The sequence below is a fragment of the Salvia miltiorrhiza genome, unplaced genomic scaffold (assembly GCF_028751815.1).
Source record: "Salvia miltiorrhiza cultivar Shanhuang (shh) unplaced genomic scaffold, IMPLAD_Smil_shh original_scaffold_180_2, whole genome shotgun sequence".
NCBI lineage: Eukaryota > Viridiplantae > Streptophyta > Magnoliopsida > Lamiales > Lamiaceae > Salvia > Salvia miltiorrhiza.
The window spans coordinates 1,675-290,032 of record NW_026651494.1 but is presented as its reverse complement, the minus strand read 5'-3'; the positions used below and the strand labels follow the sequence as shown (position 1 = coordinate 290,032).

At 34.8% G+C, this 288,358-nt stretch overlaps 25 protein-coding genes, 4 long non-coding RNA genes and 2 other non-coding genes across 51 annotated transcripts; 10 read left to right on the top strand and 21 right to left on the bottom strand.

Moving 5' to 3' along the window:
* Positions 1-2,809: 2,809 nt before the first annotated feature.
* LOC131003245 (putative protein FAR1-RELATED SEQUENCE 10) lies at positions 2,810-4,139 on the bottom strand. The gene is made up of 2 exons (XM_057929735.1): positions 3,819-4,139; positions 2,810-3,270 (listed from the first exon to the last, which is right to left on the bottom strand). Exons 1-2 carry the CDS (start codon positions 3,913-3,915, stop codon positions 2,957-2,959), a joined length of 411 nt encoding a protein of 136 aa, XP_057785718.1. The 5' UTR covers positions 3,916-4,139; the 3' UTR covers positions 2,810-2,956.
* A 1,374-nt stretch (positions 4,140-5,513) lies between these two features.
* Positions 5,514-6,396, bottom strand: LOC131003244 (uncharacterized). The gene is made up of 3 exons (XM_057929733.1): positions 6,243-6,396; positions 6,047-6,154; positions 5,514-5,968 (listed from the first exon to the last, which is right to left on the bottom strand). Exons 1-3 carry the CDS (start codon positions 6,324-6,326, stop codon positions 5,585-5,587), a joined length of 576 nt encoding a protein of 191 aa, XP_057785716.1. The 5' UTR covers positions 6,327-6,396; the 3' UTR covers positions 5,514-5,584.
* A 34-nt stretch (positions 6,397-6,430) lies between these two features.
* On the bottom strand, positions 6,431-10,429 carry LOC131003243 (uncharacterized). Its single transcript, XM_057929732.1, has 6 exons — positions 8,198-10,429; positions 8,014-8,113; positions 7,216-7,928; positions 6,853-7,096; positions 6,654-6,783; positions 6,431-6,566 (listed from the first exon to the last, which is right to left on the bottom strand). The coding sequence occupies exons 1-3, from the start codon at positions 10,360-10,362 to the stop codon at positions 7,218-7,220; spliced, it is 2,976 nt and encodes a 991-aa protein (XP_057785715.1). The 5' UTR covers positions 10,363-10,429; the 3' UTR covers positions 6,431-6,566; positions 6,654-6,783; positions 6,853-7,096; positions 7,216-7,217.
* Positions 10,430-21,398: 10,969 nt separating this feature from the next.
* On the top strand, positions 21,399-23,839 carry LOC131003242 (uncharacterized). The gene is made up of 3 exons (XR_009094590.1): positions 21,399-21,622; positions 21,694-23,393; positions 23,492-23,839. It is a non-coding gene; the product is annotated as an uncharacterized LOC131003242 (long non-coding RNA).
* A 56,029-nt stretch (positions 23,840-79,868) lies between these two features.
* On the bottom strand, positions 79,869-82,179 carry LOC131003241 (uncharacterized). Its single transcript, XR_009094589.1, has 2 exons — positions 81,948-82,179; positions 79,869-81,731 (listed from the first exon to the last, which is right to left on the bottom strand). It is a non-coding gene; the product is annotated as an uncharacterized LOC131003241 (long non-coding RNA).
* Positions 82,180-85,345: 3,166 nt separating this feature from the next.
* LOC131003239 (E3 ubiquitin-protein ligase UPL7) lies at positions 85,346-94,675 on the top strand. 8 transcript variants are annotated; one of them, XM_057929730.1, is made up of 15 exons: positions 85,346-85,527; positions 85,645-85,767; positions 85,881-86,121; positions 86,710-87,284; positions 87,548-88,531; positions 88,633-88,955; positions 89,623-89,901; positions 89,979-90,231; positions 91,149-91,319; positions 91,394-91,486; positions 91,928-92,035; positions 92,751-92,867; positions 93,440-93,529; positions 93,690-93,797; positions 94,276-94,675. In XM_057929730.1, exons 1-14 carry the CDS (start codon positions 85,504-85,506, stop codon positions 93,771-93,773), a joined length of 3,465 nt encoding a protein of 1,154 aa, XP_057785713.1. In that variant the 5' UTR covers positions 85,346-85,503; the 3' UTR covers positions 93,774-93,797; positions 94,276-94,675. The 8 variants fall into 8 exon arrangements, 6 of the variants coding, with proteins under 6 accessions (XP_057785713.1, XP_057785714.1, XP_057785711.1 ...); XM_057929731.1 differs by having other exon boundaries at positions 94,258-94,675; XM_057929728.1 differs by having other exon boundaries at positions 94,212-94,675.
* Positions 94,676-95,855: 1,180 nt separating this feature from the next.
* On the bottom strand, positions 95,856-100,429 carry LOC131003237 (pentatricopeptide repeat-containing protein At4g13650). 8 transcript variants are annotated; one of them, XM_057929725.1, is made up of 7 exons: positions 100,081-100,429; positions 99,235-99,836; positions 99,105-99,157; positions 98,822-98,989; positions 96,779-98,080; positions 96,515-96,664; positions 95,856-96,261 (listed from the first exon to the last, which is right to left on the bottom strand). In XM_057929725.1, the coding sequence occupies exons 1-5, from the start codon at positions 100,162-100,164 to the stop codon at positions 96,879-96,881; spliced, it is 2,109 nt and encodes a 702-aa protein (XP_057785708.1). In that variant the 5' UTR covers positions 100,165-100,429; the 3' UTR covers positions 95,856-96,261; positions 96,515-96,664; positions 96,779-96,878. The 8 variants fall into 8 exon arrangements, with proteins under 8 accessions (XP_057785708.1, XP_057785706.1, XP_057785707.1 ...); XM_057929723.1 differs by having other exon boundaries at positions 96,779-98,719; positions 100,081-100,427; XM_057929724.1 differs by having other exon boundaries at positions 96,515-96,610; positions 96,779-98,719; positions 100,081-100,427.
* Positions 100,430-101,262: 833 nt separating this feature from the next.
* LOC131003236 (threonine dehydratase 1 biosynthetic, chloroplastic-like) lies at positions 101,263-107,833 on the bottom strand. Its single transcript, XM_057929716.1, has 8 exons — positions 107,150-107,833; positions 106,619-106,798; positions 106,052-106,528; positions 104,749-104,997; positions 104,591-104,664; positions 104,349-104,466; positions 101,922-102,056; positions 101,263-101,835 (listed from the first exon to the last, which is right to left on the bottom strand). The coding sequence occupies exons 1-8, from the start codon at positions 107,597-107,599 to the stop codon at positions 101,695-101,697; spliced, it is 1,824 nt and encodes a 607-aa protein (XP_057785699.1). The 5' UTR covers positions 107,600-107,833; the 3' UTR covers positions 101,263-101,694.
* Positions 107,834-108,660: 827 nt separating this feature from the next.
* On the bottom strand, positions 108,661-113,389 carry LOC131003235 (polyadenylate-binding protein 7). Its single transcript, XM_057929715.1, has 10 exons — positions 112,930-113,389; positions 111,888-112,006; positions 111,582-111,775; positions 111,244-111,503; positions 111,039-111,145; positions 110,763-110,952; positions 109,921-110,213; positions 109,624-109,764; positions 109,202-109,333; positions 108,661-109,109 (listed from the first exon to the last, which is right to left on the bottom strand). Exons 1-10 carry the CDS (start codon positions 113,123-113,125, stop codon positions 108,912-108,914), a joined length of 1,830 nt encoding a protein of 609 aa, XP_057785698.1. The 5' UTR covers positions 113,126-113,389; the 3' UTR covers positions 108,661-108,911.
* A 2,087-nt stretch (positions 113,390-115,476) lies between these two features.
* LOC131003234 (aspartic proteinase 36-like) lies at positions 115,477-120,391 on the bottom strand. Its single transcript, XM_057929714.1, has 10 exons — positions 119,689-120,391; positions 119,182-119,311; positions 118,824-119,074; positions 118,474-118,701; positions 117,510-117,672; positions 117,168-117,241; positions 116,971-117,067; positions 116,706-116,772; positions 116,109-116,180; positions 115,477-116,007 (listed from the first exon to the last, which is right to left on the bottom strand). Exons 1-10 carry the CDS (start codon positions 119,937-119,939, stop codon positions 115,838-115,840), a joined length of 1,503 nt encoding a protein of 500 aa, XP_057785697.1. The 5' UTR covers positions 119,940-120,391; the 3' UTR covers positions 115,477-115,837.
* Positions 120,392-124,805: 4,414 nt separating this feature from the next.
* On the top strand, positions 124,806-126,789 carry LOC131003233 (uncharacterized). Its single transcript, XM_057929713.1, has 3 exons — positions 124,806-125,178; positions 126,105-126,435; positions 126,560-126,789. The coding sequence occupies exons 1-3, from the start codon at positions 124,949-124,951 to the stop codon at positions 126,662-126,664; spliced, it is 666 nt and encodes a 221-aa protein (XP_057785696.1). The 5' UTR covers positions 124,806-124,948; the 3' UTR covers positions 126,665-126,789.
* A 26-nt stretch (positions 126,790-126,815) lies between these two features.
* On the bottom strand, positions 126,816-128,859 carry LOC131003228 (vacuolar protein-sorting-associated protein 37 homolog 1-like). Its single transcript, XM_057929705.1, has 7 exons — positions 128,828-128,859; positions 128,459-128,680; positions 128,017-128,104; positions 127,753-127,792; positions 127,612-127,658; positions 127,382-127,502; positions 126,816-127,124 (listed from the first exon to the last, which is right to left on the bottom strand). Exons 1-7 carry the CDS (start codon positions 128,857-128,859, stop codon positions 126,955-126,957), a joined length of 720 nt encoding a protein of 239 aa, XP_057785688.1. The 3' UTR covers positions 126,816-126,954.
* A 3,773-nt stretch (positions 128,860-132,632) lies between these two features.
* Positions 132,633-134,350, top strand: LOC131003232 (protein RGF1 INDUCIBLE TRANSCRIPTION FACTOR 1-like). Its single transcript, XM_057929712.1, has 3 exons — positions 132,633-133,086; positions 133,149-133,364; positions 133,934-134,350. Exons 1-3 carry the CDS (start codon positions 132,904-132,906, stop codon positions 134,141-134,143), a joined length of 609 nt encoding a protein of 202 aa, XP_057785695.1. The 5' UTR covers positions 132,633-132,903; the 3' UTR covers positions 134,144-134,350.
* Positions 134,351-145,843: 11,493 nt separating this feature from the next.
* On the bottom strand, positions 145,844-145,921 carry LOC131003258 (small nucleolar RNA U83). The gene has a single exon (XR_009094592.1). It is a non-coding gene; the product is annotated as a small nucleolar RNA U83 (small nucleolar RNA).
* A 165-nt stretch (positions 145,922-146,086) lies between these two features.
* On the bottom strand, positions 146,087-146,171 carry LOC131003257 (small nucleolar RNA Z43). Its single transcript, XR_009094591.1, has one exon. It is a non-coding gene; the product is annotated as a small nucleolar RNA Z43 (small nucleolar RNA).
* A 2,207-nt stretch (positions 146,172-148,378) lies between these two features.
* On the top strand, positions 148,379-151,722 carry LOC131003231 (probable pectinesterase 15). 2 transcript variants are annotated; one of them, XM_057929710.1, is made up of 5 exons: positions 148,379-148,986; positions 149,064-149,250; positions 149,331-149,537; positions 150,410-150,663; positions 151,459-151,722. In XM_057929710.1, exons 1-5 carry the CDS (start codon positions 148,544-148,546, stop codon positions 151,652-151,654), a joined length of 1,287 nt encoding a protein of 428 aa, XP_057785693.1. In that variant the 5' UTR covers positions 148,379-148,543; the 3' UTR covers positions 151,655-151,722. The 2 variants fall into 2 exon arrangements, with proteins under 2 accessions (XP_057785693.1, XP_057785694.1); XM_057929711.1 differs by having other exon boundaries at positions 148,382-148,986; positions 149,079-149,250.
* An 11,104-nt stretch (positions 151,723-162,826) lies between these two features.
* On the bottom strand, positions 162,827-164,427 carry LOC131003230 (UDP-glycosyltransferase 73C6-like). Of its 2 annotated transcripts, XM_057929708.1 has the most exons (2): positions 163,167-164,427; positions 162,827-163,133 (listed from the first exon to the last, which is right to left on the bottom strand). In XM_057929708.1, the coding sequence occupies exons 1-2, from the start codon at positions 164,325-164,327 to the stop codon at positions 162,915-162,917; spliced, it is 1,380 nt and encodes a 459-aa protein (XP_057785691.1). In that variant the 5' UTR covers positions 164,328-164,427; the 3' UTR covers positions 162,827-162,914. The 2 variants fall into 2 exon arrangements, with proteins under 2 accessions (XP_057785691.1, XP_057785690.1); XM_057929707.1 differs by having other exon boundaries at positions 162,827-164,427.
* A 3,012-nt stretch (positions 164,428-167,439) lies between these two features.
* On the bottom strand, positions 167,440-169,481 carry LOC131003229 (UDP-glycosyltransferase 73C3-like). Its single transcript, XM_057929706.1, has one exon. The coding sequence runs from the start codon at positions 169,287-169,289 to the stop codon at positions 167,562-167,564; it is 1,728 nt and encodes a 575-aa protein (XP_057785689.1). The 5' UTR covers positions 169,290-169,481; the 3' UTR covers positions 167,440-167,561.
* A 743-nt stretch (positions 169,482-170,224) lies between these two features.
* Positions 170,225-172,233, bottom strand: LOC131003213 (UDP-glycosyltransferase 73E1-like). The gene has a single exon (XM_057929687.1). The coding sequence runs from the start codon at positions 171,852-171,854 to the stop codon at positions 170,412-170,414; it is 1,443 nt and encodes a 480-aa protein (XP_057785670.1). The 5' UTR covers positions 171,855-172,233; the 3' UTR covers positions 170,225-170,411.
* A 4,610-nt stretch (positions 172,234-176,843) lies between these two features.
* Positions 176,844-178,858, bottom strand: LOC131003212 (UDP-glycosyltransferase 73E1-like). Its single transcript, XM_057929685.1, has one exon. It carries the CDS (start codon positions 178,384-178,386, stop codon positions 176,932-176,934), a length of 1,455 nt encoding a protein of 484 aa, XP_057785668.1. The 5' UTR covers positions 178,387-178,858; the 3' UTR covers positions 176,844-176,931.
* A 4,926-nt stretch (positions 178,859-183,784) lies between these two features.
* Positions 183,785-215,593, bottom strand: LOC131003214 (protein SHOOT GRAVITROPISM 6). 2 transcript variants are annotated; one of them, XM_057929688.1, is made up of 51 exons: positions 215,426-215,593; positions 215,228-215,318; positions 215,042-215,096; positions 214,807-214,938; positions 213,173-213,244; positions 212,627-212,717; positions 212,436-212,531; positions 211,012-211,090; positions 210,851-210,914; positions 207,791-207,894; positions 207,471-207,579; positions 206,842-206,931; positions 206,099-206,176; positions 205,859-205,926; positions 205,677-205,776; positions 205,419-205,595; positions 204,820-204,909; positions 204,644-204,709; positions 204,398-204,496; positions 204,244-204,318; positions 202,632-202,691; positions 198,750-198,839; positions 198,085-198,206; positions 197,268-197,397; positions 197,068-197,147; positions 195,694-195,829; positions 194,889-194,970; positions 194,128-194,273; positions 193,439-193,519; positions 193,260-193,360; positions 192,441-192,679; positions 192,240-192,349; positions 191,979-192,107; positions 191,754-191,828; positions 191,514-191,647; positions 191,348-191,420; positions 191,044-191,175; positions 189,847-190,028; positions 189,649-189,771; positions 189,483-189,543; positions 189,310-189,405; positions 188,424-188,524; positions 187,172-187,277; positions 186,278-186,391; positions 186,118-186,192; positions 185,908-186,006; positions 185,127-185,198; positions 184,928-185,013; positions 184,744-184,837; positions 184,487-184,594; positions 183,785-184,412 (listed from the first exon to the last, which is right to left on the bottom strand). In XM_057929688.1, the coding sequence occupies exons 1-51, from the start codon at positions 215,463-215,465 to the stop codon at positions 184,233-184,235; spliced, it is 5,193 nt and encodes a 1,730-aa protein (XP_057785671.1). In that variant the 5' UTR covers positions 215,466-215,593; the 3' UTR covers positions 183,785-184,232. The 2 variants fall into 2 exon arrangements, with proteins under 2 accessions (XP_057785671.1, XP_057785672.1); XM_057929689.1 differs by lacking the exons at positions 207,471-207,579; positions 207,791-207,894; positions 210,851-210,914; ... (6 more) ...; positions 215,228-215,318; positions 215,426-215,593 and having other exon boundaries at positions 205,859-205,918; positions 206,842-206,936.
* A 2,658-nt stretch (positions 215,594-218,251) lies between these two features.
* Positions 218,252-219,797, bottom strand: LOC131003225 (uncharacterized). The gene is made up of 2 exons (XM_057929701.1): positions 219,375-219,797; positions 218,252-218,680 (listed from the first exon to the last, which is right to left on the bottom strand). Exons 1-2 carry the CDS (start codon positions 219,520-219,522, stop codon positions 218,397-218,399), a joined length of 432 nt encoding a protein of 143 aa, XP_057785684.1. The 5' UTR covers positions 219,523-219,797; the 3' UTR covers positions 218,252-218,396.
* Positions 219,798-220,029: 232 nt separating this feature from the next.
* Positions 220,030-222,167, top strand: LOC131003224 (uncharacterized). The gene is made up of 4 exons (XR_009094586.1): positions 220,030-220,416; positions 220,681-220,895; positions 221,275-221,341; positions 221,415-222,167. It is a non-coding gene; the product is annotated as an uncharacterized LOC131003224 (long non-coding RNA).
* Positions 222,168-222,509: 342 nt separating this feature from the next.
* Positions 222,510-225,152, bottom strand: LOC131003223 (uncharacterized). Its single transcript, XR_009094585.1, has 3 exons — positions 224,432-225,152; positions 223,832-223,929; positions 222,510-223,016 (listed from the first exon to the last, which is right to left on the bottom strand). It is a non-coding gene; the product is annotated as an uncharacterized LOC131003223 (long non-coding RNA).
* An 8,573-nt stretch (positions 225,153-233,725) lies between these two features.
* LOC131003219 (protein fluG) lies at positions 233,726-241,788 on the top strand. The gene is made up of 18 exons (XM_057929695.1): positions 233,726-234,222; positions 235,042-235,293; positions 235,563-235,631; positions 235,721-235,835; positions 235,907-236,012; positions 236,213-236,369; positions 236,467-236,562; positions 236,696-236,744; positions 237,478-237,746; positions 238,042-238,214; positions 238,953-239,073; positions 239,149-239,201; positions 239,289-239,418; positions 239,757-239,902; positions 240,386-240,574; positions 240,716-240,948; positions 241,123-241,265; positions 241,583-241,788. Exons 1-18 carry the CDS (start codon positions 234,058-234,060, stop codon positions 241,643-241,645), a joined length of 2,529 nt encoding a protein of 842 aa, XP_057785678.1. The 5' UTR covers positions 233,726-234,057; the 3' UTR covers positions 241,646-241,788.
* A 2,774-nt stretch (positions 241,789-244,562) lies between these two features.
* Positions 244,563-247,138, top strand: LOC131003215 (endoglucanase 9-like). Of its 2 annotated transcripts, none has more exons than XM_057929690.1 (5): positions 244,563-244,938; positions 245,357-245,860; positions 246,086-246,238; positions 246,297-246,426; positions 246,518-247,138. In XM_057929690.1, the coding sequence occupies exons 1-5, from the start codon at positions 244,744-244,746 to the stop codon at positions 247,006-247,008; spliced, it is 1,473 nt and encodes a 490-aa protein (XP_057785673.1). In that variant the 5' UTR covers positions 244,563-244,743; the 3' UTR covers positions 247,009-247,138. The 2 variants fall into 2 exon arrangements, with proteins under 2 accessions (XP_057785673.1, XP_057785674.1); XM_057929691.1 differs by having other exon boundaries at positions 244,569-244,938; positions 246,315-246,426.
* Positions 247,139-249,998: 2,860 nt separating this feature from the next.
* On the top strand, positions 249,999-253,322 carry LOC131003221 (E3 ubiquitin-protein ligase RZFP34-like). 2 transcript variants are annotated; one of them, XM_057929699.1, is made up of 13 exons: positions 249,999-250,484; positions 250,890-250,932; positions 251,061-251,148; positions 251,258-251,317; positions 251,721-251,753; positions 251,847-251,924; positions 252,011-252,054; positions 252,251-252,291; positions 252,366-252,448; positions 252,530-252,621; positions 252,709-252,778; positions 252,860-252,901; positions 252,979-253,322. In XM_057929699.1, exons 2-13 carry the CDS (start codon positions 250,907-250,909, stop codon positions 253,135-253,137), a joined length of 816 nt encoding a protein of 271 aa, XP_057785682.1. In that variant the 5' UTR covers positions 249,999-250,484; positions 250,890-250,906; the 3' UTR covers positions 253,138-253,322. The 2 variants fall into 2 exon arrangements, with proteins under 2 accessions (XP_057785682.1, XP_057785680.1); XM_057929697.1 differs by having other exon boundaries at positions 250,000-250,484; positions 250,806-250,932.
* Positions 253,323-253,390: 68 nt separating this feature from the next.
* LOC131003222 (carbonic anhydrase Nec1-like) lies at positions 253,391-255,397 on the bottom strand. Its single transcript, XM_057929700.1, has 7 exons — positions 255,249-255,397; positions 254,952-255,166; positions 254,728-254,834; positions 254,144-254,258; positions 253,883-254,050; positions 253,738-253,791; positions 253,391-253,570 (listed from the first exon to the last, which is right to left on the bottom strand). Exons 1-7 carry the CDS (start codon positions 255,322-255,324, stop codon positions 253,487-253,489), a joined length of 819 nt encoding a protein of 272 aa, XP_057785683.1. The 5' UTR covers positions 255,325-255,397; the 3' UTR covers positions 253,391-253,486.
* A 4,041-nt stretch (positions 255,398-259,438) lies between these two features.
* Positions 259,439-262,305, bottom strand: LOC131003227 (serine/threonine protein phosphatase 2A 57 kDa regulatory subunit B' beta isoform-like). The gene is made up of 2 exons (XM_057929702.1): positions 260,772-262,305; positions 259,439-260,045 (listed from the first exon to the last, which is right to left on the bottom strand). The coding sequence occupies exons 1-2, from the start codon at positions 261,948-261,950 to the stop codon at positions 259,737-259,739; spliced, it is 1,488 nt and encodes a 495-aa protein (XP_057785685.1). The 5' UTR covers positions 261,951-262,305; the 3' UTR covers positions 259,439-259,736.
* A 1,769-nt stretch (positions 262,306-264,074) lies between these two features.
* LOC131003216 (uncharacterized) lies at positions 264,075-267,405 on the top strand. 2 transcript variants are annotated; one of them, XM_057929693.1, is made up of 13 exons: positions 264,076-264,571; positions 264,645-264,782; positions 264,858-264,939; positions 265,057-265,133; positions 265,288-265,403; positions 265,495-265,606; positions 265,690-265,806; positions 265,886-265,977; positions 266,074-266,140; positions 266,208-266,289; positions 266,377-266,468; positions 266,552-266,695; positions 266,784-267,405. In XM_057929693.1, exons 1-13 carry the CDS (start codon positions 264,332-264,334, stop codon positions 266,928-266,930), a joined length of 1,506 nt encoding a protein of 501 aa, XP_057785676.1. In that variant the 5' UTR covers positions 264,076-264,331; the 3' UTR covers positions 266,931-267,405. The 2 variants fall into 2 exon arrangements, with proteins under 2 accessions (XP_057785675.1, XP_057785676.1); XM_057929692.1 differs by having other exon boundaries at positions 264,075-264,571; positions 266,208-266,468.
* LOC131003217 (ACT domain-containing protein ACR10-like) lies at positions 266,995-270,393 on the bottom strand. The gene is made up of 6 exons (XM_057929694.1): positions 269,748-270,393; positions 268,738-268,956; positions 268,453-268,558; positions 267,866-268,202; positions 267,504-267,791; positions 266,995-267,404 (listed from the first exon to the last, which is right to left on the bottom strand). Exons 1-6 carry the CDS (start codon positions 269,899-269,901, stop codon positions 267,267-267,269), a joined length of 1,242 nt encoding a protein of 413 aa, XP_057785677.1. The 5' UTR covers positions 269,902-270,393; the 3' UTR covers positions 266,995-267,266.
* Between the last annotated feature and the right edge of the window lie 17,965 nt (positions 270,394-288,358).

The following is a 288,358-nucleotide window of genomic DNA, read 5'->3' as shown; positions in this document are numbered from 1 at the left end:
TTGTTTGTTAGATAAACGTCTTGTTCATTAGTATTATATGTCTTATTCATTGTCCTCATGTTACACGAAAAATAGGGGGTCTCACTGGAGCGTGCCCCTATATATATATATATATATATATATATATATATATAAAGTCAATTATGACGATATTAACAAAATAGATATTAATATATATATATATATATATATATATTAAAGCAAAATAAATTATATTCTACGTGGCGTCGTATAATCACTTCATTCCATTTTTTTTCAATTCTCATTCATTCTTACTAGTGTATTACCCGTCGAAATTCGACGGGTATATATTTTCTTGTAATTTATAGTATATTTTATGTTGTTCTTATGATAATTATATAAAATAATTTTTTATGTAAATTATTTATATAATTAATTAAATTAAATTAGTAATACATTTTAAATTATATTAATGTCAACAACTTTTAGCAATTAAATTATTAATTTTGTTGAGATAATAAAAATACCCATTAGTTTTCATATGAAATTTTATAAAAAGTTGACACGTAAGAAAAAAAAGAGTAGAAATACATATAAATTTGACATAGGTATCATATAATTCCGAACTTCTAAAAGCATAACTAATTATGAAAATAATCTCGCCTGATATTTAAAAGACCATAACTGATTTATCGAACATCGTATCATTTGGAGTTTTAAGACCAACCAAGTTGTGGGCATCAGCTCGTCGCAAACTTGACAGATCACCTCTAACTTTTGAGCATCATCTTGTCTGAAACTTGAAAGAGAATCATCTTGTCTAAAACTTGAAAGAGCATCATCTCGTCTGGAGTTTTGAGTATCATCTCATCTAGAGTTTGAGAGAGCATCATCAAATATGAAATTATATTCAACCATGACTCCAATTGTCAACTATCTAACAAACATAACTCTAACAATTTAGATATTTTATTTATATATGTAATTTTATTAGTTCAAACTCTAGAGAGAAAGGAAAGAGAAGAGTTCTTAAAGCAGTAAAAGAGAGAGCGTGTGCTTTATTTAATCATCGTAGGTATTTATAGGCATTACAGTCGGGGTAAAGTAATAAATTCGTCTGGTCATCTATTCCGCATGCTCACCATTAAACTAATTAAGGCTATTATTATATTATAACTTGTCAGGTCGTTGTCCCCTAATTACAGAGCTGGATTATGTCCTCATCATCCCGCTCTGTCTAGTAGCTCTGGATTTCCTTCCTTGGGGCAGACTTCTACTATTTGACTCCGCTCTGCTAAGTAGCTCTGCCTTCAAACTTAATTTAAAATTAATTTTATTGAAAATTAAGAATATAAATATTATATATATATATATATATAGGGTAGTGCTATTCAATGGACTTCCCTTAAACTATAATATAAGACTAATTTATCACCGTAGATTTTTCCAGATCGGCGGCTGGATTGAAATCTATTTGGGTTGTATAATGCATCTAATAAACTAAATTGTGCAGACGTGCTTGTGATGTAAGGGTATAATTGCCCATATAAAATTGACTTTCCAAATCTTATATTTTCGTTTCCAATTCTCAATCAAATCTTAAATAGGTAATTTAAGATTTGCAATGATTACAACTCGGTATATTCAATAGAGTGACAGAATTATAGTAGTAACTGATTCCCACCTAAATTTCCACTGAATCATTTCGTGGATATAATTAAATATTTGAATTTTGTTTCATTTCGTGACTTTCGTGAATTTTAAATAGCATACACGAATAAAAAAAGTTTGCTTTATGAATGAAGAGATATGTTGGTATGAATATTAGGGTTGTACTATTTATATATTATGAGATATGCAAAGTTATGAAATCATGTTTGGTGAAAACTATTTAAACTTTTATAATTTATGTACTCAGTATGTATGACTTGCATGAATATGTGAGTGCGGTTGTATGAATTTTTTTTCTTCCAAATGATTGGTCAATGAATATATTTAAAAGCATACATATTTTTATTAAATAATGGTGTATTTAGTTTGTGGTATAAATGATTTAAAGTGTTGAGTGTTTTTCTAAACTATGCATAAGAATTATATCATGTCTGATGTAGATGTATCTACATTGGCTTTGTAAAATAAATTTATTTTTGAAATGGATCATTTTGAATATACATTCATGCATTTCACGTGTATAAAAAAATTCATTAAAAAACCAAAAAAAATATGTTGTCTACCAAATAAACCAAAAAAACTAAGTAAAAAAAATTCATATAGGTGTAAGTAAAATATTCACGCATAACTGAATACAGAAAATGCATAAGAAATAAACTGAGATCACATAACAAACTATTCATATAGGTGGATGTAAAACATTAATATACCTCTATTTAAAACCTTAGTATAGAAACTATATAAAGTTCTTGAATTGCGATAATATGGGAAAGACATACAATAAACATTTGCAATAATATGAACGAGATCATAAAGAGCTTAATGTAATTGGAAATATATTCAAGTACGTACTCAATAAATAATTAAACACAATTATGCAAAACAAAATAATCATAAAATTTGTTACAGTTATATTTAAAAAATTCTTACAAGAGTGAACACAGAAAATGCATACAAAATAAACTAAGATCATAAGAAAATATTCATACGCTATACGTAAAATATTCATGAAAAACCATACAGAGTACGAATAAATTCTTGAACTGTTATCATGAAATTAAAAGTAGGCTTAGAAAATCCAATCTCTGTACGAATAAATTCATAACGTATAATTTATATTAGGGTATGAATTTTTCATATTATTAATGAATCAAAACCCAATCTCTGTACGAATAAATTCATGAACTGATATCATGAGCTTAAAAGCAGGAAATATTCATATCGTATAAGTAAAATATTCATATAAAACAGTGAAAAAATTCGTGAATTGAGTAAGTATGCAAGGATCATGAAGATCTAAGTGTAGCTGCAAATGTATTCAAGTTCATACTCCAACTAAAACAAATGTGTTCCTTGTAGATGGCTTCCAACATCTCTTTTTTTTCTTCGGCTGTGCGTCAGACATCTCATCATGTGTGCCGAGATTAATCCCTTCTCTGGCACACACGAGGTGGCGATATATAATTTGACCATATTTCCCCTTCTTAGAGGACCCTCTACGAACATCGAATCCAGACGAATATTCGTATTTCTTATAAAACTGAAATGCATTTTCTTCAGACTTGAAGACTTGACTAACAAACGGCTTCACATATTCATCACAAACTGGTATATATAAGTGGTCACCATTTTGAACGCCTTCATTGTTCAAAAAATAACAACATTAGCAAACAAAACAGATAAAAAATTGATGAATGAAACATAAATCATGGTATGAATATTTAGATAATTAGATGTGAACACTGAACATCCTAAACAATTCATTAATAATATGAAAATATGTATTACTGCATGAATAAATAAGTGTAAATACATGAACCTAATTTGTTATACGAATCATCCATGCAACAAAATATTAGTAAATGACTCAAACTACAATTTATATTAGAGTATGAATTTTTCATATTGTTAATGAAACAAAACTCAATCTTTGTACGAATAAATTGATGAACTGATATCATGAACTTAAAAGCATGCAATATTAATAAGAAATTAAACAAGAAAATACTCTACCGAATCGTATTAGTAATTACTACTTGTGAATGAAATAACCATTTATTTTAGGTTTCGATTCTTCAGAGAAGTATAATAGTATATATAACTATACAACTGCAGTTCTTCATTATCGGTATAGCATCTATGAAATAATAATTAAAAAAAAACATCTATGAATATTTCGCTTATACCTGGATTGTCGATAAGAACTGATATCGCGAAGTGTGTGAAAACCCTCGATTTTCTGTTTCCGTTGGCAGACATCTCGGTTTTAGAATCTGATAGCATATGTGCGAAAATTATGGATTAATGAATATATGGAGAAAATATGGATGAATTATGATATGGAAACATGGTCCCCTATATTGTGGAAAGATATTAATTAAGGAAATTGTAATTACATCTTTAACCTTCTAATAAATCTCGATTTATGCCATTCAGATTTTTCAAATCAAAATCTAACCGTCCATATAAATTTAATCAAGCGTTGAGATTGAGTCTTATTTTATAGGATAAGATAGAGTCTTATTTTAGCGCAACCCTATATATATATATATTATGTGGAGGGCTACAGTGAAAACACATCTTAAAATATAAATATAAACGTTTTTTAATGTACGAATTTTATCCAACATGGTTACGAATTCATCCAACATGGTTACGAATTGTGAAAAATAAATTTTTGCTACCTTTGGGATTCGAACCCAGGACCACGAATTCATCCAACAGGGTTACGAATCAACCGTAGATCTTGATGATCTAAGGGCTGAAAATCATTTATATTTTATACACTTAAGAGTGTTTTTATTATAGCCCTCCCCTATTATATACACTACAAAAAAAGCGCTGATTACCGACGGCTAAATGCCGTCGGTAAAAAAAGACGGCCGCCGGTAAATAGTGTTACCGGCGGCGATAACGGCGGCAATCTCCCGCCGCTAAATGGTTCGTCGGCAACGACAATAACGGCGGCGAACATCCGCCGTCGGCAGTTAACGGCGGCGATGCCGCCGGAATTGTCGTCGTTAAACGGCGGAGAATAGCCGGAGAAATAGCGGCGGCAGACACCGCCGCTAGTTACCGAGGGCTATTTTGCCGTCGGTAGAGAGCCACCGGAGTCCGGCTGACCCTGCCGGAAAACTACCGACGGCGAGTACCGCCGCTAACTAGCGGCGGCGAATCGCCGTCGGTAAAAAACTGCCGCCGGCCGGTGGGTCACGCCGGAGGATGGCCGGGTATTTACCGAGGGGAAATTGTCGTCGGTAACTACCGACGGCGTTTTGCCCACGGTAATGTTTTTTATTTTATTTTTTTATTTGATTTATTTATTTATTTATTTATTTATTTTATTGTATATTGTATATCCACAATTTATTTCCGTATTTATACGGTATTGCATACTTTAAACGAACTTCCCAGTCGGCGACCCGACTTCCCAGTGGGTCACCCATCTTGCTTGTGCTATGTGTCAAGCACGCTTAACTTTGAAATTCTTTTCGAGTGATCACCAGTACAGAACACTCGTATTATTGATATATCTACATCTATTAATTCATTTAAATGCTATATACTCACTCATATAATTATAATCTTTGAATATGTGGAGATAATACCTTAAATATGTTGTTAATTAGTGAGCGAGTTCGTTTCGGTCCTTATTTTTATCGTCGGTAAAATATTTAATTAATATTTAATAATTAATTAATTAATTAATTAATTAATTAATTAATTTTTTTTTTTTTTTTACATTAATACACCAAAAGTGTTTTAATTTGGTTATTATAATGTGATTTGAATTTATTTGTTTATGTTAAATGCAATCATCATCATCATTGCCATAAATATATAAAACATTTATAGTTTTAATAATTAAAGCACTTGAAATATATAGTTCAATAAAACATAAATTTGAAAAGAAAGTGCAAATGTAATTTTGTTTGAAAACATAAACATAAGTCTAAGCATCATCATCATCATCATCATCGGCATCAGGGTGTGGAGGTGGCGGGGCATTATACATCCTCATAAACGCCTCCAATTGAGCCACGCGGTCCTGCATCTGTTGGCGTTCTGCTTGCTCTGCCGCCATGCGCTCCTCTATCTGTTGGCGTTGTGCTTGCTCTGCCGCCAATCGCTCCTCCAGCGTGGAGATCCGTGTCTCATAAAGCTGCTGAGACACCGCAGAAGTGCCCGTGCTGCGGATAGACCCCCTACTAGCCTGACTCTGCCCGGCACTCCCGACGCCGTAGATCCGTGACCTATCAATTTGCACCACCTCCAAATACACCTCGTCTAGCCGCTCCTGTCGTCCTGTGGCAGCGGCCAGTCGATGAACCTCGGCCTAATACATACATAACAATGCATAATTGTTAGAAAATAAATACATTCACTAAATATTTGAATAAACTTAAACACTTACGTCAATTCTAGCATCTCTCTCCGACGTATAACTTCCGTCGGCGTACGTGTGGAGGCGGAGGAAGGTGGCATAGTTCGGTGCATCCTGGGGAGTACCAGGATCCAAGCTCTGTATATGCATTTATATAAGATAAATAAGTTATATTAGTCAATATATTAATTTAATTTATATACTTAATTATTTGTTAATTACATACCATATACTGCTGCAGGATACGAGTCGACTGGGACCCGCCCACGTGCCTACTGATCCCTGTACCCTCCCCATCGGGCTCGGACATCCGGTTGGCACGAGCTCGAGTTGAAACAGCCTCAACCTCGGGCTGATGCCAGTAATCCCGGAGTCCAGTCCAGAAATCGGGAGTCATCCAGACGGGCCTAGACATCTCTCTCCCTTGGCTGATACACTGCTTGAGAGTTGACTTGTAGTCGCTCATCATGTCGGAGTACCTTTTGCGGGCTTTTGTCTCCCACATGATCCTCACGTCATGCTCATCCTCGGGCTTCCACGTAAACTCTTTCTGTTGAAAGAAAGAGAATTAATTTAATATCAAACATTTTAACAATTTAATATGATATATTTATATGTATTATAAATTTAATTGTACCTGTAATTCATCAAAAAATTTATCCTTCATCGCCGGGGGCGTCAACTTCCATGTGTACCCGCCTGTGTTTTCAAACATCTTAAATGTGCACGTGCAAGCTTTGGACAGGCCAGTGGGCTCCAACAAAACACTGTGTACAAGTAATTTTGTCACTTAATCATGGTGTACGAGAAACAGTAATTTTAACTAATGTACTTACCCAGTCTCAGGATGCCTCTGAAATACCGTCCTCCCATCAGGTGCCTTAACCTCTCTCTCTCTGATAGCGGCAGCTGTAGGGCCCCTAGGCCTTCTAGCCCGTGAACTACTAGAAGCATTGGGAGTCTCGGGAGTCCCAGAAATATGCGTCCCAGACCCATCAGATGTATCTGCTGTAGCTTCTGGCGCATTAACGCCAGATTGCCTCCCAAATCCCAACAAACCTCGAGAGGTAGACATGATGCCTGTTGCATACAATTAAATTAACAAACGCTTTCACGAAACGTAACATTAACAGTAACTAACAAACATAAACATAAACATAACAAATTTGCAATCAAATTCAACCAAAATGTGCATTTACATTTATTCATAAGCATCACTACTATCATCATCACTATCGTTAGATGTCAACGGGGAATCATCGTCTTCTGCTTCATCGTCATCTTCAATCTCAACGACTCCACCGAGGGGATGAAGGAGAAGTGGTTGTTCAATGCCTACACTTGTGTGAGTAGGCATAATAGTAACCACTTCTTCTTGAAATGGTTGATCTAATGTTGATGTAGATGCTGCAGTAGACACTTCAACCTTAGATCTTGCGTTGACTTTGCATGCTGACCACCAATTTTTCTTTGATTGGTTCGTACTGGGATAGGGACAGTAAAACACTTGAACTACTTGACTCGCCAAAACAAAGGGATCATACTTCCTATATCTTCGTGTGTGGTTCAGTGAAACTAACTTGAAGTCTGTATCAATAGAAGTTCCCTGAGCCGACAAGTCAAACCATTCACAGTTGAACAAGACTGTCTGCTTAATTGGATACCCCGGATACTCCAGCACGCAAACCTCTTGCAGACGCCCATAAAAGTCTAGCACATCTCTATCACTACCATAGACCGAACCTTTTATGCAAACGCCACTGTTCACAGTCGCACTCTCTCTATCATGATCAGTTGTGTGAAACCTGTAGCCATTCACGAAATAGCCGGAGTATGTTTCAATCTCCCTTAATGGTCCAGCTGCAAGCGACCTAATATAAGGGTTCAACTCGTCGTTACAAGGACGACAAACCTGTTTCACACAAATATCATTTAAGTTTGCTAGCCAATTTTAGAGTAAGTAAATGTATATTTAACATAAATTTATCGTCTCTTACGTAATGGTTAAACCACAGAATAAACTCGTTGTGAAACGCGACTTCAAACTCTGCATCAGTCATGTAAGGATTTGCATATCGTTTTTCCTCCTTGAAGATCCTTGGATACAAAGAATCAAATAAATATGTTAACACCTATATATGATGAACACTTCTTATACGTAAATTGAACGAGAATACTCACTTGCTATATGTCTCTGCAACCTCTGCACAATTGCTCAAAATATACATGTGTGCAGCATGCCATTCGCGCTCATCCATGTATCTCTTCGTCCCTCGGCCAAGTGAACGCCCAATAGGTTTGAATATGGCGAGACAAAGAGGATCATCATTTTCAGCAACGGGCATCTCAATATTGCGAGGCAAAGTTGTCCACTTTGTAGATATTTGATCTTCAAAGTAAAACGAAGAGAAGGTTGACATTTCTGCATGTAAGTATGCATTGGCGATGGACGCCTCAACCTTGGCTTTGTTCTTTATATGATTTTTTAATGTCCTCAAATATCTTTCAAAAGGATACATCCACCGATATTGCACTGGACCAGCCAATCGTGCCTCATCTGCCAAATGAACTGGTAGGTGCTCCATTGAATCAAATAAACTAGGCGGGAAGATACGCTCAAGTTTGCAAAGAGTAACAGCTATCTTCTCACTCAGTATTCTCATGTCATATATGGCCACGTTGCGGGATGTTAATTCTCTGAAGAAGAAACTTAACTCTGTAATTGCCTCCCAAACATTCTTAGGAAGAAGTTCTTTAAATGCAACAGGCAGAAGGATTTGCATGAACACGTGACAGTCGTGACTTTTCATGTTGTGCATCTTCAGGGCGTTCATGTCAACGCATCTACTAATATTTGACACGTACCCATCGGGAAACTTAAGACTCTTGATCCATTGGAGTAAGATCTTCTTCTCTTCCCTGTCAAGCGTATAACATGCTTTCGGATACCCTCGAGTTCCATCCACTTTCTTCAACTCTTTCCGCTTGCAGAAGGTGTTCAATTCTTCTCTAGATTTTTCTGTATCTTTTGTCTTCCCCTTCACATTCAGGACAGTATTAAACACGTTATCAAACACATTTTTCTCAATGTGCATAACATCCAGATTATGTCGAATCAAAAGATATCTCCAATAGGGTAGATCCCAAAATATGCTTTTCTTTTTCCACCCTACATCTTGATATTTGGCGAGTTGAGCGTTCCTGCCATCGAAGTCTTCGGTAACCTTCACGAAGCCTAACCCCTCGATTTGATTCAAGATTTGTATTCCTGATCTTTGTTCTGGTGGACCAACATTGCATGTCTTATTCATCAAGAATGAAGTTTTGTTTCTCCTAAACACATGGTTAGGAGGTAAGAACTTCCGATGATTATCAAACCACGATTGTTTTCCACTCATCGGCAAAGTGAATGCTTCTGTATTCTCCATGCAATGTGGACATGCCAATTTCCCAGCTGTACCCCACCCAGACAACATAGCGTACGCTGGAAAATCACTGATAGTCCATATCAGAGCTGCTCGCATCTGGAAATTTTGCTTCAACGATATGTCGTAAGTGTTCACACCAACCTCCCACAGAGATTTTAACTCGTGTATCAATGGCTGTAAGAATACGTCCAACTTCATCTTTGGGTTTGATGGGCCAGGCACGAGGACTGTGAGGAACATGAATTGTTCTTTCATGCACAACCACGGAGGCAGGTTATACGGCGTGACAATAACTGGCCAAGAAGAATATTGACGCCCTGATTGTGCAAATGGGGCAAAACCATCTGTAGAGAGGCCCAACCTCACATTTCTAATCTCATCGGCGAATCCAGGAAAGACTGAATTCAAATGTTTCCATGCCGGAGAGTCGGCCGGGTGGCGCATTATCCCATCGTCTGTGGAGGTCGCATGCCACCGCATATGTTCAGCAGTTGCAGGAGATGCAAACAATCTCTGCAATCGGGGCGTCAAGGGAAAATAGTGCATCTGTTTAGCGGGCACTTGTTTCTTTCTGCGACTCCCAGATGCACGCAAGCTGTCCTTATATCGTGATTGGTCACAGAACATACAACTATGTAGCTCACTAGTTTCCCCCCAATACAACATGCAGTTATTAACACAGCAATCGATCTTCTCTACTGGCAAACCCAAACCACGTAGATTTCTTTTCGTACTATAGAAGTCTTCTGGACAGTTGTTACCCTCTGGTAAAGCAGCTTTCATCATCGAAGACATCTGATTGTAAGTCCTCTCTGACATGTGGCTTTCAGTCTTTATGCTCATGAATTGAGTCATCCAACTTAATTGTGAGTACGTGTCACATCCTGCGTACAATGGAGTATCCGCTGCATCCAACATATTATAAATCTGTTGAGCGTCATTATTGGGCGGCTGCTCCAGATTTGGAGGATCTTGATAATTACTAGGTCCAGCATGGTCATGCACCATCCTTTCGTAGTTATTATATAATCCATCATCCTCATTCATTATAGCATGTTCTCTCGGCATAGACAGCGGTGCTTCCCCGTGACAAACCCAAACTTTGTAATTCAGGACAAATCCACGCCTACTAACATGTTCTCTGACCGTAGGTACATCTAAATACGCTTGATTCTTGCACTTCTTACACGGGCACCTAATGTTACCTTGTCCATCTGTGTACGCCGTTTGATTGAACGCCCACTTAAGGAAAAACTCAAGCCCCGTTTCAAATGCGGTACGATCATTGTATCTCGCGTACATCCACGTACGATTATCACTCATTCTTGCAAATTCTAATTGAAAAAAACAAATAAAACATAATAAATTACTTGAAATCTAACAAAATTTCGACAGCATAACCCCACTATCCTAACTACCAAGTGCTCGACTCTACCAGCAACTATAGTGACCATAGTGGTCCTAATTTACTAAGCCTATACTAGGTCTACCCGACCCCCCAATGTCGAAGCAATAATACAATACAAATAAAAGCAATAAAAATCATGGTAATTAAATTAAAAACAATCATTTGTAGGGAGAAGATCCTTAAGAAATAATCAATTTCTATCCCAAAGGGAGAAGATCCTTAAGAAATTGATTAAATCTATCCCACAATATATATATATATATATATATATATATATATATATATATATATATAATAATATAACATTTCATAAACACATAGCACATAACATTTAATTTAACAAAATTATCCAACATATATAAATTATTCTAACAAATTAACAACTTACAATATAATTTAAAATTAATCATGCTTCATAATTTAAAATTAAACTAACAACATCATATATTAAATGGATTAATATAATTTAAAATTAATCATGCTTCATATAATTTAGTTATAAACAAAATCTATTATAAATTAATTAACTATATATAACAAATAAATCTATTTAATTAATATATAATTAAATACATAAATAAATTCATAATTAAATAATTAAATAAATAAATTAGAGAGCGTACGGTGGTGGTTTCCGGTGGATGTCGTGAAGAAGGCGGTGAAACGAGGTCGTCGAACTACAATAAATAATATAAGTGAAATTATATAATTATATATATATATATAATTAAAATTAATTAAATATATATATATATATATAGATCTAGAGAGAGAGAGAGAGAGTTACCTGCTGGGTCGGCGGCGGTCAGCGGTCGGCGGCGGCGGCGGAAGAGCAGCAGGGGGGGGGTTTATTTTCTGTTCGCGTGGGGGGGGTTGCGGCGCAGAAACTGAAAAAAGTTGCAAACCCGCTGCCCTATATTTTAAAGATTACCGACGGCAAATGCCGTCGCTATCTAGCGGCGGTAAGTTTGCCGCCGTTAATTGTATTAATTTAATTATTTAATGCGTATTTTAACATTAACGGCGGCATCGCCGTCGTTATCTACCGGCGGCAAGTTTGTCGTCGGTAACTGGCCGGTATATTCGAGAGTACGGGTCGCCTGGAATGCCGCCGTCGTGCCGCCGTTAGCTACCGACGGCAAAATCGCCGCCGGTAGATTTCGCCGGTAAATACGCGTTTTTTTGTAGTGATATATATATACACACACAATATGATATATTGCAACATATACATATAACATGTACGCTATTGAGAAATATAAAATTAATAACAAATATACATCTAATCACTAACATTCAATTAAAATAATTTATCGTATATAGATTATAATTTTTTTCTTATCAGACATATAAATCTAATTTTTATCTAGAAAAAATAAATAATAAAATTTATTGATTTAGATTATATGTAATGTTAATATTATTATATATATACATTTATTATTAACTATATTTATTATGATTAATGAATCTTTATATAGAATGTAATAGTTAATTAATTAATAAATGATGAAGATTATATATGGTAAATTTTGAAATGGTGAGATTTTAGATATGCCACATAGGTTAAGGCTTAATCCTATTAGAGTAATAGATTTTTTCTAAATTTTTAATCAATTTTCATATCTAAAAAAGATTTATGTTTGTATTTCATTTTATTATATAATATTAGTTTAAGTTTATCACTTCATACTCACAAATTAATTTTTATATATATATATATATATATATATATATATAATACAATTATATTTTGATCCGTAAACATATAAAGTATCTAATTTTTTAATTACACTTTCTCAAAATAACAAATAAAAAAATTAATGATATTTTTATGCGAAGATAAATTGTATATTTCAATGCATGCTTGTGAGATAAATTATTAAATAATTTAATTTATGAGATAAATGAATTCCATTTAATAATATTTAATATTAAATTAATGCATGCATTAATCATTTTAATATTAAATATATATATAATAGCAAAATAAATCCCATTTACGTGACGTTGTATCGAATATTTTCCTTTTTATGTATTTAATCATTTTTTTTCCGGGCACTAATGAATTATTCGTATGTAAATAAAACTTGGTATTTATAAATTTTTAACACAAACAAGCTAAGATGTCATTGATGTTATGCTCAGCAGTACGTGGGAGGGTTTACCCTACGTGGCATCGTATAATCATTTTATTCGAGTTTACCTTAATTTTTATGCGTTTTTTATTTTTTCCAAATCTCTAATCAAAATCCCCACCTCTAATCAAACTATATAATAAGTTTCTTGATTCTCTATCTTTAATCAAACTCGGGTCGGGTACAATATAACCGTACCCAAAGTTTGGGTACCCATACCCAAAATTTAGCATTTATGTTACCCGTACCCAAACCTAAACGGTTATATGTGTCGGTTACCGAAGTCATTTCATGCTTAATCGAGTCCGGTTAATTAGAAGATCGGTTTGATTCTAACCGAATCAGACCGATTACCACTCCTACTAATAAAAATAATTGAAATTATATTATACTGTACTACAAAAAAAAGTTTCTGTTAGTGACATGAGACTTGACAGTTAATATTCATGTCATAAAATTAGTGACGTTTGAAAGTGTAACTATTAGTAGGGGTGGTAATCGGTCTGGTTCGGTTAGGATCAAACCGATTTTGAATAAAAATAATTAAAAATTATAACATAATAAGAGTGGTACACGGTGTACACACTGTATTTTAAGACATATGATCCATTTGGCCCTGGTATCGGTAAAAGTGTACAGTAAATGTAGCACTTTGATGATGGGAAGCACTCCAAAATAAGTGGGAAATGATAAATAACACTTAAAAACCGAAATCTAATACTCTAGTTAACTCGATAGATACAATTATCCGAGTGAAAATTACATGAAAAAATAAAAATAAAAAAGCTTCACAATACATTTCTAAATTCATGAAACTTACATAATTACATTACACTATGAGGGTAAGTAACTGAAAATCCCTTCCGTGAACAATAAATGATTGGCAACTGTTCTCTTCAAGAAAAGTGACTTTTATTATGAAAGATGAATTAGCTAGAAAGATAGATACTCATATTTCACGAGTTACTTGGAAATTGGAATTAGGTAATAATATTGTGAAGGTAAGACTTGTGGGCTAAATTGAATATTCCATTTTTGTTTTTCTTCTTAAACATGAGAATCCCTAATTATGATGTTCATGTCATGATATATATGGAATCATTCTCTCCACTTTTTATTGTGTGATGGATATTAGGCTTGTTAGCTAGTCAGGTGATTTTCTTTCTGCACCACTTTTTAAGTGTCCATTGTATACAGTTATAAAGAAATGTCACGTGACACTCAATTAATATAATTATATCATTATATATTTGTCTGCTGTTTGAACCTCTTTTTATTCACGCATAATATGTGGACAATGCATGTAAGATCATCACATCAACATGGTAATTATTACTTGCAAGTGGTTATATAAGTCGTCATTTCACTGCTTATTTATCTACAAAAAGTTCATCAAAATCTTATACGTCGGTTTTGTTATTTTAGTGGAGGAAATACTTTTTTAATTTCTAATTTTTTTTCATTTCGTTACTACTCTTAATTTTATTTTTTTCCGATTTATAATACAAATATCAAATAATTAAGAACCTGTTAAAAGCATAAAGGATTTTCTCTTCAATTCGTATAACGTAACACATATACGTACATAGTTAGGGTTGAACAAAATACTGAAAATCAAATTGAAAAATTGAATTCGATTGGATTCTTAATTTTGAATTTTTTTTATTTGTTTTTTCCAAAATCAGTTCGGTTCGAGTTGGTAATTTTAGATTTAAATTTGAATTATATTAACCTAACATTAATTTTACTTGAATAAAGTGATTTTAATTATAATTTTCTAAATTCCAACTCTAACATTTAATCTTTATATTTGCAGATGGATTAAATGTTAATACTCTTTCCATCTTGAAAAAATAATCATAATTTCTTATTTTGAGACATCCACAAAAATAATCGCATTCTATTTATAGATACTACCTCATAATATATTACTATCAATATATATTAGTGAGCCCTTGTACATTTAATTATCATTATTAACATTATCAGTGAGTTGGATAATTTCTCACTATACTCAACCACTTTTATTATAACTCGTGACACTCTTAAATTATTTTACAAGTCGGAGAGAGTATCGTTTAATTAAAATAAATTCCTAAATAAGAAAAGTTTCAATTTTTTATTTTTAGGATTTAGAATTTTTTTTTGGTTTGTTTTGATTTTATTCTAAAATTTTGAATATTTTGAACAACTTAATTCGATTCAATTCTTGAATAAATAAATAAATTAATAAAAAATTATTTTATTTGGTTTCAGGAAAAAAATACTTATAAATAATTATTAATTAGCATTTGCATCCGTACAATGCACGAAATGTGTTAATTTTATACTATATATATATATATATATATATATAAGAAATTATAATAATAAAATTGATATTATAAAGAAAATTAAGAAAATAAAATAAGTATATGTTTTTCGTGAGATGTGAGACTAATGAATAAGTCAGTATATAGTGATGAATAAAGTAGTTAATAGTGTTGAATAATGATATTAAAAAAATTAGTAAAATTTTCGCTTCCTCCAAGATTCGAACCCAGGTAAAAAAATTTCTCCTCCAAATAAATATCAGTCATAAGCCACATAAATCGACACCTATAAATCAATCTAAAATCTCATCGTATATAAGGGATCTCCTTAAAATCATTATATGTATATATATATAAATAGGGGTGGGCTAAAATAAAAACACATTTTAGAATATTAAATAGGAACTATTTTCAGCCCTTAGATCATATCAAGATCTACAGTTGATTCATCACCTTGTTGGATGAATTCATGGTCCTGAGTTCGAATCTCATAGGTAGCAAAAAATTATTTTTTTCACAATTCATACATTTACACAACGAATTCATACGTGCTCCACACATAATTCATAACGAGGCAAAACATATAGGTTAAACCCGAAAAAATACAGGATGTGTGATGCAAATAAGATTGAAATTCTAGAACTAAAATTTTTTTTTTTTTAGAATTATAAGAGGTATCTATTATATAATCAAATAAAAAACTGGTACGCAGGCGAGACCACTATTCATACAAAAATGAGAAAATTACTTGCATGTAGGTGAGATTGAAATCATGATCTTTCACACAGAAAAATCTTTGAATGCTTCAATTTTATCACTTGAACTAAACTCCGTTTGCAAGTTTTTGAACTAACATTGCTTCCACAATTTTCAATTTTATTTTCGAGTCAAGAGCAGTGATTAACAAGCTAAGTTTAATTACAATTCCATATATGATTGCATTTGTAGTCAAATCAAAGTGGCATGGAAGGTTTGTTTCTATTAATTGCCTGACATCGATCCTGCCTGGTTAAGCAATAAAATAACCTTTTACCTAATTGTGGCAAAAGAATTTGCCTTCTTAAATTACCTATTTTTGTTTGTTAATTATTATGGAGGAATAAGGTCTTCAAAGCTTTCATGTCAATAGTTACATACACAAGTAATTGTGGAAATGATGTCGTTTGAGACTTGGCAAATAATGGAGATAAGGAAACAAGAAAAAGAAAAGTGGGGAATCTGATCTTAAACCATAGTTATCTTTAAGTCGTTTTCTGGAAACGTGAGTGGGGTATATTCTTGGCGTCGGTCATTTATATATAAATTAATATTAGAAGATTTTTTTTATAGAAGTGTGAATAAAGAATAAATTAATTTAATATATAAATAGTTATATTCAGTTAATGTGGTGAAATTCTCGCTATCTCCATAATTCAAATTGAGGTGAGAATGACTATTCATGCATTAGATTGATTTATTCGTAAATTTTATTAAGTTGTTCGTTATTAATTCTCATCCTCACAAAATATATTCTCACTAAATCATCCTCATAGTTTTGCATATAGTCAAATAATGCTATGCATATTTGTGTGTAACATTATGCATATTTATATTTTCCTTTATGTATATTCGTGTTCAACTATATGCATAGTACTATGCGATACCGTCAGGTATCTCTCGCCGCTGGTCACTTAACGGATCATACTTTCTCAGATGAGTCACATACTGATACTTTCTCATGCATATTTCTATCCAACATCATACATATTGGTGTTCAATTATATGCATAATTTTGACGACGACCACGAGAAATAAATGAATTTTAGGTAAAAAGATAAAAAATAAAATTAAGAAAATTTAAATATATATATATATATATATATTAATTTTTGAAAATTTTATTCATATTTTACCCATGTGTGTATTTTTCCTTGGAAATCCTTGGAAGGCATCAGCCGCGTGTCACTCTCCAAGCGCGCCACATATACACATTATGTGGTCCTTATTTATGATCTCTATACTATTATAACTACATGATCCACTCTCTAGATCTCTCTCTCTCTATATATATATATATATATATATATATGTGTGTGTGTGTGTGCGTGTGCGCGCGCGTGTGTGTGAGAGTGGTTATGTTATAGTGAGATTAATGACTATTTTTGTGAGAAATGAGAATAACGAATAATTTAATATAAATATACAAATAAACTGCTTGCAATGCACCAATAGCGGTTAATACGGTGAAATTTTCGTGCCTTCTAAGATTCAAACTTAAGTTTGGACGACTATTTATGCATTATAAGCTGCTTATTCGTAAATTTATATCAATTTATTCGTTATTTTCTTTTTACAAGATAAATTTAAATAAATTAATATTAATCATAGGTTTTGAATATCTACCGTTTCGAATTCATTCTCACCGGATCATTTCTCTTTCTATATATATTCCTAATTATTGTTATGTCTTGAGTTTCCCGCTTCGCAGTACAGGTGTTTTATCTCAGTACTATATATATATACTTGAGATCCGTAATCTGTAACCCCAGTTGCATAATAAAATTAATTTGTTATCCCCTTTACCTATGGATGTAGCCAAATTGGTGAACCACGTAAATCTATGTCTTCTTTACGTTTTCTATTTAATTGTACTCCTTAATCCTATTCCGTCACAACACTAATTAATGCACAATACTTAATTTATTTTTATTAAGGACATATTGAAGTGTAGTTTGTCGTACTATCACCCTCCCGTTCGTACACCGGAATCAACAATCAAAAACTTTGTTAGAGTTATTTTAATAATTATTTATTAACTTTGAATAAATTATTGATTTATCTTCTTCATTAAATAATTTAATTAGAGAATTAATACTCATATTTGCGGATACAAAAAGGAAGAAATGAGAAAATTTAAATCCAACAAAACTTTGTCAAAGATATGGGTAGGGGATACTATAAGTTGGAGAAAAAGAATTAAAGTTTGCAAGACTTGATCTTTTATGAAAATAGAGATGTTGGTTAATTTACTTAACCAACAAGACTACTTTGACTCCAAGTAAAACCTAAAAGGCACGTTCATACCCCACGTTCTCAGCTACATTTTTCTTGTCCACCAAGAATATATTGCATCTATAATTAAATAGGGACAAAGCTTCATGCATTCGATACCATTCCAAATGCAAAGACATACAAGTACAGAAGCTCGAAGCTATTGTTCCAATATCTTACATGACATCTAGTTCAAAACGTGTGTCTAACATTCCTTAAGTGAGAGACTCGTTTGTTTGGGCTAGTCGATAGGTTTGTATGTTGAATATTCATACATTAGCTTCATTTGTAATCTAGGTTTTACTAGCATAGTTGATAGGATTAATTAAAAGAGATTTCTTATTCTATCAATACCACTCAATAAGAGAAATTTTATTGAGTGTGATTCATGTATCTTTACTATAGGATTTTTATACAATTAATTAATATTGGGTTGATTGTTCCATCATTCTATTTAATATTTTTATACATGTGAAAGCAACAAAACTTTCAAACTTCAATTTATGTTCCATATGATATGTAAGACTATATATCAATCGGGTCATTTTCCGGGGACTGAAAATTTGCAGTCTATAATTTCTAGATAGAAAATCGGGTCATTTTTGTCAATTTCATAAATCGTTGAGTAAAAAGACAAAAAAGTGAACGGTGAGTATAATTTCTAGATAGAATATCAAAATATACTCCACAACCATGCATTAGAAATTAAGAAAACCTTTTTGTCAAGTTAAGAAAAACAAAGTAATTAAGTTTGAAAATCAAAATAAAAAAAACAATTAATTGAAATAACCCGCTGGATTTTTGGGTAGTCTACAAGAAATTAAGTTTTTGGTCACATAATCGAACTAGTATTTTTTATTAGGGTAATTGGGCCTTTTTTTTTTTCTTTTTTTTTTTCTTTCTGTTTTTTTTTTTTATAATTCGGGCAAGAAATTTCGGCAACATCCCTCCTTTATATTCGATCTATTTGGAAATCATGTGAGTTTTAGGCTGAATCGATGAATTTCACTTTTAGTGGAGGAAATAATTTTATTGTAGTTAATGGAAATTTTTACTTAAATTTCTATATTTTTTTAAATATCCCATTATTTTCAAAACTTACATTTAAGCCCAACTATGTTAATGGCTTTCGGGATTTTCGTTACTTTGGTTTGTACGGAAAGCTTTTAGATTTGGATTTAATTTTTTCTCTTTTAATTTTTTAAAATAGAAATGAGTATAGTAATGGTCGAGATTGAAAGCGCCTCATGCATCATAGCTTCTACAAGTGATGAGCACACAATACATGATAAATGAAGAGCGGAAAATGCTCTTCTACAATTGAAAACACCAATCACTGCAGCGTTACATGCCCTAATAAACCACACGCCATGCATATATATTTCATTTCATTAAAACTTATTACAATTTAAGATTGAGATCAAGCATCTCCGTTTGTTGACGATCGACGACTCTATAACTTCCCGGCCACGGAGCATCCGTTGACGGCGTTACAGCCCCGTCTCCAAGGTGGGCGTGGGGCTGCACCCCAAGAGAAGCTTGGAAATATCTCACCAAACCCCTCTCCCTTCTGTGAGCATTCTGGTGCCCACCTAATGCTTGCGAGCTGTAGAATATGCGGCCGCAGAATTTGCAGCCGAAGAACTTCGTCGGGTAAGGCCGCGTAGCACTCGGGTTCAATCCCAACCGCTCCCCTCTATTCTGTTCCTGTGTTTCTTCAATATGGATCATTTTTTTTTTGATATTACTTTAGATGGAATGAGTTGAGATATGTAGTGATGATGATATTATATCGATCCTTGGTGGCCACTGAATATTCGATTAGATGCCATGATCGTGAAAGTTTTGGAGTGCAATAGTTGCATGTCGCAATTTGGTGTTGCAAACAAAAAAGTACTGGGGAAAATGATCTTGTGTGGAGATGTAGACTTAGCAATAATGGTAAAGGTGGGGCAATATTTGAAACAGTCTTATTTAGGTTTTTTCTAGCTAGAAACATGAAAATCTAAGCGGGGCATCCCCTTAGTTTGGTTATATTTAGATTCATGCGCATTTCATATAGTACGCCTCACACCTGATGCAAGCCCCACATGTCGGTTTAGTCCTTGCAATATTGGATTGTTCCAAACTCTTTCTAGATAAGTAAATAACTATAACTATTAATATTAAGGGTTCTTTCAAAATAAGTAAATAACTATAACTATTAATATTAAGGGTGCGTTCTTTTCTTTTTTTTTTTTGTAAATTTATCATGAAAAGAAAATGATAAATAAAATTTCACCCTTTAAATTCTTTATTTTTTTTTTCTCATTTCCTATTTGACCCTTACTCATTCCTCATTTTCACTACAAATGAGGGATAACATTATCACACTAAAAATGGAGGGATAATATTATCCCTCATTTGTAGTGAAAATGAGGAATGAGTAAGCATCAAGTAGGAAATGAGGAAAAAGAATTGAATGATTTAAATGGTGAAATTTTGGTTATCCTTTTTTTTTCACGATAAATTGTACCCTGATCCGCATCCTAATTCTCATTTTGATACAATTCCGAATTTTAATCCAAATCGTGTAAATGACATTATTTGATTATACAAATGACACTGTTTATAATTGATACTATTTAGTTAGACAAATGACACTGTCTATAATTGACACTATTCGGTTATATAAATTACATAGCGTATAACTGACACTATAATATAATATTGTAAATGACAGTATTCAGTTATACAAATGACATTGTAACATTTTAAAATATTATTGTGTCATTTGTATAATTGAATAATGTGAATTATAGCCAGTGTTATTTGTATAACCGAATAATATCATTTATACGGTTAGTATTATTTGTATAATCAAATAATGTCAATTATAAATAATGTCACTTACAATTTTATATTATCATTTATATGTAGCATTAGTATGAATAGTGTCTGTTAAGGGATTAAACATTAGAATTGAAAACTTTGTCAGGGAGATGATTATCCAAACTTTAGTATATTTAATTTAAAGCATTCCATTAAGTTAAATTGTACTTTAAAAAAGCTAAAAAACATTTTTAATAAAAAAAATGAAAATAATAGTAGTAGTAATAAATTTTAAAAATTCCTAAAACTATCATCGCGTCCGGCGTCTCCACCTAAAGATGAGAATTCCAGTCTCCACCTAACTCGCCGCTGCACCACCGCCAGCGTCGCACTTGATTTCAAGATTAGCGCCTCCACACAAACTAAATCTAGTCTCAGGTGCAGATCTGCATATGCAGCACGAGCTACAATGGTATTAGGTAACGATCAATCCCTTCCACTAGTATCTCCTCTCTGCAGTTTCATTCATTGCCTTTTCATTTTGGAACAGACATTAAATATTCCGCGATGCAGAGCTGACTATGCAAGTCTAATGTTTCCATTTAGCCCTACAGATGAGTGCGATTGATGTTGGTCCAAATCTTGTGTTCCTTCTTAAAGGAATTGCCTCTGCCTGTGCATTTGTGCAACTATATTTTGTGCTAATCTGGACCTTATGTTACTTCATTTCATTGTTGCCTTAATCGTCCTTGAATCTAATTGCTCTGCTGTTGATTTGCATCTTATTTGATGCTATAATTTCTTAAATACGATCCATCATCTACTTTAGCATTTTTATTTTGTTTTTTAAACGGAACAGGGTTACTAATGTTGTCATCAATCGAGCTATTGCACTCAAGCTTTCTATAATAGATAACTGGGCTTCTTGAAGAGACATGGAGGAATATTCTTAGTTACTTTTATTTTTCCTTTCTGAATTATGCTATCATTCTACAACTTTCTATAATAGATAAGAATAGCTAGTTTTTTGCTTCAGCGGAAGGCATTATTTTCGGTTTAAACTGCAGAACGTGGCCATTTGATGTTTAGGAAATGAAACTTTTTATTACCTGTCACATTCTTATTTTCCACTTTATCCAGAGAGCAGAGTGGATCGTGTCTTGGAATTTTCTAAACGACATATTACATATGTTAGTTTTCTGGATTCCAAGAATCTGCATCACCTTTTCTCACATAATTAAGTGAGTGAAGAAAATGAGTTCCTGCACATGCAGTTATAGATAGATTAAGATATATATGTTGTCTCAATCTTCTTCTTCCGTAAACCCCCTTCCTGTTGATGACTAGTTTATCTAATGTAAAGCATGTCAACTCATTTGTATATCCTCTATGGCCATTCAAAACCAATCAGAGATTGATGAACTTGTTGATGGGACAGTATTGATACTGATCAAGTAAAGGTCATGGGAGTAACGAACTTTCTCCATGTGTCATTTATTTCTTATGTTTTAGATACTTTTGATGCCTGATACTTAGATCAGAATTTGGTTTTTTTGTACCTGACAAATTAGAATGATCAGTTCTGCCATAGATGGATATTATCACAATATTTCTAAATGCTTACCCCCTCATATATAGTTACGTCTATAATGATAAATTTCTCTCAATTGTGTCTCCCTATGGTGTCCACAAGCTTCCTCAAAGAATGCGGGGAGATGATGTTGTACGTGTACACATAGATGTATATACATGTGCTCTTATTACGATTCCTGAAGCCGTCTATCTGTGCTCGAGTGATACATCTGCTATAGTTTGGAGTTGATTTCTATGCCCTCAAGCAGCTGTAACTTTCATTCGTTGTTGACTTCAATTATTAACTATAGTTCGTTTCTTGACTGTCACTGTAGTAAATTTTTCTTGGATGTTAGTATATGTTGCTGCCAATCATAATAAGCCTTGATGTTTGATTAAGCAGAGCTCTATTAGTATTCTGCAAAGAACAAGAAGCCAAAGGTTGCTGTTGCTTCAGTTTTCGGAAATGACAGTGACGAAGAGTGGAGAAATTTCTGACATTTCCAGCTGATATCGTGTTACTTTGAGAGCTCAGGAACATCCCTCTGAGTATACTTCAATGGGTAAATTGTAATCGAGCTGGAGGCTGAGCGATTGTAAAAAGAAGCCATTAGTTAACAAGGCGTGGAGTGCGGGTTCGTTTTGGTTGTTGAAATGGGGCTAAGACAGACTCTTCAGGTAATGGACATTTTCATAAGTTTGTGGTTTGTTCCTTGTATAATTCTCTTAATTCCCCTAAAAAAACTAATCCATTCTTCTCCATGTGATTTAAGCAGTTCAAGGAGGACTATAATACTAAAAAGAAAATTGTAGCAAAGCTGAAATCATGCATGGAAAGATCAATCTTTTTAGAGAGTGAAGATATATAATTAAACTTAAGTGAGCTTTTGCCTTCCCCTTGATGTCTCCAAAGATAATCTATCATTGCTTCCTAGACCATATTTCTAATTTTACCATGAAGTTTTGCACAGAATATATTGTGGAATGAAGAAATTTTCCTATCATTTATTTAGTTCAGACTTTAGATTAAATTATCTACAGGGTTGGTTGATTTACTTTAGGAGGTATGCTGATGTATCATATTTTTATTTGATTTGAGTATAATTAATGTGGTTGGTCCTTCAGGTTTTTGGTGGTTTCATCTGCTGCATATAATAATGGTCTGAGGCTGAGCTATAGGGATGTGCATCAATTGAAAATTTATGTATTTTCATGCAAAACTATAATAGAACGCACTCCTGAAATTAATGTTCACGAGTTTGGAGATTTTGTTGTAGACGACTCTATCAATTCAAACCCTAGAGATAACTAGACTCAAATATGACTAGGTTAAAAATGCTTTTAGGTTCTATATCTTATGCTTTTCAACCACTCATCCACAACTCTTAATTCTAATAATAAAAAATGGTTTGAGACTTTTTTTTTCTTTGATAAATTACACGAGTAAATAAAGAAATTTAAAGATCGCACCATAGCTCGAACCTAGAGGACTTCTGGCCTTTGACATTAACCACTTACCATTAGGTCAATAAATGCACACAAATGGTTTGAGACTTATTAATTCGGAACGCTTGTCATGCTAACTAATTCGCCTAAATTCTAGAAAAGGATTAGGGAGAAAAATTAAATATAATTAGTGAGTTCTAGTTTTTATTCTTTCTGTAACCCAAATAAGTTTTCCGTTAATCTATTGACTGCACATGATTGATTGAATTATCTAACTTAATCAGTGCTCGGTGTGCATGGTTCGATCGTAATGGATAATTCGATACACATCTTAAATTTGAAATTAAAAGATTATTTATTGGTGTGGAGAGAGAAAAGATGGGGAATTAAGGAGAGATGTAGAGAGAGGGATGACGTAGAAGAAGAAAAAATTACTAACTTTTTTTCTAAAAAGAAATTAATAATCAAAATAAGGGTTTTAATCTACGTTAGTTTCGATTTGGCATGTCAATTTTAATTGAAGAGAATTGTTTTGTCGTGGTAGATTTCAAACAAATAAATAATTCGTGTATTTATTTACAATTTTCAGAATTTGGGTGACACACTAATTAAATAAACTCAAATTAAGTCGTGTATTTAAGAGCAAGTAACCCAAAAATATGGTATCTTTTAGTCCAAGATCTAGAACCTGCGTGCATGTTAATTCCAGTGCTAATCTTTTCATTTTCTAGCATTACGCGAGGCGAGAAGAGAAGGGGAAAAAATAGGATATTCAAATACGATATTACATATATACTTCCAAACCAATTAAAGTTTGTATGTCTGAATTTGATGACTTGTACTCTACATATATTATATAGTATATACTTCCAAACCAAATAAAGTTTGTGTGTCTGAATTTGATGACTTGTGCTCTTGTCTGTTGGCAATGGAATTTCACAACTATCAGCCCACGTGATACCCCTCGTGAATTTTGTTTTTGTGTTTTTATATTCGCATTTATCTTCGTAAATTCTATACTAATCTATACAGCGCAACGCTATATCGTTCTTGCTTTAGAAGGAACGTTTACTCTATATGATTGATAAGATACTATATAATTGAGTATTTTTATTTTTAATATTAAAATTTCTTCAATCTCATTCTTTTCATGAAATAATTGAAATAATCAAGAGCACTGAGGTATTAGCATTACTATTTCTACTATACATTGGAATAAGTGGCCAGGACACCAAATCATTAATGCGACACATTTGTTTATTTAATCTAAATCTTGGTTTGCTCAATATATTTCGGGCAAATACTTTCTTCGAACATATTACCCGTGATGAAAATCTTCGAATGCCGAAATTTTACTATTGGTCGGCTAAGAAAACTAAAAAGTGAAATTAAAGAGATGGTAAAAATGTGATGAAAATGAATTAATTGAGACCTAACAAAATTGCATGGATTTCATTGGACATCTTTTTAAAAAGAAAAAGTAATGGTTGACGATCCAGTCATAGTCAAATCAAGGTGACATTATTGTTGTTTCTATTACCAGCTGCACCATTCCCTACTTAAAAGTATAACTTTTTCTATATTGGGACTTTCTGTTGCAAATTAATACCTGTTTGGGGCTTTAATTATGGGGTTAGATATCGTGATTTTTCGTGAAGATGGACCCAACTAGAAAGAGTGTCCAAATAAAAACAAACAAGTTTAAGATTCGGAAGAAATATTATCGTACGTATTTTTTGTGGTTTGGTTTCGATGCAAACAAAAGTCTTAATTACTTTAACACTGGTATCTCATCTTTTTTTTTTTTTTTTTATTGGGCAAAGTCATATTAGATGTTAGTAATTAGTTCCCCTTCCACTCCAAGAACCACCTTATCTCTCCCATCCACCAAAATCCACCTTATATCTCCAAATCTCCAAATTCGATTCACCAAAATCCACCTTATATCTCCAAATCTCCAAATTCGCTCCCAAGAGGGATCGACCCGGGTCACTTCACTTAAGTGAGGACCCGGTGGCCAGTGGGCTAAGCCCCCTGGTTACACTGGTATCTCATCTAATATTAAATGAATTCATTCATTCTTGAAATTGAGGTTTTGTTGAAGTGCGCTATACGTTCCTCACTTTCACTGTTTTTTTCTCGTGACTAAACATTTAATTTTATGAAATTAAATAATGTAGAATATAATAAATTATTTTATGTTTATCCCACGTAATAATGGTGTGTTTGATTGAATCTATGTGTTTGAATCAATTATGAATGTGCAAGTTTGTTGTATTCAAACCTTCTTGTTTGCTTTTAAGGCATCTGTAAATTAAATTCTTCGATGAGTATATATATTCTCCAGCATAAATCTGTCTGTTTCAAGCAATGACTAAAAAATAGAGCATTCTTCAAATCATATCATCACAGATTCAAACACCGGTATTACTAGAAGTTTTTCCTAGCTAGCCTGCAGAATTCTTAATTCCATAATCTCATTTTCGATTAAATATGAAAACAAAATCGATGTTTCAAGTGCCAATAAAAAATCCAATATCTTACCAGATAAACTTCTTCCCTATTAAGGCACCTATTACTATGGAGTATTTGGCCATTTTCACCAACCACCGAGCTGCCTTGCTATAAATAAGACTTTCAATTAAACTACAGCAAACTCAAACATTGTATTAGTTAAATGTTGATATAAACTACAACACAATTTTAATATTTGTAGCCTTAATTAATGCTATTCAGTGACCGTCATACAAATCAATCCTGCCCTTATAAGCAGGCCTTGGAGAAATCCCAGACATTAGTTACAAACATGACACAACCACAAAATTTCATGATCATCTCTTAATTTACTAGAGTTTCCCAAGTTATGTTGGATATTAATGAACATGGAATTAGGAATAGAGCTGGTCTCCTGTACATTCTGATGTACGATGCTCCGAATGTTAAACGGCTCAGTTTAAATACCAGCTGGTGGACCATGTGCTTTATAATTTTATTCTTCTCGGTCCATTCAAAAGTATCATTCGCATGCATTAAAAGTATTATTTGGATTCATTAAAAGTATAATTTGTAATGTATCATTTGCTTTTTATGAAAATAAATAATGTATATTACAAATGACACTTCTAATAATAGAAAACGATACGTTAAATGTATGCAAATCATACTTCGTAAATAATATTACATGCTCCTATTTAAAAAATATTACAAATGACACTTTCAATAAAAGAAAAATACTATACTTTTAATGCTTTCAAATGATACTTTCAATTAAACCGAGAAATAATACTTGCAAAATGATACTCCGTAAATGATATTTTTTATAAAATCAAAGGATATATACTTTTTATAAAAATAAATGCTTCCTTTGTCTCATTAGTAATGTCTCAATTACTATATTGAGATGTCCCATACCCTTTAGTAAACAATTAACTATTTTAAATATTATTAATTAGGGATGTCAATGCAGCCTGAAACCCATGGGCCGACCCGAATAACCCGACAAAATTAAAGGGTTAGGGTTGAAAAATTGCAACCCGAAAAAACCTCCAGCCCGATTAGCCCGCACCCGACTAACCCGGAACCCGATAGGGCTAGCCCGAAAACCCGATGGGCTGGCCCGGTGGGCTGACGGAATTGTGACTGATACATCCAGTTACAACTTCTGCTATGTTTAGATCTATGATATTTGCTTATATATATATATATATATATATATATATATATATATGTAGCCTCATTAAAAAAAGTGAAATTAATTACGGATTTTTTGTAGAAATTGATTATTAATATCTCATTAGTTAGAAATTAATTATTAGTATCTCATTTTAAAGTGATACCAATTTTTTTTTTTTCTGTCAATGAGACGTGCATGGAAAATCCACTAATTATTCAGTAATAATCCAGATTGATTCTAGTGCATTGATACATGTTAAATTTTACTATCTCATTTTAATATAATTTTGTTTATGTAATCTTGAATATCTTATATTTTTGCATTTCATGCTTTGCTATATAGTTTATATCTTTAATATCTATGTATATTTTATACATTATACATTAGATCATTAGGAATAATAAAATACAAATGATAATTTTATTTTTACGCCTTTAACCTGATTAGCCCGATGGGCTAGCCCGAAACCCGAAAGTTTAGGGTTAGGGTTGAAGATTTACAACCCGAAAAAATCTCCAACCCGATTAGCCCGCACCCGACTAACCCGGAACCCGATAGGGCTAGCCCGAAAACCCGGTGAGCTGGCCCGATTGACATCCCTATTATTAATGGTGGACCCAACCCATTTTTTACATCCACTTAAAATAATCTTTAAATATCTTCCATCAACTTACTTTATACACTAACTACACCTTAATCTTCATGCCCAAAAGTATTGGGACATTACTAATGGGACATAGGGAGTGGTATATTACAAATGACACTTTTAATCAAAGTAAATGATATTTTTAATGTATACAAATTATACTTTTAAATGGGCCGCGAAACGATATTTCATAAATGACCATTTTAATAGCAGAAAATTATATTTTTAATGTATGCAAATGATATTTTTTATAAAAATAAAATCAAATGATATTTTGTATAAAAATAAATTATATATTACAAATGACACTTTTAATGTATTTAAATGATACTTTTGAATGAGGCCGAGAAGGGTCTGAGCAAAAAAATAAAGACAAATAAAGACAAATAATAATAATAATAATAATAATAATAATAATAATAATAATAATAATAATAATAATAATAATAATAATAATAAGTAAAAATTTGATAAACCGGACCAGGTGAACCGGACCGGTCCAAACTAAATTGATGCTGAAATAGAAAATTTATTAAAAAAAGAAAAGAAAAAGGTTCAAGAGGAAAAACAAAACAAGCGAAAGCCCCTGTGAGAAACCGCAGGAAGCCGAAAAACGACCAAGATTAGGAAAACATATTTAAAGGGTCTTCCTCATCGAAAGCATCTTCGTCGTCCAGCATATCCCCCCATTTTTTTGGGGGGCACCACTGCCGACATCGCTCTGGCTGCGTCAGAAGAGGAAGAGGAATGAATCACAAAGTTTTGCAGACTCGCTCCTCCCAACTGAGCATTCTGCACTTTATTTAGGAACTCCACCGGCAATGGAGTGTCTAGAACGGCACCTTGCAAAACGGCACCAGCAACACGGCCAGCAATTTTTTGGAAATCTAAAGACATACCATTTTTTATTATACACCGAATACGGTGCTTGATAGAGGAATCAGAAACCTTCCCTTTCTTGGTAGCACCTTTCGGACGCCCCGGACCTCGAGATATTGGAGGTTCCTCAATCACCATATTCCCAGGCGTCTGATGTCCAAACTAAATTGATGAAAATGCTACTCGTGGATTTCAAACACACGACCTTGTGGTTACCAACTGAGCTTAGGGATGGCAATCGGGTACGACGGGCATGGATAGTGACTAGACATACCCATATCCGCGAACTAAATGGATAGTGAATTTTAACCACGAAATTATCCGTGAATATCAAATGCTATACAAACCTGCCACCCGCGGATACCAGCTACCCGTCGGGTATCTGTCAACCCGCTATCCGTCGGATACCTGCCACCCGCGAAACATAATTTAAATATAAACAAATTTAACACAAAAAAGAAATTCACCACAAATCACATAGTTCAAATCTACATCTAATTACATCAATGTTCAAATTCACAAACCATAGTTCAAATCCACATTCATATTTTAAGGGTATTTTACGGTTATTAGGTGGGTATATCACGGGTAAATGGATAGTGGATTGTAACCACGAAACTATCCGTAAATATCAAATGTCTCTCAAACCTGCACCTATTAGGATCGGGTAGTTACGGATATCCGTTACCTACGGGTAAATTGTCATCCCTAATTGAGCTGATATTTAAACTTAGTCGTTTAACATATATACACATTCATGCACATCTGAAATGCATCGTGCATTATAATATATAATATAAGGTGCATTCATGCACATGTGGATGCACTGTGCATATATAAGAATAAGTATTGTTATTATAATATAATGAAAACTAAACTTTATTACTAAAAATTGGAGCTTAAACTAAAGGAACAATGGGTTGTAAATTTGTACATTATGATCAAATTCTAATTTTTTTCATTCATTATAAAATTGGTGACAAAATATAAACACTTTAATACTTTTATAAATTTCTTCCGGATTTTAAAATTAAAATTAAAATGGCAAGCTTATTATTATGTCATCATTCTCTCTTATATATCTCGTCGTCTCTCTCATCTCAGCACCACCCTACCGCGCCACATCTCGTGGAGAAGAGCATTAAGTTTGTGTTGAATCAATTTTCATTTTTATACCTAATAATTTTATATTCAGGTTCTATATATCATTGATATTATTGCTTTAAATAATATGTGTCTATTAAATCAAATTTATAATACTTCTTCCATCCACGAAATATCTTTTTAAGAGAACGTCGGTTTTAAGAAAAATTAGTTGTATATTTGATGAATGTAAAAAAAGTGGTGATAGTTATTTTTTTTTTTTTTTGAGGAAAAAAATAAGTGGTGATAGTTAATGGAGTTGTTTTTCAAAAGTGGTGGGTCCATTAGTGACAATGTGTGTGTATATATGAAAATTATAAAAGTGATAATTAGTGAAGTTATTTTAAAAAATGAACTAGAAAGATATTTCGTGAAAGGACGGAAATGAAAAATATGTTTCAATAACGGAGGAAGTATATAACCAATTCACATTAACCCAAAAAAATTATGCATCCAACTAATGAAATACTAGTTCTTAGTAAACTAAGACCTAGAAATAAATGTATAAATCCTAAAAAAAAAAGGAAATAAATGTATATTATATGTATTCATATGAATAATAAATGACATAAGATAATTATTTTCAAATGAATTAATTGGCGCATTTTTTTTAGCACGAATTAGTCCATTCTTCTCATTTATCCCAAGTATTGGAGCACCAAAATTTGGGACAAATGGGGCGAATGGACTAATTCGTCCCAAGATTTGCACGTCAACACTTGGGGCGTTCGCCCCGTTCGTCCCAAGTGTTGGTACATCAGAACTTGGGGCAAATTGGGCCATTCGCACCGTCCGTCCAAGAGGTGTTGCGCAAAGTTTGGGACGAATGGTAAAAATGGTACAAATGGATCATTTCGCCCCATTCGTCCTAACATCTGGTCACCAATACTTAGGGCGAATGAAGCGAATGAACTAATTCGTACCATTCGTCCCAAGAGCTAGGCGCACAACACTTGGTATGAATTTGACACGCAGTGTTCTAGCACACCTTATACAAATTATCCTTTTTTGTACAAGGTGCATGATATATTTAAATTTGAATTACAACTGAATGAAATATTACGACTAGATCTGAAAAATAATTTTTTTATGAAGAAATACAAAAATCGATTGGTAATTAGGCACCAAATATGATCGAAAAAGTATATTCAGTAACGTAAATCACAGAAAGAGGTGAACTACAAAAATCGTCGAATTGAAAAAGTATATGGCGAAGATGGCCAAAATAGTAAATAAGGATAAGAGAACTTTTAGCAAAATAAACATCCGAGGATATGAACACCGCCACCGAAGAACACCTACGTTGCTGGAGAAAAAGAAGAATAGAGAAAGCTAGCTGAGATTGATAGACAGAAAGTTGGAGATTCAAAGGTAAAAGAAAGAGAAGGAAAATATAAGGAGAATGCTGAAATTAAATTTATGGAACAATTATTGATTTCCACTATTCCATTTGGACATTTCGCACATTAACTCAATATATTTTTAATCTTATAGATTTGATAAGCTTTTTATCATATGATATAAAGTTTTACTTACATGTATATATACATGCATTACATATAATTATATTTACACTTGTTTAGTATATGTTGATTAATATAAGTAAATTAACAAATAATAGTTAAATACTATAACTATCTAGTATACAATTAATCAAATTTATTTTAAAAAAATCACACGCCAAATTAAATTAATTTACAATGAAATTTTAGCAAGAGAAAAGAAAAAAAATGCCTTAATTAGATTTTGTTTTAGAAATTTTTATAGTTTATCTTTGGCTTAGTATCACTTTAAACTCGAACTAAATTTTTCACACAATCAATTATATCATGAACTATTGAAAATAAATAATTATATCATTGGCTAAGTATCACTTTAAGATGCATGCAGTATATATTTTAATTGTTTTAATATACTGATGTGGTAGTCCGGCAAGCCAAGTCAATTTTTCGAAGCTGAAAATTAAATAGATATTTGTTGTACAATTGATACAAAATAATTGGTTTAAAGTTATATATATATATATATATATATATATATATATATATATATGGGGTGGGCTAGAATAAAAACATATTTTTTTTGTATAAACTATAAACGAATTAAAATGTATGAATTTTATCTAGAACAAGTATAAATTGGCTGTGAACTGTATGAATTGCGAAAAATAAATTTTTCGCTACCTTTGAGATTCAAACTCTGGACCTGAATTCATCCAACAAGGTGATGAATCAACCGTAGATCTTAAAATTGATTTTAAATGCCAATCACATTATATTAACAAAATTCAAAATTCAGGTGTTTAGTGTATTTTACGATAAACAATTATGGCAACGAACCATTTAAATGGTGACTATGAATATTGTTTCGAAGGTAGAAAAGATGATAATTAATCAATCCGTCCTCCCCTTTTGCAAACCCTAATCAACCCAGCGCTGTACTGCCACCTCTCTCTCCCGCCATTGCGCAACTGTTGTTGGAACTCAGATTATTGTTGAATTATTCTACAAAAAATGTGGTATTTTAATTATGAGACGGTGTGATAGCTTCGACGAGTTATTCATTCATGCGTACATATACACCTTCTCCAAATACCAAACAATGAAATTACAAATCAATATGCAATCGGATACAAACCAAACCAAACCAAACCAAATTAATATGAGTGGCGTCTTACAGCAACAAAATTCTTTCAAAGTTTAAGATCCAAATCAAGCTCTTCTGCGGCGGCGGGTGGCGGTGGCCTGGAAGCCGCCATGCAGTGTGCAAACATAGTTTTCTCCCTTCTGTGAGCATTCTGGTGGCCTCCCAATGCCTGCGAGCTGTGGAACTCGCGATCGCAGAATTTGCAAGTGAACACCTTTCTGCCTAGCCTCAGATTCAGCCACTCGCCTTGCACATTCTTCTGCTGCTGCTGCTTCCCTTCCATCAATTAATTCCTCTCTTGCATTAGCTATTAATACCATTAATTAATGGGGATTGCTGCTTGTTTCGTACGATATTATATACGATCGAGTTTAGGGGATCCTCATCCTGTGCTGGTTTTTGTCGAGATCGATTCGTTTTGAAATGAGTGAAGTTTTGACGTTTATGTGTGGGTCAATTCAAAGTCACAAAAAATTGCTATCTTCTATTGCCTGCCACCATCATATAGCTTTATAATCATAATTGCCAAAGATTTACTTTACTGTCAAATTATTAGTATTATATGTATCGTTTCAACTTCTGTTGGAGAATATCCAAGAAACTAATTAGTAATGCTCTAAATTCAATTATTACATGGAATTAAAGAGATGTAATCAGACGCACCATTTTTTCTCTATTATTATTACTACGTTTATATATGTTAAATTGAGCCTTCGTTTTAAAGGGGAAACAAAATTAAGTGTTACTTGCGGTAGGTGTTTGAGAAAAGAAATTCAAAAAGATTATGAGAACGCAAAATATCATTTATATTAGCCTAGTGAAAAATGGTGCGGTAATAATAAGCTATATAGGACTATATGTATAAATTCTGATTTTTAGTAATTTAATATATATATACACACACAGACATCACATATATATATATATATATAGGGAGAGGTTCAAATAAGAACCACTAAATAAAATTAGAACAGAGAACCATTTTAAACCATTCGATCGTCAAGATCTACGGTGGATGCATAAAGGGAGCAAAAAATTTATTATTTTCGGATGCATTAAATTTAATAGCGAATGCATTAATTTATATAGTAGATGCATTGATTTTAATGGTTCTTATGTTCTCACGATAAGTGTGGTTCTCACTATAACCGCACCCTATATATATATATATATATATATATATATATATATATATAGGGGCGCGCTCCAGTGAGACCCCCTATTTTTCGTGTAACATGAGTACAATGAATAAGACATATAATACTAATGAACAAAACACATATCTAATGAACAAGATGTATATACTGATGAAAAATAAAATTTAAAAAATTCGTAATGAATAAGACATATATACTGATGAACAGAGCCGTATATACTGATGAACAACACAGTATATACTGATGAATAACAAAATTTAAAATATTCTGCTCCCTCCAGGATTCGAACCCTGCGAAAAAAAATCACCCTCCAGATACAATATCAGCCATAGGATTGACAAAATAAACGCACCAGATCGTGTCCTAGATCTCACTAAAATTAGGGGGTCTCATTGGAGCGGCCCCCTATATATATATATATATATATATCTATATTTTTCGTTAAGAATTTATTCTTTTTATATCCTTCCTTTATTGTTCGCGCATATGTGCGTGTGTGTGGTTATTGAATATTTCTGTTAAATACTTTTTGGTGTAGTTGATGTTTAATTACAAGATCTAGCATACAACAAACTAGCATATTGGGTTTCTATTTTATATATATATAGATTATATATATATATATATATATATATATATATATATATATAGGGGCGCGCTCCAGTGAGACCCCCTATTTTTCGTGTAACATGAGTACAATGAATAAGACATATAATACTAATAAACAAAACATATATCTAATGAACAAGATGTATATACTGATGAAAAATAAAATTTAAAAAATTCGTAATGAATAAGACATATATACTGATGAACAGGGCCGTATATATTGATGAACAATGCAGTATATACTGATAAATAACAAAATTTAAAATATTCTGCTCCCTCCAGCATTTGAACCCTGCGAAAAAAAATCACCCTCCAGATACAATATCAGTCATAGAATTGATAAAATAAACGCACCAGATCGTGCCCTAGATCACTAAAATTATGGGGTCTCATTGGAGCGGCCCCCTATATATATATGTTCGTTCAATCGCGGTTATAAAGTGACGATTGAACAAAAAAGGAGACAATATAAAGTTGAATTCTTTATCAAAATTAATTTTGTAAGTATGATTTAAAGTAGATAATATAATGAATAATAATTTTCATTATATATATAAATTAGGATCAATATTGCAGTTATTGTGTGACCTCGCTGCTATAAAGTTAGAAACACGTAAAAGTAATTTTAATTTATTACTCCCTCCGTCCCATATGGATAGGCTGATTGAGATTTTCACAAAGATTAAGAAAAATCATTGGAAATGAAAATATATAAGTAAATTTTCTAGTATGCCCATATTTATTATTTAATGATGTATTAAAGTGGGAGTAAATTAAAGAATTAAATAGGGACATAATAGTAAATGAGTAAAAAAACATTACTTTTTATGGAAACAAGTCTATATAAATGAGACATTCAAAAAAAGAAAACAAGCCTAAGCTTATGGGACGGAGGGAGTACCTTTTTATTCCATAGGGGATTATTAATACTTAGAGGAGCTAGCAAAGTGGTACATGTGACACACACACCTAAAAGTTTGTGAGGGATCATAATTGTATATGTTAATTAATTAGGTTATATGTGGTGCCATAACTTTGTCCAGGCTAATCTTTTTATTTAATTGGCTAGTAACGATAAATTAATTATGAAACTTTGTTAGGAGCACTATCTTTGTTGGAATATGAAAATATATAAATGTGAGAAATGTGTGTGTGTGTGTGATACTAGAGTGAGCAAAACAAATTTAACAACTTATGCTTTATTTTCACTTCACTACTAATTAGCTAACAATACATACATATTTAATTTATAGGTGAGTATGTCGGTTAATATCATAAATAACCGACTTACTTTTTGACTTTTTAAGCTAATTTTCTCTTCTAGATTTCTCCACAATTTTCCCAATTTCACTTTTCTTTTACGAGTACTTGGGAATTAGATTTGCACTGTCTCGATTTTTCTAGATAATTCCTATAATTTTATTTTTTTCAAATCAAGTTTAATTCTAACAATCTTTTATTACAGCATTTGATGCTTTTTAGTTTTTGATATATAAATCTTTTTGAAAGATTAATTTACTTTTTTGATATCTTGTACACATTGTTTCAATATTTTTTCAATAACATATGTCATGATGCATGAGGATCAGATTTCAAGAAAAAAAATCCACTTCACACTCTTAACCTAATGTAAAATTACATTATTATTATTATTAAATTGAAGTTTATTATAAAAGAAAAAGAAAAAATAGAATCCCTTGAGAGCACAAAACGCAGACTAAGGGCACGAAACTCGAAATGAGATCGTTAAAAGAAACCTAAAGACACTAGCAATCCCATAATTCAGGATAGTCGTCCATCTCATCCGACCAACGTCTATGGACTATATTATTCATTGCACGCATACTAGCACTATTGCTACAATCATCCACCTAATACAAAATTACATATACATGCATATGAATGCTATCTTTCGTGAGAATGAGAATTAATATAAATAGGTCAATAAAATCTATCAATAATTTTTTTATAATGCATAAATAATCATTTAAATTTGGGTTTAAATTTTGGAGGAAGCCAAAAAATTCACCAATTAACTGAATTACAGTTATTCGTACATTATAAGTTTATTTATAAATTTATATTAACTTATTTATTATTCTCATTTCTCACGAAAAATAGGTATGTATGGTAGCCCAGGGGTGGTGCATTTCGTACCAATTCGACGAGTTATATGGTTTGTTTTATATATTTTAGCTTCGTGATATAATTGGAAGAAAATGTAATTATTGCATACGAATTAATTAATTTATCAAAAACTAAAAAACGTGAAATTGCTTTAGAAAAAGTCAAAACACTGAGATAAATTAATCATACTCATCCTCATTTTTATACTCCATTTTGCGGCTTGTTCCATTTTCGGAGTAATAACAAAGCATGATTCTGCGGCTTGTTCCATTTTCGGAGCGACAATGGCACCATTTTCAGGTTCGAAAAGGGAAAGATTTGTGGGGAACCGAAATTATGTTAGGGTTTATTTGTCAATTATGCTTTATGTTAGGTTATTACTTAGAGTAGTGTTATTTGGACAAAATTTATCCGAATAAAAATAAGGTTAAAAATTTTAAAAAATTAATTTATTTATAAATTTTGATTCAAGTTTAAAAGAATTTAGTTAGTTTTATTGTTTTCTCCATATTGTAGTTTTTTTCGTATTTTTTTAACATTTTTTTTATTTTTCATTATTTTATTTGTAGTTTTTGTACTTTAAAAATAATAATAATTAAAAAGGTTATTAAAAAATTACAAAAAATTACAATATAAAGAAAACAATAAAACTAGCTGAATCCTATTTTATTTTGAACCAAAATTTATAAATAAATTTATTTTATAAAGTATTTAACTATATTTTGTCCGGACAAATTTTGTCCAAATAGCATTATTGTATTACTTAATGCTAATTAACAAAAGGAGACAAAAAAAATCTAATCAACCCAATAATGGATTATCATTACTATTTTGGAGCGTTTATTATTAGAAATTACTATTTACTATCTTAGATAGATAAAAACAATATAGTTTAATATATATTGTTTATTAAAATGGATTAAAACAATTTAGATATCATAAAGCCTTTAATTGTCTTTATACTTTGATATAATTTGCTTGATTCCTAGTGAAAATTGGATTGCAAAAAATCTTGTGGTAAAAATAGTAATACTCAATCATAGATATTCGCAATCTTAAAAGTACCCTTCGTCCCATTAAATTATTCCCTTGCTTCATTTTAGGATGTCCCAAAAAATAGTCCACTTTTTCTAATTAATTAATATTATATAAAAATATTATTTTACTAAACTAACTTTATTTAATGTTTCACTTCAATGTGAAATTAATGATGTGTGAAAATAATAAATAAGGGTATAAAAAATAAAAACATAAAAATTATAGTCTTTTTTGAAAAGAAAATTAAATGTATTTTCTTAATATGTGTGAAAAGTGAAAGGGGACTAAATTAATAGGACAAATGGAGTAATAACTTTCTCAACGATGAACGTAAACTTGAATTAATTCGCACGATTATTTTCTTCTTGCTACCCTAAAATTGGGCTAGCTGATTTTAATTTGAAATTAACTTCGCATAGAGTTAAGACTTCATGTCGGCAGAAATATTGTGTATTATTATGTTAAGAATCATTATCATTACCCACTTTTTAGTGCTTAACTTCTACTGGCATTCCTGAAATCCACCTTGGCTAACTTTAGTTGGATTAATAATTAAGAAGATTTATTCTGTAGAATTAGTGATAGCTAGCAATGTTTTATTTGGATGTTAGCGAAGGACACATCAAATATTTTCATCTACTCTAAAAGGGGAGTATATTTTATGTACGATCCTTTACCTAATATTCTCTATTCATTTTTTTTTTGGCCCATATGCAAACTCATTATAGTCATTAATCATTATCATTGTTCTCACTATGTTAAGTCTACGCGCAATTGATTGTGTAATATTATTTGATCAGGTGCTGATCAAATTTTTATTCTTAGCAACTGGTGCAACACTATATAGTACCAATATATAAGAATTCTAATTTTAGTGCTTGACAGTGAAAACCCTACCATAAATTTATATTTTGTTGAATAAAATTTCATGTTTTATATATATTCATCATTTTTCATAGCGAATTCATAATGTTTCATAACAAATTTATAGTGTTTAATCGGTATCCATTTTATATGATAAATGTGATATGTATAATAACTCAAATATATATATGTATATATATACACACACTAATATTACAATAATAAATTGTATCCACAAATTAAATTCCAATTTATGTAGTACAATGTAATAGAGTGTTTCTAGTAATTTCCCAACTTATCAGTTTATTATTATTTTATTATTGCATCAATATATATTATAAATTGATACGCTACCTTTCAATATATTTACATCTACGTCATAATGTGATATCACCTGAAATCAGATGCCGTTTAATTATAAGTATGTATTTTTGTATCAGACTTCAGCGTGTCATATGAGATTTGAGGCGTTTAAATAATATCACCTGTATACATAGTTATAAAAATATCAATTGAAAAAGTTGGGTTTCAATAAATTTATTAAATAAAGTCAAAACATCAATTCTGGAAAGCCGGGAAGATCTTAATTATTCATGCATCTACAAAGATTGAAAAGCTAGCATCAAATCCTTATAAAAACACACCGCTACTTAACTTTAATTCATTTGTTTCCTATTATAAAGAAATTTTGAGGTGTTTTAAAATGATCGAATAACGTGTCAAATCAAGAAATTATATATTCACTCCGTCCCATGAAGCAAAACCAAGTTTCATTTTTAATCCGTCCCACGAAGCAAGACCAATTTCTGAAAATGACAAAAAATTTACTCTTTATTCACATTTTTATTTTTTCACTGACCATATTTAATACACAAAATACCAATTTCTTAATTTTCGTGCCGAAAAGAACGAGGCCTTGCTTTATGAGACGGAGGAAGTAAGGTCTAAGGAAAGATTTTAAAATCTCGGAGGTGTCCAGAGGTGATCTAGAATCTCCTAGAGAGTCATCACTTTGCCTCGTTTACAAATCTTATTAAGAAATTAAACAATGACACAGCTGTAAGCATTAATGTGAGTATAATACTCCAATTCACAAAAAATAATTGTGTATCGACGTATATATTATAAAAGTTCTAATAATGAATTTGAAGCCTTACATTAATTCACAAGCTCCAAATTAGTTTTTGATTAGTAGGTTCTCCACACGTGCAAGCTTAATTCGACAAGAAATAATACAGTGGTAATATTTTTTAGAGTTGAATTATTAAAATGATCCTTGTCGTTTAGCATAATTAGTGAGCGACTAATTACCAAAATTGAATGATTACACGGAGCAAAGCACATGATACAGTGCTCTTACTATACACACACTCTTATCACCAAAAAGAAACCCTATACACACAAAAAGAGGGAACAAAATACTATTTGCCAAAGAATTAATCAAAAGGCTGCAGCGCCTGCTTTATTGATAGCCACAAAAATTGAGATTCATATTTGAACTAAACTAGAGCTTGATGAGATCCAAATCAAGCGTGTTGGGATCTTCTGCTTCTTGTTCTAGTTGATGTTGAACCAGTTCCGGCAACCACCAACTCCGGCGTCGGCGGCCGCCGTCATAATGTATTCTAGCTGTAATTTTCTTCTTAATTCTCTGCAGTTTGTGTGGAACATATATATACGCAGGCAGAAGTTGCATGGGAAAACCTAAATTTCAATGGTTTGGATGCATTGCTTTTGCGCGCAGCCTCAAATCCAACCTTCCTTCACTGCTACTTTCTTCACCTCGCATCTTGTTTTAGCTTGAAATTCGATACATATATATTTATGTGGAGTTAATAATCAAAATACCAATTTTGTTATTATGTGGAGGAGGAGTTCAAATAAAATCTTTTTTTTTTAAATAAAGAAGTAATTTAATTACATGATATGATTCCATGATTTTCCCCATTTTTTTGTATAAAATTGTAAGGTGAGGACTGTGATTAGCAAAATAAGTAACGGATTATTTCTGTTTTTAAAGGAATTAATTATGAATAATAATTGTTATTGTGTCTTATTTTTCATTTTCACAATAAATTTTTTGTTTATTTCCGGCCAGGTGTATTGCCAGATTCAACTTATCAACATCTATTCACCTCTTTTATTTTAGATCACATGTTTTTTTATTTTATTGTATGCTAATTCTTTATGAATGCACATTCGACTTTATTTCATACAAAAATGAATAAATGCAAATGACATTCATATGAAATGCACTTATTTTTATAATTGATGCACATTCGATAATGCCAAAACTCATCATTAATTATACGACTCCATGTATAAATATATGTTCAAAATTTTCTAATTGCACATTTCAAATTGTCTAAATGCACATTTTGGTAGAATAAAGTAACAAGCTTGATTTGTAAAGAATATTTTAGAATTAAAAGAAAAGAAGGAAAAAAGAAATTGGAAGAAATTTGTAAAAAGATCTAGAATGATTGAGAATACATAAAGAAGAAATAGCTAAAACTAGAGAATTCTAGAAAAGTATTAAAAAATAATAGTTGAGAGAATTCTAGAAGAAGTAGGAATCATCTACCTACCATTATAAATATGTAACCATGTTTTTGAATATGTAACCATGTTTCTACTTGCCATTATAACCATGTTTTGAAATTGAAAGTAAATGAGTTCAAAGATAAACTTGTTGAGAAAAGTTGTAAGTCTCCCTACACTAGACGTCCATACAGAAACATATAAAGTCATTCCTCATACAAAAATAATTCCTCCAAACAGCTCCAAATTAATTCCCACCACATGACTTTTCTTCCTAAATTTCCTAAGACATTTTACATTGTCTAAATGCATATTTGAAATTGCCAAAACACATATTTAAAAGAGACAAATATTAAATTAACCACTTAAATTATAGCTAGCCAGTCTTACCTAATATGCCCTTTCATATTTTTTTACTTTAACAATTACAAAAAAAAAGAAACTTTTGAAAATCTAAAATCTAAAAAAAATAAAAATATGATACAAATATTAAATAACATAACATTTCAAAAATATGTCAAAACCCTCCCAATCCCATAGCCGGACTCTCCTACTCCTATCAAATGCCGCCGCTGTTGGACAAGTTGTACCGAGTCGCCATCTGCATCGCCATTACTGTTTGTTCTGCCAGCATCTCGCTGCTTTTTGCAACTGAAAAACTTCTCTGCTATCTAGACGACGCCGTCGGTCGAACGCCACCTCTACGTCGCCGGGAGACCTCAAATCAATGTCTCAGAAAATTGTATTTCGATTGCAATGAAGGGTGAATGTGAATGTGAATATTGCATTTGCAAATATATGAATCTTTAGATTAACTGATGTTTACTGTTTATTGTTTACTGACTCTTAAATTCCTATAATCAATGGAATTTTTCGATTTCAAGTTCAACTAATGATATTGGATCGAGTTTAACTCATAATATAGGAGTTTAATTCATGATTGTTAATGCTTACATTATAGAGAGAATAGAATTAAAAAAAACAATCGTGAAGCAATACTGATACACCTAGAATTTTTATTTTAAAATTATTTTCGCAATATTTTACATACAGAATTCGAAAATGACAAAAATAGGTTAAAAACTAAAATAAAAGGGTAAATTTGTCCCTTTATTATAAAATTGACTACAATTAATACATTTTTATTTTCATGGCCATCATTAACCTTTATTAACTAAAGGGGTTATTTATAGCTATTAAATAACCAGGAAAATTGTATAATTGCACATTACAAATTGGCTAGATGCACCAACCATGCCTGCAACCACCTCCGTTATTTATGATATTCTCACCATCTCGCTCTAATAAGCTCACTCTTTTCGACAAGAAAATTAAAAAAAAAATCACCAATTAAGTATAATTTTTTATTTAAAATAAAAAAAGAGCCTATTAAAATGGGACGGAGGGAATAATTAATACTGTCAATTTTGGCTACAAAAGAAGGAAGGTTAGAAAATATATTTTACATTTTTACCCTTTAACTTCTAAAATTAAAACAGGCTGATAAAGTAAGGAAATCTCATGTCATGTGTTTGTTTAAATCTCGGTCGTCCTATCTTCCAGTCCAGTATCAATGGTTCTTATTTCTTACATAAGATATATTATATATATACAAATATCCCCTCTTACAATTTCTTTCATATATATCTTGCAGTATTAATGGTTCTTATTTTTTGCATAAGATATAAGTATATAAAAAGTAGCCCTCTTGCAATTTCTTATATATATATAGTACTAGTATATTACCCGACGAAATACGGCGAATAAATATTTTATGCTATAATTTATAATTATTTTATATTATTTTATGATAATGACATATCAATTATCTTTTATATTAATTATTTTTATAATTAATTTAATTTGATTAAATTTAATTAAATTCAACGATATATTTTGGACATAATCTCGTCTCGAGGTTAACAGACCACCTCTAACCTAACTTGAAGATCATAATTGAGGTTGTCATTATCTTGCTTAGTGTTTGAGAGACCATCATCAAATGTGAAATTATATTCAATCATAACTTCAATTGTCAGTTTATTAAAAAAAAAAAAAATCAACAGCTCTCTAACAAACATATATATAACTCTAACAATTTTGCACCACTATCTTGCTTTTCTTACTCGCCCTTGCAATACTTGTGTATCATTTAATCTCGGCCATGTGTATCATTTAACCCAAGCTTATTGTGATGCCCGGGAACGAAGTACGGAGTGATCGCCGGTGCAAAAGAGGCACGGACAAGGAACGGCTCCGATTAAGACTTCTAAGCGGAGGGGCGCAGGGATGAACCGGAACACACCCGAACGAGAGGGATTTCGAGAATATGTTGGAATGAGACGACATATTCGAGGAGAGCTTAAAGGATTTAATTGAGCTACTCATATCAACAAGATGCATCTTTGCTGTGTGTGTGATTTAGTTGTCTAGATTCGAGTTGTTTACTGTGAGTTTTAATTGATTTTACACAAGTTTGTTGGTATTTTGTGCAGGATTTGCATGGTTCGTGAATGAGGGTGGTGGATGTCAAGAGCTTATGAAAGACGAGATTTTTTTGTGAAGTTTTGGCTTGAATTTGAGGATACAAGAGAAGATGACTTGAATTATTTTGGATGTAATAACTTATAATCTATTTATTAGTCTTGATGGGCCACTTATTTTGTCGATTGATTAGCCCATGTTTTGGGTAATGGGCGGCTGTTTTGATTAGGGAAATAATTCCCTTAGTTGAGGACCGCTTCTAGCCGCCACATTAGGAGTAGATTAGTAGGGCATATATTAGTTTTGGAGACACACGTTATTTTTGCTTTACTTTAGACTTGGATTTTTAATTTTGCTTTTGGGGAATCTACTTTTGCTTGGAATTCGAAAACTTTGGCAGACGACGTACGCTTTTGGTTTTCAATTGTGGTGACTTAATTTGTTTTCAATTGTAATTTATTTTCTTATTTCATGTATGCTTTTATTTATTTGATGATTTATAGTTTAATTATGAGTAGCTAAATTTTTAATTCGGTAAAAATAATGAAATATTGATTTAATACCTGTGAGACTTAATTGTTCATAAAATTGGTTCCTATTGATTTCAATTTGTTTCTTGTGTTTAAAGTCAATTCTGATTTTATTTAAGCCTGATCAACTTATATTTAATTGGATTACAGTCAATTGGTTCCCCCAATCCGTAATTGTTGGAATAGGGCTGATTAGTGATAAATCTACCATATTCGTAGTGGGATAAATTGGTAGACGAATTATATATTACTTACTGAAATAGAAATTTTATTAAAAAGAAAAGAAAAAAAAGAGAGACAAGAGAAATAAGGAAACAAGCAAAAGCACCCGCAAGAAACCCCGGGTAACCAAAAAAGAAACCAAGACTAAGAGAACATATTAAGAGGGTCGTCCTCGTCTAAAACATAGTCATCTTCATCGTCCAACATATCGCCCCATTTTTTCTTATTTTTTGAATAGGCCACAACCGACATAGCATGGGCTGCATCAGTAGAGTTAGAGGAGTTGATCACAAAGTTTTGCAGAATCTGTCCTCCAGACTGAGCATACTTCACTTTATTCAGGAACTCCACAGGCGAAGAAGTGTCAAGAACAGGGCCCTGAATATCATCACGGCGTGCTGAGAAATCCGAAGACATGCCATTGATTATGATACGACGGAGCCTGTGCTTGATAGAAGAATCAGAAACTCTCCCCTTCTTGGTGATAGCCCCTTTCGGACGCCCTCGTCTACGAGAAATGGGTCCTGTCGTCCCAGTCAAAGTTAGCACAGCGTTGTTGTCAGTCTGAACAGCAAGCGGCTGAACAACCAGAGGTGCAGAAGTCCTCTCGTGTTCCTGCTCAACTATCTCAATTTGGCTCTTTTCGTCATCTGACCCAGGCTGTTCCATATCCTTTCTACCCTGACTGTCCTGAGAGATGCAAGAATCTGAAGCTCGGCCTCCATTAGAAGGCGGCTTGTCCATGTTATCTCTCTGCTCATCTTGCAACTCTAGAGAAACCAACACAGCAAAGGGATTGGATGAGGTAGGAGAGTCTGAAGAGTTCAGTTTCTGTCCAACCTCAGCTAAAGCTTGTCCAGCCCTTGCTGGAGATTCCTGATTTCCGGTGTAGGGACGAGGATGAACCCTGTGGTCATCTACCTTGGACTGACCACGTTCCCGGCCCTGATGTTCCGTAAAGCCCTCCTCGGTCGTGGTCGTTTTACTCCTTCTGCATTCGTTAGAAATATGTCCCACAACATTGCAAACGGAGCAGTAATAAGGCAAATTCTCATATCCAAACTTGACAGTAAAATCAATGTCGCCACACTTAATATCTAAAGCCTCAGGAATATCAGCCGAAACATCTAACTCAACAAGAATTCTAGCAAAGTGACCCACATGAGCCTGTGCAGACTGACCATCAATCAAGATAGGCGTACCCACTTCTCGTGCTACCCCGGAAAGAACCTCTGGGTGCCAATATTCATGTGGCAAGTTAAAGATTCTAATCCATACCTGAACAAGGGTAGAATGCGCTTTGTAGGGATCAAAATTCGGCACCCAAGCCTGGAGATGGAGTATACCTGAGCGGAGACGCCAAGTCATTTTAGCGAAAGCCGCTGCCCTATCCTCGTCGGTGGTGAAATTAAAAGTGAAGTAACCTTTTCCGAGAGGATGTATCGACCAACCACAAGACGGTTTCCAAAGTTGCTGAAGTTCCTCCCAAAGATCCCCTGCAAACCGAGGTGACTCACCTTTGCGGAGGATCAGCCGGCCGTGAACCGCATGGGCGAAACGCCGGACTTGTCGTTGGTGGAAAGAAGGCTCTAAAACAAGACAACGTTTGAGATCCACCAACTCTGGCCGGAGGATTGTAAAGTCATGAGCGGGGACGTCCCTAGGCTTGGAAACTTGTTCCGTCGGACTGCCATCCCTAGCTTTCAGTTTATCTGCAAAAGAGGCCTTCGGCTGAGGAGGAGGCGACACCTTCGGAGCAGACTGCGGACTGACCACTTTCGGATGGGCAGTCCCGATCGAGCGAAGCGGAATCAGTCCCTTAGGACCATCGGCCTGAGTAGAGACGCCAGCAGTATGGGCAGTCATCATCGCAGCGATTTCCGGGAACGAAACATCAGCAGTAACTCTAGCAGCCTCCGCCGAACTATCTGTGACAGTGATGCACGGAGGCATCGTGATCCCAGACTCGGGGAAGAGAAGCGCCGTCATTACTGTGGTAGAGTTCATTGTCGTCTGATCAGCAGTGGTTAAAAACTTTACGAGAGGCGGGTGCTGAGACGGAACATTGGCAGGGGACTTAGATCGAGACCTGTCAAAATTAGAAGATACCAGGGGAAGATTGAGGCCCCCCTTGTCACGATGGATATCCGGCGAACTCGAATCCATCACCGGCAGTAGTCACGGCGGCACAATCAGCGGCGAGGCGACACCAATCAGCGGCACGCGTGGATGAAGGCGACGAGCAGCAGATGCAAGCGGTGCGGCTGGAGTGGCCGAGATCTGCTTGACGAGGTTGAGGCAGCAGCGTGACACCCAGACGACGTCGGAGGCGAGCAGCGGTGGCTGCTGCGTGCTCTCCTCTCTGCTGCTGCTGCTGCTGCTCGGAGGAGGCGGAAGTCCGGTGTCGGGGCGGCGAGCAGCTCGCGGAGGAGCACGCGAGGAAACAGCACGGTGGAGCACTCGAGGAAACAGCTCACGGTGGAGCAGCACCTCGCGGTCAAAGGCAAGGGACAGCTCGCGGTGGAGCAGCACGCGAGGAAGATAGCTCGCGGTGGAGCAGCTCGCGGTCAAACATCCGGTGGAGACAACTCGCGGTCAAACATCCGGTGGAGCAGCACGCGAGGAAAAAGATTTCAAAAAGCAGCACGCGGAGGAGCAGCACGCGAGGACTTTTTTCACATCCTTCAAAAAATTTCCTTTTCTCATGTCCAAATTATATATTACTTACGTTCTTGGGTAATTTGTCTAAATCGGATTTCTTCATCTTAATGCTATTACAATATTAAATTTAGGTCTGGCGTCTCCAGCTATTTTATATTTTAATAAGGGAAATAGGCAGGTTTGGCGTCTCCAGCTGTCTATCAACACAGTAAGTAGGAATTGGGGTACGTCCGTTGCGTTCACAGTATCCTATAACTGGTTGGTTAATAGGGATTAATTTATCTTTGCGTCGAGAACGAAGTTATTAAATTAGTATGGATTTATTCGAGCCGAGTTACCTTTCTTTGATTGAATTCTAGTAATTGTTATTTGATTTATTTGCTTTCTTAGTAGATTAATATCTTCTCCCAATTTTAAGGCGTGGTGGCTACACCAATTAGATCTTTAGGAAATTGAATGCTTTACCCGTTCTCTGTGGTTCAACCCTGCTTATTGTTATACTATTTTAACTCTTAGCTATTTGGTGGTAAACGACGTCCACCAATCTTCTTTTCAGGTGCCCACATGGAAGAAACTCCAAGGTTAAGCGTGCATGACTTGGAGCAATTTTAGGATGGGTGACCCCCTAAAATGTTTCTCGAGGAGCGTGCGAGTGAGGACAAAACACGCTAGAAAAGACTTGTGTTGGTTTGTGGGGACACCTTTTAAGTGATCTGAAAAGTAACATGGCGTTGCCAGCGGTGAACCAAAACGACATCGTTTAGTTAGGGGGTAAAACGACGCCGTTTTAAGCCCCAACCATGCCTCCAGCCGAAAAACTGACGAGACATCGTCGGGACCGCCCGCTTGGCAGTGGCAGCTTCGGGTCTGCTGCTCGACGGAGTCAGGGACGGCCAGATTCAGCAAGAGAGATGAGAGCTCAACTCGATTTTGAAGGGGAAATAAGAAATTAGAGTTTTTTCAGTAAGTGACATATGGTGATGGTGGTGGGGGAGGGCGGCGGAAGTCTCTCTGCAATTGTAGAGATCGCAAAAAATCGAGCAGCGGCGGCGGCGATTCCAGATTCGCGAAGCCCCAACCATGCCACTGCTCGATCTGGGAGGCGGCGATCGTGGAAGGTCTGTGGGAGTGGTTGGGGGAAGGGAAAAGCGGCGGATCCGGTGATGGTGGTGGGGGAGGGCAGTGGAGAGAGAGGTGTGGTGGTGGAGGAAGGCAGCGGAAGGAGTGGCAGAAGGGGCCGGAGAAGGTGGAGGAGGGCGGTGGAGGAAGGCGCCGGATCTGAGGAGTTCAAGGGAAAGCACATTCGAGACTTTGGCGGCAGCGGCAGTGTTCCGCCAAACCTGGAAGTGGGGGAGGGAAAGGGATTAATTTTATTTTATTTATTTTGTTTATTATTTTTCATGTGTTAATTTTTCAGTACAAGTAAGCGCCAAATCAGCTCAATATTGCCTAAAAATTGCCATGTCAGCTCGGTACTCCCTGGAGCTCAAAAGCGTGAAAAAATTGTTCACCCCCTTAAATTCAGGGAATTTTTTATATAAAAAAAATAAAATAAATCATAACAAGTTTAGAAATTGACCCAAAGTTCATGGTTTTTAGTGTAATTAACCCTTTAAAAATTGGTAAAAATGTATTTATCTAAAGAATTTAGATAAGTAGTAGTATAAAAAAAATATGAGGATGCCATATAGGATTCCAAATTAAGCATAGAAATTGAATACTAATACTGTATTGATGAACGAATTAGCATTCTAATGTAGAGGTGGTCTTAGGTACACTCGGGTGTACCGTACAACCGATATAAATAATACTATTTTGGGTACGAATCAATCCGATTGTACGATACACCTAGGTGTACCCAAGATTTTTGTGTCTAACGTAATGAGAATCCATGAATCTCGGAAAGCAATTGAATAGTCTTGACTCTTGACATTCTTTTATGGTTGATAACTAAACTAAGGTAGCTTTCTAATTAAATGGTATCTAGTTTCTCATTTAATCATGTGTTCAATTAGTTATAAATTTGTCATAAAAAAAAGGAGGGATACAAATTCTTCTTTTATTTTATCTCATCTCCTACAAAATAGAATTTCACTCGTGCGCATTCCTTATTTTCACTACAAATGAGGGATTATATTATCCCTCCATTTCTGATGTGATAATATGATCCCTTGTTGGAGTAAAAATGAGGAACAAATAAGAGTCAAATTTTATTTTGTCGAAAATGAGAAAAAAAGAAGGAGAAATTTAAAGGGCCGGTGAAATTTTTTTATTCCTTCTTTTCTCATTATAAATTTATAACAAAAAAGAACACACTCTAAATATTCATTTTCCAAGAGAAACGATTATTTGTTCAAATTCGGACTTGGGTCTATTAACTGTAAAAGAAAAAAGTGAGTACATGCGAACACAATCAACACATAAGTTTTTTTAACTATAAAATATTTATTTATAAAAATATAAATGTATTGTGTGACCTACCAATACTTATCATTCTTATAAGAATGAGAGAGAATAACGGTGAGAAAGGGTCATTGCAAGTTTTATATTTTTATTTTTTTCCTAAAAAAAAGTTTATATATATTTATTTTCTTTTTATATGTGTTAAAGATAATTTTATTATATAACATATATATGAGTTTTTCAATACTTCTCTATATTCTAACCGAGATGAGGATGTGCAGTGAATTTTCTACGAATCACGAAATTTTCAAATGTAACAAACCAACAAAAAAAATGTTGGGGGAGCCGAGGCTCCCAAACAAAAAAAATGTTAGTACAACCCATCAAATAAGAATATGATAGCTACTTATATATATATATGTAAGATGGGTTTGGTACAAGTTTCGGGTCCATTACTTTTGTAATTAGACGAGAATCTTATAGAAATGACCTTATACTAGTCGATAACCCGTCGAAAATCGACGGGGATCTATTAAAATATAAATATTTATAATTATTCAATATATTTTTTATTTGATGAATTTTTTTCAATAAGATATAGTATTTAATGAATTTGTTTTAAAGTAAAAGATGTAATATTTATTTGAAATCAAAATAAATTAAATGTCTATATAAGCAGAATTTTGATTCAAAAAATATTAAAAGAGAAGTTGCAACAATGATTTGAAACGTGATTTGAAGTCATAAATTAGGCCTATCACATCGAAGATGTCAAATGTTAAATTCCAACAAAAGACTGAGAGACAAAAAAAATATACCCACTGTCTTCAACTCGTCTGTATAAGAAACTCTCTCATTTCCAGTACTCTAGAGGTATGCCCACCCGTCGAAATTCGACGGGAATCATTTTATGTCATCATTTATAATTATTTTATGTTATTTTTATTACTATAGCATATGAAATAGTTTATATATAAATTATTTCTTTAATTAATTTGATATGATCAAATTAAATTAGTAATACAATGTTTGAAATAATATTAATCTTAATCACTTTCGCCAATTAAATGTAGGTTGTGATAATAGAAATACATTTTTATATAAATATTCGTTTGATGAAGTTTATAAAAAGTTGATGTGGGATTGAAGATTTTAGAAGAAAAAAATATGTAAATTTAAAGTATGATATGATGTACGATTGATGTGTCGCATCTGCTGTTAATCGTATATCGATAATATTTACTCTCTCCGTCCCTCAAGCATTTTCCTTTTTTTTTTTTTTTTTCTATTTTGGTTCGTCCCCAAAATATCTTCCTAACATATTTTTGGAAACAATTTCACTAATTATTATTCTTACAATTTTATTTTTTGTGGGACTCGTTCTCCACTTTCACTAACTATCACTCTTATAATTTCACTTTTTGTGAGACTTATTCTCAACTTATCATATTCTTTGGAGTTTGAAATACCACATCTGAATTTTGAACATAATTGTATGAAGCTTGAAGATTATAACTTGCTTGTGAGTATCATTTTCTCTAAAATTTGTGAAACTATAATTAAGTTATGAGAATAATCTCGTCTAATTTTCCTCAATTCTCATTCATTCTTATTTTTTTAAAATTTTCAATCAAAAAATTTCTATATGTCATAAATAATATATATTTTTTCTTTTTGAGATATTTGATATCTAATAAATAATAGATACACACACACACATAGTTAATTATTAAAGTAAATACATCTATATATAAACGTGCTATATATATATATACATATTAATTTGTGAGTATGATGTGATAAACTTAAACTAATATTATAGAATAAAATAAAATAAAATACAAATATAAATCTTTTTTAGATACGAAAATTGATTAATAATTTAGAAAAAAAATAAGAATGAATGAAAATTGAAGAAAATTAAAATAGAGTGATTATACGGCGCCACGTAGGAATGGATTTATTTTGCTATATATATATATATATATATATATATATATATATATATATATATATATATAGATTGGGTATAGGCATGTATTTTATTTATTTATAACATTTAGTTGAAGAATATCTTTTCTAAAAACTGAATTGACATTTGAATTGATTGTTTTTTGTGGATTGATTTATTGGTATACTTTATTTAAGTTTTAGTCACACTTGGAACAATCTCAATTAACTGGGTATAAGAATTCCTATTATGGATACCATCATTTTATTAAGTTAAATTTTTCGGGTGAAAAAAAATGTGGATTGTGAGGCATGATGAGTTCTTGTTGGTCATTGAGTTTATATATATTAGAAAAGTTGGTATGAGGTTGGGAGGGATTTCAGGCGTTTGAAAACAGACAAATGGACCCTTGAAGTGCTAATAATGTGTTTTAATTTGGTTGAGTTCCGATAATCAAATGGATATGTAGGATTTATAATTAAATGGATATGTTGGATTTATCTAATAGTTTTATACAATTATTTATATAATAGTACAGACTTTATCTAATAGTTTTATACGATTATTTAATAGTATAAAATTTATCTATAGATTCATATATGATTATTTAATAGTTTTTAAATGTAAAAATTGATTAGAAATGTATAAATAAATAAGAATAAATGAGAATTGAGGAAAATTAGAATGAAGTGATTATACGATACCACGTAGGATATGATTTATTTTGCTATAATGTAAAAATTGATTAGAAATATATAAATAGATAAGAATGAATGAGAATTGAGGAAAATTAGAATGAAGTAATTATACGATTCCACATAGGATAAGATTTATTTTGCTATAATATATGTAGGATTTATAATTAAATGGATATGTTGGATATAAAGTGATTATACGATGCCACGTAGGATAGGATTTATTTTGCTATAATGTAAAAATTGATTAGAAGTATATAAATAGATAAGAATGAATGAGAATTGAGGAAAATTAGAATGAAGTGATTATACGATGCCACGTATGATAAGATTTATTTTGCTATAATATATGTATAGGATTTATAATTAAATGGATATGTTGGATTTATCTAATAGTTTTATACAATTATTTAATAGTACAGACTTTATCTAATAGTTTTATATGATTATTTAATAGTATAGAATTTATCTATAAATTTATATGATTATTTAATAGTTTTTAAATGTAAAAATTGATTAGAAATGTATAAATAAATAAGAATGAATGAGAATTGAGGAAAATTAGAATGAAGTGATTATACTATGCCACATATGATAGGATTTATTTTGCTATAATGTAAAAATTGATTAAAAATATATAAATAAATAAGAATGAATGAGAATTGAGGAAAATTATAATGGAGTGATTATACAACGCCACGTAACTTGATTAAAACCTATAAGCTACTTACTAATTATAAGCCTACACATACTTTCTATTTTTCGTATATGTTATCGAAAGAATTGGCTCAATCTAGATTTGAAAAAATAATTTAGAAATTGGTTCAATCTAGATTTGAGTATTATTTATTAGATATTTAGTCTATCTATAGAAATTTGTTGATTAAAATTCGAAGATATCAAGTTTATCTAATACTCTCCATTTTACAATCAAGAGAAATACTCTATCTATTATTTATTAGATATCAAATACCTCAAAAAGAAAAAATATATATTATTTATGACATATAGAAATTTTTTGATTGAAAATTTTAAAAAAATAAGAATGAATGAGAATTGAGGAAAATTAGAATATATATATACACACACACACACACATAGTTAATTATTAAAGTAAATACATCTATATATAAACGTGCTATATATATATATACATATTAATTTGTGAGTATGATGTGATAAACTTAAACTAATATTATAGAATAAAATAAAATAAAATACAAATATAAATCTTTTTTAGATACGAAAATTGATTAATAATTTAGAAAAAAAATAAGAATGAATGAAAATTGAAGAAAATTAAAATAGAGTGATTATACGGCGCCACGTAGGAATGGATTTATTTTGCTATATATATATATATATATATATATATATATATATATATATATATAGATTGGGTATAGGCATGTATTTTATTTATTTATAACATTTAGTTGAAGAATATCTTTTCTAAAAACTGAATTGACATTTGAATTGATTGTTTTTTGTGGATTGATTTATTGGTATACTTTATTTAAGTTTTAGTCACACTTGGAACAATCTCAATTAACTGGGTATAAGAATTCCTATTATGGATACCATCATTTTATTAAGTTAAATTTTTCGGGTGAAAAAAAATGTGGATTGTGAGGCATGATGAGTTCTTGTTGGTCATTGAGTTTATATATATTAGAAAAGTTGGTATGAGGTTGGGAGGGATTTCAGGCGTTTGAAAACAGACAAATGGACCCTTGAAGTGCTAATAATGTGTTTTAATTTGGTTGAGTTCCGATAATCAAATGGATATGTAGGATTTATAATTAAATGGATATGTTGGATTTATCTAATAGTTTTATACAATTATTTATATAATAGTACAGACTTTATCTAATAGTTTTATACGATTATTTAATAGTATAAAATTTATCTATAGATTCATATATGATTATTTAATAGTTTTTAAATGTAAAAATTGATTAGAAATGTATAAATAAATAAGAATAAATGAGAATTGAGGAAAATTAGAATGAAGTGATTATACGATACCACGTAGGATATGATTTATTTTGCTATAATGTAAAAATTGATTAGAAATATATAAATAGATAAGAATGAATGAGAATTGAGGAAAATTAGAATGAAGTAATTATACGATTCCACATAGGATAAGATTTATTTTGCTATAATATATGTAGGATTTATAATTAAATGGATATGTTGGATATAAAGTGATTATACGATGCCACGTAGGATAGGATTTATTTTGCTATAATGTAAAAATTGATTAGAAGTATATAAATAGATAAGAATGAATGAGAATTGAGGAAAATTAGAATGAAGTGATTATACGATGCCACGTAGGATAAGATTTATTTTGCTATAATATATGTATAGGATTTATAATTAAATGGATATGTTGGATTTATCTAATAGTTTTATACAATTATTTAATAGTACAGACTTTATCTAATAGTTTTATATGATTATTTAATAGTATAGAATTTATCTATAAATTTATATGATTATTTAATAGTTTTTAAATGTAAAAATTGATTAGAAATGTATAAATAAATAAGAATGAATGAGAATTGAGGAAAATTAGAATGAAGTGATTATACGATGCCACATATGATAGGATTTATTTTGCTATAATGTAAAAATTGATTAAAAATATATAAATAAATAAGAATGAATGAGAATTGAGGAAAATTATAATGGAGTGATTATACAACGCCACGTAACTTGATTAAAACCTATAAGCTACTTACTAATTATAAGCCTACACATACTTTCTATTTTTCGTATATGTTATGGAAAGAATTGGCTCAATCTAGATTTGAAAAAATAATTTAGAAATTGGTTCAATCTAGATTTGAGTATTATTTATTAGATATTTAGTCTATCTATAGAAATTTGTTGATTAAAATTCGAAGATATCAAGTTTATCTAATACTCTCCATTTTACAATCAAGAGAAATACTCTATCTATTATTTATTAGATATCAAATATCTCAAAAAGAAAAAATATATATTATTTATGACATATAGAAATTTTTTGATTGAAAATTTTAAAAAAATAAGAATGAATGAGAATTGAGGAAAATTAGAATAGAGTGATTATACGATGCCACGTAGGATAGAGTTTATTTTACTTTTATATATATATAGATATATTTTCTACCTTGATTTTACTTGGATCCAAATTCGAAATCTTTCATTGGATCTATATTAGGAAAAGCAATGGTAATTGACATTTGATTGACTAGTTTATTTGTAGCAATTTTTTTTGTGGCGAAGGTGATATTGTACTGCCTGCCATGACCATGATGCTTGTCAACTTAACTATCACTTTATATTGGACCATTATATATCCACCCTATCACTTAACTTTTGAGGATGGCTGTTTTTGTTTATAAAGATTGTTCATTATAAATAAATATTTGAGTGGATAACGATATATAAAGATTTTAATGTTGTGATTGCTTGTTGCATTTGATTGAAAGCATACTGGATTCTACATTTGAGATCAGATTCATATATAATCTATTTTAATATCATGGCTTGTACTCATAATTAATCTTGTCTTGCATGACAATACAAACAATAATGGTTTCTCTTTCTCATCTAAACTAGAGTCAACAGAGTCATGCATGCAGCCCCATATATATATATATATATATATATATATATATATATATATATAATTATTTTATATTATATTCTATTATTATAATATATATTAAGTTTTTTTTGACCTTTTTATCTGTCCCCTCAAAGAATCTGCATGTCTTAAAGCGATCGACCCCGAACAAATATTTATAACTAATTGTTATATATATATATTTTTTAATTTTTTTTAGGGTAACTAATTGTTATAATGAGAAATACTTTGTTGGAAATAAAACAGTATTGTTTACACATTATAGTTTAAATGCAATGGCCACATCATTGTTTTTTAAATTTTCTGCAACCGTAACTTTTCCAGAAATAAAACTCTATCCGATTCCGTTTATAGGTTCATTTTAGGGCACACATGCAACAGAGAAATTTTGCTACAGATAACAAGTGAACATTGTACTTGTATATATATATATATATATATATGCAAGTATGGGTGTTGGTAAAAATAAAATAAAATATATGCCAAATTAAATGGTTACGTCCTATATTTGGTCGATAGACATGACGGTGATAGGACTTTGTCGATGACATGTAATCACTAATGTGGATACAGTATATACTGTCAAAATGGGATTTGCCGACAATTCACTATTTTAATTTATTTTTACTTTTATTTTATAATTTCTCACTATTTTTCAAAACGTTACAATTAATATCATGTTTTAATTAGTAGTCGTTGACACATTCCATCTTTTAGGGGCAAAACGACGTCATTTCAGCAAAAAAAGCTACACAAGTATTCCCTTCGTCTATTAATCTTATCTTATTTTCTTTTTTGGATTGTCCCATTAATTTTGTCATGTTTCTATATTTGATAATGATTTTACACTATAAATAATATGGCCTCACACATTTACACATTTTTACTACACTAATTATACTCTCCTTTATAACCGTGTCCAAAAGAAATAAGACAAATCTAATGGAAGGAAGGGAGTATAAGCAATTTCTTTTTTTAAGTGTCTAATTAATACAAATATACGAGGTGTAATTACAACATTTTAAATTCGTAACGAATTTACAAAATAATGTCTAATCAGTGCCATTAAACCGATAAAAAAATATATATGAATCAAATATATCTTCCATAATCCACTATAAATGTGATATTTTTATCATTTTTACTTTTCCGTAATTATAAGTATAAATATGATAATAAAAAAAATGGACGAATAGAGTATGATACGTATAGGTTTTTAATAGGATTAAGCTAAATAGAAAATTGGACGAATGGAGTATATATATTGTTTATTAATGGTGTTGGGAACCTTGTGGAATATCTTAACCCTTGTTTTGATGATACCAAAATTCATAGCACTTAATTGTAATAGACTAGAATCGTCTTTGAACTCAAGTGTTAGAGTTCGTTTCTAGTTTAGCTTGCGGTGTCGAAGACTGAAGACTGAAGACTGAAGACTGCAGATACCAACTGAAGTATCAGTTGAAGACTGATTACTTAATGCGTGCAATGGACTGATACTAAAGTCAAGTATCAGTTGAACATTCCTCCTCGGACTGATCTTCCAATGTTCAGAGGAAGCCACGTACTCACAAAGTACAGCCGCATTAAATGCAGAGATCTCAGGATCTTATCTCTGCAGAGGTCATTCCTATCTGGTGGTTACTTTTCAGAGACGTCACATCTCATGTCCATCAAAGAGAGTCGTTTCCACCCAGACAAGGAACCTCGAAGATTGAAGCCTCAGCCCAAATTCGAATTGCTCTCCAACGGAAGAAATCTTGATGACGATCTACGCCAACGGATCTATTCAAGAGTTCTCCTACAAATAGCGCTAGAGGATCACTTCAACCTTCACCAATTCAACAACATAAGCTGAAGCTCTGCTGAAATTGCTACTCAGCCTAAAGCTTAATCTCCCCAAAGCTTGAATCGAAGAAGAGAATTCCAAAGCCAAAATCAGTCACTGTTGGTTACACACATTCTCTTAGACCTTAGGCAAATCTCTGTTTACCCAGAAGCCAAAGGTCAAACTTGCTTCAAAGAACTTGTTCTTTGTAGTGAAGTTGGCACTCGTTCAAACCTCATCCCCAAAAGAGTGTTTGAGTGATTCAGAGTTCAGGAAGGTACTCTGACTCTGAGTGAGAAGTCTTAGCACGAGTTGTGTTGAGCAGAGAAATCCGACGCGAGTGAAGCGTGGGTCCTGAAGAAGGGTTTTCTTCAGTGGTACGGTTGTGTGCACCCGGCAAGCACACGGTTTGGTTTGCAGTGCACCTGTTAAGCACTTGCGGAGTGGATTGTTGGTCTGATCAACCAACCGTGGATGTAGGAAAGGGTTTTTCCGAACCACGTAAAAGTCTCTGTGTTGTTTACAGCTTTCAGTTTTACATTCTTACTTGTGTTATTACAATTGATAAACTGAACTCTGATTAACTACAAAGAGAAACCTAATAACCAACAACGTGCTCCACCGAGGCTATTGCGAAACTAAGTTTAATTTCCGCTGCGTATGATATCAGTCTGACTGATCTATCTTTTGATAGCCAGAAAGAGTGTTATCATCTCTGTTTTAGCAAACTCGACTGAAGCCCTTAATTGCATCAGTTAAGTTCCAGCAACTTAACTGATAACTCCTTACTGAAGAGCTTTCAGTATCAGTCGTCAACCCTGTTTAGTCAAAACTGATTTCTGTTAAACATGCGTCTTTGTTTGCATGTAAAGTTTCGTTTTGATCTCTGACTGAGATCCCTCTGATTGAGGATTTGTGAAAAATAGCCCATAGGTGTATTCCCCCCCCCCTCATACACCTATTCGAGACCCTCTGGACCTAACAAATGGTGCGTTTACTTTGATTGTAAAATTTTCAATGGAAAAGAATGGATAAGAAAAGATGAGAAAATATTATTTTTTTTCTCTTTTTTTATCATATGTTTATTAAAGATGAAAAAGTGAGAAAACATTGAAAAATATTTTCACACCCCCGCCCTAGGATAATATTATTCAAATTGGAGAGAAAATGAGTTGTTGGAGAAAATATTCCACTTTATCTAAAGAAAATTTTCCATCATAATAAACATGTGAAAATGATAAAAAATGGATGAAAATATACATTTTCTCTCATTTTTTATTAAAGTAAACACACCCTAAAATGTATTGTAATTTTGGAATATCCCAAAACTATTGACAATTTCTACTCCATGTGTTTTATTAATAATGTTTCAACTTCCTTTTTCACTTTCTTAATATCTCAATTCAAACAAAAAAATAAATTAGGGCTCTAATTGTTCTACAATATAGCTTTCACTTTTTGATTAAATCATTGTAGATTTTCTCTCTCATGGTTAAATAAGTGGGTACCACTAATTTATGCCCTAAACAATCATTTCTAAATTTATAAGACATTACCAATAAAACGAAAGAACATTATTTAAACTATTTTTATTTAATTTATATACAAAAAATGTAAAATAAAAATATTTTATTAATAAAAATACTTAATGATGTATTGTGGAAAATAAACTTCCCATTCTAGGAGTCGCATTTATAATGGAAAAATGAATTAAAAGAAAAAACAAACAATATGTGTTTCAAAGCATTTGGAGTTATTGGGTACTAGGTCTACTTATTTGAGTCAGCTAGCTAGTTAGGCCTCTAAAAGAAAAACACTTGTGGGGTAAATTCAACAGCACAACTTTTGTTTTTTCCTCCCTCTTTAAGATGTTTCATTATTGGACTCTTAGCCTTCTTGTTTTTTTTCCTTTTTCCACTTCATTTCTCGTACGATGGTTATTACTTTTGGTCATTTTCTCTTTTTTCGATCTGATGGATGATATTTTATACTCCCTCCATCCGCTAAGTTTATGTAAAATTATTTGAGCACAAGATTTAATAAAATTTGTGATGATTTTGATGTAATGGAGAAAAGGTCCCACCACTTTATGAGATGTGTGGTTGAGATTGAATTTGTGATGATTTTTTCTAAATAAAGAGTGTTAGTAAGGATAAAATATTAAAGAGGATGGTGAGACCATTGCCTTAAAAGGAAAGTGTCATAATCTTGGCGGACGCCTGATATAGTAATTTTTACATAATCTTGGCAGACAGAGGCTAGGGAGTATTACTTTCATTCGAAATATTTTTCTAATTTTTCGTTCTTTCGTTCTAATTAAGTTGATCTAAACATAATATTTTAAGTATATTTAATAATAAAGTAAATAATTGATTAAATATTTTTTACTTATATTCATTTCATATATATATAAAAAATTGATCAACTTTGTAACGGCCCTGTTCCAGATTTGACGGTTCTCCCCACAGATCAACACGAGTCTTTTATAACGTGTTTTGTCCTCATTCGCACGCTCCCTGAAAAACTTCATAGGAGATCACCCACCCTGAAATTGCTCCAAGCCAAGCACGCTTAATCTTGAAATTTCTTCCACATGGGCACTAGAAAAAATATGCATCTTGTTGATATGAGTAGTACCAATCAAATTATTTAAGTTCTTCTCGAACATGCAGTCTCATACCTGCATATTCTTGAAATCACTCTCGTTCGGGTGTGTTCCGGCTCACCCCTGCGCCCTTTCGCTTGGAAGTCTTAATCGGAGCCACTCCTTGTCCGTGCCTCTTTGCACCGGCGATCACTCCGCACTTTGTCCTCGGGCATTACAGACTTAATTGGCACGGCTCAAAAAAAATATTGATCAAGTTAGTTGGAACAGATTTAAGTAATTTCATTCGTTCATAAAATATCTTTTTAATTCATTTTTAAAAATAATCTTTTTAATTATCATCCTTATAACTGACTAATTGATCCACCATTTTGGAAATAACCGCAATACCATCTTCTCCACTCATTAAATACATAATTTACTTCTTTTTTTTAAAAGTAATGCTAAATAGTCATATTGTGGCTACTCACAAACTAATTAAATAGAAAAAAAATTGATTTAATTAATTTATTTTTTAAAATAAAATAAAGAATTTAATTATTTCACTGTATTGTTCACATTGTAGCTATTTTTTGTAATTTTTAAAAATTATCAAAAAATAATAATAGCCGCAATGTAGACAATACAATAAAATAACTAAATATTTTTTATTTAAAAAATAAATTAAATTAATCAATTTATTTTCTATGTAACTAGTATGTGGGCAATCACAATGTGGCTGCATAGTTTTTAAAACTTGTATCTAGTGTCCACTCCCCTTAAAAGAAAGAAAAATATACTCGCATGACCATTTTGAAGAAGAAAACACAATATTTGACCACTAATTTAAAAAACACAAAATTAGGCAATTTTTTACGTCTTAAGACTATTTTGCCCTTGATTAGGGCGGACAAGATTCGGATTTGCGCGTGGGTTAGGCACACATGGCACTATTAGTGCCATTAATGTCATACACTCAATGTTGCACGAATGATACTTATGGTCATATTAGTGTCATTAGTGCCATACGAATGATACTTATGGCTATATTAGTGTCATTAGTGTGATATACCTGTGTGTTGATATTATTTAGATGAGTATAGTTATATGACCATTTTGAACACTTCCAGTAGGAATTAGATTATCAATTTAGGGTTAGATTCTTTATTTAGTGTGCTGCACGAATGGTACTTATGGCTATATTAGTGTCTTATACTCTCTTATGCAGTGTTGCACGAATGGTACTTATGGTTTTTGAATTTCTTTATTTACTTATGTAATTTATTAAGAGATAGAGAGAGATTTATATCCTTTCCCATTTATCCTTTCACTTTATGGAGAGATAATATTATCTTTTCATTTTTTGTGTGATAATATTTTCCTTTTTTGAAAAGAAGGAATATGGGAAATAGGGAAATTCTCTTTTGTAGAAAATGATGGGAAATCACTTCAAGGAGAGATAATATTATCCTTTCATGTTTGGTATGATAATATTTTCCTTTTTGAAATGAAAAGAAGGAATGAGAACTAGAGAAATTCTTTTTTGTAGAATATGAAGGGAAATCACTTCAAGGAGAGATAATATTATCCATTCATTTTTTGTGTGATAATATTTTCTTTTTTCCGAAATGAAAAGAAAGAATTGAAAATAGGAAATTATCTTTTGTAGAAAATGAGGGGAAAAAGAGAAGGGACTATAAAGGAGAAATTTTTATACCTTTAAATCATCTTTTTCTTTTCTCTCGTAAAAAGAATTTCGCCATTTCACATTCCTCATTTTTATTTTAAGGGGGAATAATATTATACTATCACACTAAAAATAGAGAGATAATATTATCACTTATTAGAGTGGATAGAAGGAATTAGAAATAGTGAAATTCTCTGCCGTAGAAAATGAGGGAAAAGAAAACAGACATTTAAATGATGAAATTTTTGTTATTTCTTATTCTTTTCATGATAAATTTATTAATTAAAGAAAACACATTCTAATAATATTATTTTAATTATAAGAATGAAATTATTAGAAAGTTTGGTTAAAAAGTGGGACCTATTTTAGCAATTTTACTAATCATCGATTTATGTTGAGGTTGACGTCTTAACACCGAATGTAGCTTGTGGTGGTAATACGAAATTTATAATAATATAATTACGATTTTATTAATAAAAAGAAAAAAGAAAATTTAGATGACCCTTGAGAGCACAAAAGAGCAAAGTAAAAGTCAGACCTCGTTAAAATCTGTGAAGAAAACCCACATAATTAAGAAAATCTTTAAGGGGGAAAGAGAGTACCCGTCAAAATGAATATCCGAAAATAAAAAAGAAACAAGAGGCAATCCCAACTCCAACCCCAACTCGAACTTGAGACTAACCATTATCCAAGCAGAATAGCCACAACAGAGATGGCATAGAAACGACCAGGCTGCACACGAAACTCCGGCCTGACCATTTAAGCGGGGGAAGGTTATCTAAACGCCGCAGAAGCCTTTGATAAATTCAATCAAATGCAATCATGTGATTCTCAATGATTAAAGAAATATTGCATTGCCAAAGATGTATTTGAAAAATTGCCACGGGTGTAAATATTTCATTTATCTAACTTTTGGTTGTATTTTTTTTTATAATTTATTATAAAAAATTATCTGGTATTTTTATTATTTTTCAAATTATACTGGCACATGTATTATCCATGCGGCTTATTTGTGTTCATGTTAAAGTATATATATCTTGTTTATGAAATATATTGTACTCGTTGAATTACTTCTCGTAAAAAATTAATTAGCGTAAATTTTCATTATAAATTAGTACTTTATTTTTTTGGTATTCATGTATCTTATAAGTGGTTGTTCATTTTATAGTTTTAGAATTTAAGATTGTAATGTTAGGAATTAAGATGATTTAAGATAATAATGAATATGTCAAGCTAATGAAATTCACTGGTTTGTTCATCAAATTTAGTCCATTGTGCAGCTAACAAATTAAGTCGTCTACAGTAAAGACTTTTGGTAAAAAAAAAATTAGAATTAAGCTTTATATATTAGTCTTGAACGTTGGATTTTACAAAATCAAACTACTCACTGCAGTTATTAATTTTCACTAAAAAGGGTTATTCTTGAACATTTTTCAATAAAACAAAGACTACCCATAATCCACAAATTTCATATGAAGGTGAATAATTAAATGTAAGAAACAAGCATAATCTTTTCGTACAAATGTACAATCGTATCAAATATTTATCACGCACGCACGCACATATTTCGAAGCGTAAATATTAAATAAAAAACTGTTAATAGTTTCTTCTATTTATACACATAAATAGTGCATGAAGATAATAAGTACAATGGAGCTATCAAATAAGCTTTAATGAATTCATCAACTTGTTAAACTGGCGGTTCTCAACCAAGTAAAATTAAATCAAGTTGAAATTTGTGGAATGAACCACAATATCTTCCTACATATATAAAATTAGTATATTTCACTCTATTATTCATAAATAATACCAAGAATTTTTCTAGAACCGCACAAATATTAAGACAAACAATCTTAACAATGTACTAGCTATTCATCATGACAATCCTGGAATTAATTGTCCATGAACCACCCTTAATAATAATTCAACAAATATCTATTAAAGGTGTGGGAAAACCAGGAAAGTTTAAGTAAAGAATTGTCGTTTAGCTCAGATCTACAACACATTCACTATAGTAGTAACGTTAATCAAATTCTTGAGATTATTCACGAATGATGGTCGATTATTCATCAACAATCAAACAACTGTTTTCGACAAAACCACGCAAATCACAATTTGTTCAAGAATCAGAATAAACTCACTTGAATACGTTTTACTGACTAGTTAAAAAGAATTTTTATCCTATGGTAAGTTATTACTGACTAGATTATATGGTAATTAATCACCAATACCCCAATTATTTAAAATGTCGAGCCAATGATACGTACGTACATTTTCTCTAACTTCTTTCTTTATTTCTCACTTTTTTTTTTTGAAAAAAAAAATCGTATAGCTGATCAGGAGACTCTATAAGTCTAGTTTGTTCCACTATATATAGTATCATCCCCCATTCCACCACAGGTCCACACCCATTAATTAACAACTTTAATTTTTGGTTGTGGCTATGAGTATCAGAGATTCAGAGTATGTGTCGATCTAATATCAATTCTTAGTGGAGGAAAGTATATATCGTCCCATTTCAAATCATTGCATTATTTTCACTCTTCCTAGAAAACCATTCATAATAAAAGTATATATCACACACGAACATCTTCATTCGATAGCCTCCTCATCTTCTGAGGCTCTGTAAAAGTGGTCCCTATTTATGAGTCTTTCCTTCAAAGTGGAGACTTTTAACACTACTGAAAAAAAGCACAAAAAATAATGGAAAAAATGGTCGTTAAAATACTCACCAAAAATACACAAGGGTTTGCCCTGACCACAAGTCTATATATATATCCTTCTCGGCATATTCTAATAGTATATATGACCAAGACTGCATGTTGAAGAAGAGTTTAAATAAATTGATATACACTAATTATATCAATAATATAAATATTCTATATTGGTAATTACTACTTGAAAAAAAAATTTAGGTTAATCATGATTGACTTAGAGTAGTTTTATGATAGGTGACTCATTTAAAAAAAGTTTATGAAGGCGTGTGTTGTTGAATACAAAATACATTAGAAATACGGGGTATGATGGATGATCCACTGAGAAGTTTATCAAGGCATATTTTATTGAGTACAAAATACATTAAAAAGACTCGTGGGGCAAAGTCAGGTAAGTACAATTGAAAATTTTCCTAACGGCCACACAAATCGGTCATTAATCATTTTAACGATCGAAAACGAACGAATTTTTAGTTGTTGATTCCTTAAAACAACTATTGTTATTTTCATTATAAAAAAATGGTCGTTATTTGAATAAAAACGATTGTTAACTGAATAAAATAAATTTTGCTAATAACCGATACATCGATCGTTAATTAGTCATAAAAAAATTAATAAAAACACTAACTACCGTTATTTTATGGTCGTTAAAATTACGAAATAACAACATTATCGATCGTAATCACAGGCGTTGAGCTTTAATAAATTAAAAAATATATATATAACCTAACGATCGTTAGTTTTCGATCGGTCATTACATTACAAATTAATAAATAAAAAATATAACAATCATAAAATTATTTATTGAAAAAAAACAACAAACTAACGACCATAATTCAAGCGCTAGGAATAAAAAGTCAATAATTAAAATAAAAAACAAAATGGTCATTAACTTGACGTAATACAATCGTTAGATTGTCATTCTGAACGAAACAATTTCGGAGGCGAAAAAGAAGAAAATGGGAAGAGCCTTTTTCAAGATTGATTTTGCCAAAGCATATGACTCCGTTGAGTGGAATTTCCTCGATGTTCTGCTCGAAAATCTAAATTTTGACCGCAAGTGGAGATGGTGGATGAAGGGGTATCTGTCTTCTGCATCGGCAAGTATTCTGGTGAATGGGTCGTCTACCAAAGACTTCAAATTGGAGAGGGGTTTGAGACAAGGAGATCCGATGTCTCCCTTCTTGTTTCTGATTGTTGCGGAAGGGCTTAATGCTCTGGTCGAGAGAGCTATTGCCCAAGAAGTAATGGTTCCCGCCACGATTGGGAAGGACAAGATTCAGCTTGCCATGTTACAATACGCAGATGACACGATCTTTATTGTGGAACCGGAAGAGAGGAACGTTGATGCAATCAGGAATATCTTAATGTTGTTCCAGTTCTTGTCAGGCCTTGCAGTAAATTTTGAAAAGAGTTCACTTATGGGAGTGGGGATGGATGAAGAAAAGATTGGGAGATGGGCGGAGGTGCTTGGTTGCAGAGTGGGTGCTCTTCCTTTTAGCTATCTCGGTGTTAAGGTGGGAGGACGGGCAAATGAAAGTGTGAGCTGGAGCCGTCTTGAGGAAAAGGTGGGAAATAAAATCAAAGGATGGAAGAGGATTCCTACATCCCTGGCTGGCCGACCCTGGTAAAATCAGTTTTGCAAGCTATTCCGCTGTATCAACTCTCCTTTGCTACTATTCCTAAAAGTGTTCTGTGTAACCTTAGTTCGATGTGTGGGAAGTTTTTGTGGGGGGATGGAGAGGGGGGTGGGGGAATTCCTTGGATTAAATGGAGTGTGTTGTGCTTAAAAAAATGTGAGGGAGGTCTTGGTTTGAAAAATCTTGAGTGGTTTAATAGAGCTTTAGTGTTCAAGTGGTTCTGGAGATATTTGGAGGACGGGGAGGCGCTGTGGGTTAAGATCATCAGATCGATTCATGGTGAGCTTGTTCGGGGGGAAGAGGGGGGCTGGTCGGTTGGAAGGGGGGGAGGGAGAACAGGCTGGTGGGTGAACATTGTGGAAAATGGTGGGGGAAGGGGAGGAGCGACAGAGAGATATCTTACGGATAATATTGCTAGAGTTATTGGGGACGGGTTGAACACTAGTTTTTGGGACGAGGTCTGGGTGGGAAGTGTACCACTGAAATTCAGGTTTCCTAGGCTTTTTCAACTGAGTGAAGACAAGAAAGGAAGGGTGGGGGAATTCGGAAAATGGGAGGGTGGTGTGTGGGCGTGGGAGTTGAGATGGCGCAGGGGGCTGAGAGGGAGGGAAGTGAGCTGTTTTAACCAACTTTTGGAGATTATTTCTGTTATTGTTCCTTGTCCAGGAGAGAAGGACGAATGGAGATGGAAAGCAACAAAAGATGGCAAGTTCACTACCTCTTCGGCGTATGAGACAATTGCCATGGAAAAGAGAGAGGAGGTGCCGTGCGCGGCGGCGGAAGCAGCGAAAGTTTGGGATGCACCTACAACTCATAAGGCAAGGGTGACGGCATGGCGTAGCCTGAGGAACCGACTCGCCACATGTGATAATCTTTTCAAAAGGAAGATCCAAATTGCATTTGAGGAAAGATGGTGCAACGCATGTGTGACGGCGGAAGAGACGGTGGAACACGTGCTACTTCACTGCCCAAAAACTGAACAAGTGTGGAACAATATTCAGCAATGGATCAACATCAAGACAGCGACACCAAGAGGTTTATCTCAACACTTTCTTTCTTTTATTCATGCAAGCAAAGATAAGAGATGGCGGAAATTCTTGAAAGGATTGTGGATTGGTACGGTTTGGATTCTGTGGAGATGTCGGAATGAGAGCAGGTTCCAAGGAAATGTGTGAGATGTTCAAAAAGTTACACAGGAGATTATAGGCAGGATGTGGAGTTGGAACTCTATTTTTCACATTGTGGACATTAACTTTCCTTTCTCTGTGTGGTGCTCGAATGGGCTTGTTCTGGACTCTTTGTAATTTGGTACCTCTGGTACCTGCTTTTCGTTTCTTATAATAAATTCTCTTTTATCGACCAAAAAAAAAATACAATCGTTAGAAGCTTGTTTTCTTGTAGCGTGTGTGATTTGCTTGTTTTGTGTGAGTAGACCGGTGCATTGAATCTGAGCATCAAATGAGCTCGTATTGCTGGATTCGAGATTCCGTGCTGTTGGAATAAATGGCTTTATTAGTCCATAATTACTTTGTAATTAATGGAATTAAATGGTATATTTGGAATCTACATTTTGAGTAGATTAATTTGGTATATTTACTTGTTCAAATCTATTAAGAATTGAATGAGTAATTAATGCCCAAAGATATCCATGGTTCGGACCACATGTTTGCCCAAACGGACGTGGCAGCGGTTGAGGACCGAAGAGACACGATGGTTCGGATCTGTTTGCCCAAACAGGGCACGTGGTGGCGGTTCAAGACCGAAGAGACACATCGGTTCGGACCTCCTGTTTGGCCAAACGGTCACGTCAGTTCAAGGAAACCCCTGGACTACTATAAATAGGGCCCTCCAGAATGAGATTAAACACACAAACGAATTCAGATAATCAATTTGTCATATTAGTTTAGTTTACATACTCAGTCCCGAGTATCAAGCCGTTCGACCGGATAGCGAACTCCTAGTGCTAAGGACTCGTCTATCATCCCGAAACCGTTGTATCTTGGGGGCAATTACTGTAGATCCGCGAGCACAGAGCGGAAGTAATTTTGCCTTACGGAGAGAGAATTTATTCTCGCCTCGGTTCTGCATCCTTTCATTTATCGTCATTCTATTTTCTACACTACCAAATAACAATCGTAAGGCAAAATTAGTGTGGAAAGATGGCGACAGGAAGCAACACCAACAACAACAATGTTCCACCCAACAACAATGCTCCACCAGTTCCGACCAACGTACCACATGCTCCAGCACCTGCTGCTGCCGAAAAGCCGGAAAAATTCGCAGGTTCTGAATTTAAACGTTGGCAGTCTAAGATGCTGTTTTATCTTACTACCTTGAATATGGCTCGTTTTGTGAATGAATCTCCTCCAACTGTGGGGGAAGATGATACTGATTCGCAATTGCGGATCGCATATGATGCATGGCATCATAGTGACTTTCTATGTCGTAACTATATACTGAATGGGCTAGACAACACTCTCTATAATGTCTACTCTAGCGCCAAGACGTCCAAGGAACTATGGGACTCCTTGGAGACGAAGTACAAGGCAGAAGATGCCGGCTTGAAGAAATTCATAGTCGGTCGTTTTCTAGACTTCAAAATGGTTGATAGCAAAACCGTTGTGGAGCAAGTGCAAGAATTTCAACTGATCTTGCACGACATTCTTGCCGAAGGTATGGAACTGTCTGAATCTTTTCAGGTGGCCGCGGTGATAGAGAAATTACCACCACATTGGAAGGACTTCAAGAACTATCTCAAGCACAAACGCAAGGAGATGGGACTTGAAGACTTGATCGTTCGCTTGAGAATCGAAGAGGACAATAGAATCTCCGAAAACAAGACGAACAAAACTTCCATGGAGGCAAAAGTAAATCTAGCCGAGTCTAGCAACAAGAAGAAACGCAAGTTCAAAGGCAAAAATCCAGACTCAAAAGGTCAGAAGAGGATCAAAGGAGATTGCTTCAACTGCGGCAAACCCGGCCACATGGCGAAAGATTGTCGCAAACCGAAGAAAGACAAGCACAATGGTCACCATCAAGCCCACGTGACGGAGACAAAGTCTGTGCCCCTCGACTTAGGCGAACTTGACTTGTGTGCCGTCGTAGACGAGGTCAATATGGTCGGCAGTCCAAAAAGATGGTGGATCGACACCGGTGCTACCCGGCATATCTGCGCCGACAAGACAATGTTCTCCTCGTATGAAGCTCTCACCGGCGATAGAAAACTATATATGGGCAATTCTACCGCATCCTCGATCATCGGAGTTGGAACCATTGTGCTCAAGATGACGTCGGAACTCAAGATAACCCTACAGAAGGTGTTGCATGTTCCCGACATTCGCAAGAACTTGATCTCAGGATCCGCTTTGTGCAACGCTGGATTTAGACTAGTATTTGAAGCAGGCAAAGTTGTAATGACCAAGAATGGTCACTATATAGGAAAAGGCTACCTAGATAATGGCCTTTTCAAGCTTAATGCTATCCCTGTACTTGTACGTGATAATGCAATAAAGGAAAAAGTTACTTACTTGGTTGAGTCTCCTAATTTATGGCATGATAGATTAGGACATGCAAATCTAAACACACTACGTCGTTTAGTAAATTTAGACTTATTGCCAAAGATGTCTTTCAATCAACACCAAAAATGTGAAATTTGTGTTGAAGCAAAAATGGCAAAATCTCCTTTTCATTCAGTGGAAAGATCAACGAAACCTCTTGAATTGATTCACACCGATCTATGTGATTTAAAACTTGTGCAAACAAGAGGTGGAAAGAATTACTTTATAACGTTTATAGATGATTGCACAAGATTTTGCTATGTGTATCTTTTGAGAAGCAAAGACGAAGCATTCGAAGCTTTCAAAACATACAAAAATGAAGTTGAGAATCAACTTAACACCAAGATCAAAATGATTCGAAGTGATCGAGGTGGCGAGTACGTTGCACCTTTTGAGGAATTTTGTCGTGAAAATGGCATTATTCATCAAACGACTGCACCTTATTCTCCACAATCAAATGGTGTTGCAGAACGAAAGAATAGAACATTGAAAGAAATGATGAATGCTATGTTGATAAGCTCAGGCCTATCACATAACATGTGGGGGGAAGCTATTCTTTCGGCTAATAAAATTTTGAATAAATTACCCCAAAAGAAACAAGAAAAAACCCCATATGAATTATGGAAAGGAAGGAAGCCGTCCTATAAATATACAAAAGTGTGGGGGTGCTTAGCAAAAGTTGAAGTACCTAAACCCAAACAAATAAAAATAGGACCAAAAACTGTTGATTGCATCTTCATTGGATATGCAAACAATAGTAGTGCGTACCGATTCTTGGTACACAAATCGGAAGTACCCGATATGAATGAGGGAATGATTATAGAATCAAGAAATGCCATATTTTTTGAAAAAATATTCCCCAAGAAAGAGAAGAATGATATAAGTTCGAAAAAGAGAACTTATGATGAAATTTCGCTTAAGGACAACGGACCAACACGTGAACTAACACCGCAACCAAGACGCGGAAAGCGAACAAAAACTGCGAAAACCTTTGGTCCAGACTTCGTAGTTTATACTTTAGAAGACGAACCAAAGACAATCAAGGAAGCATTGTCTGGTCCTGATGCCGATCTATGGCGTGAAGCTATCAATAGTGAAATCGAGTCAATCTTATCCAATCACACTTGGCTTATTGTTGATCTTCCTCCGGGAAACAAACCTTTGGGTTGCAAGTGGATTCTTAAGAAGAAATATAAAGCCGATGGATCTATTGATAAGTATAAAGCACGTTTGGTAGTTAAAGGCTACAAACAAAAGGAAGGGTATGATTACTTTGATACATACTCTCCAGTCACTAGAATTACATCCATTAGAATGCTACTTGCTATAGCAGCATTATATAATCTTGAGATTCACCAAATGGATGTAAAAACAGCATTTCTAAATGGAGATTTAGAAGATGAGATATATATGGAACAACCCGAAGGGTTCGTGATTCCTGGCCAAGAAAAGAAAGTTTGTAAACTTGTAAAGTCTTTGTATGGACTCAAACAAGCTCCCAAACAATGGCATGAGAAATTTGACCAAGCAATGATGGCAAACGGATTCAAAATCAATGAATGTGATAAATGTGTATACATTAAAGGAACATCCGACAATTTTGTCATTGTTTGTCTCTACGTTGATGATATGCTAATTATGGGCAGCAACAATAAAATAATCATAGAAACCAAGGAGATGTTAAAGAGAAACTTTGACATGAAAGATATGGGATTAGCTGACGTGATTCTAGGAATTAAAATCCTTAGAACACCCGAGGGAATAGTCTTATCACAATCTCACTATGTTGAGAATGTACTTAAGAAATTCAAAGCTTTTGATCTACCTCCGGCTAAAACGCCCGTTGACCTAAGTATACACTTAGCCAAGAATCGAGGAGAACCCGTATCACAATCAGAATATGCTAGAGTTATTGGAAGCCTAATGTACTTGTCAAATTGTACAAGGCCAGATATAGCATATTCGATCAGTAAATTAAGTCGGTTTACAAGTAATCCCGGGAAGGATCATTGGACCGCATTGACAAGAGTGTTGAGATACTTAAAGCACACAATCTCTCATAGTATACACTATTCGAGATATCCCGCAGTTTTGGAAGGATATTGTGATGCCAATTGGATATCCGACACTAAAGACTCTAAATCCACAAGTGGGTTCGTTTTTACCATTGGTGGAGGAGCAATATCATGGAAATCTTCTAAGCAAACATGTATAGCCCGATCTACTATGGAATCGGAATTTATTGCTTTAGACAAAGCCGGTGAAGAAGCCGAATGGTTAAGAAACTTCTTAGAAGATATTCCCTGTTGGGAAAAACCTTTGCCTCCGGTTATGATACATTGTGACAGCATGGCTGCTATAGGGAGGGCAAAGAATAGTTTGTATAACGGTAAATCTCGACACATTCGTCGAAGACATAATACCGTTAGACAATTGATCACTACAGGAATAATGTGCATTGACTATGTAAAGTCAAAAGACAATATTGCGGATCCGTTTACTAAAGGTATTAATCGTGATCAATTGTATAACGCAGTAAGGGGAATGGGATTAAAATCCACACGTTAAGAACTTTCATAGTGGTAACTCAACCATAATGACTGGAGATCCCAAGAACATGGTTCAATGAGACAACTAAATTATGGAAGTTCAAGTTGAGCACTTGAAACTTTCAAAATCCATTCTCATAGCTGCTCAAGTGCAAAGCCTGCAGCTTGTGGTAAAGGGTAAGCCATCAAAGGCTTTTAATGATTCCTATAGCCTTATTAGGTGGAGTATGGCAGGATACTCTTTATAGGAGATCACCTATACAAGTGAAGAAGTGGGGCCGCTTCAAATTATCAATAAACACTTGTGAATCCAAGAAATGGTCCAAGGCCGAAATGGACACAACGTGAGAACGAAAGATATTAGATCTATTATTGTGTGTATGTTGTTGACTAGATTTACACAAAAGTTGACCGGTTCAAGACATCATGTTCACCGAGCAACGAGTAAATCCGATGGCATTACACTAAGGAAGGTTCAAAGCTAACAACTACCTATCCTAATGCAATAATGGATCGTCGGGACTTAGTTTTTTTTTTTTTTGCATTTGCATTAATCATCATTCATGTGGGGGATTGTTGGAATAAATGGCTTTATTAGTCCATAATTACTTTGTAATTAATGGAATTAAATGGTATATTTGGAATCTACATTTTGAGTAGATTAATTTGGTATATTTACTTGTTCAAATCTATTAAGAATTGAATGAGTAATTAATGCCCAAAGATATCCATGGTTCGGACCACATGTTTGCCCAAACGGACGTGGCAGCGGTTGAGGACCGAAGAGACACGATGGTTCGGATCTGTTTGCCCAAACAGGGCACGTGGTGGCGGTTCAAGACCGAAGAGACACATCGGTTCGGACCTCCTGTTTGGCCAAACGGTCACGTCAGTTCAAGGAAACCCCTGGACTACTATAAATAGGGCCCTCCAGAATGAGATTAAACACACAAACGAATTCAGATAATCAATTTGTCATATTAGTTTAGTTTACATACTCAGTCCCGAGTATCAAGCCGTTCGACCGGATAGCGAACTCCTAGTGCTAAGGACTCGTCTATCATCCCGAAACCGTTGTATCTTGGGGGCAATTACTGTAGATCCGCGAGCACAGAGCGGAAGTAATTTTGCCTTACGGAGAGAGAATTTATTCTCGCCTCGGTTCTGCATCCTTTCATTTATCGTCATTCTATTTTCTACACTACCAAATAACACGTGCAACAAGAGACTGAATACTCTTTACAGTACATTCTTGGAATCTGGTGCACTAAGATTTATCTGAAGAAGAGCTCATCTCACTTTGTGAGAGGAAGGTTTATGATTGAAAGAGATCTTGCTCGTATTTCTTATTTTAGATGAATTTTTTATGTAGTATTGAATGTCATTGGACTTGAGTTAGTTGAAGTATTTATGGACTAATAACTCTTGTGAATGAATGAAAAAAGTTAGAATTGATTTCGGGGAGATTTCAGAACAAGATTAATTAAGATAGAAATGATGTTAATCTATCTAATTATAAAACTAGCATTTGCACTCCGTGTAACGTACGAAAACGTTTTTATATTTTTAGATTTATATAAAATTAAAACCAACTCAATTATCATAAATATAAATATAATACAAAATAATTTATACTAAATATGTTTGAGTTGAATATTGAAAAAATAAAAATAAATAAAGAAGAATCACAATAATAATAATAATAATAATAATAATAATAATAATAATAATAATAATAATAATAATAATAATAATAATAATAGGAAAAGGCAAAAAAATAAGTTAAAATAAAAAGAAAAAAGAATTGAAAAACTCATTAACTTAAAAAAGATGAGAGAGATGAGAGACTTTTTTTTTAAAATTTAAATCTTTAAGTAAATATAATTTGTACATTTTAAATCAAATATAATTACATAAAATATCAAATTAAAGCTATTATCGTGATCTTTAATTTGATATGCATATTAAATATTTTATAATTATTCGAATTTCACAATTTTGGAACGAAATAAAACCAAAAAAAAAATAAGAAGATAGAGAAAAAGGAAAAGAAAAAAATAAATTTTTAATTTGATTATAACTACAAAATTGCCACTTAATTTTAAAATCAATTTGCAATTGATTTCAAATCGAAATGTTGCCTTTTTAATGTAGCATAGATTTAGGTTTACATGTTTTATAATTTAACCATGATATATTTTTTTATGATATAGTTGTTATGTTAATTAATTATTGAATGTTTATTTTTAGAATTTTGTAATTAAAAAAAAATTCAAACATAATTTTTTTAATGTTCGATTTTTATCAAAAACTGAAGCAGTTTAACTGATTCGGTAAATGAATAATCCATATAATTTTCGGATCAATAACGATTTCTCAAAATCCGGCTAGTTTGGGTTTCGAATCGATTAACAGTGGGAGAGGGCCTCTCATATATTTCTATGTTTCTGCAACGATTCTATGCAAATGATAATGTGATATTCAGCGTAAGCAATAATGGTGAAAAGGAAAGCAGAAAAAGGAAAAGGAGGGGCGTGCATTTGGGCAATGTTGTGTATGGAAACATGAAATATCTATTAATTCAATGCTCACATGATGTAGGGCATAACACAAGATCTCTTCGTCGTCTAACGTAGTATCCGTCTTCCAGTTTTTTGTCTCAAGAATCTTTCTTTTTCATATTTTTATGACTATAAGACAAGATTCCACAGTCTAATTTGTTCTGTTGTTAGTGATCTATATGTATATCCAATTTAATGTTGCTTCCCAGCAATATTATTAATCGCGATGACATAGGTTTCCATTAATTTCCATGCTCGAAATTATTGAAGCTCTTATTTCAATTCATGGCTGCTTTGCAGCTCCAGTGCTCTTTGTCGGCCATCTCTTTTTTCTTTCTGCTTCAATCTTAAAAGTTAATTAATTATGAGTTTGGGAATCTGCAGGATAATTACCACTATATTTATCATTAATTCCTTGTTTGCATTTGAAAATGAAACCATCATATCTCTGCGTGCGGCTTTAAATTACTAAGAAAACGTAAGAAACTCAGAGAGTTGTAAGATGCTTAATATTTATTAGGGTTCATATATATGGTATTGGTGGGTGTATAACAAATCCTATAATTAACATAAAGTGGCAACTTTAATTTGTACAAATCTGGATCGTAAATCATAAGTATTTCAACTAGTTAAGCTATATATGACTGGATTTCTAATTGGGCGCAGCACATTATAATTAAATTAATATTGATTATTAATTAACCCTCCACTTTATATCATGTTTAGCATGGCTGAAAGTTTGAAACCACAGTTTTCAGTTCGATTTCCAGAAACGGTGAGTCTCCTTTCAAGCCGGTCTTGGCTTCGAACAGGGTCGTTATACTTTCTGCTTCACAAACCCAAGATCATATTATTTATCCATACTCTTTTCCTTTTTCCCTTTTTCTTATAATTTCAAGAGGTGGATAAAAGAATTTATCGATTTTGAATAAATTTGATAATCCTAATAACCATTTTTACGATACTATAATAAAATATTAGTATTAGAAAAATGTTAATGTGGACTGATTTTGTGACTAAGGATTTTGAACAACGATTTTGCGACCATATCTGATATCTCAACTTAAAATCAATGAATTTTTTGGTAACCGCGGACTATGGATTGCTGCTGATTATGGAATACTGGACTATGAATTTTTTTGAACTGCGATTTTTGCCGACTGTGGATTTAGATCTCCCTAAATCTATGAATTTTTTTCTCCATTTTCCATAAGAGATGTTTGCTGGTTTTGTGACTATAAATTTTAAACAACGATTTTGCTTAGTGTGATTTATGTTGAGGTTCGCCGATTTTGCTTAGTGTGATTTATGTTGAAGTTTGCCGATTTTTCCTAGCGTGTTTTATGTTGAGATTTTGAACAACGATATTTGCTGATTAGTATGATTTTGCTAAATTTAATTGTAAAGTAATACTCCATAAATATTATATATATATATATATAGAGGGAGAAGATCAAATGAGAATGAACAAATGTGGTGAGAACGGAGAATGATTGCATAAGCCAATAAATATGTTGCATAAGATGCTTGTAATGACTGCACAACGAAATTCATTTAATTAAATAAAATTTTCGCTCCTTCCAGGATTCAAACCCGGCTAAAAAATTTGTGCAGTATTATATTGCAGCTTATGCAATATTATATACTGGCTTATCAATCATTCTCATTTCTTACGAAAGATAGCATTATCAGTATAATCTCAAAGCCTATTATAATCTCCAATCAAATTATGAATTATGAATAATTAAGGGGAATTAGATTTTACTAATCATAGTTATATTTTATTAAGTCTCAGTATAAAATTAGTCAAAATTCTCATTGAAAGTATAAATATTTAATGGAATTTTTGTTAAAGGATAAATAATTTCTCTTTTTATTGAAAGTCAGATATTTATTGTGTTTAATCCGGACCACATTGATCCAAATAGCATCACTCTAGATTCTAGATAGCACACTAAATAAATGAAAATGTACATTTTAATTAATTTGTTTAAGAATTTAAGATGTCCTTACAAACTAACAAAATATAGATACTATTAGAAAAGATTGTTTTGGAGGAAAGCGCCATTTATGGTGGGGAAAACAAACTTTTTAGTGCACACTGTATGATAGAGATGTCACGAGTGGTGTGGATGTGTGCGGTGAGACAATAATGGCTGGAAAAATAATACATCCATCCAGATTCTTCTATGTTTTCTTCCTCTTAATTAAAGGTATGGAAAAGAACAAATAAATAAATAATAATTGGATCGTCCATCATATTTTCTGGTGTCTCACTTGTATATACATATAATTCTTTTCATTTTTGTTTTTATTTTTCTCTTCCATTTAGGTTTCTCCTATCTTACTCCTTCCGTCCCCCTGTATGTGAGACCTTTTTTTTGGACACGAAAATTGAGAAAAATGTATTTTATTTGTAGGTGGAAAAGTGAGAATGTGTTTAAAGGATAAAATCTTTACCAAAAAAGGGAAGAGTCTCACTTTCAGTGGGACGCCTTAAATAGAAAGAGTCTCAGATACAGTGAGACGGAGGGAGTACTTTAAGAGTTAAGGTGCAAAATATATATGCTTTAATTTGAGATAGTGAAAATTATACTAGTTGTCCATTAACTTAATTTTAATAAATTTTAACTAATTTTATATTAAAGAAAATAAATTTTCCTTTTGCATTAGAGTTATTTCTCTCTTCTCTAGTCAACTTTTACAACCAACTATTTCTCTTTCATTTGGTTCTCTAAATTTCACGCAGGTATTTCTTTCTATTTTCTCCTTTGGAGCCCAATTCCTTCCGGTCTAGGTGATTTCCTTGGGCGACGATGTTCATATAATTATCGAGGTTTTATTTTACTAAAAATTATCCCGTATTTATTTTTCTCATCTTCTCCATATACTTTTTTGAATATGTTTTTCATATACTTTTTCGACGACTTTAGTGCTTCACCTTCTTATTCGACTTAGGGTTCCGAAAATACTTTTTCGATCATATTTGGTGTGTTAACGAGTCGATTTTTGTGTTTCTTCATAAAAAACTTGATTTCCAGATCTAATTGTTATATTTCGTTCAACTGTATTTCGAATTTAAATATATAGTACACCTAGTATGAAATGTAATTATTTGTATCAAGCGTACAAGGACGTTGCGTGTTTGACTCATACCAAGTGTTGCACGACAACTATTGGGATGAATACGAATTAGTCCATTTGACACGAATGGTACAAAATTCATACCAGTCGTTCCAAGTGTTACTTGACGGGCTTGCGTAAAAAAAATAATAAAAAGAAGTTCGCCATAAACTTTGTAGCCACATTTCAAGTCTTAAACGATCTCTTTTAGGGGTGATGAATGAGTCAAGTACTCGTACCCGAATATAGGGCATTTATATATATTATCTGAACTCAAACGATATCTAATTACTAATTATACGAGACGGTTATACGGGCTAATTATTCGTGTAACCAAAATACTGCCCCTTTGTATATAATCAAACAATAAATAAAGGTATGCAAAACTTTTTTCAATTATTTGTGTTTGAATGTAAATACACATAAATGTGCATTGATCCAATTTCACCGAATAAATATACATATGCATAATGCATTCAATCTACATATGCATAATGCATTCAATCACAATTTTTAAATGCTCATAACAAATTAGGAAAAGTACAATTAACAATTGTAAATTGAGTTAGTCTATTATCCATATATATGTTAAATTTATTAATTTTAAGTAAATTAATTTAATTATAAATTTTAAAGTTAGTAGCTTCCTGATTAATTTAAACTTTTAAATTACTAAATCATATATTTATATTAATAAAATTTATTTAGTCAGCTAATCGGATGTATGCGGTAACCAAAAATCACAATGTTCGTACCAAATACCCGCACCGTCGAGCCAAATATAAGGTATTGATTATCCAATAACCGGCAAATTTCGATTCGGGTTGGATATAATCGATACCCGATAATATCCAAATAAGCAGGCTTAATCTCTTTTAACTCTAACCCCCCCCCCCCCCCTCCCCCCAAATTTCATATCATAAGCAAGCTTTTTATGGTCGCCTGAATGAACTCAATCGGAGGAGTTATGTAGAAAAAATTATAACAGAAAATTGCTAGAAATAATGGAGGTGACGACGCAGGGTGATAGTAGACGGAGGAATTAATCGGATATTGGCTAGGCAAGTGGTGTTTTCCTCGGGTTAAATGAAAGTGTTGGTCGTCGGTGGTGGAATTGGAGAAGAGGATGGCTTGATGCAGGTCATGACGGTGATGTCGTCGGATGTTAGAGGTCGGCGGCGGCGGCCGGCGAGAAGAAAGAGAAGACTGAGAGAGATGTGAAAGCAGAGAGAAAGAAATGAGAAATGCATTTCAAAATAAAATTTAAATTTAAAATGAGTGCAACGATATTCTCATCAGAAGATTTGTGAATTTTATCATTAAATATTCGAAATTGCAACTTAAACCGCCAAAAAGTCGTAACTCTGCCGCAATAACTCCCAACTCAATTACTCACTCCTCGGACATCCAAAACGAAGATACTGTACAACTTTGATACTCCATATATATACCTCAACACTTGGAAGTTGGAACATTTTTTGGAAGCAGAACTGAATGGTGATGAGATACTAGCTAGGGTTTGGACTTGTTCTGCTCCCAAATCCTCGACTGCTTTTTAAGGAGATGAAAGCTGAAACATTTTATATTTCTGACTGCAAATAGATCTCAACAGTATTGATTAAATCATCGATCTGTTGATGAACAGAAAATGTTCATCACTGATAAATGCTAATAACACACACACTTGATAAATGAAGTTGTAAATACTTGAATCACTGAAGCCACATCCATTATGTTCCAACATTGGAGTACTAATTATTTACAGTTTAAGATTGAGATCAAGCATCTCCAAAGTGGAAGTCGACGGAGTGTGGCGGTGATCGACGGCTCTATAAATTCCCGGCCACATAGAGGCGAGGACGGGCGTGGCTCTAGCGGGCGGTTTGTGGAGGTGGGCGTGGGGTTGGACCCCGAGAGATTTGGGTTGAAAATATCTGACGAAACCCCTCTCCCTTTTGTGAGCATTCTGGTGGCCGCCTAATGCTTGCGAGCTGTAGAATATGCGGTCGCAGAATCTGCAGCCGAAGATCTTGGTCGGGTAAGGCCGCGTTGCTGATTCCGCCGCCATCGGCTTCAAACTCAACCACTTCTGCTCCACCGTTTCTTCAACTTTCGACATTATATATATCGCTTTCCTTTTTTTAATATAAATAATAACGACATGGAATCCAGACTGATGCCTTATTATATATCCCTGGCGTCTTCCCTGTTAAGTGACCCCCACTCATCACCACCTTACTTTTCCACAACACCGTTTTCGTAAAATTACAAATACTCATTTTATTTTATCTTATATTCTCTGTCTCATCATCCTTGTCACATAAAGATTTTAATTATTTACTTACTAATTTTTAATTGATGTATTATTTACAAAATAATGAAATACTTCATTATAGTATTACAGGGTTAATTGATTGTAAAGCTAAACATTATAGTCATTTTTTTCCATTTACTATAAAATTGGTGCCAAAATACATAAATTTTCATGATTAAAATTTCCCATATTTAAACTCCAATCAAATTGAATTTGGTTTGACAGCGAAATTTTATTAAGTGGTATGAATTTTAACATTTGGATGGTGCCATAAATTCTAAATTTGAATTATATTTATAATAGTATAAATAATACTACTACTCTCTTCATCACCAAATTTCACGTCCCTTCAAAATGACATGAATTTTAATAAAATAATTGAGTGTGTTGTGAATGAAATAAAAATATAATCTTTAAACCTTATTTGGTATGGCTTATGAGACCAGATAGCAAAGCTATTTAAATTTTTGGTATCCTATATGGCTGCGTTTACCTTGATGGATAAATTTATCAATGGAAAATGAAGGATAACAAAAAATTATGCCTTAAAATATCTCTTTTCTTTTCCAACATTTGACACAAGAAATATTCACAATTTTTTCTTTCTTATTTTCACTTCAATGATGGATAATATTATCCCTCTATTTTTGAGTGGATAATATTATTCATACTTGAAGTGAAAATAAGGAAGAAAAAATGGGGAACATCTCTTTTGTGTTAAATGTTGGAAAATAAAAGAGACATTTCAAGGCATAAATTTTTATTATCCATCATTTTTCATGAATAAATTTATCCATCAAAGTAAACGCACCCTATAAGTAATCTGACAGCCCGTGTTTATATGGGCACCTAATAAATTTCATGTTCACCTTCAGTAAAACATACTATAACTGAAAGAAAGCCTCTGATACCTTATTTCCTATGATCAATATCCCTCCTCTAATTTACACAGACAATTATACCATTTCTTCAACACCCCTATGTGGCTGCAGCAATGGTGAGTTCATGAATTGCTCGTGGTGGTGTGGCGATTCGTGCCTAAATCTCAGAGAAATCCCTTTGTTTTTTCTGGATTTTAGCTCTCACGCCAACAATAGTGCTCTGATGTATCAAGTCCCAAAATTCAGTTATCAACAAAAATTATGGCATAGTCAAAGCATAACAATGGAAGGAAAATTCAAGATTTTGGGGATTCAATTAATAGTGTTGGAAAGCAGCAATATTTCTGTGTCAATAATTCGAAAAGGAAGTGAGGAAATTGTTCAACTACAATTCGTTATGGTATAGTCAAAGCTGTGAGAGTTTTATGAAATTCACCTGGAGAAGATAGTGAGTCGTATTCTCATATTAAAAGGAGAATTTCTTTCTGTAAACCAAACCATTGGTTGAGGTTTGGCCGTCTGGTTTTGGTGAAAGGCAGCGGTGTATTGGTTAAAATTTTGGTGAAAGGCGGTGCAAGAGCATCTCCACCGCGACCGCGCTGCTGTGGGGGTGGGGGTTTTGATGCAGGCGCTAAAATAAGAACTAGGCTCGTGGGAGATTATATCATATGGGCGTCTCTTTGTTTTTTTTTTTTTTTAAATGAAATTAAACTAACATTATAAAAAAGTTGAACTTTTTTTTTTTCAATTTGACCTACTAACTAAAAAAACTACACTCCAACAGATCTTTTAACAATTTTTTTTTCATTCCTATTCAAACATTTCATAATTATCTCCTTTTTTTTTCTTTTTTTTTTTCATATTCTTCTTCTATTTCACATTCTTCTTCCCATTTTTCACCTATCAAAAATGGATCGTGAATGCAACGGGTAATTCAAAAATCAAGCTCGTTTTAATTATTATAATTCCATTTAGTTATTATATATTATATTAATTAATGTAATATGACAATTTCAATTTTAATGAAATATTGGATTTTAAGATTGAGGAAGTAAAACGAAATGAAAAAAATTAGAGCTCATGACACTTTCAATGCAAACGAATGACACTTTAAATGCAGTAAATAATTAATACTTTCGAATGGACGATAAATAAGTACTTCACAAATGATATATTACATATGACACTTTTAATAACTACAAAATAATACTTTTAATCTATGAAAATGATACTTTGTAAATGATTTTTTTATAAATATAAATATTACAAATGACACTTTTAAAGCATGCAAATAATACTTTCGAATGAAACAATAAATGATAATTCACAAATAATACATTACAATGATACTTTTAATGTATGTAAATGATATTTTGCAAATAATATTTTTATAAAATCAAATGAATTTTGTTTATAAAAATAAATGGTAGTATATTATAGATGACACTTTTCATAAAATAAAATGATAATTTTAATCCGTACAAATGATATTTTCGATTGAGCCAAGAAATGAGAATTCACAAATGATATATTACAAATGAAACTTTTAATAACAAAAAATAATATTTTTAATGTATGCAAATTGTATTCCGTAAATTATATTTTTATGAAATTAAATGATATTTTGTCTAAAAATAAATTAGAGTCAACTTTTGAGATAACCATAATGAGCAATGAAACTCAATATTTGGCCTCCCATAAAAAAAACACAAAATTTGGCTATTTTTACGTTTTATGACTGTTTTGCCTTAACTAGAGCAGACCGGGTTCGGGTTTGCGTCCGGATTAGGGCGCGCGGGTTATGATGGTACAGTTGGTACAAATGAGTAAATTCGTGTTAATTGTGTGGCTAGACCGAGTAGAATAGAATCCGCGGGGTTAAGGGTATTTTAGATCGAAATTGTAAATAATGGCCATAATTTATGTTTTTCAGATGAGTGACCGAAAATTGAGTTTCATTTTTCAATAGGACTATATACATATTCTCAATAAATTATATACTCCATCTGTCCTATTAGGCTTGTCCCAGATCTTTTGGACGCGGTTATTAAAGAGAGTTAAATTAATGTAGTAAAAGTGTGTAAAGGTGTGATGCCATATTGTTTGTAGTGTAAAATTATTATCAAAAATAGAAACATGACACTATCAATAGGACAACTCAAAAGGAAAAATAGGACAAGATCAATGGAACGAGGGAATAATAAATGACACTTTTAATACATACAAATAATATTTTTAATACATATAAATAATATTTTTAAATTGGCCGAGAAGAAGTCTAGACAACGAACAAAGAAAAAATAGAGTATATATTAATCACAAAATTTGGGTACAACCGAGTGTACTGCACAATCGGGTTGACCCACACCCAGGCCTTGACCTGCATTCTGATCTGAACTCACATCCTGACCCAAATCGTGTAAATGACATTATTCGGTTATACAAATGATACTATTCGATTATATAAATGACACTGTAAGATTTTAAAATATTATAGTGTCAATTACATGAAGTGTCATTTATATTTTTGAATAGTGTCAATTATACACAACACAATGTGATTTATAATGCTATAGTGTCATTTGTGTAACGAAATATTATCAATTACAGACAATGTCATTTGTATAACCGAATAATGTCATTTACATAGTTTAGGTCAGAGTATGGGTTTGAATCAAAATACAGGTTAGGAGATCTGAATGCAAGTGTAATACAGTTGTACCCAAAACCACCTTGATATTAATTTGGCTGGATGACAGCACACATAACACACCTAAAATAGGGGTGGTTCTCACTGTGCATTAAAGCGCACGAGAAGTTTTAAAGCAAAATCTATATAATATATAAAAAGATGAGTTTTTTCCATCTTTTTTTCACTCTTTTCTTTTAACAATTTTTTCACTATTTTTTCTCTCTCTCTCTCTCTCTCTCTCTCTCTCTCTTTTTTATAATTTTTATTCTTTTCTAAACATATTTAAATTTGATTTATAAATAAATATTCAATATACATCTTAAATTTAATTTTGTGATAAGGTCTTTAATATGGTATAAAAATCATCAAAAATGAATTTAAAACTAATAAGTTATAAAAAATTAAAATATTTTATTTTCTCTCTCTTCTTTAAAATCTTACAACTTTTTATTTATGTTTGTGTATGAAAATATTTATTTATTTATTATGATGTGTAATACTCTTAATAATGTTTAATGTTAATTTTCATTATCAATTGATTTAAAATTATTTAATAACTATAATTACCGTTAAACTTTTTACAGAGTTGAAAATTTATGTTTTTAAATTTGGGATATTATTGAGTAATTGATGTAGATTTTTTTTTTAATTCTATTTAATATTTATATTTATTTATTTAAATAAATCGTTTAATTTGGACGTTCGCCGTGCGCACGGATGGACAAACTAGTTTGATTGATGATTGAATTTGAATCATTTATTGCCCTTATGTTATGTAATATTCACATAATAGATTTAAAATTTTGCAATTAGGCTGGATTTTGTGAAATTGATACTCCCTCCGTCTGTCAAGATTATGCAAAAATTACTATATCGGACGTCCGCTAAAATTATGTTACTTTACTTTTAAGGCAATGGTCCCACCATCCTCTTTAATATTTTATTCTTCCTAACATTCTTTATTTACAAAAAAATTCACCTCAAATTCAATCTCAACCACACATCTCATAAAGTAGTGAGACCCTTCTCCATTGCATCAAAATCATCATCAATTTTATTAAATCTTATGTCCAAGCAATTTAACATGATTTTGGCGGAGGGACTAATAAATAGGGCCAAATTCTAAGTTTTTTTGCTTTTTTGAAGCGGGTCAAATTCTAAGTTTATTAATCAAGAAGAAAGAAAGAACGAACGTTTGGATCAAATAAAATGCGCAACTATCACCAAAAACTCATAATTCAGTCGAGGATAACGATCAATAGTCTGCTCCTCTCCTCTCCGTTGTAATCGCGGGGGAGCCATGAATGAATCTCGCAAAAATCAGGTCCTATACTTCTCTCGCTTTTTCTCTACAGTTCTAATCAATTTGAGCTCTGATCGACTACTTCAATTACCACCAATTGTCTGATGATTTTCGAGTTTCACTTCAATTATGGATCAGGTGTCGCTGCGTGGAGCCAGCGCCAAGGAAATTACGAGGGACGCCCTTCTGGATAGGGTTAATCAGGAAAGGGAGATCCGGAATTATGCCCGGCGAGCCAAGACCGCAGCGTTGCTCATTCAGGTTAACGAACTATCTCCTTTTCTCTTTTTCCTTTATTTATTTATTTTTTTTTTGGATCCGGAACTTAGTTCAGTATATAATTAGTCGAGTTTGATAAAGTTCATTATGTTCAGAGAGCTTGGAGGCGGCATCACGCTACGGAATCAGCGGCTTTGCAGCTCCGAGAGGAGTGGGAAATGATGATGAATAGTCGTTCTGGGTCTCTTACTGGATCGCAGATGTCCATGGAGATTTTGAGACCGTTTCTCTTCTTTATAAACTATTTGTCTGTTCGACATGGGAAGATTGGAGCTAGAGATAGGGATTGTATGATGAGTTGCTTCAGAATAGTTTTGGAGCATATAACTTCGAAAGGTGTGCTATTGGCCTATTGCTTAAATATTGAATTTTTGTAATAAGATTGGTGATAATTGAGTGTTGTGATTTCTCAGTTTCTCACTGACCTCATTCATGTTTGAAGCAATAAGGAAAAGGTTCTATGAGGAGGAAATAATAGGAACGACTAACAAAATAAAGGGTTTTTGTGGCCATTTGCCATTGCTTTACATTTAGATTAAGAAAACAATTCTCGTTCGCTCATTGAATATTGCATTCTGATAGGTGAAAAGATCTGCTTCAGCATTTTCATTAAATACATTTATTTTTGAATTGGAGAATGATTTTTCTTTTATACTAATTTCCACAATTGAGGATCTTGTGCTAACATTAGAGTCTGCTTGTTGGTAGATTTCTGTTACAAGTGGGTTAGTTTAATCCCGCAATTCTTTGAGACATTTATCAACTGAAATAGAGCTCAAACCTACTGGATTTTGTGCTTTGAGGTGTACTATTACTAACAATGTCCTTTTGCAGATCATTCTTGAAACAATTTTTTATGGTATCATGCTTGTTGTCATGTAACTAAGTAGGAGCTGTTTTGATATATGGCTATTTGATTTGCAGATCTATGCAAAAGCTTTTGCGCAATGGCAATTGGAAGTATTGAAGAGAGAAGGTTGTGGTTCTATCAATCAAAGGAGCTGATTTCTGTTTGCGTGTTTGTTTTATCATTGTTTGACTACTCCCGTCCAAGGGCTCAAGATGCTGTCCTCACATCAACAGCAATGCGTTTATCAGTTATCTTAACTGATCCAAAAGGTTGGAATTGCATTCCTCTTGATGGCCAAAAAACTGCGTATACTGCGGTGAGAAATCTGGTAAAGTTTGTTGGGAGTAAAAGAAGTAGGTTGTATGGTTGCATTAGGAAATTTATTTTGACATTGGAAGCTCCTTTTTCTTCTAAAGAGCTGCAGACAGACGACAGATTTGTAATAGTTGCCAGTGTGATAACTTTATCTTTGCGGCCATTCCACCTTACGAACATCGACATAAATGAGAAAGGTGTGATGGAATCTGCTATTCAGCAGTACTGCATCTCACTGCTTACAATACCTTGGTTTCCTCAACGCATACCTGCAATACTTGTACCTGCTCTTAGACACAAGTCAGTGTTATCACCATGCCTCAGGACCTTACTGGTAAGAGTTAGCCTCAGCAAGCAACATTAAGAGCTACTCAAAATGTCCAAAGCATTTTTCTTTTTTTGGTCAAAGGATGTGTTTTTTTCTCTGAGTAACTGTGTTGTGATGACATGCTACTTCATCATAATTGATCAAATACTATGTAGTTTATTATATAAAGCAGGAGTGAGAAAATATGATATTTCTATTTTAAGTAACTTTTAGCTTTCCTAGATTAAGGCACAAGGGGGCTGATCAAACTATGGCAGGTGTGATGGCAGATCCTAAAAGAGAAGATTTTGAAGGAAATTTCTGAGATGGATCAGTTAGAAATAACATCCAGAAAGATGCCTCATGTTGGCTGGGCTCTTGCTAACACTGTATGCCTTGCAACAGAGAGTGATACGAGTGCAACAGATTCGGGGAAATTCACTGAAGGCTTAGACTATTCATCCTACCTCCATGTGGTTATTTTATTTGCAGATAACTTTCTGGTTTCACTTGAAAACTCGAGACAGCGAAAAATGAAAAAGGTAGAAACTGAAGTTGGTTATGATCCTTCTGCTGAATCATTTCTTGACGTGGATGAAAAAACTTGTGGGTTCCCACATTTATCATATTTGGACCTTTTTAGGCCTATTTGTCAGCAGTGGCATCTTAAGGAGCTCCTTGCATCTGAAAAAGGTGTCTCTATTTGTGAAAATGATAATCTCTCCTCGGGCAATCCAGAGTACTCATCAAAGCATGGGTTGCTCGAAATAGCTTATTATTATTCATGCATGCTTCGATTATTTTCCACTTTGGGTCCTCCGATCAAATCCTTGCCAGTCCTCAATATGCTGTCATTCACCCCTGGGTTTCTTCGAAGATTGTGGGGAGAGCTAGAAAAATCTCTCTTTCACGACAATATTCCCATTGCCAACACAAACTTAGTCTGTGCAACTACATTTACTGGAGATAGAAGTGGTGGCATTTCAGGAAGGAGGCAAAAGAGTCTTAGTAAAGAAACTAGCAATAAATGGGTTAATATGTTGCATAAGATCACTGGAAGATCACCAACAGAAAATGATCCCATTGATTTAGTCAATGGCCAAACCAGCATTAGCCAAATTGAGGAACATCCTTCTGAAGAATGGGATATCGAGTCACTAAGGCAGGGCCCTGAAGGTATTTCAAAAGATATATCTTGTCTGCTCCTACTCTTCTGTTCCAGTTATTCGCATCTGCTGTTGGTTCTTGATGACATCGAGTTTTACGACAAGCAGGTCACGTTAATATCATTTAATCAGTTGAATTAATTATCATTTGTCATTAAACTCCACTCACATAGCGGTGATTATTGTACTTGTGTAATCTAAATAATCAGGTCCCATTTACGTTAGAGCAACAACAGAAGATTACATCAATGTTGAATACACTTGCTTATAATTCCTTATCCCGGGGTATTAGCCCTCAATACAGAGGTCTTGTGGATTCTGCAGTTCGATGCCTACATTTGTTATATGAAAGGAATTCAAGGCGCCAGTTTTGCCATCATTCTTTGTGGCTTGCTCCAGGTAAAAGTAATAGGATGCCAATTGCCGTTGCTGCCAGAACTCATGAAGTTTTCACAGCTGCGGATGGATCTCCTTCCTCGAGCACAGATTCTGTCATTACTACCATGCCACATATATTTCCCTTTGAAGAAAGGTAGGTGCTACACCATAGATCATAATAACAAAAACTGTTGGTAGCTGTGCAATTTTTTCATCCTGTATCTGCAAAGGCTAGCGGTGCTATCTTGTTAGTTTTCCTGGATAATTTCATCTTATATGCTTGACTGTTACTCTGTTAGAGATATAAAAGCTATGTTTGGTTTCATTTTCAGTTTAAATTTCCAATTTCCAGTATTATAAGTGCAGTTTACAAAGTTTATTGGTTTTCTGTAAAGAAGTATTGGTTCTTGTGCTGTGAATATTTTTCTTTTTAGAGATATAGGTTTGAAAAATGAAAATATGTTTGATTGATTGTAACTTTTTACATTTATTGGTGGGAACAACTTTGAATTTATTGTTAGTATGAAGAGGAATACTTTTGTGGTTAGTATGAAGAGAGGAATATTTGTTTGGGGTTTCCGTTGTAATGATGATATATGATTGTGATAGATGATATAGGATTGAGAACATCAGTAGAAGAAATTGAAGTGAATAAACAAACGCGTGTTGAGTGTTTTTAGCATATTAGAAAATTGAAAAGAGGGGTTCGCAAAGAGAAACATATAAACCCCTGATTCACCGTTTTCCACTTTAAATACTTTTTCTATTTGTCTATTCGACACCAAAAAGTAATGTGAAATAGTCCTTTCCCAACTTGCCAGAGTTAAAATGTTCAGAGAATTTATCAGCATGGACAAAGTCTCCAGAAGATTGGCTGGTGAAGGCACTGGACCTGGGTCTCGATCAATTGAGATCGTAGCTCGTCGAGGTCATATTTTTGAAGATGGATTGCAACAACTGAATTCACTTGGTTCTAGGTTGAAGTCCTCCATCCATGTTTCTTTTGTCAGTGAATCTGGCCTTCCAGAAGCTGGCCTCGACTATGGTGGACTGTCGAAGGAGTTCTTAACTGACCTCTCAAAAGTAGCCTTTTCACCAGAGTAAGCTGTCTAGCCCTCAAAGTTTGGTTAGTTATCATCTTTCTATGTTTTCTGATGGGACTGACTGCAATATTCAGGTATGGGCTTTTCTCCCAGACCTCAACTGCTGACAGGCATCTAATTCCAAATACAACTGCAAGATTATTGGATAACATAATGCAGATGTTTGAATTTCTAGGAAGAATTGTTGGTAAAGCTCTGTATGAAGGCATCTTACTTGATTTCTACTTTTCTCATGTTTTTGTGCAAAAGTTATTGGGACGCTATAGCTTTCTGGATGAACTCTCCACTCTTGATCCTGAGCTGTACAGGAATCTCATGTACGTTAAGGTGAATGCTCTATCAAATCAATGAAATTTGAGAAAAGCATACAACTTGCGAGCTTTTATTGTGTCATGACTGTATTATTATTTTTTGTCTTCAAGCGCTTTTAGTTTATGGAGTATGTTGATGCAACAAACTATCCGGTTCGTTCTTGAACCTTTTTTTCTTAGAATCAACTTGAGCATGATCCCAAACCTTGTTGAGTGATGAGAGAATTAGTTGTTGGTATGGGCTCAAGTATTTTGGTCATACTATATTCATAAGATCAAGACTCAGGAGTTCCATACAACCATTCAACGGGCGTGGAACTAGAAAGAAGTTTAGTTTTTTTGCTGGCATTCAAGGTTGGTTTACCATTATACTTGAAGTCTGGGAAGGAATTGAAGGGGGAGTTTGTTAGTGGATTTACTTTAATGGACTCTCTTGGCATTATGGAAAGATGAATAAAATTGTGTTGGTCCATAGGAAAGTTGCTTCAGGGCAACTTGTGAGAACACCAAATTTTAGTGTCAGTGTTTATTGATGGATGAAGCCAGACAAAATAAATGGTTCTGTTATGCATGTTACTGAATATTTTAGCAATGGGAGCTTGGATGTCCTTGACATAATTTGGCTGAAACTAAACCAAGATTTAGGTCATCCCAGTTGCAAAACAGGTAACATCTTGCAGTAGTTACTTATGGGTGTGATGTGTTACACTTAATTTGTGTTGGTAGAATTCTTATACGATGTGCTTATGTGTTTTCCTGAGCAGTGTATTTCAAGCTTGAGTAGGCTTATATATACATTTTTAAAAATATGTATGTTCATGTTCAAATGAGGTTGCATATGTGTGTTTCAGATATTTGTATTTTTGTTATATAGATGAGGTTGGGTATGCATACTTTTAGTAGTCTGATGGCAGCTATGAATTGAGCATGCAGCATTATGATGGAGATGTCAGAGATCTCGTTTTGGATTTTACGGTTACTGAAGAATCTCTTGGAAAACGGCTTGTTATTGAACTAAAACCTGGGGGCAAGGATATATGTGTGACAAATGATAACAAATTGCAATATGTTCATGCAATGGCGGATTATAAGCTAAACAGACAGGTATTCTTAGTCATTTTTGTAGCTATGCTGGAGTTTATATCCTTGCAACAGCTTACATGCAGCAGTAACTGCAGATACTTCCATTTTCAAATGCATTTTATCGAGGGTTGACAGATTTGATATCCCCTTCTTGGTTGAAGTTATTTAATGCAAGTGAATTTAACCAGGTATTTTTTTATTTTTTATTTGTGATGTTTATCTATTCCTTGATCTCAGTTGCCCAAATTTGTTTGTGTCTACCTGTAAATTTGTTTACTAAATGTTAATGCTGGGAAAGCATGTAGGAGAACCCACTACTTTCAATATTCTAAAGGTTAGGTGTCATTATAATATTTGCATATGAAGATGATGGGTATGCATTAAAAGCTCTCCTCAAGTTTATCATCATTCTATATGATTAGACACTTTAAGATACTGTCCGTCACTTATATGATTATTCTGCATCCAGCCTGAATCAGGTACTAACTTAGCGATATTGTTCATCTTGTTTATGATAATTGCCCAATATTGTATTGAGTAATACATTACACTAATTTGTTAGTCTGATTATTACTTTTGATATTTGTATTAGAGAACATTCTCTTTATCTGGACTTTTGTCTATTGCAGTTGCTTTCGGGTGGGGATCGTGACATTGATGTTGATGATTTGAGGAAACATACACAGTATACTGGGGGCTACAGTGAAGGGAGTCGAACAGTTAAACTTTTTTGGGAGGTATGGGCTCGTGAAACGCTTGAACTATCTGTTGGCTAATTTGTTTGCGAATTTATGATTGGATAGAGGTTTCTGCCATTTGGAATGCCATTACACGAACCTTGTAGACAGTTACCTCTCGTTCTGCTGTGCATGTGAAAGACCTATCACTTTAGAGAACAGGATTGCAAATTTAGGTTACACGTCTCTTTGATGACTGATTTTCTTTGCTGCCAAGTAACTTATTGTACGTCCATCTGTCATTGAAGTCCACCAATAATTGTGCCTCTGTTGTGTTGCTTGTTACCATGGGATCTGCTTCACAAATTAATACTCCCTCCCATCTTTGGAATGAGTACCCGTATTTCCTTTTTGGTCCGTCCTTGAAATGAGTACCCGTTTCCTTTTTTGGTAAGTATACCCCACACAACCTACTCACGACAAAAGTGGCACCCTTATTCCACTCACACACACTCAATCAATTTCTTAAAACCTGTGCCATTCTCAAATTGGTACCCATTTCAGGGACAGAAGGAGTATATAAAGTTCTTGACCTCCCACTTGGAGCTCTAGTGGTATCACGACGATCTATGTCTTTTTAATTGTTTGATATGGGATGTACAAGTTGATCTTGTGCCAGTCCAATATTAATATGTTCCTGATGGTTCTGCTGTCTACTTTGCTCTAATTATCCAAACAAAAGCACTCATGTTTCGGTTGCTTTCTCTTTCCATAGGTATTTGCAGCATTTGAACCAAAAGAACGATGTATGCTACTTAAGTTTGTAACCAGCTGTTCTAGAGCACCATTGCTTGGGTTCAAACACCTTCATCCAGCTTTTACTATCCATAAGGTAATTTTCAAATTCCAACCTATTTATTTAGTGTTTTATGGTGTAGGAGCATCTGTTAGGAGATTTATCTTCATCAATCTATACAGTGCCCCTTAATTTCTTGTTTTTCTTTTCTGTATCTTTGAAAACTAGACAGTAACTGAACCTTGATCTTACTATGCGTGTTAGCTATTAGGATCGTATCTTGTTCTTGATCTTCACTTTTTTGACATTGAGGTAAATGAGACCTAGTATATTTTGGTCATCAAAGAAACTATTGTATTAAAACCTAGTACAGAAATGGAGCATGATTGGTGAGTTTCAATGTTAGGTACTTATCATTTTCCATCTGCTTAAGCCTAAGAGAAAGCAGAATAATGTCTTGTTTTTTTGGGGGATAGCAGAATAATGTCTTAAAGAAGACTAAGGGGAAAATAAACCCACACACATGTATAGTCCCAAGGAAAGAAAATGTACAGAGCATTCAGTTCCCAAAATCTAAAATACAGTAGAAGCTCCTCCCAAGTGTTGAAAACAAGACAACAATACTATTGTACGTTGTGTTAACTGACTCAGAACTTTTGATAAAGTAGGTGAACTGTGATGCTCCTCTTTGGGCTTCATTTGGAGGACCGGATGTAGATCGGCTTCCATCGGCTTCTACATGTTATAATACTTTGAAGGTATTGTTCAAGGCCCGTAACGTGTTAATTCTTGTTATGACCGGAATTTCTAATGATCTAGCCACGTTAGTCTCATCCAATAAAGTAGCAATGTTTCTTTTTTTATTTTATTTTAAATCATTAATGTATGTTGTGTTTGATTTTGGGCCACACATTACAGCTCCCGACGTACAAACGTTCGAGCACTTTGAGAGCAAAACTTTTGTACGCCATTAATTCTAATGCTGGATTTGAACTGTCTTAGTAGTTTTGCCATGATCATACGATGGTAAGGTAAGGTACCTTTTCTTTAGCATTTACTTTCCGATGTATTGTATTTCAATTTTTAGTGTTAGGTTGCATCATCCCTGAGATAAAGAACTTGTGTGATGATTATCAAACTTTAGAGTATAAATTTATAACAACATGTAGTCCATAAAGTTTGTGTTCTGGTAAAAAATTGCAATATCTTAATAACTTAGTCATGTTCACTATATTATCTCACTCGTGGACTGGATGTAACACGTCTCCCATGATGGTGGAAAAAGATACTATAGTATAAGAAATGTAGATGTTACATATTTGTTCCTTAACTTTACAGTTTTTGGAAATGCAAATGCATTTTATGTTTTTGCCTATGTAAACCTTTTTGCTATATTTATTGGTTCTTGTCTTCTTGACTTCTTGTCCATTATCGAGTCAGATCTATACAGTGATGCCTGTAAATGAAACTTTGATGAGGTTGTCAGATGCTTGTTGTCGTGCAGAAGTTTCTAGGTCATTTGAGGATCTTGCATAGTTTACAGAGACGCGCGATTATCACCTGTTGGTAGCTATTACGCTCGTCCCAGCCACATGTGCGGGGGAGCTTGGCCGCCAGATGTTGAGAGTCTCTTCAACTTGCTGATGAATGGAAACAGGCATTTTTGAACTCTATTCCTCGATGTTCTCCAAACTGTATAGTTTTTAAAATATGCATTATTCGCTGAATACACCGAGTGTGTTGTTGATGATCATACCCATCTGTTGTCTCGCAAACGGATCTCTGTTGTTTGCGGAAAAATCGAAATTATGGTTAAGAAATGCTGATTTTGTATTCTATTTAGAGTTGCATTAATAGAAAAATCAAGAGTCAATGTTGTGGAGGCTCAAAGTTTGTGAAATAAACTGTGTTTGTCGATTGAATTATAATTTTGAATTATTAAATCTTAAGTGACTCATAATATCTCAGCACTAATTGCGACCGTCAACAGAATGCAGACAGCCGAACAATTGTTTTCCCCTTTCAGGGCAATTTTGTGTAAATTTGGATGTATGATGCATCCGTTATAACTAAATTCAATTAGGAATTATCATCCTTAATGAGGTTTATTAATCCACAATTAGCATTTCAATTAAGGAGGAGTGTGCCTCACTCCCATATCACCTCACTCCCATATCACCACTAGGGCTGTAAATGAACAGAGCTACTCGCAAGTTCTTCGAGATTCGGCTCGAAAAAAGCTCGTTCGGAGCTCAATTCGATAGTAAACGAGCCGAGCTCGAGCCTGATTTCGAGCTCGAGATTTTTATCGAGCCGAGCTCGAGCCTGATAATACTCGGTTCGTTGAGCTCGCGAACATGTTCGGACTCGATTGTTTGCGAACATGTTTGCGAGCCTGTTCACGAACCTTCAGTCGAGCCTTGAATCGAGCTATTGTACGAGCCTTAAACGAATCGAACTCGAGCTCGAGTAACATTAATTAAGCAGCTTTTCCCAAATTTATAAAGAATTCGAGCTCGAATATCACACATACAAATATCTAACGAGCCGAGCTCGAACTCAAGCTCGAATTCGATATTATCGAGCATCACCCGAGCCGAGTTCGAACCGAGCTCGAGCTTGGTAAGTGGATTACGAGCCGAGCTCGATCAACAAGATAAAAGCTCGAATCGAGCTCGAACACCCGAATATTTAAACGAGCCGAGCTTGAACCTACTTGTATTCGGCTCGGCTCGACTTGTTTACAGCCCTTTATTCACCACGTCAGTGTAAAGGGCTGAGAAACATCAAGAGATTAAAAAAGAACACGTTAATGATCTTATCTTGCTCCTTATAATTGTGAAATTGCAAAAATATTGGAGGACTAACCGACACAATCCATTCGTCGCAAAAATGTAATCACATATTAGGCTCTTCCAGCTTTAGCACAACATCATCAGTTGTGGAAATTAGTGTAAAAGAACCATCATTCTCCAATTCAATAAATGTATTTATTGAAAATGCTCAAGATCTTTACACCTAGCAGAATGCAATATTCAACGAGTGAGTAAAATGTTTTCTTAATCTAAATGAAAGCAATGGCAAATGGCCACAAAACACCCCCTAATTGTTTCAAACATAGATGAGGTCAGTGAGAAACCACAACACTCAATCATCACCAATCTTATTACAAAAATTCAATATTTAAGCAATAGCACACCTTTCGAAGTTATATGCTCCAAAACTATTCTGAAGCAACTCATCACACAATCCCTATCTCTAGCTCCAATCTTCCCATGTCGAACAGACAAATAGTTTATAAAGAATAGCAACAGTCTCAAAATCTCCATGGACATCTGCACTCCAGTAAGAGACCCAAAACGACTATTCATCATCATTTCACACTTCTCTCGGAGCTGCAAAGCCACGGATTCCGTAGCGTGATGCCGCCTCCAGTCCAAGCTCTTTGAGCATAATGAACCTTCTCAAGCTCGACCAATCATATGCTGACCTAAGTTCCCAAACCAAAAGAATTCAAAAAAAAAAAAAAAAAGAACAAATGAGATAGTTAACCTGAACGAGCAATACTGGAAATTGGAAATTTGAACTGAAACATGACTTTTATTTCTCTAACAGACTAACAGTCAAGCGTATATGATGAAATTATCCAGGAAAACTAACAAGATAGCACCACTAGCCTTTGCAGATACAAGATTAAAAAATGTATAAATACCAACAGTTATGATATACGGTGTAGCACCTACCTTTCTTCAAGGGGAAATATATGTGGCATAGTTGTAATGACAGAACCCACGCTTGACGAGGGCGCTCCATCCGCAGCTGAGAAAACTTCATGAGTTCTGTAGCAAGGCTACTTAGCATTAAGTTCTGAAACTCCAAGGCATAGAGTATATCTGAAGCACCAACAACATATATATAAATTTGTCTAATCAGTCAATGCATGCAAAAGAGTATATTTTCTTGGGTTAAATACTCAAATAAAACACATTATAAAAATCAAAAGTTACCTTTCTAGGCTCCCTCTCAGTGTGTGAAGATAGCAGCTAGAAAAGTATCCACGGAAGAACGTTGCAGATCTTTTCATTCTTCTGTAATGTCTGTCCCAGTTTACCAATAATCATTACAAGAACAACTTCCATCTTGGAAATGATGGAAGCGGTAGGCATCCCGTACAATGATAGTCCGATCAACCACCTTGGAGATAAATTTAATCCAATTATGACAATCATTACAAACACGCAGATTCTTCATGACGTGCAAGGGGATGATACTGGGAAGACTTAGAAGTCCAAAAGCAACAGCCAACTTTTCACTGTGAAAGTGTGCAGCCGGGTCCTTCTGCCTAAGCTCCACCTCATTCCATAGGCTATTTTGATCTGGCACATAACCAATTGCGGCCACCTTCTCGGTTAGTTCATCCAAGTAGTTGTAAATCTCATCTGCAAGAGGATGGAGTCTATCACCAACAAAAAATGCATGGACTGAATTTTTCACTTCAATCCAACTACGACCAGCCTCTTTCTTCACGCCTCTGTTTCTCATGAGGAGCCTTGTATGATCCCGATGATCCCATTCACCGGTAACAGCATACATGTTCGACGTGAGAACATAAGTAGCAGAGTGGTTAGGTTCTAACTCCAAGAGATGCTTTGCTGCAACTTCACCAAAATCTCTATTTTTGTGAACTGTGCAAGCACTTAAGAAGGTCCTCCAGATCATAGCATCTGGTTCAATTGGCATAGATTGCATGAATGCTTCTGCACGGCCAAGTTGACCTGCCCTCCCCAGAATATCGACCACACAAGCATAGTGTTCTTGTTTGGGTACTAAACCATGTTGTTCACTCATGGATCTGAAGTAACTAAGCCCCTCCTCCACCAATCCTACATGGCTACAGGCAGTCAAAACCCCAACATACGTTATATGATTTGGCTTTAGCTCAAGCATGTTCATATGCTCAAAGAGCTCTATAGCTTTCCTACCATATCCATGTTGAGAATAACCAGTAATCATTGCATTCCATGAAATTTCATTTTTCTGAGGCATCTCCACGAACACCCTCTTGGCATCATCAAGGCATCCACACTTTGCATACAATGTAACTAACACATTGCACACTTCTGTCTCGCTATGATGCCCTGTTTGAATTGTTCTGCCGTGAATTTGCTTACCTAGTTTCACATGTGCCAAATTTGCAGCTGCACTAATAGCAGAGCCATAGGTGAACATATTAGCCTCCTCCTCTCCAGCTTGAGTCATATGAGTGAAGACCTTCAGTGCCTCCTCGTGTTTTCCACTCTGTGCAAATCCTGATATCAAACCATTCCACGAAACGTTATCTCGAGAATGCATTTTCTCAAATGTCAAGTGTGCCTCTTGTATACAACCACATCTAGCATAGAGACATACAAGTGCATTTTCAACTGATATATCTGAGGAATAGCCAGAGACAATAGACTGACTATGAATTTGACGTCCTTGTTTTAGAGCTTGAATTCCAGCACAAGCACTAATAGCACTTGCTAATCCTATATTATCTGTTTGAATCCCTCGTTCTTGCATTTCCTCAAAAAGTTTAATAGCTTCAGCAAACATGTCATGTTGAGCAAATCCAGAGATCATAGCTGTCCAAGAAACTACATCATCTTCATTAAGACGTCTGAAAATTTTCATGGCAGTTTCTAGTTCACCATTTTTGACATACATATCTATAAGCACACTACAGACATACACATTTGGCTGAAATCCAGTTTTTATAGCTTGGGTATGAACTTGCTGTCCTAGATCAAGTGCTCCAACAGAAGTGCATGTTCTTAGAATGCTAGGATATGTGTATTGGTTAGGTCTCAAGCCCTTAATTTGCATTTGTGAAAAAAGGTTGAAAGACTCGTGAAGATCGCCTAGCTGTCCATACGCCACTAGCATCACATTCCATAGCACCACATTATCTGTTTGCGTTGTAAGGAAGAGTTTATAAGCTGTTTTAACATCAGAACATTTTACATAAAGGTCTAGCAAAGAACCCTCTATGATGATATCCACACACATACCTGCCTTGATTGCATACGAATGCAATTGAATTCCCTTATGAAGATCCCCCATTAAAGCACAACTGCCCAGTAAACTTGCAACTGTAACACTATCTGGTTTTAAGGACTCAGTCTGCATTTTCTCAAACAATTCGATGGACTTACCAACTGATCCTTGCATAGAGAACCCTGAAATAAGAGTGTTGTATGAAACTTTGTCCCTTTGCTGCATTTCACTAAAAATCAGTTCAGCGGATGTTAAGTTTCCACATCTAGAATAAAGCGAGACAAGAGAGTTGCATACATAGACCTCTGACGAGAACCCCCACTTGCATATTAGAGCATGAAGTTGTTGACCTACTCCATACAAGCTTATCTTAGTGCAGGCACTTATAATACTTGAAAAAACATATGGAGTTGGAAATACTCCTAACCTTCGCATCTCACTATAAAGCTGGATACTGTCCAATTCATGACAATTACGAGACAAGCCTGATATCATGACAACCCAAGACACACTATCCCTCGCACGCATGCTTTTAAAAATATGAACTGCAGAATCTACATATTCATTCTTCAGGTATAAGTCAATCAAAGGATTGCAAACATGAGGGGTTGTACTGAAACCGCAACGGATGATCTTAGCGTGAAGCAGTTGAACAAAGTGAAAAGAAACTTTAACACCAATGCAAGCCTGCAGAATATTTGCCACGGAGCCATCATCTAGAGTAACTATCTTGTCAAGTTCTCGTGAAATATTCAATACCTCCCTGTATGAATCCCTCCCAACATAGAAGGGTTTTGTTTTATCGTAGAAGCTCAAATTTCTACATCGTGAAAGATCATTCAATACATCTGAAACATTTAACTCTTTTGCAGGTGTACTCAGATTGAAAAGCCCGCCAGAAACTTCATCGTTTTCACACAGCTCCGTTTTCAAGTTTTCCCCTTCAAACTTGGCATCTGGAGAGTCTCTGATCTCCAGGCATTGCTCTAGAACACCCACATGGTAAGTTCGATGATTTTTACGAATTTCCTGCAGCAAGCCAAGTGCACAAACTGTTAGGTTTCTTGTTTTCCAAACTAATTTCTTCAAACTTGCACACACTTTTCCATCAACTGGAAATTTGTGATTATCACAAAGATTTTTATCAATGTATAAACTTCTGCCGAGGAATTTGATTTCTAATGCACTTCAAATATATTTACACGCAACCTAATACATCTGCCCTAGTTTACTAGAACAGCTAACAAAAATGAAGCGACGAGTTAAAACGAACCTTGCAGAGGAAGTTCGCTGAAGCTACTAATCGAAATCGTTGCAAGGAAAAGTGTGGAAAGTAGCCACGTCGAGCGAGCAACATCCAATCACTCCCCTTCACTCACTCCTCCACGATTCAGGAGCAATCTCGGGCATTAGTGATTGAGAAAAATGAGAATCGTTATTATTTTGTTCCGAATTCCACACTCGCTCAGAGTCGGAGAAACTTGTTCGAATCCAAATTTGTGAGGAATAGAAAAACGAGATGAAGAGAGGCCGCGGGGATGAGCTAAATTCTTTTGGGCTAAATTAGACGTAACTACAACTTAACTCTATTGCACTTTAGATTTGATGAAATTGTAGTCGAGCTTTTAAAACAAGCAATTTAGTTTTGCACATTACTCCCTCCATCCATGGAAAATAGAGCACAATTACTATATTTGACATAAAAAAAAATGAGGTATTTTCCCTTTTAGAACATGAACCCACCTTTTTTCTTATATTTTATTCTTATAAATACTTCTTGCCTACAAAATAAAAATTAACTTTAATTTAATCTCAACCACTTATTCCAATTAATAATGAGACCCGCTTTTCACAAACCATTCATTTTATTAAACTCCATGCCCAAAGAATATACCCTATTTTTTATGAACGAAAGGAGTATTTATCATCTGAAAGTCCGAAACCCAATTTTAAATCTATTCCAAAACTGACAAATTATTGGATTTACAACTACTGCCACTTGAGCAAAAAACTCAATTGTAACTGGAGTAAATCATTGTTGGCTATACTATCATACCATACAATATGATATACTCCCTCCGTCTACCAAAGATATGCCACTTTATTTTCAGTACGAATTTTAAATGTGAGTGGAATGGTGTGAACTCTACTATTAAAAATGGATGTGGCACATTTTTTGTGGACAAACGAAAAAGAAAATTATGGTATATCTTTAGTGGACGGAAAGAGTAATAATTCATAAATAGTTATTTGTGCAGCACATAGAATACAAATAATATTATGAAGGTAAAAAATATAATTTTAAAAGAAACTAACACAGGCCCATTTCAAGCCCACCAGTAGGCCCAGACCAGTCAGATGCCAGGACATATTAATGCAAAAAAGCCCGGACCGGTCCAGCTCTAGCAGACTCACCCGGTCCGGGTGGGGCTGGCCCACCAAACACCTATATAACTTTTTCTCTAGAAACACAAAATATAAATTCGATAATATTCCAAGGTACCAGAATATTTACAACGGTATAACCAAATGAAGAAAGGTGCAAGAACTGCCATAATACAGTAGCATATGGTAATGAAGGTCATCAACGTATTAAACCCAAAAAATCAAACTAATTATTTCAACATCAAAGTTGACATCACCAAATCACTGTGAGCCAATGTACCCACAGCGGAATAAAGCTCTTCCAAGGAACTTAAACCAGAATGGTTCTCATCTTAGATATAACTTCTTTTACACGAAATAATTTAGCTTCGCGCACGTCGCTTCTGCATAGGCAAACCAATAATTCATACCTTTCTGAGTTTGACCCAAAAATGATGAAGGGCTCCCCGTCTAAAGATGCATGAGCTCCAACAGATGAATCTAGGTACCGTGTAATCTCTGTTTATCGCATTAAAAGCTGGAATGCTTCATTAGCAGTTTCCAGTTCATATTCGTACCCAAGACTGTTTGCACGATGGCGGAACTCCTCCATATCTGTTTCAGCAACTTGGATGCCAACTAGCACATTTGCACCAGTTTCTCCCTGGAGGTGCAACAAAATGGTAAATTGTCTGAATAAATATATATTTACTGGTAGCAGATATGCAAAGATGATGTAGGGAATACAACCTGCCCACGGTAATGGAACAAACTTATATTCCAACGTGGACTCAAAGTGTCCAAAAATTTCATCAATGCACCAGGCCTCTCAGGGAAAATGAAACGGCATAGCAGCTCATCTTTAACATTTGATCTTCCACCCATCTGAAATTTAATTATAAGAATTCAAGCACAGTTTGAATTTCATATTGTTGACTAACTATTTTCAGGCATTCATGTCAAACAATGATGTGACAAAATTTTAACCAAGAGACGCCTAAGACAGTTGGGCTGCTCTAGCTTCAAGAACTAATTATTCTTTTTATGGTAGATTGGGACAAGAATAGAGCCCACAAGCCACTTATATTTCATCATATAAAAGGCAGACATTTATAATTGAAAAAAAAAAAAGGAAAGAAACAACCATCTTCCTAAATATTCTGTAGCTGTCCTTGAATGTCAACCAGTTCAACAAATCACATATATAATTCTTTTTTTGAGACAAAATCACATGGTTCTTCTTCTTGCACATATGTTAACATATTAACCATGGTTGACAAACTATCCAGTTTCTAATAAACACATAGTGATCTCACTTGCCATTCTACTTGGATTTTGAGACTTCTCATATACAACTTTTTTTTAATAAACATCAGGTAAACAGAGAATCTATTACTGAGCAGCAATATGAGATGCCATAAGACATCAAGTGTCTCCATTTACTGGAGGTTCAGAATGCTCTTAATGAAGTACAATTGCAATAATCAATCAACAATCACTTCTCTTCCATGTGCTGATTCTTTACTACCAATTATATAGTTATGACATAAACAGGGCTTGTCATCTTCATATCTAGTTTACTTGTACATGGTATACGCTTGGGTCACAAGTGTAGGACACAGTTCAGTTCAATATGGAACAACAAGGAAGGGCAAGCTCTCCTGTACGGCTGTACCAGCTGCATTGGTGCATTTATCCATGTTTTCTTAATGCGCTGAAATAATTCTACAGAGACTAATTCTCTCATCCAAACTTCAGCTGAATAGCTAAAACACCCAGGAACTCCAAATTGAAGGGCTGGATGAAGTCAGGAGTTACAAACATTTGAGGAAATAACATTATCATCAACAGTTGCCATTACAACCTCATTCTCGCATGTTACTCTTATCTTACAGATAAAATTAGATAGGAAAAGGCATAATTTAACTAGTGAATAAGTAAAGATGGTACAACCACGTGTCTAAAGACGGCCTGAAATATGCACTAAACAAATTAGATCAAGAACTTATCAATTCATCTAGAGTTCTTTCACATAACTATCAACGCTTTGAACTCGAACTCAATTTTTTTAAAATTTAATGCTCACTTTTTCTTTAAGACGGGTATTTATATGCACACTGATGCGAGAATCTGTCATTGGTAGAACTTCAAGCAATTTATAAGATCATCAATTTGAGCTCAAAGTTATCCACAAGAGAACATGAAAGAAAATATCCCTGCAATGTAGGGTTTGTGTGATGGTAACGTTTTCCACTTTACTGTATTGGCAGTCCACCTTGTCTTTAATTACTCAATAATACTGCTGTGATGCTGCTCACTAACTGAAATGACTCAATGAGAAACATTGAAATCAACAACACCCAGTCGATAAATTCATTTTCTCAGCAATTTGAATTAATAGATGATATGCCCTATCAGATCGTACAATTCCAATTTTCAGAAAGTTGCTCGACTAGGATACCCATGACATTTTACCAAAAGTTTTGCACATCCTAGACACACAGTGCCAGGATGTTAACTACATACGTGGTACGAGAGTTCCAGGCAATTGTCAGAAGAAATCGTCACCTTTCTCCAAACAGGAAACATCTTCCACCAACCCATCCTCAAAAAGATGTGGTAGGCATCTATTTCTTTAAGCACATGTCAGTAACCAAATACGACTATAATTAAAACGAGTACAGTATTTATTTGTTGTATAATAAAAAGTTGCCAAATCTAATGGTTAGATTAGATATCATGTGTTGACCTACCACAAGTTTTTTGTCAAATGAGCAGACTGATTCTATGCTCATGAATTCGTCAACTTCTCATTAAGCTGACTAAAACAAGAATATCCATTTGAGTCAATTACAGAGCAAAGCTGTGCAGACAGGGCCAGACTTAATGGACAATGAATATAGAAAGGGAATTATCAAAGTCTGAAATTAACAGAAGACATTAAGAAAGTCTTGAAAGCTTTGAGCTTTATGAAGATAATGTTAATATATGGGTGCAATCTACTGACATCCCTCACCGTTTTTTACAAATATGCAATCATATTGTAACTCATAATTCATGAATAGAACAGAAGCGGGGTCTAGCTCATTGTAAATCACATATCAACTTATCAAGGTTCAGCAAGCTAGCTTTTGAGGATCATTTCCACAACAAAATAATAATCAAAGAAATACATACCAAATGTCTCAAATGATCCTTGACCAAGTCATTCTCTGTAAGATTTATGGTTTGCAGTTGAGCAGATTCCATTCTATGGACCATTGCTTGAAGTTCTAAGTCAGTATGAAGGCCAACACTGTTAAAAGAAAAGAATAGGTAAATTAAGTATCTTATGACTTCATGATTGTAAAACTGTAGGCAAATAAACAAAACTTATAGCTTGTCGAAATGAGCAGAAGAATATAAAACATATATCTTGCCTGTATAGTACTAAAGCTTGTCCTTTATCTGAATTATATCTGTATTTGAATTCAGTAATATTCATAGGTCCGACCTGCAAGCGATCAGTACAAATTATTTGAATTTGAATTGCATCCTTGAATAATGAGGAGAAAAGTTGAATAAAATAAAAACTCACTAGCTCGCAGAATTCTTTAAAGCTTCCTGGCTCCTCTGTCATGTAAGTTGCAAGTACAGCTTCCCGCCGTCTACCTACATCTGCAAGTTCAGTTACCAATCTTAATCTATCAAAGTTCATGTTAGCTCCACTGGTGATTGCTACTACATTTGCATCCTTCAGTCCATAGTACTTGCAGTAAGCTTCAGCTCCAGCTAAGGCAAGAGCACCTGCTGGTTCTAAAATGCTCCTTTTCTCCTCAAACATATCCTGCAGGAAATCCCATTTGTAAAAATAAGCATTATGTTCAGACTTTGAGGCCATAGCATTTCCAAGTACAGATAAACAACCAACCTAGTTGATTGATAAATGACCAATTGAGTTGGAGGCAGTAAGAGTAGCATGTACAATCAGTGTTTACATATAAACATATTTCAAGTTTATGAAGGTCATGAATCCCGTTTAAAAGATCAAAAGCTTTAGCCAATTCAATTGGTATAGGAGATGTGAAGTAATTTTATCTGAGGAATCTTGCAGGGTAATACAAATAAATTATGATGTCCCACCAGCAAAAGCTCTGCCGGAATGCTGCCTTCATGCAACATTCCTAGAAGCTCATCTTAGCAATGCATCAAGTGGTGACTTAAACAGGAGGAGACAGACATCCAAATATAACACTTTATTGTTATAAATAATCGGATATATAAATGAATACAATTATGATTCATCCACAACCTACAATGAATTCGAAAAGCACATTCTACACCATTCAAGAGTTGGGGTTGCCAGAACAGACAACTATCTCTCCCAACATACGATCGATTAAAGCTTTTTTTTTTTTCCTTTTTTTTCGCACGCGCGGGGTGTTTGGGGGAGCTATAAAGCTAAATTTATAATTTAACAGCAAGAGCAACTACGTGAAAATAGAAAATAAACCATGTTAACACTCGTGAACATAAACAGTGAAAATCTTCTTCTCACACTGATCTGAGAAATAAAAAAGGTACTCCAAGCAGCCAAAAACAATAAAAAGTAAGTTAAATAAGTAGAAAACCAGAAAATGGGACTGACACCATAAAACTAGGTGAAAACATATAAACATATCCCAATGCCCTACATTCCAAAATCTCATCCAGATAGCTTTATAATTGCTCTAGATACTTTGGCTTAAGGGACCACAAAAGACAAGATACCATGCTATATGTCTCAACTAAGATACTCAACGCATTATGTATTCTGAAAAATAATGTAGTCAACAGACAACAATAGCATATTTCAAGAAGCTTTGAATAGTAGGATAATAAAAACCCAATAAATGGCTAACCTTAATTGAGGCACAAATTGCATCACGGCCAACAAGAACTACACCATCGATCAGTTCCCTGCATAAGCGGAAAGTCTCTTCACCAACCACTTTTACTGCTACTCCGTCAGCAAAGCCTCCCACTTGGTCCAGCATTACTCGTCGGTCATGGTGAAGTGATAATGCCATCGCATTTGCATCAAATGGTTCCACGCCAATAATTTTCACCTCCGGACGGACCCTTTTCACATAGGCAGCAATGCCAGCTATGAGCCCTCCACCACCAACAGGCACAAAGATAGCTTCTATTGGGCCTGTCATCTGCTTCACAATCTCCATTCCAACTGTTCCCTGCCCTATGATTACATCAGAGTGATCAAAAGGAGGTATAAATGAGAGGCCCTCCTCTTCTGCTCTCTTTTTGGCATGAGACTGAGCTTCATCATACGAGTCACCTATGAGTACAACAGTAGCCCCAAGTCTTTCAACGGATCTCCACTACCAGTACAGAAAAATGGCTTCAGAAATGGTGATATTGCCTATTTCGGATACTGAGCAAAATGTGGACATAAATAAACAATGAATAACCTTAATCTCCGGAGTAGTTACAGGCATCACAATCACAGCTTTGCATCCCAATCTCTGTGCAGATAAAGCTACACCTTGAGCATGATTTCCTGCTGAGGAACAGATCACCCCTTTTTGAAGCTGCTCCTTTGGAAGTTTAGCCATCATATTATAAGCACCTCGAAGCTTGAACGAGAAAACCTGCATTTCAGATCATATGCAGGTGTAAACGTTTCACTTCCAAAACCCTTAGGCTTTCCCTTAGGAAAAGAAAAATTAATCATTGACGAAGTCTAGACTTCCTAAAAGACAAAAGTAAAAAATATAACTAAGCAATCAAGCTTGCACTTGACTGTCGTCAGTTGCAAATCTTGCGTCAAACTAATCATAATAGAAGAATGAATTAATATGAAATTTAAAATTTGACAACCCTTCCAAACCACTGAAATACCAAAATTTGATTAAATCCATATACAATCAAACACGATCAGACAGAAGCATGCAAAAAATTTACAAACATACAGGAATACTCAAACTGATAAAAATACATACAGGCTGTAGATCCTCTCTCTTAAGCCAGACATTCGCTCCCCACCTCTCTGACAGCTTCGCCGCCAGCTGCAACGGCGACTCATACGCCACGTCATACACCTTCGACGCCAGAATGTTCGTCAGATATTCCATAGCACTCAGCGTACCTTCCCTACCAGCACCATTACCCATATTCTCATTGGGCAGCAAACAACCGCTCTCGCACTGGAGAGAAGCCGGAGAAACTCTCAGCAGCGGCTCCGAAACCGGCGGCGGAGGCGGCGCAGCCGGAGGGGGAGCCCTTGGGGCAGACGGAAGAATCTCCGATCCCTGTTTTGACAGGGTGGCGCGTATTAGCGGCTTTCGGCGGGAGCAGGCGAGGCGGTTGGAGGATGTCCTGACGTCCGGGTTTGGGGAGAATTTGGAGTGGGGAATGAGCGATCGCGCGGTGGCGGAGCGCAGAACTTCCATTTTAGGGAGTGTAGGCTGTAGAGAGGCGAAAATTGTGTAAGCAGGCTGCAGGCGGTGTTGCGCCGCCGTGGCCCGTAGAGAGGAGAAATGCGAGAGGTTGGGATGGGGCTTAGTGGGTGAGTGGCGGCTGCCTTAATTTATAGAGGGGGACTTATTGCCTGTGAGATGGTGTAGGGGTTTAACAGTGGGGGTTTAAACTACATTAATTTATGGCCAATGAGATATGGTGGATGTCAATTGCTGTTCCAAGAGAGGGCTCAATGGGTTGTTTATTTCCTCACCAGCTGCTTGGGTTTTAGATTTGATTATTTGATTTGATTTGATTATGCTCCATCCATTTATCAAATGACTACCCATTTAAGATGACACGAATTTAAAATAATTAATTGAGTGTGAGTGAGTTTAATAAGAGTTCTAATGAATATTTAAATCAAAAAATAAATATGGGTATCCATTTAATGGATATATGAAGTGTATAGAAAATTATAGTTTTATTATTATTTTGGTTCATAAAAATTTTACTCCAAAGGAGACGATGCGAATTTTAATAAAAATAATTGAATATATTGTTTGTGAATGAAAAAAATATTTCACTTTAAAAATATAATTAATAATGATTAATTAATTTTATGTGATTGAAGAAAAGAGCTTATAATGTAATAGAATAATTAATATATTGTGAGATGGTAGCTATAAATGTCAAAATTTACTATGTCCACTCTTGTGGACGTACCAAAATGATAGAAGTGAACTATTTTTCAGAGAAAGATTCGCGTTCAATATTTAGAAAGGAAAAAACTCAAATCATTTAATAAGTCAATAAAATTAGGAGGGGCGACGAGACGACTATGAATTATGCATGGCGGCGCCAAACTAAACTCATTGCTAGTATCTTTCAAAGGTCTACGAAATGCAGCTCACAACTATGTAGCCTTGGCAGTCGTATTGATATCCGTTTTGAGCAGGCAGCCGGTGGCCGGTCAAACCATGAATAATGCAAAACTAAACATTACCTCAAAAATTCAAAATAGAACAAAACTAACATTCTAAAAAATCAAAACTAGTACAATAAACATATATATCATGTTTGAATAGAATAGATGGAAGTAAAGCTCGGTTAACTCTAATAAACATATCCTCAGTGTTTGAATAGAAGATGGACGTAAAGCATAGCCTGCAGATGTAGTATCTAGTTTTGATGTAGAGTGTAAACGGCAATAGCTGTGATGTCAAGGGAAATAACAGGTATAGTCACTACCAAACTCAGCGTCGAGAAGTTGGAAAAATATGAAAACAGAATGAAAATCATCCTTCAGTTGACAGCAACTCCAGCAGAGAGGTAATTTGAACGCAGAGCATCTGGATTGGACACTTTGGCCTTTGTTAGTTTGAGAACCTGAACAGCCTCTTCAACCTTGCGGGCTAGTGACTCTGGAGAATCCAACAAAACTAGTAGTTCACTGTTGTCCATCTCCAGAAGCATGCCTGTTATCTTTCCTGCTAGCTCCGGCTGCATTTGCAACATGTACAGATCAACACTTTGGTAAATGCTAAATTAGTCCTAATTGATGCGGAAAATTAGGAGAAATTTGATTTATTGACCTGGTGATGAGAAACCAGTGGGAAAAGGCGCACCCCGAGAATATGTTTCTGCTTCTCTGGAGGAGCTGCAGCGAGCAAGCTACTTAACATTTCGGACCCCTTACCACCAACTCCAGCAGACATCAAAATAGGCTGAACCAAAATAGACCGTTCAAACTTAGGGCATTGAGAATGTGACTTATGTGCATATATTGAACAACATATATCTTATTCTTAGATATGGTACTAAATGAATGAAAGCAGCTGAGATTTGCATGGAAAGAATATGATTTAGACGGCAGAAGGAAAGAACTTTGCAGTTTCAGTGAAGTTATCAAAAAGGGCATAATACTGAAATTAGTGTTTCACATGCTTGTTTCATCCAATTTATTAGCATGCAGTTACTAAATATGTGTAGGGAAATGTCAAGTGTGAAAACGTACCTGCTGATTGTTTGAATCTTTAGATGAAGCCACAGAGTGAATTGGCCGTTGCAAATGTGATGGGTATGTAAGACCAGCAGACTGTGGTAGAACATTCCCGTTCATCCTTCCTCTTTGTCTTTGCCTTGAATTGTTGGGAGCCTTTAAAATGTGAAGGAAAAAAAACGAAAGAAAGAAGAAAATGACAAGTTTATGTCAAAGATTAGTATAACCAGTATTGGACGAAGCTTGTATAGTTACATTTACAGAAAAACTACTTAGAAAATTAGTGCTTAAAGTGAAACCTAATAAACTGACCATGGTGACAGGAGATGGATGAAGAACAGGTCTAGAAGGATTTGGAATGCCATTAGCCCTCCATCCCGGCCTGATTCCTGGTTGCTGATACATCAGACTAGGCTGTGCAGGTATCTGTGGAACAACTCCAGGGGCTGGATAATAAAGATGAGAGTATCCGCCCTGAATAACAGGTGATGGTGGTCCTGATAATCCTGCCATACGCTGAGCATATATAACTTGCAACTGTACTTGTCTATCCTCTTTTCTCTGAGCAATTGCCACATATAATGGCTTCCTTCGCAGAATCAACCCTGTAATACATGCATAACTAAAAACTTCAGTCACAATATTAGCGTGCTATTGCAATAATAGAAAAGGGAATCTATACTGAAGCTTGAGACCTAAGAAGAAACAGATACTGTGGAATAAGAAAGCTGGTAATGGTGATAAAGTGGAATCATAATGCAGCAAGTACTCTTCATAGAGCAGAATTACCTTTCTGCAAACTTTGATGCATTGAAAGAAAATCAATAATAAAGACAATCGCTACATGCATTCAAATCCATTTCAGTGAATAGAATTGAATGTAAGACCATTAACAGGATAGAAATGCATAGAAGGGATGTTCATGCATGCCAATCAAACCATCCTCCATATGACAAGGAAAAGCAGCCTTCTCATTCTCTGACGGGACAATCATTATCTATTTTTGAATGCTTGTCTGACAAAATTTTGTCGGTATCCAGATCAGAAAACTACATCAACAAGAGATAACCAGTGCAAGTATGTTTGTGCCTCATGAACCCAATATAATTAAATTCAAATGCTCTGATGATAAATATTAGAAGTAGAAAGCCCACCGTGGAAAGTATACACAGCTTTATTTGCCTCTTCGGGTGTTGAGAAGCAAACAAATCCAAACCCTTTGCTTAATCCTTTATCATCTCTCATTATCTTTGCAGAGGTAATCGTGCCACACTGACTAAAATGCAGTCTTAGCTCATCATCAGAGATTTCATCATCAATATTCTTCACATACACATTTGCAGCCTGCAAACAGAAGATTAAAGGAAAATCATACTCATATAACAAATATATTACATAATCGTTTACATAAAAAATAACTCCTGTGGGACCTGGTATTTCAGGATCTGTTCCTTCCTTTTCTCCTCAAACTGGCGGCGTAACATTTCCTCACGTTCAGATTTCTTTTGTGCCCGAGCAACATATAAAACCTTTGAGCCTGTTGAATGAATAGATTGTATGACAAAGTTATAAATAACAAAGTTACATGGCATACTCTTAACTATAAAATTTGATATTACTTCTTCATAACCATACCAAGTTGTGATCCATTCAAAGCTTCTACTGCAGATTTGGCGTCTTCTGCTTTGTCAAAATTAACAAACCCAAACCCTCTCGATGCACCATTCTCATCTTTTGAGATGACTAAGCTCACAATTTTTCCATATTGAGAGAACTTTTCCTTAAGAACTTCCTCAGATATACCTGTATCTAGATTCTTCACATATAGGTTTGTATACTTCACCTCATGACAAGGAAGAGCTCGCTCACTTTTTTTGACAAATTTACCTACATACCTATGGGAAAAAAAAACCTTTTCTTAATTAAAAAATGTAATAATACAGAGAAAATAAAAACGAGAGAATATGGCATACATCTGTTTTCCTCCATCAGCTGAGCCATTGAGCTTCTCAATGGCCGCTTTTGCAGAGGCTTCAGACTCAAACTGGACAAAGCCATATCCTCTGCTTTTCCCGTCATCAGAAGTGACTACTTTACAAGATAATATATCACCAAACTTCTGAAACATTTCTTGAAGCTTAACGCTATCTACTGAATCGCTCAAATTCTACAATGAAAACACAGAAGTAAATATTCTGTTCAAATAACTGGATCATGAACCAGTGTTGAGGATATCTCAACAACCAGTAATATTAAATCAAATAGAAAACCAGAGCTACCTTGACAAAGACATTTCCAACTCCACTTTTTCGTGCATCCGGATCACGGTGCGACCACATAACCCTTATCACTTTTCCATTCAATGTGGAATGATTTTTCAATTCAATAGCACGAATGGCTACATAAAAGAGCGGGAGATAAAGAAGAGTATATCATAAGGAACAAGTAAGTAATACCAAATTAAGATAAAAAGAATCACGGTAACATCAATTAAGTGAACCAAGTAGATGGCACCACAAAATTCCTGTCTTCAAGAGCCACCAATATCAAAGTGTAGAAATATACAAAATATTAAGGATAAAGCAGACCGAGCATCACACTCCCACATTTATAACAGCACTTCATAGCAGTAAAAAGTAAGGCCTTTGATGCTCGTCCTACTAGATGATTTAATTTAACACACAGATAGAGATTAAAATATCAATGAGTTTTCGCTTCAATGATAAAAGAATCATATCCACTCAATTCCTATTGATCCAAAGGCTCGAGGACAAATTCACACCCACATGAAAATCAAAATATTGCGTACAACTTATATAATTATGTTGTAATAGAAATCCTTTCAGTCGGAGGACTTAAGCTGATCAGAAAGTAGCACAATTAGCTATCCCGAAATAATTTGATGATATGCACGCAAATATCAAAGAAGTGATACATCATTGTGCCTCCATGTACGGCTATTCATGATTGAAATTGACGTATCAATATCCCTTCATGTGCTGTTCTTTATGATTATCATTACCATATTGGATTAGTGACCCATTAGGCAACAAGATTGTCAAATACTGCATTCATCTTTGTACGTACAGCAATCAATTCGATCTAACCTCTCTAATCATGAAAATGTACCAATAATACTACCAGTCAAGCGAAACCACAAACAACAATCATTCAATACAAACAGCTTCAATCACGAATCAACGCAGTCACCACTCACCCCGATCCGCTTCCCCATACCACACACCACTCCAATTCACACACACACAGACAGAAAAAAAAAATATACACACAAATTCAAAAAGAAAATAAATAAATAAGTACCATCTTGAGGCGAAACGAAGTTGACGTAGCCATAACAGAGCGAGCGGCCGGTGGAGGAATCAAGGCAGACGCGGACGGAGGCCAGGGTCTTGAACTCGTTGAAAGCCTCGTACAACATACCTTCGGTCACGTCGGGATGCAAGTCTCCGACGTACAGAGACGCCGGCGTCGCCGTTACCGCCGCTTCCAACGCCATTGATCCTTCGATAACCGACAGCAGCGAGCGATCTCCTCCTGCGTTTCTCGATCAAAAAATTGGAGGCGTTACGCAGAGTATTCAGCGGTATTACTATTAGGTGAGGAGTTACGATGGAATGTGAGAGAATTTGGAAATCGTATAACGCAGGAGATTTTATTTTCCTTAAATGAAAAATAGGAAGGTAATTAAGGGGGGGTGAGGACGATGAGAGAGTAGGAGAGGAGTGAGTGTGTGTGTGTGTGTGTGTGTGTTGGTTTGTTTCTTGTGAGGGTAATTTGCATGGACGCGGGAGTTTTGTGCCGTTTCGCTAATGGGGTGCCGTAAACAGTGTGGGTACGTGTCCGAGCGTTGCTTCACTCGCGCTTTGTTTGTTTTTAACTGGATTCCTTCTCTTTAAATATAGGTGAATCATGACAATATTATTTTTGGCGATATAATTGTTAATTCAAACTCTAAACTCTAGATATTGTTGTAAATTTTAATTACTGTGCATTGGATACTCATTTTTTTTTAATTTTTAGTAAATTACATTACATCCTTTCATACTTAATTGGCATGGAGAATATGTAGACATTAAGTAATCAATAACAAAAAGTTCGAAAGATTGAATTGAATTTGCGAGAAAAGGCTAAATTTTAATATTAGCTAGCAATTATCTCATTTTTAAAAATACTGAAGAAATTTTAGGTGATATCGAAATATCAATCAAATACGGAGTAACTAAAATCAATTAGTGTATATATTGAACGTATTTTAGAACTAGAGTTTATCTATTGAACATTCATATCAATAACTATTATTGTTTTTACATTTATGCTTTATTTACCCCACACCATAATTCAGTGTAAACTAAAATTATATTCCCCTAATTGCATTAACCCCTTGTGTTTAGAATCCAACTGTCTTACTTATAATATGCCAAAAATAAATTAGTACTAGCAATTAATGGGGCAATAGCGCGCGTGAGACAAGCGAGTGGGGTAGTCAGGAGAGTAAGCAATAACAGAAAGGGTAGCGCAGGAAAGGGCGATAAAAAGGGTAGGGAAAAAGTGAAGGGTGGACCCAGCAAGAGAGAGAGAGCGCGCCACAACATTCGGCCCAAGCCCACTTCCTATGCCACTGCTGTACCTCATGTATCCGCAAATTTTGTGACTTTTGCCATCTACTTCGATTTTTATTTTTGTCAATTTAGATAACATTTTTTATTATTTATAAGTTTACACCCAAAAATATTTACATTTTTATTTGTTTTTCACATAAAACATAATTTTGCGCGTATGAAACAGGCTAGCTCTAATATTTTGTTATTGTAATTTGCATTTCATTATTTGAGTCGTATTTTACTATTATATTAATATGATGTGATGAAGAACTTGTTAATAAAATAGTAAAATATAATGCAAGAGAAAATTTTCGGTAAATATTGCACCTATTGGGTAGGTTGAGTTTAATGTTCATTAATAATTTATATTTGAAGAGATATTTTTTTTTTATAGACTTACTTAATAAAGTGGCACAATATTTTATACGAATATAGCAATCAAAAAATCAAAGAAGAAAGTAATAGGTAATCAGTAATCACATTAGACCACGTTGAAGAACCTGCTACTAAAAATGCAAGAGCAATTTTTCCGTAAATATTTCACCTATTGAGTAGCTTGAGTTTAATGTTCAATAATAATTTATATTTGAAGAGATATACTTTTTTATTTATAGACATACATGGTAAAGTGGCACAATATTTTATACGAATATAGCAATAAAAAAATCAAAGAAGAAAGTAATAGGTAATCACATTAGACCAACTATATTTTCCGCTCCTTACTCCACTAAAAGTTTTGGTACAATTTGGTAATTAAATTTTCGAATGTTATTTATTTGGATCTGATTTTTATTTTCCTTTTTCTCTAAAGTTTGAAAAGGGTGAGAAATATTATTTGATTGATGCAATTCATTTACGAAAAGATAATTAGTAGTTTTATGGGCAAATATATCTGTTAAAAATGAAAAGATACTAATACTCCATCTATTAACTTTGATTTCTGTTGGTAATGGTAATATCTCTTTCTCTATCGCTGAAAAGTATGCCAGCCTAGGTGAGTAGGCGAGTACAATTGGTCTGTTAAGTTAGTTTCATTTTATACCATTGATATTGAGGCATTGAATGAACCTTTTTAAAACAATTTTTCAAACACTTGTAATTAAACCAATAAAAGTTACTATAATCTACAATATTATTGTTTTTGCTCACTTTTAACAGCATTATTGCATGAATAATAAGTGTCAGAAAATTATTACAGAAGTTCTAACTTGTAAATAATATGTAAAATAAGCATTCAAACACCCAATTCAACACAAATAAACATTATCCAGTAAACAGTGGAACAAAACTTGATAGTATCTCTAATCCCATATTCCCATGTACCATTTTTGAGAATGTAGGAATAGAAAATATGCAGCTACAACAGAATCTAAATGCAAATATATTTATATTCGAACACATTTAAAATTAATAAAAATAAAATCTTAGAGATCTTCCTCACTGTCACCATGCTACCAAATCCTCTAGTTAACCTAATTTTCTGGTTTTTTTTTTTTTTTTCATTTTCTTATGACCTTGAAGATGACATGAAGAATGTTGCCAATTGCAACAAATATAAATTGACGAAATCAGAAATGGAAGAAAAAATAGGCATGAGTGGAAATAATCTACAGACAAAGAATCCCTAACAGCAACAAACGCAGTACCAGAGCACCATAATACCTATGCATTGCTCTGAAGATTTCACCAGTGGAAGAGCTTCTGCTCACACTCAGCTGTCCAGCATTAACATATTCGTCTTTGCCCGAAGTTATGGAGACATTAACGGACAAAGAGCCTGAACAAAACCAATTCAGAAGTTATGCGGCACAGTTGGATATCATGAAATGTCACAAGATAATGGTGTGCTTAATGCTAAAAAAAATGTAACCAACTTACAGTCATAGGCTGCCCATCCTATTCTTTGATGAATCAAATCGTAAACGAAAATTTTGTCTTTGAGTACAAGATCTGGAAATAAGAGAAAGTATAAGCAAGATGAGCTGAACTTTACTAATGTTTAGTTCATAGAATTCTGGTCTTGAGCAACTTAGATCTGGATAAGATTAAAAAGAGCATAAGACAAAAAAAATTGGAGCCAGTACAGTTCAAATCTAAGCAAGTATGGAAAACTTCTAGCTATGCTGTTTCCATAGAGTGATAAGTTTGCCACTTGAGCATCAAAGAACAACTCATATAATACAAAAAGGAATTCAAATATTCAATAAATTCTATGAAGATATTGTAAGGCAACATGGAGTATCAGTGCATTAGGCATAACTTCGATGGATTGGACTTTTATATGTACGGTGAAAAATATGAGGTTTGTTTTATTTTTAAGTGCGTGCCTGATGTGTAAAGAACAAAATCTTGAAATTAGGTTGCACAGTGAAGTTGCTGAGGCTTGGAGAGTAACAGGCTTCAAGGATACCAAATAGCAATTAAATATTTCAAGTAAGCAATTGTATTCTAAATAGCTTATAGACAGGCAACTACCTCCCAAAATTGTTGTGCCTTGATTTGGAACCTTAAGAAAGCCCACACACCACATTGTAGCACCATCCTGAGACATACAGATCAATTAAAAGTTTAGGATCAGTTAGCTACTAAGGAAAGCTACTATTTAGGATCACTCATGATGCCATGAGTAATGATGATGAGTGGAAAGTTATTTTAGTATTAACATCGAGATAATTAGTTTAATTTCTGTAGAATGTCGAGGGAATAGTCCAGTATAAAGAGATAAAAGTGGAAGACTCACGACAAATCCCATATGTACAAGGTAGTCAATTGGTCTTAAAACCATGGATGCGCCTCCAGCAAAATTGAGAGCAACTTCGGGGAAGACCTCTGCTAAACTGTTTACAGAAAGAAACCAGCACTCAGTCTTTCTTTGGTCAATAATCTACACTGAAATGGTCTGAACTGCATATTTAAATCATGCAGTATACAATGTACCTTGTAGAAAGCAGATAACATTGATTTCCTTTAGATGTTATTGGTCTCACGGATGGAGAAATAGCACCTGTTATCTGCAAACATAGTAAAAACTCAAGAAAGGAGTTGAAATAAACTGAGTTCACTCTCTATAATTTTTAGCTTCATAAGACCTGATTGAGAGGGACTGGAATTATACATTCTTGTGTTTCGAAAGTATAATTTAGTACCACCTTAATATCAGTAATGTGGTTTGTTGTAAGGTCAGAAACCTATACATTAACTGCTTTCACTGCAGGTTGTAGCATCAACGGATTCAGGATAGGAAAGAAAGGCAGGCACGAAGTGGATCGAGATACTTACAGCAGCAACAAGAGGATCATAAGCTCCTTCTACAAGGTAAGCCAACGTAGTTCCAGAATCGATTATGGTTCCTCGGTTGCCTGATGTACTAAACAATCCTTGATCAATAGGTAACAGTTGTCCATTAACAGCAATGCTCTGCAGATGTAAATTATAATGAGGCCTGAAAAGATAAAGATACATATCAAACATCAAATTGGGATATGTCTCTATATCTTTTATTTCTCAATGCAGTAAACAGAAAAAAGAAGCAGCAGGAACATTGTCTCACTATTTTCTATTTCGGTAATTTGTAAGAGCAAAAAGGGAGGTCCATTCATAAAAAAGCTTTTGGTTTAGAGGTTTTAAATGAAGCCCAATGGATCAGCATGATAAAGACTAATTAGAACAGATTTAGGACATCAGTAATTACACAAGACTTAATAACAAAATGACATTTATGTTCCAACTTTTTCTTGAGTTGAGTAAAAAATAAAGTGATGTTCCTTCAATTTAAGTGGGAGACATGAATAACAGAAGCTAACTAAAAGTGAAATGATGTTCCTTCAGTTTTATGTGTTCCGTGATGCAAAATTATGTAGACTATCTATTAAAACCAAAATGTCGCCTATTAGTGAAGGGAGGGAATGTACACAAGTGGGGAATTTAGATTTAGAGATACCATTTAAATTCTATATGTTATTTGTTGTACTGCCAAATGTCAGCTGAGGATAGCCTATATTCTTGAGGATTTTGTTTCAAATAATGGAGAATCAAAATCAGATGAGAGGAAAAAACCAAAGATTCAAAACCTTGACAATTATCTATCAGTTAAATCATACTACTATCATAATAAAGATGTGCATTGCATGCATGAAATTTCAATTTCAGGATTTGCTGTGTGCACCTTGAGGACCATAGGGTCAATTGTCAAGGAAAAACAAGCATTAAGAATATTAAACTGGCATATTGCAAATAGACGTACTGTGATGGAACAAGGGGTGTATAAACGATTCTTGGATCCAATATCTCACCAAGAACTAGTATACCTCCACCACTACCCTCCCCTTTCAAGCAATGGGAAAATACTTTAGGAGTGATCCTACGTGATGACAGTTGTGATATTACTGAAAGACTATTCTGGCCAAAGCCAAAAATTCCATCAACTGCTCTATCTGAATCAGTCAGGTCCCCAAACAGTGAGGTGCTGCACCTGTTTCCACAAAAAAATTGAGACAATGGTTCGGCACATTGACATTCTATAGAATTAAGCTAGAGAGAACAATGAGAGGAAACTAAATAATTTCATAAACTCAATACCATAGAACAGCTTACCCAAAAACAATAGGGGCAGAAGAATTGGCGATCAAAGAGGTACCCAAAACTGTATCAAAATAAAGCACATCAGACACATATAAACCAGTTGTGCCACTTCCATCACCATATTTGAATGAGTAAGCACATTGATTGCTCCCACTATCGCATTCAGCAGATGCACTTTGAACAATGGAAGCACATATACTATCCGAACAGGACATTGGTGAAAAAGTTGAGGATGAGGCACCATTGAAGAAATTGAGAGGAATCTGAAAGCACAATGCATAAAAAGTCAATTTAAAACTCAAATAACTTCAATGAAGTGGCACAATACTAATGAATGAGCAAGTAACAAGATCAAGAGCAGGAGTTATACTCCCAATCCACTATTCTGGGGGCAATCGTTACAGGAACTGCAAGTAACCCACAAGATGTCACTTCCAGTATCAATCTGCACATTGAACTCTTGCGGTGGAGATCCCAACCTAACTTTCGTATAATAAAGTCTACAAAATTAAGCAGTACGGTTAATCATGGAGAAATATTGTTAACAACTGTTACTATAATTTGTGTGATAACTAAATCATAAAAAAAGCAAACTCAATACAATGTGAAAACGTTAAGGTATCTGAATTACACGTTCACACCAGAATCAATTTCCAACAACAAAATCCAAAAGGCCAACATTTTAATTCTGAATAACCAGGTCCCAAAATTCCAAATCAAACCGTTAATTAGATGAAGGTGTAGAGCGTAGTAAATTCAAGTAGCCCGTTTCCAAAACAATAAATAAATGAATTTGCTTAACTCACTCTAAAAATTAAACAAAATCGTAACTGAAATTCTAATAACGAACTCATCACAATTTATGCGACGAAGTTACCCGACGGCGTAGGGATCGGAGGTACCACCGACCGCGAAATCGACGATGCCACCGGAGAAGCTCTGCAACATGCGCGCGTGCCTTGCACGGTCCCGAGCTTTAGTCACCTCCAGGTCCTCCTTTACTGGAAATGCTCTCTCCAACGGCAGAGCTCTCTGAAATCCTACGCCGTCAGTCGACGCTGAGGCAGCGGCGGCGGCGGCCGCCAATGCAACCACCGCCGCCATCGCCAGAAAACCCCGGCCAGCCATCGCTGGCACTACAAAACAACTCTGAATTGTCAATTCTACGTTTACACTGTTCAAACTGAACAGCTATGCTGCTCAAATAGTTCTGTTCGATATAAATGAATATGAATCAAGTGTGGAATCAGAATTTAGGTAGTTTTTCATTCAAATGTCAGTCTATTTATCGAGAAAACGAGATCAATGGTACAACTGTCCAAGTAGATGACGATGATATAGTCATATTATCATATATAGAAAATTACACACAGTTGGTGTACGCCGAGGTGTGTGTGAATGTGTGTGTGTGAGAGAGAGAGAGAGAGTATGATATGATTATGAACTTAGGGGAGCAAAGACGGGTAGTCCAAATGAGAATTTGCTTAATCTCAAAGGGTAAAATGGGTATATTATATCTAAATTAGGGGTGGAATTTTTTTTAAAAAAAAGAAATAGGGGTGGAACGACCAAATGAGAATAAAATAAGTGGACTGTTGTCTGCTCTTTTAATCATGTACTTGCTTGGTTTAAAAAAAAAAATCATGTACTTGAACAACTAAATAATCACGTATAATTAGAATGGAGATAAATCTAAATTTAGTTCCTTGCAATTTTAAGTCATTATCAAACTAGGCATTTTTTACTTTTCTCTTTAGATACTGTTCAGGTATCATTTACTTTATACTTCAAAGTTCAAATTGGGTTTGTTTCTAAAAAATAATACTCTCCTCTCCATCCCCATATTCATAAATATCTTTATTTTTTGATACGTCCTTTAAAACATTATCTCACATATAATTTTCTCAATTTACCCATACTCTTTCACTCGACCAACTTAGGGGGCTTTATATATAGTCCACTTGTTCATAAAACATTTCCACTTTAATATATACATGCTATATTCAAATTACTTTAATCGGAACTTATGAATAATAATCATTCTTCGTGTCTTCATGTTGTTCAATTGATAATTTTATGATTGAATATAAATGAGTTTAGTTATCACTATTCACTAACATCTTTTTAAGTCGAGATGTCTTGTATATACACATCCTTAATTAATGGGTGCGGGTTAGATAGATCCATTTGTTACTATGTAGTTACTTAGTTTAATTTCGAAGCAATCCAAATTGTATTTATTATACTCATATCATAACTATCACATGGTGTGTATGCGTATTAGGTAGTGGAGTTGCATCGAGGAAAGATAATGCATGATATTGATTCTGTGCAATAAATTAAGGTTTGTTAAAATAAATAGAAGTGGATAGGAACATGAATTCCCTTTTCAATTCTTGTACTTGCATCTGATGGTACCTTAATGGCAAAGGTATAAAGTAAGAGAATCCAATTTCTTTTCTTTTCCCAATTTTCCGTACAAGGTTATTGTTTTTTTTATTATTATTAATACTACAATGTAACATTATCGATTATTTTTAACTCACACAAATAGTTTGTGTAAAGACAATTTTATAGGGCAAGATCCGTAAAATGGTCCTATCTTAACCCATGAGATAGCTTAAATAACACATGTATAATTTTTCTTTTAATTGTGAATTGAATGTTGGAATATAGCTAATATATTTACATTTTACACTTGGAGAACAAATGATAGGTAAATCATATCAAATCTTATAAATCAAATACATACTGCACAATAGGCACTTCAAATAAAAAAATATTCACATTTATAATTTATTGGTTATCAAACCATTTAAAATGAAATATTAATCGCAATCGGATAATTTTTTATGATTAGAAATTGAATGGCCCTTGAATATGTTTGCATCATGAGGGAGAGAAAGAGGGAGGCCCATGAAATAAGGAGACTTTTTATGATATATCACCACGAATCATGATAGACCAACATAATACAGGGTTGATGTCGGATTTAAGTATATAGTTTTGTAAATTTTAAATTTATCAATTGTTGCAATTGAAAACATCAGTTTTTAATTATTTGCAATTTTAACACTAGTTTTTGCCGCTAAACGATTGTATATATGTAACGAATCTTTTTATAATGACATGCATTTTCTTTCGGATTGATTAATTATAATATTGAAACATTTTTTACACCTCTAATTCGAGCTAATGGATTACATGCAATAATAAAATCTTACTGTAATGACAATTCCCTGACAATAATTATTATTATTTTTTTTTATGAAATTACATTATAAATAATACAAACCACACACACACCACCTAGTGGTTATTGTGGCCGAGAGTACTCGAACCTATGACCTCTTGGACAACAGGCAACTACCCCAACCACTAGGCCATCCCAAGGGGACCCCTGACAATAATTATTGATGTATGAGGTAAGTGTCTAAGTGTATCTTCGATAGTTCGATGTGTCAGCATATACTAAGAAAAATAAAATGTGATCGAAAAGATATACAATATGTCTATATATCATGATTACAAAATTTGCCAAATTTATATTCTAAGGTGGCATGAAGTCTTAGGTTGCCTAAATCATAATATCACGAACTCGCTTACTTGGGATTAGAGTCCAATAATTGAACGAGTTAAAGATTTCATAATTAGTCACTTCGCATTATTCTTGTGGTGGAATAATCGTCATTTACCAGAAAAAAAAAAAAAAAAATCGAAGAAATCAGACGAAAAGATTATACTATATACTAACCTTGAAAGTTGACAATGATTTATGCAGCAAAGAAACACGATTGCAGTACTTGAATTAAAATGTTACGATGCAATTTACGTACGATGCATCACTAATGTTATACTTATACTTGAAAATAAATAGTAAATATTACATAATTAAATTTTTACGTTAATTGTGGTGTACTATATATATATGTGTGCATATTATATAGTATAAATGGAGCCACCATAAGCTTTTAATTGAGAACTTTATTCCCATGATCCAAACTTTTGTCAAAATTGGGGTCCAAGAAATAATCGGTGCATGTGATGAAGTTCAAATAATGGGTTGAAAAACTCAAAAAAGTGGTTTTGGTTAGCTTTTCCCACAATTCTGCACAAACATAGCCCTGTGGATTATAAAATTATATTAGCAATAATTTTTCAATTAACCTAATTGACTAATTCTTACTTTTGATAGCTGGCAAGCGTTCCTTTATAACAAAGCCGTTAATAGTTTGCGAACTACTGGCTCATAGTCATAGAGAAATGAACTAGTTATATTGGTGTCACATTTGAAAACAAAAATTGCATCATATATTTTATTAGCGGGCAAAAATTACATCATGTATTCTATTAGCGGCTAGTTTTGCGTTCGCACGATGGCACGAAAAATATTATTTAAAAATAATAATAAATAAAATAATTTTTATATTTAAAATTCAATTATTTAATAATAATATATGAATATCGAAAACTTTAAATTGTATAATATATGGGTTGGAACTATTATTACTCAGCATTTGAAATAAGAATTATTGTTTGAATGTGCTCTCCTCCTAAATAGCAAGTTTTTTTCTTCTTCTCTTCATTTCTTCCTCCATTTTTACACTACAATCCACACATTCTTCTTCTTCTTCATTAATTTACAACCTTTTCATCTCATTTTCCTCTTGAAAAAAATGGATCGTGACTTTATTAATTGGTTCAACAGCCAACCAAATTTAACGAGGATCACAACATTTTTTCCATGGACTTTTCACCGTTTTCTCAAGGATCCAATGCCTTCAACATGACGAATTTTGAGGGTATCAACTTGAACGACACTCAATTAGTTCAAGGTCATCGTAGCCGAGATTCCTTCCATTCCAAAGACAACGAAGGGATGCGCCGGCTACACCTCGACTGAAACCGAGCTTATTTTCTCACTTTGGGTTTGGGCCGAGGCGACCCATAACGTTATCAAGGGTGTCGATCAAAAGGCACTCGTCTATTGGGGATAAATCATCAAACGCTTCAATATATGGAGATCATTCTTTCAAATCGCGACAATAAACAAATCAAGTCGCACTTTCAATTTGTCGAAAATAACGTGAAGCTTGGACGGCCACCTACGAGAAATGCTAAGCTAATTGGGGGAGCGACATGAGCGATGACCAAATCAACCAACAAGCTCAAGATCTATATTAAACCAGGATTCAACGTATTCAAATATTACAGGATTCAGCGTATTCTTCGCGAATCGAACGATTCGCCTCCACCAGCAACGACGTCCATTCATCAAAGCACTCAAAGAATTTCGTCGAGCTCTGATCTGAGCATCACGACTAGGCCTATAGGACAAAACGCGACAAGGGAAAAGGCAGAAAAAGTATAATCCTAGGTGCAAGGGAAAAATGAGCAGTACTACAAGGCAATGGTTAGAAACTTAGAGTTGCAAACTTCATCGAAGATTTCAATAGGATGCAACTTGAATTGACGTCCAAACTATCGAAATGTACAAATCAAAAATAGGCTCGGAAGAAATGGTCATCCACAAGGTAATGGTTGCGGAAATTTGTAAACTTCGATGATGGAATTAATAAATTTTTTATTTATTGTAATTTTATTTTTAAAATTATTAATGTTTGAATTTAAATTTAATTTAAAAAATTAATTTTTGTTTTAATCTTTAAATATATTTAATTTGAAAAAAATGAAAATAAAAATTTATAAAGTCCGACCTTCTTTCATTGTTTGTTTTAGTACAACGATACATATATCTATAAATAAATAATAATTGGTTTAATTATGTATTTCAACCTTTTATCAATTTTATTAAATTTATCCAATTTTTAGGATATATTGACTCTATCCCAGCCATAACTCATGAGAAAATTTTGATTTCTTTTGATGAAATGAGATAACTTGAATAGTTTTAAAAATTAAAGCATAATTTATAATGTAATTGAAAATCGAAATAGATTTCATAATAAACCATTAATAATTCGAATTTCAGCCATCGAACTCAATTGAGTTGAGTGAGAGTGTGACACCATCATCACACACGACATTGATCTGTGTACATTAATTGACCACGTACACATAAAAATCGGGGCCCACTTTATAAGCCCAATTTCCCAAAGTCCCCTGGAGTGTGAGCCATGGCGCTTCGCTTCGCGGCAAGGAAAATTGTATCTTCATCCGCGCCGGCGTTGCTACCGAGATCGGCGGCCGCCGGCAGAAGACAGGCATCGTCTTCATCTTCATCTTCACCGTCTTCTTCTCCCAAAGCCAGTAAGAAAGTCACGGACGATCGTCTCGCTTCCGTGATTGACGCCGTCAATGACCGCAAACTCCCGCCGGAGCTCCGCGGACAGCGCAACAACGTCAGGTGAACATTCTATTCCTTTCAAATAATTCCGATTTCTCTGAAAGTATTCGTTAGATTGCTTGAATTCCATATTCTTAATATCCTTTGATTTTCTGAGCTCTCTTAATTTCTAGAGATTTACCTGTTGGATAATTTGGATCTGTTTCATTTTATTTATTTGTATGTATGTGTGTTTGGCCGCTACAGAATTGTTTATACAGTCACGATCACAAAAGCAATCGAGTTTGTTCTGCGCACATGCGCAGTAGATTCTTCGTTTTTTCTCGGTGTAGCATCTAGCAGACCTGGAACTGCATTGTTGTTTGAATTATCTGTCTTCCTTTGTAGAAATTGTTTGTTAATAGTTGGAAATTGCAGCTGGTTTGCATTTTACTTCAATTAATCTGTGACTGAAAATTCTAGCAATTTGAGTGACTGAGTACTCTAATGGAGAATTATGATTCACCTTGAATATGTATTCGTCTATGTTACTATAGACAGCATAATGCGAATCCAAGCAATAAGGAAATAGAACACGAGATGAAATACTATTTTGCACACAAAGTTCTGTCTTAAATCCTCCTTGTTTGGTTATTGTAAATTGTAATAACCTTATTCAGGTTACGATTCTAATTCTACACATATTTTTCTTTGAGTCATTTCGTTGTAAACTATCGTAGAAATGTAGAATCTTCATGGAGAAAGATTCTCCATAAAAACCAGTATATAGATTAGCTAGCATGACAAAAGTGAAAACTAATCTGCCATATCTTAGTAGGAATACAGAGTCTAATTTTAAACAACTAATACAATATAATAACGACCGTAGCAGATATCTGTTTCTTCATTCAGGTGAAGTAATCAGGTTCTACTGGAATTTCTACATAACGTTACACACCTTTTTTAAGCTCGTGAACTAGTAATTGAAGATGACCTATTTTTTCCAGATCAGAAACTGATATTGTAAATGTGGTGGAGCAACGGGTGTGGCATGCCATGGAAGAAGGTCAATTTGAAAACTTGCCCGGGAAGGGAAAACCTCTGGACCTCGATACTAACCCCCATGCTGACCCTGCTGAAGACACCTTATACAGGATTCTTAACAAAAATGGATGCGCTCCAGAATGGGTTGAACTTAACAAAGAGATAAGAAATAGCATTGCTGGCTGGCGCATAGCACTTCGCAAAGCTTGGATGTGTAATGACGGACTCAATGATTCCGAATGGCTCGAGACTTCAGAAGCATTGAAACTCCAGCTCCGTGATCTAAATAACAAGGTATGTTTCCTTATACATTGATGCTATACAAATAACCACCCATCTCTTTCTTAGATGTTAAGTGTGGATCAATTGTTTCAAATGCATTTTTCAATCTAACCAAATCTGTATATGCATCTTGTAGGTGTTCCGTTACAACCTTATTGTTCCATTTGGCCGCCAAATGTTCGGATTCAAGTGGGAGAGAGAAATAGAACGACTGAAGGAAGAAACTCAGATTGAGAATTGATTTGGTATTCCTTTTCTTTTTGTTAATCATCATTTCACCAATTGACAACTCTGTGCTTTATACCATGTAGTTTATGTGACATTCCTATAGTTTACATTCAGGCAATGTGAAATCAATTTTGGGTAGTTTTTACGATCTCCTAGTTTCATAATTTCTTATGAAAAGAGCTTTTATTTTCTGGGATGAAATAGTTGGATAGAAATACATGACTGAGTATTTGAAGAATTAGATGATCAAACACTTTCAAAATTAATTAATCCATCAATAGAAATGGAAGTGTATATTTGAGATCATGCTCTGCTGGGTACGGGTGTCTGCATAGCAAGATGCGTGAGTGCTCGTTTATGATAAGTAAGCCGCATCTTCTTGTATTTTTGTACGAAGGCTGTAATGTCAAGCTCTCGGTCAAGAAGCTGCCTGTGCAGGGCCTCAGATTCATCTTCTGTTTCATTCATTGCTTCTGTAGAGAACAGAAACAACTTATTATTTCGACTTACACACCTGAAATCAATATCCTAATAAATAGGAAAAGGCGTCGCATGTATATATGCACATCTGCTGTAGTTGTTGAAGCATGTGATGACTATCAAGAAATTGGACTGAGGAAAACTAAAATTGTTAGATGCTTATCCAAATTCTAAAATGTAAGCTAAAAATACTAAATCATATAGCTATATTGGAAGATTAAGAAAACTAGTAAAGTCATAACGGTGGTACCTTGGAGTCGATGGACGAGGGAAGAGGGAGAGTAAAACTTGAGCGCGTCTTCTTTCTTCCTTTCCAGTTCATGCAACTTTTCTTGAGCAGCAGCAAGTTCAGTTGTTCGAATGATTCTACACTGAAGCAACAAGGGAAGTAGATATACATCAGAAGGCAGAAGCTGCAACTTTGAGGGCTCGGAGTTCCCATGCAAAATTGTCACAAATGAATATAGAAACACAATTCACCTGATTTCTTAGCTCCACTATGAGTGGTTCTTTTTCCAAATTATCTCCTACAAGTTTATATCAGTGATTTTTTAATATCAGTTCGGTACTCGGTAGTGCACTCTACGTGGAGTTTGAGAGTGCAGCAAACAAAGAACTTACTGGCAAGCTGCAGCGTTTCGTTCCTAAGTTCGTCTCTCACCTGGTTGAGTAAAAATTAGGTGAGAATCTCCGTAATGCATCTCAACTAGCTAAGAAGACTGCTTTAACAGAATATGCAGAAGAAACATAGATATCAGGTGCTCAAGGACCCATGCAACCATTCATACATAGTGCAAGAAAGAGAGAAGTATAGTTTCTAAGTTCAAGGCAGAGGAAAGCAATAAGAATGTGCAGATAAAGTATGAACTATCACCAGAAACTTACCCTGTTGTGAGTTTTGACAGGTTCGAGTGAGAGTAAGAGGTTTTGATAAGAATTCTTGTCGGACAGAAGCTTTCTTAGCTCATCAACACTGAAAACATAAACACAAGAAAAAAGGAATGATAGAAAATACATTAGGAAAATCGTGTAGCATCTCGATCTTCATTTACATATATCCGTACAGCCCATATATATATGTTTCCACAAGAAAGTTGATTGCAAGAAGTTACTGAATTCTTGCGTCCAAATTTTATGCTTATCAAATTGAACATTTATAGTGACATATCAATCTGCCAACATTAATTCCTCATTCAAGTATTCCGAAAGAAACACTAATTAACTTTATCAAGAGATAAATGATAATTGAAAAATGACAGAAATAAGTCAAATAACAAATAATGGAGTGATGAACTAATAGTAGAAAGTAATAAAATAGGTTGCTTGCCTTTTGCCTTCTAATAGGGCAATGATGCCTGCTGCCTCTACAGGTGAAACATTTGATAAGGAGTTAGGTCGATCCGTGGGTCGTGTCATGTTTACGCTGCTGGAAGAACCACCAGGTGCCCCCGGGAGCGAAGAGCTGGGTGAACTAACAACAGAAGGCGAACACCATGAATCCGTGGAAATTTGGTGCAGCCGTGACTGAGCTTGCTGTTCTTGCGAGCTCCTAGAATATGCAGTGAAAGAAAAATGAAACAATCACCTACAAGTGTGGAAAAACATCCAACATATAGCACATATTCTCCATGATATTCAATTATTGCGAACAATCTTAAACATATGTTATTGTAGGAGAGATGTCAAGTGTGCGGACCAAGCGGAGGCGCTGCTCCCATTCGGCAACATCTATCTGTAGTAGATGCAGTTGTCCTACTGTGTGGAATGTTTTATGCTCCTGACTCTTCTTTCTCAAACATTATTCTATTATTTCTATTCTTCCCAAAGTTTCACTTAAATTCAATTCATCCAAAGGTTTGGAATATAGAGCAAACAAAGTTGAAACGCAGTTTGAAACAATCATAAGCATGGATGATTATGCACAGAAAGTTTAAGCCATTAATGCACTTCGTTCAGCAAATTACACACACACACAAACATACATAACATATCACCCTATATAGGGGAATGGTTACAATGAGATCTTAGATTGATTTATAGGAGTTGATTTAATGTATCATATGGCTAATATTTATGAGATCTTAAGTGTTGATTTAACGTATCCTATAAAAATTTTACTAATTTTTTAAATAGGGTTAAGTACCAAATACCCCCCAACGTTGGGGCCCCTATCGCGTATAGGACCCTATAGTCAGGGTAGGCGCTGTTTACTACCTCAACGTGGCTAAACCTAAGCAAATCCCCCCCTCAAATACCAAATACCCCTGCATTAAGTCACCGTTAGAGGGGTATTTGGTACTTAATACCTGACTATAGGGTCCTATACGCGATAGGGGCCCCAACGTTGGGGGGGATTTGCTTAGGTTTAGCCACGTTGAGGTAGTAAACAGCGCCCCCTGACTATAGGGTCCTATACGCGATAGGGGCCCCAACGTTGGGGGTATTTGGTACTTAACCCTTTTAAATATCATTATTCAACACTATATATTATATATTGTCTTATTTATCAGTATATAACTCAATATAAGAAGGAAACTTAATCAAATCAGAAAGCGTAGACATGATTATCTAACTATGTGCAGCGAAATTGGCAGAAGCAACATTCAATGATAAAATCAGATTCCGCACTGATTTTTCAGAAAGATGAAACCAACAGAACTAAAACTCCATACCAATTCAAAATGAAAATCACTTTCACCAAAAACAAATCGAGTAGTCATACCAGTTGACTCAATTTCCAGAACGACCGACCTCGAGATCCTTCGACTCTTTTTTCTTTTATAGAAAGAAAAAAAAAAGATGAACAGAAATTACTCAATTAATTAGGGTACGAGGCATCGGTATAGTGAAATCCAATTACAGGATACAGTAGAGAGATTGGAGAGAGTTTTACCAGAAATTTTTTTGAACGTGACTTTGAATTTGGCCTGATCGGCGGTCGTTCGATGAAGAAAATCAAATCGAAAGCTCGACACCCTAAACGAATTCAGAAGTTAGCTGGAATTAGTAGTCTCAAAATGACCGCGATTCTTGGCTATCGATTATCCAAATCCAAGACTAGATCTTCTGAAAATATTCAAATGTCTAAATGTTCGTATTCACCATTTATATGCTTCGTTCGTTAACTAAAAATGCAACTGCCTCGTAATTCATGAAATTCGTAAATTTTTTGAATTCGTGCGAGCTAGCGTTTAAAAATATTTCGTGAAATATATAAATAAATAATTATCCCCTTTTTTTCTTCTAAAAAACAGCTTAAGTAATTCTTTATTAAAGAAGTGTGTTATCTTAGATGGATCAATTTATTATAGAAAAAATAAGAAATAATAAAAAATTATTTATTTTAATTTCTTCTTTTTTCCTTACCCTCATTTTCACTTTAGTAATTCTACCCTCATTTTCGCTCCAAAAAAGATAATATTATCACATAAAAAATAGAGGGATAATATTATCACTCCTTTAAGTAAAAAAAAGAAGGATGAGTAATGGTAAAATTATATTTTATAGTATAGAATAAGGGAAAAGAAAGAGTTAATTTAAAGAGAGAATTTTTTGTTATCTTTAATTTTTTCATGATAAATTTACTACCAAAGAAAACACAGCCTAATATTTTGTTTATTGATAAATTTATCATGAGAAAATAGTGATAACAAAACATTCTTCCTTTAAATTTTTCTCTTTTTTTCCCTCATTTTCTACAAAAGATAATTTCATTATTTCACAATCATGGTTTTTACTTCAATGAAGGATAAATAGATGGACAATATTATCACTTTTTGGAATGAAAAGAAATAATCTAAAATGATGAAATTATCTTTTATAGGAAATATGTAAGGGAAAAGAAATGAGAGAAATTTTTATTATCCCTCATTTTTTTCATGATAAATTTATCAATGAACAAAAACACACCATAAATAGAAAATGTTTCGTACTAAAATTCAAATTAAAATTAAACAAAGAGAATCTCAAATATCAATTTGCAACCTTCGAATGAATGCTAACTTAATAAAATTACAAAATATACTGCATAAACTTGTTTTTTTGAGATAAAAATAACAAGTCACTATTGAAACTTAATCAAGCTTTGATAAGATTCATAAGTAGGGATGGCAGTGGATCTTGGATCCGACGGATCTGGATCTGGATCTTGAAATTTTAGATCCGGATCCGGTCCAGATCCGATCCGTGGATCCGTTTTATTTTATATATATTTTTTATATTTTATATTTAGTTTACTAATAATATTAACTAAATTAAAAATAATAAATAAATTATATTCAAAAGAATAAAAACTAAAAGTAATTAGATAAAAGTATTTTGTGTTATATTTTTCATAATGGAAATTAGATGTTGTTGATTTTGTGAATTTTTTTTAATTTAATATAAAAATAGTAGATCCATGGATCTGGATCCATGGACCTGCGGATCTGACGGATCTGGATCCAAAATTTTCAGATCCACGGATCTGGATCTGGTATATGAAAACGGATCTAGATCTGGTATTGGCCAGACCCGGTCCAGACCCGACCCGTTGCCATCCCTATTCATAAGCCTTTCGATTCTGCCATTGTTGAGATCAAGTTTTCAATCTCAAAATGTGTTCTCGAACTCGAATCGATTAACTTTGAATCGAGTTTGAGTACCAGATCAATTGTCCTATAAAGCGATCGAAGCGGCCGTCTCAAGTCTCGGACGAAATTAAGGTTCCCCGTTGCTCGGGATATATATTCCTTTTAAAAAGGTTATTTCAAAAAAACACAGCGTTATAAAAATTTGAGAAGTTTTTAACCAAAAAAATAAAATAAAATTGAGAAGTTTTAAAATCAAAGCTCTCCATTCTTCTTGCATCATCAATGACAAAGTTTTTCATTTTGTGGGGCCCAATTTCATTAGAAAAGAAGATACAGCGAACGATGACGTTCCGAGCCACTCTTGCCAACACTCTATCCCTATAGAGACGCCAAAAAGATACAAATTTTTTTATAGCGTACGCGCCAACCTTTCCACCTCTCTCTCACAATCCGACGGCTCATACAGATCTTGACCCACCCCTTCTCATCTCCGCCGTTGGTTGGTAAATATATTAGAAATCTAGTCCCTGGTCCCTATTCTAATCCAAAATTAATCCCATAATAAAAGTTGTACTTCTATTTCGACCCAACATATGAGTTTCGCTAATGCAGGGAGATAAATTTATCTTTCCCATTTTTACTATATCTGTGATATACAATATTTTCATATCGCCCACAATTAAATTTGGATAAATTCCCACCAATTTCAGACTCTTGAATAAATAGCCGTTTAAATCAAATAGTGGATGAGAATCACCTAATATTAACACAAGTCAAGGAGAGTATCTCCTGTAGGACCGTCTTATAATAATAATAAGAATATATTCTTATAATAATAATAAGAATATATTTCTTGCTTGGTTTGCCAATAAACTAATTAATTCTATAATTTTACGACTAGTAATTATGTCACACCATACATCCAATTGAATTGAGAGATTAATTTGTAGCTAGCTAGGTCCAAACCTCCTTTGCAATAGTATAATTTTCTCCGGGGCAATTTCTCCGAATATATATATATATATCACAAAATACATGCTATATTAATTAAAAGCGCATAACTAATATAAGAAATTAATATATATGTGGGTTGATGTAATAAAGAAAATGTTATTCACATGTGTTATAGATACATGATTTGGAGTGAGGTGAAATAGTTGTGGAATTGAGAGAGGTTGTATCTCTCTTTCTCTCTCTCTCTATGAGAGAAATGCGGGTGCCTCCATGGCTGGAAAGACTGCTAAAAACAGCATTCTTCAACATCTGCCGCACTCACGGCGACGGCAGCCGCAGCGAATGCAATATGTACTGCTTAGACTGCAATGCCGGCGCCTTCTGCTTCTACTGCCGATCATCTAAGCACAGAGATCATCAAGTTATTCAGGTATATTTATGTGATTTCTTCGCATTTCATCTCAATTATATATTGATTTTTGATTAATGTAGATAAGGAGATCATCGTATCACGATGTGGTGCGTGTGTCGGAGATTGAGAAGGTTGTGGACATAAGTGGGGTGCAGACTTATGTAATAAACAGCGCGAGGGTTTTGTTTCTTAACCAGAGGCCTCTGCCGAGGGGTGTCAAAGCCGTCTCACAAGTCTGCCAAATTTGTAGGAGAACCCTTTTGGACAGCTTCCGTTTCTGTTCTTTGGCTTGCAAGGTCTCTCTCTCTCTCTCTCACACACACACACACACACATGATCTTCATTCACATTCTTGAACCATTTACAATATTAACAATGTCCATCGCCATGATAATTGAGTTCTAACAAAACATATTTATATATAGAATTAGATTAAATGGTGACGTTTCTTAATGCTTTGATGAAAAGCGACCAATCGAGATGGAAACACTTAATTTGGGGGAAAACCCTCAAAATGTGCTCATCATGATCTTTTCTTTTCATCACATGTAACCGACTAAATATTCGTCATCGTTGTTATCCTTTTTTTTTTTTCGAAGCTATTTATTTGTCTCAAATGTATGTGGCATTTCATGTCAAGAGTTAGGAGTAAATTTATCCACTTTTTTTATATTCAGATTTTTACGATATATATAAAACGCTTATTCTGAGATGAGTAGAATCTTCGATACCATTGCCATCATGTGTTTAATTATATTGTTATTTATAATCTCTTTATGAAACATTCACATCATTTAATTTCTATTTGTATCATATTTTTCTTATTTAATTAACTAATCAAAAAATTTATGAGTTTGAAAAATAGCTTGTAGGAATAAAGAGGAACGGGGATGCAAGCCTTTGGTTAGGTGCAAATAATGAGGTAGATTTGCAAAAGGATGGAGGGATTTCAATGGAAGAGAAAGAATTGTGTGAAGGATCACAACAAGAAATCTACACAACCACACCTCCACCTCATCATCATCATTCAAGAAGAAGAAAAGGCATCCCTCAAAGAGCACCTTTTGGCTCTTGATAAATTAATTCTTTCTATTTATTTCATTTTCATTTTTTTCTACTCCTAGACTACTTTTTAAAGCCCATAACTCCGACATCATTTGTCCCCACGAAAAATAAATTAATTATAGCATCACATTTGAATTCTTTTTTTTTTTTTACTGTAACCGGTGTTTCATCTTGTATCTCATTATGTCTATCAATGAATAATCTAGGAGTGTATATATATATAGTATTGATATTAATGATTAATATATTATATTGAATCATGCTAAAGTACGAGGTAAAATATTCTGATGTTATGGTGTTGAGAGTTTGGGAGGATATAGAATTTCTTAATTCATTATACAATTTTTTTTTTTAAAGAATGAAGTTCTCTTGCTGGAAAGAGCAATAATTAGTGCTTAACATAAGGTGCAAATTAGATGTGATTAAGAATATAAAGCGAAGTCATTGTGGAGCGTTGTTATATATTTCATGGTCCACCAACCCACATGGGCCGTTTACATAAAGAAGAATATACCTTTAATTTGTTTAAAGATAACTTGACAAATAGTTGTTTCATTTGTTTGCAACTTTGCGTTTCTTTAGGTGATTTAATAATAATATAACGACGAATATTTGTGAAAAGGGATCTTTGTAGACCATGCCATATGATCTTCGGAGCATAAATATATGGAGTATAAGATTATTATTATTTATATATTGTATCTCATTTTATGAAGATTTAATAGATATATATATATTTTTTTTTAAATTTTGTTACAACCAAAGAAAGATAAAAACTCACTCACACTCTAGCTCCTAGGGTGACTCGAACCCCTGACCTATTGGTTGGAGGGGAAGCGTCTTACCAACAGACTGCGCTTCATCGTCGAAGATTTAATAGATATATAACATAATCATTCACCAATTAAATTTGCAATTATAATAACTTTTTAAACTTGTAATTATAATACGAATCTTTTAATTTGTTACAATTATATAATGCCTCCAATTTCTCCACCGAGTTGCAAGTCCACGAGATGAGAATTTGATCTTCCAATATACACAACTAATTTACAATACCAAAAACATTTTACATGTTGAAGGCCACTTACCAACAAAAACTATATATACAAGAACGACACGTTTTATCTAGCAAAATTAGAGACGAAATTTAAATAAGTAGTTAGTTAACAACAAATTGATATGATATAGTTTACGACCTATTGAGTTTACTAGGAAATTTGCGTAGGAATAATGATGGAAATTGGCGCTTAATGCTCCCGTCAACTTTACCGACGGACCTAACGATGAAAAATTATACGATTGATCAGTATCTCTGTCAAAAAAATTTATCGCATCCTCTCGTATATATTTCATGGATCTAATGAGGGAATTGGCCTACTCAATGTTAAAGATTCAATACGAATGTTGATCCGTCGTCATAGGGTTTATAGGATTTAGGGTTTAATCAGGTCCTATCTCATGTATCATTTTATTCCCCCAATCCATATGTTATATATATATTTAACGAAAATTGTACTCGAAGACAAAATTAAATAGAAATGGAACTCTAAATCCAACCGACATTATCGGTTGGAGCTGAACAAGTAGGTAAATTTCCTGTTTCTATACAAGTGAGGATTTTCCTAAAGATTTCGAGATTTTCTTACTAGGGAAAATCTTTGAAAGCAATATGTGATTTGGAAGTTGTTCTGATTGCTAACGTAAAACTTATACGCCAGAAAAGTTATATTTGGAAGCAACCAAAATTTCATTCAATCTTTCACCTTTTCTTTTAAATAATATTGCCAACGTTTCGATGACATTATCAATGTAAATTTCATTATAACCTTCCATCTGAAAAAAAAAAAAGAGTGGGAAAGAGAAGGAGTTTTAAGAAGCTCGATATCCATTTATGGATGTAATATGTATTTAATTATTCGTAGTTATGAAAGTTTAATTATAACGACTCAATATTGAACTCGATCGTTTCGATCGATCAGTTTTCTTTAATAACTAATAAATAAAGAATGTTAATCTTTGAACTTCGACTTTGATCTTTTTTGTAATGTTTTTTAATTAACCATCCAATAAAAATTGGACTTCTATAAATAACTATAGTATATTTTCTTTTTAATTATTTATATAGTAACTACTTAAAAGATTATATTTATGTGATTACTATTAACTGTTATAAATTTGTCTTATCACAAAATTTATAGATTACTGTTTAATATTTGTATACTACGTATCTTTTGCTTTCCAAAAAAATGTATATATTTTTTTCATTCTTACAAGTATATGCCAATAATTCTAGAACTTTGTAATTCTAAAAATCTAAATATCAATACAAATGTTAACACGATAATTAAATATCTATTAAAACATATATAATTTTATTTGATAGCTATTGTACGTGCATATAGTATTTTTTTTTATACTAACAATTTTAAAGTATCCAATGAATGTGAATACTTTTGATTTTTCACATGTATGAATATTAATACGATTATAAATATATGCCTCTGGAGAGAGAGAGAGAGAGTTAAGTCCAACCTTACTTATGTCGCTATAAGAATAGCTTCTATGACAGGGCGTCACTTTTTAGGGCGATTTGAGGACTCTAAAAAAGGCTAAAAAATATGTCATAACTTAAAGGGTTAATTGCATAAAAATACCTGACCTTTTTCCCAAAATTTGTATTTTTGACAAACTTTTTAATTGTAGCAAAAATTTTAGCTACGTTTTAATTTATTGCAATGTCCGTCCCGCGTATATTTCCGGCCAAATCCATTCATTTCCGGCCAATTTATTTTAGCTACGTTTCAATTTATTGCAATGGATTTGAGACGACAATGTTTCATTACCCGGCACGACATGCCACCTAAGCGTTACAGAGGTCCACCTCAGCATGGATTTGGACGGAAATATACGCGGGACGGACATTGTAATAAATTGAAACGTAGCTAAAATTTTTGCTACAATTAAAAAGTTTATCAAAAAATCAAATTTTGAGAAAAGATCAGATATTTTGATGTAATTAACCCTAACTTAAAATATGTCAACTAATAAGTACAGCAATTGATATATCTATATATATATAGAGAGAGAGAGAGAGAAGGTACAACAGACTACAGTTGAGGTCAAAAGTGTTACTAATTAAATCGGCTTCGATCGGTTGATTTTTCTATCTGCACCTACAAAGAAAGTGTTCCTAATACAGTTTTATTTATTATTTTTTTTTTCCCTCACAGAAGTTTTCTTAATACAGTTAAAATTAGTTGAGATGATAAACTAATCATCGCCCCCCACCCACAATAAGATCACCAAGTTTTCTTAATGACTGACACACATATAACGGTAGGGATGTCAATGCAGCCCGAAACCCGTGGGCCGACCCGAATAACCCGATAAAATTAGAGGGTTAGGGTTGAAAAATCGCAACCCGAAAAAATTTCCAGCCCGATTAGCCCGCACCCGACTAACCCGAAACCCGATAGGGCTAGCCCGAAAACCCGATGGGCTAGCCCGGTGGGCTGACGGAATTGTGATTGATATATCCAGTTACAACTTCTGCTATGTTTAGATCTATGGTATTTGCTTAAATATATATATGTAGCCTCAAAAAAAGTGAAATTAATTAGTTAGAATATATATATGTGTGTGTGTGTGCAATCTCATTAAAAAAAGTGAAATTAATTTGAATTTTTTGTAGAAATTGATTATTAGTATCTGATTAGTTAGAAATTAATTATTAGTATCTCATTTTAAAGTATTACTATTTTTTTTTGTTTGTCAATGAGACGTGCATGGCAAATCCACTAATTATTCATATATAATCCAGATTAATTCTAGTGCATTGATACATGTTAAATTTTACTATCTCATTTTAATATAATTTTGTTTATGTAATCTTGAATATCTTATATTTTTGCATTTCATGCTTTGCTATATAATTTATATCTTTAATATCTATGTATATTTTATACATTATACATTAGATCATTAGGAATAATAAAATACAAATGATAATTTTATTTTTACGCCTTTAACCTGATTAGCCCGATGGGCTAGCCCGAAACCCGAAAGTTTAGGATTAGGGTTGAAGATTTACAACCTGAAAAAATCTTCAACCCGATTAGCCCGCACCCGACTAACCCGGAACCCGATAGGACTAGCCCGAAAATTCGGTGGGCTGGCCCGATTGACATCTCTACATATAAGTGAGAGGGGGGCTGACTTTATTTTTTCAATTTTCTTCTTCTATAATTCATTTTCTATTATGCAACTAAAAAAACATACAATGTATTTCAAAAAAGAAAAAAACATACAATGGGCTTATAGACTGATAAAGTAAACAGACAGCCCATAACGTTCATGAACTTATTTAATGCTCTATATTGTGGATCCATTTTAGGCCCATGTAGAAAAGGTGCTACTCAAAAAGAAAAAAGAAAACACGGCAAATATATTTGATACTAATTAATTATTCTCAATCCTCATATATGCATCTTTAATTAGTGAATACATTTTCATTATACTCTTCAATTTATTCTTCATATATGAAATTTCCGGATTACAGAATTTATAGCTACGACAGTTTCGTGGTCCTTTTCAATTCGAAAAGATTATTTTATTGCTGAATTAAACACAACTTTTCACTAAATTTTTAATTGTAACATGTAATGTTGGGCTTTATTTCTACGAGCTAAAAATAAAGAAGGAAAAAAGAACTAAAGTTCAAAGTCTAGGCCAAACTTTGCCGGATATTGAATTTGAATGGAATTAAAAACCTTTCCAAAAATTTAGACATTAATTTCAAATTCAACACTTAAAAATCTGAGGTTAGAGATTAATGATTAAATACATTTGGCCAAACGAGACCTAGCTCAAGTGGCAAAATTGAGTCACTCAAATACTTTTATTTGTAAGAGGTTTTGGATTCAATCCCGCCTACATGCAGTGTAGTTTTCCCACTTTTGTGGAGATAGTGATTCCGCATGTGTGCAATTATTTTTTCACTTTTGTATGGTATAAAAGTTCCGTCTATGTGCTGGTGACTTATTTAATTATATAATAGAGATCTTTTATAATTTCAAAAAAACATTGATTAAATATATTTGGGTGCCCTGTGCATATGAAGCTTTCCAGTGATTATTGTCTACGTCGGTATACTATTGGCATGATGTTCTCATGTTGTATAATAAATTAAATTCAGGCAATTATTTCTAAAAGTATTAAAAGCATATTTAATTTCACGAGCAAGAAGCCAAGAGCCTAATGCATATTTTGAGCCCTGGGTTTGAATTGAACCCCATGTGGAGGATTTTTTTTTTATTTTTTAAACTAATATATTTTCACAATAAATTTATAAATTTGTAGTTTAACTCTTCCCTATATATAGCCACATAGGGGTGGGCTATATATATTATAGATTTACAATGAAATATAGGTAGTGGTTCAAATATGTTCAAGTGCCGATATACATTATGAATTTACAATGAAATATTATAAATTTACACTGTAAAAAAAAATCCGTCACATACGAAATTCAATTAACCTTGAATCATAAATTTATCAATCAAAGTGATAAATCTATCTTAAATCTTTACGATTGAAGGATTGAAAATATTTTTTTTGTTTTTCACGATAAACAAATATTGGACTCGTTTGAATCACTTTATATATACACGAGTTGATTATTTTTAGAATTGCATTTATTGTGATTCATCCATCAAAATGATACATTCTACATAAATTTTCAGGATCTAATAATTAAAAATAAATTTTATTTTTTATTTTAAATAAATGTTCTCATTTGAACATCCTCCTCTTATATATATAAACATACATATAGACTTCCGGACGATACCTCTGAATATTCTTTCGAATATGAATGATTCAAATTCTAAGCTAAAAGATATATAGATTAATTCTAGAAGAGGAATATTTGGCGTACATTAACCGGCCACTAATCAATAAAATCATAAACTAATTTCTTAAGTAATTTAGAAAACTAAATGGCTGCTGATATCATGCTCCATAAACATGAAATTTCAGACAGTTTAAAAGCAAATCATATAATACTAGTACATAAGCACTGATTAAACTAACGATGAATACTTTAATTAGTACTCCCTCCGTCCACGAAATGAGTACCCATTTGTGGACGGTACGTGTTTTAATAAATGTATGGAGTATAGTGTGAATAGTTTAAGGGTCCCACTTTTTGAGTGTATTAATTAAAGAGATGTGTGGGGTACACTTGCCAAAAAGGGAAATGGGTACTCATTTCGTGGACGGACAAAAAAGGAAATATGGGTACTCATTTCGTGGACGGAGGGAGTACTTTTTTGGAAATTAAAATAATATGCTGCATGCTGTACATGACATTACATATAGAATCCTACTATCCTGTGAAAATTGATTACGTACTATTCTAGCCAAATATCTTTTTCATTATTAGTGTTAATTCAACTTTGTAGTATAATTAACAATTAGGTAGGTCAAAGAATGCTACAAATAAATGAATAAGTACCAATAAACAGTGACGTATTATTATAATGTTTATCTTTAATTTTGTCATTAAATTAAAATAATATAAGCCTCTGGCTCTGACGTTAACTACACAAATACAAATTCAGAGAAATTTGACACCATTTTTCTATGAGCCTCACTTGGATGCGTGGGTCGGACCCAAGTTTGATCTTACTCGAAACTCAACTTGAATTTGACCAATTTATTTTTGGGTTAATAGCCAGAAAATACACGAACTTTCATCGGAATTGCATATTGCACACGACCTTCAAAAATAGCCAGAAAATACATCACCTTTTAATTTAGTCACAAATTGCACCCAAGAATGAAGAAATGGTGGTGTAATTTGCGACTAAATTAAAAGGTGATGTATTTTCTGGCTATTTTTTAAGGTCGTGTGCAATATGCAATTCCGATGAAAGTTCGTGTATTTTCTGGCTATTAACCCTTTATTTTTGTATGTACGAACTGCTATTTTTATTCATTAATGTTGTCATTTTTATTAAAAACAATAATGACTTTTGTAACTATTACTTTTAATTAGAATAATTGTCACTTTTATTTGAATATTACTACTACTTTTATGTAGAATAACTATCACTTTTATTATTCATAACAACTACTATATTACTTATAAGCATATGAATTGCTACTATTATGTAAAATTCTAAGTTACTTTATTGATCAACAATGTCACTTTTATTCATAACAATTGTCACTTTTATATAAGGAATCATTGATTTAAGTTTAAATCAAAATTCAGGTTAAATTTGGGTAGAACCGACCCGCGAGCGCATATTGTGACCACGTATTAAGTTTTGGCGTTCTTCCGTGTAGAATTTTGAAATAGAACATTTATTTGGGACAAAGGGAGTATGTATGCTCATGTGAAGCTAAAAGACAAAAGTTGTGGTGAAATGGATAATTTTGAGATCTATAATGTGGGCATTAGAGATATGCTATTGGCATATCCCTTGAAGATGCTACAAATGTCACCCTATATTTCATTTCTGTTTGTTTGTTCCCTTTTTGTTTGCCTTTAACCAAAAGTGACCACAAATTTCTACTTGAGTCACCTCATTCTTTATTGCCCTCATGACTACCAACATGTATTCTTTATATAACATCCAAACCATCTTTCTTCATCACTCCCTCTTCATCTTGCCACCATAATTCAAGAGCACCAGCTGCTGAGTATAAGCGTACTCCGCCGCCACATTTGGCGGCGGATGGAGAAGAACGCACGGCGGTGTTGCGGCGGCGGAATCGGTTGCTCCACCACTTGCATGGATGGATGATGGTCAATGGGCTTGATCTTAAATATGGTGTGCTTCTTGCTATATAGGGCAACTTCTATCCTTTGGCATTAAGGCTGTTTTCTAGCCTTACCCTTTGTTTGGTAGGCTTCATGTTTTTAGTTTGAAGTTTCAATAAATGTACTGTTTGAACTTTGCTTTACCCAAAATTAAATAAAGAACTTTTCTTCAGATTTGTGTTTGTATTTTGATTATGTATGAATATCTCTCATGGTTTAATAGTAAATTGGTTTGGTTAAATACTTCTTCGAAGTTGTGATTCAAAGTTTGAAACTAATTCTTTTCTCTTCTTTCGATCGGTCAGATTTTGGATCAGATATATATATGCACGTGTAACTATTAATGTTGGACAACAATATTAAGCATATCCCAAGTCCAAAAAAAAAAAAAAACAATATTAAGCATATTGTTGAAAGAAAACGTATAAAACATCGATCATTATGTAATTTATGTTGTTGTGTGGCTTTTTTTTGGAGGGTTAATAATAGTTATAACTTATTTTAAAATTAAAAGACAAAAAATAGTTGATATAAAAGAAAATTATAAAAGCTATCCATTTTTCGCATTGAAGGATAAAATTATCTTTATTTAATAAATTTGAATTTTCATCTTATTGTGTTATATTACATGAATCTTGAATTTTGCTCGACATGCCCTATCAATGCAAGTCTAGCTAATTAGCGGAAATACACTAATATTCGATCACTGTGAGACAAGCATGTTGAACATTAGTGGTAAATACACTAATGCTCGATATGTTCGACAACTACCAGTGAAACAATGCATTAGTCTGACATCAAATGATTGAGCATTCACAAATAATGTACTAATGCTCGACTTACTCAACCACTTAGAGTCGAGTATAATGCTCCATATAAAGATTAAAAAAATTCTAAACATTATTTATTTTGTAAAAATTAGTATTTTTATATTTTATCTTTTAAAATAGGTAGATATCGCATTCTAAAAAAAAATAGCTATAGCGGTAGACATCATTTCACTTTTTTTTAGGCACGTTGTCTTAGGTATATCATTACTTTTTTTTTTCAATTTTTTTTTAATATGAATGTGGTTAGGGGTGATGAACGGATCAGGTACGTGATAATCGTACTCAAAATTCGGGTACTCGTATCCAAAATTTAGCATTTATGTTACCCGTACTAAAACCCAAACGGTATTCGGTTATCGGTTAAATGGGACGGTTATATGAGTCGGTTAAATGGGTAACCGAAATACCATTAAAAAAATTTAGCTATGTTAAATTGTAGCTATTTGGTAGAACTTATTTAATCTATTCACCTTCACAATCCTCGTGTGATGATGCGATGAACAAGTTAATGATTTCATTGAGTTGAGTTAATATTTTAATAGAGTTTAATAGTTTATTATTGATTATTCTATTATACTTAGACTATTCATAAGTTTATTTAATTATTAGTTTTTAAATTGATACATTTCATTTCACGTAAAGCTGTAGTTATATTAGTATATTTATATTAATAAAATTATATTTTATAATTTTAAAATTAATTAAATCAGTTAAACGGGTATACCCGATAACCAAAAAATCTCAATACTCATACTCATAATCGTACCATTTAGCCAAATATTGAGTATCAGTTACCCGATGACCGACGGATTTCGATTCGATTCGGATATAACCAATACCCAATATCCAAATAAGCAACCCTAAGTGTGGTGTTGGTTCCTTAATATTGCTGATTAAATATATCGTGACCAGATTAAACTCTCGTGCGGCCACGGCCGGCCGCGACTAGGTATTAAATGATAATTATTGATCAACTTAATCTATAATTTGGTATAACATATTGAAAAGGTAACTTTTAATTTAAAATTAATTTAAATAATAGTTTATAAATTAGAGAAAAATTAAAGTTATAATTTATGCAAAACCCAATTAATACATTAACAAAATTAATTGTCAATATCATGTAATCTCCCTCGTCCATGAAAAAACTTTCTAAAAAGTAGTGACAAGAGTTTTAAGAAAAAAATATTCAATATATTGAGAATTGAGAAAAAGTTGTTGAACATTTTGGGAGTGGTGAGAAAGTGTTGTAATTATAGTCCAAAAATAGGTAAGAAAGTTTTTGTGGACGTCCCAAATAAAAAAACTAGAAAGTTCTTTCATAAACGAAGATAGTAGTATTATATATGTAAAAAAAAAAAAAAAATTGCTCATTAGTAGCTAGCCCAAATAACTGCCTTTATTTTTTTTAGGGACCACCACTAATATTTCTGATGAGGAGTAATATGTGCAGAGCAGAAGAATGACCTTTATCGGGGAAACGGACCTCGCCAGAGGAACGGATGTTGTCAGAGAAATGGTCTTCACCAGAGAAGTCGCCTCCGTCAGAGATGTCACTCCCGCCAGAGAAATGGTTCTCGTCAGAGGGATGGCCTTCGCCAGAGAGATCACCAAAAGAGCGGAGAAATTTCCCGCCTAGGGGAAAATTTACTACTATGCCCTCAACCACGCGAAGCGCATGTTTTAGCAACGAATTTACTATTTTGCCCTCAACATGTAATCTATAAATAGCCATGCACACGCATCATGTATACATAATTCAACAACAGTTCACCAATAAATTACGTAAATCTACGCTATCTCTACTTTCCAATACTACTGCAATTTTACTTTTGTGCTCTCAACAACTTAGCGATTCTCTCTCATTTCCGATCAAACACTAGGTATAATTCATAATTCAACAACAGTTCACCAATAAAATGACTATCCGTTCATTCATGTTTTACCAATTTCATTACATACTTTTATATAAATATATTTAAAAAGCCAAAATTATGAAATGGAAAATGGGTAAAGTTTGATAGAATTATTAGGTGGTTTGAAAAAAAAATAAAATATAGTAATACTTGCTATCAAAATTTGAAAGTTAATAATTTTAGATTCCTTATACAATTACGTTATCCATATAATTTTAGGTTTCTTAACCTTCATACAACTTTACATATAATTTAAAATTAAATTAAAATAAAATATGTTCTGTGCATAGCACCAAGAATAAAATCTAATAATTAATAATTAATTAATTTAAAAAATGTAGTAATTAATTATGGCTTTATCAAAATTTAATACGCAATATGCATTTGAAATCTAGACTAAAGTTGTAATTGGCCCGGGCTAGCAAGCCCGACCCGGCCAAAATCCGATATTGACTGACCCACTGAAGCGGATAACATAGCTGTATCGGGCCAACTATTTGAAATGAACTTTATTTGGACCATTTATCAAGGGGTGATTCTATTCATAGCCCATGTTTTACTCCTTATAGTCCCCTTTTTAAAATATTAATAATAATTAATTAGAAATTTACTATTTTACCCTACATTTTATAGCCTCCAAATTAAACTAATTTTAAATAAATCTGAAAGAATAAACACGTATAGCCTCTATCGTAATCTGAAAATATTTATAGCCCCTTATATATAAACCCTAGAAAGAATTATATAGCCCTCAATTCAAAATTATGAGAACCATATGAAATAATCAATACAACCATTGACCACGATTACTTCGTGGCCAAGGATCCAACTGGACAAAAGATCAATGCATTGGCTCAACACATACACAATCTGCTGACTCCGAAAATGTTTAATCATCTGCTAATAAACACAAATCCGCAAAATAATAAATTTGTTAATTAAAAGTCATCGGATAAAAGCGAAAGACTGAAGAGTTTTATAATCACGAATTAGGCATTTGAATCATTCATCTAAACAACACTTGGTCATCAAGAGAACTAATTTTGTGAAAAATGTATCTACAAAATTACGGGAAAATAGATCCAAAAACCACAAAGGTAACCCAAAAAAACGAATTTGACTTGGTAGCAACAAGCCTCAGAAGGAAGGCAGTAGTGTGTTCGTAATCAGCGAGAAATCATTAATAAATTCCACTTCAATCATCATTGGCGCTTCACAAAAATTCAAAGAGAGAGGAAAATAAAACTGAAAAACCCAATACCAGATATTCTTCCCAATAATTGAATATACAATACAATCATCGGTAAACATATAAGTAAGCAAAAAAGGAGCAACAAAAGAAATCCTATTATCAAAAATGGAATACTGAAATGGGAGGACTCGATTTATGAGTGGTGATATATCAGTATGGTCGGCAAGGCAAACGATATGCCATTACAGAGGAGATCATCCCCTTCTTCCAATCTGTTGTATGAATGCACAACTGTGAAGAAATGCTACATTGAGATGTCAAAGATGGTGAAAGAGAAGCTCGACCCCATTGATTTCTATTAAGTTTATGAAATTGAAGTTTATGGGGGCTATGAACTAGTAATATGCAAATGAGGGGATGAGGACTATGAAATTTCTTCAATTTCAAATAGGGTAAAATAGTAAATTCTCAATTAATTATTATTAATATTTTAAAAATGGGCTATAAGGAGTAAAATGGGGGCTGTGAATAGAATCACCCTTTATCAAAACCAGTAAGTCCGACCTAGGACCGAGATCGGTAGAAGCCCGGTCCAAGCCAAGGGCCACTTGAAGCCCAGCTCAAGCCCAATATTTTTAATGTCAAATATTATTTATATACTTATTTTCTCTTTAATTGATTTTTATATTTGTGTTTAACCTTTTTTTTAAGGGATATTTGTGTTTAACTTTAAATAAAATATTATCTTAATATAGTGTTATGTATTTATTCTCATAATACTTTGGAAAGATAAGATTTTATTATAATTACAATTAGTCTTTGATTTTGACAATGACTTTGTGTATATGGTTCAAATGAATTCATGCGTATATAGTATAAAATAAAAATTATTTTTATTCCTAAATTATGAAAATATTTTACGATGAATTTATAATTTTAATAAATGAATTCATAGTTTAGGGTTCAAATTCAAGAGGTACCAATTTTTTTTTTCTTTTTCAAAGTCCTAATTTTTTACAATGAATTTATAGTGTTTTATAGCAAATTTATAATGTATCACTGAAACCCAAACTCTTAGGAAATTCAGCCCTTCGATAATGAATATTTAGGATGTATCATTTTGATTGATGAATCTGGCACTTGAGTTCAAATCCTAGAGGAAGCGAAAATTTTAATTTTTTTGAGTAATTTCACGGCAAATGCAGTAACTTTATACGTAGTACAATATTCTCCATTTTCATTTTAAATTGCAATTTTCACAATAATCAACTACTATATATTTGTATATGTATATGTATATATTATTGCACCTTTCTTCAGAGTTCAAATCCTACAATTGCCCTTTCTTCAAGTCCAAAAAAAAAATTGTCCTATTGAAACAAAAATACACATGCCAAGGAAGGATGAAATATTACTTTGTATCCATGCATATTTATTATTTTAAAATTCTAATAAATTTATTTCCTCCAAAATTCTAATAATTTATTCCAATTATTTTAGTGAGCATTTGACTAATCCGACGCTCACATTCTATACGACTGCAAACCTGTCATTAAAATTATTAAAGTATACGTATGACGTACAATCTGCTGATCAGCCTTAGACCATTTCCTTCTTTAATTTATTGCTTCTAAAAAAATTAGACCCATGCTTTCATCTACAGTTGATATATATGATCAATGTAAAACTGTAAGTGGTGATAGATTAATGTGATTTAAATAGACTAGTCATATGCATTTTTCTTTACAAAGGGAAAGTCATATCAGTAACAATAAAAAAAACAACAAGAATTTGGAATATTACAAAATATGAACATATGTAATTAATCAATCAAATATTAATTAACAAGCCTGAAAATTTTGGAATGGCTCTTGCCCAGAAATAGTGACTAACTTATGATAGTATTAAAGAAAAAGGGTACAATAGGATCTTTGTCATATTTTTTATTTCAAATTTTGAAATTTGGATATTTAAAAGGGAGAAATATTTTTTCTCGATAGAACACTTAAAAAAAAAAAAAAACGACGTATCATGTAAGACTCCCCAAACTTAAATTCAATCATGGGAGGATTAGGAAAATTCATATATTGATTATACGTGACGGAACAGGGATGGCAATCTCCATTAATATAATAGTAGATCTTATCAGACTAGCTCATTCAACCACGAATGGATTGTATAACATTTATATTAATACTTATGAGTTAATAAAGTATACTATTCCTTTTTAGGCAACATTAGTTCTTCAAGTTTTTTTTTTTTATTATTCAATGAAAAAATGATTTCAACAAAATAAATAAGTAAAAAATTCATGAGCAAATGTAGTTAAAATCCAACACTTCTCCTATCCAATTGTTGAATACAACACCGACCATAATTACCTAATATACACTTAGCTTAGCGTATGATTTATTCAATCTATCAAATTCCCATATTTTCTCTTCTCCCACTATTATAATTTTTCTCTCACCAAATGCAATCATCTCTCTTCACCTCCACACATAACACAATTACCAAATACCCATGCTTTTCTTACATCCTACGACACCCCAGCTCACCATAAAACAACAACATCATCCCCACATGCCAATATGCTTAAACTAGACCACAACAACATAATTGTCATACACCTAGCTAAACCATGAACACAAAAACTGCCACCTTTTTTTGGCTCACAGCCATAGCCATTTTGCTTCTCTCTCTCATAGTTTCCTTGCATTCCTCTCCCTCTCCAACTACTAGCTTTAGAGGCAGTATTCTTCGTGTCGTTGGAATCGAGCTTTTGTGTAAGGTAGGCCGCAAACTAGGTTTGCAAGACATCTTTTGTAGTGTAGAAGAAGGTGTTATCTACAGAAGACATCACCACCACCATGCTCATCATCACCATTCTAGGCATAAAAAGACTTCATGCAATGAAACCCTAAATTGGAGACCTAATCTCAAATCATCTTACAAGATTAGTGTTGTGATCACCGTTGACACCAAGGGCTGCGCCAATTTTAGCAGCGTGCAGAAAGCTATAGACGCCGCGCCGGATTTTAGCCGCTCTTGGACGCTCATCAAGGTTAATTCCGGCACTTATAGGTATATATATATATATGCTTCCCCATCTGATTTTTTTTTTTTTTTTTATATATAGTTATGTTTCATCATTAATATAGTAATGTATATATTAGGGAAAAAGTAGTGGTGAGCTCCAACAAGAGCAATATAATAATTCAAGGAAAAGGCTATCTGAACACGGCCATAGCATGGAACGACACTGCTAATTCAACCGGAGGAACTGCCTACAGTTCTACATTTGCTGTTTCTGCTTCAAATTTCGTAGCTTATAATATTAGTTTTCTGGTAATTTTTTCCCCCTCATATGTACCAATTTCAATTCCAACAAATGCGGGGGATTTCTATCTAACTATAACTCCGTGAAGAACACAGCTCCGGCACCGGATCCCGGAGAAATCGGAGGGCAGGCAGTGGCGATAAGGGTTTCAGGCGATCAATCTGCATTTTATGGATGTGGATTTTATGGATCTCAAGACACCTTGAATGATGATAGAGGCAGGCATTATTATAAAGAATGTTTCATCCAGGGATCTATTGATTTCATTTTTGGGAATGCTAGATCACTTTTTGAGGTATATATTATTATTATTATTATTATTATTATTATTATTATTATTATTATTATTATTATTATTATTATTATTATTATTATTATCTCAACAGAATTTCGTAAATGTTTGAAATTGTTGAAAATGAATATGTAGTGAAAATTTCCATTTAGGGTGTGTTGTCTTTAATGGAAAATGATGAAAAAAATATTCATTTTCATCATTTTTCAACTTTAAGGTGGATAACTTTTCCCGGGGAAAAAGAAAAAAAAAAAATCTGAGCAACTCTTTTTTTACTCAAATTCATGATAATGTAGTAATAATAATTTTCCATGTTTTATGAGATAAAAATGTGAAGTGAATTTTTTTTTCTAACTTTATTATCTCTTATTTTTCTTTATAACAAATTTACGATTAAAAAATATGTTAAAATGGGAAAAGATGGTGTAATGGTCCCAACTCTGAAATCAAGGGGCAGAATTCATACAAAATACATTTCAGAATACGAAAGTGAATGTTATAGGTTAGCCGAATATATAAGCTGTTTGTTATGCTTAAGAGTATCACTAGATTAATTACGTCAGGAAAAGAAAAGAAAAATCACTATATATAGAAAAGTAAAATAGACTTTTGTAATCTCCGCAGATGCTTATAAGTGGTGGGTTTAATTAAATTCATTTGTTACATAGATTTAAATATATATATAAAATCATTTCTTACATAATCCCGTATTCATTATATCGTACTATATAGAACAGTAGAATGAGATTCAATATACCACACTTAATGTACCATTTCGTGTTTCACTTTTAATTTTATTTATTTTCTTACATATTTTTTCTTTAATTTCAATTTAATTTTTTCATTATATCAATAATACGCATGTACGATGCTAGGGGTGCACAATAAATTCGACGGCGAAAGAGCCAGAAGCCGGTGGCGTGAGCGGGTGCATCACGGCTCAAGCGAGGGATTCGGGGGACGACAAAACCGGGTTCTCGTTCGTGAAATGCAGCATCAGTGGGAGCGGGAAAGTGTGGCTGGGTCGAGCTTGGGGTCATTATGCGACCACCATTTTCTCCAAATCCTACATGTCCGATGTTGTTTCTGCCGATGGTTGGAACGATTGGAGAGATCCTTCTAGAGACCAGTATGTGCTTCGTCATCTCTCACTCTCATCATCTATAATTATATTAGTACTTCTTATATCATGATTTTTTTTCTCTCTTCAAAATGATGCTCTTCTTAGTGAAATGGACCGGTAAATTGCAAAATTATTGGACAATTACAATTACAATACTATGATTTTTAAAACATTTTAATGTACATTTTGCTGTGGCCGGGAAAAATTATGGGTGATAAATTTGCTACAAATCGAAAAGTGGGCATTTATTGCCTCATTTTTAAAGTTGCACCTGAATTGCAAACAGATTGAAAAGTGGTACATTAGCAATTAACCCTAAAATACATTTCCATACATGTTAATTAGAGCCATAACACTTAGGCAGTCAAGTTAGATTTAGTGCTCGCTTGGTTCAAATAGAGGAACGGCAAGAGAATAAAACAAATAAATGGGTGAAAAGTAGAATGGCAGTATATACTTTTATTGAGTATTTGATTTAACAATGGAAATGAATCACTAGTAAGAAATTCTCTTTCTTTAGTTTCCCTTTTATTTTTGGGGTAATAAATTGGGTGATTGAGTTACCTTCAAGTAAGGGTAATGGTTAACTCATTATCCAAACCAAATAAGTAATGAATTCAATTAATTGAAATTGAATCTCGTTCCAACCTCCAAAAATACTCAACCAAATATGGGCTTAATAATTAAATATAGTGAGACTTATTTTGAACTGTCCTTATGGGAGAACAGGATAACCAAGCTTGTTTTAACTAACATTGGTGAGATGGAATTTATTTATTTATTTTAAAATATATTTTTCAGAACGGTGTCGTTTGGGGAGTATGAATGCTACGGGCCCGGAGCTGACACTACCAATAGAGTGGCATACGGGAAGCAATTGAAGCAATCCGAAGCAGCTCCATATATGGCCACTTCATTCATTAATGGAGAAGATTGGCTTGTTGATATTCCTGCTCTAGATCAAACTCATTTTATTCAATTTCACTCATCTAATTAATTCAACCCCATATACACTATTACATAATAATATAAATACATATACTCTAAATTATTTCTTGATGGACATGATTTTTTTCTGTATGTAGCCATGTATTTATTAATTCTCTGTATGGAGCAAGCAATTGAATAACACAAATGACAAAGTTAATCATTTTGATGTATCAACTATCAAGATTATTATCGTGTTGATGGACTTCTTCCAATAATTGATGGGACTTTCCAATGTCTATTACGACTTGTTTTTAAGTTCTAAATTGCTTGAATATACTCGTATTTGGCCAGAATGGGTCCCATGAGACAAACTTGCATGTGTGTACTCCAACTACACTGTGTTATCTGGCTAGACACATTAGTTTTTTAGAATCGTAAAATAAACAGATGAAATTGATACAAAATCGATGGTTCATGATTTAAATATACCTTTTTGATAGTTCATGTCACGACCGGACCTAATTAAGGATAATTAAGCCGGAAAAACCGTGACTAAGGGAGGGAAGTTAGAAGCGGGGATAGAAAGGGAGTGAACAAATAATAGGGATCGAACTCAATCATTGTTAGAAGGGGAAACTCATAAGATAACTTACGTTGAGTCACAAAGACTCAAATAAACTTGTAAATTCGAATGAATACGACTTAATTCAAAAACATATTACTTAAGAGTACGCAGCGGAAATAACAATCTGATTACATGTATGAAGACATGTATCCAAGAGTTTATTTATTCAACCTATGACAAAAGCTCTGCTCCTCACTTCATCTCCATCTGCCATTCTCAACCTGCACATTTAGAAATATATGCAGGGCTGAGTACAAAAGTACTCAGTGGGCACGTATGCCTAAGTATAACATAAACATGCTTCGTAAAACTGTAAATTGTCATGCCATCATAAACAGTACAGCAAGGGAGTTTTAGCTAAATAGGCCCAAGCTTACTAAGTTCATTTGTGATTCTTAAAGTTCGTCTGCAGACTAAGTTCTCTTGTAATCTATCATATCTGGAACTTGTGCCGGAGAGGTGGCCACCTCTCACAAACACTTGACCGGCCAACCCGCTAGATGACTCACGGTCATTGGTGTACACTAGTCCTAGCAGGATAGCTATCAACTGCTCAGGACCCGAATTCGATTGCATCATTGGCAAAGCCAAAGCAGATAGATATCATACTAAAATTGAAACATTTATGGCAAGACAACAGTTGAAATAATTTTCATATCAAAGATTATGCAACGAAATAACTTGTTCAAATATAACATTAAGCTCGTTTGATATATATGAAAGTAAACCCACCTTATAAGCAAACCTTTGCTATAGCTTAGTTACTCCTGAATAGCTTTTACTCTCGCGCCTGACCTTTAATGCGAGAATATAATATAAGACTTTAACTCGATGATAATTCTCAAATGAACGAGAATGTATAAAATAACTATGCATGACTTCTTATTCTAGTGATTATTATCATGAAATAATAATTCAAGAAATTCTACTATAAATCTTGACTATCGGATTAAAACTCGTCTTAGGAGATTGAATTAATAAACTTAATTAATCCACTCACTTCAGGGTTTGTTAACCCACTTATTAGCTAATATCTCATTCTAAATTATTCCATAAATAGAATTAACTAAGTCCAATTAATAGACTAATCTAAATTAATATACAATCGGGCTAAATAAATAACGCGGTAATCTACTGTCCAATCAATAAAAGAAACTGGGCCTGGAAACTATTTAAGAGGGACAACCCACTTAATAAAAGCATTAGTCCAATTAATTAACAGCTTCAGCCCAAGAAATTCACCCTGTTTTCGGCCCAATCAAAACTGACTTCTTCGGCCCAACTAAAAAAAAATAGAGGGGCCCAGATCAAAGGAAAAGTCAGCCCAAATCTACTCCCTCTCTCAAATTTTCGGCTCTCTCTCTCAATTTTTTTTCGCCTGAAACTCATCCATTTTCCTTCTCCATTTCTCACCCATGAAATCCGCCGCCTTCATCGTGGCTCTGAGATTCCGGCGAGGTCGGTTCTTCCACCGCGTCTTACTCCAGGCGTGGTAGTTGCCTACCATCTGGCGTCGTCCCTTTCCACACGCCCAATCCGAGCCCTAGCTCTATCTCCTCCATCATAACACGCCGCCGAAACTCTGATTTTCCGGCGAGGTCGTCGCTCCATCTGCCCTCCTCTCTTTATTTTCTTCTTTTCTTTTAATTCCTCGATTCACCTTGCACCCTTCTTGCAAAAATTTGAGCCCTAGCTCTTTACCAACAATCGTCGTTGCTGCTGTGGTTTCTTTCCGGCGAAGGAGGTTCCCCTTCTCCTCCTTTATTTGGAATCTACCGCCGCCGTTGTAGAATCGGCGAGGCCGGCTGAAGTTTAGCTGCCTGAGTTTGTTCTATGGCGTGGTCAGCGCCCAAGCGCCGGCTGGTACTCTCTCTCTCCCATCATAAATCGCCGCTGCCAGTTCGATGGCCAATACCATTTTCGCCCTCTTGTCTCTCTGGGCCTTCGACGAGTGGCGGGAGCTTCGCCGCCGTCGCACTCTCCCTGGTCCGGCTGAAGCTAAGTTCAAACTTAATGCTATTATGAAAATAGGAAATTCTCATAGCTTTGGTGTTCTATTGGTTTAACACAGTTTATGCTTCCACTAAAACTAAGCATAAGGCTTAAGAGTCTGTATCTAGTCTATAGATTATATGTGGATGATATGATCATACTTTTCCTCTTATTCATTGTACTATCTTATGAACAGGACAAGCTTGATGGGAAATGAAATGTATAATATGGAAGGAAGCATACTGATTAGAGAAAAAGAATACCTTGATTGTTTTGTGTTGGGTGGCTGCTGTGTTGCTATTGATTCTCGTGGAGACAAACTCATTTGAAGTCTTGCAGCAGCAAATTCTTCTGTTTCTCTCTCAAAAGTCCTTAGTGTGGAATGGGAGAGAATGAAGTGAGATTGCTGGCTGGAGGTTTAAGACTAAGAGGGAATGGTTGTTGGCTGAACACTTGAGCACTCTACGGAGATGGTACAGAGGTAGGGTGGCTGTAGGTGTTGAAAATAAGAATCAATAGTCAAAAGTATTAAAATCAATTCAAAGATTAGATCTTTGAATTGAATATAAGAGTGTGTATATTTGATTTTAAGAAGATTTATATACAAACTGATTTCTTTACGTGTGACTGCTGGGTCCATAAGCATATATAAATGTTTACACCTCTATATTTCTATTCAAACATGTATGTGATGGTATGATGCCTGAAGAGCTGAGTTTAGTATTCACCTGCAAATGCTTGGTGTCGGTGGCTGTCTATTGCCATTGAATTGGTCTCAATGAGAAGATAGCTGAAATGAATTGTGTATTGTTTCCCTATTAAATGCAGGCTGAAATTCAGGGAGGAAGTGGAGGAATTAAAGCCAAAGCTTACATCCTTTGAAGTCGGCAGCAGTAAATGAAGTCTTTCTTTCTTTTGGTGAAGTTTTTAGTGTAGAATGGGAGTGGTATGAAGGAAGTTTGCTGCCGTAATAATAGGAATGTAGGGAGTAGGCTAGGAATTGAGTGATGTTTGTAATAGATAGTGTAGAGTTGTGGGTGTGACTAATGAAATTCTTCAGTGTTGGTCATGGTCATTTTATATCTTACTATTAGTATCTGCAATACTAATTCTAGTCTTGCTATTTAATGGTGTATTTGGGTATCTGAAAATGTAATACAATCTCTAGTTTGCTACTATACTGAATACTCTAATAAATCTTGTTATTCGATATTTGATTTCCTGCCTTACTAATATCGTGATACTCGTAGAATGAATCTAAATTGGATCCGTAGATTTAATTAGATTAACAAGTCGGAATAAATCTACGACTCAAGTAACAATAATAGATAGAAATAATATTCTATAGCATATAAAATTAATAACCTGACTTTGCTAAGTCAGTTATCATTCTAGAAAATAAATCATTGTCTACTCAATGAATAAATCACGATCATTTCATGTGGAAATATCTAATTCAGAATCTCAGCTGGATTAACATTACTGGAGGATGCAATAATTAAATATCGCATTTACTAATCTTAATCATAAATAAAAGAGCGGGCTACTACAGTTCATGTGATATAATTGATAGTATAAAAATAGTTCGGATTTAAAAGTGATATTTACCCATAATATATTTTACGTACTTTTATTATTTTATTAAATAAAGGGATTGTAATAAAGGGATTCATTCACGATTCACCAACTATGTATAAAATCACCCTATAATTAAATAAAATTTTATTATTAGAAATTATATATTTTTATCTTACATGATCAGTATATATTATAGTAGTGGAGGTCGTGGATCTACATTATTTTAAAACTTTTTTTGTATTTATATTGATCTATATAATCACAAGAAAAGGTTTTAAAAGCACTCAAATTACATAGGAGTATATTCTTTTCGAAGTTGTTGGTTGCATAATTATCCGTTGTTTTGGGCCTTTGATCAAGGCTCAACGAACTTTGTTGTAATAGTGGGCTAATCACGGGGGCCCAATTGCACTCGTTTTATAAAAGAAGGCTATTAAATTAAATAAGAGCAATTAAATACAGACGAATTATATAAATGTTCTACTTTAAAATATGCATGTAAAAATTTCTGATTTTTTTTTTTTTGATAAACTTACAATATTAAATAAAGAAAAACAGGCCGCGACACAGGGGACTCGAACCCAAGACTTTTGGCCTTGGGCATATAACCCCGGAATGAGATTCAGTGTAGCACACTTTATGTCCCACTTTCAATTTTATTTAATTTCTTATGTATATTTTTTTCAATTTCAACTTTATATGGTTTAGGTTAATTTTGTGATTATTAACTAGGGTTTATTCCATCAATCTAGGGTATATAATTATTTTTTATCATTTAATTTCACTTTTATTAACTAATAATAGTTTTATAAATTCAAATTCATGATATATACTTTTTAAAAAAATTAACTTTTTGAAATAAAACCTCAATATAATTCATAGTATTATAATAAATTTTATTTTTATAAAAAATATTTTTAAAATAATAGATATAAGCATAAGACATAGTGGCACACATAAAATTGTGGAACACTGAATTCCGTCTCATATAACCCCTTACCGCGTTTGGATAAGTTGTAAATATAACACGATACAAAAAATTCGAGAAAAAAAAAATACGAGTTGGAAGATAATGTATAGAACAAAGAGGATGAATCTAATAATGAATTTTATGATTCATATGAACCAGATAATGTTTAGGAGATTTTAGAAGCTATAACAAGTTAAAAGAGTTTTTTTTATCCCATGCCACGTTTACAACTTTGCTAAGAGGTTGTGGGTTTTTTTTCGGTCACATTATTTGCAAAAGTTCGACATAAAAATCAGGCCATAAAGTGTAATTTACCTTATTTGTGAAAGCTCACGGAATATCTCAATTTACTTTTGAATTGTGCTTGTGTTGGTCAAGCGAAAGAGTGTTTAATGCTTAAAGCCAATTATTTTGGGATCAAGTTCTCGTGGTGTGACTTTTAAAATTTTTTTATTTAAAAATGTTAATCTATAAAAAAGAAACTTTTTGAAAACTTATACTGTACATTTTTTTGCTAATATAACATTATTACATATGAATGATTGTGTATATATACAAAGAATTTTAACTTAGAGAGTGCTAGATTTGGTGGATTAGATAGGATTTAATTTCATGATACATTATTTAATTGAATAGACTCAATTCGATACTTAATTTTAGAACAAAATTAATCTTGGCTTATTAATTTTAACCTCCTTTACATTATAAAATTAATTTCGAGTCATTTCGAACTAATTAATCAATCTCAAACAATCGCGACAAATTTAATATATAAACAGGAAGGTAGTAGCTCTTAAAGATAATAATCATTCTGATCCACACGTCGTAACATATAAATAGGGAGGTGGTGATTGGAGTAAATAATTGTGATCCACATACATCACATCATTCTCAATTATCATTGAAACTTGCACTTTATTTCCAATGCAGCAGAGATCCACATGGTGGGTTTGGTCTTAATTTGGTGGTACTATATGCAAAGGCCTTCTAGAACATGAATCGTATCAATGAATTTGGTGTACGTGGAGGTAATTGTCTTGCTTTTTTATTTAATGGTTATATTTTATTCGTATCAATTGTAGTTGGAACAGACTCGATCGGAATTTATAATGAATCTAGAACCTCTCACATCAATTGCGATATTATAAGGGACCAAAAAAAATGTAGTAGTATTTCTTTATTAACTCTCTTTATGTGGTAATCTCTATCTTTGATTTGTTAGTGCCCAGCTGGTTATGGGTAGAATTCTTTTTCTTTTTTAAAGAAGGTTATGGGTAGAATATACATTAAATGTCATACATTTTTTTAAAAGAGGACCAATTTTCCTCAAAAAAAAAAAAAAAAAGAGGACCAATAATATAGTTTCTCATTTTTTCTTTTGGTGATTTTAATCTCCGACCGAATGTTACTTGTCTCGGATGGTCAAGATTCGTGAGATATTATTTATACTTTATATGAACAAAGTCATATCCAATATTATATTTGGTATTGACTATTGAGTTTGTGTTTTAATCTATTATACGATTTTGTACAACACTCTTCCTATAAAAAAAAAATAACAATTTTATACATGCAACTATATTATTTCTCGTTCTGAATAACACTCTATTTTATATTTATAAAGCTCTTTTATGTGGAAACTAGTGCGCGACCCGTCGAAATTCGTCGGGAAATTATTTTAACTTATTATATAAATTATTTTTAAATTTATTTAATTTAAAATAATATAATTGAAATTATATTAATTTGAATCATATTCCTCAATTAAATGTTAACCTTTTGTTAGAATAATAAATATTCTTTTTATGTAGATTTTTATTTAATAATATTTTGAAAAATATATCGATATTGAAAATTTTATTTCATTTGAGCATCATCTCGTCTGAATCTTGTAGGATCATATCATAATCTAAATTTCGGAAGACGACAACTAACGTTTGAACATCAGACTTTTGAGTATCATCTCGTCTAAACCTTAAAATACAAAAAATGAACTTTTATGCGTCAAGTTTTTTAACATCATGTAGCTTTAAAAATCAAAGTTAACTTGTGAGATTGTATGATTTGGAGCTTCTAACTTCATAACTAACTTGTAAACATCATTTTGTATAGAACTTGAAAAAATCTTGACAAACTTTTATGCATTAATAGTTCTAAATATTATAATTGGGTTCCAAGACTCATCTCGTTTGAAGTTTAAAAAAATAAATTTAACTTGTGAGTATCATCTCATTTGAACTTTGAATGATCACAATTAAGTTACAAGAATTATCTTGTGTGTAGCTTTAAAGATCATTATCATCTTTAGCTTGTAAGATCATAACTAACTTCTAAACATCATTTTGTATGCAGCTTGAAAAATTGTGACAATTTTTTGTGCATTATTTCATGTGGAGCTTGAAATATCATAATTGAGTTTCGAGCATCATTTCGTTTGAAATTTGAAAGAATAAAATGGACTCATGAACATTAATTATCTTCAAATCTTGAGTTTCGAGCATCATTAACTCGTGAACATTATCTTGTTTGAAGTTTGAAAGACCATAACTAAGTTTTGAAAATCATCTCGTGTGTAGCTTAAGAAAGTTGATACGAGATTCAAATTGTATTAATTTATTTAGTAATTTAATTGATAAATTTTCATAAAAAAATCTATGTTGAATCCAAATTTTATTTTTAAAATTTTATACAAAATATATTATTTTATAATCAAATTAAATTGAAGAAATAATTTACTTAATCAAACCAATTTATTTTTTCAAATTAAATTAATTAGACCATGTATTTAATTAAATAAATTTTGTCAAATTAAATTGACAAAACAATTCAAATTGTATTAGTCTCAATCATTCTGCCAATTAAATGTAAATTTTTAATTTGAAAAGCAAGAGCTTATTCTTGTATAAGTTTTATTTTGGTGAAATCTTATAAAAATACTCAATGTGAAATGAGGTGATTTATATGAATTCTTCACTCGATTGAGATTATTATAAATTTGATACATTATTAAAGATTTCCAATATATTTTAACATCACATTCTCTATTGTTCTTTATCTAAATTCTTCATTTATGCATTACTAATTTCATAATTTATCTATTATTATTATTATTATTATTATTATTATTATTATTATTATTATTATTATTATTATTATTATTATTATTATTATTGTTATTATTATTGTTATTATTATTATTATTATTATTATTATTATTATTATTATTATTATTATTATTATTATTATTATTATTAATGGACGAACAGAAACAAATAAAGTTTGCAGAAATGAAATGTTGCAATATATTATATTATATGAATAATATATATATATATAATATTTATATTCTTAATTTTCAATAAAATTAATTTTAAATTAAGTTTGAATTGAGACATGCACGTATATGTAAATTATAAACGGGTCCGATCATTGATTTACATGTTTGCATAATAAGGCACAAATTCTATAAACTGATTACTTTACAACAAAATCTTATTTTATGTCTATCAAAATAATTAAAATTTTATTTTTATTTTTTATAAAATAAATCCATACATTTTATTTATATAGGGAATAGATTATAATTTTTTTCTTATCAAACATGTAAATCTAATTTTTATCTAGAAAAAATAAATAATAAAATTTATTAATTTAGATTATATGTAATGTTAATATTATTATATATATACATTTATTATTAATTATATTTATTATGTTTAATGAATCTTTATATAGAATGTAATAGTTAATTAATTAATAAATGATGAAGATTATATATGGTAAATTTTGAAATGGTGAGATTTTAGATATGCCACATAGGTTAAGGCTTAATCCTATTATATAATAGATTTATTATTAATTATATTTATTATGTTTAATGAATCTTTATATAGAATGTAATAGTTAATTAATTAATAAATGATGAAGATTATATATGGTAAATTTTGAAATGGTGAGATTTTAGATATGCCACATAGGTTAAGGCTTAATCCTATTATATAATAGATGATAAGTAGGGGGAGGGCTACAGTAAAAACACTTCTTAAAATATAAATATAAACGTTTTTTAATGTACGGATTTTATCCAACAGGGTTACGAATTCATCCAACATGGTTACGAATTGTGAAAAATAAATTTTTGCTACCTTTGGGATTCGAACTCAGGACCACGAATTCATCCAAAAGGGTTACGAATCAACCGTAGATCTTGATGATCTAAGGACTGAAAATCATTTATATTTTATACACTTAAGAGTGATTTTATTTTAACCCTCCCCTGATAAGTAGTACATTAATTAAATTAAATGATTTAGATTATGATCGAATTCAAAAGGAAGATGTTGTAACTTGCAAATATATATATATAGTATATATATATATATATATATATATATATATATATATATATATATGGGAGGGCTAGAATAAAAACACTCTTAAGTGTATAAAATATAAATGATTTTCAGCCCTTAGATCATCAAGATCTACGGTTGATTCGTAACACTGTTGGATGAATTCGTGGTCCTGAGTTCGAATCTCAAATGTAACAAAAATTTATTTTTCGCAATTCGTAACCATGTTGGATGAATTCGTAACCATGTTGGATAAAATTCGTACATTAAAAAACGTTTATATTTTATACACTTAAGAGTGTTTTTATTCTAGCCCACCCCTATATATATATATATATATATATATATATATATATATATATATAAACACTTTTAAGTGTATAAAATATAAATAAATCTTGTCCATTAAATCTTGTTTGATCTAATGGCTTAAGATTTGCCTAATCTAATCCATGCATATTCACGCCTAATTCATAAAAGGATAAACATGTAATTGCTTAATTTAATACATATTCACGCCTAATCTATACAAATTTTTATAATATACTCATTGTATTTTTGGTGAATGAATAATTGCCAAAAGTTCTCACAATTAACAACTATAATTTTAATTCTTGAAATTTATCATACCAAATCTCACTAATAAAATTTCAGATTCGTAACAATGACTTTATTATGTAGTAAATCACAAAAAAAAAATTCTTAAATTTAATAAAATTTCAGATTCGTAACAACTATATTTTCAATTCTTAAAATTTATCAGACCAATTCTCACTAAAAATATTTAGTTTCGTAACAACAAGATTATTATGTAGTAAACCACAAAAACCGTAGAATAACATACCATTTTATTTCAAATAAAACTTGATTTCAATTATTAACACCAAAAAAGTATAATTCGGACGACTCTTAAAATAGATCATACAAATTCTCACTATCAAAAAATTAGATTCGTATCAATGACTTTACGATGTAGTAAACCACTAAAAACGTTGAATAACAAATCATTTAATTATAGAGCAAACTTGCTAATAATTCGTAATACCCAAAAAGATAATTCGTAATACCAAAAATATGATTTTAATTCTTACCCCACTAAAATGTAATTCGTAACGAAGTACAATACCTCATTAAAATAACCCCCATCATATATTATCCAACATGAATACCTGATTGATGCTTTTTTTTTTTTGGCATTCAATTCATATCAAACATTCAAAAATCTAAACCATTATCATTAGGTTATGGAAAAGAAAATCTTTCCATATCCCACCGCATAATTATCGGAACAGACGGAGAGATATGAAATGTCAAGCTCAATTTTAATAGCAGTTTTACCCTTCATCCAATATTTGTTACGAATCAGTACGTATAACTATATAAACCATAAAAAAGATTAAGTTTTAATCTGGATCGTAAATTATTTAGAGATGGATGGCTGGATCTTATACATATTTTATACACTAAAATATGTAGCCTCACCCTATATATATATATTATATATATATCAACTTTTTTTTACCTCCTCTATTAGTCTCCAAATCATGCATATTTAAGTTTCTTCATGTATATTCTTTCGTCCGTAGTTTGACATACATAAATCATAATTATTATTCAACAATGCACTTCCACAAAAAAACATGCAACCTACATTATTCACGACGTTAAGTTGATTAATGTAACGACGAGTTCCCAGCTCTCATGATCAACAATATATTCGAGTAAATAAAATTAAGGAGTATATATGTGTTGAAGACATGCACCATTAATTCATTGTTTCTACGTCCAAGTACTAGATTTAAAGTTACAATCATACATTGACCATTAATTCTGCATTTGCCCTGACAACGTCTTGAATAAACAAGGTGACATTTAAGGAAGACGAACCCCCTTCTTCATATGCATCCCTGGCCGACCTCGCAAGCGCCTCAGCTCTCTCTCTCCTATCCTCTCTCTCATCCATCATCAATTCTTCGACAGCACATCTCACTCGCTCCCGCCCCACCACACCCTGCTTCTCCATGCAGCTCTCCACCCCTACCCTCACCCCAATCCCCAACACATCCACCACCATCTTCTCATTGTAAAACTGCTCCGCAAACATGGGCCACGTGATCATGGGCACGCCGGCGCTCACCCCCTCCAGAGTCGAGTTCCACCCACAGTGCGTCAGAAACCCTCCCACCGACGGGTGCGACAGTATCATCACCTGCGGGGCCCATCCCCGCACCACCAGCCCCCTTCCTCGGACCCTCTCCACGAACCCCTCCGCCGCCAGCCACTCCTCCACCTCGCCGGAGTTCTTCTCCTGTTTCCTGATAATCCAAATGAAAGGAAAGCCAGATTCCTCCAACCCTAAACCTATCTCGATTATCTGCTCCAGAGATAAAGAGCACAGGCTCCCAAAACAGGCGTACACCACGGAATGCCTTTTCATGGACTCCAGCCACGTCAGGCAGTAATGGGGATCGATTGAAGCCTCGTTCCCTCTCTTAAACCGCTCTGAAACCTCCCGGTTGGAGAGAGAAACGGGGCCCACGGCCCACACGTTTCCTCTCTCCTCCCTGCATGCCGCCAGGTACCACGGCTCCAGCTCCTCGAAGCTGTTCACCAGCGTGCCCCGGCCTAGAGCCGGGACACGGTCAACGTACGGATCCGAATCCTGGGTCGAGATTTGAGGTAACTGGTTTCTGGAAAATTCGATCCGGTGAGGAATTTGTGGCACTAGAAATACACCGTCTTTGTCTGTGACATTAGAGATTTTTTTGGAGCAGTGGAGGGTGAAGCAGGAGACGGTTTCGAAGACGTAGCGCGGGATTCGGAAGGCGTCGGCGAGGTCCTGGGTCCAGGAAATGGCGCTGGTGGAGATGATGCAGTTGGGGGCGGGGCGGAGCTGGTGGATGAGGGCGCGGAGGGGGGCTTGGAGGAGTTTGCAGGCGTGGAAGAATTGGCGGGCGAGGTGGAGGGAGTTGAGGGTGTCGAGATTCTCGCAGCCGTCGGGGAGGCCGGCCTCGCGGCAGGGGAAGTGGAGGGGGATCATCTGGATGCGGAGATTCTGGGCGGCGGAGGTGTCGAGGATGGGTTTGTAGCGCTGGGCGTTGAGGGGGGTGGTCACGATGGACACCAGGGCGCCGCGGCGGGCCAGGGATTTCGCGAAGTCGCTCAGGGGGATTATGTGGCTCTGTGACATCAGGGGGATCATCAGGACATGGAGCTGCGCCATTGCTGATGAGTGAGAGAGAGAGAGAGAGTGTGGTGTGGATCGTGGATGGTCATGTAACGCCGTCGTGTGTTGTATTTATAAAGTGAGGAAAAAGTGATGACTAGAATTGATACAGAAATATTTAAATGGCGCATTTAGTCGATTGAGATTCACTTCATGTCATAGTTGTGTTTCACTTTTATTTAAATTTTATTTTTTTTTAAAAATATTACTGTTAAAGTAATAGATATAAAAATAACACATGGTGATAGACGACATTATTGGGGAAGGGGACACTGTCACCATGACATGAGCCTAAATCTTCTAGAAGAGGGGATTATTACAAAATCAAATTATTATTATATTGTATAAAATTTATTCATTTGTTATACTAATAAATGGTATTTTAAAAAAATATATCCTAATTTTAAAATTCTCAATCCAAATAATTAGTTGAACTGAGATTCCAAATTAATTATAAAAATAATTAAAGTTAAATTAAATCACAATATAAGAAAAAAAAAAGTAAGGGGATGTTGTTTCTGAAATCTTCTCTCTTTTTTCTCCCTGCTCGTGCCGTCTCCACTCTTCCCCTCTGATGTCATGCCCACAACCGCCTCAAATATGCACATGCCGTCGCCGAATTGGGGACAAGGATGCGCGAACAAGGGAACTCTACATTAAAAACTATTAAATCTCATATTGAAAAATGAAGAATTCTCTACAATGTGTAGTAAACTATACAGAGAAGAGGGCATCAGGTTCAGACGTTGACTACTTTTGATTGCTTTTCGGCCTCTCGTCATTTTCTTACTCTAGTTAGGATGGACCAACTTGGTTATCTTTATATTCAGTTTTCATGCATGTTGATAACTAGTTTAGTTTGGCTTGTTTCCTTTGTCTTCTGGATGTAATCACTTTTGAGCTATATCCTTGTTTCCTTTTTGATTTTGTTTTCTTTGTCTTCCGAATGTAGTCACTTTTGAGCTATATCCTTGTTTCCTTTTTGATTTTTTTTCTTTGTCTTCCGAATGTAGTCACTTTTGGACTATATCCTTGTATGTTTCTATTTTGTCTGCCTTTTGTTTTTCCTTGAAGTTTCTGTTGGATGCGGGTTTGGATAAGGATGCGAATCATGCTTAAGGATGCGGGTTTGGACTATATCCTTGTATTTTTTCTTGAAGCATCTGTTGGATGCGGGTTCAGACAAGATGCGAATCAGGATCTAAATGCGTGTCAACTCGATTGTATGTGTTAAGAGTATAGTAAGACGTGAGTTAGCATAGTAGCTAGATGAGTCAGCAGTCTAGTCAACAAAGTTTGTTAGATTGTTAGCTGAAGTAGTTAGAATAGTTAGGAGCAGTTATTTTGCTTTCTCTTATATATTTGTAAATACTTTGTATCTGCTTAAGCTTTTCAATATACAGAAAATCACTCTCCAAATCTCTCTCTCTTTGCTCTCGTTTCTCTCTCACTTTTTAGTATGTTTAACATGGTATCAATCGCCAGTTAAACCGCTCCCCGCAGCAAATCTGCAGATTCTTCTCGATCAATTTTAGACCGCGCTTTTTTCTCCTTCAAGTTTATTTTCGATCCGATTTTCTCTATCTCACGCAGGTTTTGAGTATTGTCGAGTAGGTTTTGAAGGTGGTGTCTTAATTCAAAATCGACGAAAGTGTACGTATTTATAGCAAATTAACCCAAATTGTTTTATATCAAACTTATGATCAATCTAGTCACGACTTTAGTTAAAAGAATAACTTTGAAATAAAGATTGAGCCATAGAAATAAAATTTATGTTGTCAAGAATTTAAATTCAAGCATCGGGCCAGGATAAAATACTTGCAGTTATTTTTCTTTATATGTTGGGCCTTGTATGGCACGTGGGCCAAAAATTTAATATAATTATATAACTTTATTGATTTTCAGATATTTTGTTAATATGATTTTAGAATTTAGAAGTTATAAAAAAAGGTAGATATTTGTTAATATAATACTCACGTCCAAAAAAAAATATATGATATTTTTGTCATTTTGATTTGTCTATAATATAATACATATTTTATTAATAATAACTATTTCGATCCATATGATTTTAGAATTTAGATGTTTTACAAAAAGCCAGATATTTGTTAATATATATTATACTACATTCGTCCACAAAAAATATGGTCTTTTTGTCGTTTTAGTCCGTTCATAGTATTTTTATTTTATCACACATACCCTTATATTTTCAACTTAATTCAGATTCAATGTTTATAAAGACTCATTTCAAAAATAATTTATTATTGCCTAATAAATAAACTCTCTCTATTTTATACATATTTGCCAACTATATATAAAATGTGTCCACTAAACCACGCCACACTTTTGATGAACATGAGTATTAGATAAATCATTTATCTTCTGCAGAAAACTTGCACTTCTTCCTTTATAAACCCATTTCTTTTACCTTCACGGTTGCACTTCTTTCTTTGAGGTACAAGACAGGGATAAGCTGCATTTACTATTTTATATCTCGTTTATTTTAATGTATGAAAAAATTAGAGTAGGTTGTATAATTTTTCGGACAACTCCTTATCCCTTGGAAACCGGATAATTTTATACCTAAGAAAGGAATGTATAAATTTATACCACCTTATAAAGAGTGGATAAATATATTATTCTTCAAATAAAAAAGATATAAAAAATGTGATTCCCACTTTAAGTTATAAATTTATACCTCATTATATTATCCCTCCAAATGCAGAAAGAACGTACTTTGTACACGTGTAATTAATGTTATTTTAATTAATAATATATTATTTAAAAAATTCTATTAATTCATTACTTTTATTAGATAATTTATTGGATGAATATATTTATTTATAAGCCTTATCAATAGCTATAGATATAAAGTATTTTTTATAAATTTGGGTGACATATAAATGTATATCAAAATAGATTTATATTTTATAAATATAATAATAAATATACAACAAGGGTAAAATAGGTCATCCACAAGTCGTGTCTTAGATTGCCTTATTATACTCTTTTTCTATTAGTATAGATAAAAAACAAACACACTCTTTCTTTATAAATTATAGTCAAACTATAGTCAAACAAACCGAGCACGTGCCACGTTTTGATAAAATGTACCGTAAATCGAGTGGCTGCTTAATATTTGAAATTTCTGTGGATTTGGTATGACGATCGACCACTGATAAGAGTGAGTAGCATTTGAAACAAAATAAAACAGGGTCAAAATTAATTTAATCAACAATCAGGTACAGTCTCCTCCATCAAATAATTAATGATCCCATCTCGCAATTCCGTCACTTGCCGCTCCACATCTTGAATCAACAACGTGATATTCTTATAAGAAGACCCTCCTTCTTCCAACGCCTCTCTCGCCCTTCCCGCCATCTCTCTCGCTCTCCTCCGCCTCTCTCTTCCTTCCTCGTCTCCGCCCATCAACTTTTCAACGGCCTCCTTCACCCGCTCCCACTTCACAAACGCCCTCTTGTCATCCTCCAGCTTACCCGACCCTACCTCCACTCCGACCCTCACCCCGATCCTCAGCACCTGCACGACGAACTTCTCGTTGTAGAACTGCTCCGCGAACATGGGCCACGTGATCATGGGCACGCCCGCGCTCACCCCCTCCAGAGTCGAGTTCCACCCACAGTGCGTCAGAAACCCTCCCACCGACGGGTGCGACAGTATCAGCACCTGCGGGGCCCACCCGCGGATGATTAGTCCCCTCTCTCCAACTCCCTCCTCGAGATCATTCAACCACTCCAAGACCTGCGCGGTCAGAGAAGCATCTCTTATGATCCAAACGAAGGGGGAACCCGACGCCTCCAGCCCTAACCCGATCTCCTTGATCTGTGCCGCCGAGATTCGGCACAGGCTGCCGAAGCACGCGTAGATCACCGTCCCGGCCTCCTTCGAATCGAGCCACGACATGCAGTGGCGCTCATCGATGGAGGCCTTGTTGCCTCGATCGAGCATCTCGGCAGGTTTCTTGTTGCACGCGGAAACCGGGCCGATGCACCAGAGCGTTCGTGCTACCTTCGCGTAACCCTCAACGTATCCGGACTCGATCTCCTCGAAGCTATTCACCACGGTACCTCTCGCGGAGCTTCGAGCTCGTTTGATTTGCTCTATGATCGTCTCAATGCCGCCGTCGGGGGATTTGGTCTTCGCCTGCGGCAGTTGTGCCTTGGTGAACTCGATCCTGTGGGGTATCTCCGGCACCAGAAACGGCCGCGGGTCGGAGGCGGCCGCGGCGATCATCTCCTGAGTCCGATCCAGGGACAGGACGTGGGAGCAGAGGAGAGTGAAACACGATATGGTTTCGAAGATGTACCTCGGAATGTTGAATCCGTCGGCGACTCGCTGCGTCCAGGGCAGGGCGTTGGTGGAGATGACGCAGCTCGGCCTCGGACGCAGCTCGGCCATCAGCTTCAACAGCGGAGCCTCGAGCAACTCGCACGCCGTGAAGAATTCGGTGGCGAGGTCCATGGAGGTTAGGGAGTCCATGTTCTCGCAGCCTTGGGGGAGACCGGCCTCCTCGCCGGGGAATTCCAAGGGGATCATTTGGATTTGGAGGCCGGTGCAGGCGGCGTGGCCGATCGCCGCTCTGTATCTGATGAAGTTGCGCGGCGTGGTGATGATGGAGACGACGACCCCGCGCTGCGCGAGCAGCTTCCCGAAGTCGGTCAAGGGGATGATGTGGCTCTGCGACATCAGCGGGATGAGGAGGAAGTGGAGATGATCGGTTTTGGGAGCCATTGATGAGCTCGAGACGGGCTGTAGTGGAATTGTGGTGTGGTGGAGTATTATATTAGTATATGATTGGAAATAATGTGGTTGGCACAAGTGTTTTTGTGTTTTTGGTGATGTCCAAAGGAGATATTGCGGAGATACCCAAGGATGCTTTATGCACAGAATTCGGCAGAAAAGTGCAGTTGATAAAGTATGATAACTAGTGATGCACATTTCTTGTGGAATCAGACACACATCTAGAAATCAAGGCATGACATGACAATCGAGTGTGCGGTGTCAATATTGCTAATTAACTTTGTTGTCAATATTAATTCCCCTAAAAAAAACATTTTATTGTCTATATAAACTGTAATATCCGTGTTATCTTTGAATTTTAAATGAATACTATATGAAAATCTTTATATATATATATATATATATATATATATATATATATATATATATATATATTCTGAAAACAATTTAAAGAATGTAAACTCTTTAAATGAAATAGACTTATACACGATAGTTGTGAATTATGTGTCTCTGCCTGAATGAGACACATGTGGCTAATATGTTAACCACACGTAAATAAAATGTTAGCCCATTAATAAAAGTAAGGCCCAATATAATAATAGGTTTATACAAATATATATTTATGGTTCAAATAAAATTAAAAATCTTTGAGAAAATAAAATTATATTCCATATTTTTAAAAGCATAGTTTATAAGTCTAAGTTATGCATGCCCACGGTGGGTAGGTGATCGGTTCTGCGACTAGATAATTTATGAACTTGAAATATAGTAAAATATTAAATGATTTCACAATTTAAATAATTTTGAATAAATAATTTGATTCGGCTGTCACGTGAACATTACTCGAATGTTGTCGAGATCTTCAAGTGTTTAGGCTGGATATATTTTAGTTATTGAACATAGTCAGAACAAAAATCTTGAAAACAATTGTTAATTGAACATATTTCGACTAAAATAGTTCGATTTATTAATTCGATTCTTGGACGGGTCTTGTTCTAATTTTTTACTGAAAAATTCAATTTTTTTTTATTTTCAATTGATTTGGTATTCCAATCTAAAAACCCGAATTAATGTATATTATTAATAACTATCGATTTACTCTAAAAAAATGATCGATTTTATTAACATAAATATGAAAGAAAAAAAGGGAATTAAAAAAATATATATATTCGAGCAATCCAGTTCAAATACATAATCTGCTTTCGATTTCAATGAATTTCAATCAAACTCCAAGCAATTCGATTGTTTTGATTGGATAGCTAGAGTTTTCCGGTAAAAACCGATAGAAATCAACCGAAAGCTAGCTAGGTTGTCCGATGATTAATTCTTGTTGATGAAATCCGCAATATCCTGAATTAGGGTTGTAATATTTTGATAAGAAGATCCTCCTTCCTTGACCGACCTCCTAGCCCTTTCTCCCAGCTCCCGCGCCCTCTTCCTTCTCTCACTTCCCTCCTCTCTCTCATCCATCACCCTCTCAACAGCCTTTCTAATCCTCTCCCTCCTCACCATATCCTCAGCCTTCTCCTCCTCCCCCAAATGCACCACCCTTCTCGCCCCAACGCTCACGCCCGTCTCGTGCACCTCCACCACCAGTTTCTCATTCAAGAACTGCTCCGCGAAGATCGGCCACGTCACCATCGGCACCCCCGCCGAGATCCCCTCGAGAGTCGAGTTCCATCCACAGTGCGTCAAGAACGCCCCCACCGCAGGGTGCCCCAGGATGGCCACCTGGGGCGCCCACCCCCGCAGCAAAAACCCTCTCCCCTTAACCCTCTCCTCGATGCCGTCGCCGCCGATCCATCTCTCCACCTCCGGATTCACTTTCACAACCAGTAAAAACTCACGCCCCGATTCCTCCAACCCTAGCGCGAGCTCCGCGAACTGTGCGGCGGAGATGCGGCTCAGGCTGCCTAGGCAGGCGTAGACGACGCTCCCGGGCTTCTTATCATCCAGCCATTTCAAGCAGTCGTGATCGGACACGGCATCGTCGTGATCCTCTTCGTTGCAGAGGGATAACGACAACGATAACGGCCCGATGCACCAAATCCTTCCTCTTCCGAGCTTGCGGAACTCATCGACGTAGCGATGCTCGAGTTCGTGGAAGGTGTTGACGACCATGCCGTAAGCTAGGACCTCCGCCTCCCTCACGCGCTCGCGGTAGCCCTTGACGTCGGTAGTGCCGGGATTGAACAATCCGGGCAGCTGGGATCGGCTGAACTCGATCTTATCCGGGAAATTGGGGACCGAGAAAAGCTGCGTGGGATCGGGTGTTTGGTATATCTTGGAGGTGTAGAGATGGTGAGTGACTAGTTGAGTGAAGCAGCTCATGCCGTCGAAGACTAACCTCGGAATCTTCAAAGCGTCGCACGTTTGGACGGTCCAAATGATGTACTTGTCGGAGAGGATGCAGGTGGGAGGAGGCGAGAGGCGTTGCAGCATGGCTTCGACGGGTTTCTCCAGCAGGTTGATGGCGGTGAAGAAGTTGGGGAGAAGGGTGAAGGACGGGAGGAGGTCGGCGCTCTCGCAGCCGGGCGGGAGGCCGGCCTCGTCGCAGGGGAACCGGACTTTGAGGAGGCGGATCGGGTGGCCGGAGGCGGCGATCCTTGAGCTGAAGCGCGAGGCGTCGAGGTGGGTGACGACGATGGAGACGTGGACGCCGCGTTTGGCTACAAGTTTGGCCAAGTGAATCATGGGAATAATGTGACCCGGCGACATTAATGGGAGCAACACGAAGTTTGGAGGCTGGGATTCAGAAGCCATGGCCCTGTTTTTCCTTTTTCTTCTTATCCTTTTCCTTTTTTCTTTCTAATTTGATACTTTGAAATGTTTATTTCGCTCCCTCTGTATGTGTAGATAGATGTTCAGAAGAGGCAAAATGGGATATGGCTAAGGCATGCTTTAATTTATTCAAATGAAAATGGATATTTTATTACATGTATAGATAGATGTTCACATTATTATTTGTTTGTTGTGAATGTATTTATAGTTTGGGTTAGAAGTGGTTGCATTTTTCGAATTGAGACGATCTTTTTGTGAGGTGTGCCGGCAAATTTAGTCGATTAATAAGATCAGTAAAGTTTGTAAGTCGATGCACTGATGAAGTTAGTCATGATTTGTACAAGCTAAGTAATCTTTCTGTTTCATTCATTTTGGTATGATGAGAAGCTGAGAGAAAATAGAGTGAAAGAGAAAAAGAATGGCAGGTCTCTTTAATTGAGAGCTTATTCTCGTTCGAATGATAATGAAATTTCTTCTGTTAGGCGAAAGCCAAACCAAGTAAATCTCTGACTATTAATTCTGTCTCTTGTTTACAGTTTTCTTGCTTGCATTTTGGTGAGATTTTCTGTGAGTAAATCTTGAGTGTTGGTTGTTGCTGCAATCAAATTCGAAACACTTTTAGTAATGATATAGTTTAAGAGTAGATTTATCAATGTGTTTGTATTGTGAAGTTCAATTGAGACTCAATCCACGAATCAATTTATAATAATATATGACAACCATTAGAGTAATTAATATCAATTGAGACTCACACTACAAAAAAACGCGTATTTACCGGCGAAAATTACCGGCGGCTATTTTGCCGTCGGTAGGTAACGGCGGCACGGCGGCGGCAAAAACGGCGACCCGCCTTTTGACTATTACCGGCGAATTACCGACGGCAAAACGGCCGCCGCTAATTAGCGGCGGTTACGCCGCCGCTAATTTAAATATATATTAATATAAATATATATTATTTTATTACCGACGGCAATTGCCGTCGGTAATTACCGAGGGCAAAATGCCGCCGCTAATGACCACCGCCGGTGCCATCCGGCGATAGCACCACCGCCGTCCGGCCAAAATTACCGACGGCATTTTGCCGTCGGTAATTACCGACGGCAAATTCCAATTACCGACGGCAAATGCCCTCGGTAATTAATTTTATTTATTTTTATTTTTTTTATTTTTTTTATTTTTTTTTATTTTTTTTATTTTTTTATTTTTTTTTTATTTTTTTTCAATTATCATCTAATAAATTGATCAAAGATAATAATACAAAAACATTAAAATTAAATATATATTGAAATACAAGTGAAAATTTAAACATTGATTATTACTAAGAATTCAAGATTCTTAGTAAGAATCTTATAATTATAACTTAAGAATGTTAATTACCTTAGTGATTTACTCATCAATCATCACTAATCCAAGATTATTACTGAGAATTCAAGATTCTTAGTGAGAATCTTATAATTATAACTTAAGAAGGTTAATTTGATTAGTGATTCACTCATCAATCACTAAGAATTCAACATTCTTAGTGAGAATCTTATAATTATAACTTAAGAATGTTAATTTGATTAGTGATTCACTCATCACTCATCACTAATCTATTATTATTACTAAGAATTCAAGATTCTTAGTAAGAATCTTACAATTATAACTTAAGAATGTTAATTACCTTACTGATTTTCTCATCAATCATCACTAATCCAAAATTATTACTAAGAATTCAAGATTCTTAGTGAGAATCTTATAATTATAACTTAAGAAGGTTAATTTGATTAGTGATTCACTCATCAATCACTAAGAATTCAAGATTCTTAGTGAGAATCTTATAATTATAACTTAAGAATGTTAATTTGATTAGTGATTCACTCATCACTCATCACTAATCTAATATTATTACTAAGAATTCAAGATTCTTAGTAAGAATCTTATAATTATAACTTAAGAATGTTAATTACCTTAGTGATTTTCTCATCAATCATCACTAATCCAAAATTATTACTAAGAATTCAAGATTCTTAGTGAGAATCTTATAATTATAACTTAAGAAGGTTAATTTGATTAGTGATTCACTCATCAATCACTAAGAATTCAACATTCTTAGTGAGAATCTTATAATTATAACTTAAGAATGTTAATTTGATTAGTGATTCACTCATCACTCATCACTAATCTATTATTATTACTAAGAATTCAAGATTCTTAGTAAGAATCTTACAATTATAACTTAAGAATGTTAATTACCTTAATGATTTTCTCATCAATCATTACTAATCCAAAATTATTACTAAGAATTCAAGATTCTTAGTGAGAATCTTATAATTATAACTTAAGAAGGTTAATTTGATTAGTGATTCACTCATCAATCACTAAGAATTCAAGATTCTTAGTGAGAATCTTATAATTATAACTTAATAATGTTAATTTGATTAGTGATTCACTCATCACTCATCACTAATCTAATATTATTACTAAGAATTCAAGATTCTTAGTAAGAATCTTATAATTATAACTTAAGAATGTTAATTACCTTAGTGATTTTCTCATCAATCATCACTAATCCAAGATTATTACTAAGAATTCAAGATTCTTAGTGAGAATCTTATAATTATAAATTAAGAATGTTAATTTGATTAGTGATTCACTCATCACTCATCACTAATATAATATTATTACTAATATTATTATTAATCTAATAATAATCTAATATTATTATTAAGAATTGAAGATTCTTAGTAAGAAACTTATAATTATAACTTAAAAATGTTAATTTGATTAGTGATTCACTCATCACTAATCTAAGATAATATTTCTAGTAAGAATTCAAGATTCTTACTAGATTGATAAAATACTTATGGTGTATAAACTAGATTGAAAAAAAAAAAAAAAAATGAAAATTAATAATAAATTAATAAATAAATATTTTTCTGATATAAAAATAAGAACGGAAACGAGCCCAATCCGTAATTAACAATATTTTTTGGATATTATCTCGACATATACTAAGGTTATGAATATATATGATATTGTATATTGAAGTAGACTTTAAATGAATTAATAGATACTATATATATCAATAATACGAGTGTTCTGTACTGGTGATCATTCGAAAAGAACTTCAAGGTTAAGCGTGCTTGACTTAGAGCACAACTAAGATGGGTGACCTACTGGGAAGTTCGTATAAATTATGCAATACTGTATAAATACGAAAATAAATTGTGGATATACGATAAAATAAATAAATAAAATAAATAAATAAAAAAAATAAATAAAAATAAAAAAAAATAAAATAAAAAAATATTACCTAGGGCAAAATGCCGTCGGTAACGGCATATTGCCGTCGGTAATTACCGACGGCATTTTGCCCTCGGTAATATCTTGACCAACTCCGGCGGTGGCGCTCCGGTGGAAATTACCGACGGCGGTGGCGCCGCCGCTAATTAGCGACGGCATTTGCCGTCGGTAATTTTCCGGCAACTCTCCCGCCGTTCAACGGCGGAAATACCGGCGGCGAAGCCGCCGTTAATTGCCGGCGGCGGCCGATCGCCGTCGGTAATGGAGTTGCCGACGAACCGTTTAGCGACGGCGAGTTGCCGCCGGTAACGCCGCCGGTAACACTATTTACCGGCGGCCGTCTTTTGTTACCGACGGCATTTCGCCGTCGGTAATCTACGATTTTTTTGTAGTGTCAACTGAAGAATAAATTTGAACAAATAATTAAGTTAAAGTAATATAGATCTAGTTGATATTATACCAAAAAGCTTATGTTAAACTACTGTAGATACAGCAACAGATATACGGTGTCGTATAATGACAATATTGGTGATAAATTTAAATTTAAGTAGGATATGATATATGGCATTAACTATGGTATGGTATGATCGATGGTGATAATTTCAAGTATGAAAATTGTCTGACATGGCACTGCATGCCCCTAAAATTACTTTGAACTTTTTCGATGAATATCGAATCTTCTAAAGATGTGGTGGAGAAATATTTGCTCAGATAAGCATAAATGTGAATGATGAAAGACAAACATAACTTTAATTGCCGCTGAGTATATGGACAAAAATATTTACAATTTCTCTGTTAATTTACGTAAGTGCTTACATGAGCATTGGTTCGAAAATTCTGTTTGGAATTAAGTGATCCGCAAATGCTACTTTAATTGTAAGTTGACGCCCACAACCGTGAGACGCAATCGAATGAGATAATTTTCTAAATAATTGTGTAGTACTCCCCCGTCCCAAACGAAATGGCCTATTTCTTTTCGGCACGTAGATTAAGAAATGTGTATAAAGTAGATAAAGTGGGTTGGTGGAAATTATTTAAATATTAAGTGTAGAGAGAGAGTGTATTGCCAAAAAAGGAAACATGACATTTCGTTTGGAACAGCCCAAAAAGGAAAACAGGACATTTCGTTTGGGACGGAGGGAGTAGTATTTTATATTGAAAAAAGATGTATTTATAAATATTACTATCATGCAGAAGTTTCATAATATATATGAAAATAGGATAAAAATATTATGATTTATGAAATATTAAATTTTTTATTTTTTTTCCACTCGTCATGTAATTTAACATTATAATTATTTTAATAATTATTTTTTTTGTTTATTATTAATTTTATTAAAAAAGAAATACTATATATAATAACTTTGAATTAATTAACCAAAATAATTCATTATTAATTTAAATAAATATAAAAAAATAATTACAAACTCTAATTGGATGAGTGAACCCTTACTAATTACTTCCTATGTCCTCCAATTCGTGTTCTAATTTGATATTTTGGTCTGTCCATCAATTCGTGTCCTACTCATTTTTAGTAATTATTTCCTTAACAAACAAATCACTTTTTCTTAAAAGTCGTATTCCTTCTCCCCTCAACAAATAAATAATAGTATATTTTTAAAAAAAAAATCCGTGGAAGCACTAATGGAGTATCTTTTCATCATATTAAAGCATAATAAATTAAAATTAAATAAAATTAAAATTTATAATAAATTGAGAGTAATATATAGTGGGAGATAGGAATTCACTTGTGGAACGCTAGCTTGTCGGATGATTAATTCTTGTAGATGAAATCCGTAATATCCTGAATTAGGGTTGTAATATTTTGATAAGAAGATCCTCCTTCCTTGACCGACCTCCTAGCCCTTTCTCCCAGCTCCCGCGCCCTCTTCCTTCTCTCACTTCCCTCCACTCTCTCATCCATCACCCTCTCAACAGCCTCTCTGATCCCCTCCCTCCTCACCATATCCTCAACCTTCTCCTCCTCCTCCTCCCCCAGATGCACCACCCTTCTCGCCCCCACGCTCACGCCAATCTCGTGCACCTCCACCACCACTTTCTCATTCATGAACTGCTCCGCGAAGATCGGCCACGTCACCATCGGCACCCCCGCCGAGATCCCCTCGAGAGTCGAGTTCCATCCACAGTGCGTCAGGAACGCCCCCACCGCGGGGTGCCCCAGGATGGCCATCTGGGGCGCCCACCCCCGCAGCAAAAACCCTCTCCCCTTTACCCTCTCCTCGATCCCGTCGCCGCTGATCCATCTCTCCATCTCCGGATTTTCTTTCAGAACCAACAGAAACTCACGGCCCGAATCCTCCAACCCTAGGGCGAGCTCCGCGAACTGGGCGGCGGAGAGGCGGCTGAGGCTGCCGAGGCAGGCGTAGACGACGCTCCCGGGCTTCTTATCATCCAGCCATTTCAAGCAGTCGTGATCGGACACGGCATCGTCGTGATCCTCTTCGTTGCAGAGGGATAACGACAACGATAACGGCCCGATGCACCAAATCCTTCCTCTTCCCAGCTTGCGAAACTCATCGATGTAGCGATGTTCGAGCTCGTGGAAGGTGTTGACGACCATGCCGTAAGATAGAAGCTCCGTCTCCCTCACGCGCTCGCGGTGGCCCTTGTCGTCGCTGGGGCCGGGATTGAACAATGCCGGCAGCTGGGATCGGCTGAACTCGATCTTATCCGGGAAATTGGGGACGTGGAAAAGCTGCGTGGGATCGGGTGTTTGGTATATCTTGGAGGTGTAGAGATGGTGAGTGACTAGTTGAGTGAAGCAGCTCATGCCGTCGAAGACTAACCTCGGAATCTTCAAAGCGTCGCACGTTTGGACGGTCCACATGAGGTTCTTGTCGGAGAGGATGCAGGTGGGAGGAGGCGAGAGGCGTTGCAGCACGGCTTCGACGGGTTTCTGCAGCAGCTTGGTGGCGTTTAAGAAGTTGGGGAGAAGGGTGAAGGACGGGAGGAGGTCGGCGCTCTCGCAGCCGGGCGGGAGGCCGGCCTCGTCGCAGGGGAAGCGGACTTTGAGGAGGCGGATCGGGAGGCCGGAGGCGGCGATAGTTGAGCTGAAGCGGGAGGCGTCGAGGTGAGTGACGACGATGGAGACGTGGACGCCGCGTTTGGCTACAAGTTTGGCCAATTGAATCATGGGGATTATGTGACCCGGCGACATTAATGGGACCAATATGAAGTTTGGAGAGTCGGATTCGGAAGCCATGGACATGGTTTTCTTTAATTTCGGTTTTTTTCTTTTAAATTTGATATTCTAAAAATATTTATTTCCCTCCCACTATGTGTATGGATAGATGTTGAGAAGAGGCAAAATATATGGGATATGGGTGAGGTATGCTTTAGTCAAATGAAAATGGATATTTTATTACATGTTCACATTATTGTTTATTTGTTGGGTTAGAGTGGGTGCATCTTTCGAATTGTGAGGACGTAGGTGGGATTTCACAGTGTGACAGCAAATTTAGTCAATTTAATAATATCAGTAAAGTTAGTAAGTTGATAGGGTTTGTTCACGACAAACAGTTAGGCGATGTATGGAGCTCAGTGAGCTGATAAAGAGTTGTTAGCTGACGCGAGTTTGTTGATGAAGTTAGTTATGTGATGAAATTTGTTAATTTATGATGGTTATATTTATTTTTAAATATAATTATAGTCATGATTAGTACAAATAGTGGTTCTGTTTCATTCATTTTATAAGTATATGATGATAAGATGAGAGAAAATAGTTAGAGTGAAAGAGAAAGAGAATATATAACATGTTTATGTGATCGAAAATTTATTTTTGCTCGATCTTATGAATTGATATAATAATATTATACCAAAAAACTTAATTATGTCGAACTACTGTAAATACAGCAATAGATAATACGGTATTGTATTATATATATATGACATTGGTGATAAATTTAAGTAGGATATGATATGGTATGATCGATGGTAATAATTAAAATATGAAAATTGTCTGACAGGAAACTGCCACTAAAATTATTTGGAACTTCTTCGATGAAAATCGAATCTTCTAAACATGTAGCAAGGTGATCTTGAGCACAAGTGGTGGAGAAATATTTGCTCAGAAAAGCATAAATGTGAATGATGAAAGACAAACAAAACTTTGCCTCAGAGTATATGGACAAAAATATTTACAATTTCGCTGTTAATTTACGTAAGTGCTTACATGAGCATTAGCTCGAAAATTCTGTTTGGAATTGTGTGATATCCTCAAATGCTGCTTCGATTGTAACGCCCTCAACTGTCAACACACCTCTAAGTTTGTCATAAATGCTATATAATTATCATTAAGAGCATTGGTAACGCCTTACACGATCCAGCCTAATCGTGTAAGGCGTTGCAGCCTAGCTTTACTCGTGTATTACACGATAGATCGTGTATACACAATAGCCCCAAATTTCGACGCGTGTTCTACACGCGCCGAAGAAAAAAAAAATCGAAGTTTGAGATTAAATTATGTCTTTTTTTTTTGTAATTTTTAAGATTTTTATTTTAATGCAATTTTAATTATTAGTCAAATGTGTTATTTAAATTTGAACAATTAAATTAAAATGAAAAGCATAAAAAACAAAACTAAAAAAATCATGTAGGTTATCATGTAACCCCAATGCGGCCTCCTTACTCAATGTGATCCACCCTCATCAAGTAGGCTATCATATAAGCTATCATGTAGCCTCATTGTGGATGCTCTAAGTAAACATTATATATTAATATCGTTTACTTTATATGATTGCTCATAGAAATTATGACTAAAAAATATATAAATTCTAAAAAAAATTATAATTTTCACCCGACTTTCAATTAAGCCAAACTCTATATTGATCATGTTTATATCAATCCACGAGCTAAGGTTTCTATATCAAACTCTATGTTGGGCAGCTTGACCTTTGGAGGAAATAATCGACTTGATTTATTTATTCCAAAGGAAATTAGAATTTCTCATACCCCTTTAGCATGGAAAGCAATCTACTTCGTCCGTCCCTAAAAATTAGGACTTTATTATTACTTTCTTCGTCCCATATGGATAAGCTGATTGAAATTTTTACAAAGATTAAAAAAAATAATTGAAAATGAAAATATATAAGTAAATTTCCTAGTATGCCCATATTTATTATTTAAAGATGTATTAAAGTGGGAGAAAATTAAAGAATTAAATAGGAATATAATAATAAATGAGTAAAAAAACATTACTCCCTCCGTCCACAATTTAAAGCCCTACTTGCTCTTAAATTTTTGTCCACAAATTAAAGCCCTATTTTGCTTTTTGTACTTTTTTACTCTTCTTCTTTTCTTATATTTACTACCCTTTGTCACTAATGGACCCACCTTAAAACATTTTTATCATTTTTATATTCTATATTTACTACACTTTATCACTAGTGGACCCACTCACAACACCTTTATCACTTTAGTCAACTACCCTTATATTTCATCAACATCAACTTTTTCAGCTTTCTTAGTCTCTGTGCCCACACCAAAGTGTGGCATTAAATTGTGGACAAACTTTTTATAGAAACAAGCCTATATAAATGGGACATTCAAAAAAGGAAAACAAGCCTAAGCATATGGGACGGAGGGAGTATATCGGAATATCCCTGAAAATTATGACATTTACTTATTTGGTAATGACTTCATAAATTTTCCATTTCACTATTTATGAAAATGTGTGAGACTCAATCTCCACTCAAACATAATTACCATATTTTTGTTAAAAATTCGTACCATTTCTTTTGGATCTCAATTTTTAAAAACCCATACCTAGGGATGGCAACGGGCCGGATCTGGCCAATACCAGATCCAGATCCGTTTTCATATACCATATCCAGATCCATAGATCTGAAAAATTTGGATCCAGATCCAGATCCGTCAGATCCGCGGGTCCACGGGTCCAGATCCATGGATATATTATTTTTAAATTAAATTAAAAAAAATTCACAAAATCAATAACATCTAATTTCCATCATGAAAAATATAACACAAAATATTTTTATCTAATTACTTTTAGTTTTTATTCTTTTGAATATAATTTATTTATTATTTTTAATTTAGTTAATATTATTAGTAAACTAAATATAAAATATAAAAATATATATAAAATAAAACGGATCCACGGGTCGGATCTGGGCCGGATCCGGATCTAAAATTTTAAGATCCAGATCCAGATTCGTTTTCAAAATTGAGATCCAGATCCAAATCCAAATTCGTCGGGTCCAAAAAATTGAGATCCAGATCCGTAAAAATGGATTTAGATCCACAGATCTGGACCGGGTCCAAGATCCACTACCATCCCTACCCATACCATCTTCTTTGGGTATTAATTTTTAAGAACAACAGAGGGAGTAATTATTAATAATGTCAATTTCATAATTGAATGAGGAAATAGAGACGTGGTCTATAAAATCTCTTTTTCGAAAGGAGATAGAGAAAAGATAAAGGAAAATTAAAGTGTAGCGGTCACATTAGCTATCTCCATCCATCGAGATTCGAGATGATTATGATCCACATAAACCTAAACCACACAATAACATAATGACGAAATTCCTTGGAAAATGTTGCCACACAACAAAAATAACTAACTATCAAACTCTCATCATAGCGTGGATATTGGTCCAGTCTTTCTTTTCTCCGACTCCCTACTTGCTATCCATGTGCTTCAGGATGAGAGGGGAGGGTCTGATTCTCTCTGTGATGATTTGTGGGAGGTCTTTGAGCATGCGCGCAAGTACGTGGTGTTGGAGTTTTGTCATGCTCGAAGAAGTGCAAATAGAGCGGCTCATGCTTTAGCTGCTTCTGCTGTGGTTTCTCAGGGTGAGCAAACGTTGGACGTCAAACTTTCCTGTTTGGCTTCTTGATATTGTAAACTCTGATTTGGTTTGATTTATATGATATGCCTTTTCCCTCAAAAAAAAAAAAACTATCAAACTCTCAGATCGCATTAATTACAAGAACTAATTTGAGTTTTCTTGCTAATTACCCGGCCCTTCCCATAAATATACATAATTGATCATGACACGAATATCAATAATAATTTATTTGAAATATTGATAATAGAAAAAGGGTTCCACATTTAGGGTATTATTATGTAGATTGTGAGTAAATAATACTATAAATTATAAAAATAAAATTGTAAAAATTATATGTGAAATAATTTTTAAAAATAGAGCGTGTGTAAATTTAGAGACATTCTAAACAAATAAAGGTATATATGCATAAATATGGGATATGTATGGAGTATATAATTTCAACCGAATATTTCTAGAAGATTTCCAAGTAATTCCTTAATTAAAAATAAAACAAAGGGTTAACTACTAGGTGAAAATAATAATTAATTGAAATAGAGCTAATTGTAAAGCAGAAGAGGCAAAATACAAACATTTGGCAGACCATGCATATCCTCTTCCACTCAATTTATGTGTGGTCCTCTTGTAGTGGGGTTGGATGATTTATTTAAATCTCAATCAAGTAAGGCTTTTTAGTGGTGTATAGGGTGAAAAGTTCTACCCACCTTTAATAATATATGACAAAAATATTCACTTTGATGAGATAGATAAATAATGCAATCTCCCATCAGACACATTGACAAAAGTAGTAGATCCTAAGTATTTTTAATAAGTGGGCATTTCTGACATACGTCATATTAAAAGTGGACATAAATATTAACATTATATTTTACTCTAAAACTCACATGAGTTGATCAGTTTCAATCATAGGAATTAATATTACTATGGGTAACTTAGAGCATCCAGATTGGTGCATGTTGCTAACATATGAGCATCTTCATTAACTCAGACTTCCACCCCCAGAAATGCTTTTTAGGTACAAATAACCTTTTAGTGATATTAGCATAGATGACTAGCATTCACACGTAAGAAGAATTTGTTTAATAATGATGAGTGTAAGTTTATATTTTATTCATTTTGTAGTAACAATATCATTTTAATATATATTTTGAACCAATTATTAGATTTTTTAAAAATTAAATTGAAAAAACTCATTAGAATTTAATATAAAAAATTAATTTTGTTGTCTTTAAAAAAATACTACAAAAAAAGAGAGATTGATATGAGATTCATGTTTATTTGCTATGCTTCATCTTTTACATAATTAATTTTAGAACTGATGATTATAGCAAAATTAAACTTCTAATAAAATTATTAAATAAATCATAATTATTAAAATATAAAACATAAACCATAATATATTTTTAGATTTATTATATGTATGATATATTAAATTACATAGCTGACCTTAAATTAAATACATATTAGAAATCTATTAGGCAAATCAAATTTTGTAAATTAAGGCTCTTTTGTAATAGGGGTATAGATTCTTAGTTTTCATGCCTTTTGCTAACCAAATTCATTGTTAAATTTGTAACTAATATATTATGGACTATCGTGGGATGTTATGGACATTTCTTAGACTATTTATTAAAAAAAAAAAAAAAAAAAAACATACCTTAAAATAAAATAAAAAGGTTAAAAATATATGGCTCCAATAAAGCAATTATGTATACTTTCGTAACTCATTGTTGTATATTACTAGATTGACCATGGCACCAAACAAAAAATATTATCAATATAATTGCTGTACATTTGGCATAAAAAATAAATTAAAGCATTATAATATAAAGATCCCAAACTCCTAAAATGTCAAAAGGGGGAAGTTTTGCAACATATGTGCAGTGAGGTGTTTCCATTTAAAGATCAAAAACTTAGACAAACTAGTGCATTAGAACAGAGTCACTAAGCTGCAAGAAAATATTACCTAAGTCCCAACTGCTATACATCAAAAAGTTACACACAAATACACTCGTATATACACAAATGAATCAAATCACTCGGTATATATACAATCACACTTGAGTTGAACGATTTCAAGAGATTCAAAAACCATCTCTTTTGTCACCACCCGAAAGCACTTAGTAGAACCATCTTCACTGTAGGCACACGACATCTCTTACTAGACCGTTGTCATCTTACCTTCATCATGTGTGAATCCTACATGGTCGAGAGATCAACAAATCTGCAGTCTTCTTGCATCTGTGCTTCATGACCTCCGAGAAGATTCCGTTTCGCGTCCTACAAGGAGCGAATCTGGTGGATCTAGACGAGTGGATTTCCAAGAGGAATTGGTTGACTTTAGTAGCAAACCGAGGGCCAAAGAACCTGTTGCTCTCACAATTGCATCTGAAGATCGATGTATCTTCCCAATCAACATGCCGAAAACCTATAACCAAGACGATATGTAACTTTGAAATTTCATGGGACTAACAGAAGAATTGTAGTGCAGCAGATGAATACCTGACTTAAGTAAAGGGTGGAGATATGCTGAACACTTGAGAAAGCAATTATACTACTACACAAATAAATGGCATTTGCTTGAATTACTGGCCATGGTGCCTCAAAAGCCTGCACATATACAACCCGACTAACTTAGAATATCATGCTTTTCAATAACTCTATATTGTGACGCACTACATAGAAATTAGTGACATGGATGAAAACCATGTAAATAGTTCACAATTATGTAAAAGAGTATCTCGTTAGCAAATGCATACCTGTATTAGTGATGCCATGTAAGTATCAATCCTGGAAGACATACGTTGAGTGAATAGCCTTGCAATATCTCTAAGAAAGTCTTCATAGTCACCTCTGAGGAAGATTTTGTAGAACAAAAGGAGAAAAGTGAGTTCATAAAAAAGCAATCAAATAAAGCTCAGGTTGGGATCTGTTAATACATACCTATGATCGGAGCTAAACCTATGTGTGTTGGCAAGAGCAACCATACTATCAAGTTCCAGCAAAGGAGCAATGCGCTTGAATGTGTTCTGACAGATAAAAAAGTAAATTACAAAATCAACAAATCATTAGAAACCTACGGAAAAACCCATAATATCTTGTTGAAGGCACTGAAGATGAGATTCTCTGAAGAATTCTCTACCCGGCAAGCTCGTCGCACGCCAAGATCATCATCATGCAGATGCAAGACCAAGCGCGGAAAGGCAGCAAGAATCTAATAACATAAGATGAATCAAATTTTAAAATCTTGGAAATCATTGCAAAGTACAAATATATACCTAGAAAACTAATACTGTAGCAAAATATTCACTTTTGCACCACATAGAGCTCAAAAGCTGGACATACGCCTAGAAAAATATACTGTAGTAAAAGCTACCACTGCAGGAAAGAACTTGCAATTGGCAACTACCACATTAGTGGGACAGCTTAAGTGGGAATATTCTGCAAACTCTATATCTACTAGACTATTATCTGGAATATGGAAAAGAGTGGTTTTATTTATGAATACACCTACTCAAACCCTGTGTCATTTAGTTGTTGAAAACCCGATTACATGATCCTTAAAACATAATGACTGTATTATTTTTTTTACTTTTTATGTTTTTAGAATAATGAGTGTATTATTGAAATGTCACCTTTGGTAAAAATCAATCTTTCCAAATGCTCCCTCCGTCCCATAAGAAAGTATCACATTTTCCATTTTCAACCCATAAGCAAGTATCACTTCCAATTTGGGACATGCCCCAACTTTCTCTTTTTCACCACAACCACTCATTTATACATAACCCCACAATCAATTCAACTACAACCACTCATTTCCACTCAACACATTATCTACCAACCTTTTCTTAAAACCCGTGTCATCCCATATGTGATACTTTCTTACGGGACGGAGGGAGTATCAAGTAAGCAAAATAACATACCTGCTCACGAAAAGCATCACGTTGTGGCCCAATACCATACGTGCTTATTGCCCCAAATGCTGCAAATGCATTAGCTCGAATCTTTGCATTCATGCATACCTATTGCAAGCCAAAAGGGAAAAGTATTGAAAAACTTACTAGAGGCAACCAACAGTTCTCACCAAATCTAGACCTCAGAAAACTATGATGCAGGAGTATTGATAAACTTACTTGAAGATTACGTAACCTAACTGAAAGATTAAATAAAATGGGTTCTACAGCTTCAGTGGAAGCAGATCCAAGGACCTAAGAAGGTCATTAGTAGCAGAACAAGTGAGATTCTTAATTGTGGTAAGGACTAGTTAACGGAGTAAAATATGAGATATATCACCGTTAGCAAGCACGAGACAGCCGTTAGCTGTACTGATTCATCCGGGTCATCAAGTAAAGCAACAATAACACTCAGAATCTGAATGGTATACTGGATAACACGAACTGGTGGCATCTGCATGAAATGCAGGCAAGTGATCCTTATAAAAAAATCCAGAAGACTAATTGTAAAAATCACCAATAGTCTCAAATCATGTCCATATAGCAGCATGCATCTCGATTACTTGATTCCAAAATAAGAGGCTTCAAAATTAAAAGGACAAAGGAGAAGTTTGCAAGATGCAGCGCACTAGCATTGCCTACATATATGCGAAAATCTATACAATTCAAAAAGAGGCAGGTAGCTGGTTACTGCTAAGGTGGATTTTTGGGTACCAAAAGTACTACACATAGCATATCAGGGTATATAGTGTAGAAAAGCAATTGACAAGACCCAAATGAGAAAGGAATGGATATCAAGAAAAGTACGCTTGCCAAAAAGATTGATATCTTCCTCCACAGCATTAGACCATTTTCAACCACCCACACCATCATACCCTGCCTCCCTCGACACCCTTCTATAACTACAAAATTGTATCAGCTGCTATCATTAGCATCCCCAACTGCTTATGTGCAAAAGGAAACATTGAGTGCACAGCAATTGTTAAAATCTGTCAAACTTCTAGTTTCCATTGCTTGCATAAAGGATGAAGACTTTTTAGATCAAAAGGCATGCAAACAAGCAGCAAAACTTCAAATTTCATGAGACAAAAGTTGTTGAAAGATGGTGACCTAAGAAAGAGTTTTGAGTTTATTCTTAAGACGAGGGACTGAGAATTGTGGATCTGTCAAAGTTGAAGCACCATAAATTTGTAACCTTTTTTCAAGTAATATGGTTATTACTATGATCAACTACCTGAACAAGTCCTCTTAGACAAAGGCGTCTAACATTTGGAGAATCATCTGAAACATGTCGAGTCAATCCTTCAACCAGCTGCTCCAACAAAGGACCAAAACTCTCACTGCAGAACGATAAACCTCAGCAAGAGATGTTGATATTTGAGAGCAAGAAAAAGTTTAACTTGAGCTGGACCAACAACCATCTACTCAAGAAACATAATTTAACTCTAAAACCAGGGGGAGGGGAAGAAAAAACATTTGAACCATAGTTATAATGAGGCTAAGTAGGACCAACAATCTCTATTTTTCACCAAAACAGAAAGAAAAGGAGACAGAGCTTTTATGAATACGAGTACAACAGGTCATTACTCATTACATTGCATGACAAACTTCGTGTACTAGTATTCTAATAAGAAAAACTCAGTTCAAAATACGAGGGATGGAGCATTCTTTATTGGTAAAGGATCGAGCTGTCACCTTATCCTGCTCAGGTTTTGATTGGTGAAAATTTTCAGTTGAGGGGCTACCTGAAGGCAACTTAACTTAGTTGTGCTCTCAAGTTTGGTAGGGGTTTGGGATGTAGGTTATGTTATTTTTATTGGACTGGAAGCATCTCCACTTGTTTTCACCAAACTATCTGGAAATTATTTGTGATTCAGCTGTTCCTTATCTTTCAAGTGATGTAATTTGATATGGTGGCAAGACCTTCCAGATCTTTCATAGAATGATAGAACCATTACTATGTTGAATCATCAATGTTGACAGCAGGTCACTCGTAACATTTCCAGTAAATCAGTTTCCACAATGTGATCAATAAATTAGTATCTAAAGAAAAGGTATAACTAAATTTAGATTTATTTCTCAATCCCTGAAAGTGACACAAGGCAATTTGCTCAAAAAACAGCAATTGCATAAGATTTCATAGCCTAGTTCAATACAAATTTGAGAAAGAAATGCTGCTAGCATGCTATGAAGCTTGCAATTGCCAAGCCATATAAAGGGTACACCAACCAAAACTTCCAGAAGGAAAAAAGTATTATACTACTAATAAAATTGTCAGGTGCACAAAAGCTTAAGTCTTAAGAAAACATATTTCACTGTTGATCATTTTCGGATAACTTGTATACACAAATCATCTCTTACAACCAATACAAATGGGAGTTCAGAAGACACTACTCTTACTAGCAAACTGAGAATCAGTAATAAGAGACATAAAACAAAGTCCGAGCATCTCATAGAGAGAGAAGGAGCAGGGGTCCTGAACATACCTAAACCTCACAAACTCTGACAGTGCAGCAGCTGCAGCTTCCCTCAGATACCTTGAGGGTCGATCCAGTGATTTACAAAGAATCAAAGAAATTATAGGGACCTGAGTCATGATAAATAAGTGAGGGTAAGAAGTCATAAAATAAAGAAGCAACTAGAAATAATCACTTCTGTATGAAATGTTCGTAACCTCACAAAGAGGAAACTGAAACTTGAGGCACTTAAATTTCAAAAAGTTATAGGAATAACAAGAACAGATCCAGACATCAGGAAGGATTTCTTTTTAATGTGATCCAATCTATCATATCTTTCTAATAAGCCAGCATCTTTCAAGAAATGAACTCCTGGAATTCTTTTCCTTTGAACTGTAGTCTATTGAGATGTATTATCCCGGGAAACATAAAAAGTTTTAGAAACATATGAACACATTTTGTACAAAAATAGCTCAGTAGTTTCGCAGCTTGATTTAACTCGTTATTTTGCATAAAATAGCATCAATATTTGACCAAAGACTGTACCTTAAAGTGTCAAAAATAACATAAAGAAATTTCAATTCTAGTTACTTTCAAATGTCAATATGGCTGCACCATAGTCCTGGCATTCTAATGAGGAACCATGAAGCACTTCAATAATGCCATGGCATGTATAAGGAACTCGCAGCAACCTACTCCAGAACTATTAGGACCAGGCATCACTAAATGCACAGCATAATAGATTTTAAACTAAATATACCACCTAAGGAGTGTCTGTCTCATATGTTCATTGTTTAGTTGAGAATTTCATGCACATAATTCAAAATCTACATCAGCTCCTATGGGTGGTTTTACAAGTATGCCATCAGTGTGATTCAAATTTAGCAGCAATTAGGAGTTTGGTGGCAATAACTACCTCTTTTGGCCTTTTTATGGAAATGCACCAAGCCAGGTCCCCGATTAGACCAATCCAGGTCTCCTCTTCATTTTGTTCCCTATCTCTGGCCAGAATCTGCATATAATTTTCTTTTCATTGCCTCTCAAACTCAAAACAATTGTGAAACTTCCACTAACTAGAGGCTAAAATACCTTCCCCATCTCCAGATCACCAACACATTCGCAAAATGCATTAAATGCAACCAGTAACGCACTGAAAGTCATATTTAGAAGATTAAACAAAAGAATGCAACGACATCAATTACTTTGGTTCTACTAGTGTGAAACTGTGAATGTCAAAAAAATATACTAGTATTACCGCAGTGGTTCCTGCTGGCCAGAATTAGATAAACTATGACAAATTCCTAAATGAAGCACAAGAGTTGCAAAGACCGCACCATAGGTTTGCTCCACAGACTTTTTTCCAACTCTCGCGCCGCCTCTGTATATACAAGAATAAACCATTCTCCATTGTAGACACTGATGGAGAAACATAATAGTGCAATTAAATATATACCTGAAAAAGGCAGTAAGAGCTATCACAGCAGCGTGCAGCACATTATCTTCTACATTACTTTCACCAACATTGTGGGAATTCTCCCCCTTAACTGAATCGCCTCGAAATATAGGCCTCTCATTCAGGATAGAAATTATATGCTCCAGGAATGAATATGAAAGAACTGCGTGCTGGGAAAATGCCTAATAATTTCAAGAAATAAAGGAAAATAAGGTACAACAGCTCAATAATGGCTATAACAACACACCCTCCACCCCACCCCAAACAAAAGGTGCTTTTTGGAAAAAATGCACCACCCAATGCAACAATAGGACAGTTAGCACATAAGGACCCCTCGTAATTATATGAGAAAACAGTGCAGCAAACTTAAACTGGACAAGCCTCAATTGTTCATCTATTTGACAAGTATTGCTGTGTATTTCAACAAAATGATCGAGTTACCTTGCTACGGGAAGATTCCTCTTAAAAAAAGTAACTAAAAGTACGTGAAGAATGAAAAGAACGTCATTCAATATATATATATATAATATATATATATATATATAATATATATATATAGGGTGTGGTTTTAGTGAGAACTACATTATTTGTGAGAACGTGAGCACCATTAAAACTAATGCATCCATTATAAAAATTAATGCATTTGCTGTTAAAATTAATGCACAAAAAAAAAAAAAAAATTGCTCCCTCCAGGATTCGAACCCAGGTGATGCATTCATCCTACAAGATGATGCATCCACCGTAGATCTTGATGATGAATGGCTGAAAATGGTTCTCCGTTCTTAGTTTATTTAGTGGTTCTTACTTGAACCTCTCCCTATATATATATATATATATATATATATATATATATATATATATATATATATAAAATCAAACTCAAAGTAATTAAAAGAACGTCATTCAATATATAACGTTAGAAAATAATGCAAAGAATTACCAAAGAAAGGAAATATGTGAATTCAAACCTAATACGCACAGAAAGGTCAAATAATATATACATATATATATATACACACACACATATGTGTGTTTGTGTGTGTGTTAAATACATCACGAGTTTGCAGGTTTTAGGACAGAAGTAAAACAACAGCATTGATGAAGATTTCAAACTTATCAAAGGAGTGATGCAAAAAACATCCCCAAAAATTGTATGATGGCAATTAAACATATATAGGCTGCAAAGTAGGAATTTACATGAAATGCATCTTGTACTGGCCAGCCCCCACGTAATCTAGATACATCTTTTGTGGCTATGTCTCTCTCAGCTGCAGACAATACTTCATCAAAAACAATTCTTGAGGACGTATTCTCAGCAAGAGAAGATATCTTTCTAGAGTCAAAAGAAACTACTCATACGACCAGATTAAATCATTTGGATCCAAATCATTTACAGCTTTCATGAGCCAATAAGATAACCAATAAATAATCATGAATATCAACAGCAGAAGAATCTTTCACCACCATGACCAGGTAAATGAAAAATAAATAAGAAGGATACAGCATTAAGTGTTTCTTGGCGTAGATACTTCTCAGTTACATGGTTCGTAGCAGAAAGCAAGGATTGCGTCGTCCTGATGACACATGCATAAGGATCTAAGTCAATAGAATTGCTCATTTATTTCATAAAATCAAATTAGGCTTCAGTCTCAATTGTCTCATTCCACCTTGAGATATCAGTGTCATTCAGCTCCCTACCCCTCTTAGTGATAAACTCAATCACAGCTTGAATTGCACCTTCGGCAGACTGTCTGACCTTGTCACATATAGCTGATGAGCTACAATATAGGGCGGCAACAAGCTATAAAAAATTGAGATGAGACAAGGTTAGGGCACTTTTCAGAAGCCTTTTAACTATCTCTGAAAGTTAATACATACACAGAAGATTAAAACGATTAAATTCTTACCTCATCCTTAGTAAATAATATGCACACAGATGAAACGACCCTGTTGAACACCTCTGACGGATCAAGTGATGCGTCCTTATATGCAAAAGAAGTAGTGAGGAAGACTGACTACTCTTGAATTGGAAGCAGAAATTTAGAGCAAGAAACCCATCCTGCCTTTCTGCTTTCTGTTAAAGAAGTATGATAAAGTAAAGTATCAAAGAAGAGAGTTATGAGTTGACTTACACTCCTCAAAATAGCAATCACATCCTCAAGTGCTGATAGAGCTCCATAACACAATTCAATGTCAAGTCCAATACTAGAGTTCGCAGACCTCGGTAATGAAAGGGATGTACTAAAAAATAAATCAAGAATCTGCAGATAGAGAGCATGGTCAAAATATATATAATCAGAAATAGGTCAGCAGAAAAATGAGATAAACACCATACATCATGTAATGCGGTTCTTGAATAAAGTAGAGAAGGTAAGGCATCACAAGTTACTGACCTGCACAGAGTTTTTTCTAACTTCAGGATTTGTATCTGCACAGCGTGACAGATATACCATGATTCTCTCTCCTAAACACAGAGCATCACGACTCGGGGATACAAATGCGCCTGAAAAAAAGAAAAGAAAAAACAGAATATCTTAAGCTTGAAATCACAGATGAACGGTCAAAAGCAGAGAGAGAGAGAGAGAGAGACTAACTTGGTAAATTAGAAAAATTGTTATTCAAAACACGATCAATTCGTTTGTTATGGGTGCAACTTCCTTGGCAACCCAGTGCACAGTAACCACTAACACATATAGTCCGGAACTTCTGAAGCATCTCATATGCCGCAAGACAGCCTCTTTTTCTCTGATATTCCACAGAGGAAGAAACATATGGATCAATCTGTCTCAATATATGCAGTAGCTGTTCTGCTCGACTTCTTCCATCCTCCCCACTAATGAGAAAAAAGCGTTAAAACAGCATATGACTGTATGCACGGGCATAGTACTATACCAACAAACTTGATGACAACACACCCACATCTTAGCTCATGCAACATGACTAATCAAAATAATCAGTAAACTGATGAAGAAATGCATATATCTTAAATTGATATTTTCATTAAACTGGAAGAACATTTTCTGAAACACTCTCGAAGGCTGCGGCCCCTATTTATCTAGGAAGAAAAAGAATCTGCCGGATATTTTCCAAGCCTTACAAAGAAAAATAGAACAAAATCCCCACTGATCTATCTAAAGAATAAGAAAATACAAAGAACACAATAGTTTCTTCACAAGACATGTGATTAGAAAAAGAAGATCAGACTAGATCATATACACTTGAAGAAATTAAACTATATCTTAAAGCACATTGTCCTAGAAATGTCCCCTTTACAGACCAAGTGCCATGCAACAAATCGGAGCGCAAGGCCTTCAATGAATCTGTGTCAAACATATATAAATATCTATAGAGTAATCTTTCAAAACTCAAGCCAAACCAAAAATCTAGACCAAGCAATATTTGAAGGAAAGTACCTTGTAACTAGGATTGCACAGAGAAGAGTAGTAAGATTGTGTATGAGACCATTAATAACATCAGGGGGATCATCTGGTAAACCAAAGAATCCCAAAGTGGCCTGTCAATAATGTAAAAATACTCAGCACCATAACCAAATAGTTGTTGCAAGGAAAACTGCTTTGAGTTGCATCTTCACCTTCAGAACATGGTTCCTTGTTTCAATTGTTAATTTTGGCTCCACAGAAACCAAAGTTGTACAAGCACTTAAAGCAAGGCACTGTATAGAAGAATCCAGGTTCAGGAAAAACAGAAAGAAAACGCTGGCAAGGAAGATAATTATGAATGAGATGCACCCAGATGTCAGCTATAGTAAAAAAGATGGGGGCCGAGGATACAAGTATCAATATTGGGCATGCATATCTAGTAATTTCAGCATAGATTAATCAAAACCCTCGATATTAGGGAAAAAGATAAGGATGGAAAGACATGTTCTACAAAAACAAGAACATGCAGTCTTTCTTGACAAATCCATCACCCAACCCTTCTAGCTTGCTACTTTAAAGAGGGATTGTGCATCCAGTTACAGAATAATACTGTCACCTATTTCTAAGGCCAGTAACAGTTATTTTCCTTTAATGGATATACACATTGTCCAACAGAAAGTCCTTATTACTGTCAAGCGCTTCCAACTATCAAGAAACATTAATTATGTACTATTTCCAGGTTGTATAAGCAATGGCATATTCCAAGGAGAAGTTTCCAAATATAAACAGATCAGAAACTGGGGATATTCTGCATTGATAGGGTTTTTGGTTTTAAGCCAGCAGGTTCATGAAAAATACTGCATCAAATACTAAAAACAGATCAAGACTCCCAAAAATAAACCTGAGTGTTCAATAGATCCAGGTTAGAATCAGAAATTCCATCTTCATCATCTCGACCCATCAAAGTTAATATGTAATCAAGAAGCACATCTCTCCTTTTCAATGGAAATGATGTACCACTTTCAGCAGCACCAATAACAGCCTGACCTGCATTGTTGAAATAATATGAACATTATGAATTTATGATATAGATCAACCAAAGAGTAAGTACCTCATGAATTGTAGATTTACATCAGGCATGGCAATACAGAAGATGCATTATCATGCCATAGATGAATCGTGCCCACACCACATGTTACGAGAACATGTATAATAATACATTAACCACAGCCAGGCGACAAGGATGCACTATTTCCAGTAACATGAGGGAATAGATTAATATTTCTCATAACCTTTTCAATTATACAGATTCTTCAGGACCTAAGATCAGCCCTGGATCCCTCCTTGCTAAAAAGGCAAAAACCTCTAACTTTTATTGCTTTGATTTCTCCATTAACCTTGTTAAAGATGCATACACTTTGCAATCATGTGAAATAACTCATTTTTTAAACCAAGCCACTTCAATGTGCGCACACAGGAAGAGCAGTAGGAGGGGAAGGAAAAAAGCAATGGTCGTCAATAATTGATCTCCATGTTACAATATTTTGTACCAAATTTAATCTTCTAGACAAGAACACTTGGAAACAGAAGTTATAGAAGAAAGATATCATCATGATGGACAAGATAGGCCTATGCGAATAACATTAAAATGAACTTACAAACCTAGTAAATCAATAGCTGTGATAACGGCCTGCTTTGCTGTAGGATGGCGAACATTAAGAAGACGTGAAAGCATATTGGTCCCCTGTCATACAACAGAAAAATATATCAAAGATAAATTCTTTATATAAACACATATAAGCAGATGATATACGTCAAAATACAATAGACTGGGCCATGATTCCCAGCCCATCAAGCCAACATGCTAAGAAGCTGCATAACTGTTTCTAATGGTCATGTAATTGAATCAACTGACTAGGAGTTATCATATTATCTTTGAGCTTCTATCACTATTTCATTTATTTTAACTTATGGTCTTAGCAGTATTAAGTTTTAATGAAAATTTTGATACTATGTAGAATCTCAGTATTCTTTTGAAGAACAAAAAAGTTGTGCTCTTGTTCTTATGAGTATAGTATTCGCAGAATCAACAGAATTTGTTCCCTTTTAATTAAGCTTCCGCCTACATCAGTTACAGACATGATTTGAGTGACACCTATAGTAGTAAGGCAATTTATTATTGAAAACAAAATGGTTAAATCCAGTTAAGATGCATGCATTGGCACATCATAACCTTTCCCGACTGGATATAAGATAACTTTCAAGTAGTCAATGAATAATGCTTCACATGCTGCCAAATGTCATTAAGCTTCTGGCAGCTACAATTTCAATTCAAGTTATGCACTTACGCTAAAGAAAAACAAACATAGAAACAGACCCACGTTGAGCACAATCATAAAAAGATTCATAACTATGAAGACATAGTAAATCAATAAATAATAAAGCAATGGTTCCACTGGCACTGTACCACGAGTGCATCTATTCTGGCTTCAATGACTGTAGATGGAGCATACTTAGCAGCATAACCATACATAAGAGCCAAAGCAGCATGAATGTCATCTGACTCTTCCATTTTAGCTCTGTCAGAAAAGAATGATAGAATCCTGCAACGGTGATTGTGTCATTTGTAGCAAGATGCAGTGAGAGCATTGATATTTGACAGTATGTTTACACGCATATTTTATCATACTAAATCGAAAATACAACTGATCTCAAATACAATAGAGAGAATCAGTCCTGAGACGACAGACGACCCCAGTGTGTTATGGGGATGTAAATACCCAAATGTACCATGCCCTGTATATAACCAAATGCAAAATACTAGTGTGGAACCAACTGAAAATCAATGAGGAATCATTAGTTAATAACATTAGTAAAACTTTTTTTTTATATAAGTACTCCAATTGGTGAATACAAAAAATAATTGAAATTTTGAAATAATCTTAGAAATACATAATGTGTATCCTTTCATATAGGTTCTCTAGTCAGTGATGACTACTAGAAGTTCAATGTGGGACTGAAGATTTTAGATATATAGAAATAGAAAATCCACAAAATTTCACATATTAAGAATCTATATGTTGCAACCCATCTCCAACCCAATTAAAAAGTGATTTTTTTACTCTTTGTTCTCGTCCCAAACCGGGTATAGTAATACCAGCTAATTATAGGTTTAGTTCGAACAAGTTTAGAAATTATATAATCATAATTAAAGAGATATTATACTACTAGTTCTTATCCCAAACCCATAAAGTAATACCCACTAATTTCACGAACATGTTTAAATTTATAAAATATGTATATAATCAAATAAATTTTGTAATAGTAATTGGTTATCCATAATAATAAGTTTAAATCCAACAATTATACAACTTTTCCAACCAAATTTTACAACTTCCTAACCAAAAATTTGACTTAAATATATCCAAAATATGTGGAGCCTAAATAGAGATTTAGTTAATAAAAATGAAAAAATATGGGGATACCACGTAGGATCAAGGATTGATGTGAAAATGCTCATTAATCATATTATAGGTATGATAACAAGATTTTGCTACATCTTTCTTTATATCATGACTTAACATCAAATCCTTCAAAACTAACAAATCTTTTTTTTCCTTATCTCATGACTCTTTAACATCAACACTCACACATAATTTGTCTACTTCAAAGCCATCCCTATGACTGACAACCATAATTGTAATTCTAACATCAAAAGTTAAAACATGATCACACATACATGTATGTGATTCAGATCTTAGAAGTCAGATCGCATAAAAAATTGACAAAGACAACAAGAACCGTAGGATTCAAAATAAACTCATACGCTCCCTGCATTTACCTTTTAAAGAAACTATCACCAACATTATCGAGAATGTCTTTTAGCTTATCCAGAACTGTGTCCAGGTGTGATGCAGCAACCTTTGTGTCAAGACAGCAGCCAAAAGCATCATTTATTTAGTATTATCAACAGAAATATTCTTCAAAGTATTGAATTGATACAAGCATGCTAAGTAGCACTTCAATACAAATAATGATTACCAGTCCCATGGCCTTGGCTAAACCTAGCCTATTCACTGGCAAAGCAATGTTAGCTTGTGTGTACATCAAGTCAATCTTAGCATGGACATAGGATCTGTCGTGAACTTTCTGCAGCAAAATGCCTAGGCATCTGCACTAGGAAAAACCAATTGGTTTCAGCTCTCCATCTAAATATGTGGCAGATCACGCATACCAAAATATTTAAGCATGTAGCTTCATATAGGACTGAAGGACAAACAGTCAAGCTCTACAATTCTCATGAATCCAATAAATAATTATCTGAGATTAATACATTTATCCAGTTTCTCCAACTCAGTCTATTAAAATGGTAACAATCCAAAGACACAGTAACATCTTTTATGCATGTCAGTATGTACATGTACATATATAGAGAAAACAAAGAATCCTGACAGTATGCACATCTATTTTTGCAGTACCAACAATACCCAGCGCAAAGAGATATAGAGGAAAATGAGAGTGGAATCAACAGGACAAAATTAGAAGTCAAAAAGTATACAGAAATCAGCTAGTCAAGATGATAAGAGAACCAAACACATATACTAAAGTTCGTTTCACTAAATTATATGGCTGAAAGCATCAATAATCAAGATCTCCCCAGGGGAAACAAGATAAATACTTGCTATACAAAAATCCATGAAACCAATGCATCAGGAAAAGAAGTTGCTGCAATCTCTAAAGGTTCTCTCAGTCTCAGGATTGGGGTTATGATGGATTTTGAGACTGTAGATAATTTAAGTCGAAGATACAGTAGCACTTTCTGAGATATAAGGAAAAAGGGAGAGATAATACATCATACCTGTGAAGCAGTGCAGAATGCTCATCCTCGGATGAATAAAGTTCATACTGTTTAGCAAAAGAGTTCCCCAGAGATATCGCCCAATCAGGATCCCGAATCACATCCAATGATTCAGCAACAAACTGTTTCCACAGACAAAAATTATATCCCTATCCACAATAAAATACGAACCTGTATATCCAAACCATAGCAGCATCTACGACATAAGAGCAGAGAAGTGCACATGCAAAGTACAACTAAAGGAACTTCATCACTGTTAACAAACATATTCTTCCTTTATGAATGCTTCATCATCAAGAGAAACCAGCATGATTATATGATAAAAGAATCACAATGCAAAATTGTCAGCAAATTTTCTTGGGTTAATCATATCCCAGCTTTCAGCATTTTCCAAAAACATTTCTCCAACTCACGTTTTCACTTAACAACCACAACTTTGATTTATACACTGCATTACAGAATCTGACAACAGAATGATGAATCACCTTGGTGGATTCTTAGGTGAATCATACATCATTTTGATGCTTAGGTGGACATGAAAAAGTCACATATAATGAAAGTTGGGGACACAGACTATGATTAACCCAGTTCCCAAAAACTTTTTATGTCTATAATGGTTAAGAAATAAAATGCATCAATTTAGAAAGAAAGACGAACAAGCTTACATTAATAACCATGTCATCCCAAGTCTCTTGATATAATGGATCTTGCTTTAGGTCTTCTGGATCACTCACATAAGCTTTCATTTTTGGAATCTAGAGCTTGCAAAAGAAGACAAACACTTAGAAGAGAACGATAATTTTAAAACTATCAACAAAACATGTACATGCAATCTAGCTCATATAGTAGTAATTAAAAAAGATAGATACAAAAAAGGTTACATTCAGCAATATCCTCAATTTTACAACTATCAACTAAATATGCACATGCTATCTAGCTCACAATGCTCTTGCATAGAAAAGATGAATATTAAAAAAGGCTAGATTCAATACTGTGCACACAGTATGCTCAAAAACATTTACACGTGAATTAACATAAGGCATTTATTTTGTTGTAGAATACATTTGTATCTAGGTTTCACTTATTTATCTGTTGTTACTTTTTGGAATAGATAAACCTAGTAGAAACCCTCTTGATGTGAATAATATAGTTTATTCTTTTCTCCTAGAGGAGTCTAAACAGTAAACGGTCATAGGTTAATACCAAACCGAATCAGGTACCATTAACCGAATACAAATTTTTTGGCAACCGGTTCGGTATTCAGTAAGGAGTTTAAAAAAAAAACAGTTTTCAGTTAACCAGATAACCGAATCAGTTTAACCTATTAACTGATTTTTTTAGGCATATACTCTCTCCGTCCCCCATATTTATACCTGGAATCCTTCAACACGGACTTTAATAAAAAGTGGTTGAAAAGTTGTTGAATGTATTGATTATGAATAAAAGTTATTGATAGTGGAGAAAGGGTCCCACATCAAAGGAAAAAATACTCCCTCCGTCCCGCTATTCAAGTCCCATTTCTTTTCGGCACGGAGATTAAGGAGAAGCAAATTAGATGAGTTAAGAGTGTGGTCCACATGATTTAATTTGTATTTAAGGAATAACTAATTATTTCTAATTTATTATTATTAAAAGAACACCACACGAACACCAATCGAACTTGCAAGAACACCAATCGAACTCCAATCTACAATCACACGAACAAAAATCTGCAATTCTGAATCAACAAAAATCTGAACTCCAATCTGAAAAACTTGCAAGAACACCACACGAACAAAAATCTGCAATCAACAATTCCAATCTACAATTCCAATGTGAAAAACTTGCAAGAACAAAAATCTGCAATCAACAATTCCAATCTACAGATTTCGAACCAATCGCCTGCACCACCGCACCACCACCGCCTGCACCACCACCACCACCGCACCACCACCGCCTGCACCACCACCGCACCACCGCCTGCACCACCACCACCACCGCACCACCACCGCCTGCACCACCACCGCACCACCGCCTGCACCACCGCACCACCACCGCCTGCACCACCCAAATCTGCAACCCACCCAAATCGAACTTAGAAATCAAACGATTTCCCCCAACCAAATCTGCAACCCAAATTAGTGATTATGGTTTTGCAGAGGGTTAGGGGAGATCAGATCCGGCGGGGGCGAAGGATAGAACCCAGGCGGCGGCGGCCTCGTCGTCGCTGCCCTGAGTCGCCGGAGTTGAGGAAGGGGAAACCTAGGGCTTGAGGGCGGTGGCCGTGGATTGGGGCTTCGGCTGCCGTATTTCAAGGCACCGCTCCTCGCCGGGGCCGTGAGCGGCGCAAGGTGCGTCTGCGTGTGTGGGTTCTGTTTGAGTGAGAAGAGGGAAGGACAGATCCGGCGGCGGCGCAAGGTGCGTCTGCGTGTGCGGCTTCCTCCCTTGACAGATCCGGCGGGGGCGAAGGACAGATCCGGCGGCGCAAGGTGCGTCTGCGTGTGCGGCTTCCTCCGGCGACGAGCAGACGACGGCGGTGGAGACTCAGGCGCAGAGAGAGAGACGAGAAAAAGAGAGAGACGAGAGAAAGAGAGAGAGATAGAGAATAGAGGTGGCTTCAATTAATTAAGGGTTTATTAGTTGAATAATTAGTGATCTCATTTAATGTTAAGCATCCCTTATTATTTCCTTTTTAGGAAACGGGACATTATCGGTGGGACAACCCAAAAAGGAAAATGGGACTTGAATAGCGGGACGGAGGGAGTATTAAATTTTATGTGTGGGGTAGTATCCAAAAATAGAAAGGGCACATATTTGGGGGACGTACCAAAAAGGAAATAAAGGCATAATTTAAGAGACTAAGGGATAATTCTAAATCTAATTTCTAATATAACTAACCTAAAACTAAACCCCAACTCCCTTACTCAAGCACACACACAGTGATACAAACACCAGCCCCCAATTTCTTCTCGCCGCACCACCCCCCAGCTGCCACTCGCCGTCTGCCATGCCGCCCCCTCAGCCCTACCTGTTGCTCGCTCGTCGCCGGCCAACAGTAGTACAAGACAGCCAACAGCACAGCAGCTCCAGCCTCTAGCCAATCTCCGCTGGACCGTGCCGCCCTCTTTCTTCGATTTCTGAGGGTTTTTAGTTTTGCTCCATGAATGAAATTGTACGTGTATTGTATGTAGATACTGAGATAGAGATTACTACATTGTAGATTTGGTATTATTTTTAGGCGGCAGCCGCAACATTGTCAAAATTTAAGTTGTTTTACTTTTAAGGCTATAGGAATGCAGACAACATTTTTTTTTTTGATTACTTCGGATACCCGAATACCAAACCGAAATAACCGATTTGGTTATCGGAATACCCACTTCCGGTTATTGAATCTGGGCGCATTTTGGGTTCGGGTAACCTAACCCAAACCGTTCAACAGCCATATTTTCTCCTATACGTCTTTATACTTTACTCTGCGTGTCTCTACACTTTACTCTGAAACCTAATTTATTTATTTTTTTTGTTTTTTGCGCCGCAGTTGCCGTCCTATTTTTGATGTGATCCTCTTTGTCCTTGTTGGTCTGCCTCTAGCCACTGCTACTTCCTGATTGTTCTGGCATGGCTGTTGGGTTATGAGCCTGATTGTATTAGTATTAGAGTCCATGGGCGTAGAGGAATTCCAGTCAAATCAGGATTCTGCTTATTAGGGTTTTTCCCTTCCTATAAACAGCCCCTCATTGTATTTGTAGAGGGCACAATATCTTCCTCTGAAATTCTCTAGTGGAAAGATCCCTGGCTTGGCAGTGCCACCAGACATAGTATCCTAGAGACGAACTGGGTAACCAATTCTCGTGTGTTTTTCTTGTTTTCCGAATTCATAGTACATGTTTTTCCTAACAGTGGCTTCTCAATAACATGGAGACTTTGTGAGTAACACCATGTTCTTGGAAAATGCTAGAGCCATGTGGGATGCTTTAAGAGAGACTTTTTTCTCATACTAAGTCTCTCCAGTCAAAGGACACGCTGATGAAATTTTGGTTTATCATCCTGAGACGCAGGTAACCCAATGGAAGGATTCATGATGGCCAAATAATTATCCGGGTTAGCTGCTAATCTCTGGCCTATTCGAGATAGTTTAATGTCCAGTCATAACATTCCTATGCTATCCAATCCTGTCTTGTGTGCTTCGTGTCACCACTGGTCGCATTAATTCTGGTTGTTCTGATCATTCCGCCATGGCAGCTCCAGGTCATAATTCTCATGGTACTCGTGGATGTGGTCATGGTCCGTAGTAAATAGAAAACTTGCAAAGCAAACAGACCATAATTTATGCTTGGAGTTCATCTTTGATGCTACTCAACCTAAAAGTTACACAGTGGATCAATCTACCATTGTCCACCCACTCGGTTGGATAGTTCGCTAATCCCTAAACTTCATGGAACTAAAAAACACAGTCAATTACCTCAAAGCATGCATTTGAAAGCAGTCCACAAAAGCAGTTCACAAATAGAAAAAAGATATTTCTTTAAAAAAATAAAAATAGCAAACAAAACATCGAGCTGCTGTACCTCATCTTGCCAAAATAAGATCATATTCTTTGGAAATAGAGAAGATAACTGATTTAGGACCTGCAAAAAAAATATAGATATAATGAACAGAAAATTTTGCCCAGTTTCCATGTTGCGTTGTGATTCACTTCTCAGGGAGATAAATTATGATTTCTATAGATAGTGCTTCTAGATAAATGGCATCAGATGAGTATCCCTTGGATTTTACATGCTCAATGCAGGCCACAGCCGGAGTTGTTTTGAAATGATCATAAAAAAATTTGAAAGGACAATGCAATTTGTGGGCTCAGCTTGAAATAAAAAAACAATATCTTCTCTAATTGAAAGGCCAATCAAATGATAGCAGGAGAAGCAAATGTAATTGTTTTGCCTCCTACTACCATTGTCTATAAGCTCTACCTAGGAAAAGAAGAAGTTGCTCCAAGTATAGATGTTTAAATAATACATACTGTTCAACCCAATCAAATGGTGTCCACAGCATAAATCTATAGGACCAATATATGGGTGGTTTGGGAATAAAGCTATAGGATCAATATGGGTGGTTTGGGCATTGTCAAAACTCAAAAGAACCACTGGTTTCTCATAATAAAATTTAAATGATATGATAACTCTAGATATTTAAAATAAAGAAACCATCACATAGGACTTATGCTGTTCTGAACAAAATATAGTCATTGCGGAAAACTGAGTTCAGTCAATGTAAAACATACATGTTGATGACTTTACATAAGTATGGGATAAGGCTCCAGAAATGAGTGGATATATAGTATAGTGTTAATATGTCTTTTTAGGCTTTTAGCCACTTCTGACTTTAGGTTTTATTCTTTAAAAGCATATTATTTTAGTAAGCTGCTTAATGGGTTATATATAATATATATAGGGAGAAGATCAAAGAAAATAGACAAATGTAGTAAGAAATGGGAATGAATCTGTAACGTTGGATTTTCAAATCCTATGGCTGATATTTACCTAGAGGGGGCGAAAATTTACCTAGGTTCGAATCCTGGAGGGAGCAAATATATATATATATATATTACTATTTTTATTTTTCCTCTTTTCTTCCTTCATGATTTTTTCTCCGTTTGACTTCTTTCTCATTCTTCTTTGATCAAAACAAGACAACTTTGAAACACTGATGATAACCAGCTCTTACAGTATAGAAAGAGTCTGCACAGCATTCTAGGCACAAATGAAAGAGCAGTTTTACATGTAATGCTTCAACTATCCAGATTAATAGTAGTCGATAAGCCCTACATGAGGCCAAAGTCTATAATTCAAATGCTGACTACTATTAAGGAAAGAAAGAGTCTGCACTGTTCTCTAGGCATAAATGAAGATGCTTCATCTATTAAGATTATCAAAAGTCCATTAGATCATAAGTGATTTGATCATTAAAAAGTAAAAAATCTCTTCAATTAATTAAAATCAATACAAATTCTCACATGTGTAAGTGTACAACCATTATTGCAAGCAATACTTCTCAGCTGAATACCAAGTTATGGATCTAAATAATCATTCTTCAAAACTACATTATTGTATATATATATATATATATATATATATATATATATTATATATATATATATATCAGACAGTGATAAAGCAAACTTACCGCCAGAATATGAGTCACTAACTGCTCTCTCGCGAGTGGATTATGAAGAAGTACCACAAGACGTGCAAAAAGATCCTGAATTTTAAGTTGTGTAGGTGATGATTTTCTATCAGAAGAGCAATTCATATAATTATTTCAACAAAGGATATCTAACCTCCGGATTCGGAAGATCTACACGAGCTTTAAAATCAGAAACAATTGTATCACTCTGGGTACTTTTATGTCTGCATAATTCTGAGATGCACCTGCAAACCTGCATAAAGCATCAAATCACTGAGAACAGAAACATAATTTACATGATGAGTATCGTATTCCATCAGATAGAGAAACTAAGTTGGTGGAATCTTGAGACAAAATGCTAGAGATGCATTTTACGTTACAAATAGATTTAGTATCTTACTGTGGCAACTGCTCCAGTGTAAATCCGTGGTATGATCATTTTCAGTAAAAATGGCCAGAGCACATGCTGGAAGTTTCAAACACAATAGCTATTATATTAAAGTTTCAAAAATAATCAGAAAAAATTATTATGAAAAGAAGAGCAACTGACAAATGACACCAAAGGCGTCAATATACCTCCATTTCAGGAATGGTCACTGTTATCAAAAGGAGACCTTTTTCACAGGTGTCACGTAGCTCAGTTGGAGATACACCTCCAATCTTCACCTGTAAATGATCCAAGGGCTTATAAATAAAAAGAAGACTATGGGAGGACAAGCATTTAGATTTGCTACAAGGTCCATTCAGATTTTATACTTCCCCATGGAAGTTCTGACATTTGTTTTCTTCAAAATAACTCATTCACCATCTTTCATATTGCAGAAATACTACCACTAGTACCATTTGGCAACCGTACTTTTGAAGTCGTTGATGTTGTTCCTTTTCACAAGATATTTCAGTGGGCCAAACAAATTAAAGCATGATATCAAGAAAATATCTTCTGCTGATCATTCAAGTTCGGTATTCTTACAATAGGATGGCTAAATAACAAGTCTTACAATATTCATAAAAGTTGTAGTTCCTTTGATTTACAATGTAGCATATATATACAAGCACGCTCTATACTATGACGACATAAGTAAAGGATAGTCATTCTGCAGTGTATTATTATCAGATTTGATCAGCAGATGATCATGCTCAAACAGAGAGCCAGACATTCTAAGCAGACAACCAACCTCTGATTTCTTGTACATGAAAGGATTGAAAGAGCCAGTTGACTTCATAAAGTCCTTTGAACTCTCATTATCTGCCCCATTTAAATCTGTTATAGCACAGTGTCGTACCAAGTACTCCACAAATAACTCCCCTGCTGGACCAACCAAGTAACAGTGGGAAGCCATAACAACAATCAACTGCAATCGAAGATGATCAGGGTAAGTGCACGCCATTATATTGTATATGAAAACATTGCAACTTTGCTGCTGAGACACTACCTCAGAAAGTGCCTTGCAGACAGCCAAATCCCTCTCTTCTAACAAATTTTTCACTGCTTCAACTAGCAAAGGCCTTTTAGCATGCCAAGATTCAGACAATCTTAAAAAGGAACCAATGAGGGCATAAGTTGGTAGAAGATCTTGAAATCAAAAAAAATTAAAGAAGAACAAAGAAAGCTAACCTAGGTAAAAGATGCTTTAGGACAGACAGTGCACCAAAAGTAAGAGGATCTTCTTTCAACCTGCATTTCTGGAACATACATCATTCAGATACTATACATAAGACATTATCCAATCTTTTCAAATTACTTTTATTTCTGTCATTTCTTGGGGCTTAGGTGTTTTCATGTTCAACCTTACGTCTTATAGAAAAACAACTTAGAGAATTTGCACTAATATAATATTTTATAAATGTTACCCACATAGAGAAGGAACGCAAACATATCTTCCGGGTAAACCTGACCAACTGTGAGAAAGCAATGTTGAACTTCATTGTAGGTCTGCAGATACATAACATACACATCAAATAGCTACCAGAACAGGAATATAATTACAAGAAAATCCACCTTTCTAGAACTTACACTAGAAAAGAAAATCAAGTACAAGATCGTATCAGCCAAAAGCAAAAGAAAAAAATTATGAAGTGAGACGCGATCACTATAATGCAGGGGAAAATTCACAATCCGGGAGATCTCACGGGAAAGGTGGGGGAGTCCAAAACTATAAAGTTTCTTCATGCTCCAAGGGTATTCCAAGAGAAAGGTGGTAAAAAACGTGAAGAAATCCTTTTGCAATCCATCCCATGAATTTAAGTGGGGAAAAGACAGGAAAATAATAGCAAGAAGTAAACAACTGCCAAGTGCACATCGCAGAATATAATTATATTCTTATGTATAAACACTTCAGAGTAAATAGGAGAGTTGTTAGCATGTGGAAGAACTTTGGGATAGGGTAAAATTTTGGGTTGGGTGGTTGGTCCATAGAGACATCAAGGATTTCTTTGTACCTGATACTTTTAGACTCTGGTGAAGTCTTTTAGCTAATTTATGTTCTACTTTGGGATCTTTAACCGTTATCCTTCACTCTCTTTTGCATTTGTAATATATTCTTCTTCATATCAATTTATATATTCTTGTAAACACATCAGAACACCACTAGATTCTACCTTCAGTCCCACTGGAAAATCTGACTGCTGTTTATTGTCATTACTGATACAAACCACAGGAAGAAGTGTTGACAATATGACGGTGAGATCCTGCAAAATAACAACCCATATAAGACCATGAAATCTTGGAGGAAACAAGAGGACACGTTACTGAATCAAACAAACCAAGATTTCATCTGTATTTTCAAACATATACCTAAATATTATACCTGATACACTTTTAACTCAATAGTTGTTTTTGTTAGAAACTTCATCATGTAATTATCAACATAACTTTCTATAGAAAATGAACATTTTATGTAAGCTTTGAGTATATGTATTTCTACCACAACCTTCCAATGATTGTTCAACAGTAAACTGTCCCTATTTCATATTGTGGCAGTATGATCTAAGAAAACTTGAAGATAGAAAATTGTACCAGTGGTTCAACCACATTTAATAAGAGCATTGCTATTACTCAGGAAAATAAGCAAACCACAATTCTATAGGTAACCACAAAATAAGAGAAGGGAGACCAAAATTATTAGAAAGCTGGAAAGCTTCTAGGATGATGCCAAACATGCAGTAAAACATACTTAAAACCCCAAAACTTCATCCTTCACAATAGTAAAATCACAAACATATTCAACCTCAAAGTCCAGCAAAGGTGGGCCACTTTCTGAAAGTAAAGAAGCATTCAAGAGATTGTGGAGACTACATGTAGCCACAAATGCTGCTACTTCTTGATCTTTCTTATACCTATATTAACAAAAAAAAAAGGAGGGACGGAGAAAATTGAAAAAGAAAATGTTAGCCAATTTATTCAGTTGATAAACAAACAATACCAACTTCAGATAAGTATCGGTCAGCCGGTTTTAAACTATGAACAAGGGGATCTACAGCAGGAACATCGCACATTATTAGTGAACTGAGAAGATATATAAACAAACATATCAAGCTAACAGCTCACAGTTCCAAAATAGTGGGCACTAATCTTGGCAAAGCCGACTTCAATTGAGTCCGAGTAACTAGACCAACCATCTGGCCTAAGGCCTCAACTGTAGATACTCGAACCTGCAGAAAGAAAACACACTATATTGTTGACAAAGCTCTGGTATTTCTTCTAAACTTCAGCAGATATATTCACTTTAAGCACAAAAAGAATATGAAAATGTACTTTGTAGTTTAATAGCCAAAAAAATCAAACCTTCGCAAGTTTTTTGGACTCCAGCCAATTCTGAAAGAATTATCAATTAAGTCATACTTTTACCAATTGAGTAATTGTTCGCCAAATTATTATATTGCTAAACATTAGAAGACATGTGAATTTTGTTTCCAAATTATTCATCTTGCAAATGGAAGTGTCCTGAAAAATAAGGTAATACAGAAACAAGAATGCTTACTTAAGTGGTCAATTGTGTCCTACGTGCAATAAAGTCATTTGGCAATAGGGCCATCATTCTGTCCTTTACCAGGTTTTGATCGGATCAGATGCAGTGAAACTTTGTGGTGTCCAAGTCCTACTTTTTTAGGATGAGCATGCGTTTGAGCTAAAGTTCATCCAATTATTTGAAAAGGGTGTAAGATTAGGTATAGACCCTAGTGATGATTATGAAGTTTACTGATATCTCACATATAGAGGGTGTTTGGCTTAGCTTATAAGCTCCTTAAAACAGCTTATGAGCTCTTGAGATGTGTTTGGCAAAATAACCCCTAAACAGCTTATAAGCTGTCAAAATAAGTGCCACCATCTCATAAGCTCCTCAAAAATAAGTTCCCCAACCCCAACTTATTTTTACATAATCTTATAAGCAACAATCAATTTACAAAAACAACCCTACTATAATTTGTTATTTCCAACATATACCTTTCCAATTTTCTCTCTCTAATTGTAACGCCCCACTTTTTACTTGTGTTAAATGCTTTAAATTGAAATTATTTTGTGTTTGGAAATATGGATTTTGTTCTAGACTTGAGGGAGTCCGTAGTTGCGCCCTAGTTAAAATCGAATAGAAAAATATATACATATTGGGCCTTGAGAATTTTCATAGTAAATAGAATCAAAGTATTATCTTTTGATTTGGGCTTTTAGAAAAGACAAGGCTAAAAGAAATAAAATTGGTAAATCTCATATTTTTATTTCACAGTATTTTTATTATTCTGTATTTGTAATAGTTATTGAGAATAACGTGATTCCTGTTTGGCAGAGTTAGAGGAGTAGGATTTTATTATGGTTATAACTGCATATCGTATTTCACGTAAATATATTTATTAGACATCGTATGCGTTTCTTTCCTACGACATTCACGAAATTTCAAAACACTTTCTCGTTCTCTCCCGAAATTGATTGATTTTATCGTGTTCGATTTTTGAGGTGGGGAATTTATGCTTATTGTTTATGTTATCCATGTTGTTTATATGTTTTAATTTCATGTTTGGTTATACGAAAACATGTATGATTCTTCAAGAACCCATGGATAATAGATTATGTTCACGTTAAGTCATGGGGCTCGGGTTTCTACACCATCGATTAACATTATAAGTTCATGATAAGTCATGGGGCTCGAGTCTCTACCCTATCGACTCAAGCTATGATCAAGATTTGGTCATGGGGCACAAGTCTCTTCCCCATTGGCTCATGCTTTGCAAGAATTTTGGGTTTATGATAACGTGATTTGATTACATATTAAAACGTATTGTTTCTCATTGAGTATATTTACAATATGCTCACCCCTATTTTCCTTTTCAATTTTGCAGATTTAGGAATCAAAGCAGTCATAGAAGCCGAGAATGACTAGTGCGAATAGTTTATTATCTTTGTTATAATCTTTCAAGTTAATGGAGTTTATGTTTAAATCAGGACCACTTAGTTAGCTTTTCTAAAGTTATGGTTAATTTCTTTTAGGAATTGTTCAATTTAAAATATTTGTTGATGGTCGTGGCAGTACATTTGTTAAAGTTAATCAAGTTGATTTTAAATTGTTAAACTTTTATAGTTAAGTTTTTATTTATTTAATTGTTTTATTTAGTTTGTTAAAAAAATTAAGGTGTTACACTAACTAGGATTTTTGTAATGTAACTCACAATATTCTCTCCCTAGCTTATAAGCTCAATTATCCAAACACTTTCACAACTTATAATTTGTTGAGACATTACATCTTATAAGCTCTTGAAACATCTTATAGGCAGTCTAAGATAATCTTAGCCAAACAACCTCTTAGTCTTTTATCCCAAGATACAATTCACATCCATGCTAATATTTTCATGTCACCTAATTTTGACCAAGATAATAACTGGGCTTTTTTTCGAAACCTTACAGATCATTTATGCACCCCTTGTGATCTAGGTGTGACAGTGCTAATGTTTACCTCATAAAGAAAGTAGTTCCCTCCATATTCCAGGGTGAAACAAATTAAATAAGTAGTAGTTTTGTGAATACTTACTATTGTTAGAGCAATCAAATGTTGAAACCAGAAAGAATAACCCATTGTCCGTAATTTACGAGACAAGAGGGTAAGTAATTGAAGTTTGTAAACAATATAGGGTACTTTATGATCTGAATAAATCAATGAGGTTACCAGTTAAGGCACGGACAACCTGGCAATGGTAAAATGGTTCAATTTATAATCCTTTGAAATGAGTTATGTATGCAAGTAACTCTCATGACTAATACTAGAGGTCATCTTAGCCACAAAGACAAAAACGACACAAAAATCATCACACTTCCTGGCATAGTTACCGTATCTTAGCTCCAAAAGGTCAAAAGACAATAAGCTATATATAAAGAAGAAAAAGTGTAATGCCCAGCAAACAAAACTTCCATAACAATCTTTTAAAGAGATTCCCCACAAGGAACAAACTCAAAAGCATCAACTAAAAGATGTTTCATCAGACAATAAAAAATGAGTCAGACCAAATAAATTCTTTTAAATCGCAGAAGAGTGAACAATACACAATTTTAAGATTTTACCACATAAGAGGGAAAAAGCAATAACTGAGACATAAATTATGCATATTTCAAAATAGAAACCTTGAGATCCCGTGAAGTTGCCCAAACTCTCAATAGAAGCTCAAACGCAGAGTTCAGGAAAGACCTGCACCAAAATGGCTCAGCACAACCTACAGTAATTGTATGCAGAAAATGGTGTAATAATTATGCAGAATAGAGCAAAAGCTAGAAACAAGTCTTACATGACATCACCATCAATAGCTGTATGCAGTGGGAAATCAATGCCATACTGCCAACAGGCCTGACACCACGACTTGAATGCTGAAAGAGGACAAAAACTTTCTTTATGTAAGTAGAGTGTGCTGTAAAGTTTCTGTTGGAGTATCATAACGTGATGGCATTTATACAGTTCTACCAAGTACTAATAAATCAATAAAAACTAGCCTAAAATGGAAAGCAGAAAAAGAAGAGTTAATTGAAACAACAAGCATAAATGACCATTATGATCTTCTTCCTAATCAGAATCTATAGTTTCTAGGTTCTTGTATCACTGGGGTCCTATGTTGCTCGGACTCGGGTGCAGGAATGTGATCCCGACTCTTAACTTTTCCAAATTTAGGATACGGGGACACGGGAAAAAAGGATCCGAAATTAGGACACGGGTGCGGGGACACGTTTGAGCAATTAATACTCCCTCCGTCCCATTACTTTTGGGCACGGAGATTAAGAAATGTGTAGCAAGTAGATAAAGTAGGTTGATGGAAATTATTTAAATATTAGGTATAGAGAGAGAATATATTGCCAAAAAAGGAATGAGACATTTGTAATGGGACATCCCATTATGGAAAGTGAGACATTTGTAATGGGACGGAGGGAGTATTACATTTTTTTTATTCATGTAATAAATAATAAGAAAAAAAAACATTAGATAAAGTACTAAGCATTGCTATAATTATTTAATACACATTAAAAAGTTGAACCCTGAATGGACTTTTTTTTGTCAACAATAGATTCAGGGTTGAGTTACTAATTATTAAACAAATCTGAATGGACTCTTAATTTGAAGTTAGGGTTTCAAATGATTGGGCTTTTTTAAAATAATGTTTGGGTCCAAAAACTAGACCTAGAAACACTAAAATAACTAAAGATAAAGACATTCGCCTTAGTGCAGCCTTGCACCGCCTCAGCCCAACGGAGCGTGGAGGCGCCCATACTCAGAATCAACACAGAGACGGAGATTGAGGCGGTTTGGCGCCACCTCGCCTTGAGGCGCGCCTCAAGGCGATCGCCCCAATCATTTTATGAGAACCATTGCTGAGTCCACGTGAAATATGAAGAACCCAGTGCGTATTCGGCACCCGGCTCCATGTTGAACCCTACGTAGACAGGTACTCTCCCATTTATGGAGAGTCCGAGCATCTGGGATGTAAAAATTGTTTATTCGCCGAGCATGACATATGAAAAGCTAATTCAATTACAAGAATTACGCAATTTCACCCCTACTGTTGAGCACCAAATAGAGTTGTTCATGTCTTCAGTATTAGAATGGTCATGCTAGAGGCATATAGCATCCTTGATTCTCTTGACATTCATTACAATATTGGAACAATAGCAAAAAGAAATCACAAGCTACCTCGTAACATAGATGCAACAAAAGTTAACATACCATTTGCAAAAATAGGCCGATGTATGTCTTTTACATTTCCAAGAATAGGAAGAACTCTAGTAAGTACACCTTTGAGCCGTGGAGCGAACTGAAAAGCTTCACATATAAAAAAAAAATTACATCAACTACCCATTTAAAATTATATATGTATTTGTATATCAGAGCAAAAAAGACTAGAGAAGTAGGAATACCATCAGATGAAGCAAAATCTGCAAGTATTTGAACCATCGCAGGAAGAGCTGAATTTGTCCCAGAGAGATGAAGAAATATTTCTTCCATCATCTGAAAAAGTAAGTAGATAAACATGTATTGTATCTCTGCATCAAAGGTCAACATAGAAGTCGTTGACACTCGTTAACAGTTATGAGTCCTTAGCAGGTTGTGTAGCTCTTGAAAATAGAGTTGGCTAAAATGAGTAGCCATCGAACTGATAACAAATGCAAAATCATTCATGTCAAAGTAAAACTAAAATGTATGCTTTGCTCAAATGACGTACATAGATGATTCAGCTCCAACTCCAAATCAACTACCAATATTAAGGTTATGCAATATTTTTCATTCAAATGTCGAGGATCAAACTTGAAGAAGGTTTTAGGCTATCCAGACGAAATGTGAACATAAGTGCAGAGAAGTACTACGCATAATGGTTAAAGCTCAAATAGGTCAAATGGTAATTAAAAAAAAGGACTATGCTTCATTCGCTGAGTCATCTAAATCGGTCTGAGCAAGGAACTTACAAGGTCAGGCAGGTGCAAACCTAATGCAACAAGTACACCCGATGCAGCCTTTTGCCAATCGGCATTAAGTTCCTGAAGAAGGTAAAAATGAGAAACATTTCTATATTGCATTATCAATGTATACCCACAAACAAATGAAATCATTTGACCAAACAGCATTTGAATCATTAATACGCATTCTAAAAGGAATTTGTAAGTTGTGAACTGGATTTAGACAATTTCAAGCTAAAAAGTATGTGTCTTAAAATATACGATCACGTAGCCTATGCGGCTATGCACTTCAGAGACTTCTATTTTGCCCTGGCACTTCATTAAATTTTTTTATTTTTTATTTGTTCAGGCTATCTGAATATATATAAATAAATGTTAAAATAAGAAAGACAAATGTCCTGAAGTCAACTGAAATTCTGTTACTTTTCTCTAATTTAATTCAATAATCTTCTTTTTTCAGAATCTAAACTAAAACAAAAGTAAACATAAAGCAGATATTTAAATAAAATATAACTTTCCTAGAATTTTGAACTCTTTGCAGTCTACCAGGAACTGCAAATTTCACCCTTCAATATCATAATACATGTGGGTAAAGATTCTCTTATTGGTTTGTTGTTTTGGGACGTGGAGAATGTGCATCCAGATAATATCTAAGCTGACTGCATAGCAGTTTCTTTAGATGTTATCATAACCAAAAGTGACAAAAACTTAGAATACTTGTGACATAGCACATATTTACTGGAACCAGTAGTAGAAACAATAAAATAGCATTTACTGAACTGCAACTAATATAAAACAGTTGAGCAAAAAGTTCACGCTTCATTTCCAAGATATAGGGTGGTCAAAACCCCAAATATGTCTTGTATACAACTTCTATGATAAAAACAAAGGATGCTCCAATAAAAAACTTATCTACTCCGATAATTACAGGATGCTAAAATCAACATTAGAGGTAATAGTTGGATTATAAAATCTTTCTCAATCTCCATTTAGACCCACCCGATAAACCATTATCACCATAAAGGAAATCCAAAAGGCCCAAAACTATACATATGAACAGGGACTAAATCATTTAAAGTGCTCAGACAGCTAAGAAAGAACTAATGAGGCTCACAAATAGCATCTCCATTACTCTCTCAAGAAGCTCAATGAATCTCAAGAGTTGATTTGATTAGATTAAGTTCAGTGTTCTTAAAATCTAGTGCTGGTTCGGAGCTACAAAATTAGACATAGCAGATACGGCAAATAAGGTATCAAATGAACAGCATCTCCATGGCTTTGTCGATAAGATCAATAAAATCTGAAGAGCAGATTAAGTCTAAGTTTGCAGTTGTTTAAGTTTGCAGTTGTTAAACCATGCTGGCTCAGACAGTTAAGCTTTTAGACTTGGCAAAAACAGCTAATAAGGCATTAAATGAAGAGCATTTCCAATAACTCTCTCTATAAGACTAAATAAAACATTAACAATCAGTTAAAGTTTCTACCACATTTTCTGCATAGAGAAGATAAAAGGGGGCAGAGTAAATTAACTCCATGAATGTTACTAGAGGGACACAGAAGGTTCAAACCAGTGTTTAAGCTTGACAAGGTCGCAATGATATTTTTCCACACATGCATGCGTGTGCAACCTAGTTGTTTTGTACCTTGGTTGAGATTATCTCAGCAGAGGCAACTTTAGCAAACTTTGCCATATATTGAGGATCAACATCAGCTTTATTCAACGCACGAATTGCCACAGACATAACTTGAAATAATCCAGCAATTTTCCCAAATCTCTGAAATATAGGTACAATGCTCATTCGTTAATGCTGATATCTTACTACCACTTGACAATTACACAGTTTGTATAAAAACGAAGAGCATAAAACGAGACAGTACCCTTCTACCGCCACGCGACACGGTCGAACAACAATCAAGAACCAGAAGCGGATTCCTGTAGGCATTGAAGAAACCAATTCAAGCTTGAACATGACCCAAACAATTCATTCCATCACGATACAAACATCAACAGGCTCAAATTTCCAATCACTGAAACAAAATGGACAGGCAGGAGCAAGAAATTACACGGAAGCAATGTCCTTCAGAGTAGCGGCCGACGCCTCTCTGACAACCGGCGACTCGTCCGCCAACGACGAGACGAGAACTTGAACTGCCTCTGGGAATTTGAAAAAAACCCCGCACAACAATTTGGAGTTCAAACTATTATGAAGACATAAACGCAAAAATTGGTCGAAATTGAATAGGAATTGTCATCGAGCATACCGGGAGCAGGCACGGAATTGCCGGAGCTAGAAGACGCCATGAACGCCGGAGAAGACTGAGATCGCAGAGGAAATGATGAACAAAAATAATAAAAAGATTAAATAAAAGGAGGAATTAATTTACAATTAGCGCTTAACGGTGCGCTGTCTCTGCTCCTTTTTGACATCTTTTTAATTTTTTATTGTTTACAATTCATCAATTTCATTGCCAGAAAACAAAACTAATTTAACGTTTTACTTTTTATCTGATAAAAATGCAGAAACGTAACTTTGAACATTACAATTTTTTATTTTTATTTTCATTATTTGCCTTTTTAGGCTATTTAATTGGAAAATATGTTATTCAATAATGGCACACTTTTTACAAATCTTTTCCGAATAAAAACTTTTTATAATCTTTGTTTTATAGATCGGGTGGGGGGTTATCGTTGGCCATACCTGATATTTGTTACTCTTTTATCATTACATTTTTGCTTTAACTTATTTAAATATTATATATTAATGTGATGGAGCAGACCTAGAGAGTCCAACCCCATTAATAACACCATTAAAGCTAAAACCTACTCAATTATCAGAATATGAATTTATAATATACCTCTTATTATAAAAATTTTTAATGCCATCTTATATATAAAATAAATCGTGAAGCGATTTTCATATTTGCTTAACATTATTCAATTTACACTGATCATAAAACATCTAGCTATATTCAATTAATGATTTATAGATATTTATTACGAGAGTCTCCGACATCTCATGTCAGTATCTCCATGTCTACAAACATTTGTTGAGGCATGCATAAAGCCATGCAATCCCATCTTCAATTAATTATTGTGACCTAATACACTTGTACACTTTGAAAACACACATATAAAACAAACAACCTAAAGCTGTCACAGTATAAAATCAACTGCATTTAATTATTCTCGGTAAATTTTCATGTGTTGTGAGTGTTGAGCAAGTAGAATGCTCCACAAGTTTTAAGGTCCAAAAGTTCATAATTTCTATTTTTTTAAAGTTCTGAATCTTATGATAGTGCATGCAAGCGTGTCTAGGTTGGAGTTTTTATCATTTGGTATCAAATTAATTTCTTGTGTGCTCTGATATAAAATTAGTTTATCAGTTCTAAATGCAGGAATAATCTAGATTTATTCCAAATTACAATGGTAAAAGACAATGTTTCTGTGAACATTGCCAAGGGAATCCCAGTCATCACTTAAAACCTTTCTTAATCTTCAGATAAAAGATTTGACAGGAAAATCCACAGAGAAATGTTTGTGTATCAAACTACAATAATTTCTACAAATACCACAAATGAGCTAAATGAAATCAAGCTCAACCAACAGATACATGTATCAATAATGACCAGCCAATTTAGACATAATCCATTTCGTGTATAAGAGGCTTGACACCAAAAAACTATTTAACGATGATCAATGCAAGACCAAAAGTTCCAACTTCACAAGAATACCCAAGATAACTGGCCAATTTTGAATAGTTAATCAACCAGAACCGATCATCTACCCACCGTGGGCATGCATAATATGCCCACCATGATGTGGCAATTGTAATTATAGTAAGATAATTTTAATTAGAGTAAGATTTATTAGTTATTTTTCCTAATTAAAATTGTCACATCAATGGTGGGCACGTTATGCTTGCCCACGGTGGGTAGGTGATCGGTTCTGGTTAATCAACTACTTTGATATATTTCTCTCCCTACCAGCTATGATACAAACTATACATCTAAAGCAGGCATCTCAAAGACTGGAGCAGTACAATGATAACCATTGAATCATCTAGTAGTAATTACAGCGATGTATTATTTGATGAAAATTTTAAAATTCAAAACGAATGTAGGAAGAAAGTAATGGCAAACTCCAAACATCAAGAGATTCGAATGACTACCAACATCAACCAGATTGCTAATTCTGAATTCTGACATGCTTACACCTGTTTGTACAGTACTTTCCAACTGAAAAAATATATATCTAGTTTGTTAAGTCGTGATTTTTTTCAAGATTAACTGTCTGGTGTTTTGAGTAAAGAGAATATTCAGGTGGAATATTAGATTCCATTCATTGTGTTCATATAATATTAGCAAATAGGTTGAATCAGGCATTCTATAACCAAAAACAATTTACAATAACAGAAAATTTGATAAAAGGAGATGAACTAGAATCAGAAACGATCACCTACCACCGTGGGCATGCATAACGTGTCCACCATGATGTGACAATTGTAATTAATTATAATAAGATAATTTTAATTAGAGTAAGATTTATTAATTAATTCTCACATCAGTGGTGGGCACACTATGATTGCCCACGGTGGGTGGGTGATGCCGTGATGGGTTCTGAAACTAGAATACCCCATTGTTGCTGAGTTGAGTTGTGAAAACGCAGGAGCCCTAATTCGAGTTCATGATAAATTGGGGCTCACTTTTTATGTTGGGCTTTCCAGCCCAAAACGAGGTGACTTGTTGGGCTTCACTCGCTATGTCATCTCACTTTATATAATCATTGTTCATCCCAAAATCATTATCAGTACATCCATCTTATGTTTGAGAAATGTTTTAAAAATACATTTTTATTTATAACAGAGTTTACAGAGGACAGAAATTTACAAATGCAATGTTGCTAAAATTCTTTTTAAATACTATTACAAACTTCAACCTTAACAAAGTAAATAGCATCAAATCCTACAAAACTAGTACAAAGTTTTTGTGTTAATTACTTGCAACCAGATAAATGCAATAAATTGTGAACATTATTGATTCATAGATGAAGCAGCAAAAAGCAACAAGCATATAAATTGGGCAGTAAAATTGTGCTCAAACATACTGCATTTTCTCAGCATTCACTCTTGGTTGTGAAAATCACACTTTGGCATGTGGTTACATATCTATATAATTATATTCCATACGTATACATACAACTCCCACTCCTTCTTTCTTGCACAATGCCCCATTCCTAAATGCAGTATACAGGAGCTTTGACAGGACGATAAACGAAGGGTCTCACGGCATGAGAATTGCCAGAGGGGTGGTCGTAACTGAACTTGACGCCCGCACTTCCATCTCCCAGATGCGTGCAGTGGCTGTGGAAGCTGCTGATCGGCCTCGCCAGACAGGCATCCCAACGCTCACTCTCTGGCATCGTCTCAGCCACCGTGTACATCCCATTTGAATTTGTGAACGCCTGGTAGTTCAGGACTTCCCCGGACTTTGTTATGCAGAGCACTGCCACCTCAGCTCCTGCACAAGAAACGGAAAACTCAGGATAACACGATGTAAAGATTTGCTTATCCGTTGAAATGCTAACCGGGCAGATGGAAACAGACAAGGTTAAACATCCTATATTCGAAAGTAAAAGAGAGCATAGCACTGCAATTCATCCTTCAGCTCTACAGCTCTATCAGGTTGTTGATTGAACTTGGTAAGCAATGGAAAGAAGATGAAAAAGTACTCGATCCTTATAGAGTCTATCTTGGAACCAATGTATTTTCATATAAGAGTGAAAAAGCCATCATATCCTCATTTTGCCCCCTATGTTTCGACAGTTCAAATCCTTTGACAAACGGATTCAAACCCTTTACTTCCTTCCCAGTAGAAACCAACAGGCTCTCTTCTAGTGAAAACACAAGTCACTAGTATACAATAGTTCATCCCAAATCTTCGAGATTAGTATTAACAACCGTCACTAACAAAGTAATTTCAGCAACTATGCATCCGAGCTATCAACAAATCATTCTCACAAAAAACCAAATAAGAGAACCACATCACACGAAAAAACACATTCTGATTTTTTATCATTCAATCAACCAACAGCAATGTATATCTAGCTCGCCGACAAATTCAAACACCAATAAATGACCTAAATCGACAGGGAAAATCAAACATTCAAAATTCAAAGTAGAAAATAAATCTGAGATGGGCAGTTGGGACTTACCTGCTAAAACGTGATCTTCGGGGCCGATGGAGGAGTCGGCGCACACGTCGCACACCACTCTGCCGTGGATTTCGCCGGTCCATGACTTCACTCCTTCTGCCATCAAAATTGCCATCAAAACCACCGCAATCAGAAGCATCGACTCCATTTTGGAAATTTCAGGCGCAAGATCGAAGCAACTTTTATGAACGATTGATTTTGGATTAGATATTTGACAAAATTAATAAATTCAACAAATACCGCCAATGAGCAATGTTGTGAAATTATATCAAGTGACCAGGTGTCGGACGATCTAACTGTCACCCTTCTATATTTCCTCAATCCTTTGAAGTCTCAGTCACTTCCAGATGATCCCGGTATCTGATGTCAAGAAACTGGAGATGGAAGTATATAAAAAGGAGGTATTTTCCCTCCACTTTTTCGGTTTTTTCCATCTTGCACCTAGGTGCATTGTACCTAGGTGCTGGATGGCGACACGTGTCCTTCCATTTTAATTCCCTTTATTTTTATTATTTGCTTTGTTTAACTCAACCCAGGTTCATTTAGTAGGCTCCACAATCCCAGCTGGCAGCTCATTAGTATATTTGCTATTATTTTTTTGTAAGGCCTAAAATATCGGCGGGCCCCACAATAAGCTTCCAAGGGAAGCTTTGTTTCATTTCAGACGATTTTTTTCCCTATCTAAAGTTTTTAGAATTTTTACTGTCAATATTTTTTCCCGCTTGTTCGTCTTCACTCCCGGCGATTCCAGTTGAAGGTGTTGCGATTGTAGTTGGTTGTTTTTGGTTTTGCGAATTTCATCCTCGGGTCCGACGTTTAGGTCCGACGTTAGTTCCTGTGTTGTTCGGCATTTTGAAGGGTAGGATTTGGAAGTTCTTTCGTCTCCCGCCGTTGCCTCCGGCGACTGTGTCCGTGGGTACGGAGCAATTTCTCCCTCTACAGGTGATTCTAGTTCGTAAGGGTTTCCAACCATTGGTGGTTCGCCTTCCGCCCAAGGCTCCGGCGACTTCCTCCACCATTCCTATGTACGAAAATTTCAGAGGTATCTCTTTTTCATTATTCTGTGAATGAGTTGAATCTGCTCCTGGGGGCTTGTAATTGTTGAAATTTTATGAGGAAAATTTTGAGAATGGAAAGCTCTCAACAAAATTCAACTAAAAAGAATAGACTAGCAGGGTGGTTCTCACTTGCCGAGTTTGAAGGTGCTTAAAATGTTTTTTTAGGCAAAAGGTGCTTAAAACCTTCTTTCAGTCTTGTTATATGGTTCCACCTTTCTCTTATCTGTGTTTGAACTCTGAATATGCAGCTGTAGAGATTTCTTTGAAAAAAACTCCCGTTGATACTAATAAAGAGAGCTATCATGATGGAATAACTGTAACCACTAAGGAATATGCTGAAGATTTGGACAAAGAGATCATCAATTACGATGAAGTACGAACTCGTCTTCGCCGTCTAGAATTTGAGCTCACAAGAGCTCTGTGCTCCATTAGATCTAAACGGGAGGATAGTATTTCATAAGAGGTGCACAACATTGTCTCTGTAACTTTCACTTTTGGCGTTTATTTTACCTGCAGTGGTGCTCCCATATGAGTTAGTGCAATTGCGGTAATTAGTGAATAAGAAAGCACTGCCATCTTAAGTGATAAGTTGAGCTTTATATGTTTTGTACTCCATATTTTTCATCATAACTAGATTAATTTGAAGAATGAGAGTTCACCACTCAGACCATAAAAAATTTCATGTGTGCCCGTCATTTAGTTGAATTTTGTTAAAAATTTCCATCGGCAACAGTTGTGTTGTTAATTTTGACAAAAAAAATGCCAAGTTAAGTGGGCTGTGGAAACTTTAGAGTAGCCATTGTGGATAAGTGATGTGTTTTTGGATTTGATGTGATGTACAGAAGGATGAGAAGATCAAAGTCTGGCGTGTTTTCAATAACCTTGAAGTTGTATCCGGGCAAATACGAGGTAAGGTTGTCGGCACAACTTGACTACCTTACTTCTCTAGTCTTATACTCAAAAGTGTTCCATTATCTTGCAGATCAAATTCATAGTTAATGGACAATGGAAACTCGATCCTCTGCGCCCTACCGTCAACAACAATGGACATCAAAACAACCTTTTCATCGTTACATGAATCTGTACAAAATTTGTTTGCACTTACAGATAGAAAAATACCCCAAAAAGCTGGTGTACAACATGCAATGATTTTATTACCATACATATGAGTTATTTGTTACTTTTATATTATTTTCATTTTTCTTACTTTGGGGTAAGAGTCGAAGCCTTACTTTTATAAGATCCTAACCAATAAATTGAGTACATATTCTGTGTAGTCATATGGCAGGTCAGCTAATAACAATGATAGTGTAGAAGTTTATCTGTTTTTCTATGAGGTCAATATTCATATATGCTGAAGAAGTTAATTTTTGTCCTTGTTTTACCCTACGGGAAAGGTGATTTTATATGTCCCTCGATCATTGCTGATATTGTAGGATTGTATGAACTATTTTGAGATTTTACTATTTATTGGTCGAAGTAAAGTAACTGTATCTTTCTAAGTGCTAGAGAAACGCCTTGGACCGTAAAGATTGTTGCTAGACAGAGCAAGAGAGATCAAGTTCTTGCAGCTTTTGATGGAATGAGGAATGGTGTTTCAGGCAGAGATTCTTGGCTGCTGAAGCACTGAATCCATTGAAACAGAGATTCTTGCGAGGATCAAGGTTCCTCTCTATTTTGAGGAATGGTGTTTGAGATGGAGATTCTTGGCTGTTGAAGCACTCAATCCATTGAAACAGAGATTATCACTTATCACCAATGGTTGTATATATTATCTTAGGATTGTGATAGATTGTGCATTTATCACTAATAAAATTGGTTTTGTTTCAAGAAGAAAATTTAGGGTATTAGGGTACCCGCATACCCGGTCGATTTTTAATTTTTCTTGTTTGCATGATCTTTAAAATTTTCACAAATCAACATTCTGCATGTGCCAATGATTCCATAGACCCCATAGTACATAAATGTGCCAATACTTTAAACATTGTTCCCATAAATGGAGGATTGTATCACAAAGTAACATCACTTTATATTATTTCAATCCAAAAGCATTTCAGTTATCATACTTCCCATTAAGCAAAACGAAAGAAAACTGGATATATAATACAACAATTACAAACAAAGTTGTTGCATTAGAAAAACAAAAAAAAAACAAACTAACTCACAAACACTCCAAGAAGCAAGTTTTAACTAAAATAGCTAATATGCCAAAACGACAGGCAATAAATTATTGCTCGATCCAAGTCCGCAAACTCCCATGACGTAGTTTGAACATCCCCAAACTTGGGGCAATGATGTGAAGTGGCTGTCAGCATTTGACTCAGTTAATGTGTAGGTGCTAAAAAGCCTTTGTTTGCGCAAAGAGAACTGTTGGATTTGGGAAGAGTATTGTTTTTTCACAGCTGATCTTAATGTAGAACATCCAATGTAGATGGAATCCCCAAGCGAGAAAGCTGACTGCACATCCACTCCGACTTTAGGTATCTTAAAAGCAATGCCTTAAGGTTGCCAGAAATCTAGAACATTAATGGAATCTGAAGTGCAGAATACTCCATCATTACCTTCTGTTTCTACTGAACTAATCCTGCATAAAATGTATAATTTAGTAGCCTCCATGAATCTGCCCTGAAGGAACTCAACGTCGAGCAGAAAACGTACTCAAAAATCAAAATTAAAAGCAAAAAGAGTCATGTGTTGACAGACACACACACACATAATGATAAAATAAAGAGTTTTTATGAAGGGGTCCACAAGGTTTATACCACCATTGTTGGTTTTCAACAGCCATAGCAGTAGACAAAGTTAATCTTCCATGCATTGTGTTGTTCGACAGAGGAGCAAGGGTTGTTCTTACACGAGATCTCTATACAAAACATATGTTCAGGAATCACGCATGTTCTTTACAACAATAGATAACGATAAAAATGCATTGGTATACAAAGCAATGATAATAGAATGTTTGAAATCTGAATCAACAAGATGCAGTATAGTAAAAAGAAGGGACTAATAATGATCAAAATATGATAAGTTGGAATTGATTTCTTGTTGTCTATTGCCCTCTTAAAGTCTGAAACTCATCAAGAGAATTCACGCCAAACAAGTCTACAAGATCTGGAAGCGAAGCAATATAACAGAATGGGCTGGTCATTATGAGCACCGTAGATGCAATTATTATTGCAAAAACTAAAATTGTTACTTGGTCAAAAAAATTTATATAAGTTAGATTTTTAGATTGCAAAGATTCCAAAACGATTACCAATCATTGGAGAATTTTAATGGATAGTGGAAAGAAGAAAGTAAAAAATAATTAGTAATACTTTAACGGATAAACTAGAAATCATACTACATATCATCAACGACATACAAACGTGATAGTTAAGAAGAAGGGTTGTGACTCACGAGATTTCCGGAACCAACAGTGCAGAAGCCATTAACGATGTCGACAAGCACCAATCCGACCTTCACATCAGCGGAGAGAAGAAGAGTTTCCTAATTACCTGTGAAGGTTGGGGTTTCATTGCTTGAGATAGCAAAATAATAGATGCATACACAAATGCCTTGAAATGAAACTAGGAAATAAAATATAAGTGCTTTCAAAAGTAAACAAAATGTAATATCAAATTAGAACATGATTAGGTTCGTTTAAATATGTGAAGTTGTTAATACATTATCATTATATCATGCCTTTCAATCACGGACTACTATGTGTTCGGCAACAGGTAAGAAGTATAACTAATTAGTTGGAGTTATTAGGAATAGAAAATGTTTCTAACAATGGATAAATTGAAATTGTATATTCCATGTTGGTAATAATTTATTGTGTTCTCATAATAGCCAATGCCTTCAAAAAACCTTAGCAGACTACTATCATAAATCACTAAACTTAGGGTGATCACTAAAAGCTATCACTCTGTTCAAGTTTGATGACAAAATGCAGATGGAATTCCCTAAAGAAGATCACATGCAGCACAGGAGAAAGCAAAGCAAAGTCCAAGCTACCTCTATCAGCAGCATATTCTGGAGTCAAACCGTTGGCTACAGCCGAGGGCAGAATCGCCGGCAACGTGCTGGCCTCTCGTCATCCTCTCCACCATCACTATCAGCAAGATCATTCTTGCTGAACGTTTTCTCTTGGGTGGCACATCAACATTTCCCACCACCATCCTCGACAATCAACGATTGAGTTATAACTAGAATACTAGGTAATCAGTAAAAAAAAAGCCATAGATCTAGCTCAATTCGCCATTAATTTGCCTAATTAAACCGAATCGACGCAAAAAAACATACTATAACATTTTGCAACTAAAAAACCTATAAATATCTAACTACACCAAGTGAAGGAAAAATAAAATTGAATGAAAAAGGGAAACACCGAACGGCGAAACGACTCACAAAATGCGAAGAACGCCGGAGCCAACGCCGGAAGGGAAACCCACGGAACTGGAAAGGCAGAAATGCCGGGAGAGGAAACAAAACGCGTCAACAACGCCAGACCCAACTCTAACCCTTCAAACGCCGGGAAGATGTCTCCGGCAAGGATCCCAAAGCAGTCGTTGACGAACTTGGTGAAGATTGATGAAAAATGACGAACACAGCCACCTTCAAGCTTTCCTCCAAAAAAATGACGACCTCAGTTTTTCCCACAATATTTGTCAAGTTCAAACTAAAATGAGACCCACCTTCTAAATTCAAAAAATATTGAATGCTAAGCTTCCCTTGGAAGCTTTACCAATAGTGGGCCAGTTATTAAAAAAAAAATGAAATACCTAATCACATGCCCGACTGGCATGTGGGGCCTACTAAAGGGAACCAAGGTTGAGTTAAACAAAGCAAATAATAAAGCTAAAAGGAATTAAAATGGAAGGACACGTGTCAATCATCTGGCACCTAAGTGCAATGCACCTAGGTGCAAGATGGAAAAAACCCACTTTTTCACTCCCTTTCTCTTTCACTTATTCTACCAATTTTTTTTATTATTTGTCTCTCCCCTTTTTTATAATTTAGTACTCCAGTAATTATTTTTCTTACATCATTAAATTTAACTCATGAAATAAGTATTTAATATGCATCTTAAATTTAAATTTGTGATAAGATCTTAAATACAATATAAAAATTTTCAAAAAAAGTAAGGATGGCTTCAATCATAAACTACATTTTTTTAAAGTGTCACATCATTTTGCAGTGGATTTTCCAACTTCCTCGCCGTCATCATCATCAACAACAACTGGAATTTGTGAAGAATGCTGAGGAAACTGTGAGCTATTTTCTTGAAATTGATTTGGTGGAGGCATGAAATAGATAGAAGGAAAATTGGATGAAAATTGTGGATGAAAACTTGATCCAGTAGGAGAATTGAATGGAAATTGTTGAGGAAAATTTGAACCACCAGGAGAGTTGAATGGACATTGTTGGGGAAAATTCGAAGACATTTGGTAGTTGTATGGAAATTGTTGTTGAGGGTAGGACATGTGATGGTATTGTGAACTTGAAAAATAGAAACCTTGAATTTTTTAGGATCTTGAATTACTAGAATCAGAATTTTGGAAGCTCGAATCCGCCATTTTACTTATGAAAATGAAGTGAACAATAAAAGGAAAAAAAAATGAAGTATTGAAGAGTTGTATGAAAATGAAAGAATAAAATGAGTATATATAGAAATTTTTAAGAATTAATCCGTTATAAAAATTTATCTGTTACAAGTAGTTAAAGATAGCTGTTTCTCAACAAAGCAATATATATATATATACACACATAGGGTTAGCTTCTATGGAGACCACTCCCCTACATAGAGAACAAAGATCAAATCATGTGCGTCGATCTTGCTTAATCTAACGGTTCATATAATTTCCTGATTTGATTTTTCATGTAATTAAATATTGGTTAATTAAATACACTGAAATCTGGGATCACGTTGAATAAATCCCGAAAATTTCGAAACTTCCTGTTCTGAGACCTGATCCGTCAATGAACATAATACGTGAACATTATTATGTTAATTTGTTTTCCTACGAAAATATCGACGAACATTAATATGTTCATTTATTTTTTTACGAAAATATCGACGCACATTAGTATGTTCATTTATTTTTTTGTGAACATATCAACGAAAATTAGTATGTTCATTAGCTTTTTTACGAATATATCAACAAACATTAGTATGTTCATTTGTATTTTCTACGAACACTAGGATGGAAATAAGAGTTATTCACGTAACAGACTCTTCATCAAATTAATATTCCATAAATAAAGGATTTGATTGCCTATATCTATGACAATTAACGAAAATAACAAATCTTCACCAGATGAATCATCACCCTTGCATATAGCAAGATCGACGCATAGAATTTGGTCTTCGTTCTTCGAATTTTTGATGGTCTCCATAGAACTCTATCATATATATATATATATATATATATATATATATATATATATATATATAGGGGGCGGTTATTCAATAAACCACCCTTATTTTAAGAATTACGAACCAGCAAAAATGCATGAATTTTATGTATAACACGCATGAATAAACTGTATAAAGGCATGAATTGCGAAAAATAATTTTTTGCTACCTTTGAGATTCGAACTCAGGACCATGAATTTATCCAACAAGGTAATGAATCAACCGTAGATCTTGATGATCTAAGGGCTGAAAATGGTTCCTAATTTATATTTTAAGAAGCGTTTTTATTTTAGCCTTCCCCTATATATATATATATAGGGTTGGGTTCCGGTAGCATCCAAGCTTATAATAGATCCGTAGATCCAAATCTAGACCACACATTTATGACATGTGGCGCATCAAGATGGTGACACGTGGCAATGCATTTCAAGGCAAAATCTGGAGAGTGGTAAAATTGGAATGTAATTTTCGAAATAAAAAAAAATAGATTTTATCAAAATAGGTATATTTTAGATGCATAAAGTTTCATACGAGAATGCATGAACTTTCATATAAAAATGCATAAAGTTTCATATAAAAATGCATAAGATTTCACCCCACCCCAACCCCACCCCCCACACCCCTGAACCCCACCCCCACCCACCCCCACCCACCCTCTACCCCCCCACCCCCCACCCACTCCCCCCAAAAAAAATTATTTTTTTAAAAATTGATTTTCTGACCACTGACCCTCCCACCCCCACCCACCCCCCCCCAAATTTTTTAATTTTTTTTATTTTTTTAAAAATTGATTTTCTGGCCACTGACCCTCCCACCCACCCCAAAAAAAAAAAATTTTTTTGAAAAATTAATTTTTACATGCATAAAAAAATTACATGTTTTACATGCATATACTTTCACAAAGAAATGCATATACTTTCACACAAAAATGCATTACATTTTTTGAAAAAATATAGTAATTTTTTTTTTGGGTTGGAGGGTGGGTGGAGGGGTCAGTGGTCAGAAAATCAGTTTTTTTAAAAAAAAAAAATTGGGTGGGGGGTGGGGCAGGGGTGGGGTGGCGAAAATATCAGATTTATTAAAATGAAATGAATTTTTTTTATAATTTAATGCATTTTTATGTAAAATCTTTATGCACTTTTGTTTGATTTTATATGCATGTGAAACATGACTATTTTGGGGGTGGTAATGGGGAGGGTTGGGGGGTGGTGTGGGGTGGGTTGGGGGTGGTGTGGGGTGGGGTGGTGAAAATACCAAAACTGTAAAAATCAAATGCATTTTTCTGTTCAAAGTCATGCATTTCATGTTAAAAATTTATGCATCTTTGTGGAAAACTATATGCATCTAAAATATATCTATTTTGAGAAAATATAAAAAAATATTTTTTTTAATTATTAAATCCAAAAATTACATTCCAATTTTACCCCTCTCCAGATTTTGCCTTGAAATGCCTTTATGCATCTAGATGCGCCACATGTCATAAATGTGTGGTCTAGATTTGAATCTACGGATCTATTATAAGCATTGGATATTACATGATCCCATTCCTATATATATATATATTTCGAATTTAAAAAGCTGCATATGTATTTTAACATATATATTTCAAAGGGAAAAAAACAAAACAAATAAAATGGAAAGCTTGGGTATCGGCTGAAAACAAGAAATTGGTGAAATGGGCCCATCCACTATCGGCCGACATCAACAAAATTGAGCAAATGAGACCCACGTTGTCAGCCCAAACCTGGTTCCCAGTTGGGAGCTGGTTTCTCCTTTTTTTTTTTGGAAACTAGTTTTACTTATCCGCAATGGTAGCTTTAAATTTAGGAAAGTAGTTTTTGGAACCGTGGGAGGCACCCTAAGTTACGAAAAAATTAAAAATTAAAATATTTTATTTTCCCTCCATTAAAATTTCACAATATTTTTTTTTATTTATGTTTGTGTATAAAAATATTTATTCATGTATTTATTATAACATGTAAAACTCTATAATAATAATGTGTAATGCTAATTTTCATTTTTAAACAATTTCAAATTATTTAATAACTATAATTATCTTGCACTTTATACAAAGATGATATTTTACGTTTTTAAATTCAAGATTTTGCTAAGTAATTGATGTAAATTATATTTATTTTATTTTTAAAATATATTTTATATTTATTATATTTTAATTCTGTTTAATATTTATATTTATTTATTTAAACATATCATTAATTCTAGTATTCACTGTGCATCACACCGATCGACATACAAGCGGAGGTGGAAGAGGTCATTTTACATGAATTCTTGTTAATTTCATTCATCCACAAAGTGATACTACCTCCGTCTCATTACAAATATCCAATTACTTTAGATATAAAAATTAAAAAATGTGTCATAAGTAGATAAAGTGAGTTGATGAAAATTATTTAAATATTAAGTATAGAGACATATTATATTATAAAAAAAACTGACCCGTCTCATTATAAAAACTGGAACATTTATAATGGGCGGATGGAGTATGATACTTCCTATTTATGATCACAAATTGAGACGAAATTTTCGGTGCAGGCTTTAAGCATATCGAAAGCTTCTCTAAGATCAAATTCTGCTTTGACCAATGGCCTGCTGAATCGCATCTATTATATAATAGGATTAAGTCTTAACCTATGTGGCATATCTAAAATCTCACCATTTCAAAATTTACCATATATAATCTTCATCATTTATTAATTAATTAACTATTACATTCAATATAAAGATTCATTAATCATAATAAATATAATTAATAATATATATATATATATATATAATATTAACATTACATATAATCTAAATTAATAAATTTTATTATTTATTTTTTCTAGATAAAAATTAGATTTACATGTCTGATAAGAAAAAAATTATAATCTATATACGATAAATTATTTTAATTGAATGTTAGTGATTAGATGTATATTTGTTATTAATTTTATATTTCTCAATAGCGTACATATTATATGTATATATTGCAATATATTATATTATATACATATATATATATATATAATATTTATATTCTTAATTTTCAATAAAATTAATTTTGAATTAAGTTTGAATTGAGACATGCACGTATATGTAAATTATAAACGGGTCCGGTCATTGATTTACATGTTTGCATAATAAGGCACAAATTCTATAAACTGATTACTTTAAAACAAAATCTTATTATATGTATATCAAAATAATTAAAATTTTATTTTTATTTTTTATAAAATAAATCCATACATTTTATTTATATAGGGAAGAAAAATATATTTTTCATTTCTGCAAACTTTATTTGCTTCTGTTCGTCCACTACTACAACAACAACAACAACAACAACAACAACAACAACAACAATAATAATAATAATAATAATAATAATAATAATAATAATAATAATAATAATAATAATAATATCTATTCTATAATACGATTAGGCCATAGCCTACATGGCAGACCTCAAATTCTTTCTTTTCAATCTCAATCTGCAACGTGGCATTTGAGAATCCAATTTATATATTCTCATTCTCACTTTTAAAACAAAAGTCAGGCCTCCCTCTTCCTCACGCCTCCATTTTCCTCACCCCATCGCCGCCGTCCCTGAATCAGATCGGCATCGTCTCCCCCTTCACTGTCTCTCTCTTCTCTCAATCCTCTTCTCTGAATTAAATTGAGCCCTAATTCCCCCCCTTAAACTGCCCGCCTCTCTCTCCCTCTAAATTCAGGCGTCGTCGCCGTCCTAAGGACGGTGTTGCTCCGCCTCATCTCTGACTCCCTCTTCCATTCCTTAATTAGTTCGATTCTGTTTCCACTTCTTAAACCCATGAGAATTCTTCATTCGAAGCAATTAATACAAGATCCCTAAGATTTCTTTTTCCTATAACCCGTTGTCGTTCCTTCTTCTAAACTCAGGCGAAATAGTCGCCGCTGAACTTGCGGTTCGTCCGCTGCCGAGTCACCGCTGAGTTGAGCTGCCAGAGCAGAGATGCCAGAGCCAGAGCTAGCCAGAGCAGAGATGCTAGAGCCAGAGCTAACCAGAGCAGAGATGCCAGAGCAAAGCTTCCAGAGCAGAGCTGCCAGAGCAGAGTTGCCAGAGCAGAGCTTCCAGAGCAAAGCTGCCAGAGCCAGAGCTTCCAGAGGGCCAGAGCCAAGTTGCCAAAGCAGAGCTGCCAGAGCAGAGATGCCAGAGCTAAGTCATTAAAGTTAGAGCCAGAGCCAAGTCGTCAGATCCAGAGTCAGAGCTAAGTCGTTAGAGTCAGAGCCAGAGCCAAATCGCCAGATCCAGAGTCAGAGCTAAGCTATTGGAGCCAGAGCGCGGAGCCACACGCCAGAGACAAATCGCCAGAAGGCGGAGCTATTTAGCAGAGCGGAGCCAAAGAGTAAAAGTCTGCCCCAAGGAAGGAAATCCAGAGCTACTAGACAGAGCGGGATGATGAGGACAGAATCCAGCTCTGTAATTAGGAGATAACGACCTGACAAGTTATAATCTAATAATAGTCTTAATTAGTTTAATGGCGAGCATGCGGAATAGATGACCAAACGAATTTACTACTTTACCCCGACTGTAATGCCTATAAATACCTACGATGATGAAATAAAGCACACACTCTCTCTTTTACTGCTTTAAGATCTCTTCTCTTTCCTTTCTCTAGAGTTTGAACTAATAAAATTACATATATAAATAAAATATCTAAATTGTTAGACTTATGTTTGTTAGATAGTTGACAATTGGAGTCAAGGTTGAATATAATTTCATATTTGATGATGCTCTCTCAAACTCTAGATGAGATGATGCTCAAAACTCCAGACGAGATGATGCTCTTTCAAGTTTTAGACGAGATGATTCTCTTTCAAGTTTCAGACAAGATAATGCTCAGAAGTTAGAGATGATCTGGCAAGTTTGCGACGAGATGATGCCCACAACTTGGTTGGTCTTAAAACTCCAAATGATACGATGTTCGATAAATCAGTTATGGTCTTTTAAATATCAGGCGAGATTATTTTCATAATTAGTTATGCTTTTAGAAGTTCGGAATTATATGATACTCACAATTCAATTATGATTTTTCAAACTCCATATAAAATTATGGTCAAAAGGCAAAAATAAAAATAAAAATTGAACAAAATTAATAAATCTTGTAACAACAAATGCAACAAATCAATCCGCCATCATACCTATGTCAAATTTATATGTATTTCTACTCTTTTTTTTTTTCTTACGCGTTAACTTTTTATAAAATTTCATATGAAAACTAATGGGTATTTTTATGATCTCAACAAAATTAATAATTTAATTGCTAAAAGTTGTTGAGATTAATATAATTTAAAATGTATTACTAATTTAATTTAATTTAATTAATTATATAAATAATTTACATAAAAATTATTTTATATAATTATCATAAAAATAACATAAAATATATAAATTACAAAAAATATGTACCCGTCGAATTTCGACGGGTAATACACTAGTATTAAACAAATAACCAAAGCAAGAAACTTGAGTCCAATTCCAGGTTAAAGCAAATTGCATTTTCACTCTTTTAGTGTGCAAATTTTTGTCTGGTATTAGAAGATTTAACGAGGGAAAAACGCTTTTGTTTATTGTTAATATTTTTGAGGTTTAAATGGTTTAAATTTTAAAATCGTTTTATTTTATTTTAATTCTATTGATTTGTCAACAAAAAAAAAAAATAATAATTCGACACATATATTCAGGAAAGTTAAATTAGAGATGAAAGAGAGTTGACCCACAAACATATAAATTTGATATGTATTTAGATCCTACTTAATGTGGTCAACTTTATTTGACTTCATTTTAAATCTATTTTAAATCAAATTTATTTATTTTTATAAAACCAAACTTCTGCCAGCAACCTCTCTTCCACTGCCATCCTCAGCTCCACTACCATCCTCTATGTCGCTGCTACAACACCGCATCACCGCCTCTTTCACCAGCCCCACCCCCCTCTCGACCAACCCAACACCATCTCGCAATAAGACGAAGGTACTAATATTTATAAGAGCATTAACATTGGAGAGCTAAAGGTGAGCTCTTACATATGGTCCCCATCATTTAAGAGCCTACCTCCACTATGAGAGTCGGGAGAGCCAACCTTGGCTCTTAAATTTATAAAGAGGGGGTTCGGCAATGGGAGGGTGCACAGCACGCGCCCAACCATTTCAACAGTTGAGCTCGGAGCGCTGCAGCGGAGGAGGCTTGCGAGCCTTGGGCGCGACAATGGGGGGACCTCGCGAATTGGGAGGCTCGAGCCCAATTCCAAACCCCCATGAACTCTGAGTCCCCATTGCAGATGCTCTAAGTCATTTGATTCCATCCTAACATAATTGAAGGACCGGGACCCCGGGCACGGTGTACCCATTCCTTGAATTAATGACTGTCAGGAAAATAAAAGTGGGGGGCACCCTTATAATAAAAAGATTTCCCGTGTTCGAATTTGACACATGAAAAGCATTTACTCAGTTTTGAATGCTAACATTTTGGATTGATTATCCTATTTGATATTTTAGTTTATTGTGCCATTTTGAGAAATATTTATTCACAAGAAAGCATTTATCAATTTGATATTAAAGTAGCACATATTTTTAATTATTAAATATTTTTATCTTTATTATTTATAATGATATTTTCAATATTATCTTTTCAATAAGATATAAATTATGTAAAATAAATTTAAATAACTGAAATTATCAATACATAATCGAGTATTTTTATCCTCGTTACTAAGATATATTCAATCTCATTATTTTAGTGAGATATAAATCAAATAAAATTAATTTAATTGAATGAAATCATCAATACATGATTGGATATTTTTATCCTTATTATTGAAATATGTGTAATTCAACTCTTTTAATGAGCTATGAATCAAGTAAAATTAGCTTAAACTATAAAATTTCAATACATTTTAATAAACAATAAATTACTAATTTATATTATTTTTTTTATACAAGCATACTTAAAAGTTAAAAGTAAACACTCATGAATAGAATTATAGATTTGGTCTGTAGACAAGTAGGAACTAATTGCCACTAAATATTATAAATGAGGTTTGACTAAAGTCGCCACCACATTTGATTTCTTTTTTAAAATGCCGGCACATCTACGTTATGACTACTGAGTAGTGACTACATAGAATTTGCCGCGCGTTGAAAACCGACACACCCACTGAAATCAAGAGAGAGAGAGAAAGAGATAATGGATAGATATGCGGTGTTGAAGACAGCGGTGGAGACGGCGGAGCTGGTGGATGCGCACGCGCACAACATTGTGGCGTTGGATTCCACCTTTCCTTTCATCTCCTGCTTTTCCGAGGCCACCGGCGACGCCCTATCCTCTGTACCTCACACCATTAATTTCAAGGTGATATATAACTAAGTTTACATGAAATTTGCTTAAACTTAGCTAATATGACTATTTAACTGAAGAAGATGAGTCGAAATTGAGTTTCCTTTGCATATTATTCTTTGGCGCGTTTAAGTAGAATATAGCAAAAAAACAAAAAATGGAGGAAGTAACTGTGGCTGAAAGCCGCATATTTTGATTTCTCATAAAAAATAAATTTATGAATGGATGCGTTGTTGATTTGGTTGAGGTTGCGCGCATGGCATTTATTGTTTACTAAATTATGATTCTATTATTCCGGGGATAAATGTGGTGCAAATGCAACACCTGATGTAGCTGTTAGATTTATAATAAAAACCGAATGTGTGCTACAATAACAGACATTGCATTTATACTAACTGCTATAAGCCGGGTAATCACCCTAAATATATTTGTGCTCATGGCAAGGGGAAATCTGTTATGCCACATGGGGTCTACAGATTTTCTTGGAAGGTTTATGTTTCCAATTGCCTTTATTGGACCAACAACAGGCAGAGGCACATTTTCGTGGTTTAATCAGTACCGCAATAATATAAATTTGAGGTTTCTTGTGGAAAAAATTATAGGCAACTCTTAGTTTTTGGTCATATCTCAAATTCGTGCACTTTAGACATTTAATTGTTGTACGTGAAAATAAATAAATAAAAAAGAAAATTCAGTCATGTTAGTTTGATAGATTCTAATAAAAATTTCTCAATTGCTACTTCATTTTAAGTTTTCCAATACCAACTTGCAGTAGTCTGTTCTTTTTTTTTTTTTTTTTTTTTTTAAACACATTTTTTTTGTTTATACTATCAGAGAAGCTTGAAAGAACTTGCTAAACTTTATGGCTCCAACTCATCATTGGACGTTGTTCAAGAATATCGGTCCAACTGTGGATTGGAATTGGTGACTTCAAAGTGCCTTGGAGCTGCTCGAATCTCAGCCGTGTTAATTGATGATGGACTTGAGTTGGACAAAATGCACAATATTGAGTGGCACAAGAAATTTTTCCCATATGTTGGAAGAATATTGAGAATAGAACATGTGGCTGAGAAGATTCTTGATGAGGTGAGATATACTATTTCGAGTTGTTTCTTATTGTGTTAATTCCATGAATAAATTTGTATACCTCTGTCGTATGAATATTAATATATGTTCTATATTTAATTAATTTGTTTCAGGATAATTTATGTAAGGAAACTAATTTTCAGTCATTATGCAGTGGTATTATTGACCCACCGTTTTTGCCTCTCTCTTTGATATTCTTGGCATCACATGGATTCATTGTTTATTATATGAAGTCCTTATCTATTACTTGTATTTCCCATGGGCTTTAGGGAAGTCCAGGTGGAGCACCATGGACATTGGACACATTTACGAAAAATTTCGTGGATAATTTGAAGTCATATCCTTTTTATCCCTCTAAGTGTGCTTAAATACATCCCGGAATATATTTTATGTTTATTTGCTGTTGATTTCCTTATCAATTATTACAAATGCTGATAAAATTGTGGGCTTTAAAAGTATAGCTGCATATCGCAGCGGACTTGAGATTAACACAAATGTGTCTGAAAAGGATGCCGAGGAGGGACTTAATGAAGTTTTACGAGGTATGATATGAATATATTGATTTAGTGAATTGCCACACATTTTGTAGTATTCTGATAGTGTCTCGTCTCAGCTGGAAAGCCTGTCCGCGTTACAAATAAAAACTTTATTGATCACATCTTCATCCGTGCATTGGAGGTTGCCCAATGTTTTGACTTGCCATTGCAAATACATACAGGGTAATGTGACAAATTTCCTTCACATGATGGGAGGATTGATTTCAAACTGACATGTGCTGAGAATTCTGGTAGCTAATTTCAGGAATAAAATTTGTTATCCTTCTCAATTCAGTATCAAAGAAAATATTCACTAATGTTATCTTATTTGTACTTTTATTGGGTTAACAACGTAACAATAGCTGTGCTTTTTCTTTCTGTAGTTTTGGCGACAAAGATTTGGATTTAAGATTGTCCAATCCCCTTCATCTTCGTAGTCTTCTTGAGGACGATAGATTCAGCAAGTGTCGGATTGTTCTGTTGCATGCTTCATACCCTTTTTCAAAAGAAGCATCATATTTGGCCTCTGTGTACTCACAGGTTTGGTCCAGGAGTTGTTCTCGTGTATACTCTAGACTAAAGGTATTCTCACTAGGATCCCTGATCCCTGTCTTGTTATTCACATGTTTAATTGTAGGTCTACCTGGACTTTGGGCTGGCAGTGCCTAAACTTAGTTTTCATGGAATGCTCTCCTCGGTGAAAGAACTCCTAGAGCTAGCACCAATAAAGAAGGTGAACATCATGGTCTAAAGTTTCACTTTATGATGTGTTACTACCTCGATGAAAGAATATATTGAATTTTATGTAATTTTCTGAGGGACATAAGTTTTGTACTAACTGGAAAAATATATATTGCAATTGGCAGGTGATGTTCAGTACTGATGCATGTGGTTTTCCAGAGAGCTACTACCTAGGTTGGTTGTTCTATGTCATACTATATATATAAGTTACGAATTGTCGAATAAGTATCAATCATCTAAATTGCTTCCAGCTTGGCTTTTCCAATTAACCATAATGACCCCTGGTTCGAAAAATATTTCTGCATACCAAAAATGTCTAGACTCAAGGTATGTATAATATCCTTGGTTGCATAAGGTCCAGATCCGAGGATTCGGGTATTTGTACACTGATTATACAAATGATGAATGGAAATTAATGTAGTGAGAATCGGAATTCATGTTATAATACCTTAATCTCTGTTTCCAGTGGAAATGATTTATCTTTAATGAGTGATTAAACTATTTAACCTTGTCATGCAATTTTTATAATCATCACTTGAGTAGCTACATTGTTTGTGAGAATCCACTTTCGAAGCAGCCAAATCCTCTAGTCTAAAAATGGTATATCTGTTTAGATTGCTTTATGTGCGTAGCTACTTAGCACAAAAAGAGACAATGAAGTCAATTCTTTTCAGGGCAGTATTGTCTTATACCTCCAAGTATATCAATGGAATAAATGAATTTGACATTCCTCATCCCATGTACCTTCATTTTAATCAATAATGTTTTCTTGTATGAATCAGTTGATCACATCAGGACATTTTAAACATGCAACAAACTACAATTTTCACAGGCTCCCATGATTGCTGATTTATGAATTTTATCCTCTAGATCCGATTACTAAAACTGGATACTGCTGCTTTAACAGGTGCAAAGAAAGCCCGTGAGGTTATATTTGCTGTTCTACGTGATGCATGCATCAATGAGGACCTTTCAGTTGCAGAATCCATTGAGGCTGTTAATGACATATTTTCTGAAAATGCGAGAAACTTGTACAAGATTACAACTGTTTCAAAATCTATTGATTCAAATGACATTGCTCCCCTCTCTGTGAAGCTCGGTGTTAATACTTCTGCTCAGGATGTCGCATTTGTTCGCATTATTTGGGTTGATGCTTCTGGACAGCATAGATGCCGTGTAAGCCTCTTTCTTTAAGTTTCTGAGTACGGTGTTTCTCACCGTAAAGTTCTTTCATCATTCTATCAAAATTATCCTGCTTCTAAATACATCTTCTGACATGATAAAGCTGAATAAAGGCTTTCACGCACTTGTTACTGACATTACCGTCAAACTTGAAAACTATCTAGTTGTGACATTGGTTACCTTTTACTTATCATTGTTGTCAGTCTTAATGCCAAATGATTATCTTGGATCAGTTGTTGTCTCTGTTTGTTGCCAACCATTCTGTTCTAAGTAGTGCTTCTTGGATCAGGTGGTTCCACAAAAACGTTTTCTTGATATTGTTACAAAAAATGGTGTTGGACTAACCTGCGCATCCATGGCTATGTCGTCGCATATGGATGGTCCTGCTGATGGAACTAATCTAACTGGAGTGGGTGAAATCAGACTCATTCCAGATCTATCAACCAAAAGTCTAATTCCTTGGTAAGGGTTTTGTCTAAAGGCATTGCATTATCCTTTCCGTTGTGGAGATTTTTTTTTCCTTTTCCTTTTTTCATTTTTTAGTTTTTATCATCTGCCTCTTGTTGGACGTCCATAATAATGAAAGTGAGTTTGTTGAGTAATAGCAGAATGTGGCCGCGTGCATCCTTATTAAATAAATAAGTAATGCATGAAAGACACACTATGTAGCTATTAGATCTTTTTTTCCTTTCAGTTTAATTCTGGTGGATGCAATAAATAGCAGGACTCCTCTTCAGTACCATGTAAAATGAAGAGAGCTTTCTGCGTGTTTAGATATTCACTACATAGCCAAGACGACAGCCAATATGCAATTTTGGTTGAGAAAGTTCTCCACTTTGGTGTTGTTAGAATTTCTCCCACAATCCCCCTATTAGCATTTGGTACTCTTTGCCCTGCTTTAGCAAACCTGATTTTTTTTTATCTCTTCACACTTCTTCACAAAAATTCTTCATTAGTACGGATACACAACATGAGCATCTATCACAAACAGGTGGCCAGTTTGGAGTCGGGTGGAACCGTGGAAAGGATTCTGATATGGAATTTATTAGTTTTTATAGTTTTATTTGGAATTGTTTGTAGCATCTATATTCCATTTTTAATTTATTTAATGCCTCATAAGTTAGCGATCACTACTCTGTATTACAAACATATTTGAGCTTCTAATATTGTCTCTCCGTTAATTCATTATCTACGTCACAGGGGAAAAGAACAGGAAATGGTTCTGGCTGACATGTACCTTAAACCAGGCACGCCATGGGAGTATTGTCCTAGAGATGCACTGCGGAGAGTTTCAAAAATTTTGAAAAAAGAATTTAACTTGGTATTGCTTGGCTTGTTTTGTTTACATCTTTCTTAAATCTTTCTATAATCTTATGTGAAATGGCTAGTTGTGCAGGTAATGAATACTGGATTTGAGAATGAGTTCTTTTTGTTAAGGAGTGCACAAGTGTAAGTGACGAGACTGTCTGATTTCCTTCATATAAATAGCTTGTGTGAATTATGACTCAGTTGCCACTTGTGATGAACTCTTTGCAGGGATGGAGAAGGAAAATGGGTGCCAATCGATGCAACTCCTTACTGTTCCTCAGCTGCGGCAGATGCTGCTTTCCCTCTACTTAGTGAAATCATGGCTTGTCTTCAGTCCCTAAATATTGCAGTGGAACAGGTATATAAATATTCTGCAAGGTTTTATAATTGCACTCATCTTATTATGTTAGCTATCGGGAAGGCATATAACTCAACTTCCCCTACCCACCCCATCTTGTTTCTTTTTTGTTTTGAGGGGTTCTGTGTGGGGTTAGGGTGAGGGGGTTAAGAATGGTCTGCGATTGCACTTTTCTGTGAGAAAAGTTGAGATGTTCTTAATAAATATTTCTTACTATTATACATCTGTAACATTGGTATCAATGCTTAAACTGAACTAGCTGGGTTGTCACCAGCTAATTATTTCAAATAAAAAACCAATTAGGGTTCAATTATATTTTGTTTTTCGAATTCTTGTAGGTACATGCAGAAGCTGGGAATGGCCAATTCGAAGTTGTATTCGAGTACACAAACTGTGAAAATGCAGCTGATAATATAGTTTTTGCACGCGAAGTTATTCGGGCTGTGGCCAGAAAACATGGATTGTTGGCAACTTTTGTACCTAAGTAGGTATCCAGATATTAAAGCTTCAATATTACTTAAAGCTGCTTTCCTTTATTCACTTGTGGAATCTTGATAAATCACTTGGCTATGCTGCATGTTTCAAAGTTATAAGTAATTGAGATCTTTACATTTGATCCAATATTTATGTTGTGCACCACCAAAACTATCTGTTCTTGCTGATGCATGTAGAAACTCAGAGACAGAAATTTCTATATTTATTTCTATTATTTGGATATGTTGTCTTGTAAGTTAGCTTCCATCTAATAATATGTCATGAGCTCAGTTTTTTTCACATAAAAAGAGACAGTGAGAAAATAGAAAAGAAGAAAGTTACAGAAACTGACCTTCTCACTACTTTGCAGTAAGAGAATTTTATTGCATGCATATGGGAGAAGACTTGGGCTTCCCTGCCTCGTTAGTTTCCTTATCTCTAGCATCATCAGAGGGATAAGTTATTGATGAGGTGCATATTCTTCTCACTGTAGGTACTCGCTCACTGATTTTGGCTCTGGATCACATGTGCACATCAGTGTGTCCGAGAATGGAGAGAACATATTCATGGGGCGCAGTGAAGAAACTAGATATGGAATATCCAAAGTCGGGGAGGAGTTCATGGCTGGAGTATTGGATCATCTTCCTTCGATATTGGCCTTTATAGCTCCAGTTCCAAATAGGTAAATCATATCATATTCAAAGGCAGGGAAAGAGGTGTAAACAATTTTAAAATGCAGCTTTGCTTCTTGTTTTTTTTATTATGTGATGAAAAACATAAATGACTTACTAATTACTTTTTGTATTTATTGATCGTTCTCTAGTTATGATCGTTTACAACCAAATACATGGAGCGGAGCATACTTGTGCTGGGGGATGGAAAATAAAGAAGCTCCGCTAAGAGCTGCTTGTTCCCCGGGAACCCCGGATGGCTCTGTAAGCAATTTCGAGATTAAGCCATTCGATGGCATTGCAAATCCTCATCTAGGCCTTGCTGCCATAATGGCTGCCGGAATTGATGGCCTAAGACGAAACCTAACGCTACCCGAACCAATTGGTAGGATCACAAGAGCTACAAACTATGGCATCATACTGCACTCCTCTAGTTTTGCATCTCATTGTTTTTGTTCATTAACCCATTCGGCTTATGTTAATGATACTCAGCAATCAACTGTGCTTTATTGCTGCTCGTTTGATGTTACGTTGACAAGACTGGGTTTTGTGTAAACAGATGATAATCCAGACAATGTGAAAGACAAAGTGGCAAGGTTACCTAAGTCGCTTGCTGAATCTGTCGAAGCCCTCGAGAAAGACACAGTGCTGCGAGATTTTATTGGTGAAAAGCTTTTGGTTGCCATTATAGGGGTCAGGAAGGTAATGACTTTCATATTTTCGATCTGGATATACAATAAAATCAGTGATTCAACCAAAGTTGATAATAAACTATAGGGTTTATAACACATGACAAAATTTCTGGCCCCATCTTTTGAGTCGAGTTGCAAAAATGGCACGGCCTTTAAAATATAGTACAAAGAGAATCTAATCAAATATAACACATGGAACTTGGAAACATGAGTTAGACAAAATGCTCATTTTTCCGAGGTTGGAAATTTTGCCGATTATAAGGTGATTTTTCATAGTTTGCGAGGGCAGGTTAAGTTCAGATTTTTACTGATCTTTCTCGTTTGCAGGCTGAGGTCAAATACTATTCAGAAAACCAGGATGCTTGGAAGAATCTCATCCACAAATATTAAGGATTTCTAGGGATTTTGTCGCTCTTGAGACTAATCCATAAGTTCCTAAACTTTTATCACATTCAATCATTTCACTACGCTATATTTGATTGATGTTTCTATCCACAAAATTATAAATTCTTGAAATAAACACTTATATATTATATCGATTGCATCATAGATTTTGAGCATTTTTTTTAGACGTTTAAACTAGTAAAAATTAAAAGAAAATTAAATGGAATGTTGGGTATGCTATTAAATTACACGGCAAGCTGATGAAAAAGTTTGTCCAGAATGACGATAAAGCTTTGTTCCAATGCAACTGTTGAAGCCTACATCTTTTTAGGTTTTCCCATTTCCCTTTTCGTGTAAAGATTTATTTGAAATTTCTCACAACTATTCTACAATCAAAATGTCAAATTTTATGATTTGCTGCCAAAGCTTGCAAATACGACCACCTTTAGTAGATGCCACCCTTTTTCTAGAAATAGTAGAATATAAAACGTCAATCAGTAGATGCCACATTTTTTTCCTAGAAATATACTTGCAACGATTATTTTTTGAAATCATATTTTAATTTCTTAGAAGTAAAACAATTTAAAGATTTCTTCTTTACTATCTAAAGGCTGTAAAGCCTCTCAGCGGTAGCGGTGTGTAATGACATTCCATTCTAATCATCTGTATCAAAAGTGGCAAAGTACGTATGGAAGCTAGATTTACAGATTTTTTAAAACTAAAATAAATCTATTAAATACGAGCTGTAAGTTTAAACTACTTGTAAAATTAAAAGAAAATAGAAGTACCGTATCTTACGAGAGACTAACCTATTTGGATATATTCCATCGTTTCACGCATCATTTTATGTCTGTATAGTGTTAAGGTTTTCTAAAATTTGGAAATTAATGATCTTATGAAATACTCACTCCGTTCCATTATAAGTGGCTCAAAAATTTTGGGACGAGGATTAAGATGAAAGTGCAAATTTTTTGGCACGAGAATTAAGATAAGAGTGTAAATTGATTGAAAATGGTACTGAACTAAACTTTTTTAAAGGTTAAAAAATTTCACTTATGGAAACATCTCACTTATAGTCGGACAACCCAAAATAAAATACAGACCACTTTTAATGGGACGCATGAAACAATAATATTATATAACGAAACTGTTTTAATTGAAATTTTCTTCTTAAAAATTACTCCCTATGTTCCGTGAAGCTTGCGCAATTTCTTTTTGACACACATGCATGTATTACTGCTCAAGCTTCGCGGGACAAAGGGAGTATAAATCATACTCCATCCGTCCACGAAAGAACTTCCTATCTTTCCTTTTTGGGATGTCCACAAAAGAACTTCCTACCTATTTTTGGACTATACCCCACCACTTATAATCCATACTTTTCACTTTTCACAACTCTCAATATTAATTATAACACCTTTTCACCACTCCCAATATACCCAACTACCTTTTATCCACTCTCAATATACTCAATAATATTTTTTCTTAAAATCCGTGCCACTCCCTCCTAGGAAGTTCTTTCATGGACGAAGGGAGTACTTCTTTTGTATAGATTAATGCTTTTGAGCCGATCTCACTGATGCGAACGGCCAGACCATGCGGCCAAACACATTATGTAAATGTATGTGCCTACTTTTTTTCATAAATTATTAACAATTAATTAAATAAATAAATTTAAAAACTACACGTCTACACCGCGGTGGATTCGAACCAAAAATCTTTGGTCTTAGACTCTTAGGCATTAACCGCTTTATTGCTAGGCCAACACAGCCAACACACACACAATTTGTGTGCATACTTTTTTTTTTTGTTATCGAATTGGTTATGTTTGAAGACTATGCTTTTGAAATAATTTTAATTTTATTTGTAGAATATTTTTGAATATTTGAGATTGAACTATTTTGGTTGCTTTAAGGAATTGATTAGTTTATCTTGTATGTAAATTTGTTGAATTCATATAATAATTACAAAAAAGATATAGTGAAAAGGAGGGTTATAATTTTATTAATCATCTTTTAGATCTCAAACTACATGCATGATACATTTTTTTTTTGACTTGGGGGAGTTAGGGAGGGGGAGCAGTGTAGTTTGAACTCGGGACCTCACTGTTCACACATAGGAGGTCGCACCGTTTGGTGTCCCCTTGGGAACAACATACATAATACATTGATCAATCATTCTTCATGATTTTTGCTTTATATAACAATCAATTGTGTATCACTATGTATAGCTCGAATTTAGGCAATGTTATCTCAACTCATGCTTTCTCTTGCTTTTTATTATTACGGTGTTAGGAATGTAGGCAAATGTGTGGAAGTGTTTTACTGCAAAAATTTAAAATGTATAGGCACAAAGCAATACAAAAATAGAGAATAAAATTTATTGTCATTAACATGTAATTATATTATCATAAATTATAATTAATTAGAGTAATTAATTGTGATATGCTAACTGATGGTATTAATTTATTACTTGATTGATAACCGCCAACAATTTTTTATTTTATAAAGAAGGAAAACAAAAGTTAAAAGACATAAAATGGAGAAATTAAAAAATTGAGAACCAAATATTCTAATAGTTTCACGTAGGATTGACTATTAATGTGGTTCCTCTAATATATTTTGTTTTACTATAGTTAATAGATTGAATTTGCATTGTTGCAATGAAATTAATTCCGGTGCCAATCCAAATGCCACGCGCCAACAAAAAATGGGTTAGATTTAAATTGAAAAAATAATACTACTATAATTTTTTTTAAGAAAAGGGGAAGGATGAGATTTGAAGTCTATTAAAGGGAAACCAAATTTGTCCGTAGAAAACCTAAAAATAAGAATCTGGGTGTTTATTCAAGGATAAAACTGAAACAAATAAATGATCGTTTCTGTTCCAAATTAATTAATCTGTGAGATTACATCGATCGAGTGTACTTTAAAAACAAAAATCCACAACTGGAATAGATTAATAGAATATTATCATTATGATTATCACCCTAATAAGAGAAATGTCATCGTCTATAAAAACCCATGCACGTCCACAATCAACACATACAAAAGAATTGAGCCTTTTGTACTTGGAGACTTACATGATCTTCAAGTACAACAATAATGCCGCTTTCCCATTTCCTACTTTTCCTCATCTTCTTCAACATCTCTCTCCTCTGCGTCCAATGCAACCCTAATTACACAGATGCCCTCTCCAAATCCATCCTCTTCTTCCAAGGCCAGAGGTCCGGCCACCTCCCGCCGCAAGAAATCAGCTGGAGAGCCAGCTCCGGCCTCTCCGACGGCAGTCTCGCCGGAGTAAGTGTAGTTTACCTCTTCCCACATTAATTATTATTGTTATTATTATTATTTTAAATCGTTAACTTATTGGTATTTTGCATGGATCATTATATCGTAAATATAGACTTATCACGCCAACGAGGCTTAAGTGACAAAGTTGAGTCACCTAAAAGACTCTCCATTGTGAGAGGTCTTGGGTTCAATTCCATTTGTCATGCGGTGTAGTTTTCCTACTTTTGTGTGGGTAGTGGTTCCCCCTTGTGCAAGTATTACCTTTGTGTGGTATAGAGGTTCCATCTGCGTAGGGTTATTTATTTGATTATATTTAAATACCTCTTGTAATTCAGAAATAAAAAAATAGCCTCATCACCTAATGAAATCGCAATAAAATTGTTTTTCCGAAATCTCAAGCTCTAGTGTTGTGATGATTTTGCAGGTGGACTTGACCGGAGGCTACTATGACGCCGGCGACAACGTGAAGTTCAACTTTCCGATGGCGTACACCGCGACAATGCTGTCGTGGAGCGTCATCGAGTACGAAGAGAATCTGGGGCCGCAGCTGCCGGCCGCGCACGCCGCGATCCGGTGGGCCACCGACTACCTCCTCAAGTGCGCCCGCGCGACGCCGGGGAGGCTCTACGTCGGCGTCGGCGACCCCAACGCCGACCACGGGTGTTGGGAGAGGCCCGAGGATATGGACACGGTGAGAAGCGTCTACTACGTCTCGCCGGAAAACCCGGGGTCGGAGGTGGCCGGCGAGACGGCGGCGGCGCTGGCAGCGGCTTCCGTCGTGTTCAAGAAAGTGGACCCCAGCTACTCGCGGCTGCTGCTGGCGACCGCTAAGGATGTGTTGCAATTTGCTTTGCAGCATAGAGGGTCGTATAATGACTCCCTTGGCTCTCATGTTTGCCCCTTCTATTGCTCCTTTTCGGGTTACATGGTATATTACACTACTATACTATTTTCGTGATTTAAATGAATTTAGGAATGTGTCGAATAAATAATTAATATGAATCATTTTGAATCATATTAAAGATTTACATTGAATTTATCATTTTGCTCCATGAATTCATAATTTAGGGTTGGAATTTTATACGTGCCGAATTCATATATAGTGTTTTATTGAGACGTATTTTATACGATAAATTTGGTTTGTTGTTGGTAGGATGAGTTGCTCTGGGGAGCCGCGTGGCTGTTCAGAGCAACCAACGAGACTTATTACCTAAATATCACAAAGTCGGTGGGCGGCGGCGGCGACGGCATCGATATTTTCAGCTGGGACAACAAGTATGCCGGAGCTCGTGTCCTCTTAGCAAGGGTGAGACACCAATTGAATAGTAAATTGGGAAAATTCTTAGTTTTTGAAGATTTGTTAGTCATATTTTAGCATGCAGGGGAGTTTAGTGAATAATGATGAAACAGTTGAGGCTTACAAGCAGCAAGCAGAGGAGTTCATGTGTAGAATACTGCCTAATTCCCCTTACTCCACCACACAATACACCAAAGGTAGTCCTAATTAAAATTTAAAATCAATACTCATTCCATTAATTTCAATATCAATTATGGTTAATTGAAATGATTATACTTAATTATATAGGTGGTTTGATGCACAAGATGGGGGCTACCAATCTACAATACGTAACATCCATAACCTTCTTGCTCACCACCTACTCCAAATACATGGCTTCGGCCAACCACACCTTCACCTGCGGAGACCTCGGCGTGACGCCGTGGACCCTACAGATTCTTGCGAAGAGGCAGGTGGACTACATACTCGGAGACAATCCGATGAAGATGTCGTACATGGTGGGGTACGGGGCGAACTACCCCAAGAGGATTCATCACCGAGGGTCGTCCCTGCCCTCGGTGATGACTCACCCCGAGAGGCTGGAGTGTGGGGCTGGATTTCAGCCTTACTTCTACACATCGAGTCCAAATCCAAATACGCTCATAGGCGCCATCGTTGGTGGGCCCAACCAAACCGATTTCTTCCCCGATGAAAGACGCGATTACGCTCATTCCGAGCCTGCTACATATATCAATGCTGCATTGGTTGGACCCTTGGCATTCTTTGCTGCCGCCTCTTAATTATTGTTTGCAAATATATTTGATCATTTACATCAATGATCCATCACTACATATGTCACCAATGCAGAAGATCATCACCTAATTAGCTGCATTTACATGAAGCTCTCAACTTTGATTTCATTTGATGATTTGATCAAATGCTCATTTTATTTTTATGTACTTGGTTTGTGTAGGGAAATATTTTTGAAATCAGATATCATATCAACAATAATGAGCTCCCAAATGTCAAGCTAGAAGGATTAGTTACCACAATAACTAATTGCTATTTGTATTATTATGTTTCATCTATGTGTTCTCTTGGATTGATAAATTTATCATGAGAAAATAATGGATAACAAAAATTTATCTTTTTAAATGCCTTCTTTTTTCCTTATCTTCTACAAAAGTGAAATTTCACCAATTCTTATTTCTTTTTTTCACTCCAAAAAGGGATCGATCCTTTTATTTTTGATGTGATAATATTATCTCTCATTGAAGTGAAAAAAATGAATGAAAAATTGTGAAATTCTCTTTTGTGAAAAATAAAGAAAAAAAGATGAAATTTAAAGGGAGAATTTTTTTATTATTCCTTATTTTTCCACAATAAATTTATCAACAAAAAAAACAACCAAAGTTACTACATACAATCATGAATTAAATTAGGATATACAAAGGTTTCTAGACTAAGCTTGATTTGGGCTTGGGCTTGGGCTTGATTTGTCTAGTCAAACCCATTAGTTTTGAGCTAATTAGTGGATTTTCAAGTATACTCAATTAATGTTATAAATGTTGTCAAATTAAATTTTTAAAAAATAGAGTCAATATATCAAATTGACCACTTTGCTATAATAAATTTAGGATAAATATTCGATTTTGTCCTCTCATATTAGCGATTTAAGAAAAATATCTCAATTTACGAATAAGTGCATACAAGTATCCATCGTTTCAGAGTTTAATTATTTGTGTCCCGAGAAAAAATTCCGGCATCTGAAAACTGACGTGGAATGCCAGAATTCCACATTCGTAACTTACGTGGCATATTTTACTGGTGCGGTGGATGTGTTACGTACATATAAAAAACTTAAAATTTGGCCAATTTTTATGCAAAAAATCTAGAATACCCCTGCCCTAAAAAAATTGCAGCAAACAACATTTATGTGTAAAATCTAATATATTATAAAATAAATGATCAAAATTCGGTCGTTACAAATACCGAATTTGGTCGTAAGTTTTTATCATTTTATATTTTTAACAAACGAAATTCGGTCATTGAAAAAAAGACTAAAAAAAAAAGTTGATTTTCAATTGTAGAAACTTAGCTTTTTCCCCACCAGTGTAATTTACTCGTCTAAGGAGTAGGGGTAGTTGTTAGGAATTGAAAGAAATGTGGGTTTGCCTAGCCTGCGTTGGAAGGTAAGGGTGGTGGACTGTGGTCCATAAACTTTAAAATAAACTGCCGTCGCTGCTACTTTTATAGCTTGACGATGTGCGTTTCTTTTATCCATTCTCGCTTTGATGAAAAATAAAAAAAAATTCTGATACATAACGGTAATATCATTAATAAATAATGGTAAGAACCGTTATGTATAACTGTTAAAGATAGCGGTTATGTATCGTTATGTATGAGCGCATCATACCGTTATCTATACTACTATACAAAACGGTAATAAAACCGTTATGTATGACCATATAATAGATATCACCACTATACTTATCGGTTTTTTGGGGTCATAGATAACGGATGAGCGTTTTTGTAGTAGTGTAGGGACTACTTTGATTTTGAACAATTTGACTCTAGGCTAATGTAGCAATGAAATCTTGAAGCATATATGATGAGTCAGTATGATCCTTTCAGGTTTGCTTAAACTGATTCCTTAATTATCTGTTTTCAGTTAACGCATAGCAAACTTCAGTATAAGAACTGTTTACTGAGTTCAGTATGTTGATCAATCAAGACTCCGAGGTCAACCCTTCAGTATGCTGATAAATCGAGACTCTAGTTTTGCCGTTCAGATTGCAATATAAGCATAAAAAGCAAGCTCCCTAACACATGAGTTGTAGTATACACGATACACTCTTGGCATTAGATTAAAACTTTATATTTTTCTCCAACGGACTGGTAATAATAATTTTGTTTAAATTAGATCGTGAATTATAGGTTGTGAACTTTGTTTAAAATAAATAACTAATTACTTAATTTTTATCATAAGCAACGTAGTATTTACATATTTTCTGGATGAATTATATATTTTTAATATATATTTATATATATAAAAATAAAAAACTTCTTGGGACGCTGGTAGACCACCATCAGATTATCACATATTCTTATAGATATAAATTTGAATTGGAAATGAGGAAACAATGTTTCTTACCGTAATTAAATTATAAAAAACTCATCTCACAAATCATTTATTAATTAATTAACAAATTATCTTGGTGGGTGTCTTTCTTCATTTTACATACATCTTCTAATATTTTCTTAAAATACATGCTCTCCCATCCACACCATACTTATCGTGATCGGATGGAGTATTATTTAATCTGGTACTAATTAAATTCAAATAATTCAAACTAAAAAAAGGAGCTCACGAAATGTTTTAAAGAGCTTATAAATTCAGCCAAACACTCTCTACGTAAGAAGCTTGTTGTAATTGGATCGGATAAATTGGAAGAAGTGATCGTGAGAAACGTTAATCCATGCTTCTTCGATGCCATCTCCCATCCAAAATCCACCTCATACGCAGAAAATCTCAAGAAGCTTGATTTATAGTAGTTTCGAGTTAATTCGTACATACACTTTCCTTATGGACGACGTAAGTTATAAAATGGTTGATAGTGGATTACGGTTCCATTATAATTTTAAATTAAATGATTATAAATTGAGTAATTATAAAGTGGAGTAAGAGTCAGATCAATGATAAAAAATAAAAAAAAAAATTTATTCTTTAGAATTCATCATTTGTATTATGATGATTTGTCAAGTTATGACGATTTTAAAGTTGCTCGTGAGAAATCCAAAAGAGAATAGCAGGGATAAACACCATTAATTATGGATGTTTGGAAAACCAGAAAGGAGTAATCTGATTCATGCCTCTCTCTTGCGATTGGAAATTTCGAAAGAGGTAAAAACACCAGATTTCAGTACACGCAGTCACATCGTTGTCAAAAGAAAAATCTAAAGCATGATTTGAACGTGAAAACTACGAGTCCATGTGATGTGAATGTGAGAGTTGGAAGCTCAGTCCACAACTACGCGCGTTGTCGGCTCAGTTTGTCATCACAGCATCATTATTCCCAACTACAACAACTTTCGCACATTCATATTCTAAGCCGCTACCTAAATTCCTTCCCCAAATGATGAGTATTTCTTTGCGGTGAAGGAAGGGACGACACCGTTTCTAAGCAATCCTCTGCAAATTTTAAATCTGTGCTTCTCTTCCTTCAGTTTGGCAATTGGGAGCCGTTGAATTACTGTCACCTGCTACTCATCACGGGTAATGTACATTATTTATTGGGTGAAATGGGTGATGAATTAGAGATGAATGAAGTTATTTTGAAATTTTGAGGTGCGGATTTTGGAGTATTTCGATTAGTTTTGTGTAAAAGATGCAATTTTTGATGGGATATTGTATGAGGGCTAATGTGCTTACTTTTCAAGATTTAACTTTTGTTATTTTTATTTTTTTTGTGAGTTAGGGTCTGATTGATTGCTTATTTTCCAATTATCATTTCTTTCTACAGATCTATGTTGATGGTTTTTTTTCTTGAGTATTTTGTTTTAAAATTCTGGTTCTTGTTTTCTTGTCAACTTCCAGGAGGGTTATATCTGCATTTCTTTAAATTTGGAAGAAAAATGGACGGTGATCTGAATAATCATGATGTTTCTCATTCACATGTAGATGGTGATGAATGCAGGATGGAGATGGGGTTTGGCAACTATGGGTATATATCTCAGTTTTTTTCATATATTTTCTGATTTACTGATTGACCTATGGTTGTTTTATACATTTTCTTATTTGAAGATTGAAGCCTCTCTCTATAGGTAGATATTAATTTTCTCTAAACCTCAGCTGCTCGCATTACCGGAGGAGGTGCAAGATCATAACACCTTGTTGCAATGAGATATTTGATTGCAGGCACTGCCACAATGATGCAAAGGTGCTCCAATTTGATTATAACTTTGTTTATTGAAGCAAGATTATGGAATTCCATTTGTTAGCTAACTTATAACAATCATTTATCGTTTTCTTCATTCGTGATTGAGCAGAATTTGATAGAAGTTGATCCACTTGAACGCCATGATGTCCCGCGCCATGAAGTAAAAAGGGTCGGTATTGTGTTTGCATCATTTCTCTTAAAAGATACATATGTATAGATTGCATTGCTCTTCTTTACTTGGTGCGTTTCATTCTTTAATTTGAGTTTATGCAAAAAAATCAAGAAGAAATGCTTTCTATTCTTATCCTTAGAATAAGGAGAAGGTGATTAATTTAGTCAAAATTAGTTTTAACCAAGTTAGGATTTTCAACATTTTTTTTAACGTGGTTGCGATAGTTTGAATATTTGCTCATTTCGTTCCTTCTTTGCCTTGATTTGATTGAAAACTTATGTAGTTTTAATTTTTTGTATGAGTTTTACACTTTTACTTAGAACATAATGCATGCTTAAAGTTTAAGAATCATATATATAATAGGAGTATTAATTTAATTTAATTTCCCATCTAGTTTCAGGTCATCTGCTCATTGTGTAATACAGAACAAGATGTAAGTTTCTGCATTTAGCCTTACATATTTGGGATGTTTATTTGAGTTTTTTCCCAAAAATCTCATGACCTGCTGCTTTTGCTCACCATGTAGACTCAACAAATGTGTATTTCTTGTGGCGTTTGCTTGGGGAAGTACTATTGCTCAAAATGCAAATTCTTCGATGATGACGTAAGATTCTTTATTAGATTCTCGTAAAATTAAACCATGTTTCTTTATGAACTATCTACTTAAAACAACATGATTATTATTTTCAGGTTTCAAAGAATCAGTATCACTGCGATAAATGCGGAATCTGCAGGTTGATTGGTTTTCTCTGTTACTCCTTTTGGTCCTTGTTCCCTTCATTTTATCTCATGTTTCGCGACAACTATGATTAACGTTTAACGACAACCCTATTTCCTTGCAATGTGTCGCATCCCATTTCCCCACCGTCTCACATTCAAGAATCTATGCTCTTTTAAAAGTAAGCCTAAACCTTTCCTTTGTTGTGATAGAACTGGTGGTGAAGAAAACTTTTTTCACTGTGATAGATGTGGTAAGCCCAATTGGCCTCAGTGGTTTTTCGATTTAGAAATCAAGCATCTGAAGTAACTCTAATTCTTGTTTCAGAGTGTTGCTACTCAAACTTGTTGAAAGAGTCGCACTCATGCATAGAGAAGGCCATGCATCACAACTGCCCCGTTTGCTTCGAGGTACATATAAGTTGCTCGAATGAGGTGGTACCCGAGTTATTTGCCTCGATTTAACTTGTAATATCTCTAAATGATTTGCAGTATATTTTTGATACAACCAAAGACATCACTGTGCTCCCCTGCGGCCACACAATTCATCTCAACTGTGTAAAAGAGATGGAAAGCCGTTTCCAGTAAGTGGATATCCCGTTTGTTATGAATTGCCTCGATTACATATTATTATCCATGATGGGCTCTTTAACTAATAGATTTGCTTGAAGGTATACTTGCCCGCTTTGCTTGAAATCGTATTGTGATATGAACTGCGTCTGGGAAAAGCTCGATGAAGAGGTACTCGTCTGATCAAATGCTTGAGGAATACTCTATGGCGTTTCTCTGCAACATACTGAATTTCTTTTGTGATTCTCTCAGATTGCTTCGACACCTATGCCTCAAATCTACCAAAATAAAATGGTAAGGATTTTACGTAGTTGAGAAGTCGAAGCTTTGTTTTACATATAAGGAGAAAACTTAATGTGATAGTATATTAGGTGTGGATCCTCTGCAATGACTGTGGTGAAACATGTGAGGTGAACTATCACATTGTGGCTCACAAATGCTTGAACTGCAAGTCTTACAACACGAGCCAGACGAGAGGAGGCCCCACGTCCTGCTCGTCTGGAGTATCCGAGATGATCGGCCGGCCTTGAAGTCTATCGACTGCAACGAAAGCTTTGTTGCTTGCAGCAGGAAGATCCCATTTAATTTGTTCCTTCATTCCTTGATGATTCCTTCCTTCTGTGATTCTTAGCTTTATCTAATCTTCTCTAGGTTGATGATTCCTTCCTTCTATGTATTACTTTCACTTATTCTGATCAATATAAGAGTTTACACCTCTCTCTCTCTCTCACACACACACACACACACTCTTGTGTGGAAGGAAGTTGGCTCCAATTATAACATGTAAACAACAAAGCAGAACTGGCTTTTTTTTTTTTTTTTTTTTTTTTTAAATTTGTTGTAACATGGGATAAATAAAAAAAATTTCTAAAATATGACTCATGAATTAGCATTTACAGGGCTGTAAAGGAAAATTTCTCGGCTGTTTTTAGGTTGCAAGGGCCTTGCATTTTTCTCCGCGTACTATCAAGGAAAATAACAAAAATTAACCATTAATATACATAATCACAGTGTTAAATCTTGATAAGAAAATAAATAATCATGATTTTCACCAGTTATTAATCAACCCCCTGTTTTTTAGGGGAAATATGGATTAAATTAAAGAAATAATTGGTTTTGGTTCAACTCACATCATGAACAGCTTCTCTTAGCAACTTCACTTGGTCCACTGAAACAGTTTTCACCTGAAAAAGCAATACAAAATCGTCTCATTATAATGTTATACTTCGTAAACCACATAAAAATAGAATAAAATACGAGATTAGAACACAATACCTTCTTATTGATAGTCCAAATAACTCGTTCGGTGCAAGGGGGAACAGTGAGTGATCCCATATATCTATAATACTTTTTATTGTGCACTTGAATATCAGTTGCATCAATCATCCCCACTGCTACCTCATCGCCCTTTTTATCAATCATGGATCTTATATTTGTAATTAACTGATAAAAAGATACGATTAATTTTTTCCAATTATTTTGAAAGTGTGACATTAAATAAGAAATTTAGTAAGATTAAAGATGTATATACAAGACCTTGGTGAGAAATTTGTCAGGTTTGCCAATCTTGTAAAGAACTCCAAGGACATAAATGTTGTTTTGGAGGTTGGGATCTGTACTTAGGTGCACTAAGTGTAACTCCATGTCATAACTGTTGCAACAAAATTTCATCTTATCAATAAATATGGTTGTAGAGTAATTATACTATAGAATCTAGATGAATTAATGAGATCATTTCTGTTGATTTTTTATTTATTTATTTATTATTATTATTATTATTTTAACTCTATTTATACTACAATTGGTAACGGTTACTTGATGATTTTTTTTTTCTTTTCCCCCTTTTCTAACTCTATTTATACTACATCTCCCACACACTTTTTTAACATCATTCTTCTTCATTTCTCCACCCAATTTACCTTCCCTCTTTCAAAATTTTCTGAATTTAAATTAAATTAAAATTTCAAAGATCAAAACTAATTTTATCTGATGAGTCAACCCAATGCAACACTCGACTCATAAGTGGGCCTGGAGCATGGATGAGTCAAAGTATTGACTCACACAATGAAGTGATGATTTATAGCCTTAATTAATTTAATTATATATTAATGTGTGTGTACCTTCTGCCATGGATAGTGTGCTCAGAGGGAGAATGCCAGTGGGCTTGGCGGAGAGGGTAATCACTGCCGTTAATCACAACTGATCCCGCATCACCAAACCATTGAATCTGCATGAATTAGAATTCATTGTCACACCATCTTCCCAAATATTAATTAATTCTATTCTACCTTAATTAAAAATCAATTTCTTATGCTCTAATAAATGATGTACTGTTTTTTCGTACTTGAATGTCATGACCTCTGTTCTTGAGAGTTGCATTAGCAGCTGTATATTTGATCTTCTTTTCCTGCTGTGAGATAACCCTAACTCTCTCATTCGACATATCTATTGGAGACTGCAAACTTCCATTGCTGCATGCACTCCACTCTTTCTTCATCTCTCCCCATTTTGTTGGACCCTTTTCACCATTCTCTGCATACTCAAACTCTCTTTCATCCTCTGATTACACCAACACATTAATTAAGAGATGCTCAAAATCAAGATTAATTAATTCATTACCAAAATGAAAATTCTTACGTACCTACTTCTTGAGCAGAGGTTGATTCTGATGCAATCAAAATGAGCAACACAATCAGAATTGGATCAAGATTCTTCATTATGCTTTTTCCTTCTTTTTTGGGTAGGTTACTAGCTGCTGTTTTATTATATAAGAGTAACAACAAAATTAAAGCAGGTGACAATTTTAACTCTTTAAAATTGGATTACGTCATTGTAGAGGTGTGTTGTAGGTTTTTAAATGGCAAATGATTAATTGTGGTTAGGAAATTGAAAGTTGGCTTTAGAATTTTCCTACCACTTTCATGCTACTACGTGGGCAGCGATTAAAATTTAATTAGTGCAAACCTTTGGCTAGTTATGGATATTTAATTAAAACGCTACTGAAATGGTCGGCATTATTTTCTTAGACGACCAACTTAGGCAGTTCGTTTTGAGAATCGAATATGTTAATTAGTGTCTAAATAAAATAATAGAAGCATATATTTTGTTATTCTTAAACCTATAGTTTCAATAATTCATATAAAAAGTTGCCAATTTATCATTTTTCAGATTGTGAAGTAACTGGCGTATTTTTCTAGTCCTAAATTTATAAACTCCCCCTATAAATAGTACTCCTACTATCTTATTTTTCAGTCATCAATTTCATATAATCCGTCATGCATTGTACTCCCTATATATGAACTAAGAAAGTCAATCAAGTTCGACCGATAGTACTCAAATTAAATATTGACCATAATTGGAGCCAGCTGGCACATTCGTCGACCGTGCAAGTTGCAACATTATAAAAAGATGTACCATATATACAATTTTTTTTCACTACTATAGAAAAAAAATTATAATTTATATCCTAAATTATTAATTATTTCTGTATCGATAATATGGTTGACGTAGTTGTTAGTTGTTACTTGAGACTCTTTAGTGAAAATTTTGACCACAATAATTGAGAGAGGTTTCTGATGGAAATGTTCGTCAACATCCGTAATGATCCGGTCATCCGACGTGGTTCTTGTTGTCTCAATCTGTTCGTCAATATAAAAAATGAAAATTTTATTTTAGAAGACGTTACTATATAATAATATACTCCCTCCGTCCCACGAATCTTGACACGTTTTTCTTTTTGGGCCGTCCCACGAATCTTGACACGTTTCCATTTTGGATAAGTAATTATTACATTTTCTCTCATACTTTATCACTTTTATTACTCCATCTCTCCTACTTTATCACTTTTATTACCTTCTTTCTCATACTTTATCACTTTTTATATTTTATTAACTACACACTTAAAATACTAATCTACAACTCCTTAATTTCCGTGTCGAATCCAAACGTGTCAAGATTTGTGGGACGGAGGGAGTACATTTTTTAATACTCCCTCCGTCCACTAATTCAAGGCCTACATGAAAAAACACGGGTTTTAAGAAAAAGTGTATTATTATTAATTGAGTGGAGAAAGGGACCCACAAAATGTATTGTTTATTGATTGAGTGGAGAAAGGGACCCACAAAATGTATTACTAAAAATATGAATAAAAACTTCGAGAAGGTCTTGATTATTGGGTTGAGTGGAGAAAAAGTGTATTGATTATTGGGACCCACCAATTAAAATATGAATAAAAACTTACTAAAAATAGATAGGTCTTGAGTTGGTGGACGAACCAAAAAGGAAAGTAGGCCTTGAATTAGTGGACGGAGTGAGCAATAAAAATTGAGAGAAAAATAACAATATACTATTGGGCTGGAAGTCCCATCAGTTAGCAATGATTGGGTTGAATATGATAAGTCCATTACTATAAAAATCTTTCTTGGTATTCCGCAACAAAGTTTCGAGAAGTTTCCGCACCACAAATATCTAACAGGGGCAGCAAGTGATGGTGCGAGTGGAGTGGCGGTGGGGGATGCGGTGGCGGATTTCTATTTGAGGAAAGTTTCGCTTCACCATAAATATCAGCCCTAAACTTAAGGATCAACTGCTAATCATGGAGCACTCACCCAAATCTTTGTCTTGGCGGCTTATAATTTAGATTTTCTTTTACGTGTAGATCGCACATTCAGCGCCTCATTTTTCTATGCTCGCTCCACCTTCTTGCACTCTTATCTCTCATCTTTCTCTCTCTCTCTCTATAAATACGTTGTAACTTCTTCAGAAAACACACTGCTAATCATGGCTTCCAAAATTAACGTCTTGTTTCTGCTGCTGCTTCTGGTGTCGGGAAAAACTGATGCAGCAGCTGTTTCAACTAATAGAAAATTGATGGTGGAAGTGGAACGGGAGGTGAAGAAGACGGCGGCGGCGGCGCCGGCGGCGGTGGTTATCAATGATGTTGATATAAACAATCATCATTCGATCCCAAGGGGATCTTGGGATAACGGCCAAAATGGGCCGTGAGGAATTAATGCTTTCATCTTTACTTATTTTCGTCCAAAAATTGTGTATAATTTCTATACTTTCAGTGTTGCAAATCTGTATACTTTCATTAGTCGCTACGTGTATATTTGAACGTGTCGAAAGTCTCATATGAGACGGGTATTAATAATGTAATTAGTTACAGGAGATAAAATGATACTACTTGGGATATAAGATATGATGGTGTGTGCATGTGTACATGCAAGTAGTTCCTTCTGGATGGATCGTTTCTCACGTATTTTATTTATTTTATTTTATTTCCACTCATTAGTATTGGAGTGGGCTACAATATCCATATTGAGATAGTAAAACTAAAAACTATCCACTAAGATTAAAAAATAAATAAAAAAAATAATCATACTTATTAATTGGAGAATGAGAAATACGGGAGTGGTGAGAGAAGGAAAGTAAGAAGAAAAATAAAAAAATTTGGCAAAAGAATAAAATAAGGATAATAATGTAATCTTACATAAAGATGATTTTTTTTTTAAATTTTATTTTAATGAATACTAGGACGACCAGATATAATTAAAATGAGAACTCGTCCAATTTAACTTAGTTAATAGTAATAAGTGCGCTTACATCTTCAGTAAAAATCAAAACGCCATTACATACTATTATATCGTGCAACCGTTATATACATATATATATACATGCATTAATGCATATGCAATATTGCATCATCCATTAGCTCACTTTCATACTTACCAAATTGAAAAATAAGATTTGCTTGCTAAAAGCACCTGAAAGTGAGAAGGAAAAGCACATTCATCATTTCCCACTACTTCACTCATGTCAACTCCACATTTCCAATATCCTTAAACGTATTACTCCATTCTAATTATATATTGTACTAATACTCCATCCGTCCACTAATTGTTGGCCTACTTGTCTTTTTGGACCGTCCACCAATTTATGTCCTATCTATTTTGAGTAAGTTTATATTCATATTTTAATCAAAATTGTGGGTCCCTTTAATAAATTGTGGCCTAATTGCATTGACTTTAATAAATTGTGAGTCTCTTTCTTCACTCAACTAATAAAAATATATTTTTTCTTAAAACCCGTATTTTGCCTCCTAGGCCCAACAATTAGCGGACGGAGTGAGTATTATTAGTGTCCATATGGCCAACAATTAGCGGACGGAGTGAGTATTATTAGTGTCCATATGTTACACAGATCTACAAGATAGACCCTTTTTTTCTCTTCGTGGGGGCAATATTTTTAAATTTTGAGTTTGAGATTTCGAAAAAACAGTTTTCATGTAATTAACACAAAATGCCGATAATTTGATTTGGTGAAAAGGTCTTTCACACATTAATCAACACAAAATGCCGATAATTTGATGATTTTATAAGAATCAAAGCAAAAAATGATCGGTTGTCATCTCAACACAACCTTTCATTGAATTTGCAATTACAATATGATTTTTTCAAACCTCAAAAAATCACAACACAACATTTCTATTTGTGCAATCTGAGAATTTATGTTGTAATCATAAATGCAATGGAAGGTTGTGTTAAATCCAGCAATGAGTCCTATAAATTATGCCACAGTTCAAACCTTTCAATAATTATAGAATATGTTGATGATTTAAACCCTTGATTTCTTCTAAAATTGAGAAAATAAATACGGGCTGGCTCTAGCTTGTTACATTTTGTCAGGTAAATCAAATGCCACATCTATCGCCTGTGTGTGTCTATTGATATGTAGGGATCGTTTACTTTGTTGTTAGGACAGAAGGAATTGTGTTTATGGATAAAAATATGGACTTTGCTTTGACAGAAATAAAAAAATAACACACAAAAGTTGAAGATATGAGAGAAATTTCTCATAATGGTGCAATTGATTTGATTGGTACAAAAACAAATAAAAGTCACAAACCTCTAATATGCAGCACATAATACAAATATAAACGCACATCTATATAATTACACTGCCATTTGCTTTGCCAGTAACAAGGCAAAGTAACAGCAGAAAAAAATAAGTGAATACAAAATTATGTACCTTGGAGATTTGAGACTGAGGAAATGATTCCAAAAGATTTACCAATCCAATCTTGTTGAAGATTAATCAGGAGGCGAAGAACATGTTCCTTCATCCTCCTTCAGCACTCAGCAGCAGCAGCAGCTGCTGCTGCTAGTCGTTGCCATGTTAGTTCTCGTTGTTCCTCCAGCTCTCTGCACTTGGCTTTCCTCTCCTTGTACTGCTTCCGGCACTCTTCAAATAGATCGCCATCCATCTCCATGAATGTTTTCCGAACATTAAGACTTAAGCTGTGTACCGTCTGGTTCCAATGATACTGCGTATTCTTCTGCAAAGCATCAAAAAGGATTGGCAAGATAACACTTCGATTCTGGGCAATCAGTTCCACAATGTGGTCATTGTTCCATAGGAAAAGAGCTCGTTCTGCAACCTGAAACAGTCATTTGGCCCCCAATCAGATACTGGCTCGTAAGAATATGACCGAGGCATGACTTCATGACAAGCAATGAATCTTATACTACTCTCTATGGGAGAGAAGAGGAAAGCTACAGAAAATAATAAGACAATCATCCTACTGCCAAACAAGTTTATAGGGTGAAGAGACATAAATGAACAAGGTGAATTTAAAGCAACAACTACGAGAACTTGAATAAATCATTCTCAAGTTACATTAGAGCACATGTACTGTACATCAGCAACCATTCAAATACAAAGTGAATGCTTGACCAAATCACTACATCATGAATATACCAAATCATTAAACAGGCACATATAGATCAAATTCTGAGAAATTACCACAATGTAAGACATTATAGCAGCAGAATCAAAATAAATCATCAACAGTTCAGAATGAGTGACAGAGGCGTGGAGTGAACACTAAAGTGGCATGGAGGGACACAAAATGCGCCGACTCTTGAGGTCATCTTGATGGCTTTGAAAGCGAATAGAAGAACAAGTTACCATGCATTATAAACAATCAATATAGAGACAAGAATGCACCTGATTAGGCAAAATATAGAGCATTCATCAAACAAAGAAACCAGCAGTTACATCAAGCAAAAGTCAGATGATTTAAGCAGACAAGAAAAGGTAAAAGCTAGTAACAACACCGCAATGCAACCAAATACTTTAGTAAGTTATTGTGAGCTTTTGAGACCTGAAACTGAGGGCTATTGATGCAACGAGCAATCTGTCTGAACAGAGGAACCATGCAGCGTTGAAACTCCACGGCGTTCGTCCCATCCAACACTTCCTCAAGTTCCCCAACAAAAAGAACCTCCTTTTGCGAATCGATGACCGGCCAATACTTCAATAGGCCCATAATAATGGTATCCGCCAATCTGTAATCCTTATCCACGAACTGTGTAACACAATACGATAGCTGGCTGTGATACGTCCCTAGCACCTTCGGTTTATGGAGCGGTATCAAAACTCGTGCAAGAAACACCTTGTGCTCCTCCTTCATTGGCAATGCAAAACCATTGATGATGCTCCCAAGTATCTCTAGCAGCTCCGCGATCCCATTCTGCCTTCCTGCCTCATACATGAATCTATAGAATATATTGTTTATCGCCTTCCTAATAAATGGCCTATGAACCATAAACTTCCCATATATCCTATGCAGAATAGTCTTCACACACTCCCTCTCCCTCGGATCATCGGAATCAAACAAATCAAGCAACTTCATAACAAAGAAATGATCGATGTAGCGCTTGGCAGTCTTCGTATCTGTATCCGATGCGACCACATACCGCAATAGCAGTTCATAAACGAGATGCAGATGCGGCCAAGAAGGATCGAAAAAGGGATTCTCCTCTTCGGCCTCGGCATTCTCACAACCTGTGCTTTCGTGGGAGGCAGGGGGCAGGCAACGGAAAATGTTGGTCGAAATCATCTTAACCAATTCTCCTTGATTTGTCTCCGTGATTTTGCTAGAACCGGATTGAATAAATTCCACGAGCTCAATCAAAGTCTGCCGCTTAATATCCTTCTCCTTCGCCATTTTCAGAGTGTCGGAGAAATCAAATTGCACACAGCATATCTTCAGCTTCCGCAGAAACAAATCCTGACGATCCACAGCCACAGCATCTCGAAACGTCGGTAGATTTTCAATTGTGCCGAGAGGCGACCGCTCCGGCGCAGCGGCAGCAGGCATTTGCGGCTGCTGGGGTAAATTTGGCAGCGCGACGCCGCGGGAGGCGTGGCACACGACGAGGTCGGTGCCGGAGCTCCGCCCCGGTGGCGGATGGGCAAAATCAACATCGGATTTCGCCACCTTGCGGTGGCCTCTCTTGATTATCCTGTGCAACATCTCGGCGTATGTATGCATATACATACACAAAGATATATATATATATATATATATGTATATATATATGTGTGTGTATATGTGAATAAGGAAAACTATATTCTACATATCTAGGTTTTCGCAAATCGGAAAAACGAAAGCTAGAGATGGATCCATAAGATAATAAATCTAGAAACGATTTAACGATTATGCAATAGAAGTGAAAAACGTATCTATTGCAGAACCGCGCCGGAAGACAATGCGGCGAGTTGGAGAGGCGATCATGGATCGCCGGAGATCGGAATGCCCCGGCGATCGGAGGAGCTGAATGGAGAGAACTGTATTGGAACGAATCCGTGCGCATATCTTATATACGCGCACGTATATTTGAATGAGTGAGAGAGAGACGAATCTGGGGATTACACGTGGAAGAGTTTTATTATAGTACGAGTCATATACTATATTTTAACTTCTTGCGGAAATTATAAAATACTTTGTAGTATTTTTTTAATTTATTTTGGTTATATTTTGAGAAAATTAGAGGAGGGTATGGTTTTAAGTTTTAACAAATAAGGAGTTGTGGATGAAAGCCCTTATAAATACAATGAATGAATGGCTTAATTATTATTTTATTTCAACAAATCAAGATCGAATAAAATACCAATTAAAAAATTATATACTCTCATCATCCACTAATTCGTGTCATAATTTGTCATTTTGGTCCGTCCACCAATTCGTGTTCTATCCATTTTTAGTAACTACTACTCCCTCCGTCCCATGAAGCATGACTCAGTTCTTTTCGGCATGGAAATTAAAAAATTGATATTTTGTGTGTTAAATGTGGTAGGTAAAAAAGTGAAAAGGTGAATAAAGGGTAATTTTTTTGCCATTTTTAGAAACAGGTCAAGTTTCGTGGGACAACCCAAAAAGAAAACTGGGACATATTTCGTGGGACGGAGGGAGTATTTCATTTCCTTAGCAAATAAATCACTTTTTCTTAAAAATTGTACCCCCTTCTTCACTCAACAAATAAACAATATATTTTTTTCTTAAATCTGTGCCCATTCCTTAGGACACGAATTTGTGGATGGAGGGAGTAATTCAACACTGTTTGATAAAAGAAAAAATTATGTTAATTTTTTTTAAGTAGTTTTATTCAATTTATTTATCAAGTTTAATTAGGGTGTATTTCGAAAGAATCGTACTTATTATTATCTCACAGATAACGATTACACTAAAGAAATCTAGTACAATAAGTTGGATCTACGTACTAAACAAAGTAAATAAATTGAGGAAGTGGAGAAGACAAATCTATAATCCTTTATTATATCGTCATTACATAAAGCTAATCAAACGTTAAACGACTATTTTGGTGATTTTCTTTTGAAGCTATTGCAGAATTAGTTGATTGGCTCAGCTCCTCACCAAAATGTAGCACCTACCGTATTGTTTCAACCCTAATAATTAGATCATAATTTGATCTCAACAATATAATAGAATGATGTTCTCAATGAGTATGCACGGCAAATTTGTTCAATTCATTACGGGTACATTTGATTTGGTAAATAAGATAGATAAGATTAATAGAATTGAAAATAAGTGATGAATAATCATTCAATTGCATAATTAGGATACGGTATGTGTAATTGCAGGAAAAACACAAACAAACAAATAAAGGCGTGTAGGGATTTGTGTGGGCCTTATAAACTAGCCCAATGGGTAAACTAGTTAGTTGGATGAGAGGTCCATCTCTAAAGTTTATTGGAGTTTGTCTTCAAATTAATTTGATTTAAATATGTGACAACGAAGGAGAATATAGTGAAAAATATCCGACACACCCACCCATCATAGATTGCTAATTTGTCTCAAAACTGCTGTCGGATTCAAATGAAAAGTCAAAATAAATTTTGTTATGGATTCAAGTTTGAACATCCTATGTCACAAGTTACTTTGCTATACAAAATAGGAGACTTTGTCCTCATATTCAATCCAACTAGCTTTATTAGCTTCATATTTGTCATCTGCCATTAAAAATAATAATAATAACAATAAATTAAAAGGTTATTTCTATTTAACAAAAGACGGCAGCTCAAATACAATGAAAATAGTTCTTATTAAGAAGATAATGCAATAACACAACAGCTGTCTTGAGTTCAACACAAACTACATTTTCTACAGACAGCCGGCTGCACAAAATGAGCCATAATAATGCTTATAATTTTACAAGAGAAGCAGCTTAAGATTTAACAATGGCTGCCTTAAAAAAGATTTAACAATGGACACAATGATCCAAACACACACTTCCAAAAGGCATTCTTGCAGGCTAATTCAACTGGAATCTACAAGTACTATCTTTTATATATAATTTGGCTGTGTTGTTTTCTTACAAGTTGTGAGCTGTAAGAAATTGCGAACCTTGAGTTTTTTCCATGGAAGATCCGAAGAGGTTGGAAGAGGGGCGTGGCGATGGAACACGACTGGAGACCGGAGCTAATGGCCATCAACTCGAGCAAGTTGGAGAGGATGTTAATGGAGAGAGGAGCTATGACAATGAGCAGAAGTTAAAGACAACCTTGGACCTGCCGGAGGAACAGGAGGCAGAGCAGCCGTTGAAGCACAAGACGAAAAGGGTGGCGACCTTGGATGCATTCAGAGGCCTAACCATAGTGGTAAGAAAATTCTACTGCAATCAAACAAACACTCTCATTCTTCCCTGCATGATTGTGATGTTGCGAAATGTAGTTGATGATACTCGTGGATGATGCTGGAGAGGCGTATCCACGGATTGACCACTCGCCTTGGAATGGCTGCACGTTGGCTGATTTCGTGCTACCATTTTTCCTGTTCATTGTTGGTGTGGCTATAGCCCTTGCACTCAAGGTAGGTCCCTTTTATCAGTCCCCATTTGTCGCCATGCCCTTGCGCTCGTCTCAGTTATAATCCAACCTGTGACAGAGGATTCCGGAGGTCAAGTTTGCAGTTAAAAAGATAATCTTGAGGACTTTGAAGCTCATCTTTTGGGGAATTCTGCTTCAAGGTAAATTGACTAACATGATCTCATATTTGAAAAATGCAAACAAACTCAACCAAGAATGTATGTTGATGTTGCTTCTGTTCTTCATGAATAACAAACATATCTTGTTTACCTTTGCAGGAGGGTATTCTCATGCACCATATGATCTGACTTATGGAGTCGACATGAAGAAAATCCGGTGGTGTGGCATTCTCCAGGTGACGGGATGTCGCCTTTTTATTCCTTTTCTCATATTTTCTGTAGATCAGGAGTATATGTAAGGCAGCAAGATAGAAATATCAGGTAAGAATCTATTCAAGAATCGAACTCTGCCTTCTGTCTGATACGGTATCTTGTTTCATATGCAAGCAGAGAATAGCTTTGGTATACTTTGTTGTGGCTTTGATAGAGACTATGACCTCCAAGGTCAGGCCAAACAGTTTGAAATCTGGTCATTTCTCAATCTTTGCTGCATATAAATGGCAATGGTCAGCTATTTCTTCTCTTTCATTCAAGAATTGTTTTTCTCATTTCATATACTGCAGCATGATTCAGATTGTCCTGTTTTGGTGTTTCAAGGGCTGGAGGGCTTGTTGCATTTGTCATATACATGATCACGACGTTCTCCCTCTACGTTCCCGACTGGAGTTTCGTGGCGTCCGAGGAGGATGGCATTGCTGAAACATACACAGTAACAAACAGCAACATTTTTAGTACAACATTAACATTTTACCACCACAAAAAGTACAATGAGATTGAACACTAAATTTTCAGGTAAAATGTGGGATGAGAGGGCATCTAGGCCCTGCATGCAATGCAGTCGGCTACGTGGATCGACAATTCTGGGGCATCAATCATCTCTACACTCAACCAGTTTGGGCAAGATTAAGAGTCAGTTCAGATACCTAACAAATTTCTCAAAAAAGTATGTTATTGTGTCTCATTGTGTGATTCTTGGCTGAATATGCAGGCCTGCACTTTAAGTTCTCCGGATTCTGGTACATTCCGCGACGACGCGCCTACTTGGTGCCGTGCTCCGTTTGAACCAGAAGGGATTTTGAGGTTTCTCTCTCCCTCTCTCTCGCTTGGTTCTCTCAAAGAAAATCCATAGAAATGTCAAATTCTTACAGAAATAAAACAGTCTGAATGTTCTCGCAGCTCGATTTCAGCTATTGTTACTGGCACTATAGGTATCCATTATGGACATGTGTTGATTCATGTTAAGGTAAGAATCATTGGCATCAAAATAAATTCAAAATTTCAAGTCAAGAATCTAAACATCATGTAACCAGGATCATGCTGAAAGGCTCAAACAGTGGCTTTCAATGGGAATTTTGCTACTAATTGTAGCCTGTGTTCTTCATTTCACAGATGGTATATACTCATACACAATCCTTCTCTCAATCTACGAACTCGAAAAATTCTTGAAAACAAATTCATTGCAAACTCATTTTCTTGCAGCTATTCCCATCAACAAGCAACTGTATAGTTTCAGCTATGTCTGCTTCACAGCTGGTGCAGCAGGCATTGTATTCTCTCTCTTATACATAGTGGTAACCATCTAAACTTCAGATTCACCCTACAAGTTCTAGACGCGAACATCTTGTGATAGTACGATTCGTCTGAGTGTTTACAGATTGATGTATATGGACTGCGGACACCATTCTTGTTCCTGGAATGGATAGGGATGAATGCGATGCTGGTCTTCGTGTTGGCAGCTCAGGGGATTTTCGCAGCATTTGTCAATGGATGGTTCTTCAAGAATCCAGACAGAAATCTGGTAAGAACAAGGATTGAACAAGTTGACAGTTTTATAAATTTGATTCATTGTTTGACATTGGAAGCTCAATGTTTTTTTTTTCTTGCAGGTGAAATGGATTAGGCAGCATATTTTCGTAGATGTGTGGAAATCTGAGAGAGTTGGGACAATTATGTATGTAATATTTGCTGAAATCACATTCTGGTCAGTGGTTTCTGGCATACTCCATAAACAAGGCATATACTGGAAACTGTAACCAAGTGTGTCATATTAGAGACAGATTTGTGTGTGTGTGTGTGTATTTTCCCAAAGTTACAAACTTACAAGGCAAAAGCTATGATCCATTTTTATTTGAATATCTATTTCAAGGGGAAAATAGCCTTTTCCATACCTTGTTACATTGTTTCTCAATCTAAAAGCCAAAACATTGGTCATAGCATCATCTAAACAGCTCAAAAACCTAAGCTTTCCTCATATATATACACATCTAGAACAGAGAATATTTACAAGTTATATCGGCTGATCCAGCGTTGAAGCATACGAACCTCCAGCAGAACCTGTTGCAGCGCAGCAACGAGCATTAACGTCGTTGTTACTCCCAACTCATTAGCATTCTCCACACCGTCTCCTCTATCTCTTTCTTTGAAGCAGAGCCACTTTCCCCTTCGTCGAGTAGAACTCTGTAAATTTCCCACTCACGATCACCGATGCCATGCCTTGCGATTTCAGCCTGTAAAAAGTAGCCGTATTAGATCAACAGTCGTCTGCATAAGGATCAGAAGGGTGAATCAAACTAAGAAATAAGAATACAAGCGAAGTGAGGAAGTACCGAAAAGATTGGTCTGTTTAGCATCTTGAGAGCGAGAGTTATGTCGTGGAAAACCATGGGACGACCCTTTCCAGATAACTCGATGGGATTTGCAACGAGCAATTCAGTGTCAGGGCCACGGCTGATCAATGCTAATCTTAGCGGACGGCTTAGCTCCACCTGAAGACGATTGCTCAACGAATTCCGTCTGCTGGGGTCAACTATCTTCTTACCATCATCTGCTTGCATGATAAACAAGTCGAGCTCACACTCAGCATTCCCTTTCCTTGCCAGACGTCCATAGGAAACCTGGTACATATTTATCGATGATTAGCCATTAGAAAATGCGATAAACACGAACTGAAAGTAGGAAAAACACGCACTTGGATGTCGCAGTCCTTCAACGTTCTCATAACATCGTACAAAAGACCTTTGTGGTCCTGGCAAACAATTTGGACTAGTGTGTGAGAGGGACTCAGCATGTTATCCATCGTGATTGAGGGACATTTAAAGGCGATGGGGTCATCTTCGTTTTGATTCAGCATCTCTACGTTAAACATGTCCTCAGTGGTTCCATCTGAAAAAAACGAGGGTCCTTGAGAAGACGACGTGATTTCGGGCCCCACCCTTTCTATTTCGCAGCTGATGGCTCCGTCCCCGAAAACAGCTTTTAAATGGTCACATGTGTCCTCCTTTCTCTTCTCTGTATGCAAAAGCTCCCTGGTACAAGTACAATATGTCAATAATCTGAGTCACTCCCAAAATAAAATTCAATGTAGCTGAGAAGTTGCTTACTTCTCTAGCAAATAACTAAATATATGTTTGGATAAACATTAGCAATTTAGCATCATAAAAGAGGATGCATCAGCATCAGCATCAGCAAACAGCATCAAGTAAAATTGGGAAATTATTGCAAGCTTCACAAATACGAGAGCAAGTAAATCCTACAAGACTGTGTAAATTTTGAAACCTCGAGTCAGTTATGAAGAAGAGGTCCATGACTTTTCCATCTGGAGTTGTCGACACCTTCACTCTCTTTATCGTAAGCTCGAGCTCACAAAGAACCCCCGTTACATCTGCAAAAGAAACTTGATGGATCAAGATACTTCAAATCCAACAATGCAGCAGAAACTAAGTATAAAATCGCATATTAACCCCGTCAAGTAGACGAATCGCCTTCCAAAAATTACACCAGAACTGCAATGGAGTCGAGATTTTCACATTAACCCCATTTCTTAATTGCAAATGGCCTTACCATGCAGAAGGCCCCTTCTGTCATAGCAACAGAACTTCAAGAGGTACACGTTGGGGGGCTTCGGGGGGCGCATCTCGGGCCCATCATATGAAATCCCATTAGCCAACAGAAAAGAAGGGCAAACCCCCATCAATCTGTTCTTCAGCAATCCCCATCGCGTGCTCGATTTCCCCTCCACCCAAAACACTATGTAGCACCATTTCCCATCGGTTGATACATCTACAAAGCCATAGCCACCAAAAAATTTGAACGGAAAGGACAGTAAAACACAGTATCAGAATCAAACTTAACCATCTCACATCCATAAAATAATCAAGAATTTGGGGAAAATCATCCCCACAGAGCAACTCCTAACACAATGTATCATCTCAAATTTCAACATAATTTATTTATTTATTTGAGACACAAGATATGTATCATATCATGAATTCCAAACTAATATACATTACAAAGAAATCCAAATAATTCGCCAAATAACTAAACTAGTATTCCCTCCGTCCCGCTCCAATTGTCTCCTTTCTTTTGGACACGGAGATTAGGAAATATGTATAAAGTAGATAAAGTGGGTATAAAGTAGATAAAGTGGGTTGGTGGAAATTATTTAAATATTAAGTATAGAGAGAGTGTATTGCCAAAAAAGGAAATAAGACATTTGGAGTGGGACAACCCAAAATAGAAAACGAGACATTTGGAGTTGGACGGAGGGAGTACGAACTAGACCGATATCCAAATAAAATGGAACTACAACCCACACTTAGGTGGGAATCGAACCAAAGATCTCTTCATTTGGGCTAGACCTCATTGACAATGTCAATATCATCATTGAAACAGTATGGTCAAAAAATACAGACGACAATAACAAACTCGAAGACACAAAGTACTCAACAAAGATTCAAAAATTCCCATCAGATGTCACCAAATAACACAAGAAACCTCAACTTAGTTAGTATCAATCAAAATCTGTTGCATGCAATTAACAATGAATCAAATCATGGGCTTCAAATACATACCGATTCTAACAACAGTGAGTCCAAAAAAGAGAATTATGCGGCAAAGATCACAGCCTAGACCAGTCTTGTCCGGACAATTCACGGTTATAACACTAGGCTCCTCTTCTCTCTCCGACTGCCTAATCATCACAGCATCATCGTACACTATCCCCATCCCCTCAAATTGATTTCCCACTAAAAAAAATCAAATCTTTATCTCTATCTAAACAAGAAAAAACTTGCTATTTTCGAAAATGGGAACAAAGTGGTTTCACTACCAATCCCCAACCACAAATATCGCACCTTTTCTCTCCAATATAAGCAAGAAATCTACACCCTTTTATCAGAGATATGAAGTGCGATTGATCTGTCTATGTCATGCTGTGGTCTTTGCGCCCTTTTTGCCATATATGTGTAAGCAAGAGAGGGCGAGTGGAAAAGTAGTAGTTTTCGGCGGCCAAACATGTGGGTGAAAGTAACAATGGTTGAAAGGAATGCGAGGGGAAAAAAAAGATTTGTGGGGATAGCTGGATTTTGCTTTGAATCGAAGAAATGGTGGAATTGGCATTCGTTTTGTGAATCAGCTACACTTTTTTTTTTAATGAATTTGGGTGGTTTGGTGGAAGGGTAGGAAACGGGGTGTATGTATGTATTGGAGTTTCATTTGTCTTCTTTTCTTCCTCATTATTTCGTGCCATCTCGTGGTAAACAACTTTTTTGTTCTACCACATTTTAGTTAAAAATTAATAAATTCTTAATTTCATTTTAGTTATAAATAATAAATTATAATTTAAAATGAATAAATTATAATTAGTTTATAGTAATAGTTAAAATAATTAATTAATCATTAATTGGACCGTACAGTTGGTGAGGACGGCCGTACAGTATTTTTGCCTATCTATTTTTAAGAGAAATTTTCGGAGATTGAATCAAATGCAACCTAGTTACATTTAATCTCTTTTCAATTAAGATTGTGGTTGCTTGTTATCCAATGGAGGATAATAATAATAATAATAATAATAATAATAATAATAATAATAATAATAATAATAATAATAATAATAATAAAGTATAAATTTATCATTTAAAATAAAGATCATATTTTCTATATTTTATTTAATTTAAATGATAATATATTTATTCAAGTATAAAGTTATTAGTTATACCACTCTCCCTTTGGTATAAAATAGAGATCGATTGTTTTTTTCATATTGACTCTTATTTATGTTCTCCACAAATCCAACAAAAAGTACTGATTTTCTTAATGATGATTTCTGAAAAGTTTTTCAACATATAAAAGAACATGTGTTCATTGGTTTTTGTCATGCACACAGGGAGGCGAATTCAACCGTTCATAAATTAACAAATTTTGCTATTGTTAATTAAGATGTAACAGTGTGTGTTGGCCAAGCGGTAAGGAATTAATGTCTAAAATTAAAAATTTTGAATTCGAGTCCTCTGTGACGCGGTCTTTAAATTTTTTTATTTAATACAGTTTGAAGGTCGGATCGCTTGCTATTTACATTTAATGTGTATCTGGGGATGTAAATCTATATATGTATTACTTTGAAGAACACTATTTGTATTCAATATGTGTTTGGGGAATGTAAATCTATATACTTACTTTGAAGTGTTAATTCATACTATCAGTATAATAAGACAAAATTGCATTCAACTTTCACTAATATAATTCTACAATAGTGCATAACCAGACAAAATTACCATGGTAAGATAAGTTTCAAGTGTCCAAAATTGTGTCGGCTCAAAAACGTATGACAGAAACATAATCTATATTTAAATACGCCCAGCTTTAACTATGTGTTGAAGAGGCAGATAAGAATTAGGTCAGGTTAAGTGTATGATGTGTGTATATAAAATAATGGGAAATTGCTACATTTTTAATTAAGACTTTAGTTTTATATTTTATTTTAGGATTAAATGCATGTAATATCATAAATAGGGATGTCAATGCAGCCCGAAACCCGTGGGCCAACCCGAATAACCCGACAAAATTAGAGGGTTAGGGTTGAAAATCGCAACCCGAAAAAACCTCCAGCCCGATTAGCCCGCACCCGACTAACCCGGGACCCGATAGGGCTAGCCCGAAAACCCGATGGGCTGGCCCGGTGGGCTGACGGAATTGTGACTGATGCATCCAGTTATAACTTCTGCTATGTTTATATATATGGTATTTGCTTAAATATATATATGTAGCCTCATTAAAAAAAGTGAAATTAATAAGTTAGAATATATATGTGTGTGTGTGTGTGCAATCTCATTAAAAAAAGTGAAATTAATTACCGATTTTTTGTAGAAATTGATTATTAGTATCTCATTAGTTAGTTATTAATTATTAGTATCTCATTTAAAGTGATACCAATTTTTTTTCTTTTTTTTTTTCTGTCAATGAGAAGTGCATGGCAAATCCACTAATTATTCAGTAATAATCCAGATTGATTCTAGTGCATTGATATATGTTAAATTTTACTATCTCATTTTAATATAATTTTGTTTATGTAATCTTGAATATCTTATATTTTTGCATTTCATGCTTTGCTATATAATTTATATCTTTAATATCTATGTATATTTTATACATTATACATTAGATCATTAGGAATAATAAAATACAAATGATAATTTTATTTTTACGCCTTTAACCTGATTAGCCCGATGGGCTAGCCCGAAACCCGAAAGTTTAGGGTTAGGGTTGAAGATTTACAACCCGAAAAAATCTCCAACCCGATTAGCCCGCACCCGACTAACCCGGAACCCGATAGGGCTAGCCCGAAAACCCGGTGGGCTGGCCCGATTGACATCCCTAATCATAAACTTTGATCGAAATCCAAATCCAACACAAACTTTAAAAAGTCCAATTTAAATGTGTGATTTTACTTTGTGTTTAATTTTAATACTGATTTTTGTTTTCCCCAAATCTGATGCTACATGTCATGGACGTGGCTTGTCGACACAAGCTTTAGTATTTTCTGGCCGACGAGCAAAACATTGCATTTTATTACCAGTTTTCTCTCTCACATATCTGATTTTTTATCCCGATTCCCAAAAGGCACACGATTGTGAGCGGCGTCGAAGGCGAGGCGTGGCCTCACCATAAATTCGAAGGCCATGGTTGCGACAACTTTAATGGAGGAGCGAGGGCTCGGTTTTAGGAGAATGACCCACCTGAATTTCCAGCAATGGAAGGAAAGAAAGGAACGACACGAACTAAACGCCGGATTCTAGGGGCAAGATTGAGAGTCGTGGCTGCGGCGGCGGATATGGGCATAAATGGGCGAACCTTTTTCGAAAGATACAGAGAGAGAGATGGGTTAATTTTGGGGGTTTCGATTTTTCACCAAAGATGGTGGAGATTGGGCTTTCTCTTTTTGGAGGATGAAGATTTTCTACTATCTTTGAGGGGATTGCCCAGATTTACCGGAGATTCACGGATTTTCACCGAAAATGGTGATCACTAGTAATGGCAGGCTGCCAGATTTTCTAAATCGAGAAGGTACATATTGAAGGGAGCTTGGAGATTTTAGATTGGTGGGTGGGATGCACGTTTTCCGGTGAGCAGCAATCTTCGTCGGGCTCATAGCAGAGGCAAGGCGGTCGGAGATGAAGGGAAGTCGGCAACCGCCGGAGAACAAATCGGTGTAAAAAATGAACTTTTAAATTTAGGAAAGACAAAAATTGGTGTTAAAATTGAAAGTGGAGTAAAGTTGCACATTTAAATTGGATTTTTTTAATTTACAAATTGCCACGCGTCATTTGGAAGACACGTCATTGCCACGTGGTTTTTTTTAGCATCACCGGAGAATAAATCGGTGCAAAAAATGAACACAGAGTAAAAATTACAAATTTTAAATTGAACTTTTTAAAGTTCGTGCTAGATTTGAATTCGATCAAAGTTGGTGATATTACATGTATTTGACCATTTGTTTTAACAATGTAAATATTTAAATAAATGGCTTAAATTACTTCTATCCCATCTTTTTATGCTATCTTCTACTTTAACTCTTAAATTTATTGACTTTTTGCCAATTTTTTAATATGCACCAATTTTAATGTCTTATGATTAAAATAACATAAGGACTTTTAAAATTCAAAATTGAATTAGGACACCTGAAATCATGCATGAGTTGTTTGCTCATATTTTTAATTTCATCATGAAACGCTCAATGGTAGGGTAATTGAATTGGGAAGTTGATGCAATGGAAAAGCGAAGAACATATGATGATAGAAGAATGAAAATATCGGCGAACAATCCAAATAATGAACCTCAAAATGTGTCAATCAGTTTTAAATTTATTTTTTGTTATTCCAATAGTATAATTAATACTCCTTCTGTCTAATTAAAAGTGGCTTATATTCTACTTTAGGTTGTCCCATTATAAATGACTTGTTTCATAAATGACAAAATTTAACACATAAAAAAGTGTAAATCTTTCCACTTTTAACCACTTTACACATTCTCCTTATTTTACGAGCAATAATTATAGCGTGATTCTGAAGAGAGGCAAGTGTGGAGATTTTTCTAGTCATAGTGACCCGAAAAGCGGTTCAATAGTTCCAGGAACCCTATTAATAAGTAATAAGGTAAGCTTCCAAAGCTCCTTTCTTCAATTCTATCGCTCCTTGATCACAGGTCTGTGAGGCAGGAAAAAGGATTGACTTATTACCTTATTACATAGGCTCGCTGGACAGCTTTTCTAGGATAGATGAAAAGAACTTTCTCCAAACTGCCATTTTTAATGGATGGAGGAAGTACAAATTAAAAGAATCGTGATAAAATTAATACTACTACATTTTAAAGGTTGGAATAGATTGAAAAATAAATAAAATTTAAGATAAAAAGTGATATAAACTCTTTAAGTGAACACTGGGTTTTATTTGTTCTCATATGCAAAATTTTGATATCAATCCACACAAAAATATTTATAAAGACTTAGACACATATATTCTTTATTAATTATTGGTAATGTAAAAGATTAAGCCAAATATAACAAACACAAAATCTTGGGTACACCTGGATGTAGTGTATAATCGGATTGATCCGTTTATTTATATAATTTGGGTCAAAATATGAATTCAAATTAAGGTACAGGTCAAAATCTAAATGAAAGTGCAACTCAATTATATGATACACTCGGGTGTAGTAACCTCAATAACAAATGTGAACTGTAGAAGTAGTTTTAATAGTTTATGGAAGATAGATATGCATGACTCACTGCTAGGTCATAACGCATAAGTGCACCAATTTATTATTATTATTATTATTATTATTATTATTATTATTATTATTATTATGTTGGTTAAACAGTAAACTGGTTTGGGTGCCCATCAAAATCTTGGCATATATGCATCATTTGTACTAACGAAAACAAACAATCAGTAATCATGAGTTAATAATTAAGGGCAAAACACATTTTCATGTCTCTATTATTAAAGTTTATTTTAATAGGTTCATGTTTTATAGTATTTGTTTTGCTTGAGTAAGTTCATGAACTTTTATATTTAATATCAACATGTCCTTATTTAACAAAAATTTACCTTAATGGTTGTCCTATTACCTAAATGGTTCTTGGAGTATTTAAATAGTTGGGGGTGCTGGAGCTCCCTCAATTGCTTGTTGAGCCTACACCAACGCTTGCCCCTCGTCTTGGCTATGCTGGTATCGTTATTATTTAGTCATAGTTGAATTCAAATTCAAAAGACTGACATGTTATATAATCACATTATGATTAACTACAAATTACTAAAAGTAAAATATATTGATTTATTTAATTTTTTTTCAAAAAAAAATATAGAAAAATAACTACATATATGAACAGTATTAAATAATTATTATTTTAAAAAATTAATTAAAAAATAATTTTTTATTTGAATTAAAAAAGATTGATATTATAACCACATTGTGAATGACCATAAATTAATTAAATATAAAAAAATTGATTTATTTAAATTTAAAAAAATAAAGAAAAATAACTACAATGTGGACATTATAATAAAATAATTAAATGTTTTTATTTTAAAAAATAATTAAATAGTAAACTTTTTTTATTTGACTAGTAAAATTACTGGCATCATAACGACTGCATAGATTTATTGATCTGAAAAACAAGTATGTAGTTTTTTTTTTTTGATCAGAGAAAAGTGAGTTTTATAAAAATCAGAGGGTGGTACCAGTAGTACCAAAGTCTACAACCCAACAAACCAAAAACACCAACAACAAGCTTCAGCAAAGAAAAACCATAACAACAAACCTCAGAACCCAAATCAAACACTCCCGTTCAGGAGCAAACAGGAGTTCACTCAATCACCTTAGGCTTAATCATCCAAGATTTTAAGTCCAAAGGCTGTGGCATCTGTTTATACACCTGCGTCCAGCTCCACGTTCTTGTCTTGATCTCGGTAACCACTTTGGATATGTTCCATGACGCTTGGCTAAAGATACAATCATTCCTTGCTTTCCAAATACACCACACCACACAGATCCAAACACAAGCCATAAAATGAAAATCTACCTTGTCCCCAAGATTAGAAAAAGCAAGGAAGTTCTCCTTTGCCGTGCGTTGCATTGCCGTCTGAATACCTATCCAGGATAAAATTTCTTTCCAAAGATCACAAGTAATCTGACAGGAGAAGAAAAGATGATTCAGGTCCTCCAGCTGCGACTTACAGAGAATGCAGTCGGAGTTCGAATTAGCGGCCAAAATGTTTCTTCGGATGAGGTTATCACACGTCGCCATTCTTCCTTTAAGAATCCTCCAAGCTGTTGTTTTCATCTTGTGAGGAGCTGGAGCCTTCCACAGTTTCTTGAAATCCATTTGCTCACAATTAGTCCCATTCTCCGATCTTGCTTGTCGGAATGCTTTGTATGCTGAATTTACTGAAAACAAGCCATTGGGAGTATGTTTCCACCTCCAACAGTCTTTCATTCCTGCATGAAGATTGATTTCCTTGATAGAGGACAACAGCTCATCGGCCTGTGCTCTTTCTCTCTCCCTCAATTCTCGATTCCACTCCAGCTTCCATTCCCACACTTCCCCCTAACCATTCTCCCATATTGGAGATAAACCCGTCCTGATTTTTACAAAGGCGATACAGCCTAGGAAATCTTTCGCTCAACCTTTTTCCCCCAACCCAACAGTGATCCCAAAATTTGAAGAAATCACCTTCTCCAATCTGCATATCCAAACTCTCTTTGAACCATTTTCCTCCCTCCCCCCCTACAAACTTCAACGATTTTCTTCCACCACCCCGTTTTTTTCTTAATAGGACTTGACATTCTGAAGCCCCCATCGTCCCACTCAATCTCCCCATAACACGCTCTAATGACTCTTGCCCACAAAGAGTTTCTGTCGGTTAGAAATCTCCACACCCACTTAACCATGAGAGCCTGATTGAAACTCCCCAAATCTTTGAACCCAAGACCTCCCTTCCTAATATCATTGCACAAAACCTCCCATCTAATCCAGTGGGTCTTTCTAGCCTCTGAATCCCCTCCTCCCCAAAGAAAATTACACATGACACTTCGGAGCTCGGCCAAGACTTTCTTAGGAAGAATTGAAAACGAGAACTGGTAAATTGGGATTGCCAACATAACCGATCTGAGCATTGTAATTCTTCCGGCAAACGAGAACTTTCGATTTTTCCATCTGTAAATTTTCCTCTTCAGTTTGTCGATGAGATACCTCCAATCATTTACTCGGGTGAGGCGAGTACCGATCATAATCCCCAAGTATTTAGTTGGAAGAGCTCCAACTTTACACTTGAGAATGGATGCCAAATGATCTCCCACAGGGCTTTGGATTCCAACACCAAAAATGTTGCTCTTGTCGAAATTAACTTTAAGTCCAGAGAGGGACTCAAAGAGTTTAAGAATGCTCCTCAAAGCCCATGCGTTCTCTGCATTTCCCGGAGCCAAAAAAACGGTGTCGTCAGCATATTGAAGATGAGAAACCTTGGTGCCGTCATGCCCTATCTCAACCGGCTGCAAAAGCCTCTCATGAATTGCTCTCTCCGTTAAAATATTGAGACCTTCAGCTGCAATTAAAAAAAGGAAGGGTGACAGAGGGTCCCCCTGCCGAAATCCTCTTTCCAGTTGGAATTCACCCGATGGGCTGCCGTTCACCAGGACATTTGCTGTAGCAGAACAAAGACAGCCCTTGATCCAACTTCGCCATTTTGGAGAGAAGTTCATCAGAATAAGCATAGTATCCAAGTACTCCCAATCCACTGTATCGTATGCCTTTTCAAAATCCACCTTGAAGATAATGGTACCCTTCTTTCTTTTTTTAACTTCCTCGATGATCTCATTAAGGATAACAACCCCATCCAAGATAGACCTTCCTTCAATAAACGCACTCTGGCAGTTAGAGATAACACAATGAATTACCTGTTTCAACCTTGATGCCAACACTTTGGCGATAACTTTGTACATACAGTTGATAAGAGAGATGGGGCGATAGTCCTTCAGCTCCACAGCTGCCTCCTTCTTCGGAATCAAAGCAATAAACGAAGGATTGCATCCTCTTGGCAGCTTTCCGTTGGAGTGAAACTCATTCATAACTTCCAAAAGCTCATCTTTGATCAACTTCCAACAAGACTTCAAAAATTGGAAATTAAATCCATCGGGCCCTGGGCTTTTGCTTCCATCACAGCTCCAGACTGCCATCTTGACTTCCCCCTCGGTGAAAGGGAGGTCCAAATTATTCCTTGATTCCGTCGACAGCTTATTAGTAACAAAATTGATCGGTAATTCTGGTTTGAGTCCCCGGCTGCGTCGAAACTGCCTTTCGAAGTGATCTCTGATTTTATTCTTGACGATGATAGGATCTTCAGTCCAGCAACTGTCAATAAGAATGCCCGAGAGATAGTTCTTTGCCCTTCTTCCATTTATGACTTTATGAAAATAGCTACTATTAACATCACCGTCCGCCAGCCATCTTTCCTTTGCCTTTTGAGATAAGAGACTATCCCGATTCTTCATTTGAATGAAGAGATTGGCAGCAGCTTCATTCCTTTTGAGGACTTCAATCTCCACCAAGCCTCGAACTTCATCTACTTTGTCCCAATTCTCAACTTCTGTTCTAAGAAGGCCAATGTTCTCCTCAATCCTTCCGAAGCTCTTTTTGTTCCAGATTTTCAGATCTTGCTTGAGACGTTTCAGTTTCTCTTTGAATACAAAGCTCTTCAACCCCTGAATTCCACTGTTGTTCCAAGACTCGAGCGTCACCTTTTCGAATTCGGGATGACTAGTCCACGAATTGATGAACCGGAAGGGTTTTGGACCCCAATCAACAGATTTTGTTTCCAACAAGAGAGGACAATGATCTGACACTGTTCTTTGGAGCCCAACAACCTTGGTTTGTGGCCATGATTGCAACCATTTCTCATTAACAAGGAACCTATCTAATTTAGATTTACAGTTTCCTTGAGGTTGGTACCAAGTGAATTTCCTGCCTTGTAAACGTATTTCAATCAGCTCATTATCTTTAATAAAACCATCGAAAGCCATAATATCCCTTGAGAGGAAATTGAAACTTCTCCCAGCTCTCTCTGAGGGATCCCTGATAGAATTAAATCCCCTCCAATACAAATGCAAGAATCCGCATTTTGATTAACCACCGTACTAACAATATCCCACAAGACAAGTCTCTCCGATAAACTTTGTTGGGCATAAACATTAATAAAGCAGCAGCTAAAATTACCTGAATCAGATTTCCAAAAACCGTTCACGAACAGAGCCCCCGGAACTTCCCACTGACTGGAAACAGCAAACTTCTCTGGATTCCACATAGTGAGAATACCTCCTGATCTTCCTTCAGCATTCCGCACTGCTATTTCTCCCTTCTCTGATCCCCAAACTGAAATCTTGTCCCTCTCTCCAAAAGTTTCCATTTTTGTTTCTTGTAGGAAACAAAAATCTAAATTCTTACTATGGATCATTTCTCTAATCTCCCTCTTCTTGAGTTTACTCCCCAGCCCCCTGATATTATAAGACATCACTATCATTAATCACAATTCTTTTTGCACCTCCTCTGTCTCAACTCTACTTGTCGATCTTGCAATTCCTTTGCCATAAACATCGTCCCCGAGTTTTGCTTTCGAGCCCAAGTGCTTTTCCAAATTCCCAGATCTTTTGTCCTTCCTCGAATGTATGAGAGAGGACTGAGGGTGAGAGAAGTTCTGTTCTTCTCCTGAACAGCTCCGACCTAGTAGAGGGCCTTCGTTCCTCCTCCTCTAACCTGCGCTCCTTCGGAATTCCCAACTCCTTCCTTGACTCTTGATTGCAACGATTTTTGGTGAGAGCATCTTGATTTCTTATGGATGAATCTATAAGGCCCAAATTTAAGAGAGATTTCTCCTCCTCCTTCTTCTTCTTGTGGGACGATTTTTTCGTGGATTTTTTTGCTCTGAGGGATTTTGTCGCCAGAAATGGTGATCTGAGTCTCCTCGACTTTTGACCAGAGGAGTCAGAATAGGGCCAAAGAAAACCGCACCTGAACTTTCGGAAATTGGGCCAGACCCGGCGGGCCCACATTTCTGATTCTGAGCGACGAAGAATACTGGCCCAACCAAATTACTAAAAGGAGTTGGGGCCCAATCCATTCCACCTAAATCTGAATTCCACCACTCTGTCTCTGGGTGCTTTCCACTATCATGAGGTATTTCTTGAGAATAGGACCCCCACTAATTGTTTGTCTGCTTTTGGTGAGCCTACACAATTGGGGACTGGAAAAGCGGCTACAGTTAAAGGTGGATAGTGGGCCGTCTGTTGTAACTGATTGAGTAGTTACCTCCCAATTTGTCTGTGTTTGGAATCTGTAACGTGGTCCCCATGCACCTGCGCATCTGCCGGAAAAATTAGAGACTCTTCTTCGTCCTCACCATCCTCCGGAGGCAACTCTTCGTCCCGTCTCAGACGAAGAGGATTCATTCCCTGCATCTGTTTCTATATGCCATTGTTGTTCTGGCCAGCTCCTCAATCCTGATTTAAAGTGCGCTCCGTTTATTCTGCATTCTACGATTCTATCAATGGAAGCCAAGCCTGTAGACATCTGAACAAAAGCCGCGTCCAGACGCTCCTTATTCTTCGTATTTTCATGCAGCTTGAGGACCATCCCCATTCGAGCTCTGCTATCCTCGAAAAACTAGGGTTCCAGGCTTGGGGCGGAACCCCGATAACCATTTTGTCCAGACCAATCCTTTGTGTGCTCACGTCGACGTAAGACCACGGTCTCACCCATTCAAACCAGAAAGATTTCCATTCATCCATCTCTGACAATAGCTCCTGCATCCCTGGCTCTTTAAGCTTTGGAATAATAACCAAGTTCCCTCCCAATGCGCTAACCTTGAAGATTCCAGAGCATTCACTTTGAATCTCATTGCCATACTCAGCCCACTCGAAATGTCATTCTTAACGAAACCGTGAACGACTTATGGAGCCATTCCATCTCTTCTTCGGAAGCTTGGAATGCGAGAACCTCGTTCATTGTCAGCGCGTTGTTTGTATTTTTTTCCCGGCCAATGCATCTGCGAAGGATTGCCATTCCTCACGTGATCTGATTGGAATGTTGTAGCTTTTCTTATTTGTCTCCACTGGACTTCGTGTCCTGCTTCTGTATTGGTGTATCTACCTCCATTCTCCAAGATCTCCTTGTCCTTTCTTCTGCTCTCTCAAATCTGGGAACGTAGCCACCTCATTTTGTAGCTGCCTATCCATATGTTGTTAGCCTCCTTCAGAATCTCTTCTTTTCCAAAACGTTCTGAAAACGCACAAACCATATGATTTTCCTCTTTTATCTTTCTTCTTGGGACAAAATATGTCAACAACTCTCCCAATCTTGTTGAAGCATCTTCCAGGCTATCGATCTTGTTCCTTCAGGGAAGTTATTAAAAAGAAGGTTACAGCTTCTTCTTGTGATCTTCTCACTCTCCGATTGTGAGAAGGGCGGGGTTGGTATCTCGGCCGGCGTTCTCTCCTCCTAACTTCTCTCCATTCCTCCATCTAAGTTGTTTTTTCTTATTCTCGTTGACTTCTTCCTTTCTTCCTCACAAAGTTGAGATTCTGGCAGATCTGCAGAAACTGAACAGTGGCCGAGCGCGGAGAAAGCGCGGAGAAAGCGCGGAGAAAGATTCCCGGACAGCAGCGGGGACTGGCGTTGGAGAAAAGGACGACCAGTTGAGATTCTGGCAGATCTGCAGATACTGAACAGTGGCCGAGCGCGGTGCGGCAGTGCCGGAGCAGCTACACGGGAGCAGACGTCCAGCGGCGGTGGTGGGAGGGACCTTCTCCAGCGGCGGCGGCGGCGTTCGGCGTTTTGCAGCAGCGGCGGCAGTATATCTCTTCTCTGTCTTCTTACATTTTCTCTCTCTTTTTTCTGGTTTATGTAGTTGAAGAGGTGTTTATTTTGTTGATTGATAAAATATATAATTGAATATATTTTTTTTCTTCAAAAATAGGATTTTCATAATCTCACCAGTCTAATGAGATAATAATCAAATAAAATTAATTTAAATAATTAAAATATTTAAGGATTTTTAGAATTGAGATATCCCAAAATTTCAATTCATTAAAATTTAGATGCAGCTTGCTTATATTGATGCGTCAATTTTTTCAATAATGAAATCCTTAAATGTGGGGGGAATTATTTAAATGTGAATAGGCGAAAGTACCCACTTTTATAACTTGTCTTACAAAAGTACCCACCCAAGCCAAAGTCCAAAAAGTCAAAGCCGACATGCTTGGTTTTTTGGAAAACCAGACCTGACATGCTTCGGTTTTTGTAAAATGTCTAACTCACGTCAATTTCAGAAGTTAAAAATGTGATGAAGAGACAATAATTGCCCAACTCACGTCACTTTCACAATCTAATGTATACTGTATGTTTGAAAATTTATAAAAAAATTAGCTTACGTTTGCGTTATAAAAACATTAGTAAGAGGACTAAAAATTTCACTATTATGTATATTATGAAACAAAAAAATATTCAGAAACCAATGAAACAATTAGCCGCCGGAAATTCATAGCCGTGAACAGTAGCCGGCGGTCCAAAATATACACGGCTACTGGTCAGCGGCTATGAACTTCCGGCGGCTAATTACTCCATTTGTTTCATAATATTTTTTTGTTGCATAATATACATAATAGTAAATTTTTGAGCCCTCTTAGTAATATTATATTATAACACGAATACCTTAATTTAGAGTTTTTATTTAAATTTTTAATTTTATTTTTTTTATATTACAAGAAGTATGCATTGATGTCAAATATGAGAGATACTGAATCTGCAAAAAATTGGATTATAGTGGGGTAAAAATACTCACTTTATGCATGATTTGATTGAACACAAAATAATACAGTAAACACATAAAATAATAGGCTATTTTTGAAGAAAACACTTGAAACTCCTGAAATGTAAACAAAAAAATATTTGAGCTCTAAAAATAAATTAGCCGCCGAAAATTCATAGCCGCTGCCCAGTAGCCGCCGGTCCAAAATATACACGGCTACTTGGCAGCGGCTATGAACTTCCGGCGGCTAGTTACTCCATTTGTTTCGTAATATTGTTTTGTTGCATAATATACATAATAGTGAATTTTTGAGCCCTCTTAGTAATATTATATTATAACACGAATACCTTAATTTAGAGTTTTTATTTAATTTTTTTTTTATTTTTTTTATATTAAAAGAAGTATACATTGATGTGAAATATGAGAGATACTGAATCTGCAAAAAAATTGGATTATAGTGGGGTAATAATACTCACTTTATGTATGATTTGATTGAACACAAAATAATACAGTAAACACATAAAATAATAGGCTATTTTTGAAGAAAACACTTGAAACTCCTGAAATGTAAACAAAAAGATATTTGAGCCCTACAAAACAATTAGCCGCCAGACATTGAAAGCCGGTCGTACTAGCCGTGATAAATTTTTCACACACGGCTAGTGACGCCGGCTACGATTTTGTGGCGGCTACTATTTTTGTTGGGACAATAAAATCATTTTGAAGTAATACATATGGTTGTAAAATTTTTTACCTTGTTATGAATGTTTGAAAGTAACATATGTATCCCTTTTTTGTGTATTTCTATTTATTTGTTAATGTTTTAGTCAAAAAAGTACATGTCCACATGAAATACGAGATAAGGTGACTGCACAAATTTGGATTGTAATGAGGCTTTAATGCTCACTTTCTGCATGCATTTGATTGCACATTGAATAATAGATTGAAGTGTACTGAATGAATGAACAATACATTTCACGTGAATTTGTACAAAGGACTCTAATATTAGTCTATAATAGGGCTGCATTTGTGAATGAGAAAACATAAATCCAAATACTCGTAGAAAGAGCATTCAGTTAAAAAATTGAGAAATTGAAACCCTCAAGATTTGAGAAGTGGTTTCTCATTTAAGTTGGTGCAATTGGTGTTCAAAATCTACTTGAAGAGGTGATTTTCTCATATATTGTTTGTGTAATTAATAGTTTGAATGTTTTATGTTATATTTATGAGAATTTTTAAAGTGTTTATGCATATTTTAATACTACATTTTATGTGTTTTTATAGATGGAATTCGTTAGATACATATATGTGAGATACAACGGACTCGTCGATGGTATACACTATGTTGGTGGGGCTACAGAGGTCCTTCCCCTCGTCAACGAAACTATTGAGAGCCTGATGTGCAGCGTCAACAATATTATGAGGACGCATTCGTTGAGCTCGAGCTACCAATTGTATTATTTGGCGACCAATCTATTTGGTAGGGAGACGAAATGTGGCTTGGCCACAGACGATGACGTGGAAGCCTTGTTGGCAACTGCCGACTATCCCATGGTGTACGTTGAGCACTACAACGGTCTGATTGTAGAAGAAGCACAATGCAGCACTTTTAATTTTGCTGATCCTTCGGGACACGTAGATGAAGCACAATGCAGTCAGTATGAGACGCCGTATTATCATCATACGTCGTTTCATGGTGTCCAGAGCTCGCCTCCACGACAATATTTTACATGGGATGGACAACCGCTAGACGAATCTGCATGGAATCAAACCGAAAGGCTTAATGAAGTATGTGGGAGATTGAACGATGTGCGGACAGATGATGAACCTGAGGACGAAGCTGAAGGCTCGGTTGCATCAGGAGACGATGATGATTCTGATGACGAAGAATTTGACCCTGCGCTCGAGGTGGGCACTGCTTCTGATGCCTCTGAGGATTTATTAGACGACGATCTAATCGATTTCACGGAGACCGAGCGAGCAGGTTGGATCCGACAAAGTACAACACGTGACGGAGATCCGACAGCCGAGACCGGTGATCTAACTAATTGGTTAGTTCCCTTGATTCCAGTGGACGCCTCGGCTTCGCTGGTTGCTCGCGAGAGTGACCCTTCTAGAGTTGATGATCTGCAGAAGAATTCTTTTTACAACAGCAAAGACGACCTGATCATTGCTGTTGGTTTGTGGAACATGAAGCGAGGCACTGAGACAAAAGTTGTCCGCTCAGATCCGGGACGAGTCTATTTCTCGTGCAAGCACTCTGACAACTGCAATTTCGATCTTCGTGCGTCTAGTCACGGCCGAGGGATGTGGAGAGTGCATAAGTTGAAAGAGCATTCATGCGAAGGGGACTTGCGCACAGCTAAAAAAATCAAGGCGCACTCGAAGGTGGTGGCAGCGTTTGTGGCAAACAGAATACGCGATGATGGAGAGGTCATTAAGCCGAAATCCATCATGGCTGAGTTAGTACGCGATTTCGGCATCAAAATCAAATATGATGTCGCGCTGCGTGCAAGAAATCTCGGGATGGATATGATATACGGTCGAGTTGATGATTCGTTCCTCCTGCTCCCAAGATATCTGTATGCCCTGAAGGAAGCGAATCCTGGCACCGTATATGATTTGGACGTAGATGTAGACTGCCGGTTCAAACATTTGTTTGTTGCTCTGTGGGCTTCCATCTCACCTTTCTACTTTCACCTTCGACCAGTGATTGTGGTTGACGGCACACACCTGAAGGGCAAAAATAGTGGCATTTTGTTTGTCGCCGTGACAAAAGACGGAAACGAAGCAGTTTTTCCCTTGGCGATCGGTGTCGGTCCGATCGAGAATGATGAGTCGTGGAAGTGGTTTATGTCACATCTGAGAGGTGCTTGCGGCGAGCCCGATAACTTACTTATTGTATCTGATGCGCATGTCTCCATCGCTAATGCTGTGAAGAGCGAGTTTCCAAATGCTACTCACGGTATTTGCTACTACCACTTGTTGAACAAGATGAAGGGTTACGGGCCCGGTGTTGCTGAGCTTTTCCGCCAAGCTGCATACGCCTACGAGCAATCAGATTACACGCGTGCAATGTCAGCCATGGCTGCTCTGAAGCCAAAGGCGTACGAGAAGTTGTTGCGCGTAGGCCCGGAGAAGTGGGCACGATCACAATGTCCTGTGTCCCGTTACAGTTTCCTTACATCCAATGCCGCCGAGAGTTTTAATGCACGTTTGCTGTGGGCTAGGCGTCTTCCAATCTGCTCGATGTTGGAGGCAGTCAGATTAGTTGTCGAGCAGTGGTTCAACGACAGGCTTGCGGCCGCACAAGAGAGCGATGAAAATCTGACTCCGGAGGCAAAACAGAAGCTCAGTGCAGAACTTGTAAAAAGTCGTCGTTACACAGCCAAGAGGACCACCGAGAGAAAATACAGGGTTCGTGCTAGTGGTCGCCATTATATGGTTGACCTTCAAAAGCAGAGCTGTGAATGCAACGAATTCAACGAGGACCAGATGTCGTGTTCTCATGCGATTGCAGCCATTACGTATGTCATTTCTATTCATGACCTCAATTACCATTATTAAATAAGAAAAAGTATAATCGTTTGTCTTGCAGTGAGGCGAACGAGTCAGTGGAGGATTACGTGCACTCTTACTACTGGAACAGTTCACTAGTTGACACATACTCTGGTGACGTTAACCACTTGCCTCCCATAGAGAATTGGAATATTCCTTTCCGAATTGCATCTCAGCTTGTTTTACCAAATCTCTCTCGGCGACAAGCTGGTCGTCCAAAGGAAACTCGAGTTCGATCTGCAGGTGAAAGGCCGACTCAAAACACATCAACAGCGGAGGCATCAACTAGTAGCAAGAAACGAGCACCCAAAACGTGTGGTCTCTGTGGCGGGTCTGGTCACACACGTCGATCGTGCAAGGGTACGGCCACCGATGCGTAGTCGTATAGTTTATTATATTATTCTAATTATTATGAAATTATTTCAATTTCATTATTCTTTTCTTCTAAATATTAAATAATAATTTATAATTTTTATATATAACTCATAGACTCGCTATATTCTATAATTATTATTATTACATTAGAAATAGAAATGAATTACTATATAATTTTGAGAAAAATATCATAAGTTGACCGGATTGATGGATTAAATCATAAAGTTGTAATTTGAATGTATTCGATAAATTAAGTTTGAGTTAAACAATTTATAATGAACTAGGAACTAAAATGACCGGCTAGCCGCCACAAAATGTGCCTACAAAGGGAGTAGCCGTGGGTAGTTACATTAGAACGGCTACTCCACACGGCTACACTTTTGTGGCGGCTAATTGTTCTATTTTGGTTTGTTTGACGTTGATAAAGATATTCAATTGTAATATTTGACAAATTCAAACGATAATCCAGACTTACTTAACAATGATCACCATTTACATGTCACTACAATTATGAGTTGGAATTATGAATGAGAATTTGGGAAAACGAACAACTTGTATTAATAATTTTAGAATATACCATTACAGAGTTTGAGATTATGTGATTATGCATTAAACGTGTCATTTAAGTTTGAAAAACTACTTAGCCGCCACTAATTAGTTTTTAAAGATGTAGCCGTGGGTAATGAAGATTGCCACGGCTAATCCACACGGCTGCACTTTTGTGGCGGCTAATTAGTTTTTTCATCTTATCTTACAGTTTTATATGCATCACAAGTCGTCATGGCAGTAAATATAGATAAAATGATACTAGAATGTAATGTAAAAATGTTGTTAAACAAAATAGTCATAAGGATGAAAATACACTATCAAAGTGTATTGGGGGTCGTGCAGAACTCATAGATGGCACTGCCTATCTTGTGCCTATACTCCTGAACATGGTCATTGCCCCATGACAGGCTCGGCGAGTCTGCGATCAAACGCTCTACAGCCATGCACGCGAAAACACCAGAGCTCCATCGGTCAGTCTGTGTGAACTGCTCGGCAGGATCGGCATACTCGATCTGGAGTTGACGCCATTCGAGATTCTGTCTCGGGTTCTCCACAATGCGTGTCCGCTCGAACCAAAGGGACACCTCAAGCACCCGGTAGAAAAGGAGGCCCAAAGGAGCAAGAGCGCGCAGCATGTCGTGGCGTTCCTGTGCCAGGATCCGATACAAGTTCGGATCAAAGACGCGACATTTACCCGTGAGCATATCAATGCTACAGATAACGAAACGCTGAAGGACAAACACAGGAACAATGACCTGTACATGAAGAAATAATTGATCAACAATCATTATTGATCAACAGTCAAAGTTATTTATGATGTAGGTGTAATTGTGTACCGCAATGGCATC

Excerpts from the sequence above, each read along its gene's own strand:
- LOC131003215 (XM_057929690.1), top strand. The coding sequence starts at position 244,744 with ATGCCGCTTTCCCATTTCCTACTTTTCCTCATCTTCTTCAACATCTCT. Across the intron at positions 244,939-245,356 it reads CCGACGGCAGTCTCGCCGGA|GTGGACTTGACCGGAGGCTA; the intron begins GTAAGTGTAGTT and ends ATGATTTTGCAG. Across the intron at positions 246,427-246,517 it reads CACCACACAATACACCAAAG|GTGGTTTGATGCACAAGATG; the intron begins GTAGTCCTAATT and ends TTAATTATATAG.
- LOC131003227 (XM_057929702.1), bottom strand. The coding sequence starts at position 261,950 with ATGTATATGCATACATACGCCGAGATGTTGCACAGGATAATCAAGAGA. Across the intron at positions 260,046-260,771 it reads TCAATAGCCCTCAGTTTCAG|GTTGCAGAACGAGCTCTTTT; the intron begins GTCTCAAAAGCT and ends TGACTGTTTCAG.
- LOC131003222 (XM_057929700.1), bottom strand. The coding sequence starts at position 255,324 with ATGAAGAATCTTGATCCAATTCTGATTGTGTTGCTCATTTTGATTGCA. Across the intron at positions 254,835-254,951 it reads ACAGAGGTCATGACATTCAA|ATTCAATGGTTTGGTGATGC; the intron begins GTACGAAAAAAC and ends TAATTCATGCAG. Across the intron at positions 254,259-254,727 it reads CACACTATCCATGGCAGAAG|TTATGACATGGAGTTACACT; the intron begins GTACACACACAT and ends TTGTTGCAACAG.
- LOC131003228 (XM_057929705.1), bottom strand. The coding sequence starts at position 128,859 with ATGTTGCCGAATGGGAGCAGCGCCTCCGCTTG. Across the intron at positions 127,659-127,752 it reads CGAAACGCTGCAGCTTGCCA|GAGATAATTTGGAAAAAGAA; the intron begins GTAAGTTCTTTG and ends ATAAACTTGTAG. Across the intron at positions 127,125-127,381 it reads CCTCGTCCATCGACTCCAAG|AAGCAATGAATGAAACAGAA; the intron begins GTACCACCGTTA and ends TGTTCTCTACAG.
- LOC131003221 (XM_057929697.1), top strand. The coding sequence starts at position 250,844 with ATGGACGGTGATCTGAATAATCATGATGTTTCTCATTCACATGTAGAT. Across the intron at positions 251,754-251,846 it reads TGTGTAATACAGAACAAGAT|ACTCAACAAATGTGTATTTC; the intron begins GTAAGTTTCTGC and ends CTCACCATGTAG. Across the intron at positions 252,449-252,529 it reads ACTGCCCCGTTTGCTTCGAG|TATATTTTTGATACAACCAA; the intron begins GTACATATAAGT and ends AATGATTTGCAG.
- LOC131003219 (XM_057929695.1), top strand. The coding sequence starts at position 234,058 with ATGGATAGATATGCGGTGTTGAAGACAGCGGTGGAGACGGCGGAGCTG. Across the intron at positions 236,013-236,212 it reads CCATTGCAAATACATACAGG|TTTTGGCGACAAAGATTTGG; the intron begins GTAATGTGACAA and ends TTCTTTCTGTAG. Across the intron at positions 236,370-236,466 it reads TGGCCTCTGTGTACTCACAG|GTCTACCTGGACTTTGGGCT; the intron begins GTTTGGTCCAGG and ends GTTTAATTGTAG.
- LOC131003243 (XM_057929732.1), bottom strand. The coding sequence starts at position 10,362 with ATGTTGGATGCAGCGGATACTCCATTGTACGCAGGATGTGACACGTAC. Across the intron at positions 8,114-8,197 it reads GTTGCAGAGACATATAGCAA|GATCTTCAAGGAGGAAAAAC; the intron begins GTGAGTATTCTC and ends TTTGTATCCAAG. Across the intron at positions 7,929-8,013 it reads TTCTGTGGTTTAACCATTAC|GTTTGTCGTCCTTGTAACGA; the intron begins GTAAGAGACGAT and ends TGTGTGAAACAG.
- LOC131003236 (XM_057929716.1), bottom strand. The coding sequence starts at position 107,599 with ATGGAAGTTCTGCGCTCCGCCACCGCGCGATCGCTCATTCCCCACTCC. Across the intron at positions 106,529-106,618 it reads TAACTACTCCGGAGATTAAG|TGGAGATCCGTTGAAAGACT; the intron begins GTTATTCATTGT and ends CTGTACTGGTAG. Across the intron at positions 104,665-104,748 it reads TTAAAGAATTCTGCGAGCTA|GTCGGACCTATGAATATTAC; the intron begins GTGAGTTTTTAT and ends GATCGCTTGCAG.
- LOC131003233 (XM_057929713.1), top strand. The coding sequence starts at position 124,949 with ATGGCGCTTCGCTTCGCGGCAAGGAAAATTGTATCTTCATCCGCGCCG. Across the intron at positions 125,179-126,104 it reads GGACAGCGCAACAACGTCAG|ATCAGAAACTGATATTGTAA; the intron begins GTGAACATTCTA and ends TATTTTTTCCAG. Across the intron at positions 126,436-126,559 it reads TCCGTGATCTAAATAACAAG|GTGTTCCGTTACAACCTTAT; the intron begins GTATGTTTCCTT and ends TGCATCTTGTAG.
- LOC131003229 (XM_057929706.1), bottom strand. The coding sequence starts at position 169,289 with ATGTGCATCACTAGTTATCATACTTTATCAACTGCACTTTTCTGCCGA.
- LOC131003225 (XM_057929701.1), bottom strand. The coding sequence starts at position 219,522 with ATGGAGTCGATGCTTCTGATTGCGGTGGTTTTGATGGCAATTTTGATG. Across the intron at positions 218,681-219,374 it reads CGAAGATCACGTTTTAGCAG|GAGCTGAGGTGGCAGTGCTC; the intron begins GTAAGTCCCAAC and ends TTTCTTGTGCAG.
- LOC131003231 (XM_057929710.1), top strand. The coding sequence starts at position 148,544 with ATGAACACAAAAACTGCCACCTTTTTTTGGCTCACAGCCATAGCCATT. Across the intron at positions 148,987-149,063 it reads GTTAATTCCGGCACTTATAG|TAATGTATATATTAGGGAAA; the intron begins GTATATATATAT and ends TCATTAATATAG. Across the intron at positions 149,538-150,409 it reads ATGCTAGATCACTTTTTGAG|GGGTGCACAATAAATTCGAC; the intron begins GTATATATTATT and ends GTACGATGCTAG.
- LOC131003234 (XM_057929714.1), bottom strand. The coding sequence starts at position 119,939 with ATGGCTGGCCGGGGTTTTCTGGCGATGGCGGCGGTGGTTGCATTGGCG. Across the intron at positions 117,673-118,473 it reads ACACCCCTTGTTCCATCACA|GCCTCATTATAATTTACATC; the intron begins GTACGTCTATTT and ends TTATCTTTTCAG. Across the intron at positions 116,181-116,705 it reads AGGCACAACAATTTTGGGAG|ATCTTGTACTCAAAGACAAA; the intron begins GTAGTTGCCTGT and ends TCTTATTTCCAG.
- LOC131003217 (XM_057929694.1), bottom strand. The coding sequence starts at position 269,901 with ATGGGGATAGTGTACGATGATGCTGTGATGATTAGGCAGTCGGAGAGA. Across the intron at positions 268,559-268,737 it reads CAGAAGGGGCCTTCTGCATG|ATGTAACGGGGGTTCTTTGT; the intron begins GTAAGGCCATTT and ends TTTCTTTTGCAG. Across the intron at positions 268,203-268,452 it reads TTCTTCATAACTGACTCGAG|GGAGCTTTTGCATACAGAGA; the intron begins GTTTCAAAATTT and ends TACTTGTACCAG.
- LOC131003230 (XM_057929707.1), bottom strand. The coding sequence starts at position 164,327 with ATGGCGCAGCTCCATGTCCTGATGATCCCCCTGATGTCACAGAGCCAC.
- LOC131003213 (XM_057929687.1), bottom strand. The coding sequence starts at position 171,854 with ATGGCTTCTGAATCCCAGCCTCCAAACTTCGTGTTGCTCCCATTAATG.
- LOC131003232 (XM_057929712.1), top strand. The coding sequence starts at position 132,904 with ATGAGAGAAATGCGGGTGCCTCCATGGCTGGAAAGACTGCTAAAAACA. Across the intron at positions 133,087-133,148 it reads GAGATCATCAAGTTATTCAG|ATAAGGAGATCATCGTATCA; the intron begins GTATATTTATGT and ends TGATTAATGTAG. Across the intron at positions 133,365-133,933 it reads TCTGTTCTTTGGCTTGCAAG|CTTGTAGGAATAAAGAGGAA; the intron begins GTCTCTCTCTCT and ends TTTGAAAAATAG.
- LOC131003214 (XM_057929688.1), bottom strand. The coding sequence starts at position 215,465 with ATGGCGTCTTCTAGCTCCGGCAATTCCGTGCCTGCTCCCG. Across the intron at positions 191,176-191,347 it reads GCCAAGAAACACTTAATGCT|ATATCTTCTCTTGCTGAGAA; the intron begins GTATCCTTCTTA and ends GACTCTAGAAAG. Across the intron at positions 190,029-191,043 it reads CAGTACAAGATGCATTTCAT|GCATTTTCCCAGCACGCAGT; the intron begins GTAAATTCCTAC and ends TGAAATTATTAG.
- LOC131003239 (XM_057929730.1), top strand. The coding sequence starts at position 85,504 with ATGAATGAATCTCGCAAAAATCAG. Across the intron at positions 89,902-89,978 it reads AAAGTAGCCTTTTCACCAGA|GTATGGGCTTTTCTCCCAGA; the intron begins GTAAGCTGTCTA and ends TGCAATATTCAG. Across the intron at positions 93,530-93,689 it reads CATGTTATAATACTTTGAAG|CTCCCGACGTACAAACGTTC; the intron begins GTATTGTTCAAG and ends CACACATTACAG.
- LOC131003212 (XM_057929685.1), bottom strand. The coding sequence starts at position 178,386 with ATGTCCATGGCTTCCGAATCCGACTCTCCAAACTTCATATTGGTCCCA.
- LOC131003245 (XM_057929735.1), bottom strand. The coding sequence starts at position 3,915 with ATGCTATCAGATTCTAAAACCGAGATGTCTGCCAACGGAAACAGAAAA. Across the intron at positions 3,271-3,818 it reads AGTTCTTATCGACAATCCAG|GCGTTCAAAATGGTGACCAC; the intron begins GTATAAGCGAAA and ends TGAACAATGAAG.
- LOC131003216 (XM_057929692.1), top strand. The coding sequence starts at position 264,332 with ATGGAAGATCCGAAGAGGTTGGAAGAGGGGCGTGGCGATGGAACACGA. Across the intron at positions 264,940-265,056 it reads TTGGGGAATTCTGCTTCAAG|GAGGGTATTCTCATGCACCA; the intron begins GTAAATTGACTA and ends TTACCTTTGCAG. Across the intron at positions 266,141-266,207 it reads ATGTGTTGATTCATGTTAAG|GATCATGCTGAAAGGCTCAA; the intron begins GTAAGAATCATT and ends TCATGTAACCAG.
- LOC131003235 (XM_057929715.1), bottom strand. The coding sequence starts at position 113,125 with ATGGCGTTGGAAGCGGCGGTAACGGCGACGCCGGCGTCTCTGTACGTC. Across the intron at positions 111,146-111,243 it reads TTTGAATGGATCACAACTTG|GCTCAAAGGTTTTATATGTT; the intron begins GTATGGTTATGA and ends TTCATTCAACAG. Across the intron at positions 109,765-109,920 it reads ATCCATCTCCTGTCACCATG|GCTCCCAACAATTCAAGGCA; the intron begins GTCAGTTTATTA and ends CACATTTTAAAG.
- LOC131003244 (XM_057929733.1), bottom strand. The coding sequence starts at position 6,326 with ATGTCCGAGCCCGATGGGGAGGGTACAGGGATCAGTAGGCACGTGGGC. Across the intron at positions 6,155-6,242 it reads GTATCCTGCAGCAGTATATG|AGCTTGGATCCTGGTACTCC; the intron begins GTATGTAATTAA and ends ATGCATATACAG. Across the intron at positions 5,969-6,046 it reads AGAGAGATGCTAGAATTGAC|GCCGAGGTTCATCGACTGGC; the intron begins GTAAGTGTTTAA and ends TGTATGTATTAG.
- LOC131003237 (XM_057929717.1), bottom strand. The coding sequence starts at position 100,164 with ATGTTGCTCGCTCGACGTGGCTACTTTCCACACTTTTCCTTGCAACGA. Across the intron at positions 99,837-100,080 it reads CAGCGAACTTCCTCTGCAAG|GAAATTCGTAAAAATCATCG; the intron begins GTTCGTTTTAAC and ends GGCTTGCTGCAG.